The sequence below is a fragment of the Paroedura picta genome, chromosome 1 (genome assembly GCF_049243985.1).
Source record: "Paroedura picta isolate Pp20150507F chromosome 1, Ppicta_v3.0, whole genome shotgun sequence".
NCBI lineage: Eukaryota > Metazoa > Chordata > Lepidosauria > Squamata > Gekkonidae > Paroedura > Paroedura picta.
In genome coordinates this window covers 33574362-33862719 of record NC_135369.1, presented here as the reverse complement: position 1 = coordinate 33862719, position 288358 = coordinate 33574362, and the positions used below count along the sequence as shown (strand labels likewise).

At 43.4% G+C, this 288358-nt stretch overlaps 1 protein-coding gene across 15 annotated transcripts; it reads right to left on the bottom strand.

The window, feature by feature from the left end:
• Positions 1-82309: 82309 nt before the first annotated feature.
• BCL11A (BCL11 transcription factor A) lies at positions 82310-280784 on the bottom strand. Of its 15 annotated transcripts, none has more exons than XR_013230174.1 (6): positions 280036-280550; positions 272945-273274; positions 160668-160754; positions 100467-102194; positions 90496-91754; positions 89952-90089 (listed from the first exon to the last, which is right to left on the bottom strand). XR_013230174.1 is itself a non-coding variant. In XM_077333195.1 (5 exons), the coding sequence occupies exons 1-5, from the start codon at positions 280088-280090 to the stop codon at positions 85852-85854; spliced, it is 2274 nt and encodes a 757-aa protein (XP_077189310.1). In that variant the 5' UTR covers positions 280091-280550; the 3' UTR covers positions 82310-85851. The 15 variants fall into 15 exon arrangements, 13 of the variants coding, with proteins under 13 accessions (XP_077189310.1, XP_077189355.1, XP_077189328.1 ...); XR_013230175.1 differs by lacking the exon at positions 89952-90089 and adding an exon at positions 92137-92203 and having other exon boundaries at positions 90098-91754; XM_077333195.1 differs by lacking the exons at positions 89952-90089; positions 90496-91754 and adding an exon at positions 82310-85925.
• Between the last annotated feature and the right edge of the window lie 7574 nt (positions 280785-288358).

The following is a 288358-nucleotide window of genomic DNA, read 5'->3' as shown; positions in this document are numbered from 1 at the left end:
TTTCTGGAACTATTACATTTATTTATTTTATTTATTTATTTTCACATTTCTAGACCGACCCTATCAGCTCAGCCGTCTTAATACTGTTTATTTATGGGACACAGCCCAGGGTTCACAAGATCTTGCTGCTTCTTTCTTGTTCTACTTTTGATGTTCCTAAGATTATCTGGGTAACTACGACTTTGGAGTTAGGGACTCCAATGCTCTATGAGATTTTGCATGTGCACAAAGGAGTTCATTGAAGCCCTCCTTGCTGCCAGTAAAGCTGCCCCTGACAGTCAGAGGGAGAAAAATAGCCCATGAAATAGATGAGGTTGCCACCAGAAAGAAAAAAATGAACACCACCTCCCATCAACAATAATTTCCTACGGGATAGCCCAGATGTACTCTTGAACTGATCCAGGATAAACTGTTTTTATGTCCTTGAGATTTTAAAGACTTTACCATCTCCATATCCTGCACTACATCTGCATATTACAAAGTCTTAAACAGAGATGTAAGTGCAGCTAAGTTTAGCAGTATTTTTTTAACTTCCCTGTACATATATAGAGCTAGCTTGGTGTAGTGGTTAAGAGTGGTGGATTCTAATCTGGCAAGCCAGGTTTGATTCCCTGTTCCTCCTCTGCAAGCAGGCTGCTGGGTGATCTTGGGCTCGTCACAGCCTGATAGAGCTGTTCTGATGGAGCAGTAATATCAGGGCTCTCTCAACCTCACAGGGTATCTGTTATGGGAAGAGGAAGACAAGGCACTTTGAGACTTTGAGACTCCTCCTGGTAAAGAAAAATGACATATAAAAACCAACTCTTCTTCTTATGCCTATTTCATTTACACAAGATCCTCCAAATTTGCTTGAAATTTCACTCTAGGCAAAATGGCTGATGATTGAGATGTACTGTCGAAACATACAAGTTCTGTACCGTTCATGATTCAGAAGCATATGATGAATATCCTACAGGGGGGTTCGGAGGAGATGTGTATTTAGCATAGTCAGATACTGAACTTTCAGTCTTTTTTTTTCAGATACCGATATTTTTCAGTCTTCTCTGATGTCCAGATTGGTTCATTTGGAGACTTCCTGTTCTGTGTGCATATTTCCTTCCTGCTTGTCACCAGAACAGAATGAATAAATGAAGACAGCAGTTAGTCAGGTCTCTCTCTCTCCTCTTTCTATACACAGTTTGTTTCACTGCATAATAAAGCTATTCTATTCTTTTAAGCATCCTGGTGTTGTACCCTTCTTTGCATATTTAAACTCTGCCACCATGTACAAACCCATCTTCACTTTACCTCCAAATCCCAACAGATGGTTTGCCCAAGCAACCCACTCCTGATTAATCTCAAGGGTCACGTTGGCATACTCCGTTGGCACTTTGGAGAGGTGTGAACTCAGCCTCATTTTAACAAATGTCATTCACTGAACCCAGTTCCTTTCCTTTACCACATTTCCTAAATAAAGTCTACCAGAGCAAAAGCCTCCAGATCTAGCCTCACATCACACTTCTAAGTTATCTTTTTTCTCCCTTATTTAAAGCAGCTACGTTACAAGAGAAGGCAAAAACTTGATGCCAACACACATTTCTTCAGCGCTGTCGATCCCGTCAGGAAAGACATGGTTTCCCAGGTGAAAAGAATCCATGTTCCTCATTAAACATGGCTTCTCATCCACTTCTGCATCCAGCAAAAATTCATTCATTCCTTTACTTAATTTACAGTCCACCTTTCTCGATGATACTCAAGGCGGATTACGCAATTAAAAACAATGCAATAAGAACAGTATGATACATACAACCAATAAATCTGAATTGTAGTTCTCTAATTTTTAATTACAAAGTTAGAGAACAAAGTAGTAACAACAGGGCGACATATGCAATGAACAAAGCAATGTGAACTGCTGAAAATTTCATAGACATTAATTATAATATCTATTCCGCTTATTAAAAATGTCCTCCTGAATAAGTCTAGTTTGCACATTCGGTGGAACAATAAAAGCAGTACATCATTGTCTTTACATTACATCATTGAGAGCCAGCTTGGTGTAGTGGTTAAGAGCAGAGCCCCCAATCTAGAGAACCATTTTAGAATCATAGAATCATAGAATTGGAAGGAACCTCCAGGGTGATCTAATCCAACCATCTGAACAATGAAGGACACTCACAACTACCTGCCCACCCACAGGGACTTCAATTCCCCACTCCTCCATATGCAGCCAGCTGGGTGATCTTGGGCCAGTCACAGTTCTCTCAGAGCTCTCTCAGCCTCACCTACCTCACAGGGTATTCTGGGGAGAGGAAAGGTCAACAACTGTAAGCTGTTATGAGACTCCTTTAAGTAGTAAAAAGCAGGGTACAAATAAAATAGTTTTCTTCCCAAATGCTGAGAAAGAGAATGGTAGTAGGCAAGGTATCATTCTGGATGGCAGGTTGACACAGAAAGAGGTTGTCAAGAGCCACCTGATTGCACTGGATGAGTCCAAATCCCCTGAGCCAGATGGTGTGCACCCGAGAGTGCTCCAAGAACTTTCTAGAGAGCTTTCTCCATCATCTTCAGGAATGTTACTGACTTAAATACAGTCCTAAGTACATCTTCAACTGTCTTCTAAAGATCAAAAAATGAGAAGGCTGTTCCATAAATGTGAGGCTTCCAGTGATCTCTCATGGATCCATCAAACTCATTTCACAGAATCATAGAATCGCAGAATCATCGAGTTGGAAGGGGCCATTCAGGCCATCTAGTCCAACCCCCTGCTCAACGCAGGATCAGCCCTAAGCATCCTAAAGCATTCAAGAAAAGTGTGTATCCAACCTTTGTTTGAAGACTGCCAGTGAGGGGGAGCTCACCATCCCTTAGGCAACCTATTCCACTGCTGAACTACTCTGACAATTTCTTAATTGATGGGACAGTTACCTGGATAACTGTAGAGTTTCAGACATATGTTCAGCATGGAATTGACAGGAAGTATTAGCATTGTAAGCTCTCCCCAGTTGACCTACAGTGTCTAGCATCACCAGAAGAGTATGAACAGGACACATTGGTCAGCGGCTTCCATGCTCTGAAGGGGCCCTTTGAAACATGGGATGAATGAAGAGGTAGGGAACTGTGGCTTATCCATAGCACCCAGAGATGTTCAACTGTGAGGTGTTCAAAATGCTCCCATGAACAAAAGTCACTTCACAAAAGATCATCCAGCGATGGATCTCACCCCCTCAGACGTCCATCTAATATCAAAGCACCAAAACAAGGTCTTATTTCTGAAAATGGCACACACAGTTATTGGAATGGTTGAGAACTGCAAATGACTAGAAGTGTGGGGGCTATGAGGGACCTGAGCAAACACTGAACAAGATTAAATTAGTACCTTTTGAATAAATTGTAAAATCACCATGACCTTTACTAGAGGTCCACCAGCCCTTGGTATTAGGGGGAAAGAATGCTGCTAAGCAGGCTCTCTTCTTTACCCTCAAGCACCTTCTTTAATTGTCTTTGAGTAAGAGCAAATCTTCTTGCCTCTTAATATCAAGTTTCATTAACTTAATCGTGATGTGATATCATGAAATAATATTTACTGCTCTCCAATAATTTATGTAAATAACTTCCCCTTTCACCCTAGCTCTTCAGGATGACAGGTGATTCAATGTGGCTTTTTTTTTTTTACACACAATTCGGCAACCAACCTACAAGTGCTCATCCTGTCCCACTAGCTTAAGTGGAATCAAAAAGCCACATTAATCAGGTGACATCATGACAGAGAAGGTGAAATTAGAATTGAAACGAACAAAGGAGAGAAAATTCTCATACAAATTCTCCTATCTCAAAAGGGGATTTGATTAATGAAGGGTAGGTCTATCAGTTGCTACTGGCCATGGTGACTGAGGGAAACATCCATGTTCAGAGGCAATCATCCTCTGAATCCCTATGGTAGGAAGCAACATCAGGAGAAGATCTTAGCCCAATATTCTCTTCCTCATGCTGAAAAGTCCAAACAACTTTTCAGCATATACAAGTCTGGAAGGTTAGCTACTTATCTTTCGTTTCTGAGTAGTGAGCAGAAAATCTGCTCCAGATGATGGTGGTGGACAGGATCACCTGTCATCAAGTTACATGTGATTTAAGACAAACCTCAAGAGCAGGGGTAGTCAACCTGTGGTCCTCCAGATGTTCATGGACTACAATTCCCCATGAGCCCCTGACAGTGTTTGCTGGCAGGGGTCATGGGAATTGTAGTCCATGAACATCTGGAGGACCACAGGTTGACTACCCCGGCTCTAGAGTTTTCAAGACAACGGATGAACAGAGGTGGTTTGCCATAGCCTGCTTCTGTGTCACAACCCTAAACTTCTTTGGTGGGCTCCCATGCAGGTTCTAACAAGGGACAACCTTGCTTAGCTTCCAACATCTGACAAGATTAACTCACCTGGGCCATCCAGGTCAGGGCCTACTCCAGATGGACATATGTCATTTGGAACAAGGGTAGCACTCATTGTAGCCCATGCATGATCCACAGACCACAGTTGTTGTCTCATCCCACCACTTTTCTGAATGCTTCATTGTGTTTATACCACCTTTAAAATGGTAATAGAATGATGACATGCAGTAGTCTAACAAGAGATCACTTTCTGAGTTGGGAATGTAAGACCTGCAGAAGAACCAAAGAATCAAACAAAAACAGAGAACATCAGTTGGATGAGATAAAACAATTTGATGCCTGGTTTTCACTAAGGTGGTAAACCTGGCTAGATATAAGCAGAAGCTCACATAACTGAACTGTTGCCCTATACCAAAATCCTTTCTTCATAAAAAGCTAGCATATGAAGATTAGGCTGAAACCCACTTCATTGATATGCTAGTGTTCTATTGCAAGATTTATTTATTTATTTTGGAAAGGAGCATTGTCATCCATTTCAGCCCAGTAAGTCCAGGGCTGAATATCTGGATTTGTTTTCTAGCCTGAACAGGAAACTCCAAGTGGCATAACCACATGCCTGTTAGTTATTCCCCCTCCTTTTACAGAACTTCTTAAAAGAATACTGTTACATAAGAGGTGTGGGAATTCTGTTACCAGTGAGGTGTTTTGCTTTGCCAGTCCGGCGGCATGAAGTGAAGTGAGATTCTAGCCTGTGGTTCCTTTCTGAATTGCTACACTGTGAGATGTATTAATCCATCTAATAGGGCCTTACATAGGCCTGTTTTAATTTACACCTTCTGTTGCAATCAGAATTCAAAGAGGTTGGCTTTATTTCTTAATGTACTTCTGGAGGATTTTTCCTTCACACTAAGACTGCTTGACAGACACGGGGAAAAAATTAAAGTTACATCATTCCCTAACTTTGCCTTCGGCAGCTTTGGCATATCAAGTTTCTCCTGGATTGGGTAATCTATTGGTTCTTAAGCAAAAGTGGCCAGTCAGCAACATGTGTGCCAAGCTCTGGAAAGCCCAAAACAAAAAATCCCCTTGAAGTTGTCATTCCCTTTCTCTAAATGCCAATCTTTACGATGCTTCATACTCTCATTTAAGTCTTCTTAAAGATCCATACTGATATTTAAATGTTTATTATATATATATATTTATCTATTTATGATTCTGTTCTTAGGTCCATGAGCTTGCTGGTCAAATGGAGTATGATGTGGCAAAGTCTGCTTTATAAAAGTTTGGGTTTCAGCTGCACAGCACTGCAGATTCAGCAGAGTTTATCTTAACTGACAGTTCATGTTTTGCACTTGCAAATATTCCCCTACAGCTACAGCAATCCTAAACTGGTCTATTCAGAATCCCATTCATGTCCTGTTCAATAGGGTTTACTCCCAAGAAAGGAAAAGAGTTCGTTTTTATACTCTGATTTTCACTAACTGAAGGAGTCTCAAAGTCACCTTCCCTTCCTTTCCCCAAGACAGAAACCCTGTGAGGTAGGTGGGTATGAGAGAGAACTGTATGACTGAGAGAAAACTGAGAGAACTGTGACTGGCCCAAGGTCACCCAGCTGGCTGCATTTGAAGGAGTAGGGATTGGTGAATCAAACTTTGTTCTCCAGATTATTGTCCACTGCTCTTAACCACTACACCATGCTGGTTCTCTCAGAGTTCTTAGGATTGCACTGTCTGTTGTATAGATTTACAGAAGGGTTATTTTGCAAAGTGTTAACTGTGATATAGCAAGATCATAGTATTAAACCCACTCAACAACATTGATTCTCAGCCTTCCTAATGCCATGACCCTTTAATACAGTTCCTCGTGTTGTGGTGACCCACAACCATAAAATTATACAAGTGTTCTTTCACAGAAATTAAACTGAAACTGGTCAATGGCATGAAGATCCATTGTTCATGATTGTATGTAAAAAAATTTTTTCCTGGGGTTTCTCAGTTCAATTCTGCCTCTTGTCCCATCAGGCCAATCTCACTCTTTTCCACTGCTCCAGACAGACGAACGCTCTATCTCAATCTACACCGCAAGGCTGTTGTGTGGTTGGTGTCCCACCCCAGCCAAGCTGCTTGCCTTGCCGCGACCCCTGTGAAAGGGCCGTTCGACCCTCAAAGGGGTCCTGACCCCCAAGTTGAAAACCACTGGCTTAGGAAGTGTCAGTTATCGTAAAACTGTTGGGAAGAAATCTCAAAACAAGAGGGGACAGCAACCTTCTCTAATTCCTAAAAAGTGAGAATTGGGAGCTGCTCAGAAGATACTTTCTGCCAGTCCCTCGCCAAGAACTCCTTGGTTCCCATCTTCTATCCTTAGTGCTTTGCTTGCTTAGGGCCAGATAAATTAATTTGAGCCGGAGAAATTAATCATTTCATATTGTCCATGGCTGTTTCCTGTCCAAAATACATCTATGCCATGTAGAGAAGTTCCTTAAATTTCTTTGAGTCCAAACTACCTGGTCTTTTTTGCAAAGTTAACCATTGCACTGGAAAACTTCATTTCTTCCATGTCCTAATTTTGTAGAGAGCATTGGGCACAAGTGGTTTCTGAGTCTGAAGTTCCTCCATGTGTTTCCCCCTACCATATATTCACAATGAACATGTATGCGCTGATTAGAAAGTGGCCAAACATAGAAAAGCAGTCTACATACAAATAATTGCTTCAAGATTCTATTAGTGCAGCATTTCACACATCTTTTGTTATAGCACAGCAAGAAGAAAGGAATCCTGAGGCCATCATTGCCTTATCATATCCCGTTGATGGGTTTTTGTTTTTTCATGTTTTGTTCTTGGTTTGCGATTTTGCCAGTGTAGAAAATGATAGCAGTGAACTGAGAGAACTGAAAAGTGCAACAAGCAATTGCAGAATTATTATTTTTCAATCCCCCCAGTTAACCATGATTCTGCTGAAGGACAAGAAACTCCCACAAAGAATGATCAGAGAGATTATAATGATTAGAAGTTTGGATCATCATCAAAGTGTCAAAGATACAAAGGAGCCCTAGGCAGAAGACAGAAGAGTCTTACCTCTTAGGACCTTAGGTTGGAGCAGCCAAGAGTTTGTGGTTGCTACACACACCAGTCCACAACAGAGAACAGGCAAAAAAGTAGACCAGGCCTTTTCTCTCTGGCCTAAGTGTTGGCTAGATGCTCAACAGCAAAGGCTGCTTAGCTGTACATTTACTGACCCCTCGAGCAAGGAGTTATGACTCAGAGGGTGTATCTGAGTCATAATGGCTCCCAGCACTGAGGGCACATGACAGTTTGTTCACACCAGTTCTTTCCCAGGGCTTTGCCTTCAGTCACAACCCCAAGCTTAGTCCCTAATTACAGGCAAGCGTCAGAAACCTAACTGTGAAAAAAATGTCTTGTTCCTCAGTATAGAATGATACCCAAGCATAAAATACACGCCCATCAGCTGTGAAGAATCAACACAAGTACAAATCGCCCCATTTCCCTTTCATAGAATCATAGAGTTGGAAGGGCCCATACAGGCCATCTAGTCCAACCCCCTGCTCAACGCAGGATCAGCCCAAAGCATCCTAAAGCATCAAAGAAAAGTGTGTATCCAGCCTTTGCTTGAAGACTTCCAGTGAGGGGGAGCTCACCACCTCCTTAGGCAGCCTATTCCACTGCTGAACTACTCTGACTGTGAACTTTCCCCCCCCTGATATCTAGCCTATATCATTGTAGTTTAAACCCATTACTGTGAGTCCTTTCCTCAGCCAATGGAAACAGCATCCTGCCCTCCTCCAAGTGACAACCTTTCAAATACTTAAGGAGGGCTATCATGTCCCCTCTCAACCTCCTTTTCTCCAGGCTGAACATTCCCAAGTCCCTCAACCTATCTTCATAGGGCTTGGTCCCTTGGCCCCAGATCATCTTCGTCGCTCTCCTCTGTACCCTTTCAATTTTATCTACGTCCTTCTTGAAGTGAGGCCTCCAGAACTGCACACAGTACTCCAGGTGTGGTCTGACCAATGCCGTATACAATGGGATGAAATTAATTCAAAAGAAATTTGGTCTAAACATCCGGAAGAAGTTCCTGAGAGTTAGAGCGGTTTTTCAGTGGAACAGGCTTCCTCGGGAGGTGGTAGGTTCTCGATCTTTGGAAATTTTTTAACAGAGGCTAGATAGCTATCTGACGGAGAGGCTGATTCTGTGAAGATTCAAGGGGGTGGCAGGTTACAGTAGATGAGCGATTGAGATGTGAGTGTCCTGCATAGTGCAGGGGGTTGGACTAGATGACCCATGAGGTCCTTTCCAACTCTAGGGCCATTCCGTACGACTTTAATATAGCACTAGTCTTACATTTTGTTTTCGCCACTAAAACTACGTTCCGCATGACGTCGTGAGCAATCTGCAACACTCCTGCAACACTAGCGCCAAAATCGCTTCATTGTAGCAATTTCTGGGGAAAAGTGGATTCACCCTCAGAAAATCGCTACACTCTTGCCAACAACCTGCAACACTTGTGAAAAAGACAAGTGCATTCTCAGTGTAGCGGTTGCAACAAAGTCCCTCCCCCTGGCTTTCTCCTCCGAACTTCCGGCGAAGCGATCGCCATTTTTTTCCCCTCTGAGCGGGGAAAGCAATGAACCAGCGAGGCTTCATTCACCCAGCGTGGCTTCTCCAGCTACAGTCCCTCCACAGAAGTGCTTTAAAGCTCCCCTAAGTCCCCAAGCACAACACAGCCCCCTGTTCGCCAGTTCCCTTTAATTTCGGCCCAAAATCGTGCCGTATGGGGGGGGGGGGTTCCACTCGGGGGAGCGTGGTAACGATGAATCGCCAGCTCACATGCCAGCTAGATGGGTCTCTGCAACGAATCAATGCATATTCGTTGCAACATGTTTTTTTTTTTAATCCTGTGCTTAAAGGGAAAGGGGCTTTTCGGAAGCATGATAACAACCGCCCGTTGGCTGTTCCATTTGATTGACGGCCAGGGGCAGGAACAAGCACAGAAAAAAATTGCTTCCTTTCTAGCAATTCCTGCGAGACCAGAAACCTGTGGGGAACGAATGAAACGCTACTGGATTCCACTACAAATGAAGGTATGCGCCAAGATTCCACAGTTTAAAATAGCGTTTCCACTTTGTGAAAGCAATTGGCAACATTGTTCCTTGTGTGGAATGGCCCTATGAGTCTATGATGGACGTAGTTGAGTGTCTTTCATATCAGTGGCAGAATTCAGAAGGTAGATTTTGTTGGTGCAGAATTTCAACCAGCTAATGGGTGGCTGGATTTGGAAATCATGGCAGCTGTTCTTCAGCAGGAGGTGGACTCTTGAAGGAACGCTCCCAGAGCCTTCTGCTATCACCAGGTAGGTGAGCCAGCTCAACAGCTCCCAGAATAGTGAGGTCACACCTAATAAAACCCTCTCTCCTATTATTTCAAAACTGCAGATCAGCAATTCCTGGCTCTCAAAGTTTTTGTTTTGTGTGTGCGTGTGTGTGTGTGCGTTTTAATTTTGCTCTGCTACCTTGAACGACAATGATGTGAAAATGCAAACGCAGCTGAGTATCCCAGCAGCCTTAGGGCTTCTCTACCACCTACGCAGATAATTACCCCTAGATTGGGTGTTTGGGATCCAAGCCTTCCTGTGGCTCGTAGAGACTTGAAGAAGACCAACTGGCAGCAGCCTGAACATCAAACAGAATAAACAAGGTGTGGCTGAACTAGCCTGTGTTCTGGTATCAGGAGCTGTGGGAGAAACAAATGGAGTTTTATGGATCAGCTATTCGTAAGAGATAACAATCTTGATTGAACATGTCTCATCTAGGTGAATTTCAAAGCAATGGTATGAAATAGCATCCTCCTGCTTTCACCATCTCCCTCCCCTACACCCACTCTGCTCTCTAATATCAAGGCCAATAATGGCTATAATCAGGCCTGCATGAGTCACGATGTACTACGCCGAACACTGACCATGAGCCAGGAATGGCAACTTACCCAAGGGTTCAGTGAACATCTTGTTTCCGTAGCTATCCTGAAGAGGCCAGTTTACACATTACAAATGCACAAGTCTTCTAAATAATTTATGGAATACAGTGGCTAAGTCTGTGGTCACTAACATGTCACAGGCACATGTATGCATACCAGCAGTCTGTGGAGAAAACAAAGGTCCTGTCCCTTTACTCTAGTGAAATGGGCAGTAGAAGTTTTCCATGCCACAGAGGTAAATAACATCACCTAATATCCCATTAAGACTCTATCAAAAGCACAGAACATTTATTCTATGTGCAACAGTTAATTCCTGCCTCACAGTGCTTTATTCGGGTGGAGAAGGGGCTTCCCAGCTAGCCAAAGAGTGGCTCCTCGGCCATTTCAAGTCAGGAAAAGGGTATCAAGGGATAAGCCCTTTCCCCAAGTGCACAAAGGCCTAATCAAAGTTGGGCCCTGCTCATGTGAGAACAGGAAATCTTTACTAGCTGATCGAAATGCAAGAGGAGGTATGCATGAGTCCAAGGACATCCAAGGTTCATTTTAAGAAATATAGATTCAAATGAGTAGCCATGTTGGGCTGAAGTAGCACAATAAAACCAGAATCTAGTAGCACCTTTAAAACCAACAAAGATTTATTCAAGGCATGAGCTTTCGAGTGCTTGCAAAGAATAAATCTTTGTTGGTCTTAAAGGTGCTACTGGATCCTGATTTTATTTAAGAAATATAGCTTATCATCTGGATAAAGCTGCTAGAGAGTTCGTCAAACTTGGAGAGGCCATATGTGGTTGGTTGGATGTGTTCAGCTTCCCATGTCCCCATTTTTGCAGGTGAGAAATGACAACCATTACCAACCACCATTAAAACAAAAGTGGGGTCTAGGTTGTCTGGAGCAGGTGCTTCATGGAAGCAAAGCACAAATGTTCTAAATAACTAAATAGGTAAATGCATACGATTGATGGATACATTTCTTTAAAAGACTTCACTATTGTGCATCGTCAGTATGGAAAGAAGGGAAGGAAGGAAGGAAGGAATAGAAATCATACTATATACATGCTTAAATGCCTCTGCCACTGATTCACATTTACCACACGAGAGCTGTTGTGCCTTGCTGCCACCCAGTTTTTGCATCTGGGAAGGTTACCCCATCTCTTCCCGGATCCGTGGGGGGGAGCATTTCTCCCCCTGCACCCCGTGCACCCTGGATGTGTGCTCCTATATGGCAACTGGGGTGGCAAGGTTCCGCCCCACTATGGAGTGGCATAGGCATTTTTTTTAAGAACATGGTATTGCATAACATGATAACACTGTGTTCTTTTTTTTTTAATGCCTCAGGCAGCTCCACTGTGATGCACAGCATGGCAGAGCCACCTGGGGCATTATCCCCCCCTTCAGGAAGACCATACTCAGGTGCGGGGGGGGGGGAGCCAAGCCAGGACGGCCTGATTCTTCTGCAGCCACACAGTCCACACCCCACATAGGCCCCAATGAGCCCAGCAGCAAAGAAGGAAACACTGATTTATCTGCGTTCCTTTGCAGCAGTCTAACCGAGGGTCTGAGTTGCCATGCCAGGCCTGGGATTGCCCTGGACTGGTGCCAACAATGTGTGGTAGTGGGAATTTGGCCCGATCCATAATAAGCAGTGAGTCAGGCCAAATCCCTCGTACAGAAACAGTCATTGTCAGGTGCTAGGGAACAGTTAACAGGCGAAGGCCTGTCTTTAGGTCCTGATTAGGTTTAGCAAGTCTGAGCTGGGAAATTCTTGAAGATTTTGGATGCGGAGCCTGGGTCTACTCTCCAAAGCACCTATTTTCTCCAAGGAAACTGATCTCTGGAGTCTGAGGATTAGTTGCCATTCCAGGAGATCTCCAGGCCCCAGACAGAGGTTGGCAAACCTGGTCCTGATTGTAGGCTCCCCCCATGACATCCCACTAGACGCTGTTGAAAACAGGATGCTGGACTAGATAGACCACTAGTCTGATCCAGCCTGAGTGCTCTTAAGTCCATAATATCCTCATGTTCTCCTATTAGAATCTCAGAAGTAAGAGTAAGAAGAAAAAGAAGATTTTGTTTTTATACCCCATTTTTCACTACCCAAAGGAGTCTCAAAGCAGCTTCCAATCACCTTCCATTCCTCTCCCCACCATAGACTCCCTGAGGGGTAAAAAGGACTAAGAGAGCTCTGAAAGAACTGTGACCGGTCCAAGGTCACCCAACTATCTTAATGTGGGAAACTGAGGAATCAAGCCCAGTTTTCCAGATTAAGGACTGCCCCCCTTAATTGCTAAACCACGCTGGATTGTACTCAGGATACTGAATCTTGCTCATTATTCTGGCAAGCCATCAGCTAATCTTTTTCTTTGCAGTGGCTATCAGCCTGCCAGATGTTTTCTCTCTGGAATATTTCTCGATATCAGGAAAAGGTTAAGGTTTTAACTGTTTTAATCTGCTTTAATGATGAACCTTATGGTTCAGTTGTATGTTGTTGTTTTTAAAATGTTGTGAGCCACCCTGAGAGGGGTAGGATATAAATCTAAACATAAACAAATAATTGTGAAAAAGTCACCAGAAACCCAAAGTCCCACTTTGCAGGATCTCCAGTTAGTGTTGATTTGTTTAAATCTCATGCCACTGTCTGTCTTGCAGTCCAGCACCTCTCTATTCAAATCAAATCTGTGTTTTGTAAATCATCTGGGGAAAGCTACAGTGCATCTGTGCTCTGTGCACAGAAACAGGTTGCATTCAACCAAAGTCTTGCAGGTTACCTGTCAGGTATAGCCAAGCCTGCCTGTACTCAGGTACACTAGTGGAGATGGGATCTAGACCTGCCATTGGTGAAATCAACCCTGTTCCTACCTACACAAACAATCCCTGCTCCAAGAGCCAGCTTGGTGTAGTGGTTAAGAGTGGTGGCCTCTAATCCGGAGAACCGCGGTTGATTCCCCACTCCTCCTCCACATGCAGCCAGCTGAGTGACTTTGGGCCAGTCACACTTGTCTTGTCCAAATGCCTGGGAGAAGACTCTGAGACCCCTTCGGATAGTGAAAAGTGGGTTACAAAAAAAAAAAAAAAAACAGCTCTTCATCATCTGAATCAAAATAAATAAAATCTGCCACTTGGTCACAATTGATATGAGAATTTAGCAGAACTTTATGGACTTTTTAATTACACAGGAACAATGTAACTTTATTGTACAGCTCAGTTATAAAATCTCATGTGTTACTCATCAGTGAGAAATGTTCTCTCACTTTTTTTGGCAAACTTGCCACATTTTGTCCACCGAGCAGAACTCTGAAGACAAACAAAAAATACGCAGTTGCAGAACAATAAGTTTAGATTACGACATCCTGATTTCCCTTGACATAGTCACTCTTATTATACTCTCTCCTGAATTTGTTGGTAGGCCTCACCTTTTCAGTCCCACATGTTAAACCTTCAGAAAAACAACCAAGTAAGATGGACAGCACAGTCCTGATAATGCTTTTCTGGGAATAAGCCCCATTGAATAGGACTGAGAAGACCTAGTGGACTGCTCTCTTAGCCTCTCCTACCTCACAGAGGGTGTCTGTTGTGGGGAGAGGAAAGGGAAGGCGACTGTAAGCCACTCTGAGACTCCTTCAGGTACAGAAAAGCAGCATATAAGAACCAACTCTTCTTCTATTTGGCTGATTATTACCAAAATGAAATTTGGGCTGATAAGTACCAAAAATACTTTTTGAACCCTTCATCATCATTCTTAATAATGTGTTTAAAATCAAATTGTTATTCCCTTCAACAGATTGATCACTGCAGGATGGGAAATGACTGAAGACAAAATCTTTCCCAAATTAGCAGTTTAGAGAAGAGGAGCTGGTTTTACTACCCGAAGGAGTCTCAAAGTGGCTTATATACACTTTTCCCTTCCTTTCCCCACAACAGACACCCTGTGAGGTAGGTGGGGCTAAAAGAGCTCTAAGAGAACTGCTGGAGAAAATGGCCAAGATGGACCCCATGGTATTATATCTCACTGAAGCCACTCCCTTCCCAACCCCCCTGTCACCCCCACCCTCCTCAGATTCCATCCCTCCCCCAAATCTCCAACTGCTTCACAATCCAGAGTGCCTTATACACTCCCGTTCCCAAATTCCATTCTCCTGTCAAATCTTTGGGAATTTCCTACTCAGTGGGTAGCCACCCTAAACCCGCACCCCCACCTTTTAAAAATGTCCCCAATTTGTTGGCTCTGTACAACCTAACACAAGTCTTCACAATCTGTTATACGTGGAGTGAAAAGGGAGCCACCAGCCCCTTAGGGATGCCCACCCTCTGCCTGGGAATGCCAAACAGCAGGCCATGCTAGTCAGCCTGAGGGCCTCTCCAGTGGGCCAGGCCAAGCCGAGGGAGTCACCGCCTTGCAGCTTCTTTCCTCATCTTGTGCCAGACTTGCGCCGCTGCTCCTCCCACTGTGCATTAAAATGCAGAAGGCCACAATGCTTCTTCAGATCTTTTCACTCCAGTCTTGCTATCACTTTACAGCCCTCATAAATCAAGCCAGCCTCCCCCCACACGCGCACACACACATTTTTACAAAACTGCAGAGAAAAGTTAGGGATGAGGCCGGCCAAACAGCTTCGCGTACCGGATAACAAATGCGTGCCTCTAATGTTGCCTCATTTCGTCAACGTTGCTTGACTTCTTAATGAGATCTTTAAGCTTCCAGGCTAACGAAATGTATTAACTGTCATCGTCGGTATTTATTTTTGCAATGAGAAACAATGATATTCTATTAGAGCCAGGACTGAGTAGCAGAGAGGTCAGAGTCGGTCTCTTAATTGAAAAAACACACCGGCTGGCTGGACACCCAATCCTTCCACTCCGACAAATTCTACTGCAGGCCTCTCCGATGCATCACTGCCAAGGGCAGAACCTTCCGGTGCCTCATGGTTGAGCTGGGACTTTAAACGCCGAAAAAGATATTCTCCCCCCTCCCTGCATTTTGCTAATTTGAGGCTGCTGTTTTTAATTGGTAGATTAATCTGCCTCTAGATCAATTGCTTAAGTTCAGTTGATTAATCGACACAGGACCGTTTTAATCAGCCAGGCTCCGCAAGGTTATGGCAGGATTGTAAACAGGTACTTGCCTGCTTGACTTTGGTGCTGTTGAGTTGCTCCAAGGTATCCAAATAATCTTTTTTTTAAAGATTACAAATTACTAATATAGACACATGGGCATTTTAAGGATTTGTAACCTTGAGGGATTGATTTGCAAGGCTAACCTGAGGACATTCTCCTTTGTTTCTCTCTTCTTTCTGGTCACTGGCATGTTACAGCATTATTCTCCCAGAACTACAATGGATCTCCAGACTATAGAGAGCAATTCCAGGGGGAAGGCAGATTTATAAGTAGAGTTGCCAACCTCGCAGAATTATTGGTGGTCTCCACAAAACCAGTCAGTTTCCAGGAGAAAATGATTGCTTTGGAGTTTGACCTTTGTGGCATTATACCTGCCTCCCCACAAGGACCTCTCTAGCAGCAGACTTTTTGTGGTTGGACCCACAGGCTCAAAAAGGCTGGGCATCCCTGCTATAGAGACTAGGAGGACCAGAAATCCTGGAGTGGCATCACACCTCCACTTTTTCTCTCTCATCCTCAAACTCTGCTTTCCCAGTCTTCACCACCAAAGGTCCAAAGATTTCTCAAGCCAGAGTTGGCAACTCAACCTACTGAGAGAAAATGAAAGAAACTACCTACAATGACCTTTTTTCCCAGCAAAGAGACACAAGTTGGAACAGTGGTTAGATTCCAGAGCTTGGGTTCAAATCGCCCTCTGTACTATACTTAGATAACTCTGCCCCTCTTACCTCCCCGTGTTCCATCACTATAAGAAGTTTTCTCTCATCCTAGCCCCCAAACTGGGCACGAGCCAAGGTGAGAAGAAAAAGTGCTTAAGTGTGGCAGAGCATAGGAAGCTAAAGTTAGGGAAGGTTCAGTTCTCATCACCAGCGCCACAGCATTAAGTTATAAAATTAAACCCACCTTCTACTTCCTGCCTGAATATATCAGACACATGGATAAGGGCTGTTCCCATTGTGTCCCCCCCAAACAGACACAAATAAAACCCAGTATAGAATGTGAGAGTGGCAGAAAGGAAGCAGTTCCACCCAAAGTCTGAGGTCCAGAAGGACTGCAGTGATCCCTGCAGGAGAAGGCTAGAGCAAAACTGCTGGGATTGTTTGGGCCCCAGGAAGCCCACCATTTTTGAGGCAGGAGGGTGGCTAGACGCAGAAAGCCGACAATTTGAAATTAGGGGGGCACCGTGAAAGCGAGGGATCTGCAGGCACCAGGAGCAGCAAGGACCACTATGGTCCTCCTACTTGGGACATAGGCCCTCCAAGAAAACAGCGGTTCGTGTTATTATGTAGCCCCCTTATGTATGAATCAGGAAAGGCAGCATCAGAACTGGACAACTCAGAAGAGTGGACAGTTGGCTTGCCTTCAGGAAATGCCTGGTTGTATGCAACAGCTGCGGAGTGAGTAGCACAACACTCCACTTACTGAATGACAACGGCTTTATTGGCAAGCCAATTCAATTAAAGGCAGTGCGACCCAACACAGTAGCAGGCAGCGCACTCTGCATAAAGAATATGGAATCGTGCCTACATTTCCTGAGTGCCCTCAGCCCTAGCTGTCCCTCTGCATGAGAGAGAAAGGGATGAATGAATTAGACTCGGATGATAGTAATTAATGGCTGGCTGTCAGAGAGTCATTCTGGAGGCCCCGCAATTGCGGGCAGGGGGGAGAGGAATGCCTGCATGTTTGTAAAATGAAGCCGAACGCTGGCCAGGCCAAGGAGGCCCATCTCGGCTCTGATAATACTGTGGAGTGTAAAGAAAGAATTTCTCTGCTGCTCTTTGCATTGATCACTGCTCAGCACTATATCAATACATGAAATAATTCATTCATTTTTCATTTTTACAGAAGGCACCCCGCAGGCCACAGAGACGAGAAACCTACTTTGAGTTTTGACGCTATGTTATTAGAAAAACCAACAAAAACAAAAAAAACCCTACCTTTTTCAATTGGGGTAAAACCAAATAAATATGCTTATGATATATACATATAGGAAATCATTTCTCTCCCCCCCCCCCCCGCCCTGCTTTTGGTAACCAAGGCAAAACCTTCAAGTAATGGCCATGTATTAGAACCTGGCAGAACGTGAAACTTCATTGTTTAGAAAGAAAGGATTTACAAAGAACGAGAAATATTCGTGCAAAAAAATTAATCATTTTCCTACATGGAATCATGGGAACCATAGTTACGGACATGATCCAGCACACCACAGAATTTCACAGACTATGTTGGGGGAAGCCAGGTGACTGAAAAGTAGACATAACCTTTTTTATATAGGACAAAGGTTAAGTCCAGTGGCATCTTTAACTCCATCAAAGTTTTCCTCCCTTCTACACTTGCTCTGAGGAACCGTGTGTGCACACAAAGGCTTATACCCTGCATAAAATTTTGTTGGCTTTAAAGGTGCCGTTCGGCTCAAACTTTGCCCTGCTGCTTCAGACCAACACGGCTACTCGCTTCAATCTTTTTTTTTAAATAGATGGTTGCTTTAATTTTGTAGCTTGAACCTAGGTTACTTTAGGCTACACACTATTTATCTGAATGTGAGCAAAACGATGTTCAGAGACAGGATACCTCTGTTTATGCTAATGTCATGCCTGTCTTGTGAGATTCCAGGAGAGATATAAATTTCCCCTACAGCCAATTGGTGTAGATGATGCAAATGACAGCTGAAAGGAAGAAATACATTGGTTCTGATGCAGCTGATGTGACAGCCAGCAGAGCGAGGAGGGTAGAATCAAACCATGGGCATTTACTGAGGTAAAAATTCTGAGCGAAAAGCAGAATGATATTTGAAAGTGCGGTGCAAATAATTTCTAAATACTTTTGCTGAGTGATTCCAAAAGATTTGGATTCAGATCCCCATTGATAGCCAGCCAGCCATTCTGCAGCTGAGAAGGAGAGGGAGAGAGAATAGAATCATAGAATCATAGAATCATAGAATCATAGAATCATAGAATCATAGAATCATAGAATCATAGAGTTGGAAGGGGCCACACAGGCCATCTAGTCCAACCCCCTGCTCAACGCAGGATCAGCCCAGAGCATCCAAGAAAAGTGTGCATCCAACCTTTTTTGAAGACTGCCAGTGATGGGGGGCTCATCACCTCCTAACAAGACCCTTCTTAGGAATGTACAGATAAGACCTTTCATTTCATTTCATTTTGTTTTGTTTTGTTTTTGTTTTTTTACATCGACATTGTGAACCTTTTTTGCATTTCCCGTTTTTCTTTCTATTTTTTAAAATATTTTTTCTATATTTTCTTCTTTCTATTTTTTTGAAAAACCTTTAATGCCATTTTGAGGGCCCCTATACACAATTTTGAGCTATCGATTGAAATGGTTGAGAAGGAGCCCACACTGCAGTTTCATCATGAGCAAAAAGATCCCATGACAGGGATGCGAACTGTCCAATGAGAACTGGGGGCTGTAGCTCAGTGGTACAGGACCTGCTTGGCATGAAGAAGGCTTCTCCTGCTAAAAGGACCAGGTCACTGATGATGCGGAGGACCTCAGCCTGAGATTCTGGAGAGCCACAGCCAGTCTAAGTCGGCAGTGTTGATGTTGATGGACCAAGAGGCTAATTCAGCATAAAGCAGCTTTCTACGTTCAACAGCATCCTTAGCAATATTCCCAACCAGTCCATTGGTCAGGCTGCCTAATTATCCGCTGGACCCTCCTTCTCAGGCTGGTACCCCATATAATTGGATATTGCACTGTAGTTAACCTTAACCTCATGGATCATCTTTTCCATGCAGGAAAATCCAGAGGTGAATGATCACTAAAAAGCTAAAGGTATCCCCTGTGCAAGCACCGAGTCATGTCTGACCCTTGGGGTGACGCCCTCCAGTGCTTTCATGGCAGACTCAATACGGGGTGGTTTGCCAGTGCCTTCCCCAGTCATTACCGTTTACCCCCCAGCAAGCTGGGTACTCATTTTACCGACCTCGGAAGGATGGAAGGCTGAGTCAACCTTGAGCCGGCTGCTGGGATCGAACTCCCAGCCTCATGGACAGACAGTTTCAGACAGCAATTCTGCCGCTTAGACACATCAATGCAATATGTGTAGCTCCACAATCCGGTTATTGTTAGAGGCTAAGCTACCCATATTTTGCCACAACAATCTTGCCAGATAGGCAGGGCCACCTGTGGACAGGCAATAGCATCAGAGGAAAGGACAGGGAGGCTCCTTTGACTGGCCTGCTTTCACTCATTTGGACCCCACTTTTCTTTTGTTAGCTAACCTCGGATTTCTTTTGAAAAAGGTAAGCTATAAAGGCAGTAAGTAAATGAAATTAGGGTGTTTTGTCAGTTGAGTGTGTGTCTGGACCAGTTCCACTCTGTGAGGAATGCCTGTCTTCATCTGCTGAGAAACTGAATCCAGGTTTCCCTAGCTGTGTGCCCACCCTGTAGAACTCATGGCCCTTGAGCCAGTTACTGTAGTTGGTGTAGTGGTTAGGAGTGCGGACTTCTAATCTGGCATGCCGGGTTCGATTCTGCACTCCCCCACATGCAGCCAGATGGGTGACCTTGGGCTCGCCACGGCACTGATAAAACTGTTCTGACCGAGCAGGAATATCAGGGCTCTCTCAGCCTCACCCACCCCACAGGGTGTCTGTTGTGGGGAGAGGAAAGGGAAGGCGACTGTAAGCCACTTTGAGCCTCCTTCGGGTAGGGAAAAGTGGCATATAAGAACCAACTCTTCTTCTTCCTCTTCTTCTTCTTGAACACACTTGTCACATCTCAGCAGCCTTTCCCCTCTGGCACCAGGTTGCAAGTGTCTCAGAGCCTTGTCACAAGATGCCCTGCCTACCTGGCAAGGTTGTTGTGGCCAAATATGCAAAGAGTTGTGGCAGAATACACAAAGCACCTCGCAAACTAGAATGCTGTGGAAACAATGAGCAGCGATAGTAATATTGTACCGCTCTCCTTCTACCTCTGCAGAACATTCCCAAATGTGTGCTACATGCATCGCTGGCCTTTGAATGCCAGGGGCACTGTGACCGACTGCCTGACTGGCTGAACTCCAGGCAGGTCACTCTTGACTGCTCATTCCTCTGTCTTGCCATTCCCCCTGGGGCCAGCTGTCCCCTTTAACAGCAGACGCTGATGCCTCCAAAGACTGCATTTGTCCAGCAAAATGCTTCAGCCTAGCCAGTGATTCAGTTACAAGAGGCATCTGCGGCTTTGATCAGCGAGAGGTCGTGCATCTTTTGCATCCCTTGGAGAAAGCAGGGGTCAACTAGCCCATTTTGCCATCCTTTGCTATCTCCTATATGTAGCAAAATCTAATATTGTGAGGACAGGACAATCCCCATCATTCTTCATTTCATTAATCAAAACTGTACTGTTTTATTGAGAAAGGGGCTATTTCATACATGCTTCCTGCCTTGTTTTCCCCGCTGAAATGTTCTAAAACTGTGATGGTTTGTCAATTCTGATCCTAGTTCTACTGATTTGGAAGAGACTGACTTCTAGTTATGTGGGCTTAGAGCCACGTCCTTTAATTAATGTCTATAGAATGTTCAGTTTGCTAAACTCTTTAAGGGTTTTTACGACAATCACCAACTCTTCCCATTTTCTCATCTTAAAAAAGGGCGCCCAGAAGTATTTTTCAATACCCCTTCCAACTCTATGATTCTATGATTCTAACTGTGGTGGCAGCTGCCACTGAACCTGCCAATCAGATCTCCAGTGGGCAATCAGAAGCCCTGTTAGGCAAGAGCCCATCTTGACCCCACCCACTTCTTTAAAAGCACATGATGGGCTCCAGGAAAGGTGTCAGCCAGTGCTGTGGCACCCTTGGGCACCATGTTGAGGACTCCTGGTGGGTGTGAGGGTGGTCTAAAAATCTAATAAATAAATATGCACCCACAGGAGGACAGACTTAAAAAAAAAAACAATCCTGACCAAACTGTCTTTTACATGTATACCAAGATTCCTCAGAATTTCATCAAACCCTGGGGTTTCTTGACAGCCCTGGAAGGGCTTCCTGAATGGGTGGGAGTTAATTCATTTTAATGTATTTTTCAAACTTGTTAAACATTTATCCAGTGATATGACTACATATGGTCATGTCAACCCATCCACCCCTTCCCCAAATGGCCAGTGATGGGGGTGAAAGGGTTGGGAAGAGGCAGGGCCCTGAACAGGCAGGGAGACAGCTAAGCCATCACATCATATTCTGCATGACTGCACCACCTCAGGGGCTTCTCAATGCTAAAAAAGTTGAGAAAGGCTAACATATATCAAGATTGATTCTAGGGAAGAAAATTAATTGTTAGTGGTGAAAGATGTCATGAGTTTCTCTGAAAAATATATGGAAATGGTTTTTAGAATCATAAAATTAAAAAGCTGGAATGGGCCATATAGGCCATCTAGTCCAATCCCCCGCTCAATGCAGGATCAATGTAAAGCATCCAGGATAAGTATCTGTCCAGCCCCTATTTGAAGACTATCAGAAGAGACTGGAAGATGCTGTTATCAAATTCTAATCAGCTCAGAGAAACTCTCCAGATGTAAAGGTAAAGGTAAAGGTATCCCCTGTGCAAGCACTGAGTCATGTCTGACCCTTGGGGTGACGCCCTCTAGCGTTTTCTTGGCAGACTCAATACGGGGTGGTTTGCCAGTGCCTTCCCCAGTCATTACCGTTTACCCCCCAGCAAGCTGGGTACTCATTTTACCGACCTCGGAAGGATGGAAGGCTGAGTCAACCTTGAGCCGGCTGCTGGGATCGAACTCCCAGCCTCATGGGCAAAGCTTTCAGACGGCTGCCTTACCACTCTGCGCCACAAGAGGCTCCAGATGTAGGAGTTAGCAATTGTTCCACAACTATTGTCTTTCCATTTTACGTATGTAAGGGGTGCAGAGGCAAGGGAGGTAAGAACTAAAGATGATAAAGTGTTAGCCCCTTGCCTCCCCCTTGAGACTTGCCTGGTGCCTACCTTGTTTTCCTTTAGGTGTCAAGCCAAAATATTTCTCTCCAACCAGGATTTTAACTGAGAGGGTTCCATCATTTTTAGCAGTTTCATGGTCTTCTTCTTGCCAGACTACCATTTAATCAATATCATTTAAAAATCACAGTTTATGTGCTTTTATTCCTTAGCTTGTTTTTATTAGCTTAGCTTGTTTTTATTGACCCATTTCTATTTATTTATTTTATTGGTTTGTTTTATTGATGTCTTTTATTGCCTTGATTTGTTATTTACATGTTTTTATTGTCTTGGTTTCGTTTTATTGCTTCAGATGTAAGCAACCTTGAGGAAGTTTGGGGAGGCAGCATTCAAACTTTTTAAATTAATGAATGAATATATACCCGTGGGGGGGGCGGGTCAGTGCGGATCAACAAATCTATATAGTGGAGCCACCTAGGGCTAGGGTATGTGTTTCTGCAAACTTATTAATATTTTAATCAACAGTTTCAGTTCACTGTTGGCTTCATGGATTGTTGCAAGTCAGCTGCAGGCTTCATAAAAGAAACGTCAGCACTTGCAAGTCTTTTCTCCAAAGTGTCATCCTCATTTGTGGGGTCGCACAGGGAGCGATACTCTCCCTGATGTTATTCAGCATCCACACTTGATCAGGAGGGTTGGGCTGGGGTGCTGTGTCTCAAAGCGGCTTAAAATTGCCTACTCTTCCTCTCTGCATAACAGTCACCCTGTGCGGTGGGTGCAGTTGAGAAAGTTCTGATATTCTGCTTTCAGGTTAAAGCTCACAGGCTGTCTCAACATCATGATATTTATAGCATGCACAGCCTTATGATTCCAAGAATTACGTACTATAGCGGGGGTGAGGGACAGGTCAGCCTAAAATCTCTGCAGCCCTAAAGGCATCTTTAAGAATGGTAGTCAAGTCAGCTATGCCAGCATTAAAGCCAGTCTCTTGGGTACAGTTAGAGAGGAAGAAGAAGAGTTGGTTTTTATACCCTGCTTTTCACTGCTCCAAAGAGTCTCAAAGTGGCTTACAATCTCCTTCCCTTCCTCTCCTCACACTAGACACCCTGTGAGGTAGGTGGGGGTGAGAGAACTCTGACAGGACTGCTCTGTGAGAACAGATCTCTCAGGACTGTGACTAGCCCAGCTGGCCGCATGCGAAGAAGCAGGGAACCAAACCCAGCTAGGCAGATTAGAAGCTATCACTCTCAACCACTACAACACACTGGTGCAAATGTAAAACTTTATTCCATGAAAGTCTCCCACAAAATGCATGCATACTCCATAACTCACAAGGCCTGGTTGCTAGATGGCACTTACTTTATAATAATAATAGATTTATTTGTTTGTTTATTTGTTTATTTGTATTTGTATACCGCCCTTCCCTACGGCTCTGGGCGGTTTACATAGAACATTGTACAAATTTACATAGAACATTATAACAGTCTATCAGGCAAAAATCATGACATGAACAACAACACTGACATATCCCTGGGAAGATCAAATTGTTCAGTCATGGAAGGGGCGTCTGTAGCTGATACAACAGGCACTAGAATGGTGTGGGGGAAAAATAGGCAAGAGAGAGGGAGGTAAAAATGAAGAGAGTGATGAAGATAGAGAGAGAGAAAGGGAGAGAGAAAAAGGATAGGGAAAAAGGAAGAGGAGAGGAGAGGAGAGGAGAGGAGAGGAGAGGAGAGGAGAGGAGAGGAGAGGAGAGGAGAGGAGAGGAGAGGAGAGGAGAGGAGAGGAGAGGAGAGGAGAGGAGAGGAGAGGAGAGGAGAGGAAGTATTAGCCAGAAATATAGGTGGAATGGAAGAAACTAAGGAAGAGAGAGAGAAAGGACAGAGAAATATAGAGGCCCATTCCGCACAATGACCAATGTTGCTAAATGTTTGCAGTATGCAGAAACACCATATTTAATAGTGGAATTTCATCATTCTGCATACCTTCCATTCTAGTGGAATACTGAAGTCCCAGTAGCGGTCTATTCATTCCCCACAGGTTTCCAGTCTTGCTGGAATTGCAGCAAAGGAAGCGATATTTTTCCGCGCTTCTGCCCGCTCCTGGCCGTCAGTCAAACAGAACAGCCAATGAACTGTTGTGTTCATGCTCCCCAAAAGCCCCTTTCCCTTTAAAAACTATTTTTTTAAGTCGTGCGGAATGGCCTAGAGAGTAGGAGAGCAAAAGAAGTCAGAGAGAGAATTATAGAGAAAGAATGAGAATGTGACAGAGAAATTAACGGAGGGAGAGATGTAGAGGTAGAGAAGGGGGAAGGGAAGCTAGCCCAGCCACGCCTCCCGTTGGCCTGGGAAACTGGCAAGCTGCCTCTACCTGGGAAGCCGTCAAGCCCCTGGCCGGGCTTTGGCCCAATCGGGGGATGCTTCAGAATAAGGCCAAAGGCCAGACAGGCCCCGCCCACTCTCTGCCTACTTAGCCTTTACCATTTTATTTATACAGTGAAGCTATATAAAGATTTAGCATTTTAGCTTTTTATTTATTTAGCAACTCTTAACAACAACCCTGCTCAGTAGGCTAGTATTTTGGTCCTCATGTGTCAGGTAGAAGAGGAGGAGGAGGAGGAGGAGGAGGAGGAGACTGAAAAAATAATAGCCTGTTTAAGGCTATATAGGGAATACACTGGACAGGGAAAATTCATACCAGAAGTTTTCCAGACTGTCAGGGACAAGCTATACACAAAAGCTACCATGGATCTGATGCTGGTTTAAAGACCAATGAGACACTTTGGGCTGAGGCACTCTTCTTTCCCGCCCAGGACACCATTTCAGAGGTTGACACAGCCACCTGGGGAGGGGCATTCTGACACAGGGGAGGGGATGTTCTTGAGGTGAACAAGAGCACCTCGGCGTCCCACACTGCATCCTCACAACATTCTGAAATTGCTTTAAAATGGCAGCATCCACCATATTGAACCTGTGGGCCCAGTCATGTCTCATTTGGCTCTTAGCCTCCATGCTACACTGGTTTTCCCTCCAGAATGCAGACACCCAAGAGGAAGATGGTTGTACAGCAGAAGCAGCTTGGGGCTCCCTGTCTCCTTCCTCAAGACTGTGATTCAAGAGGGGTAGCTATGTTAGTCTGCAGCAACAGAACTCAACAGAACTCCTGTGACAGATTGAAGAACAAGAACGTTTATTCCAGCTCGCTTCTTCAGAAACATAGACATCATGGTTGCCAGCTCCTGCTTGGGAAAATCTGGAAACTTAGGGGGCAGTACCTGAGAAGGGCAGAGTTTGGGGAGAGAAGGATGCTCAGAACTGATATCTTGTCACTCTAGGTCTTCATTTTCTCCTAGATATTGTTGTATAGAGCTTGCCCTCTGAGGATGCCATTTCCTCCAGAGAAACTGACCTCTGTCGTGTTGAGATGTGCTATAATTCCAGGAGAATTCCAGGCCCCACACGAAAGTTGGCAACCCTGGCAGGACTGTACATCGGTAGCAATATAACAGGTATGACTGCACACGCTCCTGTGCATCTGATGAAGTGAGCTCTGACGCATGGAAGGCTATGCTGGCATAAAGTCTGGGCCCTGGATGTATGCTCCTATGCATGGCCTTTATTTTCTCTGGAAACTAAGACTGCCCTCCTCAAACCACAGAGAAGTTCAGTTATCTCTACCAAGCTGACCTCCGGTATTTATTTTTCCAAGCAGTGGTGGCACACAACGCGATTCAACGGAAATGTTGCATTCTAAAGCGGTGGTATGTGACTCATCTCTTCACACACACACATTTACAAACACAACCCCCCCCCCCCCCAATACAGCCACTCCTGAAAACCTACGGGTGGCTTCCAGGGCTGCAGGAGGAACCACATTGGGAAAAAAATAATAGGGGAAACCCTAGAATGCATGAGGATGCAAATGTAAGTCTAAGAAATTCTTTGGATCCTGGCCATGATTTGAAAGCTGCTGTACTGAATCCTGAACAAACAAGAGCCAGTTTACACAAGCACTTCCACTTTCGGACTCCGTGCTTGAGGCCTGCAGGAAGGAGAGAAGAAATCCTAGCTGCGCAAGGGCCATTGAACCAACGTTATGCATTGCTTCAACTGGTCTTCCATCCCACCCAAGAGATTGTTCCCTTTTAACTTCACAGCATCCCCAAGAGGCAGGGGTTTGCCATGGCCCCCCTGGCTGTTTTTTGGATAACCAGTAGCATGAATAAGGGTAGTATCTGAAATTACACTTTGAAGATAGTAAGCAAAAGGGAATCTACTGCATTAGGAGTGGTGAATGCGGGTTCCAAGGAAACGCTAACCAAGGCTAGGGCTAGACAGGTGTTGAGCGTGTGAACACGCCTGCCTCTCCCCACTCCCAAAATGTTTCACAGTGCAAATCCTATGCAGAGTTACTCCAGTTTAAACTCATGGAGATTTGGTGGTGACCAGGGCCAGGGCCTTTTCAGTCCTGGCCCCTACCTGGTGGAATAAGCTCCCAGGAGAGCTGTGGGCCCTGCGGGAATTGACTGCTTTCTGCAGGGTCTGTAAGATGGAGCTCATCTGCCAGGTCTATGATTGAGGCTGGTGCAGAAAGAAGATATGGTTGCCCCTCCCCCTTAGGAAGTTAGGTCACCTGCTAGAATATCATGGGTGATGATTGGTTGACCTAGCCCTCTGCCACCCCAGTGGCAGGAGTACCATATGGGGAAAGACTGGGTTTTTCCACCACATTGGCTTTTTTTGTAATGTTGGTACTGTTTTAATGGGATCGTATTGTTGTGGGAGGGTTTTAATAATTATTATTATAATTATAATAATGCCATCTCTCCCCTTCCTGATCCAAATCAGGGTCCTAGGTGACCGTAATTCATCTTAAAACATTGCTGTAGGGGGCATGGTGATTTTGGCCATGTCTGCTTGGACTCTTAAGAACTAGCTAGGTGGCCTTGACAATGGAAGTATCCCTGACCCCCACTTTTGTCCCTGTTTGATGGTTGTTTTAAAAAGGGGAAGATTAAAGGGCTCTAATTACTTTCTAATGTACTTTGCATTTTAGCACAGTAGCTGCTGAAAAGAACTGCAGTGTTTTCTCAGCTGTGTTTTTATGTCAGGGCTAAGAATCCTACAAAAATGTTGGAAGTTGCACGGGGAGCAGGAAAGGAGGAGGAAGAAAACCAGTTCGCACAAAAAAAAAACCCAAAACAACTTTCAGATAAACAGAACTTTTTCCTGAGGCTGAAGTTTGATTTAGTAGAGTCCAGAATAACAGGTCAGACACCTGAGTGTCCTTTTTCTCTTGCAGGATTACAGGCACAAAAGCCTTGAACAGTTGCCAGAACGGTTTGGCCTCAAGGTTTATCCCACTGCTAATATATAATTGTGATGGGAAACTATGATGCTTCAGAACTTGAGTACTTTTTTAAAGGCTTCTGTTTGTTTTAGATTTGTGATATAAGGCCATGCGTGTCTTAATCTGCAAAGAGAAAAAATGTGGATGAGGAGGAAAAAAAATAACAAGAGAGGATCAACTGTAACTTGGAGGCCCTTGTTTAGGACAGGTCAACACAGGCTGTAGAATGTATCGGGGGCAGAACCCAGAGTTGACTGAGAGGGCTGTGCCACTTTGGAATGAAGAAAAGTAGCACATCGGGAAGAAAGCTCCTCAAACTGAACACTTGGGTTGTTGTGCAAGCTGGGTGGCATGGGGTTTTTTGAATGGACGTCACCCATTGCTGACTTCTAAAGAAGCAAATACCCAGTCCTTATTGCTTGCTTAGCTAAGAGTGGTGGCCTCTAATCTGGAGAACTGGGTTTGTTTCCCAACTCCTCCTTCACATGCAGCCAGGTGGGCACAATTCTCCCAGAGCTCTCTCAGCCTCACCTAACTCATAAAGTTGAGGGAAGAGGAAGGGTAGGTAATTGTAAGCTACTTTGAGACTCCTTAGGGTAATGAAAAGTGGGGTATAAAAATTGTTGCCACCATCTACTGTTTACTGTTATTATTAACTTTTATTATTTAGTATATATTGTCTATTTTCTTGGCAGGAAGGCACAGTAGAGGGTTTCTGTATTTTATCGCTATGCTTATTGTAAACTGCCACTAGTCATTAGGTTTGAGAGTGTCTGCACAAGATGTAATTAATTAATTAAAACAGCTCTTCTATTTATTTCTTTTAATTGGGGCCACAAAATCACAACCCACCCAGAATGGTTTTCATCCAAGAAAACAGCTTGGGGACAGGCAGGAGCTCTTCTCAGAAGCTTGCACAGTAGACTGTAATCTGGAGAACCAGGGTTGGTACTGCACTTACTTTTTTTCTCTGTTGTTGATCCTGCTGAATTCAGATCAATCTGAACCTGGGTCTTCCACCTTCCTTTTCCCCAAATTGAAACAGACTGCATTCTACACTGCTCTCTCCTTTCTGCTTGATTGGGGAAAGAGAGCTTGCACTTGAAAGCTCACATCCTGAATAAATCTTTGTTGGTCTTAAAGGTGCTACTGGACTCTGATTTTATTGTGCTACATCAGACCAACATGGCTACCCATTTGTAGATTTTTCTTTGCCACTCAGCAAGGCTTTTGATGTTGATTTTATACATAAGTGTATTTTTCACAATAATTTGACCACTGAGGAAGAAATAAATGCGTTTATTTAAATTTATTTCTATGTTTACACCATCCTTCCATACGGCTCTGGGTGATTTACATAAAACATTGTAGAACATTTACATAAAACATATAACAATATAACAGGTAATAATCATGATATAACATGCCAACCAGAACAGCATTTCAACAGAACAATAACAATGACAATCCCTGGATAGCTTTGACCCCTCAGTCGGGGGGGGGGGCTGTAGATGTTTTGAGTTGGTTGGCCTCAAGCAAATGCCTGGTGGAGGAGCTCCCTTTGCCCTGCGGAATTGTGGAAGTTCAGGTAGGGCTCTGATCTCCTCAGGGATCTCGTTCCACCAGCTGGGGGCCAGGACCGAGAAGGCTGTGGACCTTGTTAAGGTACGATGTGCTTCTTTGGGGCCAGGGACCCGCAGCCAGTTTGAGGTGGTGGAGCAGATTTTGGGAGTATAGGCAGAGAGGCGGTCTCTCAGATACACTGGGCCCAGACTGCCTATGGCCTTAAAGGTGATTACCAAAACCTTAACCTTAATCCAGAATTCAACAAGGAGCCAGCTGAGTTCTTGGAGTACTGGCTGGATGTGGGATCATAGTGAGAATCCTGGCTGTGGCGTTCTGCACCAGTTGTAGTTTCCAGATCAAGGCTAAGGGCATGCCTGCATAGAGCGAGTTGCATAAGTCAAGTCTAAAGGTGACCGTCGCATGGATAATTGTGGCTAGCTGCTCCGGGTCCAGGTAGGGCGCTGGTTGTTTGGCTTGGCGGTGGTAAAATGCCAGCTGCACTACCTTTGTGACCTGGGCTTCCATTGTAAGGGAAGCATCCATGATCATGCCCAAGTTCCTGGTGGAGTGAGTTGGTAATAGCTGCATACCATCCAGGGTAGGCAGGTATGCTTCCTCCCATGATCCCTTCCTACCCAACCACAGGACCTCCGTCTTTGCAGGATTGAGCTTCAGATGACTCTGCTTTATCCATTTCATCACTGCTTCCAGGCATGTGCCTAAGGATTCTGGTGGAGAGTCAGGGTGGTCTTCCATAAGGAAGAAGAGCTGGGTGTCATCTGCGTATTGGTGGCAACCGAGGCTGAACCTTCATACCAGCTGGGATAGAGGGCACATGAAGATATTAAATAGGATAGGAGAGAGGACTGCTCCTTGTGGGACTCCACATGTGAGCTGGTGATGGCTAGATACTCTCTCTCCTATTGCTACCCTTTGTCCGTGACCAGGGAGGAAGGAGATCAGCCATTTGGCTGTCCTCCAGATCCCAGTGTCGACGAGGTGGTGAGCTAGGAGCTCATGATCATAGAATCATAGAATCATAGTTGGAAGGGGCCATACAGGCCATCTAGTCCAACCCCCTGCGCAACGCAGGATCAGCCCAAAGCATCCTAAAGCATCCAAGAAAAGTGTGTATCCAACCTTTGCTTGAAGACTGCCAGTGAGGGGGAGCTCACCACCTCCTTAGGCAGCCTATTCCACTGCTGAACTACTCTGACTGTGAAATTTTTTTCCTGATATCTAGCCTATATCGTTGTACTTGTAGTTTAAACCCATTACTGTGCGTCCTTTCCTCTGCAGCCAACAGGAACAGCATCCTGCCCTCCTCCAAGTGACAACCTTTCAAATACTTAAAGAGGGCTATCATGATTAACTGTGTCAAACACTGCTGCTGACAGGTCTAATAGTACCAACAGCACTAACCCGCCTCAGTCTAGTTGGTGGTGGAGGTCGTCCATCAGGGCAACTAGCACTGTCTCTACCCTGTGGCCAGGCTATAAACCTGATTGAAATGGATCAAGGGCTGAAGTTTCCTCCAGGAATGCTGATAATTGGCCCACAGCAGCCCTTTCAACCAGAAACGCTAGATGCAAGACAGAACGGTCTCTGCGAGGCGGCGGGTGCACTCCGCGGGAAGGCATCCCCGGCCCCCTCCCTCCCCGCCAAAGCCGCAGCTTCCCTGGGGCCTGCGGAGTGCACCCGCCGCCTCGTGGAAGCCACGGCGAGGGGCCCACCCCACACCACTTACATGTGTCCTAGAGAGCGTCTGGGGCAAACTGCCAACAATAGCGGCAGAGCGCACCTGGCCGGCTGGGTGAGCGGGAGTGGGCTGGGCCTCTGGGAGGCAGACCACCCAGACTGGCCATGCCCACTGTCTGCCCACTTAGGTCTTAGCCTTTTATGTAACAGCAACCCGATGTTAAAGATATTTGAAGAAGAAGAAATATTTGAAAATTTAAAAAATTATTTTTGCAGCTCAGCCTTTTGGTTCCTAACTTTTTTTTTGGGGGGGGGGGGTGATATAACCATATTTCACCCAATACTTTTTTTTTAATTAAATATATATATTAAAAAAATAACTCCCATCCGGTTGGCAAAACTAGAGTTGTCAAGAAATCCCAGGTTTCACGAAACCCCGATTGAGAAAGCTTGGTATATAACATAGCATATTGAGAGACTTATTATCTCTGAACATGGGGCTTCCTTCCACCATGAGTTCTAGAAACCTACTTTTTTCCAACACAGACAAAAATCCTTTCCAATTGTTTTCAAGCTGCATACGGATTCCTCTGTACTGTCTAGCCTGGATGCTAACCTACAATAGCACACAATAGCAAGTGGTTGTTTTAGGTCCTTTTCCAGGAAACAGTAATATACCCTATACCCTCCCCTACCTCTTCTCAAGGTGGACTGTGGACTGAGCTTAACAACCAGACAGATTTCATCTTCTTTGGCAGAAAACCTAGAAACATGATTGTGAAAAGACAGTAGCAGCATTTGCATCTGGGACCATAGTTGGGCCTCTAGGAAGGGTTGGGTTTCCCTGTCTTCCTCAGGGTGATGACATGATATATTAGCTGTAAAGGAGCCACATAGATGAAGAGATAGGGTGTAAGTTGCCTCCTTAGTTTATATGCAGCAAAAAAGGGGGAGGGGTGGTGACAGGATTGAGAAAGCCCCCTTTTTTTGCTTTTTCTTTCAGGGAAAGAAAGGTGGCTTCTTCTGGTTATTCACTTTGGGCTGGCTTTCTAAGGATCTTTCCAGATGACTGAGAATGCAGAAGAGGAGGGGGTGCCACAGCCCATGCTTGACATGGAAGAGGTCTCCGGTTCAATTCCTGGTATTTCCATTCTAGGAAGTAAGTGCTAGGAAAGGCTACCTGGCGTGCAAGAGAGTGGTTGCCGGTCAAAATAGATGGTATTGGGTTACAGGAGTAAATGGTTTTCCTAAGGCAGGTGTGTCAGTCCATATAAAAGTCCACAGCATTCCTTTGCCAAGAGTGGCCAGCCAGGGACTCAGAAGCAAACTGTGAAGACCTGCCCTTTCATCTGTCTCCAACATTCGGTGTTACACAGATATACTGTCACTGAATGTAGAGGTCCCATTTAGCATTCACCACCGATAGCTGTTGATACACCTCTTCCGTGGGAATGTGTTATTCCCCTTTGTATGTATGTATTCATTTTATATGCCAGGCAGCATATAAAGTCATCAAAGCTTTCAGTTATCACCTGCCTTTGTGGTGGGGAAACTCACTGACCACTCAAAGCAAACATGTTCAGATAACAACCACGGTCAAATACTGGGAAAGCATTTGAATATAGAATCATAGAATCCTAGAGTTGGAAGGGGCCATACAGGCCATCTAGTCCAACCCCCTGCTCAACGCAGGATCAGCCCAAAGCATCCTTTGATCACTCCTCTCCAATACTTTAATCATCAACACTCAACAGGACTGAAAAGGATGTGAGTTACAAAAACAAATGAATTACCTATTATCATGGATCAGTGAAAGTGACTTTTTAAAGATTATGCAATTAATTATTATAACTTTAATCCATGTCTTGCAAACATTGTGTGAAAGTGAATGATTCACAGAACTGAAATTCTGTTTAGCTTCTACACTGGAATGCTGAGGACAGCCTACTGTTGTCTTGGTTTTTTTTACTAAAATAAATTAAAACAAAATTAAAGCAAAGTAACTGCCAGTATTAAAAACTGGGGAGTGGGGTGGCCTTTAAAGGTGGTCAGACGAAGCAGGCAGCATACAAAAGACACCCTCACCCTCACCCTCACACCTTTCTCACCCTCACTCACTCCAAGATCAGGATGTTCAAGAAACATACAGAGAGAGGCTGTAACAGATGCCTGCAAAGAGCTCCCAGCAGTTTTTTCAAACTCGTTTTCAGGCATGAAGGAAGAAGGGGTTTAAGCCGAGAGAGAGAGAGAGCATTTTTTCAACCTGAAAAAGATAGCAGCTCCGTGGGACCCATTTCAGGTCAGAAAAACAACAGGGGGGAGGATTAGCCGCTCCTCCCCACGTATGGCAATCTGGTCCGAATCAGGCCCCCAACTAAATTAACCTTTCCAAAAATCACTGGGAGTTTCAAGCATGTGACTCCCTGTACACATTGGGGTTGGCCCACCAAGGCAAGGAACAAAAACTCATTCTTTCTGGGAGATGCCTGCTGTGATCAGGGTTATGCAGCCAGTAGGAGACATTTTGCCACACTGCTGCCCTCGCACCAGAGAACGTGGGGCAAGCACACCTTCCCTCCTGCCCTTGCTACTAACACTAGAATGAGATGTAGAAACAGAAGCTGCCACCTACACATTGCATTCTTGGACTGCTTCACAACAGCCTGGATGCAGCACAAGGACTGGGGTTGCCAGCTCCGGGTTGGTAAATTTCTGGAGATTTAAGCATGGAGACTGGGGAGGGTGGGATTTGTTGAGGGGCCTCTGCGAGATATTATTCCATAGAATCCACTCTCCAAAGCAGCCGTTTTTCTCCAGAAGAACTGATCTTTATAGCCTGGAGATCAATTGTGATTCCAGTAGATATCCAGGCCTCACCAGGAGGTTGGCAACCCAGACTGTATGAGTTCCCTTTCCCCTGCTCCTGGCCAGGCAGAGGCAGCAACCAGGTTGGCCTGGCCTAACTAGAAAAGCAATGGTTTCTCCTTACTGCCAAGGAAACAGATGGGAGTGAGTAAAGGAGACTGTGGGTTTTCTAACATGGCAATCCATGCTATAGTGCCTGAACATTCTGTAACTGTGGGTAGAGGGGACTGCCAATACAGGGAAGAAGGGACTGCCACCCACCAATAAAGGCTGGCCTCATAGCTGAAGAAAGAAGGAAGTTCGGCTTCTTTACCAAACCCACTCCTGCCTGGGAATTTTAGCTGGGGGCATTAGAAATGCTGTAAATGTTTTAATTCTGCCTGTTGTTTTGAGGTTGTTAAGTGAAATGGAAGGGTAGGATAAAAATAAAAAAATATTATAATATTATTATTATGGTGTCCCTTCTGAAATCAGTCCCAGAGCACACTCTGGTTTTGCTAGTCCCTGGCCTGTTTGAGCCTTGTGAAAGACACTATTGTACCCATACATGCCTTCTCAGGACCGCAGACAAGCAGAATTAAAAATCTACTACATGGATCTAATCCTTTTTTGCCCGGGGGATGGGGTGTCAAGCTTGCACTGGATTACCTGCTTAATTATAGTCTGTGGGTACAGATAGACTGTTTATTACCCTTGATTGAGAGATAGCTGTTGGAGCTTTGCCATTAAGGTGACAGGACATGAGAAAGGTAGAGGAACTGAACTGTGAAATTGGGGGGGGGGAGGGGTTACTATAACCTATAAAAGTTTTTAAAATGAAGATCATGGATTGATTTTATCGCAGATGCAGAACAGACAAAAGATATTCGTTCACCACGGTCCAGTGGGTTGCGGAAACACAAATGGCTTGATGGAAGGGGAAAAAAAAAACAGGTTTGAAATGCATATTCCTGTGGGAGTTTTTAAAAATATTAAAAGTAATAATAGCAATACAAGTATTATTTTTAAACACTTCATGATTTAAGTCCTGCAAGCAAGGGGGGAAAGAGAGAGCTCTGCCCTGTGGGGCTTGCTGTTTGAATGCTGACTGGAACCCACACCCTCAGGAGGGGGTGAGGCAAGGACAGCTGCCAGGAAAGGCAGGCTGATGAAGTTTAAAGTCAGTTTGCGATCATAGCAATATGTTGCTCAAAGGGAACAATTCCACTTGGCATGCTCAGTTAGGCCTATCAGGTGTCTGCTAGTGATGCGCATGCCCTCCCTCCACCACCAGTTACCTGCAATCAATTTAGTGAGCAGTGGGAGCAAAACTGGGGGGCAGGTGTCGCCCAGGTACCTTGAAGAATCCTCCCCCCCAAAAAACAACTTCACCATAGAGACTGGGGAGGGTTACGGTTGCTAACCTCCAAGTGGTTTCTCTTATGGGAAGGGAATGTCACTGTATGTAAGCAGGCAGCTAAATTCTGTGCAGCGGCCATGAGATTACGTCAATTCCGTATGGAAGCAAACAAATGGCTCCTTCCATGATGACTTTCCTCCCTCTGCTTTACTTGACAGAGGATCAGCAATTTTAGTATTATTTTTAAAAGGTCTTATACTACATAGTTTGTATTTGTTTTACCTAAGGCTGGCATTATGCTGTATCAAATCATAAATTCAAATTAACCTCCAGGTGGTAGTGTGGAGATCTCCTGGGGTTACAACTGAGCTGCTGGAGACAGAGCTCAGTTTACCTGGAGAAAATGGCCACTTTGGAAGATGGACTCAATGAAGACACACACACACACACACACACACACACACACACACCACAAAATAAAATGCATTCTCTTGGCTCTCAGGGTCACTTCAGTGACTACGTCATGTATTCAGGGAAATAGGCTCTGGTTCATGAAGCTTACGCCACATGATATTTTTTAGTCTTTAAGGCATTTGGGGATTTTGGGTCACCTGTCCAAACACTGGCATTCAAAATGGGTCGTAGAAATGGTTGGGCCAGGCCTCTGCCTCCAACCCAGCTGTGAGTGTCTGAGTAGGCCTGGTCTAATGAGCACAGGGTAGAAAAATCTCACCCCTTCCTGAACATAGCTTAAAATCTCCATTCTGACCCCCAGGTGGAGTGGTGATCTCTTGTGGCAGGAAAAGGATGATCTGCTAGCTTTGTTCCAAGTGCAAATTTTTGGAAGAGGATGCTTTAATTCTTTTTAATGTGTCTTGTCCCACAGGGGCTAAATGTGAAGAATGCTAATAATACTTTGCCTTTTTAGAATGTTTTATATGTACTTTAAGCTTTTTAGTTTCATTTACGGATAAAAACATACCAAATGTTTCTGTGTCTGAAGGACCATCTGTTCAGAAGCCTTATTCTGGGTGTTCCTGCCTTCAGAAATAAAGTCAGGGCCATTGAGAGAGGGGGGCTTTTCTTTAGTAGTGTCCTTCCTATGGAATATCCTCCCCAGAGACACATTTGGTGCCAAGCTTACCACCATTTAGGCACAGGTTAAAACAATCCAACTAAGTGTTCCACGGACTGTCTTTTGCTATTTGTTGAACAGCAGCTGCTGTTTTAATTGGCAGTATTTTATGATTAGCAGTTGATTTTACTGATGTTAATTAATTAAATGGCTTTGTTCAGTTTGTTATTATGGTCCTTAAAAGTTTTCTTTTGAACCAGAAAAGGAAGGAAGGAAGGAAGGAAGGAAGGAAGGAAGGAAGGAAGGAAGGAAGGAAGGAAGGAAGGAAGGAAGGAAGGAGAGGGAGAGAGGGAGAGAGGGAGAGAGGGAGGAAGGATAAGAAATCATATCAAGTTTTTTTAATCGTCATAAATCAAAGTTTTCTATACTCATTCTCTGAAAGAAAGCGGCAGAAGTGTTTAATGAAAACAGGGCTGAAATTTCTTGCATTAAGTTATATCCATTCATTAATACATTTATGGGGGAAATTGCTGGGAGTGAGTTCAATACAAATTGGGCCAAATTAAGTCAGTTCTTGATTCCCTTGGCCCACATAGTTGCATAATTAACAACTGATTATACATTGAAAAAAACCCTAAAATGTTACAGCTGATATGGTACATCACACTGGACATTTTAAAAAAGAAACAAGGATCTAATGCTCAACCCAAATGAAGTAGCTTATAGTATGGGGATTTCATGAAAGCACTTCATTTTCACCTACATTTATATATATTAATTGAATCAAGTATTCATTTCCCATATACCAGATGATGCCTTGTTTTTTGCTTTTCCTTTTGCTGGCTACGTTGGTTCCTTAAATGGAAGAAAATTGACTGACGAGAGGAATAAATTTATCATCTACGATCTTTACAAAATAAGATTAAACTGAATGTAGATCCAGTAATCTGCAGGGATGTAGAGTATGCACCAAATCAAGGTACCTAACTAAAAGCTGGGGGGGGGGGGTGACACTTCTTTGATTATCATTTTGCCAGACTCACAACTGACATGATTTTTAAATTAATTATAGCTTTGCTGTAGAATAAGGTCTCTAGTTTTCTTGGACAGAGAAGCACTGTGGACGCATAAAGAGCAGATCTCTATCTTGAATGCTTCATGTGGTTGAATAGTCATTTCCCCTCCCCAGGGAATTCTGGGAAATCTAATTCTGTGAAGTGGAGATTAGTACAGAATCTCTAAAAAGAAATCCAAAGCCATGCTCTGTTGAGGTTGCAGTAAAAGCATGGAATTTGAAGCTCCTTGAAGTTATTAACCACATCGCCCCTCAAAGATCTCCCCCACCCTTCAGAGGAAAGCCAGCCCCCTGGTTTACCAGGGAGCTGGATGATCAAAATACAGCTGGGAGACATCTAGAATGGGGCTAGCAGAGAACTCATATTGAAACTGACAGATCATGTTACAGAACTCACTGGAAGACCTATAAAGCAACAGGGAGCAACAAAAAAATGGTAATACTCTGCTTCTGCTGTGTCAGCTAATCCTCAACTATCCCAGTCGAGGGCTCCAGAAGCTGAGCCTTCATTGTATCAGGAGTAGACAATTAGTTGTGATACTTTGGCGAAGTTTCTTGCTGATAAAATATCAAGAATGTAGATGTTGACTGTAACATAAGTCCATCAGAAGAACTGCCTAATAAACTGTGTGTTCAGTTTATGGGCTATTTGGACCCAGTTTCCATGATGGATACTGACATATTCCTGAAATCTGTAAAGACCACCACTTGTGCCCTTGCCCATCCTAGCTTCGAACATCATGTGAAGACAAAATCAACCATCTTGTATTACAAATCAGTCACTAACTCAGGGCTCCATTCCTTGGCCACTCAAAGGTTTTTTAAACCCAACCCTACAGAAAAATGATGCACTAAATATCACCCTGTTTCTAATCCACCCTTCCTAGGCTAAGTGGTTGAGAGAGTAATAGCAGACCACCTCCAACTCTTTTTGGACAACTCATCTGCCCTAGACCCTCTTCAGTCTGGTTTCAAACCAGGCTATGGGAAGGAGCCAGCTCTGCGGGCTTTAGTTGACGACTTTTGTCTAAATGTAGATGAAAGTCTCCCCCTCCCTGTAGCTCCTGTCTGCCTTCTCTGACCCAGTGGACTATGCCATCTTGTTGAGGTGCCTAGAGGCAAAAGTAGGCATCAGACACTAGCCACTGCATTAGTTCGCAGTCCGAGTAGTTCAGCAGTGGAATAGGCTGCCTAAGGAGGTGGTGAGCTCCCCCTCACTGGCAGTCTTCCAGCAAAGGTTGGAGACACACTTTTCTTGGATGCTTTAGGATGCTTAGGCCTGATCCTGCGTTGAGCAGGGGGTTGGACTAGATGGCCTATATGGCCCCTTCCAACTCTATAATTCTATGATTCTATGATTCAAATCATTCCTCACTGACTGGACCCAAAGAATTCCTGATTCTGATTCTGGGTGATGCAGTAGAGATCCTAAAGTCCAGCCTGACTGCTGTTGTAAAATGGCTAAGATTGAAGAAACTGAAACTAAGCCCTGGAAAGACAAGAGTAATGCTGGTCGGAAAGTCATGAAGGACGTTGTGCTCCCCACTTCTGATGGAATTCAGCTGACCTTGTCAACTCAGTTAAGAGCCTCAGGGTTGTAGCTGACCCAACATTATTGCTGGAGAAGTGCAAAAAAGGCTTTCTTCCAACTGAACCCCGCCCCAAAAACGGCTAGACCATCCTTTTCAAAGAAAGGTTGTGCTGTGCAAATGAACAAAGTTTGAGCCCAGTGGCCCCTTCAAGACCAACAAAGTCTTATTTAAGGTATAAGCTTTCATGTGCAAGCACACGTCTTCAGAGACAATAAAACAAAATTTCCTCAACTGTTACATATAGGTTAAGAGGGAGAGTGGTGGGGTGTGTGTGTGTGAATTGCCATGGGGTTCTACGGGGACATTTTTGAGTCCCACAATAGAAGATAGCTGGGATATAAATAAATATATAAATACATCTCGGGAACTTTAAATTTAAAATGTACAACTATGGCAGTATGCCATGAATCTTCAAACAAATGTAATGTTGAAGATTCCCCTCCCCCACCTCTGAAAAAGACCTGCAAAGAGATTACTTGGCACTGCTATTATGATCATTGCTAAGTAGCTAACTTTTGCAATTATTAGGGGGAGGGGGGGTTCATAAATGCTCTTCTTTGCCTAGAATAGCTGGGGAAGAAACTGTTGCCACTGTATTTCTTCTCTCTCTCTCTCTCTCTCTCTCTCTCTCTGTCTCTCTCTCTCTAACTGTGTTTGTGTGTGTGTGTGTCTGACACACACAACACACATCCAAAGATATCAAACCCTGACGGCTTCTTGTGCTAACTGACTTCAAGGTTCCATGTGATGTGGCGCCCAGTGGACTGTGTTCAGCTGAAGAGATCTTAATTATTATGATTATACACAAGTCCATTTCTAAACTTCCAGGAAATCTGGAGCAGGGCAGTATGTACATCTTTAATTTAATTACTATTTATTATTTATCATCTCTTCTCCTAAGCCTTGGAGCTTGCCGTCTTTAAAGAATTAGCCCAGAACTGCTAAAATATGCAATACAGAAGACGGCCAGCTTAATTATCTCTTTCTGATGGTGGGCTTTAAAAAAAGAAAAAAGAAAAAAGAAAAAAACACCCTCAATTATTCTATCCTCCAACTCTGCCTTGCCCCCACCCATTTCAGCACTTCCTCCACTGGGTTAACTGGACATATTAGTACGAGGAGGAAGAGGGGAGAGCAAGGATACAATTAGCGATTTAGCCAAAACTTTAAACCCAATCCCATGGCCAACATGCAAGGACATCCAGGGAGGACATCCACTGGTGGCCACTGACTAGCAGAACACTTTCTGTAGCAGCCACTCTCCTCTTTACATGAGACAGTCAAGTAGTCAATTACAGTAAAAAAAAAAAAAAAACAGTTACTCTGTTCTAAACCCAGGGCCTTTTCGCACGGGGATCTTTGTTGCAAATTGTTTGCGGAATGAAAAATCGCCATTTAAAATAGTGGAATTCATCGTTATGCATACCTGCCTTTGTAGTGGAATCAGTTGCGTTTTTTAGCGTTTCCCACAGGCTTCCGGTCTCGGCAGAAATCGCTAGAAAGGAAGCGCTATTGCCAAGCTCGTCCCGCCCCTGGCCGTCAAGCAGCCAATGGGCAGCCGTTAGCATGCTCCCAAACAGCCCCTTTCCCTTTAAGAAAGGTTTTTTTAAAAAAAAAAAACGACCCATAGCAACGAATCTAGGTAGATTCGTTGCTACGGAGAGACCCATCCAGCTGCCTAATGTGAGCTGTCGTTTGATTGTATGATCGTTTGCACGCTGCCTCGAGTGATAAAAAAAAATTCCCCCCCCCCTTCTCACGGGCCCGATTTTCGGCTGAATTTATGTGTAAAAAATAAAGGGACTTTATTTCAGCAAACGGGCTTTTAAGTGGTTTGTGCTTAGTGACTAAAGGTGAAGGACTGAAGCCAGAGAAGCCTCTAAACAGAAAGAGGCTCGCCGGTGCGTTTATCCCCGCTCGCTCGGAGAAAAAAAAATGGCGATCGCTTCGCCGGAAGTTTGGAGGAGAGAGCCAGGGGGAGGGACTTTGAAGAACCAGCAACAATGGTAACGCACAGGTCTTTAGCGCTACTGTTGCAGATCGGTTGCAGGAGTGTATCGCTATCCGGAGGGTGAATCCACTTTTCTGGATTCCCCTGAAAGCGCCACAACGAAGAGCTTTTTGCGGGTCGGTTTCAGGATTGTTGCAGATTGTCTACGACGTCGTGGGTTATGGCAAATTAGTAGCGTTTCCAATTAGCAACCATTGTGCTATTTTGAAGCCGTGCGAAATGGCCTCCAGAGTTAGATGCATAGGATTCAACGTGGTACAGTAGTGGAGAATGTCAAACTAGTATCTGGGAGACCCAGGTTCAAATCTCCACTTGTGCCAAAAAAGCTCACCTGGTGACCTGGGGCCAGTCACATGCTGTCAACCTAAACTACTTCACAGGATTGTTGTGAGGATAAAATAGTGGTCAGGAGACTGATGTAAACTGTTCTGTGTCCTCCCTAGGGAGAAAGGAAGAAGAGAAGGTTTTTAATACCTCACTTTCCTCAACCTTAAGCGGTCTCAGAGCCTCTCCCAACAGGAGGTAAGTTAGGCGGAGAGAGGTGAGAGAATGGTGACTGACCCCAAGTCAAGCAGGCTTCCTGTGGATGACGAGTGGGAATCAAATCCGCTTCTCCAGATTACAGTCTGTTGTTCTTAACCACTACATCACACTGGCCCATGGATATTTCATTATCATGGAGTGGGGAGGGGGGGTCTGAAGGTCACCTACCTCCAAACCAAGCAAACTGGGGGCCCAGACATCTCTGGCTGCTTTTGTTTTTCCAGCTCTCCTGATCAGGTAGCACAACCGCACCCCCTTTGGCCAGCATAGCTGCAATACAGTAAGACCATGCATTTGATGTGTGCTCATTTCTGTACATGATCGCACTGGGGATTCAAAGGGAGCGGCCGCAGAGCAGAAGGAACAGAGCTCTCATTCTAAATCACTCAGTGCATCTTCAGAGGGTGTACAAGGGAAGGGGGAGAAAGCATTCTCTTACAGCATCGCTAAATGCAAACGACAGGATGGCGTGCCTATCAAACTTCACTTCAGTGATTGCATCGGCACTGGAGGGATTGTTCCACGTCTAACATTGTCGTGGGGGTTGGCAGAAGGCTCACACGTACACTGTCCAAGGCTACAGGAGGAGGGCAATTTCGACATCAACTGCTTTTCCAACTGGCAAATTCAACATATAGAGATACCTTACACAGAGTCTCAGCAATCACTCCATCCAGGCTTGTATTGTCATCTCTGGCTGACAGTCACATCCCAGAGCTCAAAATAAACAGCAGCAACAGTGCAAAAAAAAGAGGAGAGGAGAGGAGAGAAACCCCTGACAAAAGTATACACAGATATGTAAGAAACTAAATATAAAACATCCATTCATGTTCTACAAATTGAAACTGGAACTTAATCCTGACAAAACAGAGGTGCAACTGGTGGGGGAAAGGGTTGACCTAATAATTGGGATATTTCCTGTCCTGGACTGGGTTACACTCCCCCTAAAGAAGCAGCTTCATTGTTAATTTAGTAGTTTTATCATTTGGAGGTGTTGCTGGACCCAAATCTCCAGGTGGATAAATAGTGACCAGAGATGCGCTGCGATGCATGACCTTGTACTATTGAACTAGATTACTACAATACGCTCTGCCTGGGGCTGCCCTTAAAGACAGACCAGAAGCTACCCTATTAATTTCATGATAGTTTAATGTTTTGATGATCACTACTGAGTGAAAAAGCTGGCTGAACACAATCTATAGCCTAGGACAGAACAATGGGCTCTTTCATTTGTTCATTTGTTTACCTTAAACATATGACCCTGCATTATACTGAGATAGGCCCCTCCAGGCTCACTGTTGTTAGCTCTGATCAACAGTTATTCTTAGGAAGACTTTCCTGGCCCTATTGCTTCAGATTTTTTACCAGGAGTTGTCAAAGCCTGGATCTCCTTCATGCAGAAGAAGAAGAAGAAGTTCTGTCACTGAGGGCCATTCCGCACAAGGACCAATGTTGGCAATTGTTCACAGAATGCAGAAACGCTATTTTAATAAGGGAATTTTGTCATTCCTCATACCTTTACTTTTAGTGGAATATAGAAGTCCCAGTAGCGTTTCTTTGATTCCCCACAGGTTTCCGGTCTCGCTGGAATCGCAACAAACGAAGCGATTTTTTCTGTGCTTCTTCCCACCCCTGGCCGTCATCCAAATGGAACAGCCAATGGGCTGCTGTATTCTTGCTCCCGAAAAGCCCCTTTCCCTTTAAGAACTGTATTTTAAAAAACCAAACACACCTGTTGCAACGAATCTGTGTTCAAGTGTTGCATCGGAAAGACCTTTTTGCTGGTGTAAGAGCTGGTGATTAATCATTTACATACTTCTCAAGTAGAAAAAAAAATCTCTCCCCCCCCCCCCCACAGGCACAATTTGTGGCCGAAATTATGGGCAGTGCCGGACAAGGGGCTGTGTTGTGCTTGGGAACTTAGGGAGCTTTGTTTTACTTTAAATCACTTCTGTGGAGGGACTTTAGCCAGTGAAGCCTTGCTCGTTCGTTGCTTTCGCAGGTCTAAGGAAAAAAATGTTGATTGCTTCTCCGGAGGTTTGGGGGCAAGAGTGGGCGAGGGACTTGCTTTCTACCGCTACATTGAGAATGCACATGTCTTTTGCTGGTTTGTTGCAGCTTGTGTGCAGAAGTGTAGCGATTTTTTCAGGGGGAATCCACTTTTCCCAATTTCTTGAAAAGCGCTATAATGAAGCGCTTTTTGCGGGACTGTTGCAGGAGTGTTGCAGATTGTGTGCGACGTCATGCGGAACGTTGAATTTGTAGCGTTTACCAAAGGTAAGATTTCTGCTACATTTAAGTCGTGCGGAATGGCCCTGAGTCATGACTCTTCCCAAGTTTCACTGTGCTCTAGAACAGTGGTCCCCAACGTGCGGGCCGCGGCCCGGTGACGGGCCGCGAAGGCCATGGCGCCGGGCCGCAGCTCCCTATCCCTGCCCCCCCCACAGTAAAAAACTTCCCAGGCCGAAAGCTTGCGGCCCGGGAAGCTTCTTACTGCGGGAGGGTGGGGAGAGGGAATCAGGGCCAGGCCGCGCATCGCGCATGCGTGCGGGTGTGGCCCGCGGGCACGCGGCCCGATGCGTGGGCGTGGCCCGCGTGGGCGTGGCCCGATGCCCTGCCGGTCCCCAGATTCAGAAAGGTTGGGGACCACTGCTATAGAACATAACATTTAAAGTAGATTGCGACTACACTTTACTCTGGGGGATCTCCTTCATGTTCCTTCTTTTTAGAACACTGGTCTCCCCTTGCCATACAGGTGATCTGCCTATTCAGAAAATCATCTTCACTCAATAAGAAAGCAATTGAAGAAATAAAATGAGCACTGAATGACTACACCAAGAAAAGCAACGAGAAACATCTAGTGAAAGTGTACAGGGTAGACTTATTTATAGTTACAGAAACCAGTGAAGATTCCCGGCCCAGAGAAGCACGCCTGGCCTCAACCAGGGCCAAGGCCTTTTCAGTCCTGGCCCTGATTTGGTGGAATGAGCTCCCAGGTGAGTTCCGAGGCCTGCGGGAGCTTTTGGCATTCCACAGGGCCTGCAAAATGGAGCTTCCACCAAAAGCAGGCACTCAAAATGAAAAGTATGAAAGCCAGCATTCAGAAGACCAATGATGACAGCAGATGTTGCCTTTACACGACAAAGGATGAAATGTTTGAATATATGGACAGTGCCTGCAGTAAAATTGCTCAAAGTTACTATTTAAAAGATCACAATATGTTGCATTGGAATCTTTGCAAGCAATATGGCTTATCATCATCCAGAAATTCATAGGAGCACAAACTAGAAAAGATCATGGAGAATTATGAAACATATTCTTTGGGTCTTCTTATTACAAATAGATAAACACTAGGAATATAACACCCATAATATCACAATGTAGAAAAAATGAGAAATAGGGTTTGAATCACTGACATTGCAATCCTAGAAGACAGCAGAATAGAAAAGAAAGAACAGGAGAAGATCAATGATACAAAGACCTATTAACAGAGTTACAGAGAAGGTTACCATCATGCCAGTTATCACTGGAGCCTGTGGAGCAGTGCCTAGATACATCTGGACATTCTGGGCAATGAGCAAATAACACCAGCTCAGCTCCAGAAGACACTGTTGCTTGGAACAGCGAGAATCTTGCAAAAAAAAGTGAAATTCCTAAGACCTTGGCTAGTTCTCAAATTGCAGAACACAATCTACCAGTCAAATATCTGAAGTGACTGTTCATAATAATAATAATTTAGTTATTTATCATTCACCTTTCTTGTTGAGACTCAGGCAGGTCATATTACATAATGTAAATCAAGTATAGTCAACAGAATGGAATATCCAAAAAACAATTTCAAAGTGAGCTAAAGCTTTCAACATGTTAAACAGTGTATTTTGTCAGGTTCCTGAAAAGTAATTAGCAGTAATGAAGCTATCTAAATCCAATATATTTTTATACCTGCTGTGTGTCTTTTTGGGGAGGGGAGTATTTAAAATTTTTAAACAAACCAACAACAGCAAGAATATTTTGATTGCCAAATTCATGAAGACCTTTGGTTAAATTATAGGACAGTGATATTTAGGTTAAATACTGTGTTCTGTTTGCAAGCTGAAAGATCCATACTATAATTAACCAATCTGCATGGGGTTGTTTTCCTTGGGCTATTGGAAAGAGACAGTCTGAACAGTTTAGTGTAACTCATTCTTGCACCTAACTAATTTTTCAACCAGCTCACTCTCTAACTAGTCCTTTCAAATTGGTACATGTTCCTCACTTTCTGGAATGATGAGGAATTCCAAAGGCAACTCAACCAGGTTAAATTTTGTTTGGCATAGAGAGCTCTGGAAACTCAGGGCATCTTCGTAATATTTATTTTTCAGTTGAGGGACCCAAAAGGAGATGAATGATTGGGTTATTTGTCCTTCCTTACCCAAATTCCCAGACCCCTCAGGGATATGGTACGCTTTCAACAATAAAATCAGAGTCCAGTAGCACCTTTAAGACCAACAAAGATTTATTCAGGGCAAGCACTCTTCGTCAGACTATGATATATTCCCACGGTCATGTAAGGAGTTCTTAGTCTGACGAAGAGCGCTTGTACTCGAAAGTTCACGCCCTGAATAAATCTTTGTTGGTCTTAAAGGTGCTACTGGACTCTGATTTTATTGTGCTACTTCAGACCAACATGACTACCCATTTGAATCTAGCTTTCAGCAATGTGAGCAGGCCAGCTGCTCTGACCATTCCATGCTTCCTACAATGTATTTGTTTTTCAAAAGTTATAACCTACCTTTCTGCCCTCACAAGCACCGCCAAGATGGCTAGCAAATTAAAACATTTGTTCTAAAATCACATTTTAAAACCACTAAAACCACTAAAAACATGCATACACAGCATTAAAACAATTAAAAAACAGAGCTGAAGTAATTACTAAAACATTTTAAAACCATTAAAACATGCTGCATCCTTATCAGGCTGTTCCAGGCCCCAGGCCAGGAATCTGGGTGTGACCTTTGATGCCTCACTAACTATGGAGGCACAGGTCTTCGCAAAGCTCGTCTACTAGCACTCTACCTGTTGACAACAGTGATCCATGCAACAGTCATCTCCTGTATAGATTTCTATAACTCACTCTACGCAGGCCTAGCCTTTCCTTAATCTGGCAACTACAGCTGGTACAAAATGCAGCTGCTAGGGTACTCACAGGAACACCGTGGAGGGCCCATATACAGCTGGTGTTAAGGCAGCTTCACTGGTTACCGGTCACTGTCCAGATTCGATTCAGTGTTTTGGTTTTAACTTTTAAAGCCTTTCACAGTCTGGGACCCACAGACCTGAGGGACCGCCTATCATCCTGTGCCCCCCACAAAGCATTACGCTATGCAGATGATAATTTATTGATCATTCCCAGCCCCAGGGAAGCACGCCTGGCCTCAGCCAGGGCCAAGGCCTTTTCGGTCCTGGCCCAGACCTAGGCAGAGTCTGCACTTACTTTGTTTATTCCATTGTCAATCCTGTTGAATTCAGATCAATTTGAACTCGGGTATTCCTCTTCCCCCCCTCCCCATTGAAACACGTGATTAGGGTAGTTCAGAGGGGGGGGGAGTCAAGCCTCTTTCTTTCTTTTCTTGAAGAGCGGGGGAGAGGAGCCAAGCAGGGAGCCTCTTTCTTTTCTTGGAGGGGGGAGGGAGAGAGGATCGAAGAAGACAGAGAAAGGAGAAAAAATCCAAGACCGTCAGAAGTTGAGAGAAATTAGGGGCTTCTCCTTTAAAGCAAGCTTGTCACAGGGACACCTTTGGCCAATCAGGACGTCTCTACCACAGAGGTTAAAAACAACCTGCTTTCTCAATCCAAATCTGGAAATATTGAGCATTAAAAGCACTCTTAGATATCACACAATAAAGGAAGGGTCACTCCGGATCAATCATTGATGCAGAAGGAAAATTTAAATTGCCCAAAATCAAAACAGAAATCGCATTTTGTGTAGACTGCAGAGACTGAATCGATCTGGGATTGGAATAAAAGCTCTGTGCAGTTTACACCCTGGTGGAATGAGCTCCTGGGTGAGCTGTGGTCCCTGTGGGAGCTTTCAGAGCCATTCCACACAGCGCTAATGTTGCTAAAGTCTTACCATTGTGTAACGCTATTTTTTTACATTACACATGACGTCATACACAATCTGCAACACTCCTGCAACACTCCCCCCGAAATCACTTCGTTGTAGCGCTTTTCGGGGAATCCACTTTTATGGATTCCCCGCTAGACTCTTAAGAACAACCTGCAACACATCCGGAAAAGACACGTGCATTCTCAATGTAGTGGTAGCAATCATGTCCCTTCCTAAGCTCTCGCACCCGAGCTTCCGGCGTCGCAATCGCCATTTTTTCCCCTTAAACTGGCAAAAGCAACGAATAAGCAATGCTTCGTTGGCTGAAATCCCTCCACAAGCAGTTGTCTGTAAAGTTTCCAAGCACAATACAGCCCCCTGTTCTATACTGCCCGTAATTTCAGCCAGAAATTGCACGGGGGGGAGATTTTTTTTAACTTTAAGAGTGTGTAAACGATTAAGCGCCAGCTCCCATGCCAGTGAAAAAGGTCTTTCTGATACATCGAATGAACAAATATGTGTTGCTACAGGTGTTTTCGGGATTTTAAAAAGCAGGGCGGGAGGAAGCGCAGAAAAATATTGCCTCCTTTGTTGCAATTTCGGCAAGACCGGAAACTTATGCATTACGAGAACAGCACTAGTGGGAGAGCCTTTTTTCGATAGAAACGGTTGTGTGCGTTAACAAGACCTGCCGCTTTTGACTGCAGCGCTTTTCAATAGCACACAGATTAGCAACATTGCCTTTTGTGCGGAATGGTCCTCAGTGTTCCATAGGGCCTGCAAAATGGAGCTCTTCTGCCAGGTCTATGGTTGAGGTCGGGGGCAGCGAGGAAGATCAGCATGGCCCTCCCTGCAGTGGTCATTGTCATCTTAACCCTCTTTTCTCCCCCCATGAGGTAGGAATGGAGGAGTGGGGGGAGATTGAGGAGGTGATTTTGCCACGTTGTTGCTGTTTTTGTTTTTCATTGTCTGTTTTAATGGTGTTTTATTGGCGTTTTTATTGAACACATTTGTAACCCGCCACAAACCGATTTGGGAAGTCGTGGGCAATAAATTGAATTACTTTTACTCTTACTCTTACTCTTACTCTTACTCTTACTCTTACTATTACTATTACTATTACTATTACTATTACTATTACTATTACTATTACTATTACTATTACTATTACTATTACTATTCAAATGAGTAGCCATGTTAGTCTGAAGTAGCACAATAAAATCAGAGTTCATTAGCACCTTTAAGACCAACATAGATTTATTCAAGGCGTGAGCTTTCGAGTGCAAGCACTCTGCATCAGACTATGTGTGTGTGGATGCTGTGACACAGTTTACTAATGTAACAGGATTAACTTTTGCTTATATATTCCTACTGTTATGATGGTCAATTCTTAGTCTGATGAAGAGAGCTTGCACTCGAAAGCTCACACCTTGAATAAATCTTTGTTAGTCTTAAAGGTGCTACTGGACTCTGGTTTTATTGTATTGTTGTTGTTGTTGTTATTTGGTGGTATGTACCATCAAGTAACAGTAGACTAACCTAAAGTTTTCTGGACAAGAACCATGCAGAGGTGGTTTGCATTACCTGCCTTCATGTCATAACCTAGTATTCCTTGGAGGTTTCCCATCTAAATAATATCCAGGGCTGACCTTGCTTAGTTTCTAAATGAATTATTGACAAGCAAAACTTACCAGGAGCAACAACCAGGGGCTTTTCGCACGCCTTCAAAATCGCACAATGGTTGCCAATTGAAAACGCTACTGATTTGCCATTATGCACAACGTCGTTGACAATCTGCCACACACCTGAAACCGATCCGCAAAAAGCGCTTCCTTGTAGCGCTTTCAGGGAAATCCCCAAAAGTGGATTCACCCTCCGGAAAGCGCTACACTCCTGAAACCAATCTGCAACACTAGCGGGAAAGTTCTGTGCATTACCATTGTTGTGGTTTCTACAAAGTCCCTCCCCCTGGCTCTCTCCTCTGATCTTCCGGCGAAGCGATCGCCATTTTTTTTTCTCCGAGCGAGCGGGGCTCAACCCACCAGCGAGCCTCTGTTTAGAGGCTTCCCCGGCTTCAGTCCCTCCCCAGAGCTGTTTAGTCACTAAGCACAGAGAAGCCCGTTTGCTGATGTATTTTCCCTTTATTTTTTACACTGTTTTCAGCCGAAAATCGGGCCCGTGAGGGGGGGGGATTTTTTTTTTTACTCGGGAGGAGCGTGGCAACGATGAAACGACAGCTCAAACACACCTGCCAGCTGGATGGGTCTCTCTGTTGCAATGAATCAACACAGATTCGTTGCAATGGGTGTGTTTTAAAAAAAAACCTTTCTTAAAGGGAAAGGGGCTGTTTGGGAGCATGCTAACGGCTGCCCATTGGCTGCTTGACGGCCAGGGGCGGGACGAGCTTGGCAATAGCGCTTCCTTTCTAGCGATTTTTGCTGAGACCGGAAGCCTTTGGGAAACAATAGAAACGCAACTGGATTCCACTATAAAGTCAGGTATGCATAATGACGAATTCCACTATTTTAAATTGGCGATTTTTCGTTCAGCAAACAATTTGCTATAAGGATCCCGGTGCGGAAAGCCCCCCAGTTAACAAACTGTCCTAAAAAGAATGACCTTCTGTAGAGTTAGGGACACTACTATAAACGCCCAGGAACGACCTGAGAGTGTTCTAATTATCCTAAAGGAAAACACAAGATGCAACTGCTGATCAAAAAAGTATTGCTGGAGCACAGATCCATACGCAGATCAGTGTCACTTGAGTAATGGCCCTGCTCCAAGGCAAGTTGCCATATTCTCTACCAAAAAATTCCCTGAACTGTCTTCAAGGACAGCCCTATGTTAAGAGAATTACAGTAGTCAAGTGAGAAGATTGCAGTAATGTCAGTCAACCAGTATGCTGAGTTTAGAAGCTGTGGTAAATAGTTACCACAAGCAGTTTGTACAAAGGTTTTTCCATCAGCTAGAGAAACCACTCAACACTGTTTAAGGCATTGGAGGTTTTTTTAGTTTTTCTGAAAATAAAATTCTGTGATGTTGTGTGCCATTACAGCTAGAAACTAACAGCTGGTTAATGGGGATGGGGAGAAAGTGGCTAGTGAGAAAACAGTAGAAGCAGAGAAGCTCTCCTGATTGAAGAAGGGAAAGGAAACAAATTCTTTTTCGGACACTTCTCTGTAGCTTCTCTTCAAGACAACCATGTTGCATTTTCCAGGGAGTCCATAAAATCAGACATTTATTCCATTTGTGGATTACAGTAACCCAAGGCAATTTTCTTCTTACCTTTACATGAAATTCCTTTTATTTGCCTCAAGATTCAGTATCTAAACCAATTATTTGTGGATTACAATAATTTTGTGGAGGGGTATCGTGTAATTTATCTTTTATTAAATTTAAAATGACTTAATATTTTAGGTTTCTTTACCTACGTTTATTTAATAAAGTTATTCTATATGAAGCAATGAGGCCTTTCCTGTAAATGTTATATGTCCATATATAGTCTAAAGTGTGAAAATGAAAGAAGTTTTAAGCATGTTGGACCAGAGGCCCATATCAAAAGTATACAACTGAACACAGCCCACGTTCGGCCTCATCCTCATGTTAAGGTCATTGTTGTTATAATGTTATTACTGTTATCACCTGTTACCATATGATATCTGTATCTTTTTCCTGTTCCCTGTAAACCGCCCTGAGCCTTCAGGGAGGGTGGTATAATACTAGAGACAAAGCCCGTTGTATCCAGGAATGCAACGGGTGCTAGAGCTTGGCAGTGGGAAGAGGAAGGGGAGGAGTTGTCCAGTCTGTAAGGGCATGGGGTTGAATGTGTATGTTGTGTGGGAAGTTGTGGTGGTGTGGGGACAAATGAGGGCATGGGTGTGGAGAGATGGGTGTCAAGAACCTGTGGTGTGGAATGTTCATTGAGTATGGGAGAGGACTGACCTTTGGGAATTGTGGCATGATGGTTACAGATATACTTTCCAGAGCCATGTCTTCAGATATGTGAAGGGGAAATCAGATTGGAGACTCTTCTTAAGGGGAGATTACATGGCAACCAATTCCTCCCAGTTCTGCATTCAACATCATTTCCCTTCTTGTTCCCCTGCCCTAATACTCATGGGGTAGTCACAGTACATAGGTGTCCATCCTGCTTCTTCTGTCTCCATTTTTTTACTGTTGATAAAATATTATGTGCCCAAATGCTTCTTTCATGGTTGCTCCTTAGAAACAGAAGAGCTGGATTTTTGTACCCTGCTGTTTACTACCCAAAGGAGTCTCAAAACGGTTTACAAACACCTTTTCCCTTCATCTTCCCATAATAGAAAACCTTTGAGGGATGTGGGGCTGTGAGAGGTCTGAGAGGACTAGGAATGGGCCGCAGTCACCCAGCAGGCCTCAAGTGTCTCAAAGCAGTTTCCAATCGCCTTCCCTTTCTCTCTCCATAGCAGACTCTCCGTGAGGGTGGTGGGGTAGAGAGCCTCACTTGGAAGATGGCAACCCAAGAGGAGGTCCCTCTGTACACATCAGTCTTGAAATTAGTCAGGTTTATGCACACCTAGGCAGTGTGGAATTCCAGAAGATGAATCTACACCAGTCTGGCAACCTTAACTCCTCTCTGCAATGTTTTCTTGACCTAAAAAATAGGTTAAGGGGTGCTAGGTAGCTGTGGGGGCATTACACACTTTTGAGGTCACGCTTTCAGACTTCAAGGAAAATGATCAGACCAGAGACAGCCAACCTCCAGGTGGGGCCTGGAATTGCTGCTCATCTCCAGACTATACAGACAAGCTCTGAAGGCAAAAATGACTACTTTGGAGGGGTGACTGTGTACCATTGTATCCGCCTGAGGTTTAGGGATGCCAGCCTTCAGCTGGGGTCCGAGAATCCCCTGGAAGTACAGCTCATCTCTAGGTAGTTAGGCTGAAGGGAAAGCTTTCTCCCCTCACATGTATCCCTTCAAAAGGAATGCACGTGACCCCAGAATCCACTTGGTTGCTTGGATGGTGATGTCTGCCCTTCTGAAGCCTGAGACCTACTGCTAGCAACTGCAGTCCCTGTTGTTGTCTGCAAGGCCAAGTCTTTGCCTAATAAAAGTGTATCACCTAGTTTTCCCCAAAGTCTCACTGTCTACTTTCCTGTAAAGCTAACTACACTTGAAATTCAGGGCCACTTATGTCTTTGAGTTCATAGGAGTTTTTATTTACCAGGCCAAGCTTGAAAAAAGTCACTTTAGTTCCCATGTCTCTCCAGACATTTACTTATTCACTATTTACAGTTTCAGGCTGTAAATATTCTTTATTTAGATCTTCCTGAACTTTCCAGACTTGCAGGATTGATATTGGCCTGTCTGTCTGTCTGTCTCTCTGCACCCCAAAATACGAACAGTTTCTGGTAAGGGCTGGCCAAAGCCCATAGCCCAGGAGGGAAACACCAGCAACGACTCCACCCCAACTACAGTTTGTGAGCTTCTACCATCCTCTCTAGATCGCTGCTCATCTATAGATTATAATGATCTGCTCTGCAGGCAAAAATGGCTACTTTGGAGGCTGGACTCTGAGGCATTGTACAATTCTAAGGACCTCCTCCAAACCTCCAGGAATATCTCCAACCCAGGGATGGCCAACCTCCAAGTGGGCCTGGAGAACTCCTGGAATTACAGCTCATCTACAGATTATAAAGATCAGCTGCCCAGGCAAAAAGCTCCCCCCCCCCTCAAAAGGAAGGCCCACACCAATGCTCTCAGACTCCCCTGTATTGCTCTCAGAAATACCTCCCTCCCCTTAATCAGGGGCTGTTCAAGGCTCCTTCCCAGAAGGCCAGAAGGGAGAGTGAGGGAGCACACTCACCAGCCTCCTGCCAGCTCTGTCAGTATTCTGAGGCAATTTGGACGACAGTTAGGCCAGCCTTGGGGCGAAAAGGGCTGGCGCAGCCTGTCCAAGCCTCTGTTCTCATCCCCCGTAGCAGCCCTACTGACCTCCTCTCCCTGCAGTGGTCAGGAGCAGACTTGCAGTGATGTCTCCAGATTGCTCCTGGGTGGGCGGGCCCTGTCAGAAATTTGGCCCAATGACTGGGCCTCCCGACTGGCTTTGTGCCTCCCGACTGGCTAGAACTCCGGCATGTCCTGGTGAGGGCCCCTCCCACCCTCCGCCCACTTAGCCCTTAACCAAATGTGTATACCGCTCCTCAAGCGGTTTGAAGATAAATAAATAAATATATATTTTTTAATTATTGCTGCTATTTAGAATATCTGGGTTACATTGGCACAACTGACATCCTATTTTCATAGACAGCTCGGTGTCAGGGTTACCGCTTTAGGAGATTTGTGTTCAAATCTTCCTTGGCAATGAAGTTTAATTGGGTTATCCTGGGCTAGTTGCTATTTCAACCCCATCTACCTCACAAGGTTGTTTTGAGTACAAAACAGAGAAGTTCATGAAAAGTGAATGTGATAAAACTCTAAATGAATTCTGTTGCCAGCTGATGACAGTCACAGACTTGAATAACTGTCCCCACTTTATATCCACATCGTCCATCTAAATGCGATTTCAATGTACATTATGCTCTGCCCCATATGAATTTCAAGGAGATGCCTAGTTTTAAAGAGGGGTGAGGCTTTTCTTCCCCTTTCTCTCCCTACCAGCCTCTGTTCCAACCATGTGCTCTTGTTGTTTTCCAGACAAATCAGGCTGACTACTGTCATGTGTTATTTTGTTCTGAGAACCAATACCTTCACGTTTTCAAAGCGCAACCTGATTTGCACAATTCTAACCACCAAGGTGAACATTTTGAGAGGTTAAACGCCAACAAGGAGGGGAGAGTCTGGCATTTTAGGGCATCGGGTTCCCCAACGGCTAAAACCCAGACAGTCTCTTTCTTTCTTTTTCTTTTTCTTTTAAACACAGCACTGTTTGACAAAGGCGTCATGTGATATTAAACATGATCCCAAACCTGTGAACAGTGACCTTTGGCCCTCCTTTCAAATCTGAAATGTAGATTTGGCTGGGATACAAACTCCTGTCTACAAGCCAGCGCTGAAAGTTTGCATACCAGTTTGAATCGAAAACGGTACAATGCTGGGGTCAGCGTAACACAAAACACGCTGGGCCCCTAGACATAACACAGACTCTCTCTTTCTAAACACCATTATAAGCTGTTAGCCAGCCCCATCCCCCAGCAGACGGCTCGAATGTACACCAACTTGCATTTCAGCTCTTTGGGTGATTCTACAGTCCCCTTTCTGACTCCATTCACAGTTTGGCTTTCTTGATACGTTGCGATAGCTAGGAGCATTTGCGGTAGCGGGGAGTGAGAAAAATCTTGAGAAGGCAAGGTCGAAGCATGTTGCCTCCCCCTCCTTTGCTGTAATGCTGAGCTGCAAGGAAGAATAACTTCCTTCCCCATCTTGCAGCTGAAAAATCAAGCCAGCCCTAACAGCCTTCCTGTTCCAGAGAGAGCCTCAGCACATGGCCTTTGGGCATGCTACATTTTTCAGAGGCCTCAACCTAAGAGTGCTAAAGTGTCAAATGGGATTAGGGTTGCCAGCTCTGAGTTGGAAAATACCTGGAGACTTTGTGGGTGGAGACTGGAGTGGGTAAGATTTGGGTCAGGGAGGGATCTCAGTGGAGTATAATGCTATAGAGTCCATCTTCCAAAGCAGCCATTTTCTCCAGGGGAACTGATCTCTCTCACCTGGAGATGAGCTGTATAACTGGCGTCCCTAAATGGGTTGCAAAGAAGCCTATGACCTAGGAACATGTGTCACTAAGTGGGACTGGCTACAGCTCCTTTTTGAGTCCTCATGGTGGCAAACTCAGTTTTGCCATCACAGATTTGGTGAAATGGCTAATTTATGCAGGACACGAGATGGGGAGGGCAAACACTGCCCTCAGTCATATCCTAGGAGTCAATATTATCTCTCAAGCATGCAGTGCATTGTTTTTCCACCCTGAATAGCAACAAGCAACATTTTAAAAAGATTTTTCTTGCATTGATAACCCACTCCTCCCCCCCCCCAATATCCCCAATGATTACAACATGCTCCTTTCCTCAGCTTTATCTTCACATAAACCTCCCTGTGAGCAGAACTCCCAGTTCGTCCATTATAGCAGGAGACCTCCCACTGGGGCTTCCCCATCAAGGAGGGGAAATGCTGGGGAAATCACTGTCTCTTGCTAGGTGTGAAGGTAAAACAATGGTGTTTCATTGGAATCCTAGAGAGCCACCCCAACATACTGACACCATTTCCACGGTCACACCAATCATACCATCAGCGCACCAGCCATGTGAACCACCTCTCTGTTGGTCGCCTGCCTGTGAGGTAGGTTAGGCTGAGAGAATAACTGGCCCAAGGTTGCCCAGTGAGCTCCTATGGCAAACTGGAGATCTGAACATTGCTCTCCCAGATCCTTAGTCCAACCACTATACCATGCTGGGCGGGTGGAATATTGGAGGGCCATTGCCTCTGTGCCTTGCTTGTGAGCTTCCTAGAAACATCCGGATGCTGGAGTCTATGAACCCATCATCTGAACCAGCAAGCCTTTTCTTAGATTCTTCACATACATTCCCCCTCCCCCCAAAATTGACGAGTAGCTCAGAAGACAAAACAATGCCCAAATATTTCTGTGTTTGGCTGATAACACTAAGAACAATGCCCAATCCCACCCCCCCTGCAATCTTACTGTAATGCAAGTGTACCAACTAACATTTGAGCTGTATTGGAGGATACTAGCTGTACGCTCATTCTGAGAATTTTACAAGGTATTTAGGATGGTGTGCGAAAAATCAGAAAAGATCCTTCACTGTTGCTTGAGTTAGTGCATCTCTCTGCTAAGAATTAACTGCTAAGGAGCCCTGTAAACTCTGGGCCATAAATACTCCTGGCCTAATTAACCTTTGACCTCATATAGCTGCCTAGCTGGTCCACTAACCCTGTTACATGTTATATTTATGGTTTTTCCCAAAGTAGATAAAAGAATTATTAGATTTAATTTCTTTTCTCCTTAAAAAAAAAAATCCTTCACTTCAAGTCAGGGTATGTAGCCAATGTGGTGTCATGTTGGAAAGGACAATGGTTTCAAAGCCGCAATTATAAATGCTCTACAAGATGGAACCTCCAGCTTTGGAAGCTGCATAGATACAATTACTGAAAGTTAAGGGTCTGTAAAGGGGTGGGGGGTCTCTCTGTCCTTTTCTGCTTATGAGTTTGCTAGATTAGTCTACATGGGCTATTCTTTTCTTTTTAATGACCTTATGGAAGGCAGCAGACAAGTTAGAAGTATCACTCTGATCAACAGCAAGATGGAAGGGCACTTGGACAAGAAAGTGAGGGGTGGCAGTGAGCATCTCAATGCCATCTAGTTCTGCTGCCACTGATACTATTTCCTCCATGTTTATTTTACATCAAAACTGAGGCCAGGTGGCATCTCTCAGGAAACTAAACTTGGCCTGTGGACCATCAAATGCTTATCCCTACTAAAACACCAGAGGATGATGAGGATAGCCACAATGACTAGGATTCAGTACAACACAATTGGCCTCTGCATGACACGGACCCGTGGAAGACCTACAGTTCTTCTGTAAGCCTCTGCCCAGCCACTAAGTATCTGGATCAGTGGTCCTTCCCCTTATTGGAGGTGCCTTTCCTGCAGCTGAAATTGTAGTGATGGGATTTTGTTTGTTTGTTTGTTTCACTTATTTTGGAGCTAGTAGCTTTTTATTTCACCGTCATACCATAAAGTTAAGCATCTGCTGTGCTAAGTATATTACCATGTTTTCAGCAGGACTTCCTCTCTGTATATACGTTGGGTATCAGTTTATATATTCAGCAATAAACTGTTCTCACAAAATGAATGGTTTTAGAACCACTCCTTCAGTTTTGTTCCATTACCACTTTGATGGCCGTTGAGGGCTATTACTACAACACAACAGACTTAAATCCATTTTATGCTGTTGTAACTGATTCCCTTTGAGTATCCAGGGAACTATAGTTTAGTGAGGGTCCTAAGGATTTGTCAGAAATTGCTGCTCCCATCCTAACCCTCAGAATTAATGAATATGAAGGTTCCTTCCTAAGAAGAGGGAATCACTTTCAAGTTAAAGCCCTTTCAAGACATGACTCCAGCAATCGTGATGGCATGGAGAGATCCGTTCTGAGTGGCTCTTCACCTTTCAAATCCTAGAATTTATAGGTGGCTTCTCAAGTTAAAACAAGGCCAGGCTGGATGCTGGAGATTTTTGGTGGATTTTTGTGTCCTCCCGTGTGGATTGTCAAAAGAACTTCAGAGGAAAGATCCATTTGGTTCAGTGTGGCATAATGGTTAGGCATGTTAGGGTGTCGTACTAGGATCTGTGACACCCATGTTTGAATGCCCTTGGCCATGGAAGCTTTGGGCCAGTCATATACCCTCAGCCTCACCTACCTCTCAGATTTCTTGTGAGGATAAATTAAAGGAGAGGAGAGCAATGTAAACTGCTTGGCGTCCCCTTTAAGAAGAACAGCAGGGTAGAGACAAAGTAGATTAAAAGATCGGTAAATAAAATGTTAAGTAGTTTGTGCATCTCACACTCGTGAGTTTTTTTACACCAGTTACTTCAGAAACACAATATGTGGGACTGGCTGTGTGTCAGAGTCACAACTGAGAAGAAGCTTAGAGCCCCATGGGCAAAACAAAGAAAGATGCCAAGGGGACAGTGGTGGCAAGAAGTCAGAAGCAGGAACTGCTTAGATTCCAAAGTACTCTAATCAGCCACTGCCTGTGACAGGGTTTCCTCACTAGGACATTTGTCTTTGAGCCTGCAAGCTTGGCCTTAAGGCCTGGAACTTTAAAGAATTGGGCAGAGGAATACTGAATCAGCACTGAGACCTGATTAAACACTCCTTTGGCAAGACAACAATAAACTCACCTGGGGTGATTCTGCACCAGCAGCTCCACTCTGGGTCACCGCCAATACAGTGCAGTGGAATAGCATGCTCTGCTACTTCCTGTGTTCCCATGGGGGGACGCATTTCGGCGACAGTCCGCCCCAGATTTGTACATCCCAACAGATGCAGGTTGGCCGGAAAAGTTCCAACTTGCAGGGACGGCAGCACGGGGGTTATTTGCAAAAAGGTAGGATTCTGCTACCTTCCTGCTAATAAAAAGTTACTTTCCAGCTAATAAAAAAATGTCCTATTTGGCCCCCACAGAACTGTGAAGTGTCACAGACCCAACTGTGGCATATTTTGGCCCTGTCAGCATGTTGTACATGGAGAGAAGCTAGGCCTTGAAGTCCTGGCTCTTCCGTGTCCACACAGGCCTACACTACGTTAGGCCCCATTGGCCCCCAGGGTGGCTAAGGGAATGCAAAAAATACCCGCACTTCCTTAACGCAGGGCAATGGTGGCCAGGCCCAGGAGGGGGCTAGCCTGGCATGTGGAAGCAGGGATTGGCTCTGCTGTCCTATGAGTGCCCACCCATCCTTTTCTGCCCATGCGGAATCTGCCCTGGGCAACTCACATCACATCTCCTTTACTACCTCTGCAGAGCAGCTGTGTGTGCCTAGCATGCCTGGCTGCTATGTGCAATTGGCTGGAGTGATGATATGAGACACTGTTCAAGTCCCACCTCTCATGAGCAAGTGCTTTTGCTTCACCATCCCTGCCTTGGAATCAGGCCTGAGGGCTAGATCTTCTGATGATTTTCCCTAAGGAAAGCTTTTGTGTAGCACTAGGCAGCTTGTCCATAACTCTTTCAGCAGATGCACTGTTCATTCATTGGATCAAGGGCCAAGCTGCTAGGAGACATGGCTCAAAAGTCAAATGGTGTTTTACACAATGAGACAGCCTTCCATCCTTCCGAGGTCGGTAAAATGAGTACCCACCTTGCTGGGGGGTAAACGGTAATGACTGGGGAAGGCACTGGCAAACCACCCCATATTGAGTCTGCCAAGAAAATGCTAGAGGGCGTCACCCCAAGGGTCAGACATGACTTGGTGCTTGCACAGGGGATACCTTTACCTTTACCTTTATCCATCGCAATGCCTGTGCATGGAATCATAGATGCATAGTGCCTCGGGAACGCCACCCCTTATGGGATCACGAGTCCTTTGAAAAATTAATATAGGTCCTGATTTTGGGGAAGAAAACTTTTGAGAGGCATGCTTTGTGTTATAGCATTGAAAAAAAATTCTTTTATTTCTGGCATCGCCCACACGCGTGTCCACCTATTTGTTACTCCAGCACGTTGCATTTTTTAAAAGAAATTCCCACTACCGGGAACAATGGAAAGGGAGGCGAGTGTGAGGGCGAGAGAATGTAGATGACTGTAGTGCATTTAAGCCTCCATAAGTTCCGCTTGCTGGTTACTTGCTGGTTGTCTGCCAGTGGATCATGCTATTTAGGTTGGTGAATCCACTTTATGCAATTCCCGAACTCGTGCTTTAAAATGGAGGATGTGGTGGGCTGTCAGCTGGCCAGACGTTTTATCATGCAGAGTAGCCGGAATATAATGCCTACATTAGGTAAACATTTCACTATATTTATTGTGTGCGGAATTCCACCATTCCACTAAGTGTACTGGATGAACTACTTCCTCCCCACCCTTTCTGCCAGGGTTTCTCTATTGTGCTTGTGTCCCTCCTTCAGTCCCCTGGCCACCCCTTCCAGTCACAACAGTGCCCCAATCATCCCAGCAATTCAAGAATGTTGTTTGTTGGATCCCCAACTATATATCTTAGTCCATAAATCAGACCTACATTTTCCTAACGTGGGGACTATGTGACTTCCATCTGTGGTGGGTTGTTGTTGAAATTCTGTGAAATCTGCTTCGCTTTACCATCATCAACAAACTCTGTGAACCTAGAAGTAAATATTAAGCAAGAAACCTATTAATTTTAATTGCATGTAAATATATGAATGGAACCTGAATAGTTTTTATAACATTTTTGTGAATCTATTTTTAATATTGTGATAAGGGTTTTCCACTTGATATACTAATACATGCGTAAATATTGGTAACCTTGATTCATCAACAGTATTATCACAATTTTAACTACTAATTGAATTATTAGTTTTGTTTGTGTTTTGAAGCCATAGAAATAAAATGTACACCCAACAGTACTACAACAATTTTTATCTCCTGAATACTTACAGTAAAATAATAAAAGAACGTTTGTAAACTAGGCTCCGTGACCCCCCTGGCCAGTGGGGAGGATCGGTGCAGGGTTGCCAAATACAGGTTGAGAAACACCTGGAGATCTGGGGATGGACCCTGGAGAAGACAGGGACCTCCGTGGAATACAACGCCATAGCATCCACCCTCCAACACATCCATTTTCTCCACTGGGACTGATCTCTATTGTCTGGAGATGAGCTTTAATTCCAGGGGATCCCCAGGTCCCACCTGGAGGCTGGCATCCCTACTGTACACACATAAATAGCCTTCTTGGGTAAAGTGTTGTTTTGTCTCTACCACTGTAGAATCCCACAACTGGTGGAAGGTCAGACACAAAAGGCTGAGAACCACTACATTATATCACACCAGCTTGTTTCCCAATGGCAAAGGAATGGGTAGCCTCTCTGAGTGACATGTGCATATAAAAGGAATCAAAACTATCATTTTGAAGCTTCCAGGGCAGGCCAAATTAGAAGCCAGAGTAAGGGTTGTTGTTAGGTGCGAAGTCATGTCCGACCCATCGCGACCCCATGGACAATGAACCTCCAGGCCTTCCTGTCCTCTACCAATCCCCGGAGTCCATTTAAGTTTGCACCTACTGCTTCAGTGACTCCATCCAGCCACCTCATTCTCTGTCATCCCCTTCTTCTTTTGCCCTCGATCGCTCCCAGCATTAGGCTCTTCTCCAGGGAGTCCTTCCTTCTCATGAGGTGGCCAAAGTATTTGAGTTTCATCTTCAGGATCTGGCCTTCTAAGGAGCAGTCAGGGCTGATCTCCTCTAGGACTGACCGGTTTGTTCGTCTTGCAGTCCAAGGGACTCGCAAGAGTCTTCTCCAGCACCAGAGTTCAAAAGCCTCAATTCTTTGACGCTCGGCCTTCCTTATGGTCCAACTTTTGCAGCCATACATTGCAACTGGGAAGACCATAGCCTTGACTAAACGCACTTTTGTTGGCAGGGTGATGTCTCTGCTTTTTAGGATGCCATCTAGATTTGCCATAGCTTTCCTCCCCAGGAGCAAGCGTCTTTTAATTTCTTTGCTGCAGTCCCCATCTGCAGTGATCTTGGAGCCCAGGAAAATAAAATCTGTCACGATCTCCATTTCTTCCCCATCTATTTGCCAGGAATTCAGAGGGCCGGATGCCATGATCTTTGTTTTCTTGATGTTGAGTTTCAAGCCAACTTTTGCACTCTCCTCCTTCACCCGCATCAGCAGGCTCTTTAATTCCTCTTCACTTTCTGCCATTAGAGTGGTATCATCTGCATATCTGAGGCTGTTGATATTTCTCCCTGCAATCTTGATCCCAATTTGTGACTCCTCTAATCCCGCCTTTCTCATGATGTGCTCTGCATACAAGTTAAATAGGCAAGGCGACAGTATACAGCCTTGCCGAACTCCTTTCTCAATTTTGAACCAATCCGTGATTCCATGTTCAGTTCTCACTGTTGCTTCTTGACCTGCATATAAATTTCTCAAGATGCTCTGGTATTCCCATCTCTTTAAGAACTTGCCACAATTTGTTGTGCTCCACACAATCAAAGGCTTTAGCATAGTCAATGAAGCAGAAGTAGATGTTCTTCTGGAACTCCCTAGCTTTCTCCAGGATCCAGTGTATGTTGGCAATTTGATCTCTAGTTCCTCTGCCTCTTTGAAATCCTGCCTGTACTTCTGGAAGCTCTCGGTCCACATATTGCTGGAGCCTAGCTTGTAGGATTTTGAGCATAACTTTGCTAGCATGAGAAATGAGTGCAATGGTGCAGTAGTTTGAACATTCTTTGGCATTGCCCTTCTTTGGGATTGGAATGTAAACTGACCTTTTCCAATCCTGTGGCCATTGTTGAGTTTTCCAAATTTGCTGGCATATTTATAGCACTTTTACAGCATCATCTTTTAAGATTTTGAATAGTTCAACTGGAATGCTGTCACCACCACTAGCTTTATTGTTGCTCAGACTTTTTAAGGCCCATTTGACTTCACATTCCAGGATGTCTGCCTCCAGGTCAGTAACTAACCCATTGTGGTCATCAGGGATGTTAAGCTTGCTCTTGTATAGTTCTTCTGTATAATTTTGTCACCTTTTTAAAATCTCTTCTGCTTCTGTGAGGTCCCTACCATTTTGGTCCCTTATCATACCCATCTTTGCATGAAACGTTCTCTTCATATCTCCAATTTTCTTGAAAAGATCTCTGGTCCTCCCCATTCTATTGTTTTCTTCTATTTGTTTGCACTGTTCATTTAAGAAGGCATTCTTATCTCTTCTAGCTTTTCTCTGGAATTCTGCATTCAATTGGGTGTATCTTTCTCTTTCTCCCTTGCCTTTCACTTCCTTTCTCTCCTTAGCTATTTGTAAAGCTTCTTCAGACAGCCATTTTGATTTCTTGCATTTCTTTTTCTTTGGGATGGTTTTAGTTGCTACCTCTTGTACAATGTTGCGAACCTCCGTCCATAGTTCTTCAGGCACTCTGTCTATCAGATCTAATTCCTTAAATCTATTTGGCACCTCTACTGTATATTCGTCGGGGATATGATTTAGTTCATACCTGAGTGGCCTACTGCTTTTCCCTACTTTCTTCAATTTAAGCCTAAATTTTGCAACAAGAAGCTGATGATCTGAACCACAATCAGCTCCTGGTCTTGTTTTTATTGATTGTATAGAACTTCTCCATCTTTGGCTGCAGAGCACATAGTCAATCTGATTTCTATGTTCACCGTCTGGTGATGTCCATGTGTAGAGTCGTCTCTTGGGTTGTTGGAAAAGAGTGTTTGCTATAACCATTGTATTCTCTTGACAAAATTCTATCAGCCTGTGGCCTGCTTCATTTTGTACTCCAAGGCCAAACTTGCCTGTTATCCCGGTTATCTTTTGGTTTCCTACTTTAGCATTCCAATCCCCCATGATGATTAGCACATCATTTTTGGGCGTTGCTTCTAGAAGGTGTTGTAGGGCTTCATAGAACTGATCAACTTCATCCTCTTCAGCAGCAGTGGTTGGGGCGTAGACCTGGATTACTGTGATGTTGAATGGTTTGCCTTGGATTCGAACTGAGATCATTCTGTCATTTTGGGGATTGTATCCCAAGATTGCTTTTCCTATTCTCTTATTGATTATGAAGGCTACTCCATTTCTTCTGCGAGATTCTTGTCCACAGTAGTATACCTGATGGTCATCTGAATTAAATTCACCCATTCCTGTCCATTTTAGTTCACTGATTCCTAAAATGTCGATGTTCAGTCCTGTCATTTCTTGTTTAACCACGTCCAGCTTGCCTTGATTCATGGATCTGACGTTCCAGGTTCCTATGGAATAAAAATCTTTACAGCATTGGACTGTCTTTTCGCCACCAGTTACTTCTACAACTGAGCGTCCTTTCGGCTTTGGCCCAGCTGCTTCATTCATTCTGGCGCTACTCGTACTAGCCGTCTGCTCATCCCCAGTAGCATATTGGACACCTTCCGACCTGAGGGGCTCATCTTCCGGCGTCATATCATTTTGCCTTTTGAACTTGTCCATAGGGTTTTCATGGCAAAGATACTGGAGTGGTTTGCCATTTCCTTCTCCAGTGGATCACCTTTTGTCAGAGCTCTCAGCTATGACCTGTCCTGCATGGCATAGCTCATAGCTTCACTGAGCTACGCAAGCCGCCTTGCCACGGCAAGGCAGCGATCCTTGAAGGGGGAGAGTAAGGGTAGATGTGTATAATAATAATAATAATAATAATAATAATAATAATAATAATAATAATAATAATAATAATAATAATAATAATAATAAGGGCAGAGGTCTATATGAAAAACAAACCTCACCTAGGGACCAGTTTTTGATCAATGATGGACAGCTCCAGTTGCCAAGGTCCCAAGACCAGCCAAGGGCCTAACTCTTGTTGACAGAGTATAAATATGCAAAATGCAAAGCACCAGCTACTTAAAGAATAAATGGCTTTCCTCAGAATTGAAATGGCTTTGGAAAGAGAGAGAGGAGAGAGAGTCCTGGCAGCCTGACTCTCAGATGCAGTGTGCATGCACACAAAAGCTTATACGTTGAATAAAATTTTATTGGTCTTAAAGAGTGCCACTGGTTTCAAACTGTGCTTTACTCTGCTATTCTTCATTCTTCATTTGGAGGCAATCAGGGAGGGAGGGTGCTCAGAGGAGTAGGAAGTCTCCAATTGAGCCAAATCAGGATACAGGAGGTGATTATATGAAAATACCAGCAAGTTTCTATCTAAATATGTGAACTACACATCTCCTACGATGTCCTGCATAAGCTGTTTTACTCCTTCATTGCGCTTTTGAATTGCTTTAATATGCTTCCTATAGTGCCATTCCAAAAGTAAGAAAGAAACCCACCTATGAGAAATTTTATTCAGTCTTGAATGGGTTGCATTTTGACCCACTCTGCCTCTAGTTGGTGTAGGGATGCCAGCCTCCAGGTGTGACCTTGGGATCCCCTGGTTTTACAGGTCATTTCCAGGTGACATGATCAGTTCCTCTTGAGAAAATGGATGCTTTGGAGGGTGGGCTCCATAGCATTATTCTCCATTGAGGTCCTCCCTGCTCCAAATCTTGCCCACTCCCAGCTCCACCCCCCAAAGTCTCCAGGTATTTCTCAGCCCAGACCTGGCAACTCTAACTTTGTGAGCATACCGATGGACAACAGCTTCCCCAAGAAATTACTAAAATGGCTTCCATGTAGTAGCAGAAGAAGACGAAGAAGAAGAGTTGGTTCTTATATGCTGTTTTTCTCTACCCGGAGGAGTCTCAAAGCGGCTTACAATCACCTTCCCTTTCCTCTCCCTACAACAGACACTCTGTGAGGTGGGTGAGGGTGAGATAGCCCTGATATCACTGCTCAGTCAGAGCAGTTCTCTCAGTGCTGTGGCGAGCTCAAGGTCACCCAGCTGGTTGCATGTGGGGGAGCTCAGATTCAAACCCAGCTCACCAGATTAGAAGTCTGCGTTCCTAACCGCCACACCAAACAAGCCATAACATATCCATCATTAAATAAAGAAATCAAAAACTCAGAAGTAGGGACATGCATCATGTTTGAGATGTCATCTACTGATCATGCCCTCAGTCCAAAAAAATAAACAAATTCCCAGCCAGAAACAGATTCTTTAGCATGTCCCTTTGTCTTTAAAGATATCTTTTGTCTTACAAATGAGCATAATTGGGTGTTTCTTTTTATGAAAAAAGAGGAACTTTTGAAAGAAATTTGAGTTTTTTTCCTTCAATTTCTGTGGCAGCCAGCCATTTGAATGCCCCTTTTGTCTTGAAGTTTGTGAACCAAGGAATCTTTGCTTTTTTAGAATAATTCTTGACCTTTCAACTCTAAAGCTGGCTGAAGAGTAGACCAAACACTTAATCTCTCTCCCTGCCCCTCTTTTATCTCAGCACTCTACACCTTGCATTCCTCTGTCTTCAGAGTTTGGCCTTCAGTGTTTGGCAAACAGCAAGGTCAAAAGCAAAGGGATTGGATTATGTCATCCCATAATAGTTTCTTTTAAAAAACAGAATTGCAGTAGTCAGCTGTAACCTCCTCCTTGTGGGCATTTCCTTTCCTATCTCCAGTTTATTCAAAGTGCCTCTGATTTAAACTCGACTTCTGCTTCCCCTGATACCTTCCCACCTCATTTCTTCCACAGGGTCACACTGGACCCAGTCCTCAAAAAGCGGTTTTTTGTAACCTTTAACCATTTTAGTTAGTTTGCCAGCTATATCCCTTTCAAGAGAACAAAAAATTGGCCAGTTTTCTGGTGACATTCTGGTTAGACTGCCACAACGCATATTATGTAGGTCTGCCTTTGAATACTGGTCAGAAACATTTAACAAATGACAGACAGATCTGAAAAGCTACTTTACCTGTCAATCTGTTTCTAAGCACAATTCAAAGTACTGTAACTATATTTTAAAGCCTACATAGCTGGGGCTGGAGTGTCTTAAGGCCTGTTTTCTCCCATATGAACCTGCTTGAATGTTGAGATCTGCCCTGGAAGTCGTGTAATACATGCCTCCATTTGCACCTGAGATGGGTGACCATGAGGGCTCCTCAGCCGTGGCATTCCCTCACTTTGACGCCTAGCATATTCTCTTGGGAGGTTTAGGCATCAAGTGAAGACATCTTTAGCCTCTCAGACATTTGGCAATTAGTAGGAATATTCCTGCCTTTTGTTTGGTGCACTAAGCTTGTTTATTTTGTTTTCATTCTACTTAAATTCTGGTGTTAGATGTTTTAGGGTTGTATCTGTTTTGTTTTGTTTTTACTGCTGAGTTGTAACTCTTGTTTTTAATTGATGCACTGTATTAGTATATTTAATAATCAGTAGAATTTTCTTGGGGGGGGATTCAGATGTTACCAAACCTCTTGCAAATATGCTTAATTTGCATAATGTATACTACTGACAGAATCCAGCTTTTGAACATATGAAGCTGCCTCCTATTGAATGAGACCCTGGGCCCATCAAAGTCAGTTTTGCCTACACAGCCTGACAGCGGTGCTCTAGATTCTCAGGTAGGAGTCTTTCACTTCACCGACTGCCAGGTCTTGTACCTGGAGATACTGGGGAATAAACCAGGGACCTTCTGCATGCCAACCAGGGGCTCTACTCCTGAGCCCTTTTGTTAGCACAGAACGTGAGGTGGCTTGTTTCGCGTGTTTGTTTGTTGTTTTCGTGCAGCATCAATATGGCCCCACTGATATGTGCCGGGGCTCAACTGCCAGTTAACTCCAGACAGCATAGGGTGTACAAAGATAAGAGCCATGTCATATCTTCTTGGGATAGGGGAGGGTGCCCTTCCTGTTTGGAACAGTTACACAGCATTCTGTACATAGCATTCATGCTCACGCGCGCACACACACACGCACACTCAGGAAAACCCTACCCAAGCCAACTTGAGTGTTATTCCCTCAAGAAAAATTAAACACTCCTAATGATTTTTTGAAGTGAATTGCACCCCCCCTTCATTTGCATCTCATAATAAGGATGTTATCATTCTAGTTTATAGCTCAGCTCTTTAGTTGCTATCTCTTGGGAGATGAGCTTGCCCCTCCTGAGTTCAATACATGTCTGTGAACTAAATGTAATCTTTTGAAAGCACTTTCCTTCTGTATTAACATTGCAACCAAGATGAGTTAAAGGTGTTTCACTTTTCCACAGTGTGCAAGGGCGTTATGCTGTTCCAAAGTAAACCTGGGAGTCAGATAATGGGCTCCCTTGCAGTTACTCATCTGCAGCATGCTGGCATTGTGGAGCCAGCTATGAGCTGTGAAACCTTTCTCACCTCTTTATGCTGAGCCATAATCTCCAGTGTGCTCAACCTCTTACATTTAGATTAATTATAAAACATTGTCACTAGAATATTAAAATGATGTTTAATACACAAAAGGGAATAAAGATGTCCTGGAAAGAAAGAAAAAAACCGGAACGCATCATTTTGCCCCATGACCTATCTCACCAGTTGAATGTAATATTGGATTTGGTTTTATTTTATTTCTCTGATTGCCCGCTGAAGAGCTAGTATTTCGACCTTCACAATGATTCTTTCACTATTTTGAAAATAGTACACTTTGCCCATCAAAAACCAAGGCCACCTAAATCTGAAGTGTTCTTCTGTGGTGTACATTGTCTCCATACGAGCAAACGTGATAGATTCAAGAATGACTAACCCGTGAAAAGAAAATAATTCATGAAGATTATCTCCCCCACTCCCCTTTACTAAGAACAGAATTACCTTTGATGGTGAGGGGGGGGGACCCCAAAGAATGTGCCCTCACAGGAAGAAAGTGAAGTACATACACATCTAATGGGATCCATGGAGGGTGCTTATGGTTGTCACTGTTGCTGTTAAATAGGTCTTCAACAGCTAAGTCTGAGCGTTCGAAATCCCAGTACCAGAGTTAGCAAATATTCTAGAAATTTCACACATTCCATTTGCAAGATCTCTTATTTAAGTTTGAAACTGCTGTGAAAATGTTGTAAAGTGTTTGCCATGATTGTACAGGAAGAGGCTCCGATGAATGACAGAATGTTCTGATACTAAAATTTCCTTATTTGCCAAATTCAAGAGAAATCAGTGGGATTTCTCTTGAATTTGTCCACAAGCAGGACATGGAAGTAATCACCTTCTCCTGTGGTTTACTCCTACCTTCTGGTGGTGGTGGAAAGTTGAGGAGTTGGAATCTATGCCCTATGAGGAGAGGGTGAGTTTGGTATGTGTAGCTTGTAGAAGAAGAGAGTAAAAGGTGATGTGATAGTTGTGTTTAACTAAGTAACACATGTTGAAGAGGGGACCAACTTGTTTACTGCAGCCTTAATGGCAAGGACTAGGAGCAGTGAGTTCAAATTATGGGAATGGAGGTTCCACTTATTATTATTGTTGTTGTTGTTGTTGTTGTTGTTATTGTTTTTGTTATTATGTATTAATAATAATAAAAAATAAATTTCAAGCCCACCTTCCTACTTGGACTCAGGGTAGGTTACATATAAAATCCCCATAAAATCCCATCCTAAAAAACTACACATATCTAAAATATACTGATATGACAAGATTCCTCCTACCTCCTGCAGTCAACTTATAAGGGTGCACTAGATATTATAGTGGGATTTGAGGGAGGGCCCATTGATCTTGCTAACCCAGCGTCAGCCCAAAGACCTGGTGAAAGAGCTCCATTTTATAGGTCCTGCAGAACTTTGCTGCCTCAGTACTATGAAAAGAAACTCAGTCAATCTAGAGAGAGACCAACAAAAAAAGATCAACTTGAGTGTCATATCAAATAAATTCAATTTTTTTCTCTTGTCTATATTTGTAGTTTATTCAGTAAAGCCACCAGATTCTTCAGTGGCTTCAGCACTGGCTGGATATGGGTCCTCTAAGATAAACCAGTAAGGACCCTAGCTGCGGCGTTCTGCACCAGCAGGATGTCAAGGACAACAGCAGGCCAGCATAGAACGAGTTACATAAGTCCAGCCTAGAGGTGACCGTCACATGGATCACTGTAGCCAGACAGTCCAGGGGCAGGTAGGGAGCTAGTAGCCTTGCTTGGTGAAGATGGTAAAACACTGTGTGAACGACCCCTGTGATCTGTGCCTCCGTTGTAAGGGAGGCATCTGGGATCACCCCAAAATTCCTTGTCATGGGCAAGATGTTAAGTTGGACCGCTGCAAAGGTAGGGAGGCACACTTCCCATCCTGTCCCTTTCCTGCTCAGCCATAGGACCTCCATCTTGGAGGAGTCACGTTTCAGATGGCTCTGCTCTAACCATCCAACCACGGCTTCTGACAAATGTATCCGGGGAGAGTCCAGGTGGCCATCCATGAGGAGATAGAGCTGGGTGTCATCTGCATATTGATGATAACTCAGCCCGTAACTCCATACCAAGTGTCCTAGAGACCGCAAGAAGATGTTAAATAACGTGGGGGATGGTATCACACCCTGTAGTATCCCACAAGGGAGTTTATAAGGGTGTGAGAATGTCTTCCCCACTGCCACCCTCTGTGTCCAGTCCCAGAAAAAGGAACACAGCCATTGAAGGGCTGTTCCCCGAATCCCAGCCATGGCAAGGTGACAGGTCAGTAACTCATGGTCAACCACATCAAATGGAGCCAACAGGTTAGCAACACGAATACTGCTGACCCACCCCAATCCCGCTGGTGTTGAAGGTCATCCAACCCAGAAACGCAAGGTGCAAGACTGGGCAGTAGTTGGCTGGGTCTGATGGGTCCAGTGATGGTTTTTTCATCAAGGGACGAACTACTGCCTCCTTCAGCACCTCCAGGATCTTCCATGTAGCCAGGGAGAAGTGGACAATCTCTCCCAGAGGGCCTCCTATTCACTGGTCACTCGTTTTGAATAACCAAGATGGAAAGAGATCAAGGGGGCAAGTAGTTGCCTTTATTGACCCCAGCAGCTTGTCCACTTCAGAACCTGAGAGCCATCTGAGTCCCCCCATGGTAGCCAATGGCTTCTAGTTCCCTTTCTGTATTAAGAATAGCAGGAAGGTCCCTGCAGCAAAGTGACAAGACTTTACCCATGAATAAACTTGCTAATGCCCACAGCCAAGAGCCAATTGACTACTGTTTTGGCATCCTTCACCAAGGGTGGTCAATGATCGAACTACCCTAAACAATTGGGCCAGGTGGAAGCTCACTGGCGCGATAGAGGCAGCATAAAACTCACGTTTAGCTTCCCAAACTGCCATCTCGGACACCCTCATAATACAATAAGACGCTCTGGAAGCTTTGTCATGAGTCATGAGATTTCCACCACACTTGCTTTAGACGTCTCACTTCCCTCTTTCTCTCCCTTACCTCCCCCGTATACGAGGGGGCCAGTTTGAGACGAGTTTGGAGAGGGCACCTGGGAGTGAACTTAACAATAGCAGCCGTCAGATGGGACTTAAATATTAGGAAGCATTTTCTGACAGCGAGGGCTGTTTGTAGGTGGAATATGCTGCCTAAGAGAGTGGTTAGAAGATTTTAGAAGGAGATTGGATGAGAACCTGTCAGGATTCCTTTTTTTTTTTAATGTCCCCAAGAAGGTGATGGGCTGGACTGGATAGCCCTTTGTAGTCTCTTCCAGCTTTGTGTGATGCTGATTCTGATAAAGTTGCAGCAGCCCTGTAGTGACCTCATTAGGTTTGAGGCAATTCACCATAGCCTGCTTCTGTGTAGCAGCCCTGGAGTTTCTTGGTGGCCTCCCACCCAAGTAGTAACCAGGATTGACTCTGCATCGCTTCTAAGATCTCACTAGATGTGGCTAGCCTGGTCCATCTGGTTCTCCTGATATCCTGATACTTAAGGGCAATTGCCAGCTTTTAAGTTTGGGAACCCTTAATCTAGAGTTCATTGCTGGTTATCTAACACAGATAGACTGACTGGACTACTAAGGGCCCATTCACATGCTTTGTTTTACATATATTCTCTTTGAGGTCCCCACTTACCTTTCACACAGCCATTAGCTGCAAGTCTCTTGGAATTCCTGTGCACATGGTGCCCTATTCAGATCAGGACTATGGTGCATGTGGGAAAGTAGCTTCACCTGGCCCTGCTCTGACCATTTTCCTGTCCTTAAACTTATCTGCCTTATTAGAGCCTGAACCTGCCAATACATAATGTCAAGGGGTACACACAGTTTTCCCCAGCATAGCCCCCCCACACACACACACACACATTTCAGGTCGGGAAAAGTAAAGGGGAGAGGGTAAATCTCCTTCCTCCTTTTGCACTGCAGTTCTTATTTAAAGTAGGCACCACACATGCAGGAACTGAAGAGAACTTGTGAGACAGAATTGAGAACCTATACCCAAGCTTTTTGAAGCATAGCATGTGAAATGGTCCTAAAGCACCAGTGGGTTGGCAAACCTAAAGAGATAGACTTCTTTGGAATATGGAGGTGCCTTTCAGCTGTAACACCTAATCGCTAGCTTTGTCACTCATGGTGGGGGGCGGGGAATATACTGCAAGAGGGTAAGGGAATAGTGGTGGGGGAATGAGAGAGTGCAGAAAATGACAGTGGTAATTGATGTTCCAGTGCCAAACATTCCAGATTGAAAACAGAGGCTTTGCTCAGCTTACAGATTCCCTACTCTGTCATTCGGCTCCATCCTTCAGAGGTGGAATCCAAGTGGGATACAAGGACACAGAAGAAAGAGAAGGCTTTGAAGCTGCTAGGCTAGATCTGGGTTAAAGTGAAAGCTCTAGAGAGGCAATTCTTTGAAAATGAGGAAGTCCTCCAAACAAGTTTCCTTCCTAATGACCAAGACAATTAACTGTAAGGATCCTCATTAAACAGGTATTATGTATCTACCTCAGACTAGCATTCCCTCCAAGTCTGGTATCATTAACCTCCTAACTCTCCTGTCCTGGAATCCTACATCAAAGGATGGGCTTTGGAAAAACGGCAAGATTCATAGTGCCCATTTTTTGTTTTGATGTTACCTTCGGGGGAGGGCAGTATATAAATATAAATAAATATAAAATGAACAATCAGGACACAGTAGTGAATAGGAAGGTACTAGTGTATTGTATACTTGCACAAACATACACATCTCCATGCCTGGCAACAAGATGGAGGCCAAATGTTTTGGGAGTGGACTAGGGCCAGCATACCCTGAGGAGGGGAAGCTGCCATGGCCCCGAATTTCTGGCGGGAACCAGTGCCGCAAAGCCCCCCAATCTCATGGTACCTGGGAAGGATGCGCAGGGAGTGTACATTGGTGGCATTCCTGATGGGCACAGTAGCAGTGTTCCTATCTCTATATACCACCCAACACTGTGAGGGAAAGGATATGTAGTCACTGAGAAGATTCCCACTGGGCTGGGGAAGAAAGGATATGCAGGCAGATGGAGATGTGGGTAGGCTGGAAAGAAAGTATGAGTGGCAGCTCTGCTGATCACCAGGATGAGAGGTTCTCTTGGCCTAGGCCCTCCAGATGTCCATGGACTACAATTCCCAGGAGCCCCTGCCAGCATTTGCTGGCAGGGGCTCCTGGGAATTGTAGTCCATGGACATCTGGAGGGCCGCAGTTTGACTACCCCTGGTATACATAATGGGATCAGGAATGGGTTCAAATACCTACTTGGGTTGGATGATGTTGAGTCAGCCATGCTCTTTCAGACTAACCTAACTTCCAGAGCTGAGAGATAAAATGGGGGCTTGTGCCTTGAATTCCTGAGAGGAAATTGGCTAAAAGATTTGACAGATGAATCATTCCGACCTTCAGAGAGCAATGCTCCTCAAGCTGCTGGGGACAGTGAAGAGTGTCAAAATTGACAGACTAAGCATACCAGAAACCAAAATGTTGTCTGTATCCCCTTTTTGCTGCCTTTATGAAATATACTTAAACATGGAGTTTGCTGCTAGAGGGAGCAAGCCACCTAGCAATCCCTGGGATGGGGCGGGGGGGGGGGGGGGATGACTGGGAAATTCCCACGCCCAACCCACACACATTATAAGCCTCCATTTGTCCCCCAGCCCTTGACTGACCTACCATTCTGTGCCTCTGGGAGAAGGGTCAGTCCTCATTAGATCATTGCTATTAGATCATTATTTTACTTCTGGTGAATTTACAAATTCATATATTTCTGCATACACAAGGAGTCTTCTTATTCTGTAGAAATTCTGGAGCTTTTTTCTTTTTTTTAGTAGCCTTTCTTTGCGGCTTTAATTATTGGAACAAGCCTTGAACTTTACTATTAGATATAGTGACAAGAATTGGCTGGAGAAGGAAGGGTATGTAAATTCTCCAGTCCAAAATATTTCAACCTCAAGGACGTTTGAGCAGGCCAGTGTACCAATCCCTTCCCCTTTTTTCATTGTGTTTGAGGAAGTGTGCATACGCATGAAAGCTTACACCTTGAATAAAACTTGGTTGGTCTTAAAGGTGCCACTGGACTCTAACTTGGTTCTCCTCTCCCTGTCCCCCCCCCCTCCGACTTCCAGTTTTGTGAGGTTGCCAACTCTGGCTAGGGGGGTTGTTAGAAATCTGAGGACAGCATTTCAGGAGAGAAGAAAGCTCAGCAAAGATTGAGTCTACCCTCTTAAGATGCCATTTCTTCCACGGGAACTGAACTCTGGCATCTGAAGATCAGTAGTAATCTGGGAGAACACCCAGCTCCACCTGGAGAACGCCAACCTTTCTTTCAAATGCTACACCCTGTGCTTTCTGGAACATCATCTCCTAAGGAAGTTATTTGGAGTTTTTCTTTCTTTTGTGGATAAGTTTAAAAATCATATCTAGGGAGCCCCCTAAATTCTGTGTGAGTTACTCCTAATTGAAATGGGATTTATGCTGAAGTTGCATACACTGGATACAGTTCTGTTGTTGTCATGTGTCTTTTAAACATTTTATTTCCCTGTTAACATCAAGGAATTGTTCCAGTTCTGACTTGTGCTTGACTCTTTCCCAGTGTTATATATCTGGTGTGCCTGTCTTGTGTATAAGGAAAACTCGCTAAACAATTTTGCGTGGAAAGGGCAACATGCATATTTTATGGCTTGGATGCACACAAAGGCATACCCTCGAATACCTGTGCTTGAGCATGTACTGTGGCTGAGAAATATGTGCAGCACCAGTTTCGCACAAAATGGCAATTGCACCTATTGAGATGGTGGTACACAACAAGCAGCCCGAATATGTGAGACCTGGAAACATAATGCCTGAAAAGGGCTCTTGTCTACATTATGTCCTTTGTGTTATGTATGTTTTATGGCCATGACTGTGGTGTGGTGATAGGTGGTGGCAGTGGATTTTATGTGCCAGATGTGACTGTAAAATGTGGCTATTAGTGCTGAACAACAAGCCGTGTGCAAAAGAGCTCTCTGTTATAAATGCATCTATTGGTCAGGGATGGGGGTTTACCTGTGAGCCTCAGGAAAATGGAGTGTTGTGTTTCTGCTTCTAAATTTTTACCAGAATGGCCACGACTGATCAACTGAAGTCAAAGCCAGACGAAACTACTGATTAATATGTCTATACCTAACATCCCACCGAATCCAGACAAAGGCATTTTGCATCTTCTGAATGGTCCAAAGGTTCAATAAGACCATCAATATGGCATTAGAGTATGCATTCTTTAAAATATTTCTTTGCTTTCTAAATTGTGGTATGGCTTACTTGCTCGGTGTATTTTATTGTTTACTGTTGATGGTGTATTTGTTGCCTCTGACCCTGCTCGCCAGCCCTGGTTCCAGCTCCTTGACTGCAGGTTTCTCACCGGGGCCCCACCTTTAGATGTATATACAGTTACATCCCTGTTTCCTAGTTTCACCTATGAACTGTTTGGTAACATATAGGGCTGCTAGCTTATCTAAGGAATAAAAAGTATTTATGATTTTTTTTCCCAGTGAAGTGCTATTGTATGAAATAGAACATTTTAAAATGTACTTTCTCTCTTGGTGCAGAGATTTGAAGACGTTTTCTAGTCATGATGAGTCCTGAAGAGGGTGAACAGCTGCAAATGTTTTGCTTGTTCATAAAGACAATTTCCCTTGAGGGGGAAAAGGGTGTTGCTTCAAACGCATTGGGAATAAAAGATATTGTCTTTACCTACATCGCTGCTGCTGCTGTTTTCCTGCAATCATAACAGCTGAGAAATGTATCTTATTTTAGAATTCAGGCGACTCTTTTTTGTGCAGCTTGAAAAATTTTCCTGCTCGTGAGCAGATGTGAGCCAAAGCGGTGGGCGCTCAACAATTCCTGCTTAGAGATGACAGTCCCTAGGTGGGACCTGAGGATCCCCTGGTTTTACAGCTCATCTCCTGCAATGAGATCAATTCCCTTGGAGAAAATGGCTGCTTTGGGGGGTGGACTCCGTAGCATTATCCTCCACTAAGCTCCCTCCCTGACCCAAATCCCACCCACTCCCAGCTCCACCCCCCAGTCTTCAGGCTATTTCCAAACCTAGAGCTGGCAATCCTATTCCTGCTTAAGAGTACTGGTATAATCAGCTACCTCTTTAGTTTAGGATTGCACTGGAAGAAGATTTGTACAACACATCCCACTGAGCTGGCATTCTGTGGACAAAGGCAATTCTACACGTGATTCTAGTGTCGATACGTTTTTGTTCATGCACACTCACAGTGCACGAAAGGCAAGTCGTGAGCAGTGGAATGCAGGAGATTGTCAGGATATATAGAAACCTTCCTGTTCAGCTGGTGGCTAAAAGGTTAAATTCAGTTCTGAATCAATAGGATCTAACCACATGGAACTGTGAGAAATGGTCAGATGTTAGACTAAAGTTCCACATTCAGTCAGGTCTGAAGGGAACTAAGCCCTGAGCCATATTGGGAGGGCAGTATAAAGATTTAATGAAATAATAATAATAATAATAGTAATAGTAATAGTAATAGTAATAGTAATAATAGTAATAATATCTAAATAAGACAGATTAGTCAGGGCAGTACATATAATACACAGGACCTTTTGGGAGGCGGAGTTTGGGGGGAATCATTGCAAATTCTGTGACATCATTTCTGAATGATTAGCTGGAAGTGATGTCACAGCTCTTCCCAAAGCAGTGCTGTAGGAATTCCCCCAATCTGGTTGGCCACTGTAGAGACAGATTACTGGACTAGATGGACCACTGATCTGATTCAACAGGGCTATCCTTGTATTTTATGGTAAAGTTTGTAGACACCGAGGGAATTTCTAAAGGCTTACAGGAGTCAGAGCTGTTATTTACTGCAAATTTTTCTCCCACTGCTCTCTTGATCAAGCGAGGCCAACTGAGTGTGGGAACAGGAGATTCCCCATTCCATGTGGGAATATGGTAAGTTTAATAGCCTATCAGCTAATTAAAAGAGGCAGGATATAAATCAAATTCTGAATTATTGAATGAATGAATGAATGAATGAATGAATGAATGAATGAATGAATGAATGAATGAATGAATGAATGAATGAATGAATGAATGAATGGCTGTGCTGGCCTTAACCAGTGCTGGGTAAATTATGCAGCAAGCTAGACCACAATGTATATGAATGGAAGTCAAAAAGTCCTGCAAGCATAGATAAGATGCCTGTCAGAGGTCAGATTTTATAAGAGAGGTACGTTTCTGTAAGGAAAGAGTCCCCTTTTATGCACAAAGAAAAACAGAACAAACAAAAATAGATTTCCATTCTGCTCCCCTGCCTTTCCCTCTGTACTTTTCTAAAGATTAGCAGTTTTTTTTTTAAACTGGGCTATATGTAACAAGATACATTTCAGTCCTGCTATTTCTGTTTCTCTAAGAACCATCAGGGTGATGCATGCTCCTTTTTGCTTGGTTCTCCAACCTCATTGGGATAAAAGTGAGATTTATATCAAATAGGATAACGTATAACTTTATTATTTGCCCATTAAAGAAGCAGATTTTAAAATGTGCTAGAAAAGTAGGCAACATTTATCACATCCTGACACCCCACTCCCACCCCACTTCTGGGTCCCTGGGTTATGCAGCACTCCTAGTCAAGGCCTGGGAGATCCTGAAAACAGTAAAGTACTGCTCCTTCCTGGTATTACAAGCTGGCCAAATGTTGAGAGCTTTTTCACTGGCCTATATGTTTCAAGAGCACCTCAGGCACTGAGCCTGGGATTTAGTTAAATCAACTACTGTGGACTGTACACAAGCTGAAGAGCCTCTTTCAAAAATAGAAGGAAATCAGGGTTTACCACAACAGCACCTGTAATTGGAAGGCAAAGTGATTAGCTTCTGGATTGGCTAGGCCTAGTTCAACTATTAGGAGCCTGGATTAGGTTACAGAGCAGTGTTTCCTGCTTTTGGCATTTGGTGGAAGCCTCTGGGCACAGTTTCATAACTGATGTGCCAATACCACAAAGCTTCTTGTCCCCTCATCCACTCTTAATAAATGTTGCTGTGATAAATACATGTGGAAGGCTAGGTGCGTGGGAATGTTCTTTGAGGTAAACTAGGCCACACTGTGTATAGCCATGAATGAGCAAAACCATGCTTCCCTCCCTGCCCCGGCCATGTGGGGTGAAGCATCCTCTGCTGGGAGGTTAGGTTATCTTAAGCCTGTTGACCAGTCAACTGTTTTCTCCTGACAATGGTTTATCTGTGGTAGAACACTTGTGTTCCTCCCTTGCCTGGTCATTTCATAACACGATAGAGGCCTCCTTTGCAGATAACCAGACTAGGAGCTACTTCCTCAAGGAATGATCCCACAGGGCTATGCGGCAACACATGGGGCCTTCCCATGAGCTCTGCTTTTGGGGTCTCATCCATGTGGGAAAGCCCACATTACAGGCCTCACTCACATGGACCACATTCTTGCATCACCTTGCACTGTGTTTTCCTCCATTATAGGGAGTATGTCATCAAGATGTATGCCACCCTTGGCCATCTTGGGTGAAGATTTTTTTGACATAGCCCTCTGCTGCCTGGGTGGCAGGCATTACATTGGGAGTAGGATTATTTTTTTGCCATATTGAGGGTTTTTTTGGTATTATTCTGTGTAGTTTTAATGAGGGGGGGGGGTTTAGTGGGGTTATTGTTGTGGGATTTTTTGTATTGTAACACACCATAAGCCAGTACACCGAGAGTGGTGGGTAAGAAATACTAATACTAATACTAATAGGGATGATTCTCCACTGTGGAGCATGTTGCTTTGTTGCTAGACAGTTCAGCTCATGCAAGCCCAACAAAGTGTCTAATAACAACAGCACAGAATTTCTGCAAAGGAACGTTTAGGATCCCAACTATATAAAGTATACACAGCTCATGGCTATCTGGGATCACTTCATTGCTACTGTGGCTACCTGAAAAAGGGGTGATTGCCTTGATAGAGATTTTGGATCATGCACACACCCTTTTCTCCCCACCTCTCCCTATGAACCCCTGATGTAGTGACGAGCCTCCACTGAAGTGACTGCCACTTAAAGATCCTATTGCTATTAAGCAAATGTAAACCAGCCAATCAGGCTTTCTGCACCAATTCCAGCCGTATAGTCCGAAATATTAATGCAAATCAAGTGGTTGCTGGCAGCAGCGGCAACAACAACCGCTACCCCATTAGAATAAGTGAATACTGAAGATCTAATAACGAGCCAGGAAGACATTTCAGTGCCTCAATAACAGGGCAAGACACACCAAATCAAAAGAAGTAAGATGAACAGTGCATTTGCCTGGAAACATGAGTGCCGAATAAATGGCATATTAAGCAGAATAATCTCTAAAAGCCAAAGAAGGAACCCATTTCAATTCACCTTTCCCTGAAGTTAATAGTTACCCTGCCACCTTTGAGAACAGAACTAAATATCCTCTCTGACAGGTTTCAAGTATTGCTATTGGCTATTTGGATTTCCTAGCAGGATACGATGTGAAGCCGGAATAAGAATGCACCTTGGCTGTGTGTGTGCTCAGTTTTTGAGATTTTGTCTGTAGACTCCAACAAGGATGTCAATCCCTTTAGATCATTTGAAATTAGTGTGATTTAACAAGCAGTCCTTTCTGTTTTATTAGCACCCTGTAAAAATTATATCACCAAGCCAATGGATTGTGATGTCTTAATCAATGTAATTTTTAAGGTCGGGAGGAAAGGAAGGTGTCGCAAACGTGTTAACCTTAGCAGTGTTTTACTGTCAGGAGACTCCGTTAAAGATTACGGTGTGCCAAGAGACACATAATAGACCCAAACCAAGGCAATCAGGTAAATGCTTTTCTGCCATCTTGTTTATTTCAGATCCTTAAAGCCTGCAGGCAAGATCTGGGCAGACAAAAAGTATCTGACATAAAGCAAGCTAGGCATGACAATAAATGTGTGGTTGTTGCCCCCCCCCCCAAAAAAAACATGGATCTAGCTCTCACCCCCTCCTCCTCTGTAACATCTAGAAGAAATTATGTCATGACAAGGGTTCTCATTTCCTCATCAACAGCCAGTGCAGTAGGACAAGCGTAGGAAAGCACAAATCACTGCAATGTCATGCCACATCGGAGAGGGAGAGCAAAACATGGGACTGCCATTTTCAGCAGCAGCTGCCCATTTATTGTCACAACTAGTTTTACCCTCATTGCACCATATAGTGGGAGCCACCCCTTCTCAATCAGGCATTTGCATTCTGACAGACCCATTTGGGAAATCCAACGTAATATATTGGCCATAAAAGATGTCTTTTCTTTTGTTTCACAATGGCCCATTACGCACACATTCGGGGTGGAATGGCGGCGACTAAAATCACCGATAACGCATGGAGCCAGCAGCAACCGGCCGCAGATTCGGTGCGTGCCGCCAAAAAAGCCGCGTTGGCAAAACGCAGAAGAAAGCGCAGCTTCCGGGTGACCGGGGCGCAACCAGAAGAGGCGTTAGGGTCGCTGCGTGCATAATCGGTTACTCTGGGTTTTGCCGCCGTTGCGTCCCGTCCCATGCATAAGCAGTTTGCTTTGCTTCTTCCCCCTCCGCGTTTTCCATGTGACTCGAAATCGCCATTTCAGCGGCCATGCATAATGGGCCAATGTGGCATCTGTATTAACCAGATTCAGTACTGAAGTTCACATTTTCATAGGGAAATGAATTGCATCTGAAGAAGTGTGCGTGCACACAAAACCTTATACCTTGAATACGACTTTGTTGGTCTTAAAAGTGAAACCGGACACAAATTTTGTTCTGTTGCTTCAGGCCAACACAGCTGCCCCACAGGGAAATGCTGAGATATTATAGAGGATATTCTAAGCTTGTTGAGGCAAAATCTGTTCTCCCAGGCTTTCAAGTTAAGTGTTGTGTGGTTGTTTTTTTCCATGTTGTGCTAGAATTTGAATCCTATTTTTGTGGTTTGAGATTTGCTCTTTAAGCACTTATTTTAGAAAATGTTTTCATTGCTGTTTTATTTTTATGTCATGTCTGCTGTTCTTTTAAGTTGGAATTGTATGTGTTGTAGTGATTTTGTTTAGAGGTGTTGTTAGCCACACTGGGAATTAGTTTTCTGACTGGGTGTTCATTGCTACTTTGAAGGATCTGAGAATGTATCTCAGGAATGCCCCAGAATCCCTCTTCAATGCACAGGGATTCCATAGCATGTGAATAGGTTTCTTCATCAGACTAAATGATGGAGAAATTAGCTCCTTGAAATGCTGGGGAGTCAGAAAAAATGGAGTGGAGCTACACTAGCCTGTTCCTTAGGGAATACACACACAGTCCCTTTTTCCTCAAGAAGAGCCATTTGTGTGGAATATATAGCTGGGGAAGGTGATGGCGTTCTGCAAAGATGCACAACCTATATATGTGCCTGCATAGACTACGAAGACCTTTTCATCTATATTACTTTTCCCTCCATAGATCTATTGTTTTCTCTTTTGCTCCTTTTCTTTCCTTGTTTCACTTCCTTCACATTCCCATACTATTCCTCATGGGTTTTCTGTTTCTATGGCACTGTAACGTATGAAGGATCCATGGGGGCAAAAAAACATGCCATTTCCCTCATGCTAAAATTTGGCCCTCCATCTGTAATTCATAAGGGCGAGAAAGATTTTTTCCAGTGGCAAATTGAACAGGCAATGGAAGAGGGGGAAGCTTGTCAGAACAGGAGTCATCTCCAGGCAAATTGCTTTGGAGGCCGTTTTTGGCAACACTTCCCACAGCTGCATGGGCCAAACCAGTGTAAAGTATCGAGTTGACCAGTCACTTTGCTGACTACCCACCAACTTCTCATCTACTCAGCAACCTGAATATCATGGGAACTGATCCCTGCCACTTTCACTCACTGTATACACTTCAGATTCTTAATATGCCCATAGCTCCATCTGATTCGGAGAATAGAGATTGTGTCTTGCTGAACAGCCATGGGCAAAGTGATTGTTGTGCTGCTTCATAAACATGGACTAAATGGATTTGGCTTCACTGGACAAACAACAAAGGGCAATACATGTCTTAGCATTCTTAGAAGGAACCTCCACATCCAGAGGCAGAAAATCAGAAGGCCTTTTCCTCTATGTTCTGTTTGCAGCCCTCACAGTACTAGTTGATCACAGTTTGAACTTGGGTACTGAACTTGATGGATCACTGGTCTGTTTGGGCAGGGCAGCTCTTATGATCTTCTCAATACACCCGTCCTCCTAGGTTCATTGTAATTCCCTGGTGATCCCTTTTGTGAAATCACAGTTCAACACAAATATATTTTGTTTTGTAGTCATTTCTTATTATTCCAAACATAAAGTAAAGCATGTCATGGCCCGCCCCCCTTTCCCCCGCAAAAGGTACATATTTAAGCAACAAAAATGCAGTACATCACAATCAGCATCACTCAGTTGTGTACACATGATAAATGAAGCAGTTGGGATTTCCACATGAACTTCGACAGGAATAAATACCAACGTGTTTGTTTTAACACAGAATCATGAATATAACTTCAGTAGTTCTGGAAAGGATGCTGTCCATAGCTGCAAATGTCTGGTATTGAATACCTGTATTTTGATCTGGAAGGGTTGTTTTTTATGGCAATTTGCTACGTAGCCCATAAGTCAATGACGGAGTACCTGCTTTGCATGTTGCATCAGGTCCCAAATCAATCCTTCTTATGTCCACTGAAATGATCTCACGTAGCACGGCTGGCCCAAGACCTTGGAGGCCCATTACCATATAGAATAGACAGTACAGGGCTACATGGACCAATGCTCTGACTCCAGTTTAAGGTAGCTTCCTCTTTTCTAAAAATAATCCAAAAGATTCACCACTGAATACATGCCATCAGCACTGTGGTTGATTTGCCCAGTGACTCTGAAGAAAGGTATGCAAGCTACCAATGCACACATAGCCCTCAATGAACTTCAAGTAACAGCCACAGAGACCTCTTTGTGGGTTGGGTGGAGAGAGGGCATATTAAGCTATGCTAGATAGGACTGGCACTTGGATGCCTCCCCCCAAATTTAGTGACATAGGCTGTCTCAGTGCAAGCATCCTGGGGTATGAAAAGTGGTGAGGCACCCCCATACAACCCTTTTGTGCGTATCTTTGCAGATCTCTCATAGTTGCCAAATAATAGTCATGTATTAAAGACATAGAGTAACAAAGCATAGAGAAAATTGTGCTAATTACAACTACCGTTTTCACAGGCTGCCCAGTCTCTCAGGAAATTTTACAGAAAGCCCCATGTTCTACAACATGGAGGGCCCTCATTTTCATGGCAAATGTTGTGGTGGCATTGCCATCTCCAAGCACTTGCATTCTCTGCTCCTGAACACACTTCCTGTTTCCGGCTCTTATTCTGAGATGCATGCAGTTACAGCATACAACCTGAAGGCAAAACTAGGCCATGTAGCTTGATTGGGACGGAAAAAGGAGAGGCATGAAGCTCTCTGAAGAGAACAGTTGAGGAGAGTGTGTATCTGTCTTTTGCAGTGCTGGGAATCAAAGCATCCTCACTCTAACACAGGGGTCTCCAACTTTTTTGAGCCTATTGTCACCTTTGCAATTCTGAAACACCACGACCATTTCCACAAGGAGGCGGACAACATGCACTGCCTTCCACTTGTAAAAGCTCAATTGTAAACTGCTCGTTTGGCCATCGCAGCTTTATTCTTCCTGAAGAGGTGGCGTAGAAACCAGAAGCGTGGACAACCTGCAGGTTTCCCCCCGCTCTTGTGTTGTCAATCAACGTAAGCCACCACTTCCCACTCAGCAGTGGTTTTGGGGACTCAAATGTCATCCCCCCCCAAGTTCCAAAATTTAGTTTTTTTAAAGAAAAAACAACAACCCTGAAACTTCCGCATTGCTATGGGGACCTGCAATAACAATAAAACATTTTTCTTGATTTATTTCAAGATTCAAAACATAAAAATAACAATACAAAGCACAGATGCCATGGTCATGGGAAGAGGTCTGCTTCATGACACGCCCCCCTTACTCCATTCATGACTTCCCACCAGAAAAGAAAAACAAGAATGTGTTTTGGATAGGTTTGCTGGCCGCTGCCCAAATATTACTGTGCACTTTGAAGAAAACATGACAGTTTCCACTCAGACACGGGCACGTTGTTTTGTCTTCCCATTGCAATGCGGACTGTGCCATTTTAAAAAATTATTATTTTCTATCCGGAAATGGAGAGGGGAGGGCAGGCAAACCACTACCAAGATTGTCGCAAATTTCTCCTTTCAGACAGGCTTGCCCCAGTTTTTGCCTCGTTGTACACTGAGACAAGAAAGGGGAAGATTCTACCACTTTCCCTCATTGTGTGGCAAAAAGGACAATAACGTATGCCATCCTGCGCATCCACGGGTTGCTACTGCCGTCATGAGGAAGCAGTATTAAAACCCGTGAACAATGAGAGGCTGGGCAGGGGCAAATTCCTCATGCGAAAAATATGGTAGGTACAGCCACAAAATGGCTGCTGTAAGAGGCAGAGCCAGCCACAAAATGGCTGCCACATCTTATTTGCAGTTACACAGGGAAGACCTTTGTGCTATGTTGCAGCTGCTACCAAAGCAAGGTTTTAAGAAACCTACACAATCAATCAAATCTCTAGGGGCCAATTAGAACCCTTGCTGGGCAAAAGACCCAAATGGCCCCACCAATTACCTAAAAATACTTGCTGGGTGCAATGGCACCCACAGACACCACACTAGGGTTCTCTGCTCTAACCACTGCTATCAGATTAAACTGATACAATAAAAAGTCACCATGAACCCAATGGCAGCTTGGCATCATGATGCAACACTTGACCGTGTCTAATCATAGTCAAGTAATTGGTGGTTAATTAAAAACAACCCAAATTAACTGGGCAAAAATGAACAACATCTCAGTCCTATTGTCAGTGACATAGCCAGGGACGAAAAATAAATGATGTTTTTGAGTTAGAAGGAGTTGACATAGTTGCTCCTGATTTATCACTTGTTCCTTTTAATGACTTCCAAGACTAGGAATGATTGTGCAGTGAATATGGAACATTCTGAAAGTCAATGCATATTGAAACACGCAATCAGCTTGTATGTGACTGCTTCCATATAGCTGCAGCCATGATAGATGTCTAGATTTTACCCTCTTCCTCCAATTTTCCTTTAGAGAAAAAGGGTGTTTGGGAGTCTACTGCATGGATTCATCCCAGCAGTATCACTGGAATACACAGAATTCACCTTGAAGAAGTGTGAGAAGGTTATTCATCCCACACCTCTCCTACTGTTTCGTGTTGAGAAGAGTCTAAGGAATTGCTTTATACCACTGAGTCAGACCATTAGTCCACCAAGTCCAGTCCTCTCTATTCTAATAAGTATATTGTACGCAACTTGGTTGCTTTTTTCTTTCAAGCTTTTGTTATGGTCACAAATTCTGTAGTATTTTTTGTGGGCTGGTCACTTTTCTACTTGCTTGGCCAGTCTATGAGCATGTTTGAAGGTGGCTTTCCCAGTACCAATTTGGAAATTTCCTACAAGATTGTCAAATAATATTTTTTTAAAAAAAACATATCAATCATGGAAAGCCCTTGATGGAGATTTAATTTTAACAATGTGGGTTTTGTACCATATTAAAAAATATATAAATAAAAGAGTCCATCAGGCAGGCAGGCAGTGTGTATGTGCGTGGTTGGGTGGGTCCTGAAGGATCCTGCCTTTTGCATGGCGACTCCTGAAGCTGTTCTGCCAGACAGCATCACAAACTAACCCAACAGCAAGCCCCACTTGGATGTCACATACGTGGCGCACATCCCCATTGCACTTCACATTCTCTCAGAATTTAAGCGGCCTTGAGCTTCCATCCGGAAATTGCCACACATCAGGAGTCCCCTGGGCGCTACGCCAACCTACAAAAAAGGATGGGGACAGAGGAAAAAAAATAGGTGTAATATGGACCGAAAGGCAAATTATTCCTGTTTACAATTATGCAACACACTTGAGTGATGAGATATCTACTTGAACGTGTGTATATGTGTGCGCATGTGCATGATCCAAGAAAACAAATTCCCATTTTATCTAGGCAGAGATATGTTGTTGCCCTAATTCGTCTCTAGATACATAAACAACTAGTTACGCACATCAAGTAGTGGCCCTGGGTCGGAAAATGCACCTCCAAAGACATCCAGCCAGTTCAATTAGTAGGCATGGTTAGTGTGATGCGGATGCACCTGTGCATTAGCTGTGCATGTATGGAATTCCCTTGCTGGATCTGGGCATTTGAATCCAGTTCAACATATAGCATAATTATGAAAATAAAATCATCATCAAGTCTTTAAAAGCTATTTGCGTAGAAGAAGGGCGGCTGCCCCGTCCCGTAGAGTTCTTGTAACATGAAATTTGGGTGAATCCTTTATGTCTTTCAAGGTTCTTCAGGACTGACAGCAGCAGTGGATGTAGGACTTGGTCCATCCATTCCCTTTTTGTTTTTGTTTTTTTTTGAGGGAGTATGCTGAAGAAGCTTGTCTGTTTCAAAGCGATGCAACAGTCCTATTCGCAAAGATGAACACACTCAAGAAGAGCTATTAGTAGATAGTTGAACAGGGCTTGGTTATTCAATGTAGCTGAAGGATGATGTTTTCTGAGGGCAGAGCTAGAAGAATGGATGATCCATACCGAAGACCAGAGAGTCTGACTGCAGAGGTACATACTACACCCCTATAAAACTCAGTATCGGCATTCCTTAATTACAGTGTCATTATTGTTGGTTCATAATACAGAAATAACCTGAATTCATGAAATCGCTCTAGTCCATTTGTAATATGAACTGAGTTCTCACATAGGCATTATACTTGTAACAAGTGGGAGTTTCATACATGCTCCTTTCTCACCGAAAACTAGGATGCACGATAGGCTAGAATCCTTTCATCTAGTTTGTCTATGTGTACGATTTTTTGAGCCCCCACCTGCAATCTGAAGTGGTACAACTCAAGACTGCTCTGTGAAAGGTATAAACAGTTCTGTTATCATTGATTTTTGAAGATGTTTCAGGATTTTCCTTAAAACAGTCTGCTCAAAGCAGTGAAAGGCTAATGGCACCAAGATTTTGTTGGAATGGCTTGACCTTCTGAGGAATATTGCTAATGAAAATGTTGAAACCAGTATTTTTATTACTGGTCCTACCCTCACACTCTTCCCATAACTCTTATTTATTTAGATATCTTTTTTCCTCACCAAAAAGTGTCTTGGGAGTGTAGGTCAGGCTCAAACAGAACATTCCTTCAGCTTAAGAATACATTATGGCCGCCATCAAAATCCATTTCAGGACTATAACGAACAGTGAATTGGCCTCAGTGGTTCATGCCTTTACAACACCATTAATTTATCACACTGCCAGAAAAAATGTCACATTTTGTATTACTGTTTTTGTTCAGGCTACAATGCATCGTCCTCTCAAAGTTATTTTACTATTCTACTTGCATACTGCTCGATTTTTGTAAACTACCCTTTTCTCTCTCAAAGTTTCTACTGTTGAGTTTCCTCTCTCAAATATTCTACTGTATAAGGTCTAACTTAAATACAAGGTATATTTTGAAACCAAAGTACACTAACAGTTCTTTGTCAGGAACATTCTTAAACTTCCAAAGAACTAAAACTTCCTGGATGTTTCTTTCCCATCAATCCTTGCTACTGCTTTAGCTCTGTAAGCAGGAGTTTATCAGTCCATTTTGCCATGGGTGACCTTTCCCTCCATCTTTCAACTTTGTGATCACCAAAGTAACATTTATAGTTTGCCACATTACAGCAATTTCCCCTCTTATTTTACGTTGGATACACAAATGGGTGATGTGAAGAGCATGGATTGAAGAAATTTATGCATTGATTCTTGAAGGTGAGCCAACAGACAGAACCATAGTTGGCAGCTATCAAATCGGCTCTAAATTCATTATTTTATAATCTTTTTTACCTCATAGATTCAACGTATCTTACAGCAATGTCCCTGCTTCCTTCTAAAGGGCTCACAATCTTGTTGATGAGTATGAATGACATGAGAAAACGAAGTAGAGTCACATACAATGAGAATAACACTTAACGTTTCCTGGTTTCTATTTTCCTGAACTTCCAAAACTCAATTATGTTCATCTGAACCAAGGTTGAAAGGGCAGCAACAGTGCCTCCACCCACATGTCCACTTCCATGTGATAAGCAAAAGCATCTTCAACTCCATCATCCCTATTAGTGGACTTATGAAAGTTCTTCTATCAAAGTTTCTTTTACCTGCCTCTGCTGCCAATCATTCCCAACACAGGAAATGAGACTGACAGTGCAAACCTAAACAGATTTACTTAGAATCATTTTCAAATGTATTCCATTTCCCCAGGAAAGTATACTCTGACATCAGCTTTCTCTAAGCAGGAGGCATTCATGAGCTCTTTGCTGTGCCAGATTATTGGGTAAGGGTAGCAGAAAGGCCTTTGCCCATGTCTCAACTCCTGTAACAGAAAGTGGTCAACCTAAATGTTTGTAGCTGTGATTGGATGCTGGATAGGAGATCCCTGGATCAGTTAAATTAGGACTAGGAAAATCAGGGTTGAAATCTCCACTCAGCTGCTAGGTAACTCATACCAGTCACTGTCTTTCAATCTAACTTATTTCTCAGAAGGTAGAGAGAACCATGTATATAATCTAAGTGCCTTGTAGGAATGGTGAAATAAAATGTATTATATCAAATGGCTGGCTGGCTGGCTGGAGTCTTCAAATGGCCAGTTGTCTACCACTAAAAAGAGGGAAGACCTTTAATCTAATAACTATTCATATATAGACTCGCTGGCTTACTCTCAGTCTTCACTCTGTACAATGGGACATGTAATGGCTACTGCATAGAGATGTCATAGCAAATAGTGCTCTGCACTGAGTCTCTATTACGGAAAATGTTAATAATTGTAATTAAGCTCTAAGAGCAAGAGAGAGAGAGAGAGAAAATCTGGGTGAGCTAACCTACATTTCTAGAAACTCTGGAATGTCCACTGATCAGTGCTTTTTCCTGATTTGAAATACAAAAGATGTTGTTCAATTATTTTGAGACTATAACATGGCTTCCAGAAATATTAAAAGATTTTTTCCATTCAGACACTGATTATCTATACACATAAGGACAGATACTTGACGCATTTACATTTCACATTCTGTACATGTACAATGTAATAAAAACTTAAACAATAGCTGTAAGTTTCATAGCCCAATAAGCAATTAGGAGTATGAACTTGCCCATATCTCCTATTGTGCTTATGTAAAACTTGAGCAATAGAATGGTGTACACCTTGATAATGTCTCCTAATAATGCCTTAGACAATCAGCATCAGAAACCACAAGCACAATATTGATATATTCTGCCGGGTACCAGTGTGTTACTTTGCCTAGATTGCCATTTGACTCTTCCAATTAGAGGGGAATCATGCCAGTTGGGCCTTTGCACCTCTGAGCTTCTGCATAGAAAACCCATCTTGTGCATTGCCTTAGATGCATGATGATTGGGAATATGTGCATATTCCTCTAAACTATCATGGGACAGTTAAATGTGTGAATTTACCCTGTTTCTAAAGTATTCCAAAGTATTCATTCAAACATTGTTTCACTTAAAACCCTGAATTTTTAAACATGTACATTAACTCTTCTGTAACTGCACAGCTGAATAGAGTTATACTGAAGAACATTCAAACAGATTACCATCAGAAATCTCTAAAGTTTGTGATTACTACTTTGATTCAACAGAACTTCTTAAGATGAATCAAGTTAACATTTTAAAAAAGAGAAGTAACTGGAATATTAATCCAGGACCATCATGTTAAAACTCTATCCAGTAGATTGCCCAGGCAGGGCTATTGGTTACCTGAGCATTTCCAAGGAGCAGTGTTAGGGTATTCTTGCGTTTTTCAACAGATGGTGTGGCATTAGCAGTCATAGTGGCTTTATGAATTGCATGGTGTGTCACGTGGACTATAATGGATCAATGCAGGAAGCTGGGAATAAAGCAAAACTTCGGAGTCTTCAAAAGACCACTGTAGTCTTGAATTCTGTAAGAGCCATGGAGACATCAGCGTGTAAAGAAATACTGTACATGGAACCCCAAAAGAACTGGGCTTAACCTGAGATTAAAATGTTGTCTATACCCATGCTGCCTTTCAGATATGGATGGAGTGACAAACTCAGTGAAAGGTGACGGTAGCTCAGTCAAAGGCGGACAGGAAAAAGGAAAGCATGGAAGGTTTAACATGGAAGAAATGTCAGAATTACTTGTTTATCTGGGAGGGGAGCAGATAGAGAAGAGGTTGAAGAAGATTCTATGACTGTATCCCTCAAAGAAGAGACAGTTTTAAGGAGATTTATTTTGATTGTACTTGGTTTCAGAGCGTGGCAATCCAAATTAAGCAGAGAGATCTGTAACTTTGCAGAAGGTAGAAGGGTAGATTTGTGAATTACCTTATAATTGTTGTCAGAATGTAGGGTCATAGTATGTTGAGCATTTGCTTTGCATGCACAAGATCCCATGTTCAACTTCTGGCATCTCCAGTTAAAAAGGATTAGGCAGTAGGTGATGTTGAAGGCCTCTGCTTGAGACCCTGGAAATGCACTGCCAGTCAGAAGAGACAAGACAAAGTAGACCTTGAGACAGAAACCTCTGAACAGAGGAGGACAGTATCACAGACACTCAAGGAGGAAAGAGCATCAAGAACTACAGAAAGATTAAATCCATCAGCTGAGAATCTCATAAAAACTTGGTCGGGTTCAGTGAAACAGAAATGGGGAGAAGCCACAGTGTGAAGGAGCAAGGAGAGAATGTATGTACCACATACAGACAGTGTAGACTTCCTGTTAGGATTAGCTTCTCCATAGCAAATTCACCTCACATTTATTTAAAGATATTTATGGAGTGACTTTCACTGTCACAGAACGCATGTAAACTGGACACTGGTAGTGTCCCTCAGTGGCATTTGCTAGCAAGACCAAGGAAAACTTGTTAAAGTGGTGATCCCTATTCTATACCAACAGTACAGTCTCAATCCCATATCCACCAAATTCCTTAAAATCTCTATTACCTTACTGTGATTTCAAGTAATACAAATAGGTGATACCAATTAGATCTCTTCTACAGTCAAATGGTGGGGTCTATCATAGCTGAAAGAATATTGCATAGGAAAGTCCATATTTATGGCCAGTGCAACTTTCCTGAGATCCTTTCCAGGCATTACACACTATTGCTATTAGCTCTCTCTGGAGGAAGCTGGACTGCACAGGCAGCTACTGCTACTGGGCAATAACATCCAAATCCCACTGTCTTTTGTCCTCATATCTCTGTTGGCAACTAACATTCTAGAGGCTATGATCTCAGAACCACCTACCCAAGGATGTCCATAGAAATCATGGCCAACTTGGATATTGTGGACCTGCCCAACAAGCTCTATCTAGCTTGACTCTTTAGGTACCAGATTACATTGGCTCACAGGTAAGATTGGAGGGTGAAACAAAGAAAAATACAGCATAAAGAGGATGAGAGGATCCAGCCATGCCTGAATTTAGACCAGGAGATTATGTTCTCCAACCTGGAGTTGAGCCATGCATCCTCTGTTACTTCTTGTATCAGACACTTTAGAACAGGTCACCTCATGGGTGGTCCTCAAATCTTCCTCCATAAGCGATCAGCAAGAAATTGGAATATAAAGATCAAACCAAACTGGAGACTGGAAAGGAGAATAAAGATGATGGAATTAGAGATAGGAATTTACATGGAAGCAAACTATAGGAGGACAACAGAGCACTAAGAAGCAACAGACTAGAAATCAACAGAAATCTTCGTCACCATGAAGCATAGGAGGCAGCAAATGTGGCAGGCTAAGTGAGCACTCCCAGAGAGACCTAATTCTGATCTCCTAGGTTCAAATTCATAAGACCTTAGAGACCAACAAGATTTTTGAGGTATGAGCTTTCAAGAGACAAAGCTCCCTATATCAGATACCAGATATCTGATCCAACATTTCTTTTCTGGGGGGGGGGGGGGGATAAACAAGTTTACACAGTAATGGAAAACAAGTTTCACAAGGAAGAGCCAGGAACATTGCCTACTTCGGCTCAAAGATCTTTCCACGTGCATCTGGAGCTATTGATGTAACATTCTTCATGTATCACTTTTCTGCGGAGAAAAAATAATATTACATTGGAAGTCTGAAAAGAACCCAAAAGAGAAGCCCAAGAATATGATCATAGAGGTGCAGTAAGGGCTTGGTATGAAGATGGAGGAAAGAAGGTGGTTGAAGCAGAGGCAGAAGATGTATCTATAGTATTGACTTAAACTGGTTTCACAGTCAAATCTTACTCCAGGGAACCATAGTTGGGTTAGAGGGATCTCTGATAACCAATTCTCAGCATCTTCTTGAAGTGAAAAGTCCAAGGATCCTTTGGGGAAGCAAGAAACTAATACGAAACTGATATACATTTCTTGTATAGATATGTCTGATGGAACATCTTGCTTCTAAGAGGTGGCTCCTGTGGTTTCCTCTGATGTATAAGAAAAACGGACAGGAATGGGTCAGCTGTTGTCCTTTCTCAAAGATAACCCTCACATGATTCACATCCATATGGTGGTGGTTACCGACAGCATACTGGTAAATGTACGATTTGTTTCTGATATCTTTTAAAAAAGAATATCAGGTAGGATGGTGTGAAAAGACCTTTGCCAAAGCCAACAGAGAGTCATTGCCAAACAGAGAAGACAATATTGTGTCAATGATCTGACTACATAAGACAGCTTTCATACATCCATACATCTTTCTGGGAATGAAGCTGTAATTCTTTTAAAATATATATATATTTTGAATTTGTAACCCGCCCTCTCCACCGAAGGATTCTTGGAACAAAATACAGGGTGAGTGACCCATTTCAAAGGACCACTTATGCATGTATGTTATCCAGATATTTTAAGACTGTAACAAAATTGTTTATTACAGAACGTATGTATATAACATCTATATTTACTTTAAAATTATGTAATATCCTAAAGGTAAAGGTATCCCCTGTGCAAGCACTGGGTCATGTCTGACCCTTGGGGTGACACCCTCTAGCGTTTTCATGGCAGACTCAATACGGGGTGGTTTGCCAGTGCCTTCCCCAGTCATTACCGTTTACCCCCCAGCAAGCTGTGTACTCATTTTACCAACCTCAGAAGGATGGAAGGCTGAGTCAACCTTGAGCCGGCTGCTGGGATTGAACTCCCAGCCTCATGGGCAGAGCTTTCAGACTGCATGTCTGCTGCCTTACCACTCTGCGCCACAAGAGGCTCTTATGTAATATCCTACCTCCATCTTAAAACTAAAGCCAATAGCCCTCTAAATATATTTTGCAGAGTTAAAAATCTTGACATTAAAACATCTAAATGGAACTTTACAAAATGTTCTATGGCCACAGAACCTTCTTTGTACTTTTGCTGTCTTTCAAAAACATCAATTTTTAATACTGTATTTTGAGGGTTGATTTCTTATAATGTGCAGTGCAATCCTATGCCATGTTACCCCAGCCAAAACACACTGATTTCGATAAACCTGCACAGGATAGTAATTTGGAGGCTCTTTTTTGTACAAAAACTGTGTTTGCCCTTAAATATACACAAATTAAAACAAATTTGACTTTAAAAGCTATGTAGAAACAAAAGGAGAGTCTATTGAATAATTAAATGAAGCAAAGAGCTAAGGTATGTATTGTAATATATTACTTTTTTGCTTTTGGATTACGTAAAGAGTGCTGGTTGGGAGAAACTTTGCATGCAGAAGGTTCCCTGTTTATCCCCCACTAACACCAGCTTAAAATGTTAGATTGTAGGATGGGAGAGACCTTACTATGCTGGAGAGTCATTCTCAGCTGGAGCAGGCAACATTGGTCCAATGTTCTGGCTTGGTATGTGACACTTTTGTATGGATAGGGCAGTGAGGTTTGCAGCCTTCTTGGTCTATGACACTAAACATTCAACAGCACTTGGCCCAGAGAGCTACATAAGGGGAAGACTAACTACTTTTTCATATTTATCAATTAAGGTCTTTATCACAGGACCTACTTTGCCTTCCATTCTGGATTAGAAGCCTGAAAGGATGCTACTAGACATTTTCAGTTGTGGTGCCCCTACTATGGAATGCTCTCCCCGTTATTTGCCTGTGTTTTTTTCATGGCACCAACTAAAGATGTTTTTGCTCACCTGGGGCTTGTTTACTGGTTGCTCCACTGGCTTCGTTTATTTATAAACTTGTACTCTACAATAAGTTGGTTAATTTCACCTCCGATTCCACCTCCCCACTTTTCTCACTCTCCTTCGGTTAATTCTTGTCACTATGTTTTGTATGATTTGTGGGGCTTAATTTGCAATTATAGTGCAGTGGTGTTAAGTGGTCTTCTTTTGGGTTTTGGGAGGGGTTTTAACATCAATTCTATTTTATTATTTATTTTGTTGAAAGACACCCTAAGAGCCTTGGTGAGAAACAGAATATAGACTTAAAAAATAAAATTAAGATAACACTAAGAAGAAACCTAAACTACCACATCTATCAGCAGAGCATGATTTGATGCTACTAGCATCTTATAACACACATTAGCAAGGATTACCATCTCCACGTAATAGATGCCAGTCCAAGAGCTGAAGTATGAATTTGGTTCCTGAAGCTGGTGCAGTCCAGTGGCTGGTTACAAGCAAATTCAAATTCACTAGTCAAAAACTTACTGTGAAAGCTTCTAGTGCCTCAAGGTTCTCCCTTATACATTATGAAGACAATAATGGTGACCTGCCTTATGGGGAAGCATATGGATTACTGGCATAACATCTGTGAAACTCTGTGCACTAAGCGTTCTTATTATAGGCATGCATTTAGAGCTCTGTACAAACAGAGGTTTCCCTTCCATTGCAAAAGTAGCTCCATATTAACAATCAAAATGTACAGATACAGATTTACCATCAAGTGCCTGCGCAACATTAGTTCTATAAGCATATCAAGGTTTTATGGAACTTCTGATCCTAGTCATCATGTGTCATAAATTAGCAGATTTCCAGTACACACAGAGAACACAACACTATATTCTATGCCCTCATCATATAACTGTCATTTATTGTAAATCAGTGTTCTTATAGGCTGGTTAACTAAGTTCTCCTTTCCTTAGAGGAAACTCCACTGTGTCCTGTGAAATGTCAAGAAACAGAAGGATGCAAAATACCTCATTAATTTTGGGCAATGTCAAATGGATAAACCCGATGCTGACCCAGTTTGGGATGTTATGCCAATCCAAGCTGATGATCAAACCGAGCTACAGTGTAGATCCTACAAGTTGCTTGTGCTCTGGTGCTTACCCAGTATACAACTGATCTGCAGTTTAGACTGGGGTCATTTTCACCTCAGTCCACTGCCATGTTAAAATTGATCTGGGCCAAGCCTCAGACTTCATGGCACAAGGAATGGGGGGGGGGGGGATGAAGCTCATTCCTTAGTTCAAACGGGCATACCTTGAGAAGGCATTGTTCAAAACAATCAGTCAAAGATTGTTCAATACAAGGCAACAAAACATGCTACTGAAACAACAGCTGTGTTATCACTGGAACCCCACCCATCCCCAAGGAAGCGATACTCAGTTCTATTGCACTAGGAAGAGCAAGAGACGATATCACAGAGGTATGTGTTTTTAATAAAGCAAATAGATGCTGCAACATGCAGTATTCATAAAACTTGACAACATATACAGACCTCTCAGGAGGAAAAATATATATATATATATGTAATAAGAACCAGAGTCCAGATATTTAAAGACAATGTATACACAACATTTTGATAAAACCTATCCATTGTACAGAATATATATAAAAAAGAAGAGCAGCTCCTGCCCCTGGTTTCTTTCCAACTAGACCAATGTGGTAAAGAGGCTTCCCCAACTGGGGCTGATCTTGGATGCAACAGTTGCATGCACCAAGATGAGCCACCATTCTCATGCATGCATGCCTGTGAGTAGCTCCTGCTTTTGCTGCATCATAGCAGAAATCAGATTTTTCCAATTCACCTATCAAGCTGGGATTTTGTTTATTTTAAAGCAGGTGGGGGGGTTGATGGGGGTATTGCCGTACAGGGCGGGAGTTGCATATATTGTCTTGTTTTTGAGTTTGTCTGTGATGGTACACAATGGTGCAAAACAGGGGAGAAGGGAGAGTGGAAGAACTGGGGAGAGTCCCTTTCATAGACAAAATATGAATGATTTGGATATTGTAGCAAATGAGGTTCACCTTTAGACTTCAGCTAAATGCATTCTCAGTGGGAGAAAAACGGAAGGGGGGGTTTAGATGGAAAATAAATGTTCCCTTGGTTTAAAGGGAGAAAAAAAAATGAAATCTTTGCCATCAATGTAAGACCAAAGACACCTTTCCAGGGGGGCAAAGCATTTTATTGCAAGTATAAATAGGGCATTTTCTGGGTCTTTAGGCTACTAATGCATACATCAAAATAACCCCACGAAGAAAACCCAGTGGTCTTCTATTAAAAGCTGCTTTTCTTGCTGAGGGAAATTTACAGACTGTGTCAAATGAGGACACGCAAAGCTTACGGTGTGTACTTTAAGCAATTTTTTTATTTTTATTTTTTTTCAATTAAGGGACAAAATGGGTGAATGAACAGGGTAATGCAGACAACTGCCCATTAAAAAAAATAACCCCAAAAAACACAGACAGTGGTTTTCCCAATAGAATTTAACAAAGACTAGGAAAAAATTACAGTAAAGAGCCAGGTTGTCAATGACCTTTGGTCATCCAAATAATAAAAAAATAATAAAAAACCCAAAGAAAAATAAAAGATCAAATCCAACGGCTCTGTTCTGAACAGAGCACGTAAGCAATAATAAATAGTGACTTCCATAGTAAAAGATAAAATTTCAAGTTACGACAAACAGCTTTCATTACAGGAATAGAAAAGGCCCAATAATAACAAAATATTTTGCATTGCCATATACAAAAAAAGGTATCGACTTCAGTGGGGCTCTCTCTCTCTCTTTTTTAATATGCTTTGCATATGAAATCCTTTCCGATCTAAATATATAAAGCACCATTTTAACTTTTTTTCTTTTTGGCAATGGAAAAAAAAATCCTGCAAAACTCGTTTAAATTTTTTTCCTTTCATTCTATTTTTTAATTTTTTTTTCCTTTTTACTGCATATGAAGTTTAAGATGCTGGAATGTAAAAGGGGGGTAAGAGAAGAAGAATGGGGATCAAAGAGCACACTACAGAACAAACCAACATCATCACCTTGCATTACTGCATACAATATGGCAGCAGAAAACAAAGGAACCCCAAAAGAACCTTGATATGTACAACCCTCTGTGACGCTTGGTTAGTGCGACATTCAAACAGACTTTTTGCCCCTCCCCCCCCCAAAAAACAGCCATTATATGGCCTCTTATCTGTACAATGTCACACTATTGTTGTAATTCTTTTTTGAAACATACAAATAATTTGCACTATATTATCCTGCCAAATTAAAAAAATATACTGTGGCAGCCTGCTTTGTTTGTATGTGTGTCTCTGTGTGTGTTTTTTCCACTACCAAAAAAAAAAGGTACACAGATACCTTTTTTGTAAGAGAAACAAGCAACAGTTAAAAATACAAGCTTCATTATAAATACTATATAGTGCCTACTCTAGGTGAACATTAAATTCAAATACCATTCTAGAAATTACAGAAAAGAGAGACCATAAATGTGTTTTTCTTCTTTTTTGTTTTGTTTTTTCTTCTTAGCATAGGAACCAACATGAGTGTGCATTTTCCTATATTTAAGTACTATATATTCTTAAACCTTTCCCCAAATGCATTTATTTTACAACCTGAAGAGCTGTGTGTATATCCAAGGCATAGGATTTCCACTACTGGTTTTCAATGAAGAACAAGTCTTGTACACCACCAAGACAATGAACCCTAAAATACAGGGTCTTTTTTTTCCTCCCCTAAACATAATGAAGTGTTTTTTTAAAAAAATTTCATAACATTTATATTTAAAAAAGTTTTGTACAAAAAAAACATCCTTGCACTGTAGGAACGAGAGCAACCATTCATTATTTCTAATATAACTGTAGGAACTGTTCCCATTCACAGCGCCGTAATAATGTTGCGTCCCAGTCATTAGTCAAGTAAACGGCAAGCTGGCAGAGTTTTTCTTTTACTATGCTCATAAGTGAGATCATGCTCAATTTTAATTTTTTTTCTCGTTAATTTTGCAATTTTTCCCTTAAAAGTATAGACCTGTAAACTGGGAAAATTGTACAGTGCATTTAAATTGTCCTATCTGAGCAGTCTTAAAAATTTTTTATACTCAACCTGTGTACCTCTGATTAAAGGGAAAGATTCAGACACGCCAGGCAGAGTCAAGTGCTGTGTGAACATCCAACAGGGGCAGATGCTAGCTTAGTTAGAAAACAACAATGAATCCTTTTTCCATGTCAACACAACTACCACATAGCATATGACGAAAAAAGAAAACTCAAAAACAAAATGAAGTACATTTTTAGGGAGCACAGACATATATACTGCTACTCTTTTAAAATTATCTTCTTTTTTCAGAATGTCACACTTCAAGGCAAATCTTAATAGTTCATAGTTAATCATCATATCAATATTAGCTTATAACCTGTTCTTAGTTTTAAATGGCAAACAGTACCACTTTGTGCTAATAAATCGCTATTTTTTTTTGCTATGTGTTATACTTAGTACAATATTATTGCCCGTCTGTTTATATGTCTCTCTCTCTCTCTCTCTTTAGAGATCATAGAAATATGGTATGCGAAGTTGTATTTCGAATCTGATTGTCAAATTGACAATCAAGTGGGTCTGGACTTAATTGTTCTGATTCCTTTTCTTTTTCTTTTTTCCCCTGTGACAGAATCACTAAAAGATACTTATTAAAATCTTTATAAGATGAATTTTCTTCCTAGTTAGTTTAATCATTGTTCAAGGCCTTCTGCATTTTCACATTCTTTTTTGTTGTTGTTAAAAAAGAAATTCAAAAGGGGCTGGGGGAGGCAGGAGGTGGTAGGAGTGACAAATTCTGTTTCCAGTTGGTGATTTTACCCCCAACGTTCTCCTGGAATAAAATCAATTAGAGTTAGGTGACCTTTTTTAAAATCAGAATTGGAAGGAGGGGGAATCAAATGATGATTAACTAGGACTTATTGGGCTTTCTTGATTTTCTCCTTCTCCTTTTGTTTTTAGGTAGCCACTGTTGTGAGATATACATTATAGAATTATCGGCTGGGTCCTAAGGACTCATTTACATTGCCCAGTGCGGAAGTTGAGCTACAAGTTCAAAACAAGTAGAGATGCCAACAACATGGCTTAAATAGATTCAAGGCACTCAGATTTCTGTTTTAAACCAAATGATAGTACAAATTTACCTGTCCACTTATGTCCTTAATTTTCAATTAAAGGTCTTTTTTTCCTCCCCATCCCCCCTCAAATAATACGTTAAATATTTTAAAGACAGAAATCTAGTTAACACTGTGGACATTTTTCTTTCCAGTGTTATTGGTCTGTCCATAGAGAGTTAATTCAAGGTACATTTTCTTCTATATCTTTCGAAGTACGACTGTACATGATATGGGTTACAGAATGTATGCAACTTGGTTGGTTCGGTATTTTTTTTTTAAATGACGCTTAGCTTTTCTTATAATTTCTCTCTCTTTTTTCTTTTATGGAATCTTACTGGAAACAGCTATGGAGCTATTATGAGATTTTTAAAAATTTGTGTGAGTTGGGTGGGTTTTGGTTTTTTTGCTCAGCAACAGATCAGGGGACAATTTTTAGAAAACAGCCATAACACACCATACATGCTGTCCAATTAAAAAAATTAATAAACATACACAACATGTAAATTATTGCACAAGAGAAAGGCTCAAAGTTTGCGTAGTATTGCCCCAATACAGATCATGCATTCAAATGGTGGAAACAGAAAAAAAGAAAGAAAAAAGGAAAACGAAAACAAGAGTGCTGGTGACAAGCACTTTCTTAATATCCTTAGCTTCCATTATTTTACTCACAAGGGACTAAAAAACTCTCTACACAAGGGCCAGGAGAAGGTTGGGGGAAGGGAAGAGAAAAGGACATGTTAATATACCTCTATTCAGTTTTTATGTCATTATTCAAGACTCGATCACTGTGCCATTTTTTCATGTGTTTTTCCAGGGTACTGTACACACTAAAAGGCATCTTACAAATTTCACATTTGTAAACGTCCTTCCCCACCTGACCATGCGTTTTCATGTGCCTGGTGAGTTTGCTACTCTGGGCGCAGGCGTAGTTACACAGCTCACATTTATAAGGCCTTTCCCCAGTGTGGCTTCTCCTGTGGACAGTGAGGTTACTACAGTTCTTGAAGACTTTTCCACAGTACTCACAAGTGTCGCTGCGTCTGCCCTCTTTTGAACTAGGCCTTCCAGGGCCTGGGCCACTAATATGCGGGGTGCTCCCTCCACTTCCTGTACCGCTGCGGCCTGATATCCCTCCATCCATCTCCCCGGGAGGCGTCGAGAAGCGTAAACTTCCATTTTCTGAGGAGTGTTCTGAGGAGGAAGCAAAAGGCGATTGTCGGGAGTCTCCAAAGCTGAGGAATGGATCTTTTAGCTGCCTAGAGGCGGCGTACCCAGCTAGCCACTGGGAGTAAACATTTTCAGTGTTAGGCATAGCTGTAGCAGGAAGGTCAAACTCCTTCTCAAGTTTGATGCGTTTGGAGAAAGGACTTAGGGAACTGGGGCTCCCCAAGAGCAGCTTTTTTGACAAACCTCCAGAGGCAGATTCACCAGGGGAACATCCCCGACCATTAATAGCGCCGTCATCAATGCGATCAGATTCACCAGCTACTGAGTCTTCATCACAAGTGTCTCTGTGCACCTCAGATTCGGACAAGTGCCCTCGTTTATGTTTCTCTCCAAGGACCTGATGAAAGGCCTCACTGAAGTGCTGCATGGAACTCAGGACGATCCCTTGCATGACATCTGGCATAGAACGATTCTCCTCCATAGATCGGGAGTTGTTTTCATGGTGACGAGCTGCTTCTAGATTAATACCAAAGCCATAGTCTGGTCTTTCATTTTCAGTCAAATCCTCCTCTTCTTCTTCCTCTTCCTCTTCTTCTTCCTCCTCCTCTTCTTCCTCTTCTTCATCCCCATTTTCTGGAATCATATTTGAGTCATTCTCACTCTTAAACTTGGCCACTACAGATTTGAGGGCACTGCTAGCACTGCCTACAAGGTCGCTGGTTCCTGGCTCTGGGGAACTGGCTGTGGAGAGACCATCGTCTGACTTCACTGTCATGGGGGATGATTTGTGCATATGGGTTTTCATGTGGCGCTTTAGCTTGCTTGCTTGAGTGCACGCATGGTCACAAAGGTTGCACTTATAAGGTTTTTCTCCAGTGTGGCTCCTACGATGGACAACTAAGTTGCTTTGAAACTTGAAAGTTTTCCCACAAAATTCACAGGACTTGGATTTGATAGGAGGCTGGGAAGGGGGAGGAGCAGACTGAAGAGGAGGAAGAGGTGGTGTTGCCAGAAATGGCGGCTTGCTGCCTGGCTGGAATGGTTGCAGTAACCTTTGCATAGGACTGGGCCGGTTCGGTGACAATGGAGGACTAGAGGTGTTCCCAGCTAACTCTCTAAGCCGTCTGGAGAAATCCATAGCTGGCGGCTCCATGGCCATGGGGTTGAGTCGCAGCACCCTGTCGAAGGCACTGGGGTGATGGGTTGCAAGAGCCATTTCTTCAGCACCCAAGCGTTCTATGCGGTGTGGGTCTAAGTGATGCCTTGGAGGGGGACTAAACAAAGGCGGTGTGGGAGGAAAACGCCCTTCTCCAAGACCTGAAGCTTCTCTCGCTACTGATCCAGGTATTCTGAGTAAGTTAAAAGGATTATTGTCTGCAATGTGAATCCCATGGAGTGGTGGCTGTGAAGGGCATTCTGCACCTAGTCCTGATGGGATACCAACCCGCGGTGTCAGAGGACTTCCGTGTTCGCTTTCTAAGTAGATTCTTAATCCATGAGTGTTCTGTGCGTGTTGCAAGAGAAACCAGGCGCTGTTGAATGGCTGTTTACATGTTGTACACGTGTAGCTGCTGGGTTCATCTTTACCTGCAAAACAACGTAACAGTTGCATCAATGTTTAATCTTCAAATCAATCTTAATGTTCAGCAATCATTGGGGCTTAGTTTCATTTCTTGCAAGTCATTGTTTTCTACAGGATTACAAAAAACAAGATGGACTTTCATGACAGTTTAATACACAACCAATGGAACATAAAAACAGATGTATTCAGAATACAATGAAGGCCCCAACTCCAGTGTACATTTCAGATTACAGTCTAAGGCCAAACAGACCACTGCATTTAGAGTGGTTCTATTTTGGCTTATGAAACTGCTCTGAAACCAGTTTGAACAACATACCCAAGGCACCATGATTCTAAAACCATTTAGCCTACAACTCATAAAACACTTTAAAAAATTCCAGGATAGCCCTCTAATCAATTCTCCGCCTCAAATTACTTTCAAGAAAACTGACAGATGATCCATGTGTGCTCAGATAATTCCCAATTATTTCAGTATAACATTTCCAAATAAATAAGCAACTGTACAACACAATCTTATACATGCTTACTTAGAAGTAACTCCAAGCGAGTTCAATGAAATTTGCTCCCAAATTTGGGTATTCAACTGCAGCCTAAATCCTGTTGAAATCAATGGCACTAGCTCCTACTTATATGGAAGTGCAAGCTGTGTATCTCACCCTATAGGATCTAAGCCAATTATGTGAAAGTAGCCTTGATTAGACATGATTAAAAAAAAAAACTAATTGCATTTAAAAACTCCCCCAGATTTATAGATACTGTTTTTAAGCTGGCAATCCAGAAATTGAAAACTGTGATACAGTACAAACATTTTTGTCCTACTGGTTTAGGGATTGCCAAAACAATTCCAAATAATTAGACAGTTGGGCAATGGAAAATGATATTTATATATGGATTAGGAGTTTTGAATTGATAAAGTTCAGATAAACATGGATTCGGATAACTCAGATCCTACATTTGGCTGAGAAAGATTCAACTGATAAGAGAGGGAAAGAAATAGGTGCAGTTCATCTAGCTGAATAACTAGAAAGAAGCCATTTGGGCTGAATAAAAATCCCACTGGAGTCAAGTTTGTTGCCTTGCACTGAATATACATAGCACTATAAACACCAGTTTGATAAGATGCTATATATCTGTATTTGATAACAATTTATCTTAATACCATACAGATAACCAGTTGCTACATTTTAGTAAGGTTCTCCTGCCAGTCTGTAGTGCACAATCAGCTTTCTCTTGGGGAAGGTATGGGTTTAATTTACATATCAGCCAGCATGCTAGGTTATCTGCATGTCTGGTGCAAACCTGAGGCTCAAAGAATGCATTTAAGGGGTTCACATGATTGCTGCTGACAACAGCAGGAGCCCTGCATCTCTTCCCAGTAGGCAGGATAGTTTTTAAAATTATGGCATTGTATCACTGTGTAAGGTTGCCGGCATCAATAGGCAGCAACCAATCAGAGAGCAGAGAACAAGATGTCACATGCAATCATTATAATATCTCACATTTTTTTCTGAGCTAGTCATTATGGGAATGGAACACAGAAAAATGTAGGAGTATTGCTTTTTGCTGTAAACATACATACATTATGAGCTGGTGCAGCAAGTCAAAAAGCCCATATTTTTAGTTAAGCAGGAAACATCCTAGTCAGCATTCCACTAAGTCAAGATTGGCCAAACTGTGGCTCTCTGGATGTCCAAGGACTACAATTACCATGAGACCCTGCTCATGTAGTCCATGGACATCTGTAGAGCCACAGTTTGGCTACCCCTGGCCAAGGTGAATGCCTGCTAGCTATGGAATACAACTATGTGGGAGCCCTGATAGAACCATGCCCCCCCTCCCCCGTCTTAGTGCATAAAGCACTAAGCATGAGTGTTGGTCACTCTATTTGATGAAGCAAACACTACTTTATGCATGAAAACACGTCCACTACATTAAATAAGAAGCATCTTGACTGACCAATATTTCTATTCATTAGATACCTGCTTTATATAGACAAAAGATCTACATTGTAGAACACCCATCCTATGGTAAAACTATGTCCACTCACACAGTTTCATATACATGCTTTCCAACCATGGATCTATCCAGCTCAGTAATATCTACTTCAATAGGTAGTAACTCTCCAGGGCCTCAAGAAGAAAAGGGTCTTTCCTAGTACCCTGTTCTTGAGACCACTCAATTTGAGACTTTGCCAGGGACTCTTCTGCTCTACCACTGATACGTGGCTCCACTTCCAATGCAGTGGCTTTGCTTTGCACGGCAGCTTCACGTGTAGGGTTGCCCACCTCCAAGTGGTGCCTGGAAATCCCCTGCTATAACAAGTGATCTCCAGACAACCAAGATCAGCTTCCCTGGAGAAAATGGCTGATTGGGAGGGTAGACTCTTTATTATCTATTTATTTATTCAATTTATTGCCCGTCTCTCCCCAAAGGCTCGAGGTGGATTACAATATCTGGATAAAACCCCAATAAAACCCCCTTAAAACAGACATTTAAAAAATACATTATATTCAAAAATCCCATGAGGATAAAGATGCTGCGGCAAAAATATCAAATAATACCAGACCTAATAATCCTCTCAATAATACATCCAGGAAGGGGAGGGTGATAGAGTGTGCAGATGGCATTCGCTACTGCCACTCCTACAGGGGAGCCACGATCTTCTTTGCCGCCCGGCCTTAACCAAAGACCTGGCGGAAGAGCTCCGTTTTGCAGGCCCTGCGAACACCAAAAGATCACGCAGGGCCTACAGCTCCTCCAGGAGCTCATTCCACCAGGTCAGGGCCAGGCATGCTTCCTTGGGGCTGGGAATGACCAATAGATTAGTACCCAAAGAACGTAAGTCCCTGCAGGGGGCATAGGGCAACAGGCGGTTCCTCAGATATGCCGGGCCCAGATGTGGATGGCCTTTAAGGTCAAAACCAAAACCTTGAACTGGATTCGAATGACAACTGCGAACCAATGCAGCTGCCCCAGCACTGGCTAGATATGGGTCCTCCATAGTGTACCTGTAAGGAGGACCCTAGCATCTGCATTCTGCACCAGCAGCAGTTTATGGATCTATGGCATTATATCCTGCTGAGGCCCTTCCCCTTCCCAGTTTCCCTACCAAAATATCTCCAGGTATTTCATTTACTTTTATTTTGTAATATTTACATACCACCCTCCTTTTTGGCTCAGAGTGGTTTACAGTGAAAATAGAGAAATGGCAATACAATATAAGATCTTGGCATAATACATAAGCATTCATGAACCCACAACATCTATATAACTTGCAATTTATAACTGTTTTGACATTAAAGGCATAACTTTACAGATTCTGAATCTGTGTAATAATTGACTGTGGTAGCTGAAGTTTACAAGTCTTTGGGAGTGTTTTCCGAATATCACAGAGCACAGGCTAGTGGTAGGAGGGGCTCCTGGGTCTTTAGTTTTGTTTTCATTAGTCCTGACTGAAGGCTTGGTGGAAGAGCTCCATTTTACAGGCCCTGTGGAATTGTTTCAGCTCTGGCAGGGCCCTGATCTCTTCCGGGAGCTCATTCCACCAAGTAGGGACCAGGACTAAAAAACCCTGGTTCTGGTCGAGGCCAGATGTACTTCTCTGGAGCCAGGGAACACCAATTTTCTGGCATTAGTTTTGCAAAGTACTCTCTGGGGGGAGCAGGTGGTGAGGCGGTTCTTCAGGTATTTCCCCACCCATTCATCTGAAGTGAAAATACTTCCCCGATTCATTTTTAATGTTAATCCACATTGTTTTGTTTTACTGTGGTCCTCTCTACCTAGAACTGAAGTTACAGGAAAGATGAGGAGAAATCGGCATCCTAGCAGCTAATCCTGACATGAAAGCTTATGCTGGAATACATTTTGTTAGACTGTAAGGTGCCACTGGGTTCCTTCTTTGTTATCCTGACAGCTGGTTGTGAAGTTAACTACTTAGCCATTTGGAAAACATAAAAGCTGCCTAGGTTTGCTGGTGAACAATACCCCCAGACGCACATACACACATACTGTACCAGTCCTCTAACAACAAGACTTACAATGGTATTTGACTGCTCAATGTACTTTGAGGCTGACCTGTAATTTACTTTACGGCGCTGTTTATAATCTCACTCAATATAACCCACTTGTGGGCAAATCTTTTTACAAGATTAGACAGTAGATGCCAAAATTAGGTTTCCAAACATATGCCTAATGTACGTGCTGGTGGAAAGGAGGGAGGGGGAAATGAAGTGGATGGAATTTGAAAGAAAATGCTGAAGTCCCTATCAACTGATCTTCATTGTTCTTGTTTTCCTCCTCACTTCAAAGAAGAAGAAGAAAAGCTTTATAAGGGGATTTTCATTATACAATGTGTTGAATAAATGACTTTGGAAAATGACAGGCAGGCTGCCTTACAGTTATGTCTACTGTGACTCACACGGAGGGTTTTTTCCCCCCACTCTGTAGCTTCAGGTTCCTCTATTATTATACATTTAGTCTGACAATCTGAATTGGGTGAGTAAAAGAGAGAGAGAAAGAGAGAAAGAGTAAGAGAGTGCAATTCAGCCATTTCTGGCAGGTGTTTAACATTTTGGTCGCTTTAAAAAGCCTTTGGAATAATATTTAACATTTCATTCTTCTGCCAGTGCCAGCATCTTAATGAACCACATTACGATGTTTAGCATAGGGTGCTGAGGGCCGCAACAGATAAATACATACATCTTCCAGAGAGGAAAATGCAATGGGATTTGCACATTCCAGGGTGCTTATTTTTGGGACACAGAATGGGGGGGGGGAGAGTGATGGGTCCTTATTTTTTGGACACAGGATGTGTGTGGGGGGGGGGATGATCCAGGGAGGGAAATATCATAATGGGGAAATGGGAAAGGTGTGGTAATGAGGGGAGGGCAATGAGCAGTAGGGAATATGGTGAGTTTTGTTTTAATTTGCTATTGCAAACTGGAAGCTCTTAACAACCCATAGCAAGTGATGCCATCAGTCTCCGGTACGCTAACAATGAAATTCTACCCCTGCTTTGCTAGTTTATGTATTAGGTCAGTGGAAATAGCACTGTATCTTATAATGAGGATACAACATACAGTTTTTGTAATTGCATTTTAGCATTCCCATCAACTAGATATTCTGGATCAGAAGGGCAGCTGGTGTAATCATAATGTCAATGAGAAAGGCTGTTACGACGGAGAGTAAAGATTACATGGGGGAAAAAAGCAGCTTTGAAACTGGTAATTATTACCAGTCCACTAATAGCAAATGATGCATTACAGTTTCACCATATAATCTGTATTTCATTCAGCTTCTTGTTGGGGCAGTGGATTGTATTACAGCATTCGTGAAGTCAAAATTCCTAACCTACAGTCATCAATAAATGTGTTACGTCCCATAATTTGGCAAATGACTTTCTTCATAACATCTTTAACTGTTGTAAAGGCTAGAATCGATTTCCTGCACAGCATAAAAAAAAAATTAGACTTCATTGATCTACTGAAGTATAAAATGTAATATTTTTCTTCATTTGGTCAGATGAAAAACAAGCTTCCAATTTTGCCATTCTTGTTTGTGACCAAAAAGAGGGAGGTGGGGAAAGAAAGCACAAGGCAGCAAGGTCGTTAAAATCTATGACTGATTGTCTCCCACTTTGAAGCAACACAATTTCTGATTTGTCTATTGGTGGTTGGATTAATTATGAAAGTTACTGACTGACCATTTTACCTCCTAGTGAGATCTTAACAGTTGATGCAGGATGTATTAAATAATTTGAAAAAATGATCAATGAAGAGGTTTGGATTTTGCCAATAAGAATGTGAAGTCTTTGCCCCAACACACTCCAAAGTAACACCACTTTTCTAGGCAAAGGGCTTAGATGTCTGCTTAGGTGTCACTGTTTACCTGAATCCATTAGGGCAGGGGTAGTCAACCTGTGGTCCTCCAGATGTCCATGGACTACAATTCCAATGAGTCCCTGCCAGCAAATGCTGGCAGGGGCTCATGGGAATTGTAGTCCATGGACATCTGGAGGACCACAGGTTGACTACCCCTGCATTAGGACATGCCTATAACCTTTGTTGTAGATCTGCACTGGAATGGCCTGGAGGATCATTATCCATGGGGTCGCGATGGGTCGGACACGACTTCGCACCTAACAACAACAACAACCTCATAGGAAACAGGTGTTTGCACAAATCCCCCCCAACACACACACACACACACACACACAAAACCACCTAATTTCATAATCCATGTGAAGAAAAGTAGGGTTGTTATATAAATTAATACAATTCTATCCAACCAAAAGTGCCATACAAATGACTGAGAACCCCAAGCTCACTTTGGTATACAACTGTACAGTGACGGGATCAGGTTCATATACAAACTGTGGGAGGGTCATACCCAAATTAAGGCCAAGAAGATGCTCCCCCACATCATCTCATGATGAGGGATTTGCCCCCATGTCCCTGGACAAGGGGGAAAGCACAGGTCACACACGCCTCCCACTGCTTTCCAGTTTTTCCTTAGCTGTCCCTGCCTTTAGTTTTGCTTTCAACTGCTTGGGCATAAAACCTATAGAGGCCCACACAAAGGCTGTTCACAGAAAAACTGGGGGAAGTGCTTTGCAGCCGCCAGTGTTCTCCTTTTGCTTCTGAGTCATCTAGAAATGAGTGCAACACCCCTGGTTAATAAATAAATAGGTCCTGTGCACTTAACCACAGGTGGTTCCATACAAGTATAGGAAAAGCATGGAACTGAGGAGTGGGTTCAGGATTATGTTTTGAAGAAAAGCTCAAAAGTTTAGGGCAGTGGGAAAGCCAGAGAAGGGCTTCTGGCAGCTGGTCAAACTTTAGTGTCTTACATAGTTGCTGCTCCACATAACAACTGATATCTTCAGAGTGCAGTCATTTGGAGAAGTACTTTCCGCCCCCCACCAATGTATATGATTCAAAAGGACAGTCAAATGGCCAGCACAAACTGGCTGACTCCGTATATGAAATACAGGAATGGCCCAGGTTGAAAGAGAAATGTGCTTCTCATGTAGTCGGCTGTGTGCTAACGCATGCCAGTTACGAGATCAAGAAGCTGATTTACCATCAGTGAGACTTTAAAGCTAATGCTCCAAGATGGCTCAACCTAATGCTATTACATTCTGTAATTCTACTCAGGCACAAACGTGAGTCTGAGTCTACAGAACCCTAAAGCCTATCAAATGTTCTTTCCAGCCAAAGTTTTCATGGATTAGTGCCCACTTCATCAGATGCATGCATGCAAAATCTAGCACTAAGTTTCCACTTTGAAACTTAACCTATGAGGGCAGGGCCAAATTAAATCTCAGAAGGGGCCATAAACTATATCTCCACACTGACTGGTCAACAGTGTGGAATCCTGAACAGGTCTACTTAAAATCTTTTGCCTGGGCTTACTACCAGCAAAATGAACTTGTCAGCCTCTACTGCCCCTCCACAATTGTTAGATGGAACAGAAGAATCTCTGCAATGTGGACATGAGCTGTAATTATGGGGAATCCCCGGGTCCCACCTGGAGGCTGGGATCCGTAGTATGGCCTACTCTGAGTGCTAGTGGTTTCTAGTGTCCCAACCGAGAAAGGACATGCTGCCTGACATCTAAAAATGCCACAGACGGAACCTGAGGCCGTAAACATAAAAGCATATGCTGTGACTCTCCCGATTGGGGGCTTCCAAAATAAGGGCTGCTTTCGCATATACATGCACCATTTAAAAGCAAGGAGTGATGAAGCGTTTCCCTGCAGAACTTTAAAAAAATTAATATGTAACTTCATGCAGATTTAACTGATGAGCTTTAAGACTCATACAGTTATCCAGATAAGATACCAGACAGCCCTAGCTTTCAAGGCCATCTCTTTGTGACTGTGTGCATGTGTGTCTGCATACACACACACACACACACACACACACACAAAATCCAAAACACTTCCCCAAGTACTTCTTTTTCTGGGAAGGTGAAACAAATTGTTGCAGAATGTGAACATTGCTGTTTAAAAGCTATGGACTTTCTCCCCTGTCAACAGTTCTGCAGTTGCCGAGAGAAAGTTCCATCCTTGGATGGTGTTAGGAGCCTGCCTCAAGTCTTGGCACCAGCGAGCTCCAGATTGGCTGGATTAGTATGATTTGCTAAACAGGGGCCTTCTCGGCCACGCTCGGCCTGGCTGGGCTCCAGGTATCGCTTAGCTGTAATCCACTGCTTTATTTTCATATGGTGGAAGAAGCTGTGCCGTGGCACAAGTGGCTGTGATGAACTGAGGCTGAGATTTAACTAGTGTGCCTTTTATGTGTAAAAAAAAAACCTCACCCCCAAACATTGTGTCAAGGTAATTCAGAACCACACACCAAGACAAACAATTCGTTAGCCTGTATAAAGGCTTGTAAAGTAAGAAAATGTGCATTTATTTGAGTATTTAATTATTTCCCTTGGAGAACCTCTAGAGCAGGGGTGGCAAACTGTGGCTTGCCCCCACTCCTCCAATTATGCACGGGGCTAGCCTGACCTAGCCCTGGCCTGCACCCTTGAGAGTCCCAGGACTCCAGAAGAACCCGCATTAACGCGGGTCTTCCGAGGGCCTGGGTCGGGCCCTGGATGGTGGCGACGTCAAGCATAATCGGGGATTTTCCCCGAAGCCCTGTCACCACCATTTTGGGCATCCCGGCCCGTGCATAATGGGTCTGCTCAACGAGTAATTAAACTGTGGAATTCACTGTTTGAAGACGTATAGCTGCAAGGCAGAGATGGTTTTAAAAGGGCATTAGGCAGATATATGGTGGAAAGTCCCATCAGTGCCTACTAGCCATGGTGACAGAAAGGGAACCTCCACATTCAGAATCAGTAAACCTCTGGATAGCAGTGCCAAGAGGCAACATTAGGGGAACACAGCCTTTAAACCCTGTTGCTAGCCTTCCAGAGGACCTGATGGGCCACTGTGTGAGACAGGATGCTGGGCAACATGAACCACTGGTCTAATCCAGTGGGGCTGTTATGGTGTTCTTAGCTCTAGAGAATGCATAGTAATCAAAGCTATTTTATACAGACAGATAGCATCCTAGATTCTCATCTTCCCAGAAGAAAATGGCTGCTTTGGGGAATGAGGTCTCACCCCCCCCCCCAGGCTCCACCCCTATAATCTCTAGATTTCTCCCAACATAGAGCTGGAACAAGAAACAATTTAGGGCATCTGAGGAAGGACAGCAACTGTGGGTCAGCAACTGGGCATGTGCTTTGCATGCCAAGGATCTACTGGTCCCTGCCATCAAAGGATCTCAGAACACAAACAGGCCTTGGAGTTCGGTCCATCTGTAAGGCCAAAGTGAGCGTATGCATAGCTCCAAGAAACTGAAATCAGGTTCCCCGTATGGGTTTTAGATTTTTTAAGGAGAAAATATGGGTTTTCAGAGGCAGCATTTTTTTAAAAAACTGTTAACAGCTGCATAGGAAGGCTGGTTTCAATAAGCTAAACTGATCTCTCTCCCCTTCCAGGGTCCCAGTTTGAATTGGGGCCATGCAGGCACACATTGTTTCTCTTGACAGACAGATCAAGATCCCTGATCTTTATCATGTCAGTTTATACCTTCAGGTTGCAAGTACTGAAGGTGACCTTTCTGTGCCCAAATCCCTGTGGAGAGTTCGTGCCACTGACAGTAGATGATGCTGAGCTCAAGGGAACAGCTTGGCAGGAGGCAGCTATTTACTGGCCTGGCACCTAAGACCACCCAAGTTATCCTCTTAAGTTTCTGAGCTTCAACAGAGCAATGACCACATGTATACTTTCACATGTGTAAGCCCTTGATTTATGCAAACAAATGAACGAATGGCGATATTCTGGAAATGTGGAAGTTTCCCCCTTAATTCCATGTTCTATTTCTGTTTGATGTGACTGCAGAGGCAGAGGATTGACACAAACTTTATTATCTGTGCAGCTAAGATAATATTTCCTGTGCCATAGGAATCCCCAACCTCCCAACAGTCACTACAAGTAAAGTATCTTTGAGAAATTACAAGTGATGCATGCATTCCATCAAAATCTGCTCCAGAGTTGTACTCCTGTTCTGATTTTCCAGGCATCAATTCAGCCTGTGACTCATGTAATGATCTATGCAAAAGATGGGTTTCCAACATTCCACCACACTCTGGCATGATCAGAAAACTGAACCGTGGATGAGCCCACGCAGATGAAGGGGACGAGCTCAGTGGGCAAGTGAATGCTTCAGTCCCAGTAGCAGGGACTCCAGTAAGGGAGCATCCCAATTTAACCTGCTCTGTAATTTTTTTCCATATGAGTGATTGATATGGGAACAATTTGTTCACCTCCATGGGAACAACTAAAACTCTATACTTTGGGCCACTATTGTGGCAAAGGTGAGGGGGGGGGGGGAGACAGAAAGATTAAAAGATGTGCGTTCATTTTAAGAAACAGACTGTGATTTCAATCAATTTAATTCAGGTAAATTAATCTATGCACTCCAACTCTTTTCTTCATTTGGATCCACTGTATGTTTAATTGGCTAAAGGCTGCAAAAGGTATGTAATCTATGCTAGATCTTAAGTGCATCTTAGTTTCTTGGAGCTTTAAGGTTCTATCACTATTCTGCATTGCAGAAAATGGCAATTCTTGGACTTCCAGAGGAGTTAAGTTTGAAAACTGAAGTCTGGATTCAGCCCGGGATATCCATGTGTGATTCGTATCACATGACCAACCATCGAACTGTTCTGTCAACACTGGATCAATGGGCGAGAGCCACCTGGGATCTTTTCCTGCCCTGCCAAAGAGCCAGAAGGAAGGAGGAGGGGGAGAAACACACTATGTTTGCTCCTAGGAGCCAGGAAAGGAAACAAGAACATGAAGCAGAGAGTGGGCCAGACAGAAGGGCCCCTGCTGCGCCACCCCCTTCCATGCCCTGCTGTGTATGAAGTCATGCCAACTCTGCAACTCTCAACAGCAGACCAACAAGAGTTTTAGACTCATCTTCCTCACTCTCTGAAAACTGAAGATTTTCCATTCATTCTCAGTTTTACCATCACTGAACATCCCTATTCAATGCTTTCAAGAGAAACAAATAAAAGTGTTTAAATGCTGAAACTATCTGATTCTCAAACTCCTCTTCCAGTTTTTTAAACATAAATTTTGCTAGAGTGGAGAAATTCACACATTACTCTTCTAATAGTGTACTACACAGTGCACTAGTAGTGCAGCACAATGTGGTAGAAGAACAGACTGTACTAGTATAGAGTGGCAGGAGGACAGGAAGTCAGTGGCCTAATGATTTTCTATGGTACAAACTCCCTTGTAAATACCAAATATCTCTTTCATAGGTGTGTGTGTTGCATGGGTAGTAGGTTGAGCCAATGTGGTGCAGTGGTTAGAGTGTCATACTAGGATCTGGGAAAACCAAGTTAAAATCTCCACTCTGCCATAAGGCTTGCTGGCTGACCTTGAAACAGTAATTCCCTCAATCTAATCTATCTGATGGGGTTGTTGGGAATGTACACCACCCGCAGTGGAAAACCAGGATAAAAAAGTACTACATAAATACAATGTGGCCAACCACATTCCAATTAGGCAAAGTAGTTAAATGCAAGTTAACGTAAAACAAGTTGTTTTCAAACTGTATTCAAGCCAGCCCTGGGGTTTCTCAGAAGCTTACCAAGATTTCCTCAGAGAGAAGGTCAATGATGCTTCTTTGAAAGAAAATGTGTCCGGCAAAGTTTCTTTGCAATGTGTGTGTAGCCACACTCTCAGTTCTTGTGAGATGTGGTGAGGTCCAACCATATTCTGTGCAAATACAGTATCATAGAATCATAGAGTTGGAAGGGGCCATACAGGCCATCTAGTCCAACCCCCTGCTCAACACAGGATCAACCCAAAGCATCCTAAAGCATCAAAGTACATACACCCTATACCAGGGGTAGCCAAACTGTGGTTCTCCAGATGTCCATGGACTGCAATTATCATGAGCCCCTGCCAGCACCTTCTAGGGAGCTACAATTTGGCCACTGCTGCCTTGTACCACTTTCCAGAATGTGCTGTACCACAAGGGGTTTTATTGGAGGCATATCAGCATGGAAAGCTGAAATTGTGAAAACCTCAGATTTAGACCCAATGAAGTGGGTGGATGGGAGCTATGATTAAATAATATGTGAGTCATAATTTGAACAAAAACACTGATTGACAGGTGGGATGAATCTATATCTGCTGTAAAGATACCTTGTTTGACATAATAAAGGCTTTGAACAGGCAGGTACTCAACAAATTATAAAGACAAATCACCATATAGTGTTAGACTTCCTTCACTAACGAAAGTAAACTAACCTTATTAGTATGTGTCATTTTATTACACACTGGCTCAAAATAACTTGACTAAAGTCCTCTAATCTTAAAGCACTGTCTGGATTCTGTGCTAAATTACGCCTATCATTAGAGTATTGCATGTTTTTTTTAAGCGCTTTATCTTCAGAAATCTTCAGAATCCTTTTTTAACCATAACCCAATTTTTGGTGAAGTTGTGATTATAGTAGTTTACCAAGTAAATGAACTGGCAATTTTTCCCCTGACATTACACTCTACAGAAATGATATGACTGGTTTTAGGCTTAATAAAATCAGAGTCCAGTAGCACAACTTGTTTTAGGCTTGCATAACTTGTGACCATCAAGCCAGCCTTCTATGCAGGCCCTTTAGGGACTTTACAGACAAAGAGGGAGCTGTCGAACACCTGGTGATGGCTAATTGGCTGCATTTGGCTTGAAAGGTGACAGGCTGCTTACACCTGCTATATACAGGGAAACTGATGTTTGAGATGGAAACAGTTAACCATTCATACAACAAAAATGTTAGCTTAAAAAGTTTTGTAAGATTCTTCATTATTTTGTGGAATTACTGAAGTTGAAAAGGAATACCCCGGGCCAGCACCCTGGACGGGAGAGTTTTGTACTACTACTGTTCACTGAGTACATTCTGAGCAGGCATGCATGGGGACTGTGCATGACCAGGCCAGCCATAAGTTAAGTTTTTACAGCTAAAAGTCTCCAGGCGGCACTGCATGATGGAGATAGAAGTTTGTTCCAGCCAAGGGACCATGTGCTCCCATGCAGCAGTGCCCCCCATCCTCAGTACATCTAGTGCCGCCTAAGCAGAGTATGCAGCAGGGCAGGAGGGAAGGTATGTGTGCCTGCACAGAAGATACTTGAGGAACAATAGTTACATGTAAGTGCAACTTTATTTTAATCAATTTTCTGTGTAGTCCTACATGGGGATTCTAGCAAGTCATTCCACAGGAAGGTTGGGTATTCTCAGCTATTTGAACTGGGCATTCTCTAATAGTGGGGAGAATCCATCTTGATAAGACTTTGGATGACACTTTGTTTCCTCTATTAGGACCAGCAAAACATACAAAGACAGCTCTTTTCCTACAGAATTCTAGTGTTCTTTTAAGGTAAAATACTTTCTTACACATTTCAGCCATTGAATTGGCAAGAGACTCAAAGGGCTTATGCATAAACTGCATAAGCACAACTGGAAAACACCACTGGGGAACTACTGGGGCCCTGGGCGGACAAAGATTACATAAACCTTTCAATTTTTTTTTTACAAGTGATGGGAAAAAACTGACTCCCCATAAATCTCTTTATGGTAACAAAATACCATAAATTATGAAATTACTAAACCCCTATTCTTGAGAACCCTGCAATGATGCCACATTTGAAGAAATCTCTCTCTCTCTCTCTCTCTCTCTCCAACAAAGGGAGAACGGCTGCCCTTTATACATATAAGACCTTCTAGGATTCAGTTTGCACAGGTTGTCGCCCCATTCTTCCAGGTAGCCTGGCAACATCATATACAGGTGCAACAGTCATTGCATAGGTGCTTGAGGCTGGGGCCAGGAAACCATTGCCATCTGTTCCAAATCCAAATCAAAGAGTACCTGAGCTGTTGATAGGTCAGCTTCTACGTCCACATCTAAGTTGGAGACCGGAAGGGACCTAGACTTCTTTTGAAGAACTGGGAGAAGCTCAGTAGTCTGGACCAGAGCCCATTACTTAAGCGGCAGATTTGCACTTCAGGTTTTGCCCTCTGAAAACTAGTGGCTCCAATGAGCTGCAATGAACCTGAGGGGATCATCACCCTAATCAGACCTGTAGTGATATGGAACCAGGAGGCAGTGCTGACCTCATCAATTTCGGGGCCATGGCATTTTGGACATTGAGGACTTTCTCCCATAATGCTGCCTTCAACTTTGACACCCTTGAGATTTGGAGGTGAAGTGCTGGCAGGCATTACATGTGAGGATGTTGTACCCCTCACCCAAACAAAACAGAAAGAGATAATGCTCATCCATTTGGGTCATCTTCAATCCACAACAGGTGCATTTCTTGAAGAGATATTTCTGAGTTATTATAACTCAGAAGCCACAAATCACCCCAGTGAATTCCTCAACAAAGTGAACAACGCAGACTTTATAAGGATAACATTGTCTTTTTGATGGCAAAAGAGAGTGGGGGGTGCTGATGCATGGGAGCATGTGGTCCCTGGGTGGGAATGAACTTCTGGCCTCAGCATGCAGTGCCCCTTGGAAGCTCTTAGCTGTAAAAACTTCTCTGATGGTAGGCCTGCTCATGCATGATCCCAATGTGAGACTGTACAGAAGAGTGATTATAAATGCAAGATGTACACATCATAAATACTTTACATTTCTGTTGTTGTTTTCTAAAAAAAGGTTTAGCATTTCATTTGCTAAGCTAAACACACTAAATGTTAAGGTGGCTTACAGTTACTTCAAAAGCATGTCCATTCTTCCAGGCAATGGAGCCAGAAAACTAACGCTGAAGGGAGGCCAGCTGGGAACTAACTATGTCAGTTAGATGCCATTGCTGTGGGGAAGGCAAAGGAGGGAAACTGTTCTAGAGCTAGGCATTTAAGCACTTAACTCTGCCAAGTCAGTAACAGAAAAATAGGCTGGCTGGTATGCCAACAAGCTTTGGGAAAGCTTTCCTCATTGTGGAAGTAAAAGCAACATCCAACATTTTTAGTATCTGTACACAACTGACATTTTCAGGAGAAGTAATGATCAAGGATTTCCAGTTCTTTGACTTAAGACCCATTCTTATGTTACCTCAGCTGTGTGCAAGTATAGCTTCTTCCTTCATTGCTCTACTTATATAAGAGCCTAGTATTCAAATGGGAAAATGTGGCTACAACCTGTACCATCGATGTCTTCCTTGGACATACACTGGTATAAAAAGTAACTGTAGAAAGCTCCCTCTCTCTCCTGTCATATGCTACTAGGTGAGAGAGAAGAAGTTATATCAAAGCAGATTCCAGAAAGCTGATGCAATGCAAGAACATGTTGGAACAGCCTCTTCACACATTACATGAGTGCAAATGTGTATTCCACCCTGCATACACATGGCAAAGGTTTTCGGCCAGTCAACTCCTTGACTGTTAATCATGCATTTGTTGCTTTCAAACAAAAAGAAGGCATAAAGACTTTATCAAAAGCACTGGCTTTAAGGAACACACTGAAAAAAGAGAGCAGTCAGGAATGCCATTGAGAGCACTCAAGCAATGGCAGGAAAACAATATTCAGACCAGCATAGATGTATCATGGCTTCCTTCAGAGGAACTAGAGTTTTATGAAGATATTAGTAAGATATCTTTTCTCAACAGACTACAGTTTCCAGATTTCACTGGGTTAGACCACTGTATAATGGACTTTCTGTGCACATGCTCTCATATGTTGCAACATGTATACAGGAAATTTTCTCCTGTTTAGAATATTTGCGGGAATCATGCTTATGGAAGAATGTGAACGCAACTGTGAGGTATGTGGGACAAAAAATATAATATGCCCAAGGTCACCCAGTGTAGAGTTACTCCTATTATTTCAACACAGACTGGAGAAGGCTACATAGGACTGTTGTGACTGAGAACTCCCCAGTCAGTCTAATTATGGTACACTTGCACTCCTATGATACACAGTGTTCTCACACTTTGGTTACAGCTGAGTGGTATGACACATACTTCACATGCAGAAGATCCAATGTTTGCGCTTCTATGACCGTTTATGCGCTGAGAACTTCACTGCCCCAGCTCCTGTGCAGGAGCACAAATCGGGAGCGGATGAGGTGCACCAGGCCAAATGCTCCCCCATGTGGGCGCAGGAAGAGGTGGGGCAACCTGACACGACTAAAACTCCAGCCTGCAGCCTGGCATGAAGCCTCCAGTGCATAAACGGTCTATATTAGAATTGGGAAAGATCCTTGCCTGAGTTCTGGGAAAACTAGTGTGGATGCTTTGGCACAAGAGGGTGCAATTCTAAACACACCCATGCCCTTCTAAACCCAGAAGCACTTCTGCCAAGGAGAACAATGGCAGTAGGGTAGCTCCCTGTGGGGCAGCTTCACATATTTGCATCTTCCATCTGAAAACAGTGGTCTGCCCCTCTCCATGTTTGGACAGAGGGGACAAAATAGGGACTTGGGTTTTTAATAGCCTCCTGTGCTCTGTGTTCAGAGTGTGCTTTAAGCTTCACTCTCAATCATCCCAGCCATTTTCAGTCATAGATCAAGCCAGTAAGATTACTTTACAATGTAACAACTTGACTACATACCTAGTATCATCAACAATAAACAAGAGCAATAGGACACAGCAATATCCCCTTCAAAGAGGAACTTGCTGCTTATGAAAGCTAATTAGCTGAAAATAACTCATGGCAAAACCAAAATAAAGAATTCCATGTAAGAATTAAAGGTGATATAAATCTTAAAACAGTAATGTTAAGATTAGTGATACATTGCAGCGCTGAGGAGAATGGAGTTTAAAATGTGAGTTAATTCTATCTAAACTAAAATAATTTAAGCAAGAATCTGGCCAAAACAAAAAGCATAATCACTAGTTCTTAGTAAATAGATTTTTTTCAACCCAGAGAATTTACAAGAGGATTACTAGGCTATCAGCCTCGGCCCCGAAGGCTAAATCACAAAATTCCCTGAAATAAGCCAAGTTTGGTCTTCATCCTGGGACCCATCTCACAGGTGCCTCTAGGAACCTTAGATAACTTGCATCTGAAAAATGCAAAGGTCTTGCAATTCACTTGGTAACATACATTCTTAATCACGCCTGGACTTGACCAGTATCTGGACTTACACCTGGCCTTTCAGTGGGTGTAGGTCAAGAATAATTTCCAACCACATTTGCTGAGAGGGTTGCCTAAGCAGTTGTACAAGCTCTGTGGGATGACCTCATGTTTCCCTTTGAGTGGGAGTTGGGCTTCTAACAACCGTGGTGAGTCAAAGTTCATTTCTGTGCATGCATTATATGATCTCTAACTTGCATCTTATTTTTGGAGCAAGCTCAAGCAAACGTATTCAGAAGACAGCCAATGGTTGAAATTTCTTTCAAAGGCAAAACTGTGTTACAGGCCTGTGTTACAGACATTCGGAGAAAGTCTAAAATATTTTGGCACATGTGGGAAATAAACCCCCCAAATGCTGCCCCTCATGGTTAAAAAAAAAATGTTATTACCTGACCCTTTCATGGGCAGCTTGAAACTGTGCAGCTTAAAAAACCAGCCTTGCTGAACTGGGTCCCTTTTATAAAATCATAAGGTTCTTTTTGTTACAAAGTTGTTTATTAAATAATCACGTACTTTTTGTAAGCTCACCCACAGATTGTGTGTATCTTTTGTTATTCGACTCACTCTCACGATTTAAACGCAGATGCCAGGGGATGCTTTCTCCTCTCCTTTCTCTCTTTACCAGGAAAAAAAATTATTTGAACAGCAGTTTGAAGCTAAACCAGGAAACTCTTTTTTATTCAACTTAAATGTCAAATGAACGTTTGTCTTCAGACATTGCAGAATCTGAGGCATGGAAAATGAAAAAGAGTGGGGGAATAATTAATTGTTACCAGTTGCATTTGATTCTTTCTTTTCTCCATCTGGTCATTAAATATATATATATAATATTAATATAAAAAGATGCAATCCACCAAAGCTAAGTACTTAGACAACAATCCTAAGAACGTTTTCCTGGAAGTAAGCCCTGCTGAATAACATAGGACTTACTTCTGAGTAGAACTGCTTAAGCACAGTATGTTAGAAGCCCATACATATATTAGTACAGAAGATTAAAGTACATTTAAAATCTCCCGCTGAAACCAGGACAACTTCTATGTATTTAGCACTGTCTGGAAGGTATCAAAGCTTTTGTTTCTCTTAAGGAATTTATACAATTAATATGAATAAAAATTCAAATTATGTCTGCACATACTCCCCCTCCTTGGGTTGTCCACGCTTCTTGGGGAAGTGTCATGCTCCTTTTATAGAGGCTTAATATGTGCAAATAGGCTCCCCTGATAAATATCCTGCTAAACTTCTGTTTTGTCCAGACCTTCTAGCAACTCTCAAGTTTAACACTGCTGATACAACACTTTCCTCTACAAACTACGCCACATCCTGTTGTTGTAGGTGTCAGTGGAATTGTGGGAGATTTGAAGACTCAGCATGGGTAATGCAGTTTTGGTGAATGGTCAAAGCAATATTTTATTACACTCATGTTCCATTGGGTGACCTTGGCCGGCCACACTTTCTCAGTTTAACCCATCTCAGAGGGTTGGTTGCGAGGATAAAATGGGGGAGGAAGAGCTAATGTTCTCCCCTGAGCTTTTCTTAGGAAGGACACAGCCATCCCCCCACCTGCAATAAATAAAAACAGGAGCCTGTTCTTCCTTGACAAACATCAGGGAATGGTTTTCTGTACAATATCTGTGGCTCCCTTAGCATCAATGATGAAGCAGCACCACATCCCCATAGACCCCATCCATTGCCTGTGTATTCCCTCTCTGTACCTAGGTATCAGAAACAGCGCTGCTGTGATTGTTGCTGCATTAGGAACAGCGTTGGCATGCAACACCTTTTCACAGTGTCATTCAGTCTGCGAAATGTGTTACATAGCTCCATGAGCCTGCTTGCCAGCATTTTTTTCAATAAATTGTTTCATTTTTTACTGTTAAATGGTAAACATTTTCTATTTCTTATATGTGGATTTCTGCAATTTGTTTTTTTAAAAAACCATAGATGCCACTGTTTTTTAAAAGCTGCTATTGTATTGTTTTCAAAATAGGATGCTGTCTAGAAGAGTTCTATTCCAAGTTGCCTTGGGGTCCCCTGTAAAGCCAGAGCCACGAGACAGAAGCTCATCATTTGATAAATTATTCTGAGAATTTGCTTTAGTTAGTAAGCACTTAATAAGTTTAGAAAAGGAATAAATAACTAGGGTTGGGGGAAAGAGAAATAAAGGAAAAACAAGCTGTGAGTAATTGGATTTTAACTTATGCAGCAGGAAAAGCTTTCTCGTTGGTAAAGCTTCATACCAGAGGAGGAAGGAAGTAATCTCTGTTCTGAACAATGCTTAATACATCCTTAAAAAATGCACAATAATTAGAGCTATCAACAACTGAAGAAATTTTAGTCGATTAATCATCTGCCTCTTAATTTGATTAACCAATTAAAATCTAATTGAGATGCACATCAGCAAGTCCTCAGTTTTTAAAATAGTAAACGATGAGTGAAATGAAGATTACACTTTAATAAACAAAAGCTGCTCTTTTCCTCTAAGAAGAAAACTCCACTTTTTTCATTTGATATAGCACTACACCAGAACAAAATGTCTTCCCTCAACATTGGTCCCTGCCAACTACCCATTAATAGATCAAACAAAACTTAATAAATAAGTAATAGTATCTGTAACAATTACAAAAAATTTTCACTTCCGGAGAATGTGAACAATTGGGAAAAACTTGACTGTCAATTTTTTCTACATGAAATGCCAAAAGGTAAGAATTGTTAGCTGTTAAGACCCATTGCTGCTATCCAGGAATTAGATAAGCAGAAGTAAAGTTCAAAATTTCCTTTTGATTGCATGCTGTCCCACCAATCGAGTACTCTGAGCTGAATATGTGAACTGCCTTCACCTGCAGCCGAGGTAACAATGAATTATGGATGCAAGCTAGTTTTAAAACCAACTTAATTAGAACGCACATATATATTCTAAGTACAAGCCAGTTCAACTGTCAACACTTTGCTCAAGGAATGTTGCTTCGAAGAACTACATTTTCTTGTATCAGATCTAGGCCAGTGCCACAGGGATATGTACCTAAATCTCTAATTGGGAGGCATCTGAGGTCAATGACTTGACCAGCGGAAACCAAGGCCTGAAGTACAGCATACAGAAGATACGGTTCTTCTGAGAAGAAAAGGCAAGAAGGCCAGGTTCACACTATTTGTAGGAAGCCTGGCCAATCCACATGCCTCATCCTGCCTGCCAGTCCTTACAGCCAATGCTACACACCCTTACTGCCTTCTGGGGCTCAACACTTGCAGTCCATGACAACTTACTGGGCTAGGCCTCAGTATGACTGGTTTCTAGTTCAAGGTTAGAAGTGCCTGATTCCTTGAAGTTTTGGGTGTGGGGAAGAGAATTATGCTCGTTAAGTTGGTTATAGTATATAGCACAGATGCTCCCTGGTGTGATCATACTGTTTATTCATTTACGCACTAGTTCTCGTTTATAAGAAAATGGAGACCACTCTAATATCAATAAAAGCCAGTAGTAAGACTCAAATTGATTTCCGCATGTGTCAGTTCAGACACACTTCTAGGAGCTCCGGAAAGTGATTGAGGGGGTGGGGGTGAGGGATATTTCTTTATATTATTTCTTGCTCCTTTAAAAAAAAAAACTCTATTAACAAGAAACAGCTCTGAGCTTGGCAAAACAGAGATGGATTGCGCTGTCCCTCAGAAGCATAGCACAGCTGCCAATCAACTGTCATTCTGTTATTGGACTTCGCATAGTTTGGCTAGCAAAGCTTCACCCCACCCCCCACCCCCCAACTTCTGTCTCCAAGTTGGCAAGTTAATTTGTCAGTCTGGAAGTAATTTTTAAAGGCTTAGCGCCAGGGTGTGGCGTAAGGAAAGGAAGGTTGAAAGCCATTGCTTTTGCATTCAAACCAGGGTGAAGAGAGGGGGCAGAAGGGGTGGCAAAAAATTCAGCATGGAATGAACTTCTCAAAGAAACTCCTCAGGCAAATGAGAATTGATTCTGCAGGCATAAACAGGAGGCTGAATGTGTTAATTAATCAAAAGTCCCCAATTAATCAATGAATCCACTGATCACAAAAAATGTAAGAAAGATGCATTTTAAAAAAATGAAGCAAGAAAAATGGTAAACAACGGAACAGCCTCAGTTAATAAGAAAAATAACAGTATATTAGGAATTGGTTTAGACATACAGCAAGCATTAAGCCAGTTTGTATTTGGTAGTAACGGTGCAAACGTTGGCAATTTCAGCCGAAGTTACAACTGCATCCTAAGTACCTAAAAGACCACCATATGAGCCAGTTTGGTGTAGTAGTTAGGAGTGCGGACTTCTAATCTGGCATGCCAGGTTCCATTCTGCGCTCCCCCACATGCAGCCAGCTGGGTGACATTGGGCTCGGCATGGCATTGATAAAGCTGTTCTGACCGAGCAGTGGTATCAGAGCTCTCCTACCTCAAAGGCTGTCTGTTGTGGGGAGAAGAAAGGGAAGGTGATTGGAAGCCGCTTTGAGCCTCTTTCGGGTAGAGAAAAGCGGCATATAAGAACCAACTCTTCTTCTTCTTACCTGGCTTCTGCGGAACCTGAAATAAGGTTGGCATGAACTCCTAGGAGGGCCATACGCTAAACTGTGCAACTCCATGAGGTTCAACTGGCATCAGGACTCCCAGCATAACTTGGAGACATATCTATTTCTGAAAACCTTTCAGTTAATTTGATACTTGTTGCCTGGTTTTTAAAGTGCACATATGTGCACGCACACATCATAATAGAGTTTTGTGTGTGAGAGAGATTTATAGAGCTTTTGAGCTTGCACTGTCTACTGTAGAATTTGTGTTGATGTATTCTTAGGCACTGGTAAACCACCCCGTATTGAGTCTGCCATGAAAACGCTGGAGGGGGTCACCCGAAGAGTCAGACCTGACTCAGTGCTTGCACAGGGGGCTACCTTTACCTTTTTACTCTTAGCTACCTGCAGTATTCTTTGAATATATAAATTAACTAAAATTAAATTTACAAAACTTGGTTCATTCACAGCTTGCTTTAGTTTTCCATAGAACTCTGAATTCCATCCACACAGGCTACTAACTTCCAGGTGAGCCCTAGAGTTCTCCAGGAATCACAGCTGCTCTCCAAACAGAGATCAGTTTCTCTGGAGGAAACAGCAACTTCAGAAGGTGGACTCCATGGCATCACCCCACTGCTGAGCTCCCTCCCATCTCCAAACTCCACCCTCCCTAAGAACTGCCCCCATATTGCAAGGAATTCCCCAAGTCTGAGTTGGCAAGCCTAAAGACGCAAAGCTCCTAAGATTAACTTGCCTGGGAATTAGGGGTGCTACTGAATTTCCCTCCCCCCCCCCCCCAACGTCTAAAATAGGCTTGGCCCAAATTTATGTTTGCTCCAACTAGTAGGAAAAGAAGAACCCTGTGACTCACACTGTCTATCTGCTTGGGTTCTAAAGAAACTCAGACTGTGACACACAGCTGAATGCACATTTCAGCTAACGGTTTTTGTTTTTATTAATAAAACCAAAAGCCATCCACAAAGGAACTTTAAATTTTGAGCAAAGGACTAATGGATTCTAGGCAGACTGCTTCAATGTTTCCCCTCTCGTCGGTTTCTGCTCACAGTCATCCCACACCCAGGCTGGTTTTCTCACTGTTGGTGATTCTGAGCAGAGAAAATGGCCAGAATGAAAAAGGTGAACGGGCATCCTTGCACACACACTCACATACAATTTCAGAAGGTAGACTCTGTGGCATCGCATTACTGCTGAGCCCCTTCCCCTCTCCAAACTCTACCCTCCACCATTATCCTTTCCGGATTGTAGCCACCCACAGTTGTTGTTGGTTATAACAACAACAACAACAACAACAAAACGCCAGGAAAATACACTTGTAACTCACATTTAGTTTGTCCTCATTATGATAAGGTTTGAGATTCACAGTTTTAAATGAATGGGAGTCTTGCAGGATGAGTCACCAAAACTGTAAGGAACACAGTTCCTCTTAGGAACTGAAACCATAATAATAGTCTAAAATAGCTCTCAGGAGAAACCATGAAAGGTCCCATCCCCCTAACCCTGACCCCTGGTCAATGACCTCACCAGGTAAGAAGTCTCACCTAAGCCTTGACCTGCTAGATCAAAGGTCCTTCAAAGCAGGTGCCCGACAATCAGGTAAACAATAACCTTGTTTCAACAGCCCATAATTATGTATTTACCTGCTGGCCGTTAGGGACAATTGAGTTAATCATTCACCTTATAAATGCAGCAGGTAATTACAGAGTGGTAGAGAAGTTCAGAACTACTGTCGCTGGTTCTCAGAAACTATTTTTCAAATTGCCAGTTGTTTCCTATTTTTCCTCCTCCTGTTCTCCCCTCCACTTTTCCTACCCCTCCATTTCCCCTGCCCTCCTCAATATTTAAACAAAAACTTTCTCACTCTCTATCTGTGGGAAACATTAACCTGAATAAAACTCAAAACTAAATTGAGATTAGTAAAAAACAGAAAGCCTTATAGGGAAGGGTGGTTAATAAATCCCATACTAACAACAACAACGAGCCTCTTGTGGCGCAGAGTGGTAAGGCAGCCGCCTGAAAGCTTTGCCCATGAGGTTGGGAGTTCAATCCCAGCAGCCGGCTCAAGGTTGACTCAGCCTTCCATCCTTCCGAGGTCGGTAAAATGAGTACCCAGCTTGCTGGGGGGTAAACGGTAATGACTGGGGAAGGCACTGGCAAACCACCCCGTATTGAGTCTGCCATGAAAACGCTAGAGGGCGTCACCCCAAGGGTCAGACATGACTCGGTGCTTGCACAGGGGATACCTTTACCTTTAACAACAACAACATTCAGCCAGGTCAAATCCCACAGGAATTTTTGATTCTCTCTCTCTCTGGCCAGAAGAAAGGAAGTAATTTAAGGAGAACAATTCACTGGTATCAATGTCTCATGGGGAGTCCTGGAAATCTAGGACATGGAGAAAAGATATGTACCTTCCCCATGGAGACAAGAGGTACCCATCCACAAGTTACAGCAAAAACGTTAAAAGGGAAACACCCACATCGTCTTAATGCATGAAAAAGCACTTCCTTAGCCATAACAGATTCCTTTGCCTCATCAAACCTTTCCAGAATACACCCTGGAAACTGACCTTGCTCTGCTTCTCCAGCCAACTATTCTGATTTGCTTCTCTGTCTGACACCTAACCTTATCCTAAAGGGCCTTTGAGCCTTTCCGAATACCTGAGAATACCAGAAACACGCATCAAAATTTCCATTAGGAAATATAATCTACTTTCATCACTGGCTCTGTCTAGCACTGCATGTCACCTGTGAAAGCACAAATCATTAGTAGGTACAGAATTAAATCATCCTATTTTTTTTTCCGTTTTACAAAAATAACTTGAGTCATTAGCCCTTGCAGCTGCAAAGACAGACTTAAAAAGATATGTAGAATGCCTGCTAAAATCAGAGAACTGTTTCTTTTATTTTTTATAATTATATTTATAAAAAAGGGACCAAGGGACCAAGCCTTATGAAGATAGGTTGAGGGACTTAGGAATGTTCAGCCTGGAGAAAAGGAGGTTGAGAGGGGACATGATAGCCCTCTTTAAGTATTTGAAAAATTGTCACTTGGAGGAGGGCAGGAAGCTGTTCCCGTTGGCTGCAGAGAAAAGGACGCGCAGTAATGGGTTTAAACTACAAGTACGATATAGGCTAGATATCAGGAAAAAGTTTTTCACAGTCAGAGTAGTTCAGCAGTGGAATAGGCTGCCTAAGGAGGTGGTGAGCTCCCCCTCACTGGAAGTCTTCAAGCAAAGGTTGGATACACACTTTTCTTGGATGCTTTAGGATGCTTAGGGCTGATCCTGCGTTGAGCAGGGGGTTGGGCTAGATGGCCTGTATGGTCCCTTCCAACTCTATGATTCTATGATTCTATGATATATTTGTTTTCTGCTTTCTCTCCTGAGACTCCTGAGATGCCCCAGAGATTATTTTTATGTGTTACTGTACTGTCAAGTCACAACCGACTAATGGTATTCCTTCATGGGGTTTTCAAGGCAAAAGAGGAACAGAGGTGGTTTGCCATTGCCTGCCTCTATATAGGAACCCCAGGCTTCCTTGGTGGTCTCCCATCCTAACCATGGCCAACCAGACTTAGTTCCCCGGCTCTTACAAACTTGTGCAAATTTGGGCTGTTCTGATTTCTGCATATGAAACACCAGTGGCCCAATCAGTACCAACAGACTATTTGTGTCACAGACAAGGTTTTATCATGGCAAGCGAGTCACATGTTCAGCACACTAACCCATTAAGCAACAGGTTCTAGAATGAAACACCAACATGCATAAAGAGAGACGCAGCCTAAAGAGAAAATGAAAAGGAAATCCGCAAACAGAATTAGCTTTTGCCAAACATCCAGACAATTTGGAAAAGGCCAGCCCACAACTAGGCTTCTGTTTCTTTAACAGTTTAACCCACAAAATCCATGCCAAATCACACTAGGAGTACAGAGTTGCAGCTAACAGCAGTATCCCTGAAGGATAGCTCCAGATGTTTCAAGTAACTGACCCATTACTTATTATGTAGGAGACCATATTGATAAATAAATCACAGGATGTATGGGGTCATCTGACTCAGCATTCTGTTTCTAATACCAGCCAGACTAAAGTGTTGGTCAAACTGAGAAGCAGAACTTGTTTAACCTTCAGTTTTTTCATATTCAGAAGTATACTGCCCCTGAACATGGAGGTTCAGTTTGGATATCATGGCCACCTTATTCTTACATACATCTGGCCTACCTTATGGTGGCATTGTACAGACAGAACCGTCTTGGCTGGCAATGCAGCAATTTGGCTCCACTTATCTCTGACTGCTGCTTTGCTATTGAGAAAGTAATCCATTTATTGTATACCCAAATGAACTCAATCCCCTTGAGCAGCTGCAGTTACCTATCCACATCAAAGCATATTATTATTAAACAATCACAGCCATTCGATTTTATTACTTCATAATTAAAACAAGACCAAAGGCATTGCAAAGTTTTCAGTCCTCATCTCATTTTTTCCCATCTCCTGTTTCAAATCTTGACAATCCTTGAGGATTGTAAGCCGTGACTTCTTCGGATAGTAAAAAGTTCCAGCTCTTCAAGACAATCCTTGAGATAAGAAAGGAAAAGGCTTTTTAAAAATCGCATACTTGCACTTGTAGGAACTGTGGGACATTCATTTAGCTGCAAGCTCCAGTCTGCAAGTATGCAAAGATCTGCAAATGCAGTTGTCAGGACAGGAACAGCAGCCATAAATTTAACTCTCATGAGTCACTAGAAAGGAGGTGACTCTGGATTTGATTCTGAGTGTTGCTCAAAACCTGGTGTGAGATGTCACTGCTGGTGCACCGAGTTGACCACAGTGCTACTGAGTTCAACTTTTACATGAATGGGATAGAATCATAGAAGGTTACCCAAAAAAATCTAGCTAAGAATTCAAAAGTTGAGCAAACTGAACATTAGAATAAAATACAATTATTTTGGTCTAGTGCGCATAAATAGGATGAAAAACTCTGAACCAAAATATGATTAAAAACATAAATCCACATTTATAGAAGCCTATAAAGTGTTGCACATACAATTCCCAAGAATATTATTAATAACATTACACATGCTATGACCAAATGCATTCCAGCCCAGAGGGCCTTCTTCAGTGGTCAAGTTAATATTACACACATATAAACTATTCCAACATACAATATCTTATTTAGGCACGGCAGGTAGTGTATGAGTCATAAAAAGTGAAGCCCCAAACCTCTGAAGTCTCATAGGAGGATATAGCATATTGAACCCCTTCAGGATGCTTGAAAATCAGCTATTGAATACATTATGATGAAAGCTCAGATATAATGTATGTCTCAGATTAGGAAGGGTACCAACAAAAAAAGAGAGAGAGAGAGAGAGAGAGAGAGAGAGAGAGAGAGAGAGAGAGAGAGAGAGAGAGAGAGAGAGAGAGAGAGAGAGAGAGAGAGAGAGAGAGACCAGCAGAGTTAGTGAACAAAGACAAGGAAACCATTGACGTTTTCCTTTCAAAAGTGGAAGGGCTATCTATTAAAAATAATTGACAACAAGGCAGTTGGAAAGAGAATATAAGAAACATGTTCCTAAAAACATGAAGACAGACACTAGGAATGTCTTTAAATACAAAAGAAGCAGAAAACCTGCCAGAGAGGTGGTGAAATCTTGAGATGACAAAAGATTGCTAAAGAAGAAGAAGATTTGTTTCTTATATACCACTTTTCTCTACCCGAAGGAGGCTCAAAGCGGCTTACAGTTGTCTTCCCCTTCCTCTCCCCACAACAGACACCCTGTGAGGTGGGTGAGGCTGAGAGAGCCCTGATATCACTGCTTGGTCAGAACAGCTTTATCAGCGGGAGCCCAAGGTCACCCAGCTGGCTGCATGTGGGAGAGTGCAGAATTGAACCTGGCTCACCAGATTAGAAGTCCGCACTCCTAACCACTACACCATACTGGCATTTGGAAGACACAGAGACTGCAGATAAACCGAATGAATTTTTTGCATTAGATATCAGAGGAGAAAATGTAGCCCAATTACTATTGTTTAAACAAGCATTTTCAACAAAGGAGTCAGAATAACAGAAGTGAGTACAAGTGATAAGGCATGAAGTTCTAGGGCTACTGGACAAATAAACAACCAATAAGCCAGTGAGTTTGGATATATATACTTGAGGGTTCTCAAATTCAAATGCTAGATTGTTAATCTCCTAACAAAAAATATGTAGCTTGTGGCTAAAATCTCCCTTCCTTCCAAAAGACTGGAAAGTAGCCCACTTTTGAGAAGAATCTAGAGGGATCCAGGAAAGTACAGCACACTTAGCCTAAAACTTTTTCCAGGTAAACTGGTAAAAACTATTGTTACAATAGAATTCTAAAACACAAAGGAAAACAAATTCTACTGCAGCCTCTGTAAGAAGTCCTGATATACCAACCTTTTGGGCAGCCAACAAACCAACCTGGCCTCCAATATTGCTTTGGCCTGAAGGTCTGTGGGATGCAGTTCTGGGCATTTTTGTGTTGTCTGTTTAATAGATAAGCCACTTAATCCTTCAGCATGCTGTTCAGCATCCTTGTTCAGCTAACCTCTATCACCATCCCTTTACCTGAATGGCAAGGTGTTCCCAGTTACCCAAGTGAACTGGCCTCTAACTTGGATGCTAAAGAATATACCACCCTCAGGTACATAGGAGTTTTTCCAGGACACATGTTGACAGAAAAAAAACCCTCATTTATCTGTCTGTGTGTTCATGCTTTCAAGTGTGTTTTCCCTGCAAATGTCAAGAGTAATAGTTAATTCACTTCCAGGTCTCCAGGGTCACCATTTCAAGACAGGGGGCAGAGGGTGGGGCAGGGTTCAAAGACCTCTCTTGAATTTAAGATTTAAGTGCCCCCAAAGAAGCAGTTATCTTCAGCACAGTAGCTTAATGCTACATAATTCCCAGAGATATGAGGTTCTGATAAATAAACCACGTGTGGTTTTGAAATATGGATGGGGAGAATGACCTCCCCCCCCCCTGCTACAGCAGCCACCTGAACCCTTCCCCCCAAATAACAAGCAAGGTGTCAAGGTAAGATCTACTTCCTTACAACAGAAATTAGCATTCCTGATTCTATTGCTGCTGTAGGATTTCTTAATGAAAAATAGGTTAGAACAATGCTGCATTTAAACTGGACTCAGTTCATCTGATTATATTGACTGTCTTGCTGGAATATATAATCATCTCTTTCGGATGACATTTAAATATCCAGTGAGACAAATAATTGCAGCAATAATTGATAGCTGAATCAAACAAGAAGATTACAGATTGGCACCCAAACGCATGAAAACAGGGGTACATCTTTCACACATTATAAGAAGAAGTCCTGAATCTGATATTCTTCCCCCCCTGCCCCCCCCAAAAGGTTTAAAGGGAAAACCACTGTAAGGGAATCTGTGCTTGAGGAAATGTTTGCTTTCTACCCTCTCCTCTCCCTTTAGAGGAGAAAAAATAGGCAAAATGATTTATATTTTGCTTTGAGCAAATCATGATGGGGATAAGCAATTGCTTGTAATCAATCTGGGAGAAAGTTTTTAAAGAGTTGCCTATACGGGATGCAGTCTTCTGAAAACTTGAGCAGGAAAAAAAACCCTGCTCAAATAAAAGGAAAACAAATTTCCCAAACAGCCTTACACGACTACAGCATGTCTACGAACCAAAATGGAGTGGAGCAGGTAGCACTTGCATTGAAACAAGCACTAGAACCCCAATGCAAGATCTACATAGAATGCAATATACTGTGCAGGATCAGGCTGTGCCCTCAAACAAAACTTCCTGAAACAGAAACTTCATAGAAATCATAGGCAATAGGGAAGCGAGGACTTCCCTGTACAGAACATCTTGGTTTGTGGGGCAAAGACCACACGGAGGGAACAGTCTCATAATTTCACTGATCCCGAACAATCTCATAATCTCACTGTTCTGATACACATATGGAGTCGCCACACACTGGATATTAACTTTAATAAAAAGGGCAGCTCAATGTCCACCAAAGGAGTTATGAACAGAGCAGCCCACATTTTATCTGTCCTGAAACACTGGTCAATATTTCAAGTTGCACAGACTTCCTGTTGTACAAAGCTGAATTTCTATAGTTGCAAAGGTCCCATCATGCTGTACATACTTGAAACGTCACCATGCTGCCAACCATGAGCCTCCTTCCTGCTCTTGTCACGTTCCCCACATGGCTAGCTGATCAGTAGGGGGGGAGTGGTGTCTGGGGGGGGTATCCCTCACCTCTCGTTGGGGGATGATAACCCTACAGTGGGACCACACTGCCTATAGCAACTCAATGGGCTGGAGCACCTGGGGGAATTTCTTTCCTGTTACTGAAGGTATTTTTAGTCTACCTTTCACAGAGAACGCTTTATTAATTGCTATCTTTTTAAAAACAAGAAGTTTTTAATAGAATAGAAATTGGTCAACTACTGTTTCTTTGTTACAAGAAGTAGGTAGCATGTGATTTTGATCAATGGCCTTTCCAAGTTTGCAACCATATTTAAAGCTGTAGACAATAAATGGTGTAATTTCAATTCTCTATGGACTCCATCCTTTACCAGCAAAAATTATACTCAGCCCAACCTCTGTTTTTTTGCACTTTGAGCCCTTGTTCAATATTAATTTCTATATTTACATAGGAAATACATTGAGCCCTGACCATATCATGCAAGTTGAATTCTACTGTTACCTTTTTCTACTGCATGAAAGCAACCAAGGAGAAAGTAGCCAAAACTACAATATGGCATAATATTAGCACAGCCAGAAACAAGTCAACACATGGGCTTGGTGGACCAGTTTTCTCTCAAACTTGTAATTGACTCTTTCAAACAATATGATGACCTGCTTCTTCTGCTATTGTTTATTCTCTCCTATACATACCTCAAAGGCACAAAAAGAACCCCAAATATATGAAGCTGACATAGACCGAGTCAGCCAACTGGCCCATTTAGCACAGGATGGTCTCCTCTACCTGACACCAGCTCTCCAAGATCTCGAGTCAATATGTTTCAAAGGCCTGACACCTGTAATATTTTAAACTGCCAATGCTAGGGATCGAAACTAGGATGGTCCACATGAAATCATGTGCTCTCCCCCTGAGCTCTGGCCCTTCTTTCATTGGCAAATGAATTCTAAGCATACTACAGTTGTATTATGTATGTTAATATATAAACTAACTCCCATTGACAAAACTGAACTTACCAACTCCTCCTAAGCATGTTTTCTTGGAAATAAATCTTGCTGGAAGATTCACTTCCTACATGGCAGGTAATAATTTAAGAGTCCTGCTGGATCAGACCAGTGGTTGATCTGATCCATCACCCTGTTATACATAATGGTCAAGCAGATGACCAAGAGGGCCAACAATCAAGGGCCTCTAAGCCAGGCTTTCTCAACCATGGTTTCATGAAAGTCTGGGGTTTCTTGACAGCCCTGGGTTTCCTAAATGAGCGGGAGTTAATTTTTAATATATTTTAAAAATGTGGTAAATATTTATCATGCTATGACCATATATGGTCATATCAACCCACCCCTCCCAACATAGCCAATGATAGGCCTCGAGGGGGTGGGAAGGGGAGGGGGCCCTGGTGGGTGTGTACACAGATATGTTTCCCAGCTGTATTCTGCATGACCGTACCACTTCTGTGGTTTCCCAAAGCCTAAAGAATGTTTCAGGGGCTTCTCAATGATAAAAGGGTTGCGAAAGGCTGCTTTAAGCACCGGTATTCAGATGTTTACTCTCTCTGATTATGGAGATTCTCTTTTGTCATTATGGCAAGTACCCATGGGTATTTTGGATTCTGTTTAAAAACAACGGTAACTGGTAGCATTTTTGAATAATGAATTAAAATACTTACAGAAGGCTCTCAAGAATGAGAGCCTAGCAGTGAGTTTTTGTCAAGGCTACGCAAGGTGAAGCTAGGTTAGGAGCATTCTTATTTGTGGAATCAATCAAATAATCCATTCTGTAGAAGCACCAAGATTCCAGGAGCAAATGCTGACTTGCTTCCAAAGCACAGATACAGCACCGATATGCTGCATGCCAGCTTTACAATCCGTATTTAAGAGCAGTATGCTCTGCATGCTTGCTCCAGTTAGCTTTTCATAGAAGAGGAGGAGAAGTGGCCATCATTTCTAACAGGTGACAAAGATGAAGGACTAATGCACACATTACAAGCTTTTTCACATGCTCATCTCAGCCATCATAAAACCATCCTCTCAACTTGTAAAATGATATCACAGATCAGTCAGTGTGGATTGTTTCTTCTTGTCACACTATGGCAATGACATAACAAGAGACAAACTGCCACAGGCCCTGATCCTATACATTGCTGTATTGATCTCAAAATGTCTTAGGGAAGCTTGGCTAGCTAGCAACCATTCCATCTCTCCACCACCCCGGCTTCCTCCCTTCTTCTGAAGGTCACTCAACATAATTCTGAAGAGAGCTTGCAAGATGTGTAAATTTCAGCGTGACACTGAACCATGGTTTACACAAACCTTCACACCATGGTTTCTATACCAATTTACACATACTGCGCATCGTTCTTGGGATATCACACAAACCCTAGTTAAGCTTCATTAGCTAAGGTTTGGGGTGAAATCTGCACTCAGACTTTTCAGTGCTGAAATTAAACTTGGTTTCTATTCTGCTTATTGTTGTTACTGTTAGGTAATTGAGTTTTAATGGGACAAGTTTCCTTGTAATTTTCACAAGAGTTGCATGAAGGTGCCATTTTGGATGGTGCTATTCCAATCTAATTAGTAAAGAAATCTAATTAATATAGACACTGCATAATCATATACAGAATTATTCCAGTATTCAGCTCATATAAATCAACAGGCTCAGATACAGTATCTCTTCATAGGGCTACAATGCTTATGGTCCCAACAAGCTTATGGTCCCTGGAGGTATTTATAAGGTTCTGAATGACATTTTTATCCAAGTAAAGGTGTTTGTTGCTAGAAATGAGATTCACTGGAGCCCTATACTATTGACCATTTCATATATTACATGTTATCGATGTAACATGTGAATGCAACGAAAGATGTTTGCAAAGACAAATTGATTATACAGGTACTCTCACCAGGGAGCTAGAATTGGCAGCATCTTCCCTGTTAAATATACACAAAGTACCAATCTTGGGTTTGGCTATGTACAATCTGTGAAATTGCCTCAGGGCATACTTAGCGTTAAGATTAATCCGCCCCTTAACTCCTGCTAAACTGACCGTTGTCTCCCCTGCACACCCGCTAATCTGGAAATTCTTCTGTTTAAATTGCACTTGTTCATCATGCGTTGCTTCTCGTCTGCCTGCTGCTTGCATATTAGCATAATGAAATGTGCAGTGATATTATTTATCTAGGGTTGGATCTAATTGCTACTGGAAACTAATTAAAATGGGAAAGGTGTGGGAAGCCTGAGAAGAATCTATTGCTCATGGACAGCGGGAGAAGGTTTAGGGTTCATCCCCGTCTTTCCTCCTTGAGTCCAGTTCTTCACTGCTCTGGTCCTGCGGTACATACAGAAACCTACCCCCTCAACCTCTCTCTTTTTTTTTTTACATCTCAAGAAAAGAAAAGCATCAATTTCATGCTCGCTTTGTGGTTGTGTAAAGGATAAGTCTGACTTAGCATTTAATGAGGCTTATTCACTTCACTGACCAGGGCAATGGAAGCAAAGTCTCAAAGGGTCAACATCATGTTTCTGTGTAGGAAACATGGGCATAGACAATCCTCTTTTTTGCAAGGTCTGCAACAATGCCTCTGGTTGCAACAGAGCAATCGTAAGTCCTCTTTGAGGCATATAACTTTACATTCTCTGAGGATTCTGCCTTTTGCTCCCTCCAGAGGCAGAGTGCAGGCTCAGCCGCTAGAAAGCCAGGTAAGGGCAGACAGGTGGCAAAAGACTATGTTACTCCTTCTGACACCTCCCTTTGCTTGCCACTGCGGCAGTAGTCTGTGATGGAAGGCCTCCAAAAGCCAGCTGCCAATGCTGAGTAAGGGGCTAGGGTGCACTTAAGAAGTAGGTTTTCCTGTTTTGCATAGGAAAATCCAGCTGAAAAAGAAAACTTAAAAGTGTATTATCCAGTGGGTGCGGTATGGTGGCCTATTCCTCCTTCCACCCACTATGTTCATCTACACGCAAGAGTCTCTCGTAACGACAACAGTATTATGGGTCACAATGCTTTCTTCATCATATCTTTGTGTTTGGCATCTGGATGGCTTCCTCAGCAGCAGCCGATGAAGTTCTAGGCCTCAGTGGTTGAAGGTTTGTATCGACAACATTCAAGGGGATATGTGAAAGGCAAGGATTAATATCCTGTGTAACTATGGCTTCCTATTTCATTCTGCAGATTCAGTCCCTGGCTCACCTCTGCCTGCCCTCCTTACTGCCACATCACTCCTATTAAGCTCTGCCAAAGCCACAATACCAGGCATGGAAATAAAACACACCGATGTAAAGCTAGCATAAAAATTGAGTGATTCATGCCTGTTATTTTAAGCACAGAATTTGCATGTGCTGAGTGTACATTGTGGGTTTCCTTAGCACTGAACCTGAGTTGTTTTTTCACACAAAAAATCCCAAAAGCATTCAGCACCCAAAAAAGCATTCGGAAAGGATGATATACAACTATCTTAATAACAATGTTCAATATTTATGTAGCATCCCCCCCCCCACAAATTCTCTGAACATAACCATTTCCTTACAAAATGCTTGACCAGCTGGTGGCATAGGCACAGAAGTTTGTTACAGGCGCAGGTCATGTGGCATGCAGTCAGGTTTACACTGAGAGAGAAAAAGGCCAACATTCCCTGTTGAATACTGCCCTGTCATATCCTGAGGAAGCCCACAAGAAGGAAATGAGGAAAACATCCCTCCTCTATTATTGTCTGAGCATCTGATATTCAGAGGTATACTTCCTCTGAAAATGGAGGTTCCAATTGGCTATCATGGCTAATACCTTAACTGTTTCATGTGGTATTCTGTCTTATTTCTCGCCTCTGGAGACTAGAAGCAGAACCACATCAAGGCAAACAGGTGTGAACACAGATACAATCTTAAGATGCAGCTAAGAGCACTAAGGCCTCAAATGTGTGGCACTACTTTTCAAATAGCCCTTTAAGACAGATTTCTACTATTACCCCAAGTGCTTAAAAAAAGAGAGGCTGAAAGACAAGTACGCTCCTACATCTGGGGCTCTACTGAGGTTTGCTCTCTAGCCCAAAGAGAGTGTACATGAGACAGCCAGTTTGGTGTAGTGGTTAGGAGCGTAGTCTTCTAATCTGGCTTGCTGGGTTCGATTCTGCACTCCCCCACATGCAGCCAGCTGGGTGACCTTGGGCTCGCCACGGCACTGATAAAGCTGTTCTGACAGAGCAGTAATATCAGGGCTCTCTCAGCCTCACGCACCTCACAGGGTGTCTGTTGTGGGGAGAGGAAAGGGAAGGTGACTGTAAGCCGCTTTGAGCCTCCTTCGGGTAGAGAAAAGTGGCATAAAAGAACCAACTCTTCCTCTATATAAACAAAAATTTTAGTTTAATTTAATTTTAGAGGACAGGGAGGGGAGATGGCAACACTGGGCAGTTTTGAGAGAGAAAAAGAAGCAATTTGTTGTTCTGTAAGTGGCTTTCAAACTGTCTTCTGGGAAACCTCAAGAGTTTCTGGAAACGTACTGGGGTACTTAAATGAGAAGATCACTTGGATGGCCATGCTCCTTTGACAGGCAACTTGATCCTTCTCATATCTAATCTTCTTCTGAAACTGGCAACTGCAGGAGAAAGCTGAGTTGCTCAGTACATATGAGGCAACAGTGAGGCCTAACATGCCTGGTCAGCATCCTGTATAATCTAAATGTGCTCAATGAACTACAGCACAGAACCCTCAGCAATAAATATTGATTCCTCAACAAACATTTTAACACAGTTACCTGAAGACTGAAAGTCTGACCACCATCAAGTAAAAATGTGAGGAGGAAAAGAGGCAGCAGGCTATCCATCAGATGTTGATTCCCTGACTGTCAGAAACTGGAGCCTGAGAAGAACTGAACTGACCAGGTCAACCTTCTGAGAAGTTTCACCATCCACCCATGCATTTCTGAAGCTTTGATGGGCTCTCTGCCAAGCAGCCTGATTGGCTGGCAGCTCTTAAATAAATATTATGTTCACTCCTGTAGTATTCTACTGGTGAACTCAGACAGCTTTTTGGGTCTTTTTGAGCGTACATTTCTGTTAGAAACAGAATACCATTTTTGTGCCGGTTTAGTTGCCATGGCTTCTGGATCATACTAAAATGTTAAAACTTGGGAACTGTGGTCCATCCATTGTTAAGAAACAGATGCCTTTCTGAAAGTCCAGTGAGAGAGCCAGCTTGGTGTAGTGGTTAAGAGCAGTGGCTTCTAATCTGGAATGCCAGGTTTGATTTCCCACTCCTCCATGTGCAACCAGCTAGCTGGGTGACCTTGGACTAGTCAAAGTCCTGTAAGAGTTGTTCTCACAGAGCTGTTTCTCTCAGAGCTCTTTCAGCCTCACTTGCCTCATAGAAGGGAAGGTAATTGTAAGCCACTATAAGACTCCTTCAGGTAGTGAAAAGGGGGGGAGTCATTTGAAGCAATGCACAATGTCTCAGTTATCATGATTTTTATATATGTGATAGCTAAAAATTTAAATGAATCCTAGAATTCTATCAAACCGAAGTGGGAAAGTTTGAATCTGTGTGAAATTACTTTCTCCAGAGAAATCTAGCTGGCTTCAGTGGTGTTTCTACGGGATGTGTGATACAGGTCTAAAGCCTGCAGGAGATATTGTGTGTGTTTGTGTGTGTATACACATACATATATATATATACATATATTAAAAATGATTTCCCTCTTGTCCCCCATGCAATAAATCATATAGTAAATAATCAAACTGGAGCATTCTACTGGGTTTGGGTATGCTGGTGGCCAAAGCTTTCAGGATGATAGATTTATCTGCATTTTTTAAAGGATATTATTCTTGCAACCCGATTTCTATCTTTGGTTATTGGGCCATATGGCAAGGGGTTTAAAAACAATTTACAAAATGCCCAAGAATATATTAACTCTATAGTAGGCAGATGATGCATTGAGGCATAAATTACATCTCACAGCAAGGCCCTGCCTGACCCAGAATGATTCTTCCAAAGAGGAACAGCCAGATTGAAATAGCTGTAGTTGTCCACTGGCGAAGGGCAATCTTAAAATTCACAGAGGCTAAAAAAATTACCTACTACACCATACACGTATAAAGATTTTGGTCTTCATTCATTCTTTCACAGGGCTGTGAACATTATTGGGACACTTACATACCAGCTAGAAAGTTGGAATTTGGTAAATAAATAGAGCAAGAGAATAAGTCTGAAAACAAAAAGTTCATTGGTCACAACTCTTGAGATTAACTTCCATATAGTGTGATACTGCAAGAGATAGACATGATGCCTTAAGAACAAGACAGTTTTATGAAAAATGGAACTCAAAAGTGAAAGAACACAGCCAGCTGCAAGCAAGAACAGGGGGGTGTCTGTAGTCAGACTGGAAGAGAGCATGAGTTTCAGGTTCACACGTTTAACAGCCCCACAATTAAGAAAGGAACCACAGTCCACTGATTATTGAGGTTTTGCCACATTCTAATTGTCCCCCCCCCCCCAAGTCGGCCTATATGGCCTCTGCTAGAACCCGTTCCTCCTCAGCTGCAGAATGAGCTGCATATGATAACTGAGGAGGGGCAACATTTTTAGAAGTTTTTAGGAAGCCTTGTAAGAACTTTTTAATAGGGTTGAAGCTTCAGGCATTTGAAACATAAGTTTATGGGTTTTATTGAATACTGTAATTTTTAAAATACTGGAACTGTAGGCCAGCTTTAGTTACAAGGGAAAGACAAGTTACGCATTTTTGAACAAATGAATTGAAGAAGGTTCCAAGTTTGACCAGAGGAGGAGGTGCTGATTAATCCTTTCCTCTTGGGCTGTCTTCCCATTCAAACCTGTCTGCCTAAGTTGCCCAGGAAAAATGGGCTGAAGGGTTCCGCTTTTCACTGAAAAAAGGAAGGAAATCAGTGGACTCATCAGCTTAGGAACAACAAGCCTAGTCCTTCATGCTGAGAGCAGCAATTTCAGTGCAGTAGCCAGGTGCATCAACACAATAGAGGAGTATAAAAGTTCCATCTTCACACATTGTAAGCTTTTTGTAGGATCAGGGAAAGGGGGATTTGTCATGGTAGCCTGAAGGGTTGTGTGCAGCGGCTTCCAAATCGGCCGTTTGAGGCCGATGCAGCCGAGTACAATCCATAGTAGTCTGTTTGTATTAGGTCAGCAGTATTCAAACTGTATATTAGGGAATCCTGGAGATCTTTAGAAACCTGTCAGGAATTTCTTCATGAGATCATGAAAGGAAGCCAATCTTTCATGAATATAGCTTGCCCACCACTGCTAACCTTCTTCTTTAGTGCACATAAACCAATATTGAGTGGGTTCTAGATTATAAATTTACACAGGGCAACAGGGATACTGTGATCCCAGGTAAGGCTGTTTCCTAGAATTCCATACAAATGGAAGTCTTCCATATTAAAAGCGTTTCTTTCATCATTTAAAGCTGGTCCACAGATAACTTCATTTAATTTTTACAGCTTTTCCAACAATCTGAACCATAAACTTATTTTTATTTAATTTATTACCTTTATATACCCCCTCCCTTGTAACTCAGGGCAGTTTACAGTGAAAGATTTGTAGTATAGTACAAAAAAAGCATCATGAACCTTTTAACACATCAAACAGTAGAACTTATAACATTTTAAACTGTGGAACCTTTAACTTTACAAGTCTGCAACTGAGTAATTTTATTTTTTACCATTCAGCTGTAGATTCAGTTCTTCTAGGAGTGTTCGCAGTTGATGGTGGGAGAGGCCTCTGGGCTCTAGTTGATGGCTGTTTGACTGACCTCAACTGAAGGCTTGGTGGAAGACCTCCATTTTACAGGCCCCGTGGAATTGTTTTAGTTCCAGTAGGACCCAGGTCTCATCTGGGAGCTCATTCCACTATGTGGGGGCCAGGACCAAAAAAGCCCTGGCTCTGTTAGATGCCAGACTAGGCTCCCTGGGGCTAGGGATCACCAGCTTCTTGGTATTTATAGAGCACAACACTCTTGGGGGGCATAGGAAGAGAGGCAGTCCCCCAAGTACTCAGGGCCATGAAAGCAGTTACCAGAACCTTAAACTTAATCCGGTATTCAACTGGTAGCCAGTGCAGCTGCTGGAGTGCAGGCCGGATGTGAGTCCTCCAAGGTGTTCCCAAAAGAACCCTGGCTGCTGTGTTCTGCACCTGTCGTAGTTTCTGGATCAGGGATAAAATTTCTGGATAAAGCTGGACACACATAAACATACTAAATTATTCATGTTATTATTGGTATCTAATTGTCTATATTGTCCAATATAGCCACTGGTCAAAATGGCACACATCCCAGTACCAGCCTTGCACATGGAGCTCAACGGTGCACTGTGGGAACAGGAGAAAAAGGAGACTCGGCTGAACCGAACAAGAGATTGCTCAGAGCTGAAGAGGAGTAGAGTTGAATGACGAGTGATATTACAACAGTGGGATGCATGTGGTGTTGTGGCAGAGAAAGAGAGGGCAACAGCCCCATAGTTCTGAGATAGAAACTCCAAATGGCTCCTCCCCACTCAGTATAAACATAATAATCAAGGAAACAATTGATAATTTGCTGCCCTTCCAACTGCTACCTGAAGCTGATACTCTCTCTCTCTCTCTCTCTCTCTCTCTCTCTCTCTCTCTCTCTCTCTCTCTCTCTCTCTCTCATAAACTGCTTTAAAATATCAGATTCATGGAAGATAAGTCTAGCCATGGTGCCTGAGAAGAATCTCCACATTTAGAGGTACTCAATCCCAGAGTCAGGAGGCAACATTAGGGGGAGGTGTCAACCTCTATGCCCTGTTGCTGACCATACAGAGGAATTGGTTGGCCTCTGTGTGCTGGACTAGATGGACTATTAGTCTGATCTTGTGTTCTCTCTTGTATAGTAAACTGATCATAGATAGTGCTCCTGCACAGTTGGTAGATATAGGCTATTGGGGCTCAGTCCAGCTATCCACATTTCTGTGACTGGCCTTGTATGGATTTGAAGGTCACATGATAGATTAGAAAGAAGACAATCACAATGAAAACAAGGGTCTTTCAGCATCTGTTACTGTTCAAAAAGTGGCCTTTACATTTACCAAAGATAAGCGTTCAGTTGGAGGGAACACACACACTTCAGTGTGTTAATTGGCAGCACTTAGCTACCGGTGAGAGCCTTTGTATGAAAGCCTAATGCACAAATTAATGGAATAATCTTCCTTGTTATTCAGTGGGCCAGCTTCTGAAACTCTTAGTTATAAAGGGTACGCTTAATGCAAAAGGAGCGCCACTGAACTCAAAGTGACTACCCAAGGATCGACCCTGCTAGTCAGTCTGAGGAAGGGACTTTAGAATCCCGCTCTTCTGTTAATTAACAAGCTTTGAATAATGAACAAGCTTCTCCACAGCACATCCTCCCTAGCTTGTATGCAATAAATCACCATTTATATTTTTGGTGCTAATTTCTGTTCAAGTTTGTTTCTTTTTGACACAGCAGCCCCTTGTTCCTCACTACCTAAAATTTGCAAAAGTTACAGTCAGGGAATGAAAAATCGATAATCCACCAGCATTCCCTCCAAAACTACGGAGAAATGAGAGGGCAGTTATGTGGTTCAGAGGGGAATGGATGAGGCATAGGAAGCATCTCAGAAAACCTCAGTGATCAGCCTAGCATAAAACACACTAATGAGGCTTAATTTGAGCTGAAACATTTTAGTCCCAAAACCTGATTTTAATACCAGCAGAGGAAAACCCAAACAAATGGTTCACTATTCAATAATTATTTTCCTCAAGGACAAACTACCTTCATCTATCTTTGAATGACATTTTTGGAACTCGATGAAATAATGGACGACCCATGATTTGATTCTGAACAGGGTGTTAATTCCTATACAACAACAGAAGAGATTCAGGTGGGTAGCCATGTTGGTCTGAATAACACAGCAAAATTTGAGTCCAATAGCACCTTTAAGACCAACAAAGGTTTATTCAAAGTGTGAGCTTTCCTGTGCATGCACACTTCCTCAGACAGAAGAGGTAGGGGTTAGCTCCCCCCAACTATATGTCATTTTTCAATCTGAAATGGCTGCCCCAATCTGCCATTTGTCCCATTGAGTAAACCATTCCTATGTCTGTTCCAAAGCAAAGCAAACTGCTTGGTGTGGGAGGGGCTTTGTGATGAGGGAAGTAGGGCAAGGGAAAGTGTCACAGCCCCAAATCTGAATCAGCTGTGGCACTTCAGCATTTTTAAACAAGATCTTCCCATATCTTATGTTTGAACCTGAGTGAGATGTTTTAATTGGCACACCAGAAAGGAACAGCCTTTGTCCCCATGGGGGGAAAACGGGTGATTTACATGAACCCAATTAAAATGTTACTTTTGAATACCAGTCTTCTGTTGTTTGTTTTCTGTGCTGTTGCTCCTTTACTTCTATTTTACTACCTGACTTCAGCATTGGAACATGTGAAGTAACAACGAGGAAAAGTGTATTTCTGCACAGGCCCAGACACTACAGAGAAATAATCAAGCTTTTGGTATCAGATGAAGGAGGTACCAAAGACCTGATCACTGCCTCTGAAGCTGTCACCTCTCTCTTTAGAAATCAGACTCTCCAGAAGAACAATTCAAATAAACATACATACCCACCCTCATCAGGCCAGCCTAAAATAACCTGGCAAATTAGCATACACACCAATTTATTTGCCACCACCTGCCTGGGAATACTATTTTATTTCTTTTATTTATACTAAACAAGTTATTTGCAGCACATCAAAGAAAGGAAAGAAAGGAACCTCCCCCACCCCCTCCACCATTTTCATCCATTTTACAACAACATCTCTACCTGCTCACTGCACAACAGTACTTATTTGCTACAAGACACAAGCCTGAGCTAAGAAGAGGACTTCTGCCTGCCAGCAGAGATGTTGTAAGGGTTGTTAACAGGGTCCTTTTTACTTCCTTCTATGGGTCAAAGTGAAGGGAGAATTACTCCAGCAAGAAATTGCTATAGGGAAGGAAGTGTCAGGTCTAGAAGGTCTTGTTTGTCTCGCAAGTTACACCTCTGCAGGTCTGTGTTGGCTTTGTGCCAAACGGCACTTCTCACTTCTGGACTCAGTACACAAATTCACTTCTTTCAAAGGCTGGGAACATACATATATCAACAGCAAAACAAGAGTTCTCCCCCCACCCTGCCAGCCAAATATTTTATTCGCCGTTCTCATCTGTCCAAGCTAATCTCTCAGCAGGCTCCCAGTGTTAGCCAGCCTTTCAAGTCCCCCAAAGTCACCAGCCCACCTATCCGGTGTTAGCATCTGTAGTGTGTGTCAGTGGTCTGAAAAAAAAGGGGGTCACTGCCAAATACAAATGAATAAGCAATACAGGTATAACCATAATGCAATAACTGATCTTGGACAGCAAAAGACACAAAAAAGCAACACTTAAAAAAAAATCTGCCCAGCCTATCAATTTTCAGTGTCCAATCAGAAGGCTTGCTGAGCCAAAGCCCTAACTGGCCCTGCCCACTTTCTAAACAATGCTTGGTGGGCACCAGGAAAGGTGCTGACAAGTGCCATGGTCCCACAGGAACCACACTGGGGAAGCCTGGCCTATGCACATAACTGCCAATGGCAAGCAGCATGCCATTTTTCACAAGACTGGAGTTAGCACACCTGCCAACTCATCTGCTCTAGGAGGAATGTGATCACAGTAAAGGCTGATCAGCTTCAGGATTTTGTGTATCCTTTGCTTCACTACTGTACCCCTTGAACACAGAAATTGCTGTCAGGGAAGATGGAAAATTTATCATCCTGAAAATGTGCAATTTTCATTCTGAAAACAAAACCAAGTTCTGTCTTTGTAACTGTGAAGATAAGTATTAGAATGCACAAGGAATGCTGAAGAAAGTCAGAAAGAAGTACAGAGGTTGCTAATATTTATTGCATTTAATACCCCCCAGCCCATTTCTTCCAGCACATATCTAGAGTGCATGATCTCTTATCCACACACTGACCAGACTCACCCTTGCTTATCCATGCTTTCAGACCACATTTTAATTGAAGGAAAGAATTCCAGAACTTTGCATAATATCTCATCCTTTCCCAGATGAGACTATACCACATAGAAAATAGGTCTAATAACGGCTATTAGTCATGATGGCCAGATTAACTCCAGATTAACTCCCACCCACCCCTCATGTCCAGAGCCAATACACTTCTGAACACCAGTTGTTGGTGAGCAATACCAACAGGAGACGTCGTGTCCTGTTAGGGTTGCCAGCCTCCAGCTGGGACACAGGGATCCCCAAGAATTACAGCTTATCTCCAGACAACAAAAATCAGCTTCCCTAGAGAACACGGATGCTATGGAGGGCGGACTCTGAGGCACTGTACCCCACTGAGGTTCCTGTCCTAACCAGGCTCCATCTCCAAATCTCTGGAAATTTCCTCGCCTGGATCTGAAAACACTACCCACCCATTTCCTGCTGGAAGTCAGAAGGGACCCGGTAACTCTATGCCTTGTTTGCAGTCTTCCTGGAAGCAACTGGCTGCCATGCAAAAGAAGACGAAGAGTTGGTTCTTATATGCCGCTTTTCTCTACCCGAAGGAGGCTCAAAGCGGCTTACAGTTGCCTTCCCTTTCCTCTCCCCACAACAGACACCCTGTGAGGTGGGTGAGGCTGAGAGAGCCCTGATATTACTGCTCAGTCAGAACAGCTTTATCAGTGCTGTGGCGAGCCCAAGGTCACCCAGCTAGCTGCATGTAGGAGAGTGCAGAATCGAACCCGGCTCACGAGATTAGAAGTCTGCACTCCTAACCACTATACCAAAGGGTGCTGATGGTAACCAATTTTCAGCCTGCCCAGACTTTTGGTCTGATAAATTCCCTTATGTTGAGCAAGATAATATAAAGATGTTATATAAAACAACGCTATACAAATTTGCATAATTTATTCAGGACACACTATTCAGATTTCACTAACTCTATCTGGATGCCATTTTTAAATATGTTCTAGTCTGGTGTCTTGGATATCGCCTCCCACTTCTGAATCTTTTGCTACTAGCAACCTTGGTTTCTTTTGCTTTTTGGAGTAATTGGATTACCAGATGGTAAAGCGAAAGAAGAACGCTGGGACCCTGATGAGAAATATCAGCCCTGCCAACTGCACCTATTTAATATGTATAGTACTTTTTTCCATTCTCCATATCAGAGGGTGTTCTGTATGCGATCCCAGTGCCTGCCATCCAACTGCACTGACATGGTTTGCAGAATAATCTTGTTTTATTACAGTGTTCAATCATGTTACTAACTACTGGCTCAGTTTTGAAATTTCAAATATTATACTGACTTTTCAGCACTATGGGTATAACATTGAAATTGGCATATTTTATATAATATGGAACAGAACTTTGGAAGGCAGCATATTAATTTTCTAAATAAATAAATTCACAATAATAAAGAAACGATACTTAATTTTAAACCACCTTAGTGGAGTATACTACTCAAGGACCTTCAGGAATTACCTCTTTTTGGCTGATTCTTCATGCTAGTGTTGCATGCTCCACAGTAGTCTGTGTCCACACAGGGGACCCATTTCAGCAGGACACATAGTCTCCCACTGAAATGTGACCCCCTGGGAACAAAACAGTGGCTGATTACTTCCGCCGCATGAGGGGGGGCCCACAGGGAGGTAATTTGCAGGAGATTGTGTTCTGTGCAATCCCACCTTCCTGCAAAATAAAAATTAATGCTCTAGTCCACCTGGCAGTGCAGCAAAGCACAGCGAAGCCGACTGGGGCAGTTGGCCCTGCAGTGGCTATGGGAACGCAGATTCTCCCGTGTCCCCTTAGCCTAGGCCAACTGAGGGCCTGATCTGCGGCAGACCTGCAAGGTAGCCTGCCCAGCGGTTGCATCATGCGGAAGCAGGGATCTGCCCTGCTTTCATATGACCGCCCTTTCAGCCTTTTCCGCCCATGCGGAATCTGCCTTAGTTTGTTTCTGCCAGCCTCTTTGCTCTCTCTTTCTCTCACACATAGATTTCTCAGTCTCACTCCACAAAAGTGCAGAAAAATGTTAGAGAATATTTCAAAACTATGTTTCCCCTAACTTAATTCACCACAAACCTGGAAAGTGTCCACACAATCCCTTCCTTCTGGCCCCATTAAGTTGTCTTTCAAGGGAAATATGCTCTCAAATAATAGCAACAGAGGAATATGTAGAAACATAATCAATGATCACTAGAAACGTATTCCTTTAACACTTACAGTAAACACACAGCTAACCTGGCATGGGTGTCTGATCTGTGATTAATTCGCTGCTTAACAAAATTTGAGTCCAATGGCACCTTTAAGACCAACAAAGATTTATTCAAGGCGTGAGCTTTCGGGTGCATTGTCTGAGGAAGTGTGCATGCACACGTAAAACTCACACCTTTTGTGTTGTGCTATAATCAGAGCAACACAGCTATCCACTCGAATCTAATTCATTGCTTGTTAAGGTTATATATTTTATTTTTACAATGCTTAATTTTTGTTTAAATATAAATTTCCCCCTGAAAACTGAACTAGTGTCAACTGTTATTAAAAGTCTTGATGGTAAACCTCGTAGCTCAGTGTTTTGCAAGTTTACTATCATAGCTTTTTACTACACAAGTTTACTACACTGACGTTACTGCATTTGCACATTTCAAGAATAGACCAGACAGCAGCATTACTGCTGCCACAACTGTCATCTCATTACTACAACTAAGAACACTTCTTCAGCTACTACTAGACATATGATACTAGCTCTTTAACCTCTGGGTAATATAAGTAGTGGCCTGCATGTCACAAGCCCGTTAAACCTAGTGAAATTAATTGTGACTCATTTGGAGAAACAACAGCTCAGAGACCAGCTTTGGAGAGCCATTAACTTCAACATAAGTGTAATTATATGGTTATGCATTCTTACTATTACTAGTAAGGCAAGCATGGGGTTCTGTAGGAATGAATGCAACAAGGCTATAATCTCCAGAACTGCAAGGCTGTCCTTGTGCACACAGGCACCTTGCTAATGGTCCCCAACCAGGTCTATGTTACCCTTTCTCCCGAAAGACACATTCACAAATTAATTCCAGATAAATAATTATCACCATTGCCCCATGCTCGATTCTCCAAATCCCCAAGGTCCTATTTGTGTTATCCACTGACTCTTTAAGAGAATGTTAGTGGTCTGAGAATAGAAAGTAAGGATTTGAATTTGAGTTCAAGTCAGCATTTCCAAAATGAGAGGAGTTGGGGTTAATCTTGATGGGTAAGGATCTCTGACTAGGAAGTGCTTACTTCTGATTCTAAAAGTCATCCCCACCATGTTACCCACAGCACTTGACACATGCCAGTGTGTTTCTAAATGGCTACTTACTTCTTTCTCAATGCACAAAACCCTGTTATTCTTCTGCTTTGCTGGAAGTAAGAGCTGCCACAGTCTGGAAACCCATGCTGATGTGGAACACATCTACTAGCATATTCCCTAAAATGGAAATGATAATGGATGGCAGCTGCAGAAGAAGACCTGCAAAATTCAGAGATGGCCATCGGAGCTCTGCCGCAGGAGCACCCCTCTTCCGAGGCCAGACCTGCCCTCTGGGAAACGGGGAGATGCTGCAGGCAGAGGGTTGCAGAAGTCCTGCTGTGACAGGTAAGGGGGGGGGGAGAGTGTGGGGAGGGACCAGGAAGGAGAGGTAGGTAGGAGAGGCAAGGGGGGAGGAGGAAAGGACTGTGTGTATGTGTCAGAGAGTGATGGGGCCAGGACCCTGGCATCCCACAGCAGGTATGTGGAACAACACATACCCTGTGACAGCCGGAATCTCACTAGATTTTTTTTTTCAATCATTGGAGGAAACTCCTAATGTTCTGCCTTGTCTTTTAATGTTTGGTGGTTGGACCCAGAACTCTGTGGCAGCCATTTTGTGGTAGCATCTACTACTTGTTTTCCAAATTTCAAAAGTGCCTCCATGTTCAACAGTGGGACCCCTATTCTCAAAACTCCCTATCAGAACTCTCTCCTGCAGTGGTTGTTATGTATGGTCATTATGTAATCAATATGTACTTCAGAGTTAGCTTCTAAATTTGGTTGCTTTTCTATGACATCTATTTCTGATATTGCGTCATCCACATATAAGCAATTATTTCAAATTGTGAATTACGTTCAATACCGTGGTAATAAAGCTATGCACACATTCAATAAATAAATTAATTAATAGTACGGAGTAGCAATTAATTGGTAGCATAGGAGTAGGGAATCCCCACTGCAAATGGTCAGAAAGCACTTTTATTCATTCTATGAGTGTTCCAGGGCACTGAAGGGTTTGGAGGGCTAGGTCTTAAGAGCTATGACTCAAAACAAGATCTGACTTTCAGTTTAAATAATAATGAAGAAAGTCCCTTTTGCTTGCAATGGCTGAAATGTGTTTTCAAGAACCAGGGGGTTGCATTCTGGACCACTGAGGGCTATATATGATTAAGAAAAACTACAAGGCAGGCAGTCTTCCATCTTGTGGGTTCTCATATTACAGACCTCGTATATGTTAGTAGTAATGGATAAAAGACTGCCTTTTGTTGAAAATTTGCAAACAGCCCAGCATGTCAAGAGAGCAGTAAAGTTACCTCCAGTCTCATTTGAAACCAACACCTCAAAGGGGTTAAAAATTATGCCTGTTTCAACCATGATCTCAGTACAATCCAGACCCACCAGCACTGTCCCCAAGCCTACAAAGGCATTTTACAATCCTTTCAACACATACAAATGCAAACTGAGCCTTTGTATGCCATTTTTTAGGATGATCAGGGAATTCTGTCCCGGATTTTGATTTCACAACTTCCCTCTTTTTTGACCAGTTGCATCTCAATAGATTTCATACAAAATACACCCATACTTTCAGAAATAAGGCTGCCCAAGACCCAAGGAAATTACTTTGAAACACTGCTCAACTCATTGCAAAACTGGTTAAAATCAAATGTATAGCAAGCCCGCTTCCCCTAACTTAATGCCCAACTTGGTGTGGTAGATAAGAGCAGCAGCTTCTAATCTGTAGAATCAAGATTGATTCCCCACCCATCCCACATGCAGCCAACTGGGTGGCCTTGGGCCAGTTGCAGTTCCTCTCAGAGCTCTCTTAGCCACAATAACCTCACAGGGAACAGAAAGGATAAGCAACTGTAAGCCACTCCAAGACGCCTCGAGCCACAAAAAACAACTCTTGTTCTTCTTTTCAGAACTGCTCCCTAAATAAGTATTTATGGAGTATACTAGAATAGTTCAACCTATTATTAAGCATCACAAAATGGCAATCAAGACGAAGACACCTATGGCTACCAAGAACATTTGAGGCCGAGTGAAAACACAAGATCAAGTAACACCTGACTGCTGGGACTTCCTCAACTAACAGTTCATAGTATAACAGTGGCAGAAGCTATGCATAAGAAGGACTACAAAAATATCTGGTGCACACACACCGATCCCTTTTATTCGGTGTGAGTCCAGGAGCTCATAAAGTTGTTAAATACACATTTGACTTCAACAATTTCTTCTACAATATACTGTTTGTGTGCATGCACATGTGTGTGTGAAGCATATACACACACACAAGCTCTAGCAGAAATTACCATCAGGTTCACCTCCTAAACTCCTTCCTTATGTCCTTGGCAATCCAGTTAAGATTTGACAGCGTTTAAGGATGACAGTGCTTGAGGTAATGGGACGGTGCCATAACAGGATTACAGGAAAATGTGAAAGAAAGGGCATATGGATGTAATGTCATTTCAGTAACAGCATCTGTGATAAGTTTGGGCTCCTTTTTTATTTTTTGCTGACAAAGAAGTCACTATCACTTATGCCATTCTTTTAAAACTGCATTACAACCATAAAAGAGTTTACTCCCGCCACATGATAGAAAAACGTTTCAATTACATGTTATGAAGAAGCAAAGGGTCCAAACTTCGTAGCATTTATTTAGAGATTGTGAAAGCCAGTGAAGCAGAGAGACTGCCGCAGACCAGGAAGTTCTTGTTCTCTTCTAATTTCTGCCAGTTTGTTTACATAGAGTTGGGTACTCCCTTCTGACCACTGAAAAGTCTATGTCAGGGACGCAAGAAGACAAAAACCATGTGGGATAGAAGCTCCAAAGAGGAGGGTAGTGAGTAGAAAATCCAGTTGGATCCCACTCAACTGGCTTTTCCCCATTTATGGAAAGGTTTAAAGCAGCCTAAAAAATCCAGTGTATTAAACCACAAAAGCAAAATGTTTATCAGTAGATTGACATGTAAATAATCAGATTAAAAAAAGGGAGAGCAAAATAGACAAAGAAGGGGGGAAGCTTCATTTAAAAAAAGAACATCTCTCTAACTGCTGCCGAAGTTACCCAGAGAGAGGGACAGCTGGGATTCCCTAGGTAAAGGAATTACAAAGGAACGGTGTCACATTTGAAAAGGCCCTGCCTGGTTCTTGGCAATTCCATGGTAGGACACAGAGCATGGCTTCTCTGGCTGACTTCAGAGCAGAATAAAATACATGCAGGAGTAAAATATGCCAGGCTAGTTTTCTGCTTTGAGAGAGGAAGTTTCTTCCACAGGAAACAATTTAAAAACAGGACACTTACAATGTGGCATGTAGAATCCACAGTAGCTTGAACGTTTCAACACATTATATAAATACTAGATATTAAATTCTCATAAATTAATGTTTACCTTTTGGGGTTGTTTGTTTTTTGTTTGTATCTAATTGTCTCAAAAGTTTCAGGCTGATATTATACTGTCCTTCCCAACAGCAAAGCCCTGATCCAGCAAGGGAGATCCACACACACTGAACTGGGAAATACATGCCTAGCCAATGACAACGTACATCTCAGTTCATCTAAGCCACATGGAACTGGTCAATGACGAATGGAGAAGCTGCATCCGCAAATGGGTTCATTACTTACACACAACTTACTTTCTCTTGCACAACTAGATAAAGTTGAGAGCCATACTGTGTTCATCATAAAAAAATTGTCCCCCAAATCAAATGGTTAATGGACAACCCTTCTAATCTAAACACTAGTTGGCACTTAAGACCACAAATGGGCTCTTCATACTCCTCCCCACTCCCAGATCTCAAAAAGACATGAATCCCATAGAAAGCATATCTCAAGGCGATGCAAGTAGAGTGGTTTCCTCTTTTTTCTTGCTTTGTTCCCCCTTTCGTTCATGTAGCATGATTTGCTTATCCCAGAGTTCATTCCAAGTCCTGGATTTGGCTTTTCCTGGCACAGAATTTGGATTTTCCCACTCATTCCAAAATAATGAAAAGCACACATAGAGCGTACAACCCTGCCATAAGGAAGAAGGGAACAGAAGCATGTGAATAAACATGGACTTCAAACACATTTTGACAAGTGCATGAAGATCTGCTGAGAGTCTTCTGCAGCCACACTCCTCCAACATATTCCCTGCCTGCTTGTGTGCAACAAACCTCCTTTATTTCACATCAGTATGCCTTGCCAGTAATATCACAGCTGCCCCTGGCCGCCACGCCAACAGCTTCCTCATTGTCTGCCTCACAAAAAGTTTTGTTGTCAGCCAAGTGACTGACCGCAAACAAAAGCTTGTTTGACCAGCACTTGTTCCAAAACAAAGCCCTGGCTAGAGAAGGAAGTGCTAGAAAAGGCGGACAAATTGATATTCTGACAATTTTGTAAATCCAAATAGAACAAACAGTGCCCCCCTCCCATTTTTGGGACTGACAGACCCACCAAACAATGCTGTCTAGTCTTCCTACATATTGCTGCCTTTGTACTCATTCAAGAACCAAAAGGAAAAGAAAAATATTTTACCCAAACTACAAAAGCAGAAGGCGTTGTGTGACATAACTTACCCAGAGCCTTGCCTGAGAATGTGTGCCTGTTCTTGTGGACAGTGATTTTCTAGCATATTTAGGTGACTATGATCCTTATTAAAGTCAACATTAACCCAGTTCAGTGCTATCTGGGTTGAACAGCAATTTCCTTTGTCTACGGGCCCCTGGGAACTGTAGTTTAGCAAACAAGACTAAGACCGTTTATGCACTGAAGGTTTCATACAGGGCTGCAGGCTGGAGTTTTAGTTGTGGCAGGTTGCCCCCCCCTCTTCCTGCACCCACATGGGGGAGCATTTGGCCCAGTGCACCTCATCCACCCCCATTCTGTGCTCCTGACAGGGGAGTGGGGCAGTGAAGGTCCCAGTGCATAAACGGTCTAAGGCTCTCTGGGCAGGATCTTTAGTGTCCTTACTATGGCACCATCTACAAACGTCCTCATGTGAGTCGGGGACCAGAATGTGGATCTTGTATCACATGTGGGATAGTAGCCTTGTGCATCCCAGACTCACATTGGCTCTGCTTCCCATGCCCACTACAGTTCTATGCTTACATGCCTGGGAGCAAAGCCACGTACAGAGAATTAGGCTCTGGATTTTATGGCAATTTCTCATAACAAATCTGGATGTTGCCGCAAAGTCTACAGCCAATCTTGGCTTTACAGTGACTAACTGCATAATGACTTGGGTTTGTCATGCTCTCTGTTTATGTTTTTGGATGTATATTTGAACATCCTTAATATATGAAGATGCCTTAAACAGAATTAGACCCTTGGTCCATCAGAGTCATTCCTGCGTAGTCAGTCTGGCAGTGGCTATCCAGAGTCTCAGGCTGAGGTCTTTCACATCGCCTATTACCTGATCTTTTTAACTGGAGATGCCAGGGATTGAACCTGGGACCTTCTGCATGCCAAGCAGATGCTCTGCCACTGAGCCATAGCTCCTCTCCCAGAAAGGATAGGGAATCAATCAAACTGATCCTGAAAGGGAAGAAGGGAATTGATAAAACTTTGTTTTTTGATCTTGCATGACTTCATGCACTCCTCAGCTTGAATGCCGTCAATTGCTCTGCAGCAATTTTATGCCTCTGTTTTATAGTTTTTGAATACTGACCCTACTTGCATTGTGTGGGAATGTGAAATAGTGGGCAGAGCAAAATTTTCTTACTTTTCTCCCTCTTGCTAATTTATTTGTTGCTGTTTTATTCCTCTATCACAAAATGGAGATGATTAATGAAACATGCTTCCCCCCCCTTTGTAGCTGATATCATCCCCAATGATGCCTCTATCTTTAAATTTAGTAAAGTATTTTATTTCTGCGAAAGTATACTCTAATGTTAGGCCAACACATCAACAGTTTATGCAGCAATGGGAAAACAAGGTACTTTCCCCACTCCTTTTTTTAAAAAGTGACACATTTGTAGATATGAAATAGATTGTTGTGTGTGTGTGTGTGAGTGTGTATGTGTAGCTCCCACCAACCCCAAATGTCTTAATTTGATAAAGCACCACTTCTAGCAAACTTTACTTCACCAGTTCAGACTTTTCATCACACTTTCTGCATTTGCTAAAGCTGGCAGAAGGAACTGATATAAGGAGGGGAGAAAGCCACTTTGGCCTCCAGTAACACAGGAGAAATTCACATGTTCAGTTACTGATTAGACAAAACACCCTTCTTGAGACACCCAGCCGTCACACCCTTGATAAGAAGTCTTGGAAAAGCACTGCGTCATGCAGTCAAGGCTAACGTTCGCTGGACATTCAATGGACAGCTTCTCCGGAGCTGTTCCCAAGCAGACTGAAGTGCTCGTTGTGTCTGGCAGCATGCCACCTGTAACTGTCGAGGAGAGCTTTCAACAATAGACTGTACGCTTCTAAAAAACAGACTAAGTACTGTTAGTGTTTACTTGAGAAAAAAGTTATACGGCTTCCCGAGAGTACTGGAATAGATGTAAGGCCCAAAGACACATGGCTCCTACAGAGGTGACTTTTAGCATTTTTAAAAAACCCCACTCCCCACAAAAATAGAAACATGTGGCACTTGAGACACTATCAATGTTCTGCTGGACCAAGGTTTTGTAGGCAAGTCACATGAACAATATAGATACTGAAGGTTGGACATATATCTGAAATAGGCCTGTAGTGTGTGAGGGGAGAATCTTCTGGATTCATGCTCGAATTACCCAGCCTTACAGACTCGCTCAACTTTGCAATCTAATCACCACAAAAGCATCTATAGAAAGAACATTTTCTCTGTGAAAACTGCCCTTCCCAGATTTCAAAAGCTTGCTAAAAAAAAAAAAGTGTGTGTGTGTTTTGGGGGGGGGGGGGGGGGGCTAAGCAGTCCAAAGACTGGGCTCCAAATTAATTTCACTTGTGTATGTCAAGGGTCTTCTCTTTGGGGGATCTGTTAAAATACTGTGATGATGGAAAATTCACATGCTCTTTCAACAGAATTAGTCAAAAACATGTCACCTTTAAAGTAACACAGAAGTCTTTACCCCATAAGACAAAGAGTCTTCTCTTCGACCGTTTATGCACTGGGAACTTCACTGCCCCAGCTCCCACGCAGGAGCACAAATAGGGGGTGGATGAGGTGCACCAGGCCAAATGCTCCCCTATGTGGGTGCAGGAAGAGGTGGGGCAACCTGCCATGACTACAACTCCAGCCTGCAGCACAGCATGAAACTTCCAGTGCATAAATGGTCTTCCCGAGGCTTGCATAGTTGCCCTCCAAAAGAATTTGGTTCAAAGAAAAACAAAGGAAAGATGGGAGAAAGAGGCAGGAGCACCGTTTAAGAAGTGGAGAGTCATCAATAACTGATAGATTCAAATCCAGCAATGAAAACAAAAATGGTACTGCCAAGTGAAGGCTTTCAAGTACGACAAAACTCTTCCCCTTGCCAAAGAGTATTTTCATATGTGACGTTAAATGCTCATCTGATGTTCTGTCATGCATTCCATATCGATATGATTGCTGCGGATGTCAAAGAGAATTAAGGAAAAAAGTATATGGATATAACAGCCAACGCAGGATTGACATTCATACCAGCAGCAGATTGAAATCAAAGCCAATTAAAATGTCAACCCACATAGCAGAGCCTGGTCACCACACTGCAGCTGCCAACCAAGTTTAAGGAGCTGCATATAACTCCGGCCTACACAGCTTCTGACCAACCACACCAAAAAAACCAACAGCCCATCAGCTATTTATGGTAACTCACATGGGGCTCGGTTTGGGCCTGAATTAGGAAATAAAAGGGGTGGGGTTCTCAAGCTCCCAGAAGAGGTATAATATATGATCAGTGCAGGATGGTCAGAAATTGAGCTTCTGGGTAAAAATACAGCTTCCAGTTCAGTGGGGACAGAGCACAGCTTCTAAAATATATGTGGGTCATTTTCCAAAGTTATTCCAGTGAGTGAACACCATACGGCATTGAGTTGCGCATTACATGTGGCGATGCTCTGTTCATTATTTTCCCTACCCTCTCGTAAGGTTTTGGAATTGGTTCCAATATAATTTCTCCACATGTTTCTCAAGACAAGAATGCTGGGGGGAAATACCTCATACATCCCTGACTTCATGATTGTGCCATGCAATCCAGAAATGAATCCACCAAGAGGATCATCCTAACAGTGATATTACAGATGTATTCCTTTTGTAAAACCTCAAAACCACACACACAAAGATATGTTTTTGCAAGGATAGGATGAATATTAAAAACCTTCCTTGCATTATGTGATAGATGAAAATGTAAAATTCATTGTGAACATATTTTCTTATTAAACAAAAAAAGGGGCCATAAAATACAATTCTAATTTATGAAAGCGAAGAGCTGCTTGAGTGAGAATATTTAATTACAGCTCAAAAGTACACACATTTCCCAGCAGCCATTCACTTGCTGTATTAATAATAATAAATTAATTCACAAGCAAAGGCAGATTTCCGGCTCATGTTGGTTAGGAAATTTGATTGTGGTGTTGTTTTTTTTAAATATATATATATTATTTTATGTTGCTGACATCTTGCTAAATAATATTACTTAGCGACCTTCAGCAAGTAGAAGCAAGTAGGTGGCTGTTCTTTTAAAAAAGGATCAGCTAGCAATTGATTGTAACTGTAAGTGACTGTGCAAATATTTATACAATATAGAGAATTGCTTGCATGGTATTATTACACCACACAAAACACTGTACTTTTCAAGATTTGTACTAGAAATACAGCGTTTCTTCAGGGAGAAATAGACAGGACTGTTTATATTATGATATTAAATTCATTAATATTGCACTGTTGGTATAGGTGGCACTTTACAGACAGATCTCAGCCCTGGAGTGTTTTCAATTGGAATTTCAGTAGTGGAGACAAAGATAGTGTTAAAAGGAGATTACTAACTCATAGAGGATAGGTCTATCAGTAGCTTTTAGCCATGATGATTAAATAGAACTCTCATGTTTAGAGTCAGAATACCAAAAGAAGGGGGTTTAGTTTTCGTGACCCGCTTACAATATTTTCAGCAATATGAGGCTTTCCACTGTAGGGAAAAGGGTGATGGACCACTGGTCTGATTCAGCAGGGCTTCAGTTACATGTGTATACTTGGTAAATTCAGAGGTAAACATTACAAGGTTAGACACTGCACTCACAATATGGAGGGAGTCAGTTTTTTTCTCAAGGAGCCCCCACCCAGTTTCTCCAATGGAAATATGAGAAACATAGAGAACTGGGAAAATACTAATTTGTGAAACATTTTACTTTTGGGAATGAATGAAATGCCTTCAAGAGAGGGTTCTGCTTTCTCAAAATACACTAGGAAGATTTTATAGAAGACAATCTATGGCATTATAGAACAATAATTCCTGTTTATATTGTAGTCAAACAATATTTAATTCACGGTTTAAATATGATTAATTTGTCCACAGCTAAAATGCAATAATGTGTCTGATGGTTACTCAAGCATTTAAATTAAGAAAGGAAGATTGCTTAAATAAAGTCAAGAAACTGTGTAAGTTATTAAAGCTAATCTTGATGTGAAGCTCACATGATGGTGAGAGGGTTACACAAGATTTGGATGCCATAATAGTGAGAATTCAAAAAAGTTATAAAGGTTATTGTTTGTTTGTTAACTATGATTTATTTGATTTTTGCATATGAAAAAAAGATGTGTATCTGTAGAACACACTAAAATTACTCAGATATTCTTCTTAAACATTAAATAAATACACTGGAAGATCAAATAGTTTAAATGCTGAAAATGTTATAAACTTGATCAATATCCATATGTTCTGCTAGTCCTATTCTGAGAGAGTTCGTGTTCAATTCAAGCACTTTCTTCTTATCAGTACAAAAATGGGAGTGTGTGGCATTTTACACACGCATGTCTTTTAGATCACAAAAAATAAAATTCTTGTATTAAGGTAGCATGTGTTTTGCAACTTACCCCCTCTCTCTAGTACTAGTTATATTCCCAATTTTGTTTGTAGAAAATTTGATGAATACATCAAACACTACAATTTTATATGCTGTTATAAATTATGCATTTTATGTTGTTCAGTCAGAGTCCTATAATCTGCCTAGGGTCTTAACAAAAAAAAGCATAATATAAATAAAGTACATGAATAAATACATTTAAATATTGCAACAAATTGTCTCATTTTTTGGGTGGGGAGACTGGAGGAAGCCCATGGCTTCAAAATGTATTGATATTATACATCTCCAGTTAAGCTAAAGATGTCACAAAGACAGCAAATTTTGAGGAGATGTGAAGAAGAGACTGGAGACAGTACATAGGAGTTCTGGGAAGGATCTGCAGGTGTATGAGGCGGCAAGGAAGAAAAGGTGGAATTGCTTTCTCAGCATATGGGGTAGGGATGGAACAGTCATAGTGAGATTCAAGAAGATTCAGATTTTGTTTTGTTATCAAGCTTACAGTTAGCACAAGACTGTTCTTCAGGATACTTTAAGCAACACCTAAATTTGCTGCTGTTACTATTTAACACTGAGTTAATGGACTAGATCCAACCAGCGTTTCCGCTGATGAAAGTAGGAGGGATCCTCTTTGACCACCAAAAAAAAAAAAAAATGGTGGGCTTACCTGGACAAAAGACACGTGAAATGGGGCTATAATGAGACTGAGAAATTTTGTTTTAACAATTACTTAAATTGTGACTTATTAGACACGGCTCAAAAAGGTCCAATTACATAATTAATTGATTAAGTGGTCAAAAGGAAAATTATTAGAAATTTGTTGATTAGTTGACAGTAGCAATATTTTTTTACCAATGTATTAATTTATCAATTTATACCCCGCCTCTCCCGGCATACCAGCATGGGGCAGCATCCAACGTTATTATATAAAAACAAATGGGATGCAACTAATACCTGCATTGTCCACCACGAACTTGGCTGTAATCTTTGATAATTAGATTATTAAACCATCAATAAAACAACAGAAACACAACACTTAAGACTCTGGCAAATGGCCTTAGAAACTAAATAAAAAAAATCAAAAATATACTGAAGTGGCCTGTCTCAACTCCTGTGGCTGGGAATACTAAGGTAAGCCTCACAACAGCTCCCTATGTAAGGATCTCAAACACAAAATCCTCCCATTTATTTTGCTACCAAAATACGAAACAGTCAAATCTAAACAAGCAGTTCCAGACCTGAAGCAACGCCCCTAATGTTCATAGACACACCTGATTCTTTCTACACTGAAAGGAAGAACAGCAGTCGTCCAATCAGGGGAAGCCATGACTGTGAAGGTCAGCCTATTATCTCCTCTCTAAGAAAATTATGGGAATTGACCCCATATATATAACAATACAACAGGGGAGTAAGGCCTGCAACTGGCCCTGAGTGGTCATAACATGTACAAGCATCTAAACAAAAGTGAGCATTTCTAAAATATGGGAAACACCCCAGGTATGTTCAGTGGAGATAGATCAAGATGGATCTGCAGCAACAGGAAAGAATAAGAGTCCAGTAGCACCTTAAAGACCAACAAAATTTGTGGATTGGTATAAACTTTCATGACTCACTGCTAACTTCTTCAGGTACAGCTAGAATGTGACTCCATCCATCTATCTTATATATTCGAAAGCGGACTGGGAAATCACTCCGCTTCAGCTTGGGGTAGAGGTTAAGAGCACTGGACTCTAATCTGGAGAACCAGATGTGATTCCCCACTCCTCCACATGCAGCCAGTTGGGTGACCTTGGGCTAGTTACAGTTTTCTCAGAGCTCTCTCAGCTTCACCTACCTCACAGGGTGTCTGTTGTGGGGAGAGGAAGGGCCCATCCTTGTAAGCCACTTTGAGACACCTTTTGGATAATATAAAGCGGGGTATAAAACCCCCAATTCTTCATCTACTACTCCAGGTTTGAGCACTCTACAGGTGCATGCCAACAACTTCCATAAGGTTCTATTTCCATAAAGGAGAAGAGAGAGCAGTCAAAAGAAGGGAAGTTTTTAAATCTAATTTTATTAGTGTTGATGACAAAGGGAGCGCTAACATGAAATCCTCCTGGATTTCAACATGGACAGCGTGTTACAGGGTCGTCTTGTGTGCTGCGTTGAAGTTACTGGTTGCAGCAGGCAAATACATTGAGAATTACTGATTTAGAAGATCGGCTCCTGAGAGGAAGGCATGGGAAGTTAGCACACACTTCACTTAATTCACACATTGTTTATAGACAACATCCCATAAGGCTCATGCAACAATAAACCAGTCAAACTCTTAAGGGACAATTTGTTCACTCACCAGAATTGTTGTAAAGCTTTTCCTGGATTACACCACATCCTTCAGCATGCAGGGGTGGGTTACCCCTTTGAATGCTACCCCATATTCCTTGGGCATTAAAAGGAGAAAAAAAAACACATGTCATGGAGAAGGGGTAAATTTGTCTTTGTCCTTGATAAGCCATTTCCTATGTACAAGTCTTTGTTTGCAGGGGAGCATGCCAAAAGGATACGCCCTCTCTCGGACCAGCAATCCAAAGTAGAGCAGACTGGGGAAACTTAACCAGTTAAATTGACCATGAGGAGCAATTTCTTTTGATCTAAACATCTCTCAGCCTTTGGGTGCACCTAGATACTTCTTTGGATTGCAGCCTTGAAATCCAGACCAGATGATTAGACGGTTGACCTGGATTCCAAGTCCAGATCTCAGCTCAGCCTTAGGGTGGCTTTGAAAAAATGTTCTCAGCCTCATTTAATCTCAAAAGTTCCAAAACTATGTTAATGGGAACTGTAATGGTTCTATGGATACTTACTGGGGGTTGCTCAATAAGAGGATCAATAATGGTGGATAAGGAGCCTCCAATAGACAGCTCGACAAGCATTATCCATCTTCATTCTTTTGTGGCATGCATCCATAGAAGGATGTTAGGCATGCTCTAGACCATGTTTATGTGGTAGTGGCAAGGCCTAAGAATCCTTACCACAGAGAACACTATGACCATTTCTGCACTGGGAACTTCGCTGCCCCAGCTCCTGTGCAAGAGCACAAATCCGGAACGGACAAGGTGCACTGGGCCAGTCCTCCCTTATGCGGGAGTAGGAAGAGGCGGGGCAAACTCCAACCAGCAACCCAGTGCGAAGCCTCCGTATAGAAATGGCGATGTTCTAGAATGTTGTACAGTTGCTCAGTAGTACCGAGAGGTAAAGTTTGGAAAACACTGTTGAACAACCACCCACTTCCTCCCAAGGTTGCTGTTATGATGGATGAGCTAAAAGACTGTACAAACATATTTTGCAGAACAGACCTTACGACTAATTAACATCAAGTCTAAATGTGGCAACCATTAGGTAGGATGGGGGGGGGGGTTGTCTTGTTATCTGTTGAAGGGGGTAGAGGTGGAACTATCCATAGATCAAGCCAAGGGTTCTATTTTAAATTCTTCTGTTTACTGGCTCTCTTGGATAAATGCTCCAGATGAACTGCTTTTGCAATCAGAATTCATACTTAATTTAACTTGCGTTTCACTTCGGCAGGAAGCATCTTAACTTTGAGGATTTATAAAATAAAGATGATTGCCCCTGCAATCAGTTCTGCAGAGGGGCTGGGAATTAAGAAGGGCCTCATACCAGGCAAACGAAGCTACTTCCCTACCCTCCTGTGGTTTCCAGGGACACAGTGTCTTGTTAATCGACAAGAAAATGTAGTTGTATATCCAGAGATTCAGGAGGGGAGGGAGGGGGTGGAAACTGAAAAGTCCTTGACACAATCTAGTTAAAAACACACACAAAATCACACTTAGGAAGGCATTTGCCTGTATCTTTATTTGTGAGGTCAAGGGCAGTTTTGGCTAAATCCACTAGGGCACAGATTAATGTCACAAAAGCAGGAATGAGGTATCAAATCACATGGGTTGGTTTGCACAGAAGTAGCGAACTTGCCCCCCTCCTATCAGAAAACGGGGGGGGGGGGGTAGGGAAGTGCTATGGAATGTTCACAAATATTCTAACTTTCCAGATGTTTACCACAATGGCAATCACTGGTTCAATTGAAATAACAATAGCATAAATGCTATCACAGAGTCTGGGGGCAAGGTGTGTTTACTTATCAGGAAAGCTATCTGAAATTTAGACATGGAGCTGAAAAAGATCCTTTTACCCATCAAAGATGCCTTCACTAAGGAAGTGCTTACAAACCCTAGGTTTAAATTAAGTAAAACTGGGTATGCAGATACTGACACCAAAACGCCACTAAATATTCTGTTAAAACGCAGCCCTTAAAACCCATCCTTCAGAAGCACAATATGCTCCCCACCTTCTGGAGGCACACTGGGGCCATTCCATCTCACTGATGCATGAATCTAGCACTGGCAGGTGTGTGATACTCTTTGGTCCAACTAGCTGGAATCCTTCCCAAGCGAGTTGGAATCCTTATAAGCATTTTGTATGAGGGCAATCGTCTGGAAGTGACAGCTATAATTTAAGTTTATGCCTGAAACTTTCATTCTAAGTCTATTTTATATTCTTGTATAAAAATAGTCCCCGGTAGCCAAAATTCTAGAGGGCTGATATCAGGATGGGCGGAAATATTTTAAAGTAATGGGGAGTGATAGAAGAGACTGAGGGGTTTTTTTGTTTTGTTTTTTAGTATGCCCGAGGAAGGCAGGGGGTATATCCTTATTCAGATTTAGTTAAAAAGTATATAAGCACTCAATATTTTTAGCTGTGTGATGACTCAGAGACGACATTTTGCACTTAGATATGCATATGTATTATACAATATTTTATCTACTTTTTTTATAGGATAGCCCAATTCAGACTGTATTCCACATCCCTTCCTGCCCCTGGAAATTCCCCTTCCTCTAGTCTCACTGCTAAAGCATGCAAAAAGGGGAGGTCCCGAACCTTATATGGCTTGGATTGAAGCCTGGTAGAGCGCTAACCACTTTTATGAGGTAAACTTTACATCTTGCATTTCAGGTGAGAGGCATAAAACAGCTTTATTTCTAGCAATCAGGGTACCAAATTTCAGTTTTCTACCTGTTATGAAAGTATTATACCTTTGAAATAAATGAGTCAGCCATGTAGCAAGGCCCCAGCCATTTTTATATATCCAATATATTACACATTTGTACACACCATACAAAAGAATGGGGCATCAAGACAACATCTCAAAGGCTTCGAGAAACAAGCTGTATTCCAACCATTATTCTTTCCAGCTTTTTTATGCCTGAAATGCCCTCCCAGAACAATTAGATCACGCTACCCCCTTCCTTTTACTAAGTCCCTCCTCAAGCTCTACTTTTTCCATGAAGCCACTGGCTTCATCCCTTAGTCCTCATCTATATAACATCTGTCTGACATCTGTTTTGCACATGCAGTAGAAGAGTTGCACCCCTTTAGACTGCAAGGAGAGTATCACATCTTGAGAAGCTCCCCTTGGTTAGGAATTCCCTGAAAGTAGAAAACCAGAACCAAAAGCATGGAAACATGACAGGGATCTTTCTCCCTGAGGGGTTAATTTTCTGCTTCCACTGAGTTTTGTATGCCAAAAAGCAGTCAAAGCCAGAATCCACCATTTGCCGTCTATGCAGCACACTCTGTTATTTCATTCTCCTACACGTGTAAACCAGGCCGAAGTACATTTGGTCACACTCTTCCCTTGTTATCCTTGCTGTTCCCTCCCTCCCATTGCCATCTCTTACCTTTCCCATTGTTAATCTGACTCCAGTGGTCCTTTAAGTCCAACACTGGACTCCAACTGTGTTCTACTGCTTCAGACCAACATAGTTACCTAGTTGAACTTTCCCTGTTGTTGAAACTGATACCGCAAGCTCCTGAAAACGCTACAGGGCGTCACCCCAAGGGTCAGATATGACCCGGTGCTTGCACAGGGGATACCTTTACCTTTTACCTTTAAAATGCCATGTATTGGTACGTGGCGCTGTATAAATCACAGCACACTTCTCATGTGGAGAACAGCAGGTATTTTGTGCTTTTACATTAAAGGGAATTCTCCATCCACAGCACAATATTACGCCTACCCCCACTGGCAATGAAGAATAACCTGCAGCAGATTAGCAAGGGTGTAATAAGGACTCCAAACTGGGACAGAGATGACACCAAGCCATTATGTTTCAGGCCTGCAGGGAGAAGCTTTGGCGATTCAAAATGTGGCTTCACAATTTTTCAGCTGTTCTTCTGTAACAATGGCTGGGAGCTGGGCTGATTCCAAGGTCTGACAAGACCCATATGTTTCTATGCTGGTACTGGCACGCAGCCTGTGTAAACAGACTTCACACAGGAGAGATCCACGATGAGATGTACCTTCAGGTGACAAAAAATTGCTGTGGCTACCACTGCCACCTCAGGCCTCAGCTAGTAGTCACCAAGATGATTCCCTCACCACACACAGCGTGAGGGGAATGAGGGGGCCATGCAGTTCTGCTTAATTACCCTCAGTCTCATTTGACAAGCCGTTTCCTTGGACCTGTCGTTCTGACATGCAGCAAAATAAAATAAAACCCCAGGTTTAACCCTAGCAGAATGCCTGTGCCAAGTGTACTACTGAGAAGCCATAAGCAGGCACTAAAGTGGAATGTTAGGGCTAAACTAGGGTCTGGGCCCATGGAAAGACAGAACAGGAAAATTACTTTCCCCCCCCCCATCATCTTTTCAGTGCAGAGAAATGTAGGAGGCAGAAGCCCCTCTTCCTCCCTCAATGGCACTCTGACCCCAACTGAGCTCTCCTTTATTTTTAAACTGACATTCCATGCAACTGCTATCGAGAGTTAGTCAGGTCTTGATAACCCAAGCCTAACTCTTTTTTAAAAAGTATCACGTCTAGCTTGGCCCTGAGAATAAGAGAAACACGTTTCAATCTGACACTTGAGCAGACAGTGGGAGGCAAACCTGAGCAGGAACTGTGTGAAATGGTTGAACGTCTCCATTACATTATTTCACCTATGGGCTATATAATTTTAGAGCACACAGTAACCCCAGTGAAGTCCTCAAAATGCCCTCATGCTCTATATAATTGCTTATTGTTGTTGTCACTGTTAGCACCCACATAAACAGTACGATTTTTAAAATCTGGAACTGGAGTGTGGGAGTAGACCAAAAACACATTCCACTGTGATTATTCAGATTAGCAGCAGAGAAAAACTTCAACATGAAATAGGGGTGGATGGGATACAAAATCAAACCACCACAAGGCCCCCAATTTGGACTGCAGGGACAGTGCTAGGGGGCTGCATCCTTTTCTCATTGCACCATTTCCTCAACAGAAATCCCAACCAGTCCTGCATGCTGCCAGATACTGACAAGAGCTTAATAATAGCTTAGATATGGAGAACCATTTTAAGTATTCCCTGGAGTAAGGACTGAAGCACCTGTTAAGACACCTAATGTCTCCATTAGTTAGCTTATCCTGCCAGGGCTGTGATATATGGCATCCATGGCATCATTAAAGTGAATGGGACCAAGAATTGTCACACTTACCCCAAATCTACCAGAAGGCAGCAGATGCAAGAGCCACAGAAATGTTAGTACACCCAAAAAGGTGCCACTTCCTGTTGCTCTAGGAAGGAAGGAAGGAAGGAAGGAAGGAAGGAAGGAAGGAAGGAAGGAAGGAAGGAAGGAAGGAAGCAGGCCCTTTCCCCCTTAGCAGATAAGGATCTATTGCTGGGATCCTTGTGTTCTTTTACTGAAGATCTGAGGTATGAAACTTTCTCTATTCCCCTGAACCTTATCAGAAAATTATTAACATTGTGAATGAGTTCTGTAGCTAAGCAAGAAAGTCCAGCTGTTCTAGAACCTCTCTTCCAGACACACAAGAAGCAAGGAGGGAGATAGCATACCATGTTCAGAAAGAGCTCAATATCCCCCTTTATTGTGCTGAGTTGTGAGTTTTGAATTCTTTTCTTCACCTGGAATTTGGAACACTTGGCCAGCAATCTAGCTGACAGCCACAAGAGGAAAATAATATTGCTAGCAGTTGACCAACTCTAAGTTGACCACAGCAAAGGCCTGCCTTTTTGCTGTGGCCCTGAAAACTGCCACACATGCTGATGGCTATATATTAAAATACAAAATCTTAGTGACTATGTTATGAGCGCATAATCTGTTTCTCAAGCAGAAATTCGACAAAGGCAGCTTTCTCCATTGAGACATTTTTCTGCTGGGGAAACTGCTTATGGTGCCGTTTAAGTAGAGTTAAACTATTCAAAACCTACTGGAACAAATTTTGAGTCTGGTAGCAGCTTTGACCAACAAAATTTTATTTGAGGAAGTGTGCATGCACACAAAAGCTCATTCCGTGAATAAAACTTTGTTGGTCTTAAAGGTGCTACCGGACTCAAAATTTGTTGCTGCTTCAGACCAACACATCTACCTGCTTGAATCAACCTACTGCCTTTGACTTAAAAGAATGCAACTCTGCTTAGGACAGCACAATTACTGAACCAGGTGGTGTAGTAGCTGGAGCACTGCGCTAGAACCAGGGACCTTATATAGTCATGTCAACCTGCCCCCTCCTCCCAAAGTAGCTAATGATGGGCCTGGAGGGGGTGGAAAGGGGAGGGGCCTCACGCCGCTGCTGGGGTTTCTCTAAGCCTGAAGAATGTTTCAGGGGTTTCTCAATGGTAGAAAAGTTGAGAAAGGCTGCTGTATTATAATATGAATCTTTGAGGCATAGTAAGGGTCCATTTTTGTTTACCATCCATTAGCCAAGTGACAGACAGATAATTTAAAAATATATGCACATCTATAAAAATAAATTAACATCCGAATGTAAAACTGATATGAGATATAACTTCTTCCCAGAAAAGTAAAATGAGCAAACAGCATCTCTAGAGGCTGTCTTAAGGTTATACATCCCACCCTTGGTGCTGCAACCCTGGTCCAAATTCCAGCTGCAATCTCTCAGTGTCTCCTCTGCTTTGGCCCCAACTCACAGTAATTTCCCTAGTTCTCTTCCCAGAGGATCATTTTCCTAACATCAGCCTTACAAGCACAATTTTCACACAAGATGACCTGCCCCATGTAGTGAAGCGGGGGGGGGGGGGGGGCTGTCAGTCAGGGGGAATTTGATTAAAAATTACCCTGGCAATTTAAGAGGTGTTCATACAAGGGCAATTTCAGACTAGTGCCGTGCTGTGAGAAGATGTACTGCTGTACAATATACACAGCCTCAAAAATAAATGCATTAACAGGGCCTTTTGCTTGCAATTGCATCCCCAAAACAAGAACCTTTGGGACAGTGTCATCGATATAAATGGCAGCAGATCAAAAGAGATCATAGACCCAGGTTGTCCTTTAATGGTCTCTAAAGGAGGGAGAAGAAGGAAAAGTTAACACATATTTGGCAATTTGAACTGAGTTATGCAAATTGAGGGGCAGGGAGCTTTATGATGTGCTGAACCCACTACTTGTCTTATATACTTACTCTCTCTTCTTAGAATTTCCCTACATATTACCTCTATACTTTCTAAACTCCTAAGAGAGGAAGGAAGGAAGGAAGGAAGGAAGGAAGGAAGGAAGGAAGGAAGGAAGGAAGGAAGGAAGGAAGGAAGGAAGGAAGGAAGGAAGGAAGGAAGGTTGGTTCTGAGGATATGGAAACATGCTTTTTTGATATTTCTGCAGAATCACAACAGTGCCACAGCCCTATCTTAGAACCCCTTTCATGTAATGAAAAACCAACCCAGAACAGTTTTTTATTCACCAATGAAATCCAATCACTGTTAGCCTGGGAAATCATTCAAAGTACAAAACCCTGAGGGGTTAGTGTCAGCTGGACAAACATTTCACCTACATTAACGAATGCAAAAAGTTTTCTGTCCTTTCTGCCAACTCCTAGCCTCTCCACCCCCTTATCTTTCCATCAGCACCACACAGACGTGGTTGTTTTTCAACCTCAGGCTGCACCTTGCCTGTGCAAACAGCCTCCTCACCCAGGCAGTGGGTGTAGACTGGCACTTTTGTTGACCCTGGGATCAAGCAGCTACTCGCTGCCCATGCCGCACAAAACTGACTTTTCCGTTCCAAGTCTTAGGTCCTTCCTGGTGCTTCTCTTTAGCAATACACCCACAGAAAGATGGAAGAGAGCCCAAATATGAGGCCAAAGAACCCAATATGTAGGCAAAAAACAACAACAAAAGGCTGCGGACGCTAGTGTCTGAATCCATCTATACAGAAATCCTGCCACTCTTCAATGACCACCCAGTGCACGTATCAACCTGCCTTATACCAAGTCAGGTCATTGGTTCACCAATCCCTCACTGATCTGCTGACTAGCAGCTTCTTTCCAAGCTCTCCGACAGAGGACTTTTCCTGCCTTGAGGGAACATTTGAACAAGGAATGCCTGAGATCCAGGGCTGCTAACTGAAGCGCTCCAAATAAGGAGTGCATTGTGAGACTGCAAGAAGACAACATATCGTCACGGCACAAAATATACCTTCCTTACAATGTATTGAATTAAAGTTTGGTTTTGTAGTCAATGTTGCAGTTATATGTGCCCCCTTCCCCACCAGGTCCAGAGTTACAGGCTGGGATGTCATCAATATGCTGACGACACCCAACTAAAACTTTTGATAAACAGCCATTTGTCTACATCCCCAGATTCTTTGGCCAGGTGCCTGCAGTCCATGGTGGGTTAGCTCCAGCGAAATCAGCTGAAGGAGGTCCTGGCTTGGTCGGCATGCTCCAGGTGACTCAGTGCAACTCCTGGCTCTTGACCGGGCCTAAATAACAGTTTCTGGGACCGTTAAGAACCTGGATGTGAGCCTGGACGCCTCCTTAACTACGAAGATCCATGTCATGAATGTCACTTGCTAGGAATTTTACCATCTTCAATAAGTGTGACAACTAGCATCTCACCTTTTGACATCTGACCTAGCCACTGTGATCCATGCAACAGTCGCCTCCAGGCTAGAATATTGTAACTTGCTCTTCGTTACCTGCCCTTGAGAAATTGCTCCAGAAATTTCAATTGGTCCAGAATGCAGTAGTGAATAGAGTTGTATGCAGCGGCATCCAAATCAGCCGTTCCAGGCTGATGCAGCCAGTGCTGCACCAAGGGGGGGGCGGGGAGAGGCGCGGGCGCTGGGGCGTTAGTCGGTGCACACACGCAGGAGCGGAGCTCCGTGCCTGCATGTGTGCACCAGCGCCTGCGCCTCCCCCCGCCCCCATGGCGCACTGGTTGCGTTGGCCTGAATGGCCGATTTGGACACCACCCACACACAACCCTAGTAGTGATTATCAGCACTGAACGGAGACCACATATTTGACCTGTGCTCTCACAGCTGAACTGGCTCCAGGTTGAAGACTGGATCAGGTTCAAGGTTTTGGTTCTCATATTTAAAGCTTTGTGGTCTGGGACCTTCATATCTGCAGGACTGGCAAGCAGGCAGACAGGCAGAGACAGCGGAGTGTATTGTGGTGAGTATGAGTGAGCAATATTAGTGGTGTCTCTTTCCCCATCTGAAACACTGGGCAAGGAGAGGGCTTGAATGGCAATGCTAAGGCACAGCTGTCTGCAGCTGCTGTGGGAACCAGCACCCACTGCAGTTACAGTGAGACTTAAAGCGTGTTATTTTGTTTAGAGGCAACTGTGTAACTGGGAGGCAAGATAACTGGGGGGCAAGCTTGTTCCTTAGGTAGCTGAGACAGAAAGGGTTCTCCCTAGGATAACTTGGTCCCAATTTTACTGCTTGACAACTTTTGGTGTGTCATTCTGAAAGAAGTCTATCAAAATGTATTTGTTGTTGTTATGTGCGAAGTCGTGTCCGACCCATCGCGACCCCATGGACAATGATCCTCCAGGCCTTCCTGTCCTCTACCATTCCCCGGAGTCCATTTAAGTTTGCACCAACTGCTTCAGTGACTCCATCCATCCATCTCATTCTCTGTCGTCCCCTTCTTCTTTTGCCCTCGATCGCTCCCAGCATTAGGCTCTTCTCCAGGGAGTCCTTCCTTCTCATGAGGTGGCCAAAGTATTTGAGTTTCATCTTCAGGATCTGGCCTTCTAAAGAGCAGTCAGGGTTGATCTCCTCTAGGACTGACCGGTTTGTTCGCCTTGCAGTCCAAGGAACTCGCAAGAGTCTTCTCCAGCACCAGAGTTCAAAAGCCTCAATTCTTTGACGCTCGGCCTTCCTTATGGTCCAACTTTCGCAGCCATACATTGCAACTGGGAAGACCATAGCCTTGACTAAACGCACTTTTGTTGGCAGGGTGATGTCTCTGCTTTTTAGGATGCTGTCTAGATTTGCCATAGCTTTCCTCCCCAGGAGCAAGCGTCTTTTAATTTCTTTGCTGCAGTCCCCATCTGCAGTGATCTTAGAGCCCAGGAAAATAAAATCTGTCACTATCTCCATTTCTTCCCCATCTATATGCCAGGAATTGAGAGGGCCGGATGCCATGATCTTTGTTTTCTTGATGTTGAGTTTCAAGCCAACCTTTGCACTCTCCTCCTTCACCCGCATCAACAGGCTCTTTAGTTCCTCTTCACTTTCTGCCATTAGAGTGGTATCATCTGCATATCTGAGGTTGTTGATATTTCTCCCTGCAATCTTGATCCCAATTTGTGACTCCTCTAATCCCGCATTTCTCATGATGTGCTCTGCATACAAGTTAAATAGGCAAGGCGACAGTATACAGCCTTGCCGAACTCCTTTCTCAATTTTGAACCAGTCAGTGATTCCATGTTCAGTTCTCACTGTTGCTTCTTGACCTGCATATAAATTTCTCAAGAGACAAATAAGATGCTCTGGTATTCCCATCTCTTTAAGAACTTGCCACAATTTGTTGTGCTCCACACAATCAAAGGCTTTAGCATAGTCAATGAAGCAGAAGTAGACGTTCTTCTGGTACTCCCTAGCTTTCTCCATGATCCAGCGTATGTTGGCAATTTGATCTCTAGTTCCTCTGCCTCTTCGAAATCCTGCCTGTACTTCTGGAAGTTCTCGGTCCACATATTGCTGGAGCCTAGCTTGTAGGATTTTGAGCATAACTTTGCTAGCATGAGAAATTAGTGCAATGGTGCGGTAGTTTGAACATTCTTTGGCATTGCCCTTCTTTGGGATTGGAATGTAAACTGACCTTTTCCAATCCTGTGGCCATTGTTGAGTTTTCCATATTTGCTGGCATATTGAGTGTAGCACTTTTACTGCATCGTCCTTTAAGATTTTGAATAGTTCAACTGGAATGCTGTCACCACCACCAGCTTTATTGTTGCTCAGACTTCCTAAGGCCCACTTGACTTCACATTCCAGGATGTCTGGCTCCAGGTCAGTAACTACCCCACTGTGGTCATCAGTGATGTTAAGTTCGCTCTTGTATAGTTGTTCTGTATAATTTTGCCACCTTTGTTTAATCTCTTCTGCTTCTGTGAGGTCCCTACCATTTTGGTCCCTTATCATACCCAACTTTGCATGAAACGTTCTCTTCATATCTCCAATTTTCTTGAAAAGATCTCTGGTCCTCCCCATTCTATTGTTTTCTTCTATTTGTTTGCACTGTTCATTTAAGAAGGCATTCTTATCTCTTCTAGCTTTTCTCTGGAATTCTGCATTCAATTGGGTGTATCTTTCTCTTTCTCCCTTGCCTTTCACTTCCCTTCTCTCTTTAGCTATTTGTAAAGCTTCCTCAGACAGCCATTTTGATTTCTTGCATTTATTTTTCTTTGGGATGGTCTTAGTTGCTACCTCTTGTACAATGTTGCGAACCTCCGTCCACAGTTCTTCAGGCACTCTGTCTATCAGATCTAATTCCTTAAATCTATTTGTCACCTCTACTGTGTATTCGTCGGGGATATGATTTAGTTCATACCTGAGTGGCCTAGTGCTTTTCCCTATTTTCTTCAATTTAAGCCTAAATTTTGCAACAAGAAGCTCATGATCTGAACCACAATCAGCTCCTGGTCTTGTTTTTATTGACTGGATAGAACTTTTCCATCTTTGGCTGCAGAGCACATAGTCAATCTGATTTCTGTGTTGACCGTCTGGTGATGTCCATGTGTAGAGTCGTCTCTTGGGTTGTTGGAAAAGAGTGTTTGCTATGACCATTGTATTCTCTTGACAAAATTCTACCAGCCTGTGCCCTGCTTCATTTTGTACTCCAAGGCCAAACTTGCCTGTTATCCCGGTTATCTTTTGGCTTCCTACTTTAGCATTCCAATCTCCCATGATGATAAGCACATCATTTTTGGGCGTTGCTTCTAGAAGGTGTTGTAGGGCTTCATAGAACTGATCAACTTCATCCTCTTCAGCAGCAGTGGTTGGGGCATAGACCTGGATCACTGTGATGTTGAATGGTTTGCCTTGGATTCGAACTGAGATCATTCTGTCATTTTGGGGATTGTATCCCAAGACTGCGTTTCCTGCTCTCTTATTGATTATGAAGGCTACTCCATTTCTTCTGCGAGATTCTTGTCCACAGTAGTATACCTGATGGTCATCTGAATTAAATTCACCCATTCCTGTCCATTTTAGTTCACTGATTCCTAAAATGTCGATGTTCAGTCTTGTCATTTCTTGTTTGACCACGTCCAGCTTGCCTTGATTCATGGATCTGACGTTCCAGGTTCCTATGGAATAAAAATCTTTACAGCATCGGACTGTCTTTTCGCCACCAGTTACTTCCACAACTGAGCGTCCTTTCGGCTTTGGCCCAGCCGCTTCATTCATTCTGGCGCTACTCGTACTAGCCGTCTGCTCATCCCCAGTAGCATATTGGACACCTTCCGACCTGAGGGGCTCATCTTCCGGCGTCATATCGTTATGCCTATTGGAACTGTCCATAGAGTTTTCATGGCAAAGATACTGGAGTGGTTTGCCATTGCCTTCTCCAGTGGATCACCTTTTGTCAGAGCTCTCAGCTATGACCTGTCCGTCTTGGGTGGCCCTGCACGGCATAGCTCATAGCTTCACTGAACTACGCAAGCCCCCTTGCCACAACAAGGCAGCGATCCTTGAAGGGGGTCAAAATGTATATATGTATTTATATTTATACTAGAATTAAAGCCCATTTTATAGAAGAATAAAATGGGCGCTAGGTGGGACCTGGGGCGTTCTGGCGGGTGCGGGCTGCTCCCGGGGCTGGGAGAAATCCGGCGGCCAGCCAGCCACCCAGGAGGCTGGTGGAGCTGTCTCTGGGTCCCGGGAGCAGGCTCGCCGCGGTGAGCCTGCTCCCAGGCCCGAGAGAATGGGGGCGGTCCCGCCCCCCACCAGGCAGACTCCCAAAGGCTTCTCTCGGCCCCAGGATCAGGCTCGCTGCGGCGAGCCTGCTTCTGGGGCCGAGAGAAGAAGGGCGGTTCCACTCCCCACCCGGCAGGGTCGTGAAGGCTTCTGTCGGCCACGGTAGCAGGCTCGCCTTCTGTCCGGCGACGGCTTCTGTCCGCCTTCTGTCCGGCGATGGCGGGCCGGCCCCAGTGGCAAGGGAAGCAGGGTGGGAAATGAGCACCTCTGCTCCTTTGCCTAGGTGGAGGAGAGGCCAGGGCCGAGGACTTACCGTGCGGGCTGCCTGTTCAGTCTGTGCGGCAAGTCCCCAGCCGGGCCAGGCGAGGCTGGGCCAAGCAGCCAATGGGGTGCCGCACGATTGGCTGCTCGGCCCTGGATGGACAATGGGCCCTCCAAGTTTTTATATCCCGGACAGGGCCCACCCTAACTTCTCCCCAGGTGGCCTTACCCTTTTATTTAATCTGCTCTGCAGGAGCAGTTAAAGATGCCACTGTTTCCTTAAGGTTCAGGGTGGCTTACATCAGCTAAAATAGAACATATATAGTTTTGCAAGAAGAAGAAGAAGAAGAAGAGTTGATTCTTATATGCCGCTTTTCTCTACCCGAGGGAGGCTCAAAGCGGCTTACAGTCGCCTTCCCATTCCTCTCCCCACAACAGAAACCCTGTGGGGTGGGTGAGGCTGAGAGAACCGATATCACTGCTCAGTCAGAACAGTTTTATCAGTGCTGTGACTAGCCCAAGGTCACCCAGCTGGTTGCATGTGGGGGAGCGCAGAATCGAACCTGGCATGCCTGATTAGAAGTCTGCACTCCTAACCTCTACACCAAACTGGCTCTAGAGGGGACAGACTGGACTCTGTCCCAGCTTGATTTCCTTGCTCTCACTAGCAAAAACCATGAACGCAAGTAGGCTGGTCAGCAGTTAGACACTTCTAAACCCATTGACTTCAATGGACTTTGAAGGGCGTAACTCTGCTTAGGATGGCACTAATAGTGACTCTCTGCTTGGCTTTAAAACAGCATTTAAAAAGGGGCTATTTGGTGGAATATCCATTTCCCAGGTAGATGAAAGCCCTATAAAAATATTCAGCTTCTTGGGACACACAAACACATTATACAGTGGCAAGAAATGGATCCCTGTGGCAGCACTCCATATAACAATGCATAATGTTTTGTTAGTCTTAGCCCAGGTCAGCACAGTTGTGCTTCTCAGCACTACTCTTGCAAAGCAGGAGTGAGTTGCAGACATCAATTCCTGGTTTTGTGCAGTGGCTTCTTCAGTTCATTTCAGTGTTGAATCAAAAGGGACCCTTCAACTCACTGAAGGAATCTTCCACACATGGGAGATTCCTTCTGTGACTAGATGTAGATTTCCCTGTTGCACACAGGAAAATCCAGCTGCAAAAGCACAGTGAAAGTGCATTATCCAACGTGTGCAGCATGGGCCCAGGAAGGCACTTCTGGAACCAATCCAAACTTTCCAGTGCACCTTATTATCCATGTATTTCACATTCCCATTAGGCTCCACTTTCCATAAAACAACTCCTACAGTCATACACATCCACACCCCACAAAGTTCATCAAAAGATAAATGTAATAGATCCTTAATGCAATTTAAATACTGCCCTTGTTCTCAGTTTAGATGATTGTGACAGATCACCATACAAGCCTCTTCCACAAATGTTTGCTAATCTCGACTCAGACCTTAGCCTATCAGACTGGCCACGTGCAGAAGCGGTCTAAAACTGGCTAGTAAACAGCTGCTTGGCTGCCTGCCTTATGGGGAAGCAAGAATTCTTTCCAGGCAATCAAGAAAAGAAATTTTTGTCACCAAAGGAAAAAACAACCCTGAGCCATTTGGCATTCACCATAGTTGGGAACACAAAACCTGGCCTGAGTTTTCAAAGACACAGGTAAAACCATACTTTGGAGCTGTTTGGATGTTTTCATTTTACCTCATCTCAGTAGTCAGGGCATAAGTATGGTTTACCAATCTTTAACCCTCCCCCCGCTCCGGAGGAGCGGGAGGAATAAAGGAGTAAGGGCAAGTGGGGAGGAGTTAGGGCGGGCCCTGTCCGGGATAAAAACTCGGAGGGACCAATCAGGAGCCGCGAAGCGGCTCCTGATTGGGCCCTCCGAGTGTCACTCGAGGGCCAAGCAGCCAATGGGGAGCCGTGCAAAGCGCGGCTCCCCATTGGCTGGTTGGCCCAGCCTCGCCTGGGCCGGCCGGGGAGTTGTCGCTCAGAGGAAGAAGCCTTCCCCAGCGGTAAGTCCTCCGTCCGGCTTCTCCTCGCCCAGGGAGCCTTCTGCCGGGCCCTGGGGCAGGCTCACCTGCCCTTGGGCCCGCCAGAAGGCCACAAAGCCCACTCCCAAAGTCCCGAGCCTTCTGCCGGGCCCTGGGGCAGCCAAGCCTGCCCCTGGGCCCGGCAGTAGGCCGCAAAGCCCGCCGCCCCCGTCCCGAGCCTTCTGCCGGGCCCTGGGGCAGCCAAGCCTGCCCCTGGGCCCGGCAGTAGGCCGCAAAGCCCGCCGCCCCCGTCCCGAGCCTTCTGCCGGGCCCTGGGGCAGCCAAGCCTGCCCCTGGGCCCGGCAGTAGGCCGCAAAGCCCGCCGCCCCCGTCCCGAGCCTTCTGCCGGGCCCTGGGGCAGCCAAGTCTGCCCCTGGGCCCAGCAGAAGGTCCCAAGGCCACCTACCTTCCTCTGTTCCTCCCTTCCTCCCAGCATTCCCTTTCTCCTTCCCTTCCTCCCAGCATTCCCTTTCTCCTTCCCTTCCTCCCAGCATTCCTTTTTTTTTCCCTTTCTCCCTTCTTCCCTCTCTTCCATCTGCCTCTTTCTGGCTACCTGTTTCTCTCCCTCTTCTTCTGTCTCTATCTTCCTCCCTTTCTTTCTGTCTCTCTTTCTCCTTTTCCTCCTTCCTTCACCCCATCCCTCCACCCATCCATCATGCTAGGGCCCGCTGTATTTTGCCCACAGCGGGCTTAATATCTAGTTTAGGCATAATTTAGGCATAAAACCCACTTCAGACCACAGTTTCAGAAACAACTGTTAGCAGTCAATTAAGATGTAAATTAAGACGCTGGTATGATACCTGATGTGCATGACCACATGAAGCTTCCTTATTCTGATTCAGACCACTGGACTGTCAAGGTCAGTACGGATTGGCAGCAGCTCAAGGACTCTGATGACAAAAGACTGACTCCCTGATTGTTTTAACTAGAGACACTGAGGGTTGAACCCAAGACCTTCTGCGTACAAAGCAGATGTATAGCAACTGAGCAAAGGCCTCTCTGCCTCGTAGGTATATCTGAACAAGCAGGACAAAATAGATTAAATGGAGGGAGGGAGGGAGAAAAGCTAGTGGCATCTGTAAACTTGATAAGAAACCAGCTTCTGCACCAAACTTGAGAAAGAAATTAGGAGAGAGAGAGAGGTCTTATTCCTTAAGCTAGACCAGTTTATCTTGCGGGATCAACTTTCTGTTTATTAAAAAATAATAATATTGATATGTATCCAACCATGTACTGACAAAGGCTTAAGGATGCTGAAGTCTTCTGAAGAAAGGACAACAATTTCTACTGAGTCCCACTACAAATCCCAATTTGCCCCAATGCTATTCCTGAGGATCTGATGACCCCCAAGAAACAAAGCATGAGAGAGCGGGGGCTCATTGAAGTGCAGCTGGAGGGAGAAATCAGCAGGCCCTGCTCTGCATGGTATGCAGGTAGCTGGATACACCCTAATAAACTACAACTTGAAAATTACATCCAAACCTAAACTCCAAAGACTCAGAAGTGTCGAAGAAACACATCCCTTATTCTGACTTCATATTAACATTTTTTGATCTGTTTCCATTTGCTGTCAGCAGCTTCAAATAAAAAATGGGAAAGCCAAAGATTTAATAGGTATGCTTATAAAAAATTATTTCATTATTGCCTTTGGAAAAACAAAAAAGAAGGAGCAGCCTTACAGTAGCAGCCTAGACATCCAATTAATGTAATTAAACTGCTACCTGACGGCATTATCTCATTTAACTTGGGATCTGCAGCACTGAAAAGCATCTGCCTTTCTTTTAGTGCACTGACTCACATGCCACGTGATAAACACGGCCATAAACACGCTGGCTCAACTGAGCTGTTTAAAAATAAATTAGCAAACTATAAAAATAAACAGTCACATACATATGTAGTCAATTATGAACTAACTCTAATTTTTGTGCTGAAATACTGTCTTTGACCTTAGTCATAAACAAGCACTATTAAAAAAACATAATATCGCAACAGACAGAAGGCCAGGGATTAAATGCTCAGCAAGCATAGCCGAATGCGAAATAGGGGATGAAAAGGAAGTGTATTTGGGCAGGGGGGGGGAGGGAGAATCAGGAGGTGGAAAAACTGAACGACTCTCTGTTTATTAGGTGCAAGAACCAACAGTGATTCGAGGTTTTAACGTTGATTAAAGTTACTTATGTCAGAACAAGGCAGCAAGCCAATCTAATGTTTTTGCTTTTGTGGGTTTTGAAATCTCGCAAGAGAAAGGGGGGGGGAGATACAACAGTGTTACTCAAAGCTGTTTCAGACCCCTGTATCAAGAAAACAAAAAAGGAAACCAGTGGCAACCTTAAAACATTAGCACATTTCTCAAAGAGCAAGTTTTCTTGATCCTCTGATGGCATTGGGCCCTAACACACAAAAGCTTTTGCTTCAATAAATCTGAGGGTCTTTAAGATGCTACTTGACAATGTTGGGTTTTTTTTTTTTGCAAAGAATGAACTTAGACTGCTGTGCTCCAATAGTTTGCAAACTATTTGCCTAGAGGAAACTGCTTTTGTATCAGTTTGCCAGGGAAGCTCAGCAGTGAACACCAATTGGCGTCACCCCATGACATCACCAAGAAACCACTACCTCTCCTCTAATCCCAGAAACAGCTTTTGCCACTTTCTTGTCAAATAATGAGGCAACAACAAAATGCACCTGTGCTCATGGGACACCTTTTAAGCTCCAAAACTAAACATTATACTCAACTCACCCTAAACATCAGGGGAAGGTACAAACAGACAACTGAGTCAGCATCTGACTGGCCGATATATGATACAACGTTGTCTTTGCAAAACACAGAGGAAGCTGAGCCTCCATTGCGTGTTCCTTTACATAAGAACATAAAAGAAACCATGTTGGATCAGGCCCACAGCTCATCTAGCGCAACACTGTGTGTCACACAATAGCCAAAACCCAAGTGCCAACCATCAGGAGATCCAACAGGTCTCCAGAGGCCCTCCCAGTATTACCCCCCAAGACAGCATATTCCATCTAGACCTTGGTGCTAATAGCCTAAGAGCCAGTTTGGTGTAGTGGTTAGGAGTGTGGACTTCTAATCTGGCATGCCGGGTTCTATTCTGCACTCCCCCACATGCAGCCAGCTGGGTGACCTTGGGCTCACCACAGCACTGATAAAACTGTTCTGACCTAGCAGTGATATCAGGACTCCCTCAGCCTCACCCACCTCATGGGGTGTCTGTTGTGGGGAGAGGAAAGGGAAGGTGACTGTAAGCCGCTTTGAGCCTCCTTCGGGGAGAGAAAAGCAGCATATAAGAACCAACTCTTCTTCTCCTCCTCCTCCTCCCCTCCTCCTCCTCTGATGGTCTTCTACTCCAGATGTTTATTCTTCCCTCTTGAAGCTAGATCATAATGGGTAGCTATGTTAGTCTGTAGTAGTTGTTGTTAGGTGCGAAGTCGTGTCCGACCCATTGCGACCCCATGGACAATGATCCTCCAAGTTTGCACCTACTGCTTCAGTGACTCCATCCAGCCACCTCATTCTCTGTCTTCCCCTTCTTCTTTTGCCCTCGATCACTCCCAGCATTAGGCTCTTCTCCAGGGAGTCCTTCCTTCTCATGAGGTGGCCAAAGTATTTCAGTTTCATCTTCAGGATCTGGCCTTCTAAGGAGCAGTCAGGGCTGATCTCCTCTAGGACTGACCGGTTTGTTTGCCTTGCAGTCCAAGGGACTCGCAAGTGTCTGTAGTAGTAGAAAATGTTAAATGTCCAGTAGCACCTTAAAGACTAACAAAATCTGCAGAAGACTATGAGCTTTTGTGAGACACTGCTCACCTCTCGAAGCTGTCTATGCAGAGACCAGTTCCACTGGAGAAAATGATGCTTTAGAGGTAGAGTCTCTGTCATTGCACATCACTGAGGTCTCTTGCCTCCCCAAGCTCCATCCCCAAATCTCCGGGAGTTTCCCAGCAACCCTGGACAGTGGGGAGCTGGCTACACCATTTGGCAGTGAAGCAGCCTAAAATGCTCACTGCTCCAGGGTTTCTGCCCCCACCGGCAGCCCTAAAAGAACAGGACAAAAAAAAATTAAAATGGGAAGAAACACATGTTCACATGCACACATAGGTTCTTAGAATGCAGGGAAAGCCTGATCGGCATGAGAAGCTGGAAGAAAGGCTTCATTACACAGCCCACTGCCCGAGGCCAACTCCTCTCCAGTGCTCAGACACGTAGGCCCGGCAGCGCAGTCAATAACTACACAGAATCTGACATTTACACAAACAAGAAGGGCTGCCAGTCGCTGAGAGACAAACATCCATAGCACACATTTATTTAAAAGGAATGCAACCAATGGGGTTATGTGACGTCCAGGCAAGTCGAGAGAGGGCCATCCATGGCATGGCCAGAGGACTCGCCAAACGTTGTGGTCTTTGTCAAAAGGAGGAAGGATAAAAGGGAAGTCCCGCTAATCTACCCAAATAGATAAAGGAGCAACTTTTGAAAGGTGAACTGCAGCAAAAGCAGTTGGTTTTTCTACCCTGCTTTTCTCAACTTTAAGGAGTCCCAAAGCAGCTTAAAATTGCCTTCCTTCCTCTCAATCTTGGAAGGAAGGCAGGGCTGAGAGAGTTCTGAGAGAACTGTGCCTGGTCCAAGGTCACCCAGAAAGCTTCATGTGCAAGAGTGGGGGAATCAAACCCAGTTCTCCAGATCAGAGTCTGCCACTCTTAACCACTATGCCATGCTAGCTCTCTACAAGTAGGAATGAATTTGTGGATTCAAGTGGGTAGCCATGTTGGTCTGAAGTAGAAGGGCAAAGTTTGAGTGCAATGGCACCTTTTTGTGACCAACAAAGTTTTAATCAAGGTGTAAGCTTTTGTGTGCACAGTGCACTTTGTCAAACAAGGAAGGAATTACAACAGTGGTCCCCAACCTTTATAAGGCTGGGGACCGGCAGGGCATCGGGCTGCGCCCGCAGGGCCCGCGCCCGCGCTGGCCACGCCCACGCTTCGGGCCGCGCCCGCGGATCGGGCCGCGCCCGCGGACCGCGCCCGGCCGCACCCGCGGGCCGCACCCGTGGATCGGGCCGCACCCGCGGGCTGCGCAGGCGCGGCCTGCACGGGCGCGGCCCGGCCCTGATTCCCTCTCCCCGCCCTCCCGCAGTAAGTAGCTTCCCGGGCCGCAAGCTTGCGGCCTGGGAAGTTTTTTAATGCGGGGGGGGGCGGGGAGAGGGAGCCGCGGCCCGGCGCCATGGCCTTTGCGGCCCGGCGCCGGGCCGCGGCCCGCAGGTTGGGGACCACTGAATTACAAGACCACATGTATAAGCACAGTAGGTCATGGATTAATACGCAGTATAATGAAGATGTTTACCAGATACAATGTCTTACAAAAATAACAAACTAAGTTTATCAGGTCATCATCATTCAGTTGGGTCCAACTCTGGGGAAAAACATAGAAAAGGAAACAAAACTGTCAAGATTAAAGATTAATGGATGGATGTATTTCCAAATGGGGAACCTGGCAGTAATTAAAAGAGAACCTGTCACTATATGTAAGATTTACAAGCTAACTTTCTTACTGAACGCCAAGTATCCACTAATTTTAAAACAGTAAGCTGAATCCTGGTGGATAAAGCAATAGGTATCTAACATACTAGGGATTAACAACATGGGATGGATATCACCAACATGGTCCTCCTTATGAACTCCATACCATAAATGCTGCTCTCATAGATGATGAGCTAGACCCTAGAGGTGAGGGGCACAATTCCAACACCTCACCAATAGGTAATGAGGATTATGGGTACCCTCTGTCGCTGGCCTCCAATAACTTGGGTTCAAAGGTATACTGCCTCTGCCTATGGAAGCTCCACTTAATTGCTGTGAACAACATCCAGTGATAGGTCTACAAATTCAATTTGTTTTTAAAGCTATACACTAAAACATCTGTCTTTCTGCCCACTGTCTGCAGACAGAAAGCTAAGGAAGATAACGCTGTTTCTGGCTACTCATGTATTTTTAGACTCTTGGGAGCAATTCTCAGCCAAATTTTTTTCCCCCTGACTATCACATCCCTTTTGGCCTCGGTGTTTTTTTTCCCCTTGAACTGTCTCAAAGCCATTCATGAATCTGAAAGGATTTTTTGTAAACTATTTATGGAGTATTTTAGTAAGGGATTCGAGAGGATTAAAGGAAACTGCTATCTGCTCTCCAGCAACTAAAGAGCAGGGATTCATTTTCAGACCGACAGCCCACAAATGCCAAAATCAATTTTCTGAAAAGTGTACTAAACAGAATGGCACAAAGAAAGAACACGTGAACCAAAGAAGGATGGAAACTCCTGTCCTTTAGACCTCAACCCTATCATCCATCTAAGGTTTACCAATGCTCTACCCACAAAGATGTATACCTTAATCCCTAAAAATTGCCTTCTGGGATCAGGCCAGCAGGAAGGTAAAGTTCCAGTACTTGAATTAAAAAAAAAAAATGTCTGAGAGAAGCAAGGAAACCCACAGCAGCAGAGATTCAGTCATGCATGAGTCCAGCCCCATACATACACAACAACTATTCTTTTTTAAGGCAGATCAATTCATGTAAGCATGAAAATTTGCCATATACTGAATCAGACAGCTGGCACATTCATCTGAACTGGCAGCAGCCATCCAAAAACCCAAGCAGAAGCTGTTTCCAGTTCTGCAAGCTATGATCCTTAAGAGGAGACAACTGAGGTTGGGATTTGAGGCTTTCAATACATTCAGCATATGATGTACCACCATCAGCTGACTTTCCCTGATTGTCCCTGAAGCAGTTTCTAGGAGTTTTTAAGAAGGGGTGTGATGGGAACTGAAATAATCCTGGCAGGAGCTCCTGGGAATTGTAGTCCATGGACATCTGGAGGGCCGCAGCTTGACTACCCCTGTAATACACTCAGAGACAAGACCTTCTCTAACACACATCTTCACTCACACTCCAATTTGATAATTATGGTGAACATGTTCAGACAAAGAAGCTACAACTTAAACCGTCTTGGGACTTAAGCCTTGTTCTGTGCCTTGTTACAGCCCACTCCCCCTTTGCTCCCCTCTTCCATAACATGTCCTCCTGACCTACCCGAGCAATTCTGGCATCCAAATGCTGTTTGCGATGGGCCGAGGCCTCTCCTGGCCTGCTTGTCATCCTTTCACCAAGACAAACCCTAACATGCAAGATTGGCTTTGTATTTTTCTGCATGGTGTTGAACAAAAAGAAAAAAAGAAAACGGGAGGGAGCTCTGAATGTTTACTGAAACATCAGGCCTAGTCCCCATGACCGCTCACCATCCCCAGCAAGAGGCCATAGCTCTCTAGTGGAGCATGTGGTTCCTGTGTCAAAGGCCCCAGGTCTGGTCTCCAGCACTTTCCGCTAATAGAATCTCAGGTCATTGGGCTAACAAGAAAGAAATCAGAAAAGTTTTCACCAGGAAAAGTTGGATTCTGTGAGATGCATACATTGACCATATCCGCAGATACCAGCTTGCTATATATTCACTATTTTACTTCTGCTGGTCATGAGGAAATGAGCCTAGTGGGAATCGCACTCCAGCTATCATTATGCCTATGAGATTGCATGGGACACCCCCCCCCCGAAAAACCATAAATCCCTATTTGTAGGCTTTTAAAAAAGAAGCTTATCTTTTCCCACAACCAGAACCAACTTCTATGTTTTAAGTGGTGAGATCATGAATTCATGGAAACCCTAACAACCTCGACTCTAACTTCAGTAATCTTCCAGTTCTTAACTCCATAAATTATCGATCATTTCATTTTGACTGTGCTTCCCTAATTTCCATGAGTCTTGAGTGTGACTGTTTCTCGTCAAAACAGTTTCTATGTAGTAGAAGAAAGAGTTGATAGTCATATATTTCAGGGTGTTTTTAGGTACTTCTGCTGTAGATGATTACACTTCCCGCAACCTTGGGGGTGGGGGAAGGGCAAAAATCTAAATCAATAAAGAAAATTGTTCATTTGATCTTTAGCCAGTGGCTAAAAGTCAGATGCAGACGCCACTGAAACCAATTAGAGACTGGTTGGGCAGATAAGCTGTTTTGCAAATGATAAGGTATGAAAATTCAAATACCAATGTTAATCACCAAATGCTGATTCCAAATGTGATATCAGGATTTCAAAAGAGAAATCAGTCTCCAAATATTTAAATTTCAGTTCCTCCCCCACAGATTTCCAAGGCTGATTCTCAACATCTAAACTGCTCTAGCCTACCAATTAGCAAAACATCCATTATTGTGATAAGAAGATATATGTGTGGAGTTACTCATAAGGAACACTTATAAGAGACATTGCATTTCATCTTCAACATGGGATCCCAAACAACAAATGCTGAACCCTTTACAGCAGGGGTCCCCAACCCCTGGGCTGTGGACCGGTACCGATCTGTGGAACCCTCGGTACCAGGCTGCGGTGGGGGGGAGAAAGGCATGGGTGCTGGCACGCCAGCGGGCGCGCCTCCCTCCCTCCCGCAGTGCAGCGGTCACTGCGTCGAGAGCGATTGGCCACTTAGGCGGCCAATTGCTCCCAGCACAACGAGCGCCACACTGCGGGGGGGAGGAAGGCGCGGGCGCACCAGCTCCGCATCTGCGTGTTTGTGCCTGCTGGTGCGCCCGTGCCCACATCTCCCCCCCCCCCCCGCGCAGACTGGTCCCCGATCCGAAAAAGGTTGGGGACCACTGCTTTACAGCACTGCTCTTAAATCCATGGGACTGGAAGTGCTTTTCGAAGAACTCACTGTCAATGTTTATGTGTAGGCAGCATTGAGCTCTCTGGTGCCCTTGAATACACACTGAAAACCAGCAGCAGGTCAAAGTGTGGGTCAGTCAGTGAGGGAGGATTCCTTGGAGCCTCTGACCTTTGGCTTTTCCACACTATTGTATGCCTCACGGTGCTTGGTTTGGGCTTCTTACCCCTGACTCTTTTGCTCTGCTGCCCACAGTCTGGACCTTAATGCTTGTGATGTCATAACTCCAGTTCCTGCTCTTCCTATCACATGACCATGGTTTCACATGCTTGCAGTTCAACAGGTCTTGGATATGGACATGATGAAAGCCACTAGAGTCAACACTGGAGTGCAGATTTATACCCCCCATGTGTTCTGCTTAATTTTTTTTCTTAATAGAAATTCACAAGCTACAACACACTAATTGGAGTGAAAGAAAAAGGGTTAGCTCTCATTGGCAGTACTGGGGCAGGGAGATCAATATGACCCCTTGGCACCGCCTGTGTAGCCCCATCTTGGGTTCTAGATCTTGGTCATGCTTGAATGTAATGGAATGTGGAAAACTGGGCTGAGAGACAGAGAGAAAACCAGCTACAACACAAACCATGTTCACGTGTGATAGTAAGGTGAGAAATTTCACTATTTCCTTGTTTACTCCAGATCCTCTAGCGAATGAGAGAAAAGAGCCCACCTCTTCCACGCCCCTGAGCATTCCCAAAGACTCAGGAAAGAGGGCTGACCACAATCATGAGTAAGCCAAGGTAGTAAGCCAAACCAAAACTCTGTGGAAGTAGTTTTAGTGTATACACATATCTCTATTTGTGTACCATTTTAACTAACATGATGGCTGCAGAACCAAACGCAGCCCATCCGTATGACAGTGTATGACTTTTCTATGCTTCACAACTAGTTCAGAAAACCCTGAACTCAAAATCAAGCAAAAGGCCACAAGAAGTCTGTCCCATTCACCCACCCACCCCAAGACCTTTAAAAAAATTATTTCTGATTTTGCACCTCTAACAAATGTTTTCTGTTCCAGCTTGCCTGCTTGCTGAGCCACTATGCAGGAGGGCAGTATTACAAATGTTGTTAGTAGTAATAATAATAACAAGTATAAGTATAAGTAGTAAGGACAGCACTGTTTATTATGCACAAGGCATGTCACTTCAGGTGTCATGCTGCAAAAAATGGAGGTGGTATGTTTCAAGAAGAAAATTAAAAGGGACAATCCCACCAACTGTCTCCGGCCCATGCAGATGGACTGAAGCTATGTTCAAGCACTTGCTCTTTCAATGAAAAAGAACCTGTGCAGGAGAACTTCTTGGTGGGTTGTGCCCATGATGCTTTAGAGGCTCCCTCTGCACATCAGAATCTCTGCCCCTTTCTCTCTTTTTCCATTCAAGGTGACTATACTCCTCTTGCCCAAATATTTCCACAAAGCCCCGAGAAAGCTTTTAAAACTATACTCTGTGTTCACTGGTGATAAGAAGTATTTAATAAAAAAACCCCAAACACCAGCCCCCAAACCAAGGCCATTTTTCACACCACCCATCTGCTCTGTCTCTGATAAAATACCTAAGAGCTGGTATTCATGCAGGCTTAAAGTGCTAATGGCTTGTTGTTAATATGCACTAAAATGCTAATATTTTACTCAGATTCTAGCAGTAGTTCTCTTCCCCAGTCCCCCCCTTTCTTTTTACTTAAAGAGAACTGTAATATGCATGTGAAACTGAAAGCTTTAAAAGAACTACTGTGTTTACATAAAAGGTGGCATTAATGCGGGGGCTAACTCTCTCCACCCACTCGGGCCGACAGTCCTAGGCCCTTCCCTCTCCCTCCCAGCTCCTGCTCACTACCTGGATACCATGGGCTGGCATTTCTTCCACATGGAAGAAGTTGGAGGGGGATGTGGCCAGCCTACCTGACTGGCTGTTCATTGGACAGCCAATCAGGTAGGTGATGAGTCCCAACTCCTCCCACCACCCCAGTCAGGCTTTATTTATGTTACAGATTACAGCCAGAATCTGAAATATGAGATGCTTATGGAAGCGATACTACTTCCTTAGATCTGACACTATACTTCTGCTCCTTGGATCTATGCTGGTTTTATTTATCTAATAATAAAATGGTATTTTGCTTCATGAAATAGCCAATAAAATTGTAATATTCTTTCAGAGCTAATGATCTGGTGTCAAACAAGCAGGAGTTTAATCGGTTCCTTGGTCATTATTTACTCAGAGTGAAGAGTCAAGTCAGCATCGACAAATGTATAAAACTAGACAGATCCTTAAAGCTCCTCATATTGCTTGGTTCCTGATGCATTCATAACTGTAATACCACCTTCTGACCATCTACAGAGGTGGCACTGCAGTGCCAGCAGAAAGTAAGCCAGTAGTTTCACAGTGAAGAGAGTAAGACCCCTGGATCATGCTCCCTGGGTTCATCTGAACGATCTGATTGCCTCACTCCCATATTAGCAACCTGATGTCCCCCGGCTAACGTGTGGCGGTTTGGGGGGGTTAGTCGGGTTAGTTAGTGCTCACCTGTTGCCTAACATTGATAGTGTGAATTGATTTTAACTATGGGTTTTATTGTAATTTTTATCGTGTAAACTGCCATGAGCCTAAGGGAACGGCGGTATAAAAATTTAATAATAATAATAATAATAATAATAATAATAATAATAATAATAATAATAATAATATAATCTTGAAATTCCATGTTATTTCAAAAGTATATCACCTCGAAACTTCCAGCATCTTAAGGATAATTTTATCCCATAAACCTATTTACCTCTTTGCTTGCCTACTCTACAGCATGCCTCGCCCAGTACCCATAGTATGGAGCTTGAGGAGCTTATAAATGTTTCCTTTGTCTTACCCCAAATGTCCCCACTCACAGCTGCAGGTAGGCAATGTCATGCAATTTTCCCACAACTCTCACATTAGCTCATTAGGACAACACAGAGATCACAGCATAAAATGTCTAGTTCAACAACATAATCCTAAACAGTTATGCCCTTCTAAAACCATTTACTTCAATGGACCTTGAAGAGTATAACTCTAAGATTGCACCGCAAGAATGGAATGAAAAAATGCTGGATAAACTCTTATATCAAATATCTCTTGTGTATATGTCTAACATTGGCCCACCAGGCTGAACACAGCCTTCCAGGCATGTATAAAGGGACTATGGGGAATTCTATAAATCTTCTTGGAAGGTAACTACAGATAAATACTAAACCAAGTACACAGGAAGCCCACTAAGTTTCTTCTGGAAATTACACTGCATCTACTTTCTTGCATCCTAATGCCATTCCCTCTCCTGCTGCCCTCAGCAACCAGAAGAGACTACCTTTAGCCTAGTGGAAGAAATACTATCTGCTACTAGACAACTGCAACTGGACCATTAATGAAGGCTCCTGTGAACACCAAGCACCTGCTAGACCTCGCCATGAGTCACTGCCCAGGGCTTGCCTCCTTCAAATCAAGAGACACTCTGAATACAGCTACTTATAACACTTCCAGACAGGTTGTTCAATACATTTTGGAGAACAGCAAAGAGTGGGGGAAAGGAGGTTGCATTTCATATAGGCAGGCTCTTTAAACCATTGCCAATTCTGGTGGATGGGTAGGTGGGGGGGGGGGTCTCTTCATTTCAGATAATTTAAGGGGAAGTGTCACTGAGCATCTTTTATGGCCTGGGTGACAGGGAAGAGCATTTCATTTCTTCAGCTTTTCAATATAAAGAAAAGTGGGCAGATGTTATTACTTACTGTGCCACTTCAACCATTGCAAAATTTTACCTCATAGGCCCATTCTAGGCAGAATTACTATGGCTGACCCTCACAACAATGAGTAATTGTTCTGTTTTGGTGAGGGTGGGGGAAAACAACCACTTTGGAACCACCCTTGCTTGGTGCAATGGTTAAAGAGCAGCAGACTCTAATCTGGAGAACAAGGTTTGATTCTTCACTCCTCCACATGCAGCCAGCTGCGTGACCTTGGGCTAGTCATAAACCGATTCCACACAGGCAGAAAAAGCCAGGCTGGAACTTGTATGGCAGAGGGGTTAATTCCCGCTTCCATACGACGTTGGCACCGTTCCGGTACCGTCCCGGGCCTGGTGCACTTTAGACCCTCTGTTGCCTCATGAGAAGAGAATATTTCTGCATTTCTGGAAAGGATTTTTCCAGCTTACCCAGTCTACCACATGAGGCCTATCCTACAGTGTCCCAGCAGGGACAAAAAATGTCCCAGTCAGCTCTACATCATGGAGACAAATGGGGTATTTTAAAAATTTGCACTAAGGTTATGCATTGTTATGTAATTCCATCTTCCTGCAAATTAAGAAAAAAACACCACCCACCCACACAGCGGAATCTTTCCGCCACAGCTGCATTGCAGGCAGGACAGAGAGGGTCCACCGCCAAAAGCGGTCCCCCGTGGGGACACAGGAAACAGTGGGGCATGCCACTCCATTGCAATGCACCAGCGGCGGCCCAGAACAGTGCCACTGGTGTGGAATTGGTAATAGTTCTCAGATCAGTTCTCACAGAATTGTTCTCTTAGAGCTTTCTCAGCCTTACCTACTTCACAGGGTGTCTGTTGTGGGGAGAGGAAAGGTATATATAGAACTTCAAGTATTGAAAAGCTGGGTATAAATAACCAGCTCTTCTTCTTCACTTGAACTGTTCTTCCATCGTCACCTGGCTCTTTCCATGTGTCATTCCCATTTTTATTGATCAGCTACTGACTTGGCTCTTCCCCTTCAGCCTGTCTGTGTAAAATAAATTATGCAATCTCATATACATGTTAAGAAATATCACGTGGCATGATCCTCCAAGTTTGGTAGCATTTCAAAAAGCCAAGTAGGCTAAAAGCTGCCCACCAATTCACCCTCCCTTGCAGAGTATTCATATATTTATTATTTATTTATTTATTCATCTGTATTACTTATGTTCTGCCCATCTGTGAAAACACTCATGCAATTCCACCTACCCTCACCTTCTGGATTCTGCAGTTGTATGGTCCCAGGACTGTAGAATATGGTATTCCCAAACACAAAATTTGATTGTAACTCAGCCAAGAATACATCACTTCTGAGTTCCATTTGAGACAGGTCCTTTACAGGGCAAAACTAATCATCCAAGCCTGAGTAGATTGTGGCAAAGAGAGGCACTTTTCAGTGATGGCTCCCCAATTCAGGAATAAAAGTTTCATGATGTACCTGCAAGTATTTCACTTTGGTCAAGTTCTTTTTGTTTTTAAACTTTTTGCGGGTTGATTTATGTTGTCCCACGACCCTCAGCTGTTTTTATCCAACTCTTCTTTTTAATCGCTTTACTAAGCTTTATTGTTTCTGGCTATTTTTTATACTACCTTTTGTTGGATTTACATCAATGCAATTTTAAGCAAAAAAATGCTACATTTAGAAGACTAGTAGTATTGAATGCAAGCTGGAAACATATTTGTTATGGTGGCAGCATCTCCCAATTCCACATGATCAGCATGATTAGGCCCCAAAAGCATGCTGGTCACTGCATTTGTAATTACTGTTGTTATATCAATGTGCTCAGTGCTTTACACGTACAAAACTAAAGGCAAAAGGTCTGTGCCCCAATAAACTAATAATCTAAGCACAGACAAAGAGAATAGAAGAACAGCGTCCTCACTTTAAACTGATTTTTGGCTTTTTATTTTTAACACCGGGGTTAAATGTGCAGGGCAGGGCATGATGGAGGACTCCCAGAGCTCCAAAAACAATGTGAGTCATTGTATTCATCATTTTTTTTAAAACTGCTCAATAAGCAGACCTACATGAGAGTAGTACAACCATGAACCCCCCCCCCCCAATTATGCAGGGATCTTGAACAACAGCAAGAAAAACAAACCTTATTGCTTTATGTTCCCTGAATTTGTTCACACACATGGCCCGTCCCCAGTCCTGAATTACCAGAGTATTAAAAATGTCATTGATGCACCTAAGCTGCAGGATAATCTTTTGAAGTGGTCACTTCCTCACCTCCTTAGGCCTCTGTGTACCAGCTGAGATAGGACAGATCCCAGATGTGAGCACACAAAAGGTGCATTTTCTCGAGGAACACAAGGCAAGGTGTAGGTGGTGTCTGCTGATAAGGGAGGATTTCCCTGCTCAAATTTCAAAAGACTCATACCAAGAAAAAGAAGAGAAGGGAGGGGGAGGAAATCCATTTAAACTCTTGAATACCCACTGCCTGAGCCTGAAAAGCAAGTGGAGACTCACGATCTCTTTCAAACCCTGACCTTTTAGAGGTTGGCAGTAACTGGGATAAAAGGTGTGGTGGAGGCAGAATCAGCCTCTTGACATCCTGGAATTCTAATGCAGGCAAGGCTGCGTATATAAACTCTGGTTCAACCTGGCCAGCTGGAAAGCTGTAATAGCAAGTAAGGCCATCAAAGCCATATTGTGTTTTATTTTTAAAAATTATTATTATTCCCAGTTTCTAAAAAAGGTCTGTAACAGAAGGGCTCTGCACTCCCAAACCTCTGATCTAAACTCGTCCAAAAGATACCCGCTCCAGCCAACTCCCCACTGAATCTTACAAAGAAACTATAGTATTCCAAGCAATACAAAATGCAGCAGTCCAGCTATTACAAGGCAGCATATTATTCCTATTTTAAAATCTTGATGGTGACTTCCAGTCTTCTTCTGGATCCATCATCTCTTTAGAGCCTTCATGAACTGGAACCCTACTTCTTGAAGGACCACCCCTTCCAAAATGAACCTATGCGGCAACTTCACTCAACACTGCAACATCTATTGACTATTTCACCCTTGTCAAAGTTTCAACTGGCTCCTGCCCATACCTCAGATTTTTCCATGGACAGACTCCTCCAACAGCCACCCCACAGTTGCCCCTTTAAGTCAGAGAACAAAAATAGCATTTGATTTTCTCTGGCTTAAAGGAGAAAGCAACAAACAATGTTGGTCATGCTCACGATGGACATAGCATCACATGAGTGTTTCTCTTGAATCTGGGAGCTTCCTGCATTCCACATGCTAGGAAGCAAAATCAGTTTTACAAAGGAGGGGAAAATCAGTCCAGGATTGCCATTTTCAGTGGTATCACATTATTCGACGTCACATCTAGTTCTGTCCTTAGAGGTAATCATTTAAACATCAACAGTCCTGTGCTAGTACATGCCATCCACCATCCCCACCAGGAAAAGCTTAATTTTGCGACCTGCGTAAATTATGCAAATTGGTCAAATTTTCATAATTGCTCACATTATGCATAATTTATCCTGGTTTTGCTTATCAAGGGAAGGGTTATCAATGACCCCTCGCCCACCTGTCTCCCCAAACACTGAAAAATGATTTGAACAATCACTCTGGCCTCTCTATGCCCACACAAACATAACTTCACAAGACTGAAAAGGACTAGATACTTCGGCTCAAACTACACATTAAGTTCTTTAACTAGTTGGCTACCCTGAGAAGTGTCATTTGCTCAATTTTGGAACCACAGGTGCAGTATTTTGTTTATGTGCAGCTCCAAAACGAGGCCAATAATGCCCACTGGGGCCACAGTGCACTAGGAAAACAGTGCAGAGAGGAGGCAGAATCTCCCTACCATGTCATCACTCTCACCCAAATTAGGCCCCAGCACTGCTTTGAAAAAAGCAGTCCCCCACAGCTACTATGCAGCTGCTGAGAGATGAGTTGGGTCCACTGAAAACTAATCTCTAGTTTGGCCCTTACCTATATAAAATGACAATGGGAGATTCGAAGGATGAATTTAGCACCCAATACTACATTGTGCATTCATGGTGAATAACAGCAAAGCTTCTTGGAATTCAAGTGTTCTGTTGTTGGTCACAATCAGCCTAGATCAGGTTGGAAAATCCACAATGGAACACCCAAAAGTTTTAGCAGCCTTGTGGAAAGGGAGGGGAAGTTATTGCAGATCTTGGATTCAGGGAGAGTTTAATCCTTTCTCCCTGCATGTTTTTACAGCAACAACTTGCTCAGCCACTGGGAGCTGCTCTGACCTGCAAAGGGGGGGGGGGGACAGAAATGCCCATAATTGAACCTATGTATTTCCATTGCCTCTTGAGCCTCTTGTGGAGCAGAGTGGTAAGGCAGCCATCTGAAAGCTTTGCCCATGAGGCTGGGAGTTCAATCCCAGCAGCCGGCTCAAGGTTGACTCAGCCTTCCATCCTTCCGAGGTCGGTAAAATGAGTACCCAGCTTGCTGGGGGGTAAACGGTAATGACTGGGGAAGGCACTGGCAAACCACCCCGTATTGAGTCTGCCATGAAAACGCTAGAGGGCGTCACCCCAAGGGTCAGACATGACCCGGTGCTTGCACAGGGGATACCTTTACCTTTATTTCCATTGCAGGACAAATAACTGCTACCAGGCTGTGAAGGAGGTTGAGAAAACAGTGGAAAGTTAAACTCCACCTCCAACACCACCCCATATACATTATAGCTCCTCTCCAAGCTGATGGGGACGGCAGTGCTGAAACCAATAAAATATCCATGGGAGTTCTGTTGACCACACAAAGGCTTATGGACAGCTATGAAGAACACCTCCAAAGGCCAAATATCAGGGGAGGAAAACGTTGGGGAATTTCTGGGGCACGTCTGAGGAAATGATACCTCTGAGCTAAGGACTTTTTAGGATTCCCACACAAAGATATATCTGAACAACTAGCAGAACTAACGCACCTTCCTCAACCACATCACCACTGTTTTGAGGGTGTTCCCACCCCTCCCGCCCGAATTCCATCAAATGGACTGAACAAAGGTACCATGCTGGGTACTGCCAACTCTGCTGAGCTTTTACAACTGGGGCAAACTTTGACATGCCGACTTTTGACTCTCCGAGTAGTGTTTAGAACTCTCCCCGCTTTGGGGAAAAATTTATTATTAATAATATTAAAGATTTATTATTTGTTTCCAACAGAGTCCAGAAAGCACACGAGGCACTTTCCAGACATAAAAAAGATGGCAAGCCCTCTTCTCTCAAAGGCAAGCTGACCGATGAAGGGAAAAGTGAACAGCGTGAGACTCCCAAATTATCTAGCACAGGTGAAAGGAGGGGAGGAACGTGTTTGTGCTTTACTCAGAGGTTTGCCACAAATAAGCGGTAAGCTGGTAGCAAAGAAGGCAGAGACAAGAAAAAGGAATCAAATTATTACACTGTGGAAGGGGACCAAGAGACAAAGGTCATGAGACAACAACACCTCACCTCATTTTTAACCTCCAGCTCATTCCTAGACAAGGGCATGGAAAGAGGGCTGTAGGGAAGCGAGTGGCACGCTGCCAGCCCTTGGCAAGATCAGGGATTCATAGCACATCTCTCTTTAATGCAAGGATAAAGGGCTAATTCCCATTTGTGATGGCAGGCATGTTTGCTGTTTACACCCTTGGGTTTGCTGTGGTGGACACATGACGCAGGAAAAGTGGAGCCGTAACTCCACTCTCAATAGAACAAAGTTTGATTCCAGTGGCATCTTTAAGACCTGCAATGTTTAATTCTGGGCTCAAGCTTTCTCGTGCATGTTTGAACTTTGTTGGTCTTAAAGGTACCACTAGACTCCAATTTTGTTCTATTGCTTCAAACAAACATGGCTACCCACCCGGATCCACTGTCGATATGACAGCTATGAAAATGGAGGCTGTCTGTTTTCCAGGTGGAATACGGCCTCTTATGGAGAAAAGGAGAAATCCTTCAGGAACCATCATCGGGTTCCCTATGAATCCTGCCAAACATCTCCAGAAGCTCACAAGCAAAGCAGGAAAGTGATTCCACTTCCTGCTGTTGGACCCCAGCACTCACAGGAAGATGTGAGGCTTATAATGAGCTGCTTGCCTGGCCTCCTCTACTGAGTCAATATTGCATCCAGGCAACCAAGCAGGGAAGGCACCATGTCCCACTAACTACAGCAATAATGCCAACGCTACGTATTATGTTCAAGGAGCTTCATGCATTTATCTCAGTTACTTTCCAATGATCCTATGAAGAAGGCCAGTGTTTTGTATTAATCACAAATAGGAAATTAAAGTTGAGACAGAGCATTTGTTGGGTTTGTGACAGAGACAGGGTGAAACGACCTCCTCAAATGGTGGATTTGGGGGTCTTATTAAAAGGCAACTAGATTTCAATCATTTGGTTTATTGTATTTGTGCTACCCCCTGAAGTGCTGGCTAGAATTTCTGTGACAGATAGCCCAGTGTCAGGAGGCACCTTTGAATGCAATGTTGTCGAGTTCAGGTTCTTGTGGGTTTATTTTTACCGTAACATTCATGATGGATAAGAGCCCATAGCATATGTCAGACAAGAAGGAGTTCCCAAAGGACAAGTGTAGCTTACTCTTAACATATCACTTCTTGTTCGTAGCATTCCAACTGGCTAATGTATTCTCTCACTTCATTCTGGCCATCCATCTCATGGTTCCATAATGGGACTCCTAAATGCTGACACTTTGGAAAGAGTTGAAAATCTCTAACCCCTTACACGGGCCTGTGGGGAAAAATGGCCAAGGGTGAGCATTGTGATCTTCACTTAACAAGAGCAAGCTCATCTGTCTTAGCTCCTGCACAGAATGGGGTGGGATGGGGAGGAGGAGTGGAAGAATGGATCCATTTTTCCTTAGAATAAATAGGATTGAAATCCAAGAGAAAGCCGCCTGAGTTCAGGGGATTCGCTACTCTGTAGCAGCATTAGGAATGACCAAAGAATGGGCTTCTTCATACAACACATCACTAACTACCAAAATGTGAGAATGGCCACTAGCTTAAAGGTGGCTGTCATGCAAACAACGACTGCGCCACCACAGCCGGCGCCAGGGGGCGCTGGTCCGGAGATACCGCTCAACCAGATCCCAGAGCAGCCGGGAGACTCGGACTTGCCAGATGTTCAGCAGCCTGCGCCCAGCCAGGCTGAGACACAGCCCTTTGTGCCATCAAGCCCCAGGGACTCACCAGAGGAGCAGCATCACCGGCATCAGACCAAAGCCCCTGCACGGCCTGGGCATTCGCCAGAGCAGTAGCAATGGCAAAGACAATCATAAAATCATAGAATAATAGAGTTGGAAGGGATATCCTGGGTCATCTAGTCCAACCCCCTGCACTGTGCAAGACACTCACAACCCTATCGCTCATCCACTGTAACCTGCCATCCCCTTAAGCCTTCACAGAATCAGCCTCTCCGTCAGATGGCTATCCAGCCTCTGTTTAAAAATGTCCAAAGATGGAGAACCCACCACCTCCCGAGGAAGCCTGTTCCACTGAGAAACTGCTCTAACTGTCAGGAACTTATTCCAGATGTTGAAATGGAATTTCTTTTGAATTAATTTCAGCTCACTGGTTCTGGTCCGTCCCTCTGGGGCAAGAGAGAACAACTCTGTTCCAGCCTCTATATGGCAGCCTTTTAAATACTTGAAGATGGTTATCAAATCCCCTCTCAGTTGTCTCCTCTCCAGGCTAAACAGACCAAGCTCCCGCAACCTTTCTTCATATGTCTTGGTCTTCAAACCCCTCACCATCTTTGTTGCCCTCTTCTGGACACGTTGCAGTTTGTCTAAATCTCTCTTCAACTGGGGTGCCCAAAACTGAACACAGTACTCCAAGTGAGATCGAACCAGAGCAGAGTAAAGCGTACGGTACCATCACCTCCCGTGATCTGGACACGTTCGATACAGCCCAAAATCCCATTTGCCTTTTTAGCCACCGAGTCACACTGTTGACTCATGTTCAATGTGTGGTCCACAAAGACTCCTAGATCCTTTTCACACTTGCTACTGCCAAGACAAGTCTCCCCCATGTATTTGGTTTTTCCTACCTAAATGCAGAACTTTACATTTGTCCCTACCTATCAAGATCATCCTATATTCTGATTCTGTCTTTGGTTGTGTTTGCTACCCCTCATCCAAATCATTTATAAATATGTTGAACAACACAGGCCCCAGGAGAGATCCCTGGGGAACTGCACTTGTCACTCTTCTCCAAGAGGATGCTGAACCGTTAACAAGTACCCAGTGGTTACGACCTGTCAACCAGTTATTGATCCACCTGATAGAATAAGAATCCATCCCACATTTTACCAACTTGTCAACAAGATTATCATGTGGAACCTTATCAAACGCTTTACTGAAATCCAGATAAACTATGTCCACAACATTCCCCTGATCCAGTAAATTAGTCACGTTCTCGAAAAAAGAGATAAGGTTGGTCTGGCATGATTTGTTCTTGGGAAACCCGTGCTGAGTCCTCGAAATCACAGCTCTCTGTTCCAGCTGCTCAAGGACTGACTGTTTGATGATTTGTTCCAAAATGTTGCCAGCTAGTTACCCAGATCCTCTTTTTTCCCTTTCTTGAAGATGGGGACAACATTTGCCCGCCTCCAATCATCTGGCACCTCTCCTGATCTACCTTGACAGCTGCCAAAAGACACAGTGATGGTCACAGGCATAGACAGCTTTAAAAGGGGATTAGACACATATAGGATAGGTTGGTCAGTGGCTACTAGCCATGGTGACTAAAGGGAACTTCCACATTCAGAGGCAGTCATCCTCTGAATACAAATGCCAGGAGGTCTGATCCTGCAGTGCTCTTCTTATGTCCTTATGCCTTCTCAGGCATGACATAAAAATGCTGGAACTCCCTCTCCAAGGATATTCATCTGACTCCCTCTATCAGTATCCTTCGCCAACAGGTGAGTTGTTTGTTTCACCTGGCAGCTCTCCAATAATGGTGATTGGCCCTCCTTCTACTGTTGCTTATGTGTTTTCAACTGAATTTTATATTTTAACTGCATTTTTGTTGTTTAAATTATTTTTTTATGTTTGTCGCCATGTGGTTTGTCGCCTGATTGGTTACCAAGGCAGCAAAAAATATTCTAAAGTACAATAAACTAAGATCCATCCTGGATTTTACTGGATGGGGAGTCCAAGGGTGGAGTCCGAAGAGACACAATTGAGAAAGAGCTTGGCGGGCCCAGGGCAGCATCAGAACAGAACAGAAAGCTTACTATGAAGAGCCAAGAATGGAGGCAGAACAGGCAGAGCCAAGCAATGCTTGGCAGATTGAGGGACACAGCACCCAGAACTTACTCGCTTTTTAGCCCATAATACAATTTACATGAGGGGATATAGTTTTACTGCTCAACCCCCACCCCTCAAAATACTGGCTGCTTAGCAGTCCAAGAGATATTACCATCACTTGGTAGCCGTTTCACTAATACTACAACTGGTAGCATCCAGCTGCTGTTGCTCTCTCGAATTCAGATGCCGGCCTGTGCTTTGCAGACTTCCCTTTCTGTGTGACTCTTCCAAGTGCTTTATCCCCTAAAAAGCTTGGTAAACGCCACTGCATCAGACAAGTAAGGCAGGAGAGCTGGGAGGCTAAGACATGTTGGAACGCTTCCCTCGCTCAGTGCCAAAAATGTGTCTGTCTCTCGCTAACCTGTAGGTAGGCAGACATGGGTGTGGCGTCCCTTCCACAAAGGAGATCTTGGCAGAAAACCTAAAAGACGACTCTCCTCTTGTCCTCTCTCTCTCTCTCTCTCTCTCTCTCTCTCTCTCTCTCTCTCTCTCTCTCTTTGTCCTTCCATTTCACCCCCACCCCCAGCTTTTAAAAGAAAAAAAATCCGCATTGAAAAGAGCTTCAGGAAACCAGTAGGGCTTAGAACACAAAAAGATAATGTGTGGAACCCTTCTAACTTCAGAAGTTCAGCTCACCTAATGGGCCATGCTGAATTTGGGACCGCTTCATCCAGGGGACAACTCATTATTAGCAACTTAAGGTAACCTTGTTTAGGTGTACAGCACAGAATCGATTGTGAGCACCAGCAGCAAAAATATTTTGTAAAGAAAAGAAAGGTGCACAAAGGCAAAAAAAGCCTTTTTCTTCTGAAATGCAGTGCCATTTGCAACTCACTAGACTGCAGGGTGTGTTTGGGCAGCTCTTTGTGGGCAAGGTTTTTGCCAAAGGTGTGTTCTGACATGTCCCCTGCTCGACTTTACTCAGGACTGTTTTTTGATACGGATAGTCAATCGCTTTGTTTAAAAGTTATTCAGGAAATGGCATCCTGCGCTGTTAACGGAGCTAATCCTGGAAAGGTGAAGCAAAGATGAATCACTAATTAAACTCCTCTAATGCTGAAAAGCCACAAGCCACACCGCCTTAAGTTGTAATAAGAACAACAAAGGCTGCATTCACACGGGAAAAAAAAATGGCAAGCCACATTAAAGAGACATGCCGTGCAGACTATTCAGTGGGGAGTGGATCTCTTGGAATGTTTACATGGACCTGATCTATATCCCTCAGTTTTTCTCCCCTCCCCTCAGGAGGCTCACATTTAAGGGAAGCAAGCAGGCAAGAGTAAGACATAGTAACAAACCAGAGTGTGTCTTTATGGGAAATGCATTTGTTTGTCCACTCTCCCTCCTCCCTTCCCCACAGTTCTGCCTCCTCCCCTGTGTGTAACTCAGGAATGTTCTTTCATATTCCCATCAAGCCACAGCTTGTCTGTGGTTTTGCTGTCAGGCCTACAAACCAAAGTGGGATTAAACTGTGGTTTGGAATACTGGTTTACAGGCAAGAAACAAACTACAGTTGATCTTTTTGTCCAGTTTCGAGGAAACTGGACATAGGAAAATCTTCATTTGTTGAGCATGAAAGAAAAGTGAAGAGTGAACACATGTGAGCCTCAGGGCATCTGAAGCTCACTGATTTATTATGTTAGGATGCCTTATACAGCCTGGAACCAGAGTGCCTCAGGCAGTGCACCCTCATGCATGGACTTCTCTGGTATTTTCTGATGACTCCCTACTAAGGTACATTCCCAGGCTGAGGTATGGTCAGAACACACCATGAACAGGGCCTTTTTAGTAGTGGTACCAAATTTTAAGTGACACTCTGTAATGTGAAACCCATGGAAGTCACTCTCTTCTGGCTGTTATGAAACAAGTTAAAACCTTTCTCTCTTTGTCAGGTGTAATGTTTTGCTGATTTTACACATATGCAAAAATTGTGTTTTTAATGTAGAGATGTTTCAATTATTTTCGATGGTTGTAAAATAGCAATTTTTAAAAAAAGAAATGTTATGGTTGTAAGCCCCCTTGTGGACCTGTTAGGTAAGATGTATAAAAAATATAAAATATGAAATAAATTCTACTTTCAAGAAAAAATGTTGCCTGTAATGTGGACAGGGCATTCTGGAAAGGGATAAAGCATTTCTTATGCTGGTAATGTTCACATGTCTTTCTTTTTAAAAGAGGAGGTAACATCAATGTTTCCTCAACAGAGAACAGTTTGTTATTTTATACAGAAAACACATTCTGCTACCACCTAAACCAAACTCTGTGTTTCAATAATAACTACATTCTACAGTCTTCCTAAATTTTGCAAAGTAATCAAATGTATGTTTCATTATGAGTGAGGCAAATCACCATATGTGGGGCCGACTAGAATTGTTTCTCCAAACTTCACCCTGTCTCCTTTCTTCTGGGTTTTCACCAGCCATTGTCTTGCCCTCTATGTATTTTCAAACTCCAGTTTCATAACCTCAAGGTCAAGAAAAACCATAACTTTTTCTGATAAAAGCTAAAATTCTCAGTCAAATGTGATGCTGAAGTTCCCTGATGACAAAGTTTGACCCCCAAAAAGGAACCATGGGGCACAATACTGACGGTTACATTGCACCCCCACTACACAATACAAAAGCTCTCCCCATGCCTACTTTTAGCCTACACTGTGTGTTCCTATGTTTTTCCTATTGGGCCTCAGCATGGCCAGGGAGTGTGTGTGTGGGGGGGGGGAACCCGGGGTTTAAAATAAGCTGTCAAAGACTTAATCTATCTCTTCATGCGAAAGCACAACAACATATTGTATAGCCTTCTTTCCTTCACTCTACAATTATGTAGACTACTGTAATCAACCAGAAAGTCTGAACTCAACTCTCAGTAAGACCGACCTGGGATCAGCAGCATGTTCAAGCAGAAGTGTGAACACAACCAAAAGCAATGATAAACTACGGGAGAAATAAACTTCCTGGACACCACAGTACAGATACATGAGGGACACAGAAATACCACATTATACTGGAAACCAACAGAGTGGCAAACATATCCACATGCCTCCAGCTACCAGCCCAACCACATCAAAGAATCCATTGTCTAAGCCAACCGCTATGCTACAGCTGCAATATCCTCCTGATCTGATGAGGAAGATAATTCAAAAGGCCAGAATGATAACCAGGGACGGCTTGCTACTAGCCCAAAAAACAACTGGATAATAACTCACGCCAGTTCGATGTATTATTAATGACCTACAAGCCATGCTGGATAGTGATACTTCTCGCATACAGGCACTGGGGAGGGACACCTTTTCTTGCTTATAGACATAGTACCAACCTAAATCACCTTCTCATCCATAATGATAAATTACTTAACAGTAACATGGACTCCAGTACCAAGGTCTGCAACAAAGCAATATGCCAAGTTTGCTTTCAAACTGATGCCAGCAACACCATCACTGGACACAGCAACATCAGCCATACTGACTCAGGTTCACAATCCTGCTCGTTCTCGAATGTAATTTATGCAGTCATGTTTCAGCAATGCCCTTCAGGGCAAACAAGCCAGTCCCTACAACAAAGAAAAAATGGGTATAACTCTGACATTCAAAAAACAGTAGGGGAACATTTGAACCTTCCATGGCATTCAGTTGCTGACCTAAGAGTAGCAGTTCTCTTACAAAAGAATTTCAAAGGAAGGCTAGAAAGAGAGACTGCTGAAATGCAACTGATAATGAAGCTCAAAACAATATACCCTCCTGGGCTTAATCAAGACGCGGGTTTCCTGTCTCATTACCATACTGATTTCTCCATGCCTACTACCCCCTCTGCGTATCACACCTAATCCAATCATGCCTACTATTATCATTCACCTGCTATTGCCATTTGCCTGCTATTGTCATTTGGCATCTGAAATCACTCTACTCTCAAAGCGATAAGGAAAGATAAAATAACATTGTAGCTGTATCAGAAGAAGTGAGCAGTGACTCATGAAAGCTCATACACTACAAAACATGTTGTTAGGCTTTTAAGGTACTACTGGACCTTTGCTCTTCCTTACTGCTACAGACCCATTATGCACAGTGGCAGCATACGTTGTGTATGCACGGGGGAGGAGCTCCCCCAGTGCATGCCAACGGAAGTGCCAGGAGTGCTCCGGAGTGGCAGCAGTAGCAGTGTGGGGGGGGGGGAGGATCGGGGGCATGGGGCCACCACTGCTTGATGGTGGGGAGCAGCATGCTGCTCTTCCACCATGGTGGGGATGGGGGGATGCCCCTGTCAGCTCCGCGGAGATGCAGAGCTGACAGGGGCAACAGGTGTCCCTTAGGTCAGGGGAGGAGCCAGGCCCAAAAGCCCGGTTCCTCCGATTATGCACAGGGCTAGCCTGACCTTGCCCTTGCCTATGCCCTGGGGAGACCCAGGAATGAGGAAGAATCCACATTTCCTTAACACGGGTCTTCCGAGGGCCTAGGCTTGGTGGCACCCAGGTTGGTGGCAACGTCAAGCATAATTGGGGATTTTCCCAACATCTTGATCAAATACCTCTGATGCGCCCTGAAATAATAATCATTTGATTGTCACAGGAGTTTTCACAGGCAAGAAGATAACAACTTATTTCATTTTCCTATTAGGGAATAAGAAAGTTGGAGAAATATGTCCACGGGGTTTATAAAGGAAGATACTAAGCTAGCCATGCAACATCATAGGTACGCATCAGGAGGTAATTAGAGGTAAGCATTGACCCTAAGCTCAATGCTGCACTTTGAGGAACATCAAGTGACTATCCAACTGTCATTCCAGAGACAAAAGAGCTGTGGTCAAAATTGATGTTTGCTTGGGTGACCCTAAGCCAGTGTCTCTCTCTCAATGAAATGTTGCAAGGATAAACTGGAGGAGGGAAGAATTATGTTGACCATTTACACACTGGAGTCTTCATGCCGGGCTGCAGACTGGAGGTTTAGTCATGGCAGGTTGACCCACCTCTTCCTGCACCCACATGGGGGAGCACTTGACCCTGTGTGTCTCATCTGCCCCCGAATTGTGCTCCTGCACAGGAGCTGGGGCAGTGAAGTTCTCAGTGCATAAACAGTCGTTGTGAGCCATATAGGTACTCAATGGGTGAAAAAGTGGGGTACAAATATGTAACTAAAATAAATAAATGAGTCTGAGCAGGATTTCCAGGAATTGGGTGGTAGAGTCTGTGTACCCCCCATATCTTGACCCCTCACAACGCCCAGCAACATGATGCAACACATTGTATCATGAATGTATTTGATTGTCAAAATTTGTGCTGGTTGTAAGATTTGCTGGTACAAAATTTGAAGTGGTTTTAGCCCAAATCCCGACCAAGCAATACTGTTCAAGAGATTATGATGGAAATCCCCATCATTCTGATTGGCTACACCAGCTCTCCATGCATCCGACGACATCTGCTAAAGCCCACAAAAACTTATGCTATAAAACACTTGTGATAGAATACAAACCTTCATTGCACAAGGAGATCTTGCACTTATGAGCGTCAGTCAGTCTATGCAGCTGAGTACTAACTACTCTGACTGGTAGTCACCATCTTAAGATGCTCTACCTATTGCATTTTATTTCACCACTCTTCCGTTTTTTCTCATGATGGCCCTGCTAGGTAAGTTAGATCAGGAAAATGACAGACTCCTTTTCCACACCGGAGACTCCATGGCGGGCTGCAGGCCGTGCCTCTTCCTGCTCCCGCAGGAGGAGCATTTGGCCTTGTCCACCCCAGATTTGTGCTCCCACACGAGAACCAGGGCAGAGAGAGAGAATGGTTCAGTGGTAGAACATCCAAGGTTCAATCCCCAGCATCGCCATCTAAAAGAGTCAGACCTCTACTTGTAGTCGAAACTTGACATTCAATATTGGGATCCATAAAATGTTCATAACAGATGTGCACCCTCAGAAACCCAGTCAGCCTGCCCTACAGTAGTACCGTTGACTTTAAGGGAGTGCTCCAGAATAAGTCATTCTAGGCCAGCTCTGGTGACATATGTGTTCAGGATTGGCCAAGGGACCAAGCCCTATGAAGATAGGTTGAGGGATTTGGAAATGTTAAGCCTGGAGAAAAGGAGGTTGAGAGGGGACATGATAGCCCTCTTTAAATATTTGAAAGGTTGTCACTTGGAGGAGGGCAGGATGCTGTTTCTGTTGGCTGCAGAGGAGAGGACACGCAGTAATGGGTTTAAACTAGAAGTACAACGATATAGGCTAGATAGCAGGAAAAAAATTTTCACAGTCAGAGTAGTTCAGCAGTGGAATAGGCTGCCTAAGGAGGTGGTGAGCTCCCCCTCACTGGCAGTCTTCCAGCAAAGGTTGGATACACACTTTTCTTGGATGCTTTAGGATGCTTAGGGCTGATCCTGCGTTGAGCAGGGGGTTGGACTAGATGGCCTGTATGGCCCCTTCCAATTCTATGATTCTATGATTAATAATAGCATCCTTTTGAGGGTTTTTTGGTGATTTTAAAGCAAAAGGAAAAGTGACCAAATAACTTTTTTTGTCATAGCAATACTTAAAAAAAATCACTACCACACCCTTGCTTTCTTGATTTTCTCAAATGGGTAGCTGCATTGGTCTGAAGTAGCACAATAAAGTCAGAGTCCAGTAGCAGCTTTAAGACCGATAAAGATTTATTCAAGGCGTGAACTTTTGAGTGCAAGCACTCTTCTTTAGACCATGAACTACCATCATGACAGTGGGAATATAAATCAAAAAGTAATCCTGTTAAATTAATAAGCTGTGTCACACATCCAAATATAACCATATGATAATTCTTTGCCAAAACAGCCAATCAGTCCCCTCGAATTCAGTTGTAGTTCACAAAAACATAGGAGAAATAAAACTGTCTATGTTGATTACTATGTTGGTCTTAAAGGTGCCAATGGACTCTGATTTTCTTGATTTTGTTAACTGAAAGGAAATGTTTATTTTTTTGGCATACTGTCAGCATTTATCATGCAATCCTAAACAAACTTGCACTCTTCTCAGCCCATTATCTTCAGTGAACTTAGAAGTCTGTAACTCTGCTTAAGATGGCATTGTTAGAGCCCAGTTCTGCTGCACCACTCTGGTATTCGAGGGCCTTGGAGACTTTCTAGTTCATCCAGCCATCTCGCCTTCTTTCTAGTGGCAATCCAAGAACAATGGGTAGTGTTGTGACATGAGAACAGAGGGGCCAAGTCACAAGAAGTTGCCTTATACTGAGTCAGACTATTAGTCTATCAAGGTCAGTATAATCTACTCTGAAAGATGGTGGTCTTCGATAGCATCTACTATGTGATCTGAAAAGAAACCAGGGTGTGCATCATCTACTATCGGATCCTTTTAATTGCAGGCACTAAGGACTGATCCTGCAACTTTCTGCATCCAAAGCACTTACTCTACCACTGAGTGACAGCTCTTCCATCAGTCTAGAGCAGGGGTAGTCAACCTGTGGTCCTCCAGACGTCCATGGACTACAATTCCCATGAGCCCTTGCCAGCGTTTGCTGGCAGGGGCTCATGGGAATTGTAGTCCATGGACATCTGGAGGACCACAGGTTGACTACCCCTGCTCTAGAGCCCTATTCCATGAGCCCTACCAAAGACATTTAGTCTCTGACCTGTTTATACACAACCTGGACCTCAGAGGGCCATGGGGATGTTGAACACATCTTGGCATCCCTTCTGAGACCTGTGGCCTCAATTTCTGAGGGATCCAATTATAAGCGTGTACTTGAGCACTGGACTCAAAAGAGTCCCACTTGGAGTGGCAGTGTTTGATCCTCACCTTGCTTTAACTCTAATAAAGGTTTACAGCTTTATTGGCAGTCTTCTCAGATGTACTAAATATTTAACCCCGTAGCTTAATTTTATTACAAACAGTGGTGCTTTCCTGGGGACATCAGCATACTGTGTACTCATCCCAGATTTATTGTACCCTTCTAAGTCCACTGAATTTAATGACCTCAAAGAGGTGCATCTCTTCTTAGGATGGCATCAGCTAAATTTGGGGATGAGTTTAAGGAAGGAAGCTAATTGTTATTTTAATTTCCCCCAGAATTTTATTTTGCAGCAGGGCAGTCCTTGTACATCCTTTCCTCAAAATCCTCACTCAACTCAAAAAAAGTCTCATCCAAGTTAAAGTTTTCTGACCTTTTTCAGCTCTATATTCCAGGGGCCTATAATTCAGGAAAAAGAAGTAATACAGCGTTTTTTATAGGAATGACCTAGAAAAGGATATTAAACAGATTGATCGCAACCTTAGCTATACAGTACCTATTTTCAATGAATCTTTGTGCTCTATTACACAGGACTTACATCCTACAATGGCAGAACTGCAGAAAGCACACAGGCATTCTGTATAACTATGGCACCTATAAATGGATTCAGTGCATTAGTACTAGGAAAATATTACACGTTTTCTATCTGCAGGATCCCATTTTCAGAAATGGAATCATGGGGTTGTTTTTAAAAATCCAACCTTAGGTATTTGTTATGGAATGATCCTCCATGAGGATCATGAAGAAGCAGTTTGACACACTACTGGTAGAGACAGAGGTACAAAGATTCACTTTCTTGTGGAATGTATAATTTGGAAGCAGAATTTGGGTTGCTGGAGAGAGCAGAAAGATGTTTCTCTCCATGTTTGCTGCTGTGTATAAGACCTGGGTGAACCCTCTTCTAAGTAAGTAAGAACAGTAGAGCTCCTGAAAAGCCATGTTTGTTTTTGCGACTGACAGATTTAAGAATAAAGGGGCAGGGAGCAGTGAAATAAGGTATACTAAAGCTCAGGCCTTAGTATGTTGGGAGTTCCTATTAAGATGTTGGGAGTTCCTATTAAGGAGCTTGCAGGAGTCTGCCCCCCCCCCCCGTAAAATCAAGTAGTGGGGACTTCATTGGAAAATCATGTAGGTACTGATATAGCACCGTCCCTTCCCCTCTCTCCACACCTCACAATCATGATCTGACCTGGACCCCTAATATTTAGAGGGAAGAAAAATGCTTGTCCTGACTGCTCGAGCCCTGATTTTTTCACTAAGAGGGAGCTCATTTCTTCCTCACCTGATCTTATCTTGCTTTATTGGTCCTGGTGTTTTCCTGTCACCTGGCTTTGATGCCAGATATGGGTTCAGGCTTTTCAGAGTATAGTACCTCTTCTAAGGCATATCTGAATGGCAATAATGAAAATACATGGAGGTCAGAGAGCTGCAGTGAGAACTGAATCTCTCTCAGTGTCTCCAAATCGCAACAGTGTTACAGAATAATCAATCAATTGGCTCCTAACTTTTGCCAACATGACCGTTGTGTCTTACCTCTGTGTAAAGGGGCCAGATTAGATAGTCCTTTGCAGTGCTGCTGAATTCTTAGGAATTCAAGTCCTCAGGGTCCTTGACACTTGGTAGTATCTCTTTGGCATTTCCTTTTCTATACTGAGCACTCCTGCCTCTAGAAAACTCTCAGTTCTTGCAAACTGGGAGGTTATTTCTGACATCTAACTGAGCTTCCCTGCTTAGTTTATATATTCCTTTGGCATTTTATATGCCGCTATTCTGTTCACGAAATATACCCATTCTCAAACTCAATGGATTAAAACCCAGCCATCTTCAAGATAACTGTCATAGGGACATGTTTCATAGAATCATAGAATCATAGAGTTGGAAGGGGCCATACAGGCCATCTAGTCCAACCCCCTGCTCAACGCAGGCTCAACGCAGGATGTTTCTTGTCAACACAGCAGGGGAGAGTAGGATGAGGGAAGGCAGTGGCCAGAGGTCCCACTGCAGGTTCCTCTTGTTCACAATGTGTGTCTCTTCTAAGGGGAAAGATTCCAGGAATCATGGAACATGGTGCCATTCATTCATAATGTATATATTGCCATAATGTATATATACTGTTGGCAAGTTCTAGGCTTCAACCTTTCAATTTCTGAGGAAGGTTTTTGAGAAAGTGTTCTTGGAACACATCCAGCTGCATCTTGATCAGGCAAGTCATCTTTGATCCTCCACCATGCCCAAAGTCTGATTTATTTTACACATGGAGACACGACTGTTAATATTCTTTCTATCTACAAGCTTCTTCAAGCAGCAAACACACCAGGAAAGCCATTCTCTGCTCATCTTTCCTTGCCTTCCCCCATTGTTTCCAACCAAAATTGGCCTAGCTTTGAGATAACGAACCACCTCTCCAATGTCATCTCTGTGGAAACTACAGGCAACCAATTTCACATGGGGCCATGGCTAAAAGAAAGAGCATACTGCAGCCAATAAGTCTGCAGGCTGTCCACTATTACAGGGAATTAAACTCACTGGTTGTCTGTTATGGCGAGAAGAAGGGAAAGGTGTTTGTAAGTCACTTTGGGACTCCTTCAAGCAATGAAAAGCGGAGTATGAAAGAACAACTCGAAATATAAAGAGAGCCAGCTTGGTGTAGTGGTTAGGAATGCGGACTTCACTCCCACGCATGCAGCCAGCTGGGTGACCTTGCGCTCACCACAGCAATGATAAATCTGTTCTCACCTACCTCACAGGGTGTCTGTTGTGAGGAGAGGAAAGGGAAGGTGAATGGAAGCCGCTTTAAGACTCCTTCAGGTAGAGAAAAGCGGCATATAAGAACCAACTCTTCTTCTTCTTAATTTCAGTGTGTTTCGTCATGGGTGGAAGCCTGTTCACTTTAGGATATGATCTACAGATGTATGGAGCCCAACTGAGGCTGACAAATGCCTCGTTGTCATGGTATCTCTGTTGTAGCGAGGCAGCTAAAGAAACAGGAAGGAACTAGATGTCTTCAGATTAAGAGAAAGAAGATCAAAGGAAATGATTTAGAAGTATGCCACTGAAAACATTAAGAGAAGGCACCATGTTGGGAAGACCAAATGTTCTCTTGGAGACTATGGTGCTTGAACCAGGAACTCAATTGCTATCAAAGAGGGCTTTAGATTGTGAAGTTATTGGAGTACAAGTGCCAGGGAGGAGGTCTTCTGCCACTGCTTGATAAGTACCTCTCTGCCTTCTAGTTTTGTCCCAAATAGCCAATCTGCACCCTGCACTTCCTGCACAACACCAAAAGAGATAACACATTGTGTACTACCTTTGTGTGCCAATCCACACAGTACTGGTGTCGTTTTTTAAGAGCCCTTTAGGGTAGGGGTAGTCAACCTGTGGTCCTCCAGATGTCCATGGACTACAACTCCTATGAGCCCATGCCAGCAAACACTGGCAGGGGCTCATGGGAATTGTAGTCCATGGACATCTGAAGGACCACAGGTTGACTACCCCTGCTTTAGGGGACTGAAATACCTGTGACTTTCTTGGAGTTGGGACAACCTCTGCTGAACACAGATCCCTCCAGGGCTTATACCACGAGTGGTGGTATAGTAAGTTCCTGAGTCCCAGGATGGATACGGATATAGGCAGCTGTCTCCAGGCCTCATGGTTTTAATGAACATAGATTTTCCATTAATCCACACAGTAAAACTAGTGAAAGGGGGCTGAGGACGAATAAAGATGGCAATAGGTAGAACAAACCACATATAGCCTCCAGGGAAACAACTCTGCACAGCTTCCTGCACCTGATTATCACAAGTCAAATATAGAGGCCCTCACAGGAAGTTCAGGGAATTTCTGTAGAGATTTGATATTGGGGGGGGGGGGAGAAGAGAGGGTCTTGTGAAGTGCTTGGAGATTTAGCACTCCAAACCAGCTACTTTTTCCTGAGCAGACTCAGATAAGAAAACAACCAAGATCCTCTGACTAATCCATAATGCTAGGTTATCAGAGGGACTATGAACATCTGCTAAACTGCCTTATCCCAAGTCAGGCCACCAGTCTGATAAACATCTGCTCCGACTGGCCACATCTCTCCTAGTTCTTGGGCAGAGAAGACTCTTTCCAAACATTTGTTGCACGTACTCCACTACTCAGTCGTCACTACTCTTGATGGAAGCCCCTCCACTGTGCCTAACGCCTGACTGTGTATTAAGTTCTCCCTAGGCCAACCGAGGAAGCAGTGCATGAGGAGACTGAAGCTCTTGCAGAAGTAACTGAAAAATATAAAGAACACCAGAAGTCCAAGCGGGTGGTTTGCAGCAACTCTTAATTCTCCCCTTCCTGATAAATACAAATTTTCATGAATTACATAAATTATGTGAGTAAAGTTTCCTTCGTCAAGTCCTGGATGTGAAAGCGCATTCACCTGCCTTCCACGGGTGAAAGATTATCTGAGGAACTGCCTGACAAATGACTGGTTAAAGGGCTTAGCTGTCCTGGCTATTGACAAAACAGTTGTCATTCTCTAGATCTGAAGAAACTTGTTGACAGATTGGCTGCTGTTCACAACGGACAGGCACATCCTGCTTCGAGAAGCTAATTTTTTTTTAAAGCATTTGCAGTGTAAACCCTTTTAAAAATTACTGTAGAATGTGAGGCAAAGGGGGAAAGAACTGTAAACATTAGGTCCTGCCAATAATTAGCCCTGTTTGATACCCAGAAAATGATTTTTTTGGGGGGTAACTCCTAACAATAAGAAGAGAAATTCTCATATTTCAACTTGAAGAAAGGAAATAATCTAAAAATGGCTAAAATATTAAAAGAATTGATTATCATACCAGCAGAGATGGAAAACATTATTTATGTCACCCCATGTTGGGCCTGCACCACTCCTAAGCCAAACCCAGTCTGCCAATCTGCCTTGTGGCTCCCCAAATTCTTAACTGTCTCCCTCTTTTGCAGTACTAAGCCAGCAGCAAGCCAAAGGCATACTGAAACTCAAGCGGGCTTACATAAATAGCTAGTGGGCTGTGTTCATTTTGGTTGACAGCCTTTCCCTAACTGAGCATACATGTGCTTTCAAGTCAGAAATGAAAAGATTGGGCAGCGAGCGTTTTCAGGGGGGAAGTCAAGAGGGATAGATGGGAGACATCTCAATTGTAGGCAAGCTGTAGAGACTCTAAGTCACAAGACTGAAGAATATTTACAGCTGACATTTCGCAGAAAGAAAGGCTCTCCTACTGCTGGTTGGATAAATTAAAACGTCCCATATATCCACAACGTGGAGTCATTCAGACACAGCAAATAAAGGAATAAGCCAGGAAGTCCTCAGGCTTATCCCCTTCTTTTTCCCCCATCCCATCCCATGCAGAAATAGGTTTCCCGATATAAAACCAGCTACAACTTATCATTTCTTTTTAACAAATCATGTTTTGTTTCTTGCTTACCAGCCAGTATTCCAAACTGCGGTTTAATCCTAGTGTGCAAAAAGCCTGTTAAAGCACCAGATTTAAACCTCATGCCAAATTGTGCTTAATTCTAAACTAGATAAGCTTCCTATCTCAGTCTGGAGAGTGAGGATAGGAGGCAAAGACAGGTTCAGGGGTTCAAGGGATTGTTCTTAAGACTACAGTTGTCCACATGCAGTTTCTGTGTGGTGAGCTGGTTGGAAAACCAAATGTTACCTGTGACATAAATTGCTCCTGGGTTCCCCTGATTCAACTGTGTTCCTTTGCAGACAGGACCGATGGGGGAACGAATGTTCCAGCGGGTGCCAGGGCCTAAGTTATCTCTGGAGCACAAAGCATGGCAAGGATAGCAAATGCCATAGTGAACAAAATATACATGGAGATTTGTCACTCCACAACTGGCAGCTATATCTGGATTTGCGGTTGCCCAGACTCTGCCCAATATATCCACTTTGGAAGCTGGTCTGGGCATGGCGTATGGGGGAGATATATGTATGCTAACTGCACAAGGAACTTCTCTCTCAAGTAAACGTCTACTTTCCAAAGAGTCACCTGTTCTTTTCAACCCTCTGGATAAATCTACAGAGGGAAGAAATGGACAAATAAAAGACGCCGGTCACGACATCCTGTACTCATCGGAGCACATTTCCACAGCAGCAGCTGCTTCTTTTGTTTCCTTCCAGCAGAGCCCAACCAGCCTAAAATTTAATTTAATCTGCTGTAAACCCAAGTGTCAAGCACTTAGGTGGCAGCTAAAAGCACCACTCTTGGAAAACTGAGAGACACTTACTAATAATAGCTGGTGCATTAAAGAGATCAAGAGCGGACATTTTGTGTCACCAAAAAAGAGTAACCCGCAAATGGGGACTTGGCCAGTCCCGGTTCCTCAAGCCGCAGGCACAGCCTGCTGGAGAAAGCCCACCCAGGCTCTTTATGGGATTAGCAGTGCTAATACCCACCAGTGACCTCCCTCTCCAGGCTAGGAGGCAACAATGGGTCTGGCTTTTGTTCGCAGGGGAACAAAATGCCACCTTTTAAGGTCCTGCAATCACTGCACTCTTCCCTTTTCATCTTTCTTAAAGCTACACTGGTAGGCCTTTCTTGACAGGGAAGTGGCTTAACCCCTCGTTAGACAGGCTTTTGCATCTTCTTCATGTTTCTTTTTGAAATGAATTATCTGAGACCAACTAAATGGGAAACAACAGTGGAGGGAGGGACTGATGTGGCATCAGCAGACCTGAAAATGGGCCAACTTTGCCCAATCAAACAATTATTCAAAGTATATTATTCTGATGGTGAGGGCTGTTTGTGGATGGGATATGCTGCTTTGGAGGGTGGTGGAGTCTCCTTGGTTGGAAGTTCTCAGGAGAAGGCTGGATGAGCATGTGTCAGAAGTGTGAGATTTTAAGTCCCCAAGGAGGTGGGGGGCTGGATTGGATGATCTTTTGTGATCTCTTCCAGCTCTATGTGATTCTGGTTCTGAATGCTGTGAAGTAGGGGCAGACAACTCACTGTGGTCTTAACAGTATTGCCATGAGCTTCCAATAACTCCCTAAACCCAAGGACCACTCTCCACCCCACGCACATACTTACTCAAAGCCATGTTGGTCTTTGAACAGATCCCAAAACAATAGCTTACAATCCTCTCCACCTCCATTTATTCTTACAGCAGTTTAATACAGCAGAGATAGGATGAGCGAGAATGACCAGCCCAGAATCACCCAAAGAGTTTTGAGATACAGTAAAGATGTGAATCCGGACCTTCTAGACTTAGTCGAGTTAATTCACAATGCAGGTTCAGATATTGAAATATTTTTGACCAGAACCAGGTACAATGTCACAAACAAGTGAGGTAGAGTTCCTAGAAACCCTCGTTAGATTGGCTTTGGGGAGGATGGGAGATATGTTATTGAACATTATGAAAAAGCCTAAAGGATTGGCCACATTGAAAGCCAAGAATACTTTAACTGTTTCCATCCCAATAAAACAAGAAAGGTTTTACTACAGCCTTTCTCTGGCATCGTACCTTAGCCAATCAGAGATACAAGCAAAAAAGAAGTAACTGCGCAGCATTATGAGGAATGTTCTACTAAAGTCTCCAATGTGGTTCACACTGAGGGATGGGATGAAGAGCACTTTGTAAGGTTATCAACTTCCAGCTGAGGCCTCGGGGTCCCCTGGAATGACAAGTGATCTCCAGACACCAGAGATCAGTTCCCCTAAAGAAAATGGCTGCTGGGGGGGAGGGTCTATGGCATTATATCCTGCTGAGGTCCCTCCTTTCCTAAGCCCCTTTTCCTAGATTCCACCCCCAAATCTTCAGGAACTTCCAACCTGGAGTTGGAAACTTTAGTCATTGACGCCATTTTGGGAATGATTGGCTGAAGTGCCACTCCTATGTTCAGTGCATGGATTCAGCCATACTGTAGCACTTTATACCCAACTGAATAGGAGACAGTAATTGGGGTAAAGAATTACTGGGGCTCATACAAGAGGATTCTGGGACTCCATTTAACTTGGTTGAAGGTTCACTGTATTTTCTCAGTAACAGTTAACAAGTATTTCCAGTGTCTGCTTTAATTAGAAGTTACTGAATTACTGGATCTTTTCCCAAGTTTGTTTGAAAGAAGGAAACTTTTTAATTAAAATGAACAAGAAAGCTGGTGAAGAAATCTAAGTCAAAACACATCTAGCAAATTCCAGAATGCCTAGAAATCGTACTGAATCTGACAGATCATGCTAGAGAGCTCATTGTAAGACCTATGAAACAGTAGAGAAAGAAAGGTTATTCTCTTCTATTATAACGTCAGCTAGTTCACATTCATCCCAGTTGTTCAATGTAGCGCAGTATCTGCTAATGCCTACATCTGAACCTCTACTGTCCCAAGTACAATTAGCTGTGATATTTTTTCCCAAGGTTTTCTGATTAAATATCAAGAACATGCTCTGCTCCGATGTCAGTTGGAACATAGGCACACCAGAAGAAAGGTGTCTTTCTTCTGTATTACTATCTACATCATTTTGACCCAGTTTCCATGACAAATGTGGATAAGATTCTAGGATCTGAGTTCCTTGTATTCTGGCTGCTAAGATCATGTAAGGACCACGTCAACAAATTGTCAGTAACTATCTCATTCACTAACTCAGGGCACCTACCCTCAGCCATTCAATGAGGCAGTTAACTGTTCACTACTTTTAAAAAATCCCTATAGAAAAATGACGTGGCTCATTATCACTTGGTCTCTAATCTATCCTTTCTGGGCAGAGTTACTGGGACAGCAGTAGGATACCAACTCCTTTTCAATAACTTATCTACTCTAGACACTGTTCAGGCTGGTTTCAGCCGGGCCTTTAGTTGACAACCTTTGCCTGATTGTGGAGAAAGGCCAAGCCCCTCTGTTGCTCTCATTGAATCTATTTGAAGTCTTTGATATAAGATCATTCCATCTTGCTGAGGAGCCTGGAGGGAGAACTAGGTATCAGGGGATGTGTGTTGAACCGGTTCAAATTATTCCTCATGCATCAGACCCCAGGGGTTGCTGTTGGAAACCAGTTTTTATCAGTGTGGGACCTATCTTGTGGGGTTTCACAGGGTGCAGTTCTCTCTCACATGCTTTTCAATCTCTGTGTAAAGCCCTCAGAACAAATCATTCACAGTTTTGGAGTTAGTTGTCATCAACATGCTGAGGATATTCAGCTGCATATATCATCCAAATCTCCTGGTGAGGCAGTAGAGGCCCTGGGGCAAAAAGTTAAAAACAGGGCATGCTGGTTGGGAAAGTATAGGTTTGAAAAGACACTGTTGTCCCCACTTTTAACCCTGATCTGGATGGCCTATGCTAGGCGGGTCTTGTTAGATCTTGGAAACTAAGCAGGGTCAGCCCTGATTGGTATTTGGATGGTGGACCACCAAGGAATACAAGGGTTGCTATGCAGAGACAGGCAATGGCAAATCACCTCTAAACATCTCGTTTTAGAGGTAGGGAGGTGTTATGGGTCAGTGGCACGGCATCTATTTGGCATGCAGAAAGTCCCAGGTTCAATCTCTAGGGCCATTTCGCACGGCTTCAAAATAGCACAATGGTTACTAATTGGAAACGCTACTAATTTGCCATAACCCACGACGTCGTAGACAATCTGCAACAATCCTGAAACCGACCCGCAAAAAGCGCTTCGTTGTAGCGCTTTCAGGGGAATCCAGAAAAGTGGATTCACCCTCCGGATAGCGATACACTCCTGCAACCAATCTGCAACAGTAGCGCTAAAGACCTGTGCGTTACCATTGTTGCTGGTTCTTCAAAGTCCCTCCTCCTGAGCCTGTCCTCCAAACTTCCGGCGAAGCGATCGCTATTTTTTTTTCTCCGAGCGAGCGGGGATAAACGCACCAGCGAGCCTCTTTCTGTTTAGAGGCTTCCCTGGCTTCAGTCCTTCACCTTTAGTCACTAAGCACAAACCACATAAAAGCCCGTTTGCTGAAATAAAGTCCCTTTATTTTTTACACATAAATTCAGCCGAAAATCGGGCCCGTGAGAGGGGGGGGGGGATTTTTTTTTTATCACTCGAGGCAGCGTGCCAACGATCATACAATCAAACGACAGCTCACATTAGGCAGCTGGATGGGTCTCTCCTAGGTAGATTCGTTGCTATGGGTCTATTTTTTTTTTTAAACCTTTCTTAAAGGGAAAGGGGCTGTTTGGGAGCATGCTAACGGCTGCCCATTGGCTGCTTGACGGCCAGGGGCGGGACGAGCTTGGCAATAGCGCTTCCTTTCTAGCGATTTCTGCCGAGACCGGAAGCCTGAGGGAAACGCTAAAAAACGCAACTGATTCCACTACAAAGGCAGGTATGCATAACGACGAATTCCACTATTTTAAATGGTGATTTTTCATTCCGCAAACAATTTGCAACAAAGATCCCCGTGCGAAAAGGCCCCTAGTATCACCAGTTAAAAAATCTGGCAGTAGGTGATGTAAAAGACCCCTGCTTGAGACCTTGGAAAGCCATTGCCAGTCTGAGTAGACAATGCAGACTTTGATGGACCAAGGGTCTGATTCAATCTTAGGCAGTTTCATGTGTTGATGGAGTTCAACTGACCCTTGCCAGCTCAGTTATAAGCCTTGAGCTTATACTGGATCCAACAACTGGAGAATGCAGCTGCAAAAAAAAAAAGTTTTCTACCAACCCAGCCTAGTTCATAAGAGGGCTACTTACCTTGATATAGCTGACCTGACTACCTGGATTCATGCCATAGTAACACCAATATTAGACTACTGCAATGCACTGTACGTTGGTCTCCCCTCATAATAAACTTGGAAATTCTGGTGGAGAGCCAGATGGAGAATGCATATTACTCCCATTCTGCAGATAGTTCATTGGCTGCCCTGGGCTCAGTTTAAGGTAGTGTCTATCACATACAAAAGCCACTATGGCTTTAATCCCTCTTATTTGTGGGGCCACCATTCCCCCTATGTTCTACCACAACTTTGTTCATATCTGTGGGGGCTTCTGCAAGTGCCAGCCTACAAATATGCAAAATCAACAACTACCTGTACATGAATTCTCCATTGTGGCTTCTGCTGTGTATAGCTTACTGAAAGTAGGATCCTTTTATCTACCTGTAGAACTGCTTAATTTGTCACGTTAATACTTATGCTGTGCTTCAGTTCTTTCTAGTAGTTCCAGACTTCGAAAACCCTAATGCATTGATTCTTCAATGTCTCATTTTGCTGATTGTACTGATTCAGTGTGTCTAATTTGCCTTGTCGCTGTGAGAACGACAGACAACAAAGCACATAAATAAAGTCATAATTTATGCTATATATGCCAATATTTTTGAGAATTCTATTCTACAGATTTTACTTTACCATATGTCTATTCTAATCTGTTCAAGGCCTTGGAGAAGGAGCTGGCCTCATGACTTGAGCGCTGCTAAACACCCACTCAGGGCGGCTGTCCCACCCGAGTGCCTCCTCCTCCAACTGGCTTGCCAGTCTGTCCAGCAGCCAGCCGATTGCCTTCCATCCCCCACACCTGACCACCCCCTCCTCCTTCCACTTCCACCTGAGGCTGCAGATCCCTGCTGCATGAGAGCTGCCCCTGCCAGTGAGTTCCCTGTTCGGAGGCCTCCAGCCTGCAGCCTTTCCAGGTCCTGGGAGGAGGGAGAGTTCTTTTGCTGAGTTCTTCAATCCAACCTCCCCTAATCTAGCACCCATTGTATTTCTGAATGAAACAGGCTTTGTCTCTAGTACTACAACACCTTATTGTATACTAGCTTCAAAGCCTGTTCCTAAGAATGGGCCCTGAAAGGGTCCCCTCCCCTGGTCCCTGGCCAGGCAGCTTAAGGTGGCCTTGGGTGGCAGCTCGCAGCCAGATCAAGTGGGGCGGGTGGGGGCTGGGCAGCTCGTTAGCAGGGCCGAGACAGAGCTCCTTAGCAGGCAGTCAGCAGACCGGGAGGCTCTCTTCAGCAGGTGCAGCCTAGTAGGCCGGGAGGCCCTCGTTAGCAAGCCCTCCACCACGATCCTTTGCCCAGGGCCCTCTCACCTGCTGCTGGCTCTAGGCACTGAGGCATCTGAGAGCAAAGAGGCTAGAGTCCAGGGCCGGAGGGCGGGAGCCACAGGGGCAGGGCCAATCAGGACAATGCTGGCTGCACCCTGATTGGCCCTATTCCAACTTGGACAGCCGGACATGTCCCACCCCCTAGGCTGTTTCATAAATATATATAGAAGCAACAATGGATAGGGTTATATAGTTGAGCTGCAATTGTTCACCTGGTTTCTTGCACACATTTTAGGGCTGCAGGTTGCCTACCCTGCCACAGAAGTTCCTAATTTGCTCTTTAAGCATGGATCTTATAGCTCACCTACGTGGATGCTTTAGGCTGTTCCTGCATTGAGCAGTGGGTTGGACTAGATGGCCTGTATGGCCCCTTTCACCTCTACTATTCTATAATTCTATACATGTTATTACCAAATTATGAAATGAAAATAATAAGACTCTGATCCTTACTTGAACATCGTACCCTGTCAAAGATATTACCCAGGGTATTGTGAAGGGTCTGTCGTCGTCCCCCCCACCCATCTCTCCCTAGCCAGTAGTTCCCTTCTAAGGACTCGTAACTCAGTACTCCAGTGAAGCTGGACAGAATCTGTCCTCCAAGCGTGTCTTGGATACACAGCTGACTGGATGTGTCAGTTATGTTCCAAATGGGTTTTTCACAGGTCAAGGTTCTGTTGGCAGCAAGAGCACATGCTATTTTTAGACAGGATAAGGTCACAGCGCTTTTAGAGACAGTAAGGTCTACAATAAAACCTATTGATCAGACTCTGGAACTAGTGCTCCAGAGAGACATGTAGATTGAAACAAAAATTGCCTGGTCGTTTTCTCCAAAGACTTGGCGGGTAAAAGCTTGTTGGTCTTAACAGGACACACACAAAAAGAGGTAACTGTGCAGAGCTTATTTTAGTCCATTTAACCAAATGTAAGAAGCGGGAAAAGAAAAATGGGGGGGGTTGACATCAGTGATAATGGGGGAAGAGAGATAGAGGGATTAAATAATGTTACCATTCTGAGCTGAACACTGGACTACAATCACGCAGAAACAACAAGCACTGCTGTAATTGTAAGGCTGGTGGGCTCAAAACACTGCTCAAAGCCACCACTACCACGGCAGGTTCATCAGCAGACTGCAGATTTTTTCTTTGCCTTGTCATATCTTTGGACTGTCGTTCAGCAAGCAACCAGAAGGTAGGAACTGTCACTCAAGTCCATCAAGCCCAGCATCCTGTTTCTAAGAAAAGGGCATCAAATGTTATAAAGGAAGAAGGTGCCTTATAGACTATGCTCAGCCTACCAGTTGCTTGCACTGAGCATCCCCAAATGGACTGCCAAAGTTGTATAATGAGTGATGCTCCCCCATCTAAAGGACTTCCCAGTTCATGGAGCAACTGGCAAACTTTAAAAAAAATGTAATAGCCCTTCCATATAAGCTCCTTTTACTCCAGAAATCAAAATGCAATGTTTGGTCACTGGGAAAATCAGATTTTTGTCTCCAGTTAGCGCATCAGCTGAGAAGTACCATTTTATAAAAGCAAAAGCAAAATCCTTTAGGTTGAATATTCCTCACCGTATTAAGTGCAAGTATAACAGCCTTCAGAACAATTTTTGAAACTCTTTCTTCTTTTTTCTTTCTGTGATTTTAGATTTTTAATGCTGTTCACTTCCACCATGCCAATGCTGCAGAAGACGTCTCCCTAAGCATAAACGCACATGTCCACAGAGTAAGACCCATCCCCCCCCCCCCGCCCCACATTAGCAAAGTTATACACACTCACCAACCAATGCTGGATCTGGACTGAATGAAGGGAAAAGTCTAGAAAAGATCCTGTGTAAAACAACAGTCATAAGAGTGGCCACTAAAGATGCTCAGAGTTGCACCTCCCTCCAGGTTTTCCACCCAACAGCCCTGCATTCAGTGTACAACAGAAGGCTTGCTAGTGCTGGCTGAGAAGGAGGAAGCCACCAGTTTGAGGCTACCACTTCTGACATTAGCTCATTAGGAGGCCTTAGGCAAACAACTGTCCCTCAGTCCCCCTCACTGCAATATGGGGATAATACTGTGGGCATATTTTATTGGCTTGCCTTTGTCAGAATCGTAAGGTCATGTAATATAACATGATAGACAATGAAACAGCAGAGTATGGAAGCATTATGATGTTTTACAAGGATAGCTGTCTAATGCAGAACACCCTCTTCACCACCAACTCCCACTGAAATTATATTATACAACACTGTCCCGTCACAGTAAGAGCTGGGCCATGGCCGACCCAGTGCAAGCTCCAGCGAAGGATGAAATTATAGTTCTCTTTACATATATGGTACTTAGGTCTCCCCTGGCTTGTGGGCCCATCCCAGATCCCTTCCCCTACCAAACTCTGACTGCTTTCTGCCTTATCAAGCAGGAGGAACCCGCCTGCAAGCTCCATCTTGTAAACCGAGTTACTGCTGGTGTGCCACTTGCAATGACTTCACATGAAGGGAAATGCAAAAGGGAGCATGTTGCCTCTGGCAGAAGGTCAAATGGAACAGGCAAGCAACACTCAGCCTGGAAGAACGAAAGAAAATGGCCCTCAAAATGAAATTGCTTAGATGACACAATTTTGCTGCAGGAAAAGTGAATCCTCCCAAATGGTGCACAGGGGCATGGCTGGCTTAACCACAGAGGCAAACTAGTAAGAAGAAGAGTTGTTTTTTACACTCCATTTTTCACTACCTGAACGATTCTCAAAGCAGCTGACAAACTCTTTTCCCTTCCTCTGCCCACAACAGAGGCCCTGTGAGGTTGGTGGGGCTGAGAGAGCTCTGACAAAGCTTCTCTGTGAATACAGCTCTAATAGGACTGTGAATAACTTAAGGTCACCCAATTGACTGCATGTGGAAGAGTGGGCAATCAAACTAGGCATTTGCACAGAGGAAAAAATCAGACCATTTCAGATTTGGCTGGAATCAATTTGGGCTGGATTCAAATCACCCTTCACTGTTTCAAATTCAGCTGAATCAATTCAGTTGAAGTAGAAGCAGAGGGTCCAGGACAACAACTTTCAAAATATTCTCCTCAGTGGCAAAGACATCACAAGAGGTCTAATAGACACTGGAGTAAAATTTCTCAAAGGTGGTATCAATATCTACAAACCCTGAGTTGCACTTTCCCAAAATTCTGTTCCCTAGAGCAGCGGTTCTCAACAGCTCTGAACTGGCGACCCCAACTGTGGCGTGCAAGCGAGCGTGCGTGTTAACGCACAAGTGCAGGCGCACAGCGGGCGGGCAGCATGGAGGTGGCCATTGCTATGGTTCCACCATTGCCGACCACTGCCCCCCACCCCGCCACCCCCCGCCACGGCAACCAACATGGGGACCCCCCAGTAGGGGCCAGGCAACCCCAAATGGGGTCACGACCCACAGGTTGAGAACCACTGCCCTAGAGGAACAGCATTAGGCTTTTTGCCATTCTGCAAGCAGGTCTTCTTTGGGAACAGAATTTTGGAAAAGTGCAATTCATGGTGTATAGGTATTTTCTATGATACCACCTTTGAGAAATTTTTATTTACTGCCCAAAATTTACTCTAGGGTCTATTAAACCTCTTGTGATGTCCTTGCCACTGAAGAAAATATTTTGAAAGTGGTTGTTACCAGATGGCTCTTTGGTGAAGATTACAAATAAATTAGAAAAACAGACAAGAATCATCTTTTTTCATTGGTTTACTATTTAAATATATTGTACTTTATTCAGCCCTTGTTCAGGATTCTTTGTGATTTCTGTATTTATACGGAACATGCAGCTTGATTGTTTTTGTCACCTGGAGGTTGGCAAACCAAGCCACAGTAAACATAATACATAGATCACATGGTGGCACAACTGACCCCATTAGTTCCTCATGGCTGTCCTAGTAAGAATGGTAGACTGTACAGGGACTAATATAGTTATGAAATAACACCTACAACAACAAAACCAATAATATCATCATTGAACTTCCAAAAAACAACAACAACAACAAATGAACCACACACTTGCCTTTTTGGGTGTTCTCTAAAGACAAAAATCTGCTCAACTGTTCACATAGTAATGTGACCTATATGAATTGAAGTCCACAACATGACAGTTGCCCTTATCTGACTGTATGTGACCAAATGAAATTCTTCACGGTTTTTGACAATAGGCATGAAGGGATGCAAATCTGAAGCAGACAATAACGTGTATACCAACTGAAGCTACAGACATCCTTGCTGATGTTCTTGTCATTACTGTTGTATCCCATATCAAAATAACACAAAGAAAATACAAACAGTTCCAGCTATTCAAAACATACGTCAAAAAGCAGAGAAATACTCCTTTATTAAAAAGATACGATTTTCTTTTTAGAGGGAGCCTTTGCTCCTAGAATCATTTCTTTCACAACTTCCCCCTCCCTTTTGCTGTTTTCTTTCTCCCATTTTTGGCTGGAACATCAAGAAAATTACAAACAGAGCCTTAGTCTTTACTACACTTCTTAACAAATTCTCTTTATTAAAGAACCATTTTAATGGGCTGCATATTTGCTGTGATAAGCTTTAATTAATAATTACACTGATAATAAAGAAGAAAACGGGAGAGAGAAGACATACATGCTTTTGAAGAAAGCAGAACATTTCATACATAGTATATGTGCTTCAAGCCCTATTAGTTCACATGAGTGCAGAAATAATGCAAGGCAGCTTTTTTCATAGAACAATCATATCACTGGATAAACGGACTGTCCTCCTGAACCCGATCTCACCCAGAGACACAAAGTGGGAGTGGGATTCTCCCTAAACTCCTATATGTCCGAGGGTGCCAACCTACAGGTAGTGACTAGAGATCTGCAGGGATTACAAGTAATCTTTAGGCAACTGAGATCAGTCCACCTGGAGGAAATGGTCGTTTGGGAAGGTGACTCAATAGCATCATATGCATTGCTGCTCCTCCCCTTTCCAAACCCCACCCTCCTAATATCTCCACCTATTTCTCAAGTAGGAGTTTATAGATTCCTTCACAGTTTAACAGCTAAGCTAACACAGAAAGGGCCGGTGTAAGTGTAATGCCAAAGAATGTTTTGGACTCTGTTGTTCCTTATACCTGCCCCCACGCCAACTACTTCCTACAACTTAGGAACTGCATCATGCTCTGCCTTCCCACAAAGTACAATCTGGCAAACCTGGATACCAGGTATTGACTGATTGGGAGCTGAAGTAATTTATAAATGTATTGATATATATTGATGATTTTATTTTATGTGATTGCTTTAAACCTAGGGGAACTCCGGCTGTTTTGATGAGGGCAGAAACAGGTCTGCCTTCTCTTAGTGCCCGAGTACATTTGGCAATTTTAAAACAGTGGAAAAACCTCAGGTTAGCCAACATAAACAAATTTAGTCATCAGTCCTTTAATATAATGTTATCTAAGGATCCAGCATGGCATTGCCTTATTAATAGCCTTATTGCACGCTACTCCATCCCCGATGACCTCCTAAATCCTTCAGCTAATAACTCTCACCTTAGAGACTGGATCTTCAAAAGTGATGCCCAGTTAGACAGAATGCAAATTTTGGAAATTAAGACAGCAACATGGTTTAAGCGGTTTAAATATGACCATCGTAGATCCTCTTATCTAATGAAAATCAGTAACCATAATCTCAGAGTAGCTTTTACATCACTTCGATTCGAAACGATGCCTACAGAGGTACTGGCGGGTCGATTTAGCTGTACGCCAAAAAACCAGCGTTTCTGTATTTGTGGTGCACAAGCTCTGGAGGATTTACCCCACTACATCTTTGACTGCTTACTTTATGCCCAACCCAGAGCCAAATTCCTCAATGAGACCTTACGGGGTTCTAACCTTCACTCCGTTGCTGAAAAGATAATCTATCTTTTATCTGACCAGGTTGATGATGTAACATATAAAACCGCCCTATTTGCCTTGGCTGCAAGGAAAATAAGGGCCAATGTTACAACCACTAAGGCAGCCTCTTAACACTCTTGCACTTTGTATGCTGTTTCAGTTTTTTGGTCTTAAATTTTATATTTTTATACAGTTCCTTTTATTCTATTTTACTGTTTGTAAATTTGTATTTTATATTTTGTAAAGGCCTATGGCTATATACAAATAAATGTATCTTATCTTATCTTATCTATTGATGATTTTATTTTATGTGATTGCTTTAAACCACTGGTTCTCAACCATCTTAATGCCTCGACCCTTTTATCCAGTTCCTCATGTTGTGGTGACCCCCAATCATAAAATTATGCAAGTGTCCTTTCACAGCAATCAAACCGAAACTGACCAATGACGTGAAGATCAATTGTTCATGATTGTATATGAATTAGTTTTTTTCCCGGGGTTTCTCAGTTCAGTTCTGTCCCACCATGCCGATCTCACTCTTTTCCAGACAGATGAATGCTCGATCTCAAACTACCCCGCAAGGTTGTTGCGTGGATGGTGCCCCCCAGCCAAGCTGCTTGCCCTGCCGCCAGCCCTATGAAAGGGTCATTTGACCCCCCAAAGGGGTCCCAACCCCTAGGTTGAAAATCACTGTTTTAAACCATGTTGTTAACCACCCTGAAACGCAGCGGCCCAGCCATATTTATTTGTTTTTAGATATTGAATCATTACTCTGATAAAACACCTTGGAGTGGGAGGTTGACCATGGGGGACAGGCATCACTGGTGACCAGAAGTGACATCACTGTGTCACCAGCAGTTCTCTGGAATTTTCTCAAAACTCTGTGGGCTAACTCAGTTTTTCTCTCACCACCCAGCTGAGCAGCTGAGATATCCCCTGGCCCTAGCAAGAACTTGGCAACCCTAATCGAAGCTTTGGAAAGACAGGATATAAATTTTAGATAGAATAAATAAAATAGGAGACCTCCTTCCTCCCCTTTCATGAGTCACTTCTCCCTTTGCCTTTCTGTTTAGTTGCTTTTCATTTCAACCAAATTGGTTTGCGATCCTGGTTTGGAGGGAATGTGCAAAACCATAATTTGCTGGTTTAGGTGTAAGGGCGAACTACCAGTTGGCTGGAAACACAGAAAAAGCAGAGAGCTCACAGCGGAGAAAGGCACTGTGCAAGCCCAATGTTTGTTCACACTATGCTAAACTATGGTCTGGCATTACATATGAATCCAGCTAACAGTAGGCCGGTTGGCAGCAAGCTGGTAGATAGCTAAATATGACAAGAGACAGCGAGACCATGGATAGGCACTAATCTACAAGTACAAACTGAAGCTGCCATGTGGTGTAGTGGCTGAGATTAAACTATGAATCAGGACATCCCCATCTCAAGTCTTCCCACCCCTTAATCACAAATTCTCAAGGGGCTTAGAAAAATTCCTATATTCTCAGGCAACTATGTGCACTATAGGGATGTTGTTGACCTACTTTACAGAATCTATTATAAGAGGGCTTGAACTGCACTTACAAAGGACAGGTGATACTTTTTGCATGGGCAACTTCTTGTCTTGGTAGACTGCTGAACAAAAAGGTTTACAGTAAACTATAGATTAAACAAAAGTATGTGGGATACAATAGACAAGATGCATGCGGGCGGTATGGATACACACACTGCCATGACACATTCTTCACCCCTTGCAGGCAACCCCTTGGATCTCCCAATTTGGGAAACCTAGAGATGACATATATTTGCCAGTAAGTTTTCGCCAATGAGGCAAATAAGCATCTGCGGAGACTTTTGAGGTTGAAAAAACAAAGCAAGGGGAAAAGTTAAAGCCACCCTCACCATTTTGATGTGGAACTGATCCATATCAAATCCATCCCCTCTGACTCTACCAGTGCTATTTAGCAGTACAAATCACACTCCCAGCATTCATCCAGTGTAGCTCTCAATTCAAAAGGCAATAGAAAGATAAAGGTGGCCAGCCAGATCATAAACTAAGATGACATAACAGATTCTTATAAAAGTTGGGTTTTGGTTGCTTTTTAAATTCATAGTCAATAGCTCTGTTTGGACTCTGTCCCACTCTGGTCGTTCATCACCTGCCTTCACTTGAGCTAAATATAAATGAACAATTACTCATTTTCCTGAAAATGTATACCTTCATTTGGAGAGTGTGTGTGTTTGTTTTTCCTGAATACTCAATGCTTAACAAAGAGTTTTCTCAATGAAGCTATGCTATAAGTGAATTAAACCAACTGGACTCTGGGGAGGAGAAGACTCACTAGTGCCTTTTTGCTAACTGGGGATAAGCCAATCTGTGATGGTCAAGGGATTTTTAGAATTTGCTCCACACTTGTTATCACAGGCATTATAAAGACATATACCTATGGAGAAGACTGAAACTTGGCTCCACTACTCTTCCCACTTTCCACAGTGGCAATTTTAACTTTCAAAAGAATTACAGATTAGGCCAGGCTTTTTCGACAGATTAGGCCAGGCTTTGCCACCCACTTGGAAAATCCTTGCAGGGCTCTCAAGAAACCCCAGGGTTTCAGGAAACCCTGGGGTTTCTTGAGAGCCCTGCAAGGATTTTCCAAGTGGGTGGCAGTTAACCAATTTTAATATATTTTTTAAAAATATTGATATGATCATATATGGCCATGTTGACCAGCCCCCTCCCCCCAAATGGCCAATGATGGCCCTGGAGGGGGTGGAAAGGGATGGAGTCTCTGGTGACCATGCACACAGCTATGCTTCTGCACTATCATGCCACTTCTGGGGCTTCTCAGAGCCAGAAGAATGTTTAAGGGGTTTCTCAATGGTAAAATATTGAGAAAAGCTGGATTAGATATATGGAATGCTCCGGGTCTGAGCATGGACTGGGTGGACACTATCCAGAATATGGCCGTATCCACAGGGTTTGTGGGGTTTCCCTACGGATGCTAGTCCCAGGTGGGAAGGCAGAAGAGCTGAAGAAACTGACCATGAGGCGATATACAATTCAAATGAAAAATTTTCTTTTAATCATTACAGCTTCCACTTGAAAAATATTTCCAATTGCCAAAACATGGACCCGTTAATACACGTTTTCAAACTATATTTTCATCAGTGGCACAACTGCAAAATATTAATATATGTAAGATAAATCATAATAGATGTATTAAATAAACCAATTGTCATTTTAGTATGTTAACTTACCAATCATCAATCTGGTATTATTAGCAATATATTAGTAGGTTCTATCCAATGATTGAGATATGCAATCTATAAATGATATACATAAATGTTTAAAAGGGACCTGGGGATCCCCTAGAATGATAGTTTATCTCCAGGTGATAGAGATCAGTTCCCCTGGGGAAAATGTTCTGGAGGGTGGATTCCATAGCATTATTATTATTATTATTATTATTATTATTATTATTATTATTATTATTATTATTATTATTATTATTATTATTATTATTATTAATATTATTATTAATATTATTAATATTATTAGATTTATAGCCCACCACTCCCTTGCATGGAGGTTCCTGCCTACCCCAAATCCTGCTCACTTTCAGCTCCACCCCCAAAGTCTCCAGGTATTTCCCAACACAGAGCTGGCAAGCGTTCACTTTTAAAAGAAAAGCTTTCACTTTTACAGTAGTCTCTAGTTCTTTATGTGCCTGAGATAAGCCTTTGACCTTAAATTTCCACAACAAAAGGGGATACAGATTTACATTAAAAAAAAGAAAGCTGAGAATTCAGAGACCGTGGTACACACATTCTTATAACATTATGACAATTTAGTAATATTTAATTGGTGATTTTTTTTAAGCCCCCAGGTAGCACAGGGAGGAAATGGCTGCCACAGCATCAGAGTTAGGAGAATAAAAACATTTAAACATATAAGCAATTAAAATACAGTTAAAATATAAAACAACAGAATAAGAATACAGTAGCTATGTACACATTTGAACGCCCATGTCAATACATCCCCCCCCCAAAAAAAACACAAAATGTCCTCAGTCTTTCAGAAAGTAATCAAGGACTGGACCAGAGACAGGGAATTCCGTGATTGTAGTAGTGCAAGAAGGGGGGAAACCCTGTCAAAAACAACAAGGCAACTTTCTGCAGGGGCACATGGAATTGGACTTCCTGTCCAATATCTAAGAATCCAAGGTACTTTGCTTCATACTGGAGGCTTTCTCAGAGTTCAGAATTTGTGCCACCATCCCAAGTAGAGCCAGCTAGGTGTTGTGGTTAGGAGTGCGGACTTCTAATCTGGCGAGCCAGGTTTGATTCCACGCTTCCCCACAAGTAACCAGCTGAGTGACCTTGGGCTCATCACAGCACTGATAAAGCTGTTCTGACCGAGCAGTAATATCAGGGCTCTTTAGCCTCATCCACCTCACAGGGTGTCTGTTGTGGGGAGAAGAAAGGGAAGGCGATTGTAAGCCACTTTGAGACTCCTTCGCATAGAAATACAGGGTTGGATCCAACCAGCTTTTCCACTCAACTCGGCCAAATTCTCCTCCTTTCCTTATCATACATGGCTTTTGGTCATGCTGGTCTTTGGTACTCCTCCTTTTTCCACAGCAAACAGGTTGGTTAGATCCAGCCTATCTGGTAGGTTTAATCAAATATGCTCAAACACACTTCATGCTTAAATACCAGTAAAAGAATCTCATGAGAAAATAAAAGAGGTGTTTGTTTAATGCATGAACTTCTTTCCCTTGCATATATAAATACTGTATTTCAAGCCAGATTATATGTTTTGGTCAGCAACAACCTGTTCGAGTGCATTAGATTTCCATTGTGGATTTGAAGAATTCATGTTATATATTGCTAGCAGCATAACCAGTTACACAATTTAGCAGGGAGAGATCAGGGGCTACTATTGTTTGTCCAAACTATGCTGCAGAAAAAGGTTCCTGTATTATTGTATTAAAGAGGAATAGATCTATCAGGTGTTACTGATTTACTTGGAAAGAGCATGGCTCAGTGGTAGGGCTTCTGGCTTGCTTGCAAAAGGTCTCAGGTTCAATCCCTGACATCTTGTTAAATATCAGGTAGTAGGTGATGTGAAAGACCTTGACCTAAAAGAATGGAGAGCTGCTACCAATCAGAGTGGAGAATAATGGTCTTGATGGGCCAATGGTCTGATAAGGATGTTCTATATGTGTTCATGTATGTACTACTGGAGATTAGAGACAAGTGGACATTTTTATTCCACAGACCCATCAAGTCTTGGGTTCCATCCCAGCTGATCTTTGGCAAGAAACAGAACTTTAACAAAGTCTTTAACTTCATGCAGACCATAATAATTTGCTCATTTTGTAATATATAAATAGATGGTTAAAATTTAAATTGCTTAACCCCCCCCCCCAAAAAAAAAGATTATTGCCTTTCTTTGTTAAGGCAACAAATAACAATTCTCCTAACTTTAAAAAAAAAACCTTAAAATTAGCATATGCCAAAAATCTAATTTCCTTGCCATATTTATTTAGGATTTCTGTGCCCTTCTGCAGCCAGCAAAAATTGAATCCCTTCAAAGTTAACTGTGCTAATTTAAAAAAAGAAATGGGACCTTAAACTGTAAGATTTAAAAGGGTTTATTTTACCGCATTGTTTTTGTATTGATCAAAAGAACAACTGCAAGTTCTCAAAGCTGGCTCCAAATCTGCAAGCACAGTTGTTAGGGAGCTAGCATTATGCCTGCACTGGACCCTGGCTCTGATACACTAAGATAATGCTTTTTGTTCATATTGCATTCTGAATTGTTGCTGTTTCTAAATAGCGTGTTGTCTGCTGTAATTACATTGAACTCCTTACCTCTGTGAATACTCTTGATTACAGAGCTACAGCACAGCCAGTGGGATTTATAAAGCAGGGGTAGGGAGAAGGTAGATTGGGGTCCCGTGGTAAAACCACAGTTGCCTGCTGACTGCATACTGAACTAGGTAAAGCTCAGCCTGATCCACTGTTGTAATTCTTTAAATTGTGTGTGTGCATGTGCACACATATACTAAAGATCACTTAACATAGATCAAATATGCATCAAAATCTGTTAAGTGATCCTGAGCCTGAATACGTCCTTTGCAAATTTAATAATAATAATAATATATTGTGTATTAACTGCCCTCTCTCTAATGACTCAGGGGAGGTTAGAACAATCAAAATTGAATAAATAGGAAAATCAATATAGAACCTTAATTAAACCTTAATTAATTAAAAACATTAAAACTACTACAAAAATATAGCCCGGTTTTCATTATCTTGTCAAAAAGGGCAGGGGGAGGATCATAGGGACTAAATAGGGATGGACTTACACAGCACTTCCAGATGTCATTTCAACCTCAACCATTTAAAATAGATTGGTAGAACTAGGAGTCTTAGTAGACCATACACTGAACATGAGTCAGCAATGTGACTCAATGGCTAAAAAGGCAAATGGGATTTTGGGCTGTATCATCCCCCCAGCCCTTTACAACACACTTCATTCTTGTGGTGTGTCTGTATCTTATTTTGAAGGGATGTTTAAACATTACCATAGCGATCAGAGAGCTCTAGGGCAGTGGTTGAGAGTAGAGGAGTAAACTACCCCCCCACCGGGCCTCAGTAAAAGGCGTTGAGTGGTCCCCGGTGAGTGGTCCCCGGCGTTGAGTGGTCCCCAGTGATAAAAAGGTTGGGGACCACTGATATAGAGGATGGAGTAGAGTTGCCCTGGAGGGATGGACCAGAACCAATGGGATGAAATTAATTCAAAAGGAATTCTGTCTAAACATCAGGAAGAAGTTCCTGACAGAGCAGTTTCTCAGTGGAACAGGCTTCCTCGGGAGGTGGTGGGTTCTCCATCTTTGGAAATTTTTAAACAGAGGCTAGTCATCTGACAGAAAGGCTGATTCTGTGAAGGCTCAAGGGGGTGTCAGGATACAATGGATAAGCAATAGGGTTGTGAGTGTCATGCATAGTGCAGGGGGTTGGACTAGATGACCCAGGAGGTACCTTCCAACTCTATTATTCTATGATTCTAACTTGAGGATTCTAGCAAAAGCAGTAAGCAGACTATGCAAGACCAGTTACCTCACCTATGATTTAGAGGACTCATGACTGCCCCCTCAAATAAATCTCAAAAGGAACAGCCACTTGAATATGAGATGGGGAAAGGAATCCAAATTATAAATGCTGCCTTTCCCAGGTAGATTCTCGGTTATTAGGCAGGTCTGCCTCCTTCATGCAGAGAGTTAACGCACTGTTTTCTCTTCTACAAAGTGTTTATATGGCTTGTATGTGGTTGTATCTGCCCACAGTTTAGCTAACAGAAGAGGGAGCAGGAAAGGTGACCTCACCTGATTACCTTCTTCACTGCAAGTTCCCAAGCTGAATGAATTTTTTTATTTATTTACAAAATTTATACCCCTGCGTTTCTGCACTCATCAGACTGCCTAGGCGTGTAACAGATTAAAAACATAAATGATCAAAAACACATCTTTAAAACCATTAAAACAAAGAAAAACAAGGTAATAATACATACTAAAATACCATTAAAACAGCATTTATTACAGCATAGGGCAGGAACATGGGTCCTCTATCTCCCAGCAGTGCCTTTTCGGAGTTCAAAGGAGGAAGGCAAAGAGAGCAGGAAATATGCTTTTTGCCAGTAGACCAGTGTAGGATACATCCCAGAATTTAAAATGGAGATGATGAATGTCAGAATTCTTTAGTCCCATGGCACCTTTAAGACCAACCAAGTTTTACTCAAGATATACTAACTTTCATGTGCAAGCACACAAAAGGATATACCTTGAATAAAATTTTGTGGGTCTTAAAAGTGCTACTGGGCTCAAACTTTGTTCTGCAGCTTCAGCTACCCCCCTGAATCTATCTTCAGAATTCTTGGGGCTGTTGTAGTCAGACAGTAGGCCAATCCTAATCCTGACATGGTTGGTGTATTAGTCAAGCTCTATTACAGACACTGAACAAGAACCCAGGTGTCTACATAACATAGGATCATGACATATTGTTGCCTTATACTGAGTGAGCCCATTGGTCCCCCTGTCCCAGCACCGTCTTCTCGGATTGGCAGTGGATGTCCAAAGCAAAAGTCTTTCCAACTGACTAGGGGTCTGAGAAACTAACCTACTTCTATACGGATCCCCTCAAGAGGCGGACTTGTGGAAAAATGCATCTACAAATTAATGCTTCTTTTCCTTCCAAGAGTATTTTTTAAACCTCACCTTGATTTAAAATTAGCAAGGTCTACCAGGGCCAAATCATGATGCTTCTAGACGATGGAATACCACTCGGACTTCCCTTATTTGGTTTAGTTTTTCTCCCTTTAAAAAGAATTTTCTAAGGAGAATTTTTTTAAGAAGAAGAAAGGGTACACAGGGTAATTAAATGCATATTTATAATTAGAATTTAATAATTTGCATTGGGGACAAACGAGCTCTGATTCCAATCTGTAGTGTATTTAGATTCACATGAAGATACCATAATGTGATGTTTTCTATTCCTCCTCCCTTTCAGATTAGGAAACAATACGGTCTTCTTTGAAAGCTGTAACACTGTGTGTGTGTGTGTGTGTGTGTGTGTGTGTGTGTGTGTGTGTGTGTGTGAGAGAGAGAGAGAGAGAGAGAGAGAGAGAGAGCGCTAAGGAGAAGCTGGCAATGAAAATGTTTGACAACGCAAAAGCAACCATAAATTACATGACAACTGTGTAAAAGTCATGATGAAACAAATAAAGAGCTGACCTATAATGCATCTGATTCACTGTGGCACAGAGAACTCTCCGGCTCAGATGTCTAGGCAGCAAGCTCCTTCTTTAGGAGCAGAACTACTTAGCACAGAGAGAACTGTAAATTATCACGAGTCAACAGCATTGATTTTTTAGTCGACATTTCAATCAGTTTGAACTAGAAATACTACACCGCTCATCCAGCAGCCTCTTAAGTGAAGCTGCCTGCTCCTCTCTGGAGCCCTTTTCTTCACTTACTGCGCTCTTTAAATCCCCCATTGTTTCCACAGCACAATATTTATTGTGGAATCTCCAGGCCCAGGTACTTGACCGCGAAGGTCAGTGGCTTGTCTCGTGGGACATTCCAAGTTAACTTCAATAAGCTTGAAATTTGCCCAACTGGAGAAAGTAGTGGAGCTATAGGTGTGGTTAGCGTGGCATGGGCCCCTGCTCATACGGTTGCCAACCTTCAGGTGAAGATATCCTAGAATTACAATTCACCTCCAGACTACAGTTCGCCTGGAGAAAATGGCTGCTTTGGAGAGTGGATTGTATCATATTAGATCCTGCTGATGTCCCTCCCATCCCCAAACTCCACCCTTCCCAGATATCCACTGCCTGATCTCCTGGAATTTCTCACCCCAGAGTTGATAACCCTACAAAGTTTCCATGCTGGGGGGAATGGGGTAGAGTCAAGAGTCATGTGCTTTCAGGAACACTCTTACCACAGGCCATTCCTGTTCCATGTAACAACAACAAACACCTCCAGCTCTCCAAACACTGGCAAGGTTTGAAAGGGAGAGCTGGCCTTCAGCATACATGTTTCCTCCTGCCTCCCCATTCTAATGTGAATGCCCCTCCTCGGTCCTTTGCTTGCCTAACCCATGGTTTAGTATAGTGTACATGTACACAGACACTAACCACATTTAAAGTCAAATAAGTTACCTCATAAACAGTGTTTGGAATCCCTTTTTAAATTCCAGTTTCAAATTCTGGTTATAGAGGTAATCCTGGTTAGTCTTGACCATGACTGAGTGTTAACCATAATTAGCAGGATACACAAAATGGTAAGTCATGGGTGAGATGAACAAGAAATGGGAAAGGGAAGAAAATGAGCACCAGGGGTCAAGAAGAAGAGTGTACATTTCAGTGTTAACATCTATACAGGACCAAAGTCCACGGAACAGTACGGAATCCCAGTTCCCATGAAAATGTACCATAATTTTCTTTCAAGTATTTAAGCTCTCAATGTTGTTCATAATTTGAACATGACCCTCTTCTTGCAAAGTACAAATAAAGAGTTTCCCAACCTTACAATGAAAGATGCGGGGAAAACAAGTCAAGTGAATGTTAATGAGGTTCTTGGCACTAAAGAGGAAAACAGAAATGTACATAGGAAGTTTCACATAGCAAACTCAACGGATTGACTGCACGCTGAGCCACCCCAAGGCCAATGCTGAGGTGAGCATATTCACTGGCTAAAATGTAAGATGCATGTCAAGACAATGAACAGGTACTTGGACAGGTGTTGATGAACGCTCAGATTACTCGGGAGTATCTGCTCACAACCATTCATGGCCTCACTACCTTATTATGACTGTTGTTGTTAGGTGCGAAGTCGTTATGACTACTAAGAGTTAAAAGCATTGATTTGGGCCTGGAAAAAAATATGGCTAGTTCCACATAGGAATGTTAGAAGACAGTTTGGTGGAGACACTTGCCAAAGTCATGGCATGTAGAGAAGTTAGCATGAAGCATGTAATTAAGTGAACTACAGTTTTGGTTCTCTAATTCTTCCATCAAAATGGGTGGTGGTTTGCACAGGAAAAGCCTCCCGTTTTGCAGTGAGTTTTCAGATAACACATAAGTAGCACCTGACAGAATTTACACTGATGTCACTAGCAAAGCTGCCAGGATAGCAAAGTGCCCTTCAAGTGGCTTCTGAAAGGTAGTCCACAAGTCAGAAGGATGCAAAATCTGTGTGGCTGTGATTACAGTTGGCGCACAGAATGAAATAGCTGACAAAGGAATCTGACAGCTATGGAGGGGCAGGAGCAATCTGATTTTGCTTGTTGCTTTTAAAGGGGCAGGTTTCTAGTCTTCATGGAACATCCGGTGGAATCGAAATTTTAAGAATTCATTTGGATTGTTAATCAACTGGAAAATGAACAAGGATAAAGGGGCCTTGGGAAGCTGCAGCCAAACTTCTGTACATTCTGCCTCCCAATAAACTTTGTGTTATTATTGGTATACATGGTTGTGTGCGGCAGTGTCCAAATCGGCTGTTCCAGGACGACGCAGCCAGCACCGCGCTGCGGGGGGAGGGGAGGCATGACCTCCAGCGCATAAATCGGCACACATATGCAGGTGCTCTCCGTGTGTGGGGAAGATAATGGAGCAGATATTAAAGGGAGCGATCTGCAAACATCTGGAGGACAATTTGGTGATCCAAGGAAGTCAGCATGGATTGGTCTCCAACAGGTCCTGCCAGACCAACCTGGTTTCCTTTTTTGACCAAGTAACAGGTTTGCTGGATCGGGGAAATTCGGTTGATGTCATTTACTTGGATTTTAGTAAAGCTTTTGACAAGGTTCCCCATGATGTTCTGACGGATAAATTGAAGGACTGCAATCTGGATTTTCAGATAGTCAGGTGGATAGGGAATTGGTTAGAGAACCGCACTCAAAGAGTTGTTGTCAATGGTGTTTCATCAGACTGGAGAGAGGTGAGTAGCGGGGTACCTCAGGGCTCGGTGCTTGGCCCGGTGCTTTTTAACATATTTATTAATGATCTAGATGAGGGGGTGGAGGGACTACTCATCAAGTTTGCAGATGACACCAAATTGGGAGGATTGGCAAATACTCCGGAAGATAGAGACAGAGTTCAACGAGATCTGAACACAATGGAAAAATGGGCAAATGAGAACAAGATGCAATTTAATAAAGATAAGTGTAAAGTTCTGCATCTGGGTCAGAAAAATGAAAAGCATGCCTACTGGATGGGGGATACGCTTCTAGGTAACACTGTGTGTGAACGAGACCTTGGGGTACTTGTGGATTGTAAACTAAACATGAGCAGGCAGTGTGATGCAGCGGTAAAAAAGGCAAATGCCATTTTGGGCTGTATCAACAGAGGCATCACATCAAAATCACAAGATGTCATAGTCCCATTGTATACGGCACTGGTCAGACCACACTTGGAGTACTGTGTGCAGTTCTGGAGGCCTCACTTCAAGAAGGACGTAGATAAAATTGAAAGGGTACAGAGGAGAGCGACGAAGATGATCTGGGGCCAAGGGACCAAGCCCTATGAAGATAGGTTGAGGGACTTGGGAATGTTCAGCTTGGAGAAAAGAAGGTTGAGAGGGGACATGATAGCCCTCTTTAAGTATTTGAAAGGTTGTCACTTGGAGGAGGGCAGGATGCTGTTTCTGTTGGCTGCAGAGGAGAGGACACGCAGTAATGGGTTTAAACTTCAAATACAACGATATAGGCTAGATATCAGGAAAAAGTTTTTCACAGTCAGAGTAGTTCAGCAGTGGAATAGGCTGCCTAAGGAGGTGGTGAGCTCCCCCTCACTGGCAGTCTTCAAGCAAAGGTTGGATACACACTTTTCTTGGATGCTTTAGGATGCTTAGGGCTAATCCTGCGTTGAGCAGGGGGTTGGACTAGATGGCCTGTATGGCCCCTTCCAACTCTATGATTCTATGATTCTATGATTCTATGTGTGTGCACCGAGTTATGCCCGCACCTCTCCCCCCCCCCCCCCCGTGGTGCAACACTGGCTGCATCGGCCTGGAACAGCCGATTCGGACACCGCCGCACACAACTCTAATACACATACTGGCTCATAACACTGTATCCCTCCTTAATTTGTACTCAGTAATTTTAAAAAGCAATGTCCAAGTATTCTGAACCAAACTGTACAGTTAAAAAAGGTACATAAGTTAGGTAAAAGTATACAAAAACATGGATAAATTTCTTTTTTTCCTCCCCTGACCTGATTCAGTCTATCATGAACAGGGATGCCAGTCCCCAGGTAGGACCTGGGAATCCCCTGGAATACAAGTGACCTGTCAAATGGAAAGTTAGCCCTACTTCTTTTGGAATCCCATTGCAAGCTTGGTCAAACATGTCCATGAAATGAAACTGAGCACAAGGAAGCCCACTATGCTCCATATTTATAACAACAACAGATAGAGCTGAATGCCCAGACTGACTTTCCAACCCTATAGAGAACAATTTTCAGCACAAGAGATGGTGGTTGTACCAGACACATGGAACGTGATGTTCAACTTAAAATCCCTTCTAATGTTTCTCTCTGCTATGGCCAAGTACCATTTAACCAATTTCAAGTCACAAAATTGTAAGCATTAGCGAACAATTGTAATATGTAGCCTAACCCCACTCTGAGGGAAGAAGTATCATCCACAACTTGGGTCCCAATGAAACTGCTGTTTTCGCTGTTAAAGCATACCTTTGGAAGTTGTGTACTGATATGAAAGCTCTGGGCATACACAGAGTACTTCCTGCATAACACCAAGCCATACAACCAACCCAAATGCACCTGGTTAGAGGTAATGTAACATGTGAACTGATACAATTAAATACCTTGCTGACTTGGCCAGTCCGAGATGGTCAACCACTATATCTTTAGAAGCATTCTATTTTTCCAGACAGTGATCCTCAGGCTGTAGTACCTTTTGCCATAGCAACCAACATAAGTTGGCCACACACAGCAGTGAAACCTAGATGTAATATTCAAAGAAAGAAGGCCGTTCTCTCACAACTTTAGCTTTCTTTCTTTTATGAGCAAAACCATATCCCAACTTTTTTACTATTTTACTATTTACTACTATGTATTTGTCAGCACTGTCAAAAATTTGCATGCAGGATCAGGCCCATAGTCTCCAATTGACCTTCTCTGTTTGATGACTGCCATCAGTGTGCAACTAGCATGGTTTAACATCTAAGCACCCTTGACTTCAAATGAATAAGACTTACTTTAAGTGGTTCACAGATACGGTTGCCAGCTCTGGGTTGGGAAATACCTGCAGACTTTGGGAATGGAGCTAAGAGTGGGTGGGATCTGGGGCAGAGAGGGGGCCTCAGTGAAGTATAACGCTATGGAGCCCATCCTCCAAAGCAGCCATTTTCTCCAGGGGAACGGATCTCTGTCACCCGGAGATGACCTATAATTCCAGGGGATCCCCAGATAGGACATCCCTATTCAGAATTGATCTTGGTTGACTGGAAAGCAATTTTAAAAGGAGGAGAGCTCTGGGTGCCACTTGGGGACTTGGTAACCCTAACAGCAACCTTGTGAGTTAGCAGAAGAGGTAAAGATGAACCTTGGAGCTTCTGGTTTGCAGTTCATGTTCTTGTCACTATGTCCTTCCAACCCTACAGAGGAACGGAAGACTTGACAGAAAGTCATTAGTCATGCCATATTAACTTCATAAGCAGTCACCCAATGATTGACAGAAATATAGCAGGGATCATGCAAATTCCAAAATCAAACCTGGAGAGGTGTTGAACAATAGAAAAAATAATCTGAGAAAGTATGCCACCAGACCTCATGAAGCAGCCTGCTTTTTTTGGCTTCTCAGGAGTATACTGTGCACCCCCAGTTCATGCTCACATTGAACATTGTGCTAATTTCTCTATGTCAAAGATTGAAGTGGCAAGTTGCAATTGAAACTTAGCAAACAACTTTTGATCTCACTAACACACAACACACCCATGCACCATGCATATGCTCTCTCACACATAGACACACACACACACATGTTAATTTGCCTCTTGGGAAAAAACCTGAAACTCTTTTTTCGTCTTGGGCCCTCAGGTTATTGGCACTTAAACAATTCCTTTCTTAACAGCCAGCCAAGAAAGATGATAGAAGCCGTCTGCATGGCCAAAAGACTGGTCTCAACTGGTTGAGGGGAAAAGGGGGAGGAACAGAGCGATTTCCCATCTCTTTGCCCTCCCCTACACTTTTCCCTTCAGCCAAAAGCCCTGGGCAAAATTATGTACAGTCAGTACTACAAAAATATATACTGAAAAGGCTCAACTGCTCTTGGGCTGTGTGACGTACTATCATCACATTCTGGACTTCAGCCAAGTTCATCTCTTAATAGGCAACCACAACCACCCCCATCCGCTTCCCCAACCCCTCTCTCCCTAACTCCCACCCCATACTGGCCCTTTTCTCTGACCCTTTCAGTCCTAAAAAACTAGACATCGATTATGTCTGCGCTTTTCCCTTTCCATTCAAGATAAACATAACGCTTCAAGTCCAGGGCACACCCTGGGACCCTTCACAAAGCCATCTATCATCCTGTCTGCCAAACCAGTCTGGCCACACAACAGAATAATGATCTCAATGTACAATTTTCCCTTTGTGTGCTTGCCCTGTTACTACTAACCTCTTTGCCTCGACCACTTTCTCAGGAGCAGTTGCTATTGACCACAAAAATCATTCTCTTTTGGAGGGGAAGGAAAGGATTTCATTTATCTACTAGTAATATTTAATGCCATCCTTTTCTCAAAAGATCAAGGCAGGTTAAAAGCACTTTAAAACTTTAAAACCATATATATGAAATTTGGCCAGGTAGATTTCTCTGCCAACTTGAAGATCCATGGTGGGGGAGATGTACCCGAATTTTATAAGGAATATAATTTTTTTCAGGCATTTAACTGGTAGAACACCATTTTAAACCAAAGTCGTTTAACGTATGTGTATCAGACAATCTATCAATCTGTCATCCTATCTAGGAGGGTGGGGTAGAATGTCTGGTTAATTCTTTAACATTCCTAGCTTTCCCCATTCTTAAAACTTGGGGCAGGTCAACTTATAAAATCTTATTAAAAACAAGAATAATTTTGATGGCCCAAAATTTAAATCAAGATTCCAGTCAGAATTTTTTTTTGGGGGGGGGGGGGGGACGACAACGTATGATAAGATTAAGTATTGTAAAATGTAATATTAATGAAATAGAAAAATGTGAGTAATTATTGTTCTTTTATGTTTACGTTCATCAAAGAATAAAGGAGTGCAAGCATTCTTGTATGTTTCCTCACCAAGGACCCTTCCCCTCCCCGTTAAATAGTAATGATTCTAAACAGGGAAAGCGTAGCCAAGTAGACTGATAAGCAGCTAAACTCAACAAATGTAATTTTAAAATATTATGTGTAATGAACTGATTGATAGGTTTGCTATTGGGTTTTTAAAGCTGTCTGCTGATCCATTGAAGCTTTCCTTCATAAAAAGGTCTTTGAGGTTCGTGGCACAGTTGTTAAAACCATTTATGGGTACCGCCTCATTCAGCCAGTATGTTTAAGATGATTTTCCTACAGAATAAACACTGTCAGTGCAATGATAGTCCAGGAAATGGCTGTTTGTCTTTAAAGGCACCTGTGCATCACTTATATCACAATTCTAAATACTGATTCAGGCGGGGGGGGGGATACAAGATTACTGCCAAGAAGTTCAGCAGATTCTATCTTTGTGTTTTGATAATTACCAGGCTTTTGTCAAAAAGCAAATTCTTGTCAAAAAGTTATTTGGTATTCTTAAAATGCCAAAGGTCTGCTTTCTCCCAATCAAAATATTCTCACCAATCTGCCCTGAACTCCAGACATTTACACATAAGGTTACCACTTCCAGATTGGGACATTTATATCTTATTTAATATTTTCGATTTATTTCCTGCCACTTCCGAGACCGGCTCATGGTAGATTATAAGTCTCATAAAACCCCGTTAAAACCCCCACTAAAAGACATGAAAACCCCAACGTGGCGGGAAAATCCCCACCCAAACCCCACTAACCAGAGGGGGGAAGGTCAGAATCGATACACTGCTCATACCCGGGGGGGAGGGAGGGCGTTGATCTATCTTGTTAACCCTAGCCTCAACCACAGACCTGGAGAGTCTGGATTGAAGCCTGAAGAGGACAGGTTATGGTTAGATGAGGGACTGCGGTGGCGTATAATGCCAGAGTCAACCTTCCAAAGCAATCCGTTTGTCCGCATGAATCAATCTCTGTCACCTGGAAATCAGTTGTAATCCAAGGAAACTTCCAGTTACCACATGGAGGTTGGTAATACCTCCAGAATCTGAGGTTTTAGTTATAGAGCTGCAGTTCAGGTGATGAGTCAGGAATAGAGGCTGGATGGTGACTAATTTCAAATCACAAAATTGCAAACAGAAGCGAACAATTGAAATATGTAGCCCAACTCCACTCCCAGGGAAGAAATACCATCCACAACTTGGGTCCATGCCACAAACAGGACCATCAAGTTGTACACCAGAGAATACAGAACAAGGCACCTTATGTTTCTTTAGGAGGGGGTGGCTGGGAGCAAGCCCAGCCAAAAGAATCAAATTGAGGCCTGTGCAGCGTAATAGACAGAGTAGTGAGCTGGAGAAGTGAGACAAATGGGTCTATGACAAGAAGTCAGAATGAGTCCAAGGAATACTAGGATTCACACAAACCTTCCCTCTCTTTTATCCCACCATTTGTGACAATCTCATTAAAAACTTTTGCATTCATAACAAACCATACTATTGCTGTTATATCTAAATCAGGGTTCAGAATCCTGCTTTGCATTCAAAGAATAAACCATGATTTGTGATTTGCACATAATGACAAACTTTGTTTTCCACAAAAGCATGTCATTAATTAGATGCTATGATCAGGCCTGAAGACCTCCCCAGGTTTGCTCATGCATGACAAACCATGGTTTGTTGTCATGAAGGACATATGCCCAAGACATCCAACAAGTCTTCCCAAGAAATATTTTATTGGACACAAATTTATGTCACAGTCAAGTGTACAAAACTGGATATTGCTAATCCTGATATTTCCAGCACTGGATTAACAATACCCAGTAACAGAAAGAGCACCTCCTCTGGTCCTGATTCCGATATTTCATAGAATCACAGAATAATAGAGTTAGAAGGGATTTCCTGGGTCATCTAGTCCAACCCCCTGCGCTATGCAGGGCACTCACAACCCCTGTAACCTGCTCATCCCCTGTAACCTGCCAACCCCTTAAAGCTTTCACAGAATCAACCTCTCCATCAGATGGCTATTCAGCCTCTGCTTAAAAATTTCCAAAGATGGAAAACCCACCACCTCCCAAGGAAGCCTGTTCCATTGAGAAATGGCTCTAACTGTCGGGAACTTGTTCCTGATGTTTAGATGGAATTTCTTTTGCATTAATTTTATCCCATTGTTTCTTGTCCATCCCTCCAGGGCAACTTCCAGTTGCCACATTTCCACTCCTGATAACAGCAGAATTGGGAATAACTCCTGCCGGTCCTGTACTTCTGCTCTTTTAATACTGAAGCTTCTTTTTAAAGTATTGGTATCCAACCAGGGCTCCAATTATTATTTTGGGGATTTACTGTGCACCCATCATATTGGTTTATATGCAGAAACATCAAAGTGTATGATCCATTGTTGCTGTTGCTATGTTCCTGTGTTATGTTCCTTAGCCTGGCACAAAACCGTTACATAGCTACTAGCTCCAATTCTAAGAGCTAGCCAAACCCACCACAGCAAAACCCAGAGGTCGTAGGGTCCCTCACATTCTATTCTAAAATAATTTGAAAGTAGTTGAAACCCCGAATAAGTTCATCATATCCAACCCATATAGCTCGGATCCGTAAGGGATAGGTTCCAATGGCAGACTCACACAAATACATTTTTGGAGACACTTGTGTATATTTTCTCATTTAATTAGAATCGGAATCCAAAAAATCTTCCAATTTGAAATTATGGTAAAAAGAGTACTTTGCATGCATTACTTGAAAACAGTTTCACTGTGTGCTTAAGAAAAATATGTTTCATAAGGTTCTTGACATGTTATAGATTTTTTAATTGTTCCATTTGAGAGGGCATCAGTTTGATAATAATTTACTAAAGTTCTCAGATTTTTTCTCTCCCCCACCACTTAATTTAATGAGTCATAGGCAGGTTCTGTCAGAAGATTTATAGTAGAGGACTGAAGAACAAATTTAGTGGTAGCTAATGATCCCCACATTTTTAAGTAAGCCCCAGCTGCATAGTTACTGCATAGTTCCTTCCAGACGCTTGCTGCCCAACATATGAATTCCCTTTCAGAATTTGCATCCTCTGAAATGTTTATTAACCAACACTGCCAGGGTAAGGGGAGGGGATTCGGGTAGAGGTTTCCCCCCCCCCTCGCTGGATCCTTTGTTTCACCAGGACAGCTGCATGCCATCTCCACCCTCTCCCAGCCATCCCCTCCTAAAGAAATAATTAAATCCAATTAGGACCGGAAAATAATTTACATTTTAGTTGAAAGTAACAAGGAGGTGGGGGTGGGGTGGAATTATCAGACAAAAAAAAAAAAAGCCAAGGCTTTAAATTTTCATTTAAACCACCTTGCTCTGCTTTTTAAGCTACACTTTTATTTTATATTCAGGAAGTCCATTTCTTAATGTTAGGTTTGGGTGCATGTTAAGTAATTTTATGTTTAATAATACTACTAATAATAATAATCCACATAATAAAAAGTGAGGCTATTAGAATTCACTCTTCCATTAATCATTCCCTGAAAAAGAGAATTCTGGCCTACTGTTACATATGCTACAATTTGGTTCTGTTCCCTCCATTACAGTTCATTTAAATAGGCTCCGCTGCAATGGATTAGCAAGTAAGAGAATCTTGGTAAGTAAATGGCAACAAAAAAAAAGAACATTCCTTGGCATTGGCATATGTTTGCTGATCGAATTTCAGATCATGTGTCTTTCATTATTGTGGCTTTCCCGCAAAACTGTTTGCCGCGGTTATGCTGGTTGGCCTCAAATACTCCCCCACCCCTGCAGAGAGCTTTGAAATCAGAAATATTTGGAGAGAGGAGAGAAAGAAAAATGCCAGAGTGCTTTAAAAAAAAAACAATAAGATCATCCCATTGCTTCCAATTATAGTAGTGGCCTTATCCTAAAACTTGCTGACTGAACCAATGTGCTTTTTAAAAAACTGTTTTGGGTGGCACCTACCAATATGGGTGCATCTGCCGTAACAAAGTACGGTGCTATCATAGCTAAAGCATTACACTGCCGAAATAGTTAAGGCAGGGGAAAGAAAGAAAGAAAGAAAGAAAGAGAGAGAGAGAGAGAGAGAGAGAGAGAGAGAGAGAGAGAGAGAGAGAGAGAGAGAGAGAGAGAGAAAATCAAAGGCCTTTTGTATATACAACATTTCAGTAATTTCTGTAGTGCCTGCCCAGGAGGGGCGGTATATAAATAAATAAAAATTATAAATTCCCTAGACTTTAAATCTGTGTACAATTTACTCATAAACAGAACAAAAACTGCATACCCTTACCAATATGCCTCACTGACAGCATTATCACCTTTTTAGTGCAGTAAATTGATTGATTTATTTAAGATAACTAGAAGAAATATAAGCCTCTATGCTACTTCAGAATAACAAGTTCATCCTTTAGCCTCAGAAAAGGGTATATTAAAACATTCACAAGGCAGTGGTTACAACTGTTAAAATCTTTTCCTATCTACTTGTGTTTGGGGAAAATCTCTGTACAACCACAAGACTGTGTGAAAGCTAACAGAAAAGGGAAGCACATTTTCTTAACAGAATTGTGTGGGCCTCTCTTTGTCCTGCTCCAATACACAGGTGGAATGTTTACCCCTTTCTTGTTCCCAAATTTCATACTAGCCAGTATACCCATTAGATTCATCGCCATATCTTACAAAGCAATTACATCAAGAAAATGATCGCGCGTATGGAATCAATTATACATATACTTGGATTCAGACCAAAGGCTAGGAAGTCAGCAAGGGCAAAACCATTCGACACACACATACATACAAAAGCCCCTGGAACTCACAGATGGACCCCATCAGTTCATCTTACTGCCTAAAAAAGTTCACGCACTTAATAATTTATTTGTGTTCTGGATACTGTTACCCAGCTGAATATTAACAACTTTGAACTGAAGCATGCTTTTAACATGGTGTGGCTGGGAGTCACAAAAGGGCAGCACCGAGTCCCCTCAGAGGTTGAAATGGTAACTTTTGTTCCTTGCAAAACGGCCACTTCTCTTCATGATTTATTTTCTTTCATTATCCATTCTGTTTAATCAAGGTACTGCTTCTCTGTGTTCTGATCTGGCTTGTTAAAACGAGCAACAAATTTTTAATAAGCCCCCCCCCCCCAAAAAAAAGTCTTGTTCATTCATCCTCAGAGATGGTTGTTTAATGGACACCAGTGGTTATTACTGAACTTTGGCTAGCACAGTTGGTACGGTAAACAGAAAAGTTTCTGTTCAGGGAGCAAAAGCCTAGTTTCAAAACACTGAAGGATGCCCACAACATAATATTATCAGTGTTATTGCTATGGCAGATCTAGTTGTGGAAACCCTGATAGAGCTGGCTGCTGATGGCTTCCATCTGTCCCTGAGAGGCTGAAGAAAAGCTTTATTGGGGAGGGGGTTTCTTCAGGAAGACACATGTTGATGCAAATATTTGGCTGTTTGTCACACATTGAGTCCCTGTGTTTAAATTCTGTCACACCATGGCAATCCACTTTCCTGAGTTTGACAATGTCCTTAATGCTGGAAAGGCATGTTTGAAAAGTGAAACCTAAAGCCAGTCTGGACTACATTTTCAGCAGCCAAGGGCAGGCTGTACAATTTTTTAAGCTTAATTTCCAGACACTCAGGTAAATTTCTCTCCACAGAACCAGTAACGAATTAGGCAATGGGCCCAGACAGTGGAGGAGTTCAATGCCATCCTCCCTGTGCACTGCAGCGCTGATCTAAACTGGCTTTCTGAAAACTGTATTTCAAAAAACCACTAGTGACTCCAGACTCCTAGTAGACATCTGGTAAGGCAAAAAACCACTAGTGACTCCAGACTCCTAGTAGACATCTGGTAGGGCCCTGTATAGGTAACTTTGGCTTGTTGCCACCCAATATGGAAATGAGAGCATTCCGTAGCCTAGTTTCTGAACTTCCTTCAGGCATTTCCAACAGGTTTCCCCACATTTCTCAGAAGCCATGGGAGCTGGAGAAATATCAGAAGATAGATTCTTACGGTACTCAGTTCTGAAGACGACAAACTGAAAGCACACAGCCCTAAGCATACCTGTGTGCCTGGCCTCTTGAGAACTACTCGGACATACTGGCTAAATGAGTTGTAAAACAGTCACTGATGCAAATCTCACTTCTGTCATAAACTCAGTCATGGCCTTAGGCAAGTTACTCTTTCCTTTTGCCCTCAGCTATCTCTCAGCAATACACGGATCATAATATTGACCTGTCTTGCAGGGTTGTCGGAAGAATGGCTGAGATAGTGGGCTAGGTTGGAAATCACTGGTTTTAGATGGGTTTTATTGTATTAGGGGTTTTATTGGGATGTTATTGATTGTCACCCACCACGAGCCTCACGGGAGTGGCGGAATATAAATCCAATAAATAAATAAACAAACAAACAAACAAACAAATAAATAGTAGACATCAAGGGCTTTGAACAATTATTATGTGCTGTAAGCAATTGAGATGAGTAGATGTGAATTTTTTAAAAATGGAGGGACGGTGGCATAATGTGGCCTAATCTCATTAGACCTTGGTGGCCAACCAGGGTCAGCCCTGGTTGGTACTTGGATCGGAGACCTCCAAGGAAGACTGCAGAGAAAGGATATAGCAGACCACCTCAGCTTCTCACTTGCCTTGAAAGCCTTTTGTTGAAGACACCAGGACTGTTTCTGCACTGGAGGCTTCCCACTGGGTTGCGGGATGGAGTTTGAGTTGGGGCAGGTTGCACCACCTCTTCCAGCTCCTGCACGGGGGAGCATTCTGCCCAGTGCAACTTGTCCACCCTACATTTGTGCACCTGCCCGGGAGCCAGGCCAGCAAAGTTCCCAGTGCAAAAACAGTCCAGGATAGCACTGTCCACTTACACACATGGAGGTGTGAATCGGCTGTTCACCAGCACCTAATCATTACAAATAGGGTAGTTTCAGCAGGAGGGGATGCTTAACCCCATGCTCCCTAGAGTCCTGATTCAAGTCCCCCATCCCACATATGCTTGGAAATTAAAAGTACAAAATAATCACTGGAAGCTCCAAACACATAACTCCCAGTGGTCATCTGTCAAAACCCAGAGAGTTTATATAGCCAAAGTTAAACATATCCCTACAATATTTATTTATTTATTTATTTAGATTTATATACCACCCTCCCTGAAGGCTCAGGGCGGTTTACATTAAAACTAGTCCACGATACATGAAACAGTCTTCGTTAAAACATGCAGTAATTAATAACAGTGGTTGTAACCATATAACAGAATAATGTAACAGTATAACAATATAATAAAATAATACACACATTTCCAAACAACAGCTTGTTGCGCTGGCACATGACATCCTTGGGTGCTCATATATGACACTTATCATTTGGTAGCATAGACCTATAATTAATTTATACAGTTTTAAGTACTACCGACTATATTGTTTAGACCATTGTGGCATGGTTGGACTAGGCTTTAGTCCTGGTACTAGGCACTAGCATTAGGTTTGAATCCCTACTCTGCCATAAAAGCTTGCTTGGTGACCTTTGGCCAGTCGCACACTCTCAGGGTTGCTGTGAGTATAAAATAGCAGAGGGGAGAATGTCATAAGCCTCTTTGTGTCCCCACTGGGGAGTGGGGTATGAAATAAATATTTTTAGACTTCACTTTTCACTACCTGAAGGAATCTCAAAGAGGCTTACAATTGCCTGCCTTTCCTCACAATAGACACCCTGCGGGATAGGTGGGGCTGAGAGACCTCTAATAGAACTGTGACTGGCCCAAGGTCACCCAGCTGGCTACATGTGGAAGAGGGGGGAATTGAACCTGATTCTCCAGATTAGAGGCTGCCACTTTTAACCACTACACCACAGTTGGCATTTTTAAGTATACAAATGCAAAAATTGATGACATTTTTCAATTCACCTTTTGTCTAGGGAGTTCAGTGTAACCACATATGCTTCTCCCCTAGTCCATTTTATAAGCATAACTTTGTGAGGTAGGTTAGGCTAAGACAGAATGACTTGGCACAAGATTACCCAGTGAGCTTTATGGCAGCATCTAGATCTCTTGATTCTAGAACCTAGATCTCTTGATTCCTAAGCCAAGACTCTTAGCACTGCACCATTCTCGGACAACCAAAAATGTGAAGTGTGAATATGATAAACAGATATTCAGAAACATATGGGAATAATACTTGAAATGGCTCAAGAAAGCACAGTGCATGAACTCCAATAGCTCAACAGAAGCCCAGCTGGACCAGACCAAAGGCCTATCTCCAAAGGGGACAAGCTGATGCTAGTTATCAGTCCGTCTCACAAGGCTGTTATATGCTAACCTCTCTGCAGTCTCCATTCCTTCCCTTTCCTTTCTTCCCACTAGCACCATCCCGCCCCTCATCCTTGCTAAAAACAACATTATAAATTCTTTCAACACCTGAATCTTGGAAACAGAATAAGCTAGGCAAAAAAAGTATGCAATTACATGCAAATCTACTTAATTTCCATAATTTTGTCTCAGCATCTAATTTGGGTTTCCTTGATGTGGAATTTTTAATCTCTTTTTTTTAAAAAAAACCCAGACCCTGTTGCACATGCCGTATGACAAAATCAGCAAATGATTGGGGCACAAGAAAGTAAGAAAAGAATCTAGCAAAAAAACAAAAACAAAAACCAGAGGGACAGATCCTCTTGTGATTAAGCAAAAGGAAAACCCAGAGACAAGCAGCATTTAAGATGCAATTGTTTTTACTATATAGGGTAGCCACACTGCTTCAAATGTACTTTACTGGCCACAGTTTCCATTTAATCTTTATATATTTATACATGTAAAGAAGGACTATGGCAACTGGGACTAAACCACAAAAAAGTTAAGTGCCGGAAGGAAGGAAGGAAGGAAGGAAGGAAGGAAGGAAGGAAGGAAGGAAGGAAGGAAGGAAGGAAGGAAGGAAGGAAGGAAGGAAGGAAGGAATTATCTTACGACTCAGTAGCTTCTACACTGGGACTATATGCCATCTACTCATACAGAACTAAGGTACTCTTACCAGGTTGCCTGTGGGCAATTCCAGAACCCCTCAAGCAATCAAATGAGGTTGCTTATTCACAAGCCTACTGTTGTCAATCAGTTATCCCTGTGTTGTTACCCCTCTGCAACCTCTTAGAGACCCAGAAGAGAAATTGTGACATTAGAATAACAGAATTATAGAGTTGGAAGGTGCCATATAGGATCATTGAAGCATCCAGGATAAGTATCTGCCCAGCCGCTGCTTGAACACTGCCAGAAAGGGGGAGCTCACCACCTCCTTATGCAGTCGACTCTACTGCTGAACTACTCTGACTGTAAACATGTTTTCCCTGATATCAAGCCAATATTGCTCTACATGTAGTTTAAACTCATTACTGCAGGTCCTATCCTCTGCTGACAGCAGGAAACTTTCCTTGCCCTCCTCTAAGTAACAATCTTTCAAATACTCAAAGATTATTGTCCCCTCTCAATCTCTTCTTCAGGCTGAACATTCCCAAGTCTCTCAGTCTTTCCTCATAGGGACTGTTCCTCAGGCCCCAGATCATTCTCGTCACTCTCCTCTGAACCCTCTCAATTTTGTCCACATTCTTTTTGAATTGAAGCCTCCAGAACTACACACAGTACTCCACTTTGACTTAACTCTGGAAGCCCAGCCTAACCAGGATTGCAGTTTTTCTGCTTTAAAGCTCCTCACACACATACAAATTAAGAAACAACCTAGATTGTAGCTCCAATGAAACATGTAGAAAGGTGTATTTCCTTGCTCCTCACCCCCACCTGAAGCCTTCAGTCTGAACATGTACATGATACCACCTCTTCTTAAGGCCCTTGGCTTTAACCACCAAGCCTAACTGTAACTAAGCTTATATTCATGTCACTGCATTGGTTCACATTTGTTCCTAGCTACCATCATGGTATAAGCATTTGTGAATTGGCAGCCACTTAGTCAAATGCTTTGAACTGATGTATTACATACCTAAATTACATTTACTGTGATATTGTGGGGGTTTTAATGTTTTTACCCGATGCGAGCCAGCTTGCTGGGAGCAGCGGGTAATAAACCCAATAATAATAATAATAATAATAATAATAATAATAATAATAACAACAACAACAACAACAACAACAACAACAATATCAAACAGACTATAATCATAGAGTTGAGCCATACAGGCCATCTAGTCCAACCCCCTGCTCAATGCAGGATCAGCCAAATATTGTCCTACATATCTTCCTTCCTACAGTCTTATTGCCCATGCCCATCCACATGCCTTTGTTCTTCTACCAGAACAGATCCAAGTTCTTAGACAATAAGGTCTCCTGACCATCACCCTAAGCATGGACCAAACTTGTCTCTTATGGAAAGGTCTAGTTCACATCAGCCATGGACTGAACAATCATGCAAACTAGCTGTCACATGAATGGAACTGTTTGTCTTCCAAATGAGTGGTCTTCAATCCTTCCAGATCTGGGACCTACTTTTAAGAGAGCCAGCATGGTATAGTGGTTAAAGATGACGGACTCTAATCTGGAGAACTGAGTTTGATTTCCCACTCCTCCACATGAAGCCAGCTGGGTGACCTTGGTCAATCACAATTTTCAAAATACTTTTAGTCCCACATACCTCACATGGTGCCTGTTGTGGGGAGAGGAAAGGGAAGCAATTGTAAGCTGCTTCGAAAGTCCCTAAAGTAGAGAAAAGTGAGATATAAAACCCAACTTTTCTTCCCTTCTTCAATCGCCATGTGGCAGCATGGCACCCCAATACACTGCAAGCATGGAACAGGAAGTAACATGGCACTAGTCACATGAGAAAAGACAGGAAAAAGAGGAGATCAGCCTATGGTACAAAGGGATCCTCCTCACCACTGAATTACTTCATCTCTCTATCTCGCTGCTCTCCTCAGCGTGCGCACGTGCACACACACACACGCACAGGCAAGAAATGCTCCAAAGGGATCTATCAAGGCTTGGTGAATGGTCATCAAATGAGGTTCAACGCAATCATGTACAAAGTAATGCACATTGGAGTAAAAAATCCTAACTACAAATATACGTTGATGGAGTCTGAACTGACCAGGAGAGAGATCTTGGAGTCATGCCAGATAACTCATTGAAGATATCAACTCAAATGCTATGCCCAAGATTATTAAGAAGGACTGAAAAAAAATCAGACAGTATCATAATACACCTGTATAAATATATGGTGTGGCCTCATTTGGAATACTGTATACAGTGTGGGTTACTGTACCTCAAAAAAGATATTAACAGCACTGGAAAGGTGCATAAAAGGGTAACTGAAATGATTAAGGGGATGGAAGCCTTCCCTATGAAGAAAAGTTAAAGAGGTTAGGGCTTTTTAGCTTGGAGAAACAACTGAGAGGTGATATGATAGGGGTCTACAAAATTATGCATGGGACAGAGAAGGACAGAGAAGTTAGAGAAAAGTACTTTTCTCCCTTTCTCAAAATACATGAACTAATGGACACACAATTAAATTAATTAACAGTAGGCTTAAAACAAATAAAAGAAAGTAGTTCGTCACCCAAAGAGTAATTAACACATGGAATTCACTGCCACAAAAAGTGGTAGCTACAAGCACAGAGAGCTTCAAGAGGGGTTTGGATAAACATATGGAGCAGAGGTCCACCAGTGACTATCGGCTACAACATATAGATGGAACACTATGTCTGGGAATGATGCTCTATATTCTTGGTACTTGGGAGCAAAGGTTGGAGGGCTTCTGGAGTTCTGGTCCCACTGGTTGACCTGCTATTGTCACCACGCTTTGGTCACTGTGTGACACAGTGTTGGCCTGGATGGGCCATTGGTCTGATCCAACATGGCTTCCCTTTTGTTCTCAAGGGGTGTGGTGCCCAGCAGCAGGTCTTCCAAAACCAACAAAAAAGTGGTTCTCGAGTATTTGCAATCCAGCAGATGGGATCCATAACCAAGACGAGGGTTGTTTGGATGAAGAACGGTATTCTAATAGACTCAGTCAAGAGCACAATCAAGATTAGCAAGCTCAAATCATTCCTTGGATGCAATGTTGTCTTGAGCTACTAGAATTGTATAATCTTCCCAGTTCTGCTGATGTACTTACTCAGTCTCAGCAGTCTCTTTGCAGGAATAAAGACTCCAATGTGACCATGGAGCTTTCTAGCTTTGATGCACTTCAGCAGATGAAGCTCCATGAACAAAGGGATGTGTTTGTAGAGCTGGACCTCTAGTGCAACCTGCATGCTTTGTGCACCCAACACAGCCTACAGGACTGTGATAATAAACCTTTTCTTGCTTTCATATCATTGGGCTTATCTATACACATACAAACTACGGAGCACCATTTTTGTGACTACACTCATTCATCTCACAACAGTACTCAAGTACACTACAAAGGATTCTGGGGCATACTGTGGGGTACACACTCAATTCCTACAGGGTATTAGACAAGCCCACTGAATATTACCATAATTTTATACAAAAGAAAGTATATTAGAACTTCCCTACATTTTTAAGGAAGATTCTTAATAGTTGACCTCCCAAGAAGCTCATCCGCCACTGCTGACCTTCTCACAGAGGAACACTGGTAAGTTTTTGAAGAATCCAAAACCCTTTCGAATGTAGTTTGAAAATAACTGTTCCAACAGTATTTTTACCCAGTATTTTTCCCACAAGGGAATATGGAAAGTTGATTCTCCAAGACAACACAGCCCACTCCTGTGTACACCTATTACATTCTGGCATTGAATTTTAGTCGAAGAAAGAGAGGGCGGGAATGAAGTCAGGCTAGCGTACTTCAGGTTTTGTTTTTTAAATAAGTGAAGCACACAACATCTCCATACAGTTACATTAGCCAAATGTTTCAGTGAATCATCTGAAAAAGACAAGAGATTGCACTTTTAGTATTATCGGACCTCTTGAAAAAAACACTGGTGCATTACATCCCTGGTATTCCTGTTTTACCAGGCGGGGACTGTAACTATAGAGCAAGATATGGCTAAAATTTGTTAGAAGAAATGTCTCCCCAAATGGGAGCAATTTAATTCTACACTTCCACAAACTGTACTTAACATTAAAAGAGAATGGATAAAACATATTTAATTACTCCAGGTTACACTTCTAATTCCTCAATTCACTAAAGGAAACTTGGCAAGAAAGGAAGCATCATTTTGTTGCTTTCGACTGGAGCATCCGAGGGAGAAGAGCTACTGAGGCAGCTAATACACAAAACATGATCAAAAGTGATTAACAACAGCTTCATATGCAAATTGCATTAATGAAGGAGTGCAAAGTCATCATGTAAATTAAATATGTCAAATCTCTTGGTGAACTTTCAATCTTGAGGAATGGGAGGAGGGAAGCAAACACTGCTTTAATTTTTTTTTCTACATCATCAATTTTCTGAGATTGAAAAAAAAAATCTAAGAATGTTGGTGCTATAAACAATTTTCACCTTTCCCCCCCCCCCTCTCTCTCCCTCTCCTTCAGCAGTCTGACAGTTTGGCCTGATGTGTGCAGACTGCACATGTTAATAGGCCAATCAAAAATGCAAAACAATTCGCAATTACTGCAAGGACCTAATGGTCATTAGAATTTACAACTAGGTAATGAACTAAAGTCTGCCCACACCATGCATATTCATAAAGCAATTTAGCCTTTGAAGATTAAAGAAGTGCTTAAAATTCAAATGAGCTTTAGCAAATTATCAGGAAGATTCATCCAAAAAGCAAAAAAGGGTTTTTCTTCCTATGATTTCCTTTTTTTTTAATGCAAAATTGTTCTATCTTCCAGACTCCAATTCAACTTCAACAGAGGCCTCCAAGTCAAGCTAAAGGCGCTGAAGACAAACAGAGGCCGAAAACAAGGCAGAGGACTTTGTTCAGAAACCTAAGCCCTTCAGAGCCAAACATATCTCTAAACATGGTAATTTATCAAAAGCAACACAGACTCGCTTATGGGCGATATTGTGAGCTGCTCTCTGAGAACAGATTAACAAGATTTCTGCCACCCTCCAAAAAGGAAAAAAAAAACACTGCTGTTCTCCCCTCTGGCCACATCTACCATGTAAACATCAAATGTATTATAAAAACATTATTCTCATCAAAGTGTACTGGCATTAATTTTAAAGGAAAAAAAGAAAAAAGTTTGTTCTCTGAAAAGAAAGGAGGGGAGTGAGAAGAGGGAAAGAAAACGATGGTCCATTTTCAAGAGTGAGATATAGATTTGATTTTTTTAATGAGATTTGCAAAACCCAAACTCCTGCCATTACTACAAAATCTATTCCAATGAGCCACAAGGATGTCATCAGCAGTCACTCAGGAAATGTTGCTCAGTTCTATGCTGTGCGAATTTGAGGCTAAAGAAGGAACAAATCTTGCTATTATCTAACGGCCAGCCCTAGTGCATATTCCCTGGGGTAAATCCTACTCGAGGCAGTATTCATTGGAGTAAACACTGCTATCTAGGGTGAGTGTGTGCTCTGCCACTACGTTTTTGGAAGAGACATATGGATTTAGGATTACCTCCAAACATCACATTTGCCTCATAGTACTGTAGCAGCTACTGTGGACAGATAATGCATTTACCTCTGTTTCGTTCTCATTTTCCTCACAGTACCTCGCAGGCAGCTATAATTCTATGGAAAGCAGCCTCTTGATAGCACCTGCTGCAGATTAGAGAGGGACTGTGAGGGTTTGAAAAGAAGCATCTGTAGTAGACATCTCCAGTGCTGGAATGCAGCGTAGGAAGCTTCCTTAACTAAGTCAGGTCGTTGGCACATAGAATCATTGTGTTGGAAGGGACCTCCAGAGTCATCTAGTTCAACCCCCTGCAGAATGCAGGAAATTGACAACTTCCTGCCCACCCACAGTGACCCCAATTCCGTGTCTGGATGAGGCCCTCCCCCAAAAGAAAACCAGAATCCCTGGCTAGTCTGCCCTAGAAGAAATTCGCCTCCCGACCCGAAAGTGACAATTGGCATTTCCCTGGGCATGTAAGAAAGGGCCACAAGAGCCAAGCATGGGCACAATCCCTTCTGCCCAGCCACTTACAACCTGCCAAAATTCACAGAATCAGCATCTCTACCTGATGGCTATTTAGCCTCTGCTTAAAAACGTCCAAGGAAAGAGAACCCACCATCTCCCAAGGAAGCCTGTTGCACTGAAGAACTGCTCTAACTGTTAGGAACTTCTACCAGATGCTTAGCTGTAAATGCCTTTGAATTAATTTATTCCTGTTGGTCCTGATCCTACCCACTGGTCCAACCCTCTGGTTCTGATCCTACTCTACTCTAGCTGGCAGCAGCTCTTCAGAGACTCAAGTTCCATAACAGAAACCTCATTCCCACAGGATTCATGGTACTGGCAGAGTGGGGTATAATATTCTCAATCTAAAATGGCTTAGACATCTAAACTCTGCTTGCTTCCCAGTGGGCACCCAAAGTGCAAATCATTCTCCTCTTCCAATATACCTTCCCAATGAGAGACTGGCCCAAGGACACCCAGCTAGTTTCTATAGCACAGTCAAGATTTGAACCTGTGTCTCCTAGAAGGTAATCTGATAATCAACTCTACACCACACTGGCCCCCCGCATCTCCTCTTAGGTAACCATAACAATACAGTTGTGCACACTACCCTGCATGAGAATTCCAAAGGTGCTCACAGGGTCAAAAAGGATAAGGACTCCTGTAGCAGGGACTCCATGCCATGTTGCTAAGTCTATGACCAGTTTTTCACACTTCCCCTTAACACCATCCCTGGCCACAGGAAAGCTCACTACCAGTATGTGAAAAACAAAGCCCAGCTAATCCACATGGGAAGACAAAATGTATACCCAAGTCCAAATCTTTTCATTATGCCAGCAGAGGAATGAAGGCCAGGAATCAGGAAATTATTTTCTCAACCAATAAACATGTTAGTTGATTAAGCATCTGCCTTTTAATTGATAAATCAGTTAATCAAACAGAAGTAAATCTGCAAATTACCAAACTTTTCCTGGCTTACTTATTTTTGAGGTAACTAAAGGAAGTAATAAAATAACCTATAATTTAATAATCTAAAGCTTATAGTTCATTGTCAAAAGGAAAGAACACTTGTTTTTAGCTAATTGTTGCAGTGCTGCAACAGCATCAAAGCAACCTAAAACAAAATGAGCCTTTTTCTCTCCTCTGCTAATTAAATTATGCTTAAACTATCTTCCCACCGATTAATCGACTAAAGGTTTATTAGATTAATCTACCACTTAAACTAATTAAAAAATGGAGCCTTACGATGTAGCTGTATATTTAAAAGTACACTGATATACCTATCATCATTTTAAATACTGCAAGCAAGTAATAAGGTATAACATAAGGTATTTCTCATTTCTCCACACACACATTCACCCCCAAAAATATTTACAGTTCACAATGCAGATATATGAGGGATGTTTCTTACCCATACAATTCAATTCCAGTTTATGGTCTGAGCTATAGGACACAACCCAGAAACCTCCTCATTGACAAAATACATCTTAATACCTGCCTCCAAAAAGCCTGCAATGGCAAAATAAATGACACTTGATAGTTTATTGGTATGGTGCCACCAGGCTACCATGACACTCTGACATGTGAGATTGTTTGCATTCAAAATACACTCTCATGGAAGTCCTGTGGATTAACCATGGAGTTCCTATTCCACAGCTTTCAATGCTAAACCCACATAGCTGATCTTTACTTTCAGCCTTTGGGAACAAACAAACCCAGCCATGCTAACTCCCCGGATTGTCGATTGTCGTTCCTCTTGACGTCTCCTTCGCTAACTCGTCACATCTTAACGTTTATTAGAAAGACGAGGATTCAGGAGTCAGGGCTGCGTGAAAGGCGCCATCAACAGACATCTGTATCAGCTACAGGTTTCTAGTTTTGACCAATTCCTTTTGACACTAACATTACTTTACATGAGTGAGGCTGAAGGAGGGTGGATATGGAATGTGACAGAGTAAATCGAAATTGGATTAAAAGCAAAAGTTTAGACACTAGCGGGCAGATGCCCTGCGAATGGCTCTTGAAGGCAAAATTTCACTAGCTGTCTTCATGTCACATCCCTTCTTTGAACATTTCTCTTCCTATTTCTGGGACTCTTCAAACATTAGTGGCAAACAAGCATTTGGTTTTAGCTCTGAGGATCCATGTCCATTCTAAAACAAAACAAATTAAACTTTGCACAATAGGGGCCGACCTGAATAAGTTACATGTAATTTTACTTATTTCACATGGTTAATTCTGCCATTTTCGCTGCTGCAGTTCAGTTCCATTAATAAAGGGGAGAACTTATTCTGGACAAAGAGGCACCAACCCAGACTTGCAGAAATCTCTCTGAAGGAAGGAAGGAAGGAAGGAAGGAAGGAAGGAAGGAAGGAAGGAAGGAAGGAAGGAAGGAAGGAAGGAAGGAAGGAAGGAAGGAAGGAAGGAAGGAAGGAAGGAAGGAAGGAAGGAAGGAAATTACATCAAACATTATACTCTGCTTTTCCAGAGAACCCAAGCCTGCAGAAAGACCTGGCTCCCTACAGCAGGTGTCAGTTGAAAATGTGCATTTCTCAAGTGCATACAGTATGATTCTAAATGCACAGTTTAGAAGCATAAAGCCACCTCTCTTTCCAGTTCTGACATTGCTGTAAATTCAGACAGACTCTGAATATTCCTAAAAATAAAGCAATTAACTTCTTGCCAGCAACCAGTGAGCCATCGTTGATAGAGTAGCCCAAATAGAATGGACCAAGACATGATTCCCGACCCTTGACCAATCATGAGAAATTCAAATGGCAGTCCTACTGCAGTGTCTGCTGTCAGCAACCAAATTATTTTCGTACAGGAATTTTTAAATCTCTATTGTACAGACAAGTATGTGCCTGTGCTGACTTGTTAAGCAATCCACTTATACGTAGAATACGATTTTTTTTGGTGCCTGCTACCAGTCACACAAGCTCCAAGATCAGAAGAAATACATCCTCTTTGAAGCTTCTCAAATGTTGCAGTTAAAAAGACAGCAGTTGTTTTCAAAGATCCAAGAGTGTTTTTATCGGAATTTAATGTTTTCCTTATTGACCATCTCCCCCCCCCCTCCCCGTAATGGTACAAAAAAACTTATCAGTAAATAAATGGCTTACATTTTATTACAAAATAGTGAGGCTTCTCACTAAGGCTCCAGAAGATAACACATTCTTATGATGCAAAAAATAGCACATCTCATCACGTGGGTTGAGGACAAAGAGCTAGTTTATTGAGCTACCTTATAACAAAACAAACAACAATAGCACTAGTAAGTTGTAGGTATCATTAAGCCACCAATAAATACACAGTGACAGTGCTCCAGAACTGACCATGCCGGGAAGGCCTCTCAAATCTTTTACTGCAACACCCACTCATCATTCCTGGCTAGATTTGAGCCCAGTAGCACCTTAGAGACTAGCACACTTTGTTACCATCTACACCCCCAGAACTCTAAGGTGCTAATGGACTCAAATCTAACTTTTCTACTTCAGACCAACCCAGTCTATCCTCTGAAATCACCTTTCCTGGAAATCTTTTGATCTAGCAATTTGGCCCACATTTCCAATCAAAACAAAGCCTAAATATCTATACCATTGTGATTCTTGGCCTGTCTTTTGTCCACTACACAGAAAAGGGCACAAGGAAGGAAAGAAGGGAGGGAGCCATTCCCACAGATGTCCAACTTGAGGGGAAAAGATCAAGTGTCTGTAAACAGCACCCAACTTACACGTAATGTTATCTCTGTATTACAGAGGAGAAGGAACACACTCCTCCACAACTCTGACTCTTGCAGGTCCAGTGTGAGTATTTGGACTACAAGTTTCCTGAGACAGGACCTCTGAATGTTAACTGAATGGTACATAAAAACAAACCATACAAATTAACAGTAATGTAGCAGCTGCACAAATCGTTTCACTTTTCCTCAACATTAGTTTTATTTAAATTCTGTTTCTGAATAAAATTAAATTGCAAGGAAGAAACAAGAGTGGATATATTTGAGGTAAGAGAAAGGGGAATGGCAAACAGATCACAGAAAAATAAAGATCATCATTTTTTATAAGTATCCCACCTGCACCGGGGGGGTGGGGTGGTGGTGTTAATTTAAGTAGCATAACCACAAACATCAGTAATGCTGAAAGATAGACTTTTTGGAGGCAGCTGTAATCTTCCATCTTCCTTTCTATAATGCTTACAAATAAGCCACCATGTCTGGAAAAAGCCATCCCTTGGCTATGCATATTTGGAAGGTCAATTTCTCCACTGTGGCTTCCTCCCCTATACTTAGGTGCTGGTTAGACACTGACAGGAAGGTTGCATTTTTCCAGTGGCAAACTAATAACACCCCAGATATTACAACCTCCAAGAAGACATAAATCCATAGACCTCTCTCTTTACATCAGCAAACTTCATTCTTGCATAGTCTGCTTTAAAAAAAAAAATTAGTATCCCTATGGCCCACCCACCAGCATTAAATTTATAAGGCAAACTGCAAATTGTGGATCTCTTTAACTGTTAAGGGATCCTGGGTATGCATACTTGCTTAAGTATACTGTAAATACCTTGCTGGGTCAGACTAGTTTTATTTTGCAAGAACCCCAGGAACAATCAAGCACAAATTGGTCCACTGGAAAATAGCTAGGAGTCTACTGATAGACAGCCATGCTCTACTACTGGTTCAATATAATATATAAAGTGATGCTGGATTTATTGATGAGCCACTATCGTGCATTTGAAAACCAGGAAAAGTCAATGCTTCACTTGGCATGTGTTTTATTTAGAAATATAAGCCAAGCACAGCTATCATTCCCATCTTCTAGTTGACTGACTTTTAATATTTTAAATATATATACATTTGCATTTGGAAAGGCTAAATAATGATGCCTCTGTGGGGGTTCTCCAAAGGGGATGGGCAATTTCTGGTTGAGTATGACATAACTTGGCATTTAAAACTGCCAACTACCAACAGAAAATAGATTTGTGAACCAATCCTTAAGAGCCAAAAATAGCTTCAGAAAGGAACAAATTCAAGACAGATCAGTATTGCTTTTAAAAATCCTCTTTTAGAGAGCATATTGATTTAACTTCAATAATATTTGTTTCAGATGCTTATAATTCGTATTAGAAGAAAAACTGCAGAATAAGAAAGTATTGCCTACTACTGGGTGCAAAGTGAAGAAGGGGGGGGGTGGAGTTATGCCTGTTCATTTGTGCAGTCCAGTGAGCTGTAGGCCCTTGAAAAGTCCAGAGACTTTTTCTTAGCTGCACCAATTAATGAGTGGGAATTTTAAACTGTGATTAAAGCTCTGATTGATTAATCACATCGATTCATCAATTAAAGATTGCAGCCCTAATTATGTTTTACCTTGCTAATTAAATCAAACTGAAGCTACCAACTCAAAATTAAAGCTCCAAGACAAAAGCTCCAGAAATTAAGTTTCTTTTCCCATCAGCTCACCCCCCACCCCCCCACCCCAAAGTATTTTTGGCTTTGATTTTTGGCTTCTTTGTTCAGAAATAATTTTGATGGGATGGTGAGCGGCTTGTAATTGAGCTTTTAAACTGTGCCTTTTTTGCATGCTAACGTCAAGATCGCATTGTAGGTGCAACTGTTTGTCAGTGTCATTACAGAACAGGCAAACGAGAGTGTATTGTTTATGACTGACCAGCTCTCCCCTGGTATCCCTCCATCGTCATCTTCCACGCTGAACTATTCCAGGGTGAATTCAAGGAGTGGTGCCGAATCCGATTCATAACAAAAAAAAACATGCTGACAGGGACTATCTGCAGAAGCACCAGCATACTCTGAAGCAGCTTCTCCGCACCAGTAATTGCACATGAAGATTAAAATTTAACCATTTTCTTGATGCTATAGCATCTACTTTGATACCTAGACTGAAAAACACAGTATGATATACACACAATCACGGGGGGCGGGAAAACATAAAACTCCTGATTCTAACTTAGTTGACATGGAATTGTTTATATAGAAACCTGTGACATTTTTTAAAACAGCAACCTGTACAGGTAAAGCTTCCGATCTGATTGCATCAGATTACCTGGCACTGTTCTCTAGGGGAGGGGGTGGGTGGGAAACCTCTGTGTACAGTCTGCAAACTTCAAATTCAACATCTCATTGGTACTTCATTTGTTTCAAGCAACTGGAAATGTATGGAGGGGAGGGGTTCAATTCTTTTGTTCCTTCTCTATATGGTTTGTTACATGTATTCCAATTGTTTTGGACAGCTGTTGAAACTATGGAATTAATACATTATTTTTAGGGGGGATACCTCACAACATATTCCCATCAAAACAAATATACTTTTATTAGAGTTTAAATTGTAAACCTGTAAAAAAAAAGTAAGCCTTCCTGAGGGCAGACTCTGATAGCAAGAATTGTGTTGTTTATGCAGACTGTATTTTCCTTTGTTTCAATAAGACATAGAAGTGTTCCTTTCTTTCTTAAATTAGTATGTGGCAATCGGAGTGCAAAACGAAAGATTTCAACAAGTAAAAAGATGGTATTTTTAATAATGCCATTGCAGCATTACCTATGCAAATCTATATATCCATTTGTTAAAGGATTAACAGAGAAAAGAGAAACAGACAGCAAACAGGCCCGAGAATTCTATAAAATTATGAGGAATTTTTTTTTAAGGACTGTTTTCATATTACCTTAGATCACAGAGAAACAACCATGTGGAAAACCTGGCATATTGAACATTTTTCCACTGCTGTCATTCTCTCTAGACTACCTAAGTCTTCTACAATTCCCTAGACTGCCTCCATATTAAGCCTGCTGTGTACAGCTTTATTATAGTGCGGTGGTGAAGGGACATTAATATTCCTGGGTTGCATCTGACAGGATATTTACATGCGCCCATCTGAGCTCATACCCGAGAGCAACTCTGAGGTGCAGTAACCGCTCTCCGATTGTAAAGGCAAATGAAGAACACAAATTCCCCACAGGGATTGGGACTCACCTACACACACACACACACACACACACACACACACACACACAAGCATAGCCACCAACCAAACTCAACACAGCACCACCTCAGAATGAGGAATGTGCTAAGGGGCTGGCACCAGGTTGCCCACCCCAGTAAAAGCAACACACTGCAGCTCCCTGAAAGTTTTTAAAATGCGGGAGCAGAGCAAAAGGCTGCCTTGCAAACTCCTGCACACCTCATCAAGAGCATATTTGCATACTAAAATGGCTGGAAAATGCCAGGAAGATGTCCCTAACACAGCAAACACCCATCACAATTGACTAGGAAAAGAGAAAAGGGGTTGATCTGCCAGAGAAACGCACTTTCTACACAACGTTATTCCACTTAACTTTTGAAGCTGAGGTTGACCAGCCCATATTGCCGAGCCGCACACCCCACCACATATTTTACCTGATGTGGGGTTAAAATCCTCCTTACCTTTTCCAGGATATCAATAACTAAGCTACAGGATCCCTGTCAACTCCCAATCCAAACTGGGCTCCTCCACCTGTAACAACTTCACAGAAGGATGATCTATGGCAGATGTGACAACCCTTAACTCCCTCCCCACATGCGCACAGAGTGACAGTGAAGGGAAGTTTCAGATTTCAGTGGAGAAGAGGGTCAACTATTTCAGGGAGGAGACAGAGATTTACCTCAACATTCTAAGGCCCGTTTTTAGATCCATTCAAGATTAAATTTCACATGAGCGCACACACAGAAGCAGAGCATTTTATGAGCGCTTGTGGTTACTTTTTATACCTCATAATAACTATAGTGATGTTTACAGCACACATCAAATAGTCATCTTTTTGCAAAGGGATTTGCACCTTTGGCATGCAAACCTCAGCCATACAACATATACATTGCTTTCAATGACAGTTGCTCCATGCATATCGAAGTAGTGGGCTGGTCAGATACACGGGACCTTACCTGTAATGTCTAGGGGTGGGGAGGTCTAGGGGTGAGCTGGGGGACTCTCTATTCTCTGAGGAAGAAATTGCACCTAACTTCTTCATGCCACAGGGACAGATCATCAGCTGGGCAGGCAACCTCGCTCTGCAGGCAGATTTCTCTGGTCAACTTCTAGAAGGGGTGGGTTATATTTTTCTGAAGGGGGAGCATAAAAAGAAGGCATGCTGGTAGACAAGAAGAGAAAAAGCACAAGGAAAATTGCACAGACCAAGAGAGGAAGCAAGCAGCAGCAAGACCAGTCCTGAGGCAGAACGGAAGCAGACATAGACTAAGTCTAAGACAGCTAACAGCAACCTGTACAGAAATAGCACAGCCGTGCACTCCTTAAAGTCACTAGTAACGCTCCTGTGCTCTCAGGAATACTACAAGTGGGTTTATTTTCCCCCTACACACTTATTTTTGATATAGACAACATAAATGATCTTCACCAGTGAGAAAAGGACACATTTTTTCATGCTTATACCAACCCTTCAAGGCTTAAAACTTGTTCTAAATGTATATGGCTGGTTTCCATCAGGGCTTCCAGGTTAAAACAAAATCTACGTTTTGCAACGTAGAAAATCTGAATGCTCCAACTTGTACATGTTATGCAGATTTTTTTTAATGCATATATTTGTTCATTTTGCAATCAGAAGGAACTATAATGTCCTGATCCACCAGAAACTGTATTCAGCATCCACCTTTCCTACATGCAGGAATTACTTGAGCACTTTCAAGTGGTGTTTTTTTGCTTCAAACTTTTTTTTTTAATGAAAATTAGGATCTGTACCCCAATACTATTTCCTTCTTGCTGAAACTGCAGAATATGTACATACCATCTAATGGTGAAGATAAATAACAAGTGGGCTATTCTACTGTATTCAATCTGTAATTGCAATGCAATTATGCCATGGTAATTAATCTGTTATAAGAGAATATACAATATTTTAAAATGCCAATTGTTTCTCAGGGTCCAATCCAGCAAACACCTAAACCAAATATTGACTAACAGCGCAATTATACATCCTTCTAACCCCATTGACTTCAATGGGTGAAGTTAAAGGATTTAACTCTGCTCAGGAGTGCACTGTTAAACACAAATCACATTGTTCACTAATTGTACCATGAATTCCAAAAGATTTATGGGTATTCATCAGAACAGAAATGATAGCAAAAAGATCTTTTTAAAAAAGATCAATAAGACTTACTGCATCAAAACAAACAAGCCCACTATCACTAGTATTACTTTTAAAAGATAAGTCAAATTTTACTTATTTTCTAGTCTCATGCAGCAGCATAAGAGGGGGAGGAGATGTAATATTCACACCTACAATAGACCCTGTGCCATCAACTAAAAATCTAGACATTACTTATAAATTCCAAAAATATGCCTCAAAGTAGATTTGCAAAAGCAAGACTACTTGCCTATTTTTCCCCACAGGTCTCTAACAATTTTTAAGTATACTGGATTTAAAAAAAAAAAAACTAACCCTCATTATAAAGAAACAGGGGTTTGAAAACACATGATTCAGGCAGATGAGACAGGAACTCTGTAGCAAATCCAGGTTTGCTCCCGAATAAGTACAATTCTGCAACCTAATAAAGTAAGAGCCTGCAACTACAAACCAAACATCTCACAGCAGTGTTGCTGAAAAAGTGGTGTGACCCATGTAAGAAAAGAAGTATTAAAGAATAACCCTTATGCTCCTTTTAATTTATTTAGGACCAAGATGCCTATAATTTTTTTTCAGTCATCTTGATACTCAGCTTTTGGGGGAATTATTTTGTTTTACTGTATAAAACTGTACATATCTGGATGAGGTCCAGAAGTTAATTTTGTCTAAAAGACTCTATATATTCTAAGTGACAAATGCATGCATATTTCACATTCACTGTCTGAAATCATCATGTCATTTCTGTTTTCCCATTTTTTGTTTGAAAGATACAAAGAATTTGGATGCTCAGCACTGCATAGAACTAAAATGTATTTTCAATATTTTGCACAATCACAGGGAAAGATCTCTACAAAAGAATGCTTCCTTCCTCTTGATCCCAAATATCTGGTTTGTCCCTTATCACTCTATTCACCCCTCCCAACTTCCCCTCCTCTATCATTTCTGCTGAGCCCCCATAAATCAATCATTTTATTGTCTACGTCCAACCATAGATGGCTTGTCATTTATTAAATTATTTTCCAGCTTGCAATACATTAATGCTCATGCCTTGCCATCCAATCAGCCAAAAATGTTTCATATCTAGCTCTATTTCAGCTCATGGGGTGTGCCTCAATTAAATGCCACACACTCAAAGGAGAGATGAAGAATGCTAAGCGGTAGTTCTAATCCCTTACAGTAAAAAATGCAGCTAGCAGGAGACAAGAAATTGGGTTAATTCAAGGGGCTTTGGCCCATGTGGAGGCTGCACCGGAATATTCATACCCAATCAGATGGAAACTTTCTAGTATATGTGCTTTTCGGGGGAGGGGGGACAAAATGACATTTATTTGTTTTTATCATTTATGATTCATTTTTACACTAATCACCTCAAAAAGGAGGGAAACGGGAAACTAACATAATCCTCCATCCCAAATAAACGATGAGCATACTAGTCACAAGGACCTTTCTTCCAAGCCACAACTTGTGAAAAGAAACGTGGGAAAACGTGTTATGCACCAATCACGCGGATCCCCAGCCCCAGCCCCCTGTCATGTGCACATCAGAAGAACTTTGGGATCCTTGTAACGTAGTAATTCTGTTTCTCTTTGCTCGTCAGAAGTAAATTCTGCAGCCAAGCAGGCCTCTGGGTTTAATTAAGCTTTCCAAAGTCTTCTGACAACAGCCCAGCAATAGAGAGAAAGGCGCTTCTGTAGTTCAGTCGTGCAACCGTTGCAACGGTTCTATTTACAATTTGTCTTGGAAAGAGTTGCTCTGACATTGTGCTTTGACCAAAAAAAAAAAAAGAAAAAAAAAGCCAGCCTGCCAATTCACAACTTTTTAGTTCTTATTTACAAATACAGCTGCTATGTAGGATCCACGGAACCATCCTAAGAATTAGCCTTCAGGAAATCTCTGCCAAATTTTCCAGTTGGCTTCCATTGTACCAGTGATCTGCTGTGATCTGCTGTGATGCTCTAAATTATGGCAAATCAGTTAAAGGCTTGGAGCCAAAACCACTGAAATTGATTTCTGCGCAACCATCCAAACAGCAAAATCTTTTAAAATTCTAAAATCTAGAATTTTCAGCCCTAAACAATTCTTTAAAAAGAAAGAGAGCTTAAAATTTATACGAACAAAAAATTACAGCAACAGTTACACCTGGCCCATTTACTAGATATGCATAGAAGGAAAGATGTCCTTCTATCTGTTTTAATTGCAAAAGGCTCACATCACACTAGGCTAATTCCCAACATATTGTGACACAAAAAGAGTGAGGCTAGATTTGCACGAAGAAGACTGTTAACAAGAGGCATATGTAATGATTTCGAGGTACACCCCCTCCTGAATAGCTCATACAAGATGCATGCACATTTGCAGCCACACACGCCCCATCACATTCCACTAAGGTAAAACTGAACGACAGAACTGAGTTTTTTCCCTAATCACTGGGTGCCAAAGAATTTCATACAACAGACAAGACTCTAAAAACCTAATAGAGGTAGACTAACTTATCTACAGTATGTATCCTTATTCTTGGCTACATATTTTACCATCCGCCTACCTACACAATGCATCTCTGTTTTGCTTTGGGTTAATTTAGGTGCAGGAAGTGGAATGGGGATGAACCTGCTGATTCTGAAAACCATCTTACAGGATGGCAAAAGCCAACACTTTCTGCCACACCCCTCCTTTGGTATCAATAAACTGTTGGCACATCCTAGTCAGTATCTGATCAAAACTGCTAAAAAAAACTCTTTTCTGAACAAATACCCACACGGACATTTTTTTTCATTAGATTTTTCCTATTACAACCAACCAACATCACTAAAAATTCTGTGTCAGATCAGAGCCTGTGGACAAATTAATCCATATGCTTAGATGTTAATGCGAGCATATATTCGGGTATAGGGGGGGGGTCTATTGTTTGTACAATGCAGATGGTAGAAATACCACATCAATGACCATTCCAACTGTCCTCTATCTAGAACAGAAAACACACCAAAGAGTTAAAGATGCATCATCTCACTGTATATCCGAGTGACTCAGAAGCTTGTTTCTCGCATTTCAAAGCAGTGAACCCTAAGCATTATTTATCTGAGGAAAATGGCCTTTTATTGTAATACACAAGCTTACTGACTAGAAAATGGCTCAATGAGTATCCATATTTAATATGAAACAGGGCAATAAATGCCTCGCTGCAGAATTCTTAACTGGACTCATTCTTAGGTTGTTACTGCAGGTATATTTTGTTGAGACACTTATCATGAAAGCTCATTTCTTCTTCGAGAGCAGACTAAACTGCTGGATTTCCCCCTGCCCACCCTTCTGAATTTCACAACAACACTGTTCTCTTCCTCAACAGTTAGAGCCTCGTGAACAACCGGAGGACCAGAAAAAAGAAATTGCATGGCACTTTTTTGTGTTCGGACGCAGCAACACATCTCCCCCCCCCTGCTTTGTCCATCATACAGAATGCTAATTTTACAAGGAAATCAAAGAGCATGAATGGTTAGGAAGCAACGGTTATTAATTCAGGTATTCTGAAACAAAACTCAGTGATATGACAGAACTGACTTGGATTTAAACTCCCAGGGCGGGTGCAGTGAGTGGATGGATAAAAGAAAAGGAAAAATATCAATCCTCTTAATTATTGGGACATGAACGTTTGATCACCTGGATCACATCACCTGCTCATGAACCAGGATCATTTTTTAATTCTCAGTCGTGGGGAGGCACACACACAAATTCTGAATTCTTCACTTATACAGTCTCCTATCTCTCTAAGAAACTCTAGGGTACAATTTCCCCTGCCTCTAAATAATGAGTATACATTGGGGAGAAATACCCTAGTCCAGAGACCTCTGCACGCCCAGAGCTCTTGTACATCCAAGCTGCCCCATTCATTTTTATAAGGAGAACAAGTGCCAGCAGTTAAAGAAATGAACACAGATCAACCTTCTCCACTGAGTTAAGCCGAACAGGCAATGCAAGCAGGAGAGAGAGTATGCCCAGCTCCTGCACTGGAGGTATGTAAACCAAGCTGCAAAGGCAACCACAGTGTGTCTGGATACTCCATGGGTCTTAAGGACCCATGTTTGTGTCCTGCCAGAGATTACACAGTCAATGTGAGGTCTTGGGCAAAATGCCATCATAGCCTTTCATCTGTAACATGAAAAACTTTAACTAGCTACCTTGCCAGGATTATCACAGGATAAAACACTATGTAAATTACTTTGCACAAACCAGCGTAAAAGGGAGCAGCAATAACTTAATTTACGGTGGATATGTTACCAGCAACTAAGAATTACCAGCAACGAAGAGTTCTTCCCTGCCAGCTGAAAGGGAGCCCAAGTGCATGCTGCTGAATTTGCTTATCTTCTCACTTTGCCTCTCCCAGTTCTCTGCTGTTTCCCTTTCCCTGACAAAACCTAGAGTGCAGGATTCTTGGTAATGATATCAGGTTGGATCCTGTGGTTCCCCTTTCACTAAGTGACAAATCTTCCAGTGGATGAAGACTGGTTCTACAGTTGAAGGAACCTTCTGTCAGTGGACAATTCATCACTTTGCAGAAGGGAACCAGTGGCTCCCATCCTTTATGAATAACCCAAACTAGGGTATTTTGTTTGCTGTCAAGTCACAGCTGACTTACGGCAACCCCCTTTTTCAGGCAAGAGACACAGAATTGTGGTTTGCCACTGCCCACCTCCGAACTAGGTGGTACCAACACATCGCACAATTTTTGAGTAACTTTTAATCTATGTATTAATTGATGAGTAAAGAATATATGTGAACATTACCAAAAATGTCTACAGTCTTGTCAGGAAGGGATGTTAACATACATTGATCTTTTCCTATGGAATAAACAGTCGTTCACACTTGAGATCTGATCGTTAATATTCTCCTTTGTTCCTCATTACAGTAACATACCAAACCCAGAAACAGCCTCAAAAAAAAAAGGTGCCCTCTTAATTGTGGAGACTGAATCCCACAGATCAATTGCCTAAAATGCTAGTTGGTTCACCGTAAATTATACAGCCTAAAAACCCTTAATAAGAGCCTTTAGCCATCTTACTGCATTCTCAGGCATTATTTAAACATGACTTTGTCTCTCAACCCTGTCACTGCCCAAATCCACTCACCCATGTACAGCAGAATTCACCCTGTGCATTGCCCCACACAGAAACATACATACATTCAACACACCAGCCCATTAGTGGGCAATATCCCTTTTCCCTTTTAGGAACCAAACGGCATTTGTCCCTTCTCCTCCCGCACACCTGAGTCCATCAGCAGTCAGCCTCCCTGAAGAAGACAGGTCATGAGGGAGAGACAGTGAAACCTTTTCTACCAGCCCTTAGAAACAAACATATTGCTCCTGTGCTACCTATTCTGTATCTAGTTTTTAACATGAAATGAAAGAACTCTAAATGCAAATTAATAAAGACAAAAGAAGGTTAAAGGGTGCCTTTCTCATCACCACCTTTTCAGTGCCAGGGACAAAGGGGAACCGTACAGGGGTAGGGGTGCTTATTCCAAATGAATAAATCAAGTGCAAGATCTTTTCTGTCCCAGTCTTTTTATACTGAAGAACAGCCAGAAGCAACTGTTTGGGGGTTCTTTACCAAACCCCAGTCTCTTGCGTGTCATGTTTATTCTGAAATATTAGGAAATACCTCAGAGAGCTCTTTTAGAAGAACAAGGCTGAAAGCGTCCACCAGCATTAAGTCCAGAAAAGGCTGCCCTGAGGACTGAAAAATCTGAACCTGGTCCCTTTTCTGCTCTGAGCTGCCCACATCATCATGAGCAACTCTCTACTCCACCAGACTCAGTTTCCCAGCCCTAAAATAAGAACCAGAATTACTGCTGCCCGTTTCTGAGAGGATGAACTAAAGAGATACCAGTTCATTTTGCTTGTGAGAAGCACTAATGCCAACCCCTGGCAAGAGGACACTGGTTTCCGGCAGAAGGATAATCCTGCATGCTTTACACTTGTGAGCAGTTAGCTTACTCACAGGCTGGCTTGTATCAAGCGATACAAATAGGCTGGAGTTCAGGAAGAGAGGGACCACCTACAGAAGAAAAGCTTTCCTTCTTGTAAGTGCCAGCTGCATTTTGGACCTAGCAACCTATTTGGTACCCCTTTGCTGCTGAGCAGGTCTTTGTCGCTCCCCCCCCCCCACACACACACACACTTAATTCTTGCTTGACAGACACTGCGTTTTGTCTTTTAAACAGAGACGTTCAATATGTAAATACCGTGTTACATCACCAAAGGGTTACTCCATATTTGGTGATTTAGCATGCCTGCAGTACACAGAAGATCAGAAATCCCTTCCGGCAGCCGCCTGCTTCTCTAATCATACCTCCTTTCCTCTCAGAACGTGGACAGCACGTGACATAACGGTCACCACTGTACGTTTAGGCTGCAGCCGTTCAGGCTACATGCTACAGATAAGGGAACGAGTCTCCAATTGTCATCCTTTTAAATGCAGCATGCTGCTTTTTACAATGCACATAAAGTACACCCTTATTTATCTAAGTGGTCAAGAGGATCAAAATAAGCAGAAGTTTGGAACAACTGAAGCATTGCTTACCTAGAGTAATTTGGACACGGAGTTATGCTGAGGAGTGGGGCATTCGAAATATATACGCAGAGATCTAGATACATTCAGGCAAGCAGTTACATAAAATATATAGTACAAGTCCATGGAAACCTCAGTCTAAAGCTGAAGGGGGAACAGTCTGCAATTTACAGTCTAAAGGGGGAACAGTCTGCAATTTACAGTGATATGTATGAAGGGGCTACACAAATGGAATTAAAATGGTTAGGCATTGCCACTAAGGCAGCATGAACTTCAGAACTTGAGAACCAGTGGAGAACTACCTCTTAGAGGGCCAACTAATTTTCAAAAGAGTGGATGGGTTTTTTTTTTTAATTTCACAGAACTCTTTCAGGCAGAGATATTAAAAGCAAAAATTTCAGGTAAGAGAGGGTCAGTATTTATCCTGGTTCTGCATCATCTTTTCTGTTTATGCTTATATATGCTGCTTCTACCACCTACATCCGAACCAGAATTCTGTCAAATCTTTAAGCTCTTATCCAGTTGAGACAGTAAAAGATGTCTCCTAGCTTGTTCTGTATGATAGTTTTCTCCAAAAAACCAACAGCATGGGAAGATTTAAATATGCATGGGGGCATGGAAATGCTACTAAAGACAAGGAGGTTGGCCCATTACACTCACTCACACACACACATGCATGTTCTTAGCAAGAAAACTTCACCAGCACAAAATCTCTTGGAACTGCAAATGCAGCAATTTAAAATTTGGGCTTGAATGCTGCTTCTGAGCCTGGCATTCATTAGCAAGCACATCTCTTCTTTGTGTTCTAACTGCTAATGCATATCTAAGGATCCCATTCTCTGTGATCAAAAACTGCATTTTTGGCAGTCAAATTTGTGCACTGTGTTGCATATCTCACTCCCTGCAAAATCCCCCGACAGGCTGACAGGCCTGAATTCAAACTCAAATGTCAAAAGCATGTATGTGCAAATTTCAAAAACAAAAAACCCTTAGCATATATTGTAGCTCAATTTAATGCTTCAATCTCATTTCACTTATATTATGCCAAAGCGTGTTTTCTCTGTTAGACACACACACACACACAACACACACTCAACGATATACAGGCAAAGTGGATTTTAATTACCGCATGGAAGGTTGGAAAGGGAATAGCCTGTTAGTCCCTATAGCTGCCACAGGAAGTAAGTCACAGTCCAAATTCTGGTCCAGATCTATCAGCATTGATCAGGCTATGCCAGTTTAAGTGGCCTGTGAATTGCTCTCGTATTTCTGCATGTGTGTACATACCTCTGTCTATGACATCTACCTTCATTGATATTGATATATGGATAAAGGCAAGACAACATGTGACTTACATACTGTGTTCCTCTTCGTGCTATAACATCCCTGAGGCTGTTCAAACAATAGCCCAAGTGATACTTTATGCAAAACTGCCCTGGCCTTCTCTCCTGCTTTTATTGGATGCGTATGTCGACTGGGAGGCTGCATATTTTTCAAGCACTACTGAAGGCCAAGAGATGCCGTTCTCGTTTCGCCATCTGGATCCTAACAACTAAAACAGGCCTTATTAGCCAAACAGACCTATCTGCGTTTGTATTAACTTCAAACGTCTTTTCGCCTCGATTTAAAACACGGCAGCAGGCTGCAGCATCTTGCCAGTAATTAAAGGGGGGGAGGAGGGGAAAAATGATTAACTGCAGGGAACTGCACCCGTTACATTTGATTTTTCCCTTAAATTGCACGTTCAGATTGTTCACATGCCCAAAAAGCCAACCCGCCTCGGACATTTGTATGGGTGACATGTGGCAGTGTAAAGCCACAGAAGAAAATCAAGATACATCTGTCAAAACTGCATCAGAGACAAGGGACGGGGGGGTGGGGGGAGCATTTATCATTTGGCTGAGGAGGCAGGATTGCAGAAAGCAGGCCTCCTCCTCTGTCAAACCAACCTTTTGAAATCTGCAGCATGCCCTTAAACTTTTCCAAGAAGCAGGCCTGTGCGCTTCAGCAACTGCCCTCTCGACTCTGGCCTGGGCAGTGGAAAATGGCATCTGAAAGTCAAGGTCAGCCGTGTCACTTCGCCAAGGGGCTGCCTTTAATTACAACCCACACAGTGACAGCCAGTATGGATCGGAGGCTGGGTGGTATTAACCCTTCTTCCCCCCACCCCTTTCTGGAGTTTGCAAGAAATAATAATTAAAAGGGGGGAAGCAGAAAGACAATGCAGCCAGTTCTAGCAGTCAAGGGTGGTGCTGAGATTCGAATTTTGGAGCGGATGCGCAGGAGGCTGCAGAATTAATTGTGCGTGGACCGTTTTGTAAGACGAGTGCCTACATATTTGGGGAATGGGTGCCCAGAGAACCGGGAGATAGGGTGGCATTCATGGTCCATTCCAGACTTTGTACAGAAATTATGTTTGCCATGGTTCCACAGGACTCTAAATACAGAATAGGCCTCGGCTAGGAAGGGACATCCAATCGGATCTTGCAGGACATGTTCACGGCATAGATAGTGGGCGTAAATAAAATGCACTAGTTGAGATGCCAGAACTGCCCCCTCATGACACTAGATGCTAGAACCTAAAGTGGTGTTAATGTTTCTGTGGGTGCTTATAAACACGGAGCGTGGCATAGCCATAAAGGCTAAAGGGATGCCTACTCCCCACAGACTTCTCCCTTGGGTGAGTTGGTGGAGACAAGGTGGAATAAAAGTCTTAGGAGTTAATTAATTTGGGTAGGCTTGGGTGGGGGTGCTCCAGTGTTACATCCGTGCTTTCTGCAGTACTACTCCAAAAGAAGCGTACAGAATGCCTACGGCTAAGAATTTAAACAAAAACAAAAGGACACAGAGCAGCTCACTGAAGAATCGACACAGAGCCATAAGGAAATGGTCTGTATGCATGGACTTCATATAAACAGATATGCTTTGTACGAGTTAGCAGAGCAAGACTGCAGGCCTTCTGCAAACTCCAGGCTTCAAACGGGCAAGCAATACACTTGGCAATTGCTTCTCCCACCCCCCTCATCGCCTCGATTTACCTGCTATATGTTCCTGTTTAGGGCAAATTCCTCTAGATGACGTTGACAAACAATCGTCATCCTCGGGCGTGACCTGGATGCCAACCTCCACCGGATTGGATGCTTTTCTCAGCTCGCTCGGCGAGGGCGAAGGGGGCTTATCCACAGCCTTCTCTAGGCAAAGAGTGCCATTGCATTGTTTCCGTTTGTGCTCGATAAAAATAAGGATGTCCCCCAATGGGAAGTTCATCTGACACTGGCCACATGTAAGGAGGTCGTGGTCCCCTTCTGGAGCTCCCAACGTACCATGATCTGGTTCATCATCGGTGAGAATGGCTTCTAGAGGTTCGGCTGCAGTTGGAGAGGACAGAAAGAACTATTTTAATATCTCAGGGTGGGGACAATTTCAATATTTCAGAGAGGAGAAGGAAGGATGGATGGGGGTGGGTAGAAGAGCTACCCCTGCACAAAGAAATGTTTCCAAAAATAGATATCAAAGAACTGTGGGAATTACAGTGTCTCACCTTTACCCTAACATGTTGCTGGATATCCCTTGTATTCTACAGAAAAGTCATAAAGGAACATGTCAGGGAACTTTCATAAAATAAAGGGGCAATTGCAGAAGAAGGGAACCCAATGTACCCCCATTTTTAAAGTTCTCATTTGCTTCTTTTTTTTTTTAAGAGATAAATAAGATTAAGTCGGCCCAGGCCCTACCGCAAGATGGCAAGAGAGCTTCCCCTTTGTTGTCATTTCAACAGGAAAACGAATTTATCAGCAGTGCTGACAGAAGGGCCCCCTTCAGAGTCTCTCTCTGTGACAGGAGGGCCCAAGCAAATCTGCTCTTCTGAACAAACAAATCAATGCAATAAAAACACTGGAAGGGAATTAGGTTGTTCTTAACACTTTCCAAAGGCCTTCAGAAGTAAGACTAAGGAAACTATATCGACAAATCTCTCTTTCTGTGTGTATGTTCTATGGGTTTGTTTTTTTGTTTTCATGGCTAGTACCAGACGTTTGGGCACTATGTATTGTTTAAGGCTGCAGGTAGGAGCTAATGTGTGTATGTGTACATGGCTATGAAAATACAAGTACACATAATCACAGAGCTAAATAGCTTGCATGTGCTGGCCTGTCAACTGGCAAACAGCACCCAAACAGCTCCGCTGTGTCTTTCAAGGCACATCTGCATGCTCTGTGTCATACACATATAACCACAGAAAGAATCTCAGCTACAAAAAAAAGAGAGAGAGAGAGAGAGAAAAGGGAAAAGGAAGATAATGCTAATCCAAGGGAAATCTATATATTCTGTTGCTTCGAAACAATTTTCTAATTTTCAACTGTGCCACCCAGGGAAAAAAGTGACATACATCTCCAAGCTAGCAAGTGCTAACCTTGGTTTAAGGAAATATGATACAACTGGAGACATAAGAAAATAATCCAATTAGTGTCAGGTGGGCTTCCCCCCTCCCCCAAGGAAAGGAATGCCCAATCATTCAAAAACATGTTAGTACCGGTGGTCTTCCTTAGGTTAAAAATCTGTTTAAAGCCAATTGAATCTGAGCTTTCATGACAAGAGGGGTAAGTCTTTTATCTGGATTTGAAGTACCTTTCCTAATGTTGTCAGAGTTGATTAATTTCCTGTAGGAACTCCAGAAAGCTCCATTAAGAAGCCCGTTTGTGCACACCCTGTTATCAGTGGATAGTTTGACAAGACAGACCTGTACTAAGGTGCCACCCCCCCCCCCCGTTACTTTATCTTGAATTATCTGGGCAAAAACGGGGACCATTCTTGATTCCAAAGAGATCCCAAAAAATCCAGCCTGGCTTGCGTTTCCTCTACAGCTACCATCCCCAGCCCTCTTGCCCATAAACAAACATGAAATGGCATTCTTGCAAAGTATCAAATGCGGTGGACAGTTGTGGGAAGAAAGGCAGGAGGACCAACACCTCAACAGTTAATCAGGCTGACCTTCTTTAGCATGCAGCCCATTTCACGTTTAATGAACTTAAAGCCACAGAGAATCAAAAAATAGATTTTAATTTGACTGCACCGTATTGGAACAGGTTTTGATAAGGTGCAAAAAAAAAAAGAAAAACCCCTAGCAAATTTAAGTTGAATTTATTTTCAGTCCTAGCTAGGCAGACCAGGGGTGGGGGGTGGGACATGACTTTAAGAGGGCATCAAAGAGTAACTCCCAAACGTGCAGAACAAAATCATATTGAAGTCAGTCTGCATCTCTCATACTTGGTTTCTAAACAGAACAAATGGCTATAATTTCTGTCCTTCAAAATTACTCCCAATTTAAGGTAAGGTCAGTGATAGAACGTTCTTTTTTAATGCTGAAAAGTCTTCAGCCCATGTAGGTACTCATCTAAGGGCACTGACCATTTACGGTAATACATATGTGAGTTTTTCCATAAGTACCAAGGAAAAAGAACAAGTGTGAGGGCACAGTGCAATTTTTTCTTTCTTTCTGGAAGACTGAATATCAGGTTGCATTTTGATTAAATGGGAACACAAGGGCAGGTAGTCCTAACAGCTCTCTCTCTCTCTCTCTCTCTCTCTCTCTCTCTCTTTCTCTAAGATATTTTAACTTGAATTATTTTTTCAGTGCAAACTTTGGAGTACATTCCAAGCAACAAGATGTCAGAAAAATTAAGTATTTCTCGGTAACAGGAACCTCTGCTTATCTGGTTAGTTCAACTGCAACATTTTCTTGTTTCTTAGGCCTGATGTGCTCATGAAATAAGTAATATGATTTTGCACAGCAGACAGTACCTTTTTTAGGCAGTTAAAAGTCATGCTAAACAATAGCCACCAACATACACAGACATACACACACAACACGAGAAAGAGATTTCTGCAAATCTCTAAATCCAGGATGGGTTCTCAGCAAAATCAGCAGCTCAAAAGCTTTGATTACTCTTCCGCATTTCAGCCAATTAATTTTATAGGAGACAAAAGTTCTTGAGACTAACAAGATACTCAAACATACAAATCTAAACCCCCCTAACCTCCACCTTTCCCCTCCCACCATTCTTAACATAAATGATTGCTAATTAAAAAGAATGATGGAGCAACGTTTTTTTTTATAAAAAAATAGAACTAAGCTCTTTACAAAAGCTTTGGCTTGGTAAGGTAAATATTCTAGGGACAACATTATTCCTGCCGTCATTTTAAACCAGGTGCCTCATAGAGAGTTCCAGTTCATATTTGCTGCTCATTTGCCTGCTATATTTTTTGAAATTCCATGGCCTTAGCTACCTAGATATTTGTGCATTTGATTCTGCTGTTTAAAATTTCCTATGACAAGAGATCTCAAAGAAAAATATTGTAGCTTTTCTTTATAAATATGAACCTTAAAAAGAGAGCAAATAGGGAGAGGAGAAGTGGGTAAATTTAAAAACAAAGCCATGTCTTTCCAAAAGCTAGGGAGATGAAGACAGAAGAAGTAGAAAAGAGGGGAGGGAACATTTTCCATGTTAGAAAATGTAATTTTTTTGTATTTGAAACATGGATTTTGCAAGGATATCAAGCCTTGCCTGCAAGCCATGAAACAAAACAAATCTTTTTTTAAAAATGAAAAGGACCCAAGAGCCCAAATTTCAAGTTTACCTCCACGTGTATCCCAAGATTAGTTTAACGGTTAGAAAACCACACATGAAAGCCAAGCTTGGAGGGGAGGGTGCATTGTTTAAAAACACACGGAAAGGGGGGGGGGGGAGAGCATGCCGCAGTTAGGTGAATGGGAACGAACTTGAGAAGAAGCACAATGGAGACGGACAGAAGCCTAAGGAAAGGGGACCTTCGTGAGCAAACACGTGCAGACCGAGGCAGGGTGTTTCCTTGCCTGCCACCCCAGACCAGCTACTCACTTTGCGATCTACCCTCTTAAAAATAAATAAACTATTTTTTAAACTCTGATTTAAAATAAGGCTGAAGGGGAGGGAGAGGTGATAGCACATCCTCATCAAGCCACCCAAACAAAAGCTGATGCCTTCCAAGTCAAGCCAAAGAAATAAGAAGTCACTGGAAAGAAATGCACACCCTTGGCTCTTTGCAGTCGCAGGCTTCAACTTTCGTGGTGCAATTCCTTAGCAACGCCAGGGTGGGTGGCTGTGTATATATTTAAATGTATATGTGCATACATCAAAAGAATAATTCAGGTAGTATCTCAGACCTTTTTATTGTCTCTGGCTGATCTCCGCACTTAGGATCATAGGGATGTTTTCCTTTGAGAAGGGGCAAAATCGAATGCCAAGTTGCTAGCGGTCCTGATCAACCCAGAAGTCTCCCCCCCCCCGCTGCCCCCACTTCTTTCCAATGGAAGGCTATGGGGACCAGGTATCACAGCAACTGAGAATCTGAAAGGTGGGCCAGGGAAGGTGTCGTTTCTAAGCACTGGGCGCTTTTGCTTCTTTTCTCCCAGCATCAACACAACAAGATAAAATTAAGAACAAAGGGGGGGTGGAATTACTTGGACGGAGAAGGGGGGGAACCCTCCACATGCTCACAAATACGCCCCCACCCCTCCAATGAAAAAACCAAGAGAATCAAGTGCAAGTTTGTGGCGCTTTTTTGATCGGACTCTGCCTCCTAGCGGCCAAAACGAGCATTTTTAAGGCGGGAGAAACTGTTTTAACCCAACTCTCCTATAGATTCCCACCCCACCCCTTTTCTTCCATGATTGGGGGGGGGGGCATAACAACTTGCACAGCATCTGTACTGCTTGGCCTAACAAAGCTTTCCACCGATATATTTGAAAAGACACACCTGGTTATATAGGATGTGTGTGTGTTTAATTTTTCACTGTCCAAGAATATTGGGTGGGGGGGGAACGGGGCTACCAGCAACTTATTAGAAAGAGGGTTAAGGTCTTCAAAGAGACACTGTTCTCTTCTTCCCCCCCCCCCTCCAAAGATAGAACCTTGGTGATAAAAGTCAAATTAGGTTATCAGTTTGGTCGAAGAGAGGAAGGCAGGCCTGTGGTTGCAACGTGTTTGGGCAGTGATAGGCCCTTTCAGAAGTGTGACAGTTATGTTGCAATAGACAACACAACTCTCTCTGGACACACAAAGTCCCAAATCACCGGAAAAGAAGGGGGAAAGATAACAAACTGAAAAGGAAACTCGAAAAAGAATTTAATAACCACTTTACCCGCTTTCAGTGTGCTGGGAGGGGAGGGTTAAACCTGCTTTTAGGGGTGGTTTCAATTAATGGACTCTGAGGCCACACCGGCATTCGCCTGCATTGCAATGCAGGCAGGGGTCATTTGGGGAGGGGGGAGACGGGGGAAATGCAAACTTTTTGACAAAAGCGGAGAGGGGAAAGTCCTCTTGCAAACTAAAGTGGGGGTGGGGGGGAGATGTGTAACAAAACCACCTAAAAAGAAGAGCACGCAATTTTTATGTTTTGGTTCCTGTCGCAAACACCGCACTGGTAGTATTTCATCTCTTCGCCGCCGCCACCAGCACCGCCAACCCCCCACCTCCCCCCCCCCCCGCCAGACGAGACTTCCCTTTTGTGTTGCAAGCCAAGCAGGCGCTCAAAGCTTTTGTGCGCGGCTTGGCTTGGGGGCAAAGAGAAAGGGGAGCGCCAAGCCTCGCGCGGAGGAGGGAGAGAAGCGATTTTCGATTAAAAAACAAAACCGCGTTTTCTCCTTGTGCTGAGAAGCCGGGCGGGGGGGGGGCGGGGGGGAGAGAAGCCTTTATGATCGTTGCTCTTCTTCCATGCCGCCTTTGCCCTCCCCTAACTGGGCTGAGACCCGCGCCGCTCGATCGGGACTTGTGCTCGGAGCCGTCTCTCGCCTGCCCGCGCCTTGTGGACGTTGCAATTTTTTCGCTCCTTCCCAACGCGTTTGTTCTCCTTGTCTGTTTGCTGGCAGCGAGTCCGGAGCACACGCGGCGCTTGTAAACATTCAGACACGAGATTTTTCCCAATCAAAATCCACTTCCACTTTTTTTTTTTTTTTTTGAAAATCTTCCAAAAAATAGTACGAGAGGGAGCGAGAGGAGGGGAATGCGTCTCCCTCCTCGACACACCAACCGTGCTCCGACCTCGCTCTTCGCTCGCCTGCCTTCCCTGCGAGCCCAAGTTTGTGCAAAGCAGGAGTTTGGGGGCTGAGGAGGAGGGCAGAGGAGGGAGGGGGACGGCAGACCGCGGGCGAGAGCAGCCGCTTGATTGGGGGAAGGCGAGCTAATTGTGGCGGGGCGAGCGGAGAGAAGCGGAGCCCCAAAGCTCCGGCCAAACACAGACGCCGCGTCTGCCCCTCTGCTGCCCTTTCGCCGTGCAGGGTTGGGGGGGGGGAGAGAGAGAGAGAGAGAGAGAAAGGAGCGGGACACGCACGGAGGAGTGGGGGGGTGGGCGATCTCCCACCAGCACCACCCCGATCTCGCCGGTGGAGACAAAAGAAGCCGCGAAAAAGGTCCCCTTTTGCACATTTGTCGTGCCATGGGGAGAAAAAAATAATAACAATAATAAACGGGAATTGGACGAAGGCAAGAAAACCAGAGTCGAGGGAAGGGGGAGGTTGCATCCGACTGCGTGCCCCGAGATCTCCGGATCTAGATTTCTCTCTTGCCTCGCCTCGTGTGAAGAGGTTTTAACTTAGGTTAGAAACACGCGCATTTCTTTTGCACACAGATAACGCCCCCCCCCGAAGCTCGCGCCCAGCATCTCTGGTCTTCTCTTTTGCAAGATCTGCTCTCGCCTTGCTTCTTGTAAGTTGCAATTCTTTTGCAAGCTGCAGGCACACGCACACATCTATGCACGCTCTCGCGCTCTCTCTTCCGGCACAAGAGCTATAGTAGAATCAATGGGGGGTGGGGGGAGAGAATTAAATGGGACTTTGAGCGAGCGGACGAATGCCGAAGGAGATGGCTTGAAAAGTGAGCGAGGGGCTACTCTTGCAGGGGGGGATGAAACTGACTTTAAGGTGAGTTGCTGTTTTTCATTTCCAAAACTCGAAAAGAAAGGAAGAAAGAAAATGCATGCAACAAAAAGAAAGACTTGAAATGAGCCGGATTTAGACTGTGCAAAAATAAAAAGTGCATCTATATTGCAAGGGATGGGGGGGGGATTAGGCAGGCAGGCAAGGAGGTCTACTTACGTGAAAATTCCCGTTTGCTTAAGTGCTGGGGTTTCCCTTGCTTGCGGCGCGACATGGTGGTGGCGGCTGCTCGGGCGGGCGCGCGGCGAGCTCTCTTGCACGGATCACATCGGGAAGCGCCGGGTTAGAAAGGAAGGAGACTCCCGAGAAAATATCTTCATCAATGTCTTTTGACATCCAAAATAAATTAGAAATAATACAAAGATGGCGCGGGGAAGATGAATTGTGGGATAGCAGTCATGGCTTTTCTTTTCTTTTTTTTCTTTTCCTTTTTTTTCCTTTCTGTGCAAGAGAGGGAGAGAGAGAGAGAGAGAGGGAAAAAAGAAGAGAGAGAAAGGAGAGAGAGAGAGAGGGAGAGAGAGATGAAAAAAATGGCAAAAGCCCCCCTGAGCTACAAGTTCAAGTGCGGACGTGACGTCCCTACGAACTTGAACGTCAAGCGACTGGCTGGACACAGACATACAAAACATGGGCAGGGCGAAACTGGAGAAAGGGGGTGGAGGGAAGGAGTGCGCCACGCCAATGGACAGTCATCAGGGGCTGGACATGATCTCGCTAAGAGTCGGGGGGGGGAGCCCATCGCAGGGCAAGCCAATGGCCAGTGATGGGGGGAGAGGGAGGAGGGAGAGGGGGTTACCCTCCGAGACATCAGGCACACGCTGCTGCCGCCGCCACCGCCGCCGCTCCGAAGGGAGGCGTGCGGGGAAGGAGTGCGCAAAGGCGCGCAGAAGCCCAGCCAGGAGTGACCGCCGACCCGGGGGGGGGGAGGGGGAGGGAGGCAGCACATTGGCAGAGAGCACGAAGGGAGAGTTGGAATTGGGGGGGGGGGGTTCTTTTTGAATATTGTTACTGAAAGGCTGGAGGGAAATTTAAAAGCCAGGGGCGATTGGAGAGAGGCGATTAGAAAGGAGAAACTGAGCGGGGGGGGGGGGGATAATACAACACCCAAAGCGATTGCAAAGGTGATTTCCCTTTCACCGCGGCTACCTCGCTCAACACAGAGTGGACGACTGGAAGCAGCGCTCGCGCGCAGGCACGCGCACAGGCGCGCACACGGGCGGTCGTGCACGCTGCTTGCCCAAGATCACAAGGAACGGATGGAAAGATGGATGGGAAGGCTCAGAGTGGTCTCTGCTGGATCGGACCGGGGAGTGCCGCAGTTTGTCGGTGGCCAGAGGCCCCCAGGGAAGCTCACGGGCAGGGCTGGAGTAGGGAGCAGAGGCGCCTCGCCGGCAGCCAGCCCGGGGTATACTGCCTCTAATCTTGGAGGCTCCATCTAGCGCGTCATGGCTCATATCCGCGGACAGACCTAGGGATATGTATCGAACCTATTTCTTAAAAAGCAATTAATCAGGTGGCTGGCTGCCCGCGGTTTTGCTAAGAAATGAAGGCGAAATATACTGCCCCAGCCGGGTACCTGGAAATGTTCTCCCCTGTCGGTACTGGGTTCAAATCCCCGCGTGTACAATTTAACGTAGCCCGGGGAGAAAGGTGCACGCGTCTTTCACGCCTGGTAGTGTTTTTTCAAAAGAGCGGCTGCGACGTATTCAAGGGGTCGGCGACCTTTTGGTAGGATAGGATTGGGCCGGGGGCCGAGGGAAGAGATCTTTGTCCTGGGGGGGAATCCCTCGAAGTCGATAAGGCTACTCTGGAGTAAGTATTTTGAGGTTCCTGATGCTGGACGTTTCAAAAAAAAAGGAAGAAGCCCCCACTCTCTGGCAATGAACTGTATAAGGAAGAGAAAATGGATTTAAAGTTGTTGGGCCTTTTTTAAAAACAGGATGTTTTTTTTTTAAGTTAGACGGTCGATAAGAAGAAAGAGGAAGGAACATTTGTAGTACAGGGCGGGGGAGCACCTCAAACTATGGCCGATCAACATTTTGAAATGTAAGGAGGCGACATTAAGCAGACAGCGGGGAGAGTTTCCCAGTTTAAATGTTCAAACTAAAGACTGTTGAGGACAAAAGTGACACAGTGAAGCCAGCGAGCCATAAAGGACCAGCAAGATAACCCCCCCCCCCAGCCGTTTTAACATATAAGAGCCCTTCAAGGGTCTTGGGAAGGGCCAGGTTGGGACCTCTCGGAGTTTTCCCCTGGTGGAAAACACAGCGAGGAAAGGAATACCCAAAGGAGTCGGCTAGAAAAGGAAAGTTGAGCCGCACGTGGCGTCTGTGAGGCTTGGATAAGACTTTTTTTTAAAAAAAAAAATACAATTCTTTCAGGTTGGGGGAAATGACAGACACCCCAGGAGTTCCTCGCGGGGGCCCGCCAAGAAGCAGAGCACTGGGGCGGTGGGAGAGGTCGAGGCAGGCAGGGCGGCGTGGTCTCTCCCCCCCACACACACACACACCCGGCCGCCGCCACCGCCCTTTCTCCGCAAGTCGGTGGCGGCCGAGGCGAGGGAGGGAGAGGGGCCGAGCTGAAGGCGGGTGCCACGGCAGGAGGGGTCCCTTCCCAGGCTCGGGAGAGGGGAGCGCGCCCAGCCTCCCCTGGAACCGGCCGGCCAGGCGGCTGCTCGCCGCGGCCCCTGCAGGTGCCCAGAGGCACAAAGGCAGGTCAAGGGCTTCTTGTCAGCCGCTTCTCTTCCAGGGGGAGGGCGTCACTTCAATGGGACTTACTCCCCTGTAACGCGGGGAGGGGGTGTGGAATCAGAGGTGCCGCTCCTTTCCACGGACTTCAGCCTCGCGCTGAACGTGGATGCGAGTTTTTGGTTGGTTTGTTTTGTGTAATGTGTTCCAGACAGCAGTCCTGTGCAGGCTTAACTTTGGAAGTTTAGGGCAAATCGGACAGAGTTTAGGGCAAACCGGGTAAAGGCACCAGTGTGTCTCCGGATCTTGCCTGCTTCGCACATGGGGACCGAGCTGCGGGAGGCCTACTCGGATGTAAGACACGTTCAATTCGGGGGGGCGGACGTATGCCCAGTTTGTAAATAGGATTAGGGTCAATCCAATTTTTTACACCTACCGCCAACACTCTTAACCTACATTCACACAAGTGAAGTATTCTCTCTCCCCCCCCCTCCTTTCACCCTCGCTCCCAGTGGTGCCGCACAAATTCTCATTGGAGGCTCTCTTTGAAATCCACACAAGCGCCATCGCAAGCGTGTGTGCACTCAGAGTGACTGTGCTCCGAGGGGGTCCCTCCTACAGCCCCCAATTGCTATGTTACACATACTTGCAGCTGAGGAAGTGAGCCTGGACTCCCGTGCTGGGAAATCTTGTTGGCCCTTAAGGTGCAACCGGGCTTCAGTTTTGCTCTTCTACTGCAGGCCGAACTATCTAAACATATACCCATTCATTCATTCTTTCTCTCACACACACACACTTTTTTGCATCTCTAACCCAAACCTCTGGCTCACGCACGCTGCCACACCCACTTATGTGTTCCTTCTCTTAGGCACCCGCTAACTCTGAAGCTGCAAACATTTGCACGCTTCCTTGTGAGTAAGCCTCACTAACTTCAACACCGCTCCGGAGCGAAGGATCGGGCTGTAATGCCCGCGGAGGAGGCCGGCCAAAGCGCCCCACCCCGTCACCTCGGCAAGCTCATCCAAATTCTTCTTCCCTACTTTCTCACCTCCGCTGAGGGCCGGCGCTAAGGACTTGAACAGCAAGCCCTATGGCTCTCCGCGGAACTTCCCAAGTAACTTAGTGGGGGGGAGCCGGGCGCTGCCTGGCACGTACACGTGTGCACGCGGTCCTGCATTCAGACGCACGCAGTCTCGCAGAGCGCTCTCTTGCGCTGCCGCCACCTCCGGGGCCTCCCGCAACCAGAGCCGAGCGCGTTAAGGAGACGAACGTGACGAGTCGCATCTCACGGCCCGCGCAGTACGAGAGCGAACCCGCGAATCCGAAGGAAGAGTTTGCTAGGCATCGACCTCTCCCGCGAAAGGAAACGGAGCGCCTTGTCGGGACTGTAAGCAATGGGGCTAGTCGCGCGGATGAATGATCAATAATGACGTTAACCCTGCGGAGGGGGGGGGAGAGAACAAGGATGGGGGCTGGAGGAACTCTCTCTTTTGCAAAGGAACCGCCAGGAATGGGGGGGGGGGAGAGAGGAGGAATGAAACTTGACCGCTGCACTTCTAACGTTGCAGCAGCCGTTCTTATTGCTTCGAGCAAGTCTGTGCCTGCTTGTGCAGAAGGGAATCCCGTCCCGCTTTAGGCGAGCGTGCGCGGAGCGACTTGCCCGCTCGAAGCAGCGTCTGCGGCTGAAGAACCTGCTGCTCCTAAGGTGCAGTGGCTGGGGGAAGGCGGGGAGTTCAGCCCTTTGGAACTCGGTTGTGGGACTGACCGGCTTCCAACAGTGCATGCGCAGGATGGGCGCGTCACCTGCACTGGGGAGCCCGTAGCGGGTGGAAACCAGCCGAGGCGGACTTCGGAGCACAGAGGTACAGCCTGGCTCGGGGCCGCCCAGAGGCTGCGAATCGAGAGGCACGAGGCGGCGCCGGGCTGCAGATTCTTTCCCTTCAGCGACAGCAGACCGGCCGGCTGGCCACTTTCCCCGGAGCGGCTCTGGCGCGCTCTGTGCAGCCGCATGGCAAGGGCTCCCCCTAGACTCAGGCGCTCGATGCTTCCTGGGCTTCAGCTGGGAGGACGGGCCCGAAGAGGGGGGGGGGGTGGCAGAGCCCACAGCCAAGAGGCGCCCAAAGCCTTTCGCCACAAAAGTGTCAAAAGCCTCGTGGTGTTGTGTGTGTGTGTGTGTGTTTCTTGGCTGAAGCCGATCAAAAAGCGGCGGCACTTGGGCGCTTGCACTTAGCAACCGGGAAAGGGCCTTCCCCTCCTCCTCTTCCTCTCCCCCCGCATCTCGCCCATTTCGCGCCCCTCAAGCCGAGAGTTGTCGGCTTGTGAAAAATAACACCCCGCTCGGATTTACTTTAACGATAGTTTGCGCGTGGCCGCCCGCGCGCGCGTGCGTGTGCAGATAGATAAATTGATAGATGGATGGACAGATAAGAGACGAAGACAAAGATTGCTGGCAAAACACGACCGGCGGGAAGGAGGCAGGCAGATAAGATTCTCGAGTAGATACGCAACCCCAGGCGAGGGATGATTCAGAATACAGAATGGCAGGCGAAGGGTCCCCAGGTGGAGAGGTGGGCTGGCAGAGGTGACCAAAGGGGAGGTCCTCGTACAGAAGGGTCCAGAATACCGGCGAGACCGAGACCCACTCCTCCCGCTCAAGTGCCTGGACTTGGACGCCGGAATGAATCTTCCCCCGTGGATCAACAGCGGACTCCTCGGCATGTTTGGCCTGAACAAGGGAACAGGCCGGCCAGCAAAGACTTCCAGGGGAGGAAAATCCTGGGGCTGCAGGGAGGAAGCGGACGGGGCTTAGGACTACAGCCTCTACTGCCCTGCATGTCTTCTTGTTCCCACTAGAGCCATTGGGACAGAAGATAGATTCAGGGTCGCAAGCAGAACTGGCAAGAATACCCAAGAGGGACAGAAAATGGCACACGCATCCTTGTCCTCAGGATGCCACTGGTTCTCAAGGAATGCATAACAAGAGACTGGATCCTATATTTGTAGAGATAAGGGATAAAGATATATCAATAGGATCTTAGTCTTCACACCTAGGCAGTATACAGAAACACTCTGCACTCTTTCTTCCCGGCTACAGGTCCAAGTTACCTTGCCAGCAAAGAGACCCGATCCTGTGCACGTTTACTCGGCAATGTTATTTGTGGCATGGCGTGCGTAGTGTAGCCAAGGAGATCCGAGGACTGTCTGGCAGCCGGGTTTGATATTTCCTGCCTCCACGTCACGACCCCTAGTGTCCACTGGAGGAACTCCACCCAAATTGCAGGAGGGCTCCCATCCAAATACTAGCCAGGGTCAGCCCTGCTTAGCTTCCGAGATTTGAGGGGATCGGACTTGCCTGGGCTATCCAGATCAAGAGTACCCGGGAGTAAAACCCGCTGGACTCGCCAGGGCTTGAGCACGGGACTGCAGCGACAGGCGCACCATGTTGGGACCCCGTACAAGCTGTCCAGTCTTCTGGCAGGAGAGAGGGAGAGCCTACGATCCTGAATCCTGCCGTCAGTCTTCGTGCACAGGTCTGCACAAGTTACTTTCCCTCGCCGCCCTGTGTTTAAAGCCTAGAATAAACAAGGAGTAAACCAAGCCGTGCGTTTTGTTTCCTGAAACGTAAGGGAGAAGGTTGGAGGGGGAGGAAAGGGTCCGTTGGCATGCAAAAAAGTGACTCGGTGAGCATTTGGAGAGGATTCGCAAACTGATAGCAATGCAGGGTGAGGCCCTCTGAGGGCTCAGGATTTGGGAGGAGAGGGTTTCGACGCCCTGGGAAGTTGCAGACCAGCAAGGCTAGCGGGAAATGAATGGGGGACGCGCAAGCGCAGGAGAACTTCCCGATAAATTGGCACTTTCGGAAGTCACTCATGTAGCCAACCCTTTTTGGAGTTCATCAGGCGAGGGAGCAGAAGGGGGTTCAAAACAATGGGGCGCCCCCCGCAACGGAAGGGAAAATGTGGGGCTTCCCCTCAACTGGGATTAAGTCCTGCTCCTGAATAAAGGGGGAAAGGATCTGCCTTTATCTTTTTGTATGCCTCTAGCTGGAAACCACCTCGATGATATTGTACTGTGCAAAATTCCTGTAACAATAACCCGTGGTCCCGTGGCAGAAAGCAATTTCCCATCGGTGTGTGTGTGCCCCCCCCCATGCCCACCTTGAACATTATGGCCAGAGAACTGCATAGACTTTGTTTTCAGGGTGCCTGTAAACAGGCAAGAGGGTATGCAGTGTTGTGTTGATCCGAACACAGCCTGAGACACAGCCAAGGGAGAGTCTGGACAAGCTTGCATTCCAGAGGCCATGTCTTTCTACACATTCTTTTCCAGGGCGTGTACAAAAAGTGGCAGGTGTTTCCAACTGCTTAAGGTATAAATGCATATGCTACAAATTAACTGGAGTATCCTGAGCAAGCCTGTCCAAGAGAAGCCCTTCTAAAATCCCAGGTTCATTACTCTGGCATTTGACTTAGCAGGCTTCGCAGTTTATCCCATGCAGGTTTAATCAGAAGTAAACCCCACCGTGGTCAATGGAGTAGGCGTGTCTTGGAGCTCTTTTGGTGTGTTCTATAGGAAAGTACCTGCATTCAGAGAATCCCTCTAAGAGAACATACACAAAAGTTTTCAACATGGCAGTACAGGTCTCCTTCACTCTTGGGGTTCCAGCGACTCCCACCCTGGGTCTTGTGAATAAAAAAATGATTGCTAGGGTTGGGTTCCCTTTAAAAAGCCAGCAGCCCACCTGGCGGTTGCAAACAAAACAAAGGTGAGGTTGCACAGGCTTCTTTTGACCAAACAGGGAGGGAGCAGGAAGTCCGAAGAAACTGAAGGAAATCCGTAGTAAAAAGGAACAGCCTTCTTTCTGCCAGGCATTTTTTCCTAGCCCATAATACTTTCTTAAATACTCATACAGACTTTAAAGCAAGAGAAGTGAGGGGATTCCAAAAAGTAACACTAGTCATGTCTAAAAAGGGAGGTCTTCTCTTTAGGATGACAGTGCTCTTGTGCCCTGAGAAGGCATTATGGATGTTTCGAGGTCGCTGGTCCCTGTCCCCCCCCTCCCCCCAATCAGGAATCGTGGCTCCTTCCCCTTTCCCATACCTATGCACTTATGCACAAGAGGGATGGGGGGGGGGACTGCCTGGGACACAAGATTAGACCCTGTACAAGTGCTGCGCTGTTCGACTCAAGGGCTGGCAGGCAGAATGCAGTTTTAACACGGCCAGATGTTCTCTGCTCTGTTGCCTAATACAATGGATGCCACAGCATTGGTGCCTTCTTAGCTGAGAGCTTCGTCTGTTCTGACTGAAGAAAGATCCTTGAATTGAAGACTCTGGACTGAACCTGCAATCCCTCCATGCAGGGATTTCCTGCATACAAAGCATGCATCCTGCTATGGAGTCACTGGTCTGATCCCTTCCCGCAGTTTCAGCTGCGATGGCAGGGTCACTTAGGTGGCTGCAGCAGTTCAGCACTCCAAAGTCGACCTAGGGGAGCCTCGGGTTAAAAAAATCCCACCAGTCAGGATAGGAGTAGAGGAGAAGCGAGGTCTGCAAGAAAATGTAGATTTTATCAGGGCAACATGTATCGGTTTGACAATGGAATCCTGTGCAGAATTAGGCTGGAGAAAATCTGCACAGGAATCTCACATTTGCTGTGGATTCTGCACACCCCACCTCTCCCCATAATCTTGAGAAGCAGGGGAAAAATGTGTTTCTTTTGCCCGGCCCTCACGCAGCCCTCTCAGTACTACAGTTCCTAGCGTCCCGGAGAAAGGGGAATGTTTAATGCCTGGA

What these genes read in the sequence shown, in the direction of transcription:
- BCL11A (XM_077333176.1), bottom strand. Translation starts at nt 280,090, where the DNA reads ATGTCGCGCCGCAAGCAAGGGAAACCCCAGCACTTAAGCAAACGGGAA. An exon ending in AAGCAAACGGGAATTTTCAC is followed by an intron (nt 273,275 to 280,035) that starts GTAAGTAGACCT and finishes CTCCAACTGCAG; the next exon opens with CCGAACCTCTAGAAGCCATT. An exon ending in TAAACAGGAACATATAGCAG is followed by an intron (nt 160,755 to 272,944) that starts GTAAATCGAGGC and finishes TTAATGCCCAAG; the next exon opens with GAATATGGGGTAGCATTCAA.